The sequence below is a fragment of the Pan paniscus genome, chromosome 3, assembly GCF_029289425.2.
Source record: "Pan paniscus chromosome 3, NHGRI_mPanPan1-v2.0_pri, whole genome shotgun sequence".
Taxonomy (NCBI): domain Eukaryota; kingdom Metazoa; phylum Chordata; class Mammalia; order Primates; family Hominidae; genus Pan; species Pan paniscus.
The window spans coordinates 110,298,888-110,587,245 of NC_073252.2; the positions used below are offsets into that span (position 1 = coordinate 110,298,888).

General features: G+C 39.7%; 3 protein-coding genes and 2 pseudogenes across 7 annotated transcripts; 4 read left to right on the top strand and 1 right to left on the bottom strand.

Annotated features, from left to right (window-relative positions):
- The first annotated feature begins 6,047 nt into the window (after positions 1–6,047).
- Positions 6,048–49,325, top strand: AP1AR (adaptor related protein complex 1 associated regulatory protein). 2 transcript variants are annotated; one of them, XM_003830034.7, is made up of 10 exons: positions 6,048–8,663; positions 29,778–29,826; positions 31,316–31,342; positions 34,348–34,373; positions 37,348–37,444; positions 39,615–39,713; positions 41,632–41,690; positions 42,357–42,430; positions 43,209–43,337; positions 44,768–49,325. In XM_003830034.7, the coding sequence occupies exons 1-10, from the start codon at positions 8,581–8,583 to the stop codon at positions 45,031–45,033; spliced, it is 909 nt and encodes a 302-aa protein (XP_003830082.1). In that variant the 5' UTR covers positions 6,048–8,580; the 3' UTR covers positions 45,034–49,325. The 2 variants fall into 2 exon arrangements, with proteins under 2 accessions (XP_003830082.1, XP_003830083.1); XM_003830035.7 differs by lacking the exon at positions 39,615–39,713.
- A 1,976-nt stretch (positions 49,326–51,301) lies between these two features.
- TIFA (TRAF interacting protein with forkhead associated domain) lies at positions 51,302–63,504 on the bottom strand. The gene is made up of 2 exons (XM_008955398.4): positions 62,264–63,504; positions 51,302–55,063 (listed from the first exon to the last, which is right to left on the bottom strand). The coding sequence occupies exon 2, from the start codon at positions 55,043–55,045 to the stop codon at positions 54,491–54,493; it is 555 nt and encodes a 184-aa protein (XP_008953646.2). The 5' UTR covers positions 55,046–55,063; positions 62,264–63,504; the 3' UTR covers positions 51,302–54,490.
- A 10,375-nt stretch (positions 63,505–73,879) lies between these two features.
- ALPK1 (alpha kinase 1) lies at positions 73,880–218,279 on the top strand. Of its 4 annotated transcripts, none has more exons than XM_063603872.1 (15): positions 73,880–74,070; positions 92,437–92,488; positions 154,329–154,549; positions 159,030–159,184; positions 188,489–188,687; positions 200,615–200,674; positions 202,338–202,424; positions 203,140–203,216; positions 204,181–204,276; positions 205,760–205,864; positions 207,062–209,195; positions 211,763–211,916; positions 215,115–215,277; positions 216,316–216,502; positions 217,533–218,279. In XM_063603872.1, the coding sequence occupies exons 3-15, from the start codon at positions 154,429–154,431 to the stop codon at positions 217,730–217,732; spliced, it is 3,738 nt and encodes a 1,245-aa protein (XP_063459942.1). In that variant the 5' UTR covers positions 73,880–74,070; positions 92,437–92,488; positions 154,329–154,428; the 3' UTR covers positions 217,733–218,279. The 4 variants fall into 4 exon arrangements, with proteins under 4 accessions (XP_063459942.1, XP_063459941.1, XP_063459944.1 ...); XM_063603871.1 differs by having other exon boundaries at positions 73,889–74,070; positions 154,381–154,549; XM_063603874.1 differs by lacking the exon at positions 159,030–159,184 and having other exon boundaries at positions 73,889–74,070.
- LOC103783533 (regulator of telomere elongation helicase 1-like) lies at positions 132,700–142,830 on the top strand (annotated as a pseudogene).
- Positions 218,280–232,515: 14,236 nt separating the features above from the next.
- LOC100979454 (TOX high mobility group box family member 4-like) lies at positions 232,516–234,521 on the top strand (annotated as a pseudogene).
- Positions 234,522–288,358: the final 53,837 nt, after the last annotated feature.

Genomic DNA, 288,358 nt, shown 5'->3' on the forward strand with positions numbered 1-288,358 from the left:
TAAAATGGACCAATCAGCAGGATGTGGGTGGGGCCAGATAAGGGAATAAAAGCAGGCTGCCGGGAACCAACAGCGGTAACCGTTTTGGGTCCGTTTGCACAGTGTGGAAGCTTTGTTCTTTTGTTCTTTGGAATAAATCTTGCCGTTGCTCTCTGTTCGGGTTTGCACTGTCTTTATGAGCTGTAACACTCACCAGGAAGGTCTGTAGCTTCACTCCTCAGACTGGCGAGACTGTGAACCCGTCAGGAGGAATGAACAACTCCGGACTGGAGGAATAAACAGCTCCAGACGAGCTGCATTAAAAGCTTTAACACTCACTGCGAAGGTGTGCAGCTTCACTCCTGAAGCTAGCGAGACCACGAACCCACAAGAAGGAATAAACTTCTAACACGTCCGAACGTCAGAAGGAACAAACTCCAGACAGACCATCTTTAATAACTGTAACACTCACCGCGGGGGTCTGCAGCTTCATCTTCGAAGTCAGTGAGACCAAGAACCCACCAATGCTGGGCATACTTCCTGCCTGATGTCATAGAAAAATATTTTAGTTTTTTTAGGGTTTTTCTTGTTACCATGTGTCTTTCACACCCTTCTACATATTAGAAATTAGGAGAAATCTCTCCGTTAATTATATAATTTCAGTGTCTCTGTATTTGTTATTAGTTTTTTTTTTTTTTGCGGGGGCGGCGTGGGAGCGGGCAGAGTGTCTCGCTCTGTCGCCCACGCTGGAGTGCAGTGGCGCAATCTTGGCTCACTGCAAGCTCTGTCTCCCGGGTTCTCACCATTCTCCTGCCTCAGCCTGCTGAGTGGCTGGGACTAGAGACACCCGCCACCACACCTGGCTAATTTTTTGTATTTTTAATAGAGACAGGGTTTCGCCGTGTTAGCAGGAATGGTCTTGATCTCCTGACCTCGTGATCCTCCCTCCTCAGCCTGCCGAAGTGCGGAGGTTACAGGTGTGAGCCACCACACCCGGCCAGTTCTGTTTCATTTTAATAGCTCTTTAGTATTTCCTTGCTTTTTATGGCATCAATCATTGTAAACATGCTTATTTTATAGCGTCCATCTGATTTCTTTGCTGTATTTATTTTATAAATTGAATGGGGTTTTTTTTTCTGCTATTCCTTAATGTCTGCCAATACTCAGTCATGGCATTTTATGATTGCAGGCTCATTTTCAGTGTGGTTTTATATCTGTGGGAATCTTGTACAACCTAGATAAAAGATATGTCTACCCAGAGTAACTTTTTTGCTTTCCAAGAAATCTCAAGGACATTGCTGCCCCAAACCACTTTCTTTTTCTTTTTTTTTTTTTTTTTTTTTTTTTTTTGAGACAGAGTCTCACTCTTGTCAGGAGGCTGGAGTGCAATGGTATGATCTCAGCTCTGCCTCCCGAGTTCAAGTCATTCTCCTGCCTCTGCCTCTGCCTCTGCCTCCCAAGTGGCTGGAATTGTGGGCGCCCACCACCACACCCAGCTAGTTTTTGTATTTTTAGTAGAAATGGGGTTTCATCATGTGGGCCAGGCTGGTCTTGAACTCCTGACCTCAAGTGATCAGCATGCCTTTGCCCCCCAAAGTGCTGGGATTACAGATGTGAGTCACCGTGCCTGGCCCCAAACGACTTTTTATGTTAATTTCTGGCCTGGGGTTCCAAGACCCTAAGGTTAATGTGAATTCCAACTCTTTTAACTAGAAAGAAGACAGGCCTTTTTTTCCAACTCAGATCACACCCATAGTAATAAACTTTCCCCCAAAAGCTATTGAAAAAAAATTAAGTAGTAACAAATTTCTGTTTTCATCTCCCAGTAGACTAGGTGGCTTTTATCCGGAGTGAGATCTTCTAAGGGTTCTGGCTTTATGTATACTTCTCAGGCTCCTCCCTTTATGTGGGTCCAAGGCTTTGTCTCTTGTCCCAGGGTGGATGTTAAAACATTTGCCAGTTATGATCTATCCTCTTTGCTCTGATTTTTTATTCTAGAACTGGACTCTGCAGACACCCCTTCTCATTCATTGGCTGATTCTATGTTAGGATCTCCCAATAAAGGGTGTTGCAGGGACACTGCAAGGGTGGAAGAAGTGGCATTCTTTTTCCTCTGTTCTGTTTATATAGTGGCAAGTGGATCAGCAGGAAGGAATCCTGGCAGTGTTTATCACAGTGGCCGTAGCCCTCCTGCTTCAGTGGCTAGTGCTTCCTAGCCTACACAGGGAGTTCATGGGTAGGCAACTTCTATTATGCTCTCCCTTACCGTAGTGGCAGGCAGCATGTTTCTATGGCATCCGTAATTCTTATCAGAAACTTGAATATCTAGCTTGTAGGGCCTTCCTCTAACTTTCTAAATTCTTTCCTTGTTCACTTTTCTTCAGTTCCAGTGGTGGTTGCTACTCCCTGCAGGAGCTACATCTGTTTGACTTAGATTTTCCTTCTAGCATTAACCACCACTGACCTACTTACTGATTCTCATATTAAATTTCCCTTGTTCGAATTACTAGTGTGGTTTCCAACTAGGCAAGAGAGATCTGGAACAAACTCTGCCTAGAGGAAGGACTCCATATTAATCGTGTAACTGTTCCTATTTATCCCTCATCCCTCTCTTTGTGAAATGTGTATGTTGGGTGATCAAAGAAGGAAGCAAATTACTTAGTGTGCATTGTACTCAGTGTTACTAACTAATGAAGCTCATCTCACATACATCCATAGGCCAGAAAAAATGAGTTGCTGGTGACTGAGCCAATAGTTAAATAACTTTCCCTTTTATCTCTAAGAACATCTTTTTGTGCCTTTTTTCTTGGAAAATTACTCAAATGATCTACTTAACTAGTTATGCAAATATAAAGTAAAAGAGCATCATGAGAAATAAATTTGAGAGAAGTGATTTTAAAGAGCCAAAATACTCTGCGTGATAGTGTAAAAAGTTGTTTGCATTATATAAAGTGTTAGTTGTCTTGGACTTTTTTTGGACAAATGTTTGTTCATTAACTATTAATTTAAGCTGTGATGTGCCTGCAAAATGTTATTTATTCTTATGGAAATGTGCTCTTGTTGAAGCCATTGTTAAGTACGTGGGAGCTGAAACTAGACTTGGTGCACCAAAATTCTCACTTATAATGGAAGGAAATATGTACAAATGAATTAGGCAATGTCGAGGCTGGTTCAATTTAAACCTGAACTGGCTTATTGGTCTTTTATATGGTATTATTTAAGACTGAATAAATAAGACTTTAGGAACAATATTGATACTAGCTTGTCGTATTAAGAAGAAATTATTCCATTTGGGTTCCCAGGACAATACACACCTAATTGGTAGGGACTGAGGTCTCCCTTTAAGTCAGAGGATATTCTCACTTATAATCATCTGGGAAAGAGGCAAATCATGGGACAGACAAGGCCTGAGAGTTGGGGAATTTTTCCTCTACCTATGCCACATTTTCTTGGAGCCTGATTTCAAGTAGTGGTGTGAAGTGTGCCTGAGGACTGTTTAAGAGACAGAAATTTTAAAAGACTAGCATTTTGTATTGGATGACAGGAATGTAGCTACAAAGGAAAGTATAATATTGATGAAAATTTCCTTCGATCTGTGGATAATAACACCTACTATTTATATTTATGGTATTTTAGATAATTATAGTATAGCCTGTTTAGTACATTATAGAAATTATAACATAACTATATTATACTAAGTACTTGATAGTGCTTAATAATTTATCCTAACAACAAAGGCAAATTTTGTTTAGTGCTTAATCATTTATCCTAACAACGAAGGCAAAATTTATCTCATTATCTCCATTTTATAGTAGTCATATCTAGTACTCTGTATAAATTTTGGTAATCGAAACTATGCTCAGTGAGTTAAAAGTACGACTTTGTGTCCATATTTGGAACAATGTCGTAATGGAGAACACAGAATTCTTCCCTTTGCAGGGACCACATAACCTCCACACCACACATAACCTCCACACCAAACATAATAGTAGCAAATGATCTCAAAATGACAAAAAGTGATTAGCAGTCAATAGAGAAGAAGTTCTGAGCAGAGAAGAGATTCAGATTTGGAACCACATAATCCAGAAGACAATTAGGGGTACACTTTGCATCCTGACGGACTCCGGAGCACCTACGAGAAAAGATCTTTCCCTTCAACTTCAGAATAAAATACTTGAGAGAAGAAAATGTTGTGGGTTTTTTTTTAACTTGTATTTTAGGTTCAGGAATACATGTGCAGGTTCGTTATATAGATAAACTCATATCACAGGGATTTGTTGTGCAGATTATTTCATCACCCAGGTATTAAGCCTAGTACCCAAGAGAATTTTGAAAGGGATGGGGAAGAAGGTGAGAAGTTCTGCTACCTGTAAGCAAGTGGGATGTCTCTAGCAAGCTGACAGTAATCACTGTAGATAGTCTTTCTTTTTTGAGACAAGGTCTGGCTTGTCACCCAGGCTGGAGGGCAGTGGTTAGATCTCGGCTTATTGCAGCCTTGACTTTCTGAGCTCAAGCAATTCTCCCACCTCAGCCTCCTGAGTAGCTGAGAATACAGGCACATGCCGCCACACCTATTTTTTGTAGAGACAGGCTCTTGCCATGTTGCCAAGGCTGGTCTTGAACTCCTGGACTCAAGCCATCTGCCCACCTCAGCCTCCGAAAATTCTGGGATTACAGGCGTAAGCCACTGTGCTTGGTCCCACTGTAGATAATCGTTAAGTGTTTGTGTATCTTACTGACAAGTTAAATATTCTGCGTAGCCAACTGTCATATAAATGAACTTTTTGAAATGATGAGGTCTTGCTATGTTCCCCAGGCTGAACGCAAACTCCTGGGCTCAAACCATCCTCCTACCTCCACCTTCTGAGTAGCTGGGACTACAGTTACGTGCCACCACACCCAGCTCTAAATGAACTCTCTAGCAATGATGAATTAAACTTATAAATCTTATCAGAATACATGTGACTATGGTCGTTACTGATTTTATACCCATGTCCAAATATAAGAGTCGAGGAAGCAGTACTGAAGCATGGCAGAAGGCACAAGTCTGTCAGGAGGCCTGAGTTTTCTTCATATTATACTTTTAATTCATTGTATGACCTTGAGCAAATCATTTAATTCCTCAAAGACTACTCTTTCTCAACCATAAAATGAAGTTTATCTGCCTCTCAAACATCCATTCCAGTTACGGGTTTTTCCCCTGCTAATTCTGTTTAACTAAAAGCAGATCATCACTTAACTGAATGTTTAAAAAGTCTTAAAACTTACCATGAAGATTCTTGATGTCAAATTTGGTGAAAAATTGCACAACGATAAATTCCAATAACCTCTAAGATTAGCTTGGTAATTTATTTAATACATTTGTAGAAAAAAAATTAAGTAGCTCCCCTGAATTTAATATAATCTACCCATATTCAAGTTATCATTACTTTCGGAGACAGCCAAATGCCTAGGCAGACAAAAAGGGGTCCCCAGAAAAATCTCCCACCTGACCCACAAGTGTTTACATCAGATGCTTCTGTGCAGATGAGGGAACCTGCCCAGTGCCTTGTGTGAACATGCCCATATGCGCACTGGGGGAATGGGGTGGAACCAGGGCAGGGGAAGGAGGCTGGCCTCTTCAGTTCCTATGTGGTGGCTTGGGATTCAATCTGTGAGGTGCCTTTTCAGTCCCTGTGCAGTAGCCTGGGATTCAGTCTATGAGGTGGGGGCCTGATAACAGGACTCTATCTCGCTTTGGTGAGTTTTTTCTCTTTTTCCTTTTGCCCAATAAAATCCTGCTCTACTCACCCTTCAATGTGTCCACGTGTCTAAGTTTTCCTTGTCATGTGACAAGAACCTGGTTTTAGCTGAACTGCGGGGCAAAATTCTGCATTTCTAAATGCTTGCATTTGTGATCAAACTTTAATTGAACTGGTTATCAATCTTTCCTACTGAAGGGTCAGATTTAAACATTTTTTTCTGATTACAGAAGTATTAAATAATAATTGTCAAAATTGAGAAAATAGAGAAGAGAAATAAAGCTCCCAACATTCACAGTCTTGAAATAATTACTGTTAGCATTTTGATATTTACCATCCAGCCTTTATTTTCAAGAAACACGTGTAAGAAAGAATGTAAGAATGTATATGTTTTGTTTTAAACATCATTTGGAACATACATATAATTTTCTATCCTGATTTTTCACACATTATTCAGCAAGCATTTTTCCATATTATTGTTTTAAAAAATATATTTATTATGCCTATATAACAAGAATACACCAGCAAATTTAATCATCCTTCAATTTTTGAGCATTTAGTTTGTTTCTGGCTCTTGGTATTTCCGAATAATTTCTCAGAATGAGTTTCATTATCTGCAGCAGTTTAGAATAGTACCATTTCATTGTATCCTTGCAAATACTGAATATTTCTAACTGTAAAGCTTTGTTAACTTGACAAGTGAATCAATACAAATGACTAAAACATGCATTTTAATTTGCATTATTTTGCTTAGTGAAGTTTTTAAATGTCTTATTCATTTGTATTGCTTCTGAGGATCATTCATATCCTTAACTGAGAGACCAGATTTACTATAAAAAAGTTATTTTTAAGTGAGATTTAGTTTTAATAAAGGTTTATAGAATGCCTATAGGAAGTGCTCTGTCAAGACTATAGCTGTATTTTTTTAATCAAACTTTTTATATTGAGACAATTGTGTCACATGCAGTTTTAAGAAATAATATACAGATGACCGTGTATATCTTTAATCTAGTTTCCCCCAGTGGTGACATGTTACAAAACTATTCCAATATCACAACCAGAATACTGACATTAATATAGACAAGATGCAGGATTTCCATTCCCTGACCCATGGCAATCAATTATTCTGTTGTCCACTTACATAAATTTATCAATTCTGAGATGTTACATAATGGAATTACACAGTATATAAGCATTTGAGATTGGCTTTTTCTTTAACCATAATTTCCTACAGATTCATTTCAGGGTGTGTTCATCAATACTGTGTTCCTATTTGTTACTAAATATTCCATAGGATAGATGTACCAGTTTCTGTAAACATTTATAGTTGAATTTTAATGACTATTTCATTAATACATTTGTCTAATTTCAGGGGTTGGAAGGAGAAAAGAAAATGCATTCACTAGGAAGTCATTCGGTCATCCCAACATTCACTGAAAGCAAACCATTGGGACAAATGTTATCCTATGCTTCTGATTACAAAACAACTAAAACCCAAATAAAATAAACATTAGTAAGTAGCAGTGCTAAGATTGAAACCAGATACGTATTTAAAGAAGCAAGAAAATGAGTTCAGAGAACATTTTATCATCAATAAAAACTTTCTAACATGTAACAATTTTTCTAGGTTTAATTAAACAGGCTAAAAACTTGATGTGTCCAGTCCATGAGAGCATCCTCCTATCCACTGGATTAGGTGTCTACTAAACCACATCTTATATCTATTGTGAGGCCAACTGTCTTGAGGCCAAATAAGACGCGAATTATATGGTAGCACTTGAGAGGGCTGCGGACACATTAGAGCAGCTTTCTCTTCCCATCTACAGCAGTTCTGGGCAGCATGCTTGGAATGGCAACGCTGGCGTCCCCGAAAAACCCCAGCCCTCTTGCCAATTTCCTCTGAACCCCAACTACCCAACCCAAAATTATGTGAAGATCTGATTTTCAAACAAAACGAGGCCAATAATGCACCATTATTACGTTTCCCTAAAACATTAACAGTATGGAAATTAAGACACAAACCAGAGACCGGAAAAAAATCTTGGTGCGTTCAAAGTAACTTCAATCAGTTCCCGACTCTATTTTCCGCTTATGGTGCAATATTAACAAAAACTAAGCACACCGTGCAGAGAAACGCCCCTTCGCACTTATGACTTCCGGCCTGGGACTCTGGCTCCTCACACGCCTTTGATACAAAGTTCGAAGGCTGAGCCTTAACCATGCCACGCCCAGCGTGCTCCGGACGAGGATGCCCGAAACTGCAATGAGAGAGGGAAATTTCCTAGTCAGGTCAAGGTCCAACAAAACAAACGTCCGCACGCAGGAATTGAACCGTCTCGCAGGCAGAGGCGGCTGAACCAGGAGCGAGCGGAAGTGACGCACAGGCCGGTCGCCGGAGAAGGCGGGGCACCGAGGTAGCGCGCCCAATTGGGGCGCGGGAGAGGCCGGGGGTGTGGCAGCGTTGGCGGCCAGCAGGGGCCTGGGCGCGCTGGGGGCGGGGCCAGGGTGCTCGGCTCGCGGGGACTGGCCTCCTTCGGCAGCTGGAGGCGGTCACTCACGCTGGGCTAGGAGCTGAGGCGAGAAGGGCCATGCGGACGGCGAGGGAGTCCAGAGCCTTGAGCCCGGTGCTCCTCCCTCGCGCAGCGGTGGCTCTGCGGCCGCTGGAGTAAACACTGCCTTTGTTCCCTAGCGCCTCGTCTTTCGTCGCCCCGTCCCCTCACGCCGCCGGGCTCTGGCCGGCCCGCCCTCGGTCCTTGAACCCCATTTCGGCTCGTGCCGTGCGGATGCGGCTGCCGGGCCTGGGTTTGGGCATTGAGCGGGAGGAGGAGGAGGAGCGGCGGCGGCGCCTGGGCGGCATGCGATGGGGAACTGCTGCTGGACGCAGTGCTTCGGACTGCTTCGCAAGGAAGCGGGGCGGCTGCAGCGAGTAGGCGGCGGCGGAGGGTAAGCCCGCTGGGGGAGGGGCCCGGCCCCCGTGGCTCCTCCTCTTCGGCCCCCGGCGGGGAATCCCTTTCACCGTCCCCCGGCGGCTGGAGGTGGCGGTCGAGAGCCCTGCTACGCTCACTGCTTAGCAGACGTCAGACTGGTGGTCGTCTTGGAGGCCCAGTCTGGGGTCCGGTCTTGGGGCCTCCTCGGAAAGAGATAGAAGAGGGGGCGGGGTGTCCCTCCTGCCAGGGCGCCCTGTCACGCGGGGAAGGAGTCACGGGAGACATCATCTCCAGGAAACAAGGGGTAGCCTCGCGCTAATGGGCTGTAGGACCGGCTCCACGGCAACCTGGACACACCCTGCGCTGAGCTTAGGTTTAACGCCAAAGCTAGTATCCCTGTATCTGACCCTCTCTTTAGCCCTGGCAGAGCAGGTGGGATCTGGCTCCGGAGTTAATGCCTCAGATTGATTTTAAGTAGAAGTCATTTGGATGCTGGAGTAAAATAAGGTTCCAGATACTGATGAACTCTGGTAGCTACAAAGACTTGCTGAATTGCAGAGTTCCCAATGGGCATTCAGATTCTTGGTGCTCATAACTACAGGGACAATGTGTAATTTTTTCGTATTAAGTTTTTGAAATTTCGAGAGGAATTCCTTGCCCTGATTGCTACTCAAACGTCCTGTAACATTAGGTAAATTGCAGTCCTTCTGAACTTCACTTCTCTTGAGTAAACCTGGGATATTGCTTAGGTTTTGTATATGCACCATCCACAGAATAGTAATTTCATAATTCCGTTTTTGTGTTTTTTTATTTCATATATGTTGAAAAAATTAGAGCAAATTCCTTTGGGGTTGGCTTTGTTGTTATTAAATGTCCCTCCGGAATTCAAACCTAGAATTGAAAATCTGAACCAAGCCAGTTTGTGGAAGGACTAAGACTGTTTTGTACTTTTTGAAACAGATTGCTAATTTTTCATAATCTGTCCCATTTAACTAACATTATTGGGTAATAAGATGTTCAACATAAATAAATTGCAGTAAATGATCATAATTTGAATCTTTGGTAATGGAGATCTTATAAAATATAGGATTCTCATTCATTAATTAGGCATTGTGTCACCTCTCTGATACAAAATAGCTAAGGTTTTACACTAAGTATCCCTAGAATGGAAGGGCAAGGATTTGCAGTTTGTGCCTAGTGTAATATTTCGATTTCCCTAATTTGTGAGTTCTTACTCTTGAGTGGGACATGACAGTTGTTTTATCTTGTCATCCAGGATCATCTGGTTTAAGTATTTATAATTTTTGTGTGTGAATGAAACTTACAAGGTCAAGCTGCTTAAGTAGGCTTGCCCAAGAACTAGATACCACACAATCTTTGGCTTTTACTATTATTTGTAGTTGTGTTACAGGGCGTTAAATTCTAACTCTAAGAAAGTTGGTTGGTGAGGGAGCAGTACTTACATTCTAAATGGATAAGCAAAAAACTTTATATTTGACTTTGGACTACATGATGTGTCTGTGGACTTTAGTTTTGTTTTTTTCATGTGGTCTCCGTAGAGTACAGCATTAAAATTGTAGGTTCTACTCCCTCAGCTCGTGAGCTTGGCAGCACAGGGAGGTGGCAGGAGGAAATCCATGAATCAGCGTGAGTGTTAGTTGTCTGTAGATATGCCATAAAAACATAAGCAGGTGGAGTATTTCTTTTTTTTTTTTTTTTGAGACGGAGTCTCGCTCTGTCGCCCAGGCTGGAGTGCAGTGGCGCGCGATCTCGGCTCACTGCAACCTTCGCCTCCCGGGTTCACGCCATTCTCCTGCCTCAGCCTCCTGAGTAGCTGGGACTGCAGGCGCCCGCCCCCATGCCCGGCTAATTTTTTTGTATTTTTAGTAGAGACCGGGTTTCACCCTGTTAGCCAGAATGGTCTTGATCTCCTGACCTCATGATCCGCCAGCATTGGCCTCCCAAAGTGCTGGGATTACAGGCATGAGCCACCGCGCCCGGCCAGCAGGTTGAGTATTTCTTATCTGAAATACTTGCTTTGGAGTTCAGATTTTTATTCAGATTTTGGAATATATGCATTATATATTGGTGTAGTATCTGAAAATCTGAAATCCAGAATTCTCCAATGAACATTTCCTTTGAGTAACATGTTGGCACTCAAAAAGTTTCAGATTTTGAAACATTTCAGATTTTGGGTTTTGCGGTTAGGTATACTCAACTTGTGGTTGGATTTTTACTGTTTGTGGGCAAAGCTCTTTGAACAAGTCCTGTGGAGGCAGTGAGAGTTTATAGGTTGTGGACACTGTCATCTAAAATTATATAATGGTGATATTGATCCTATTACTTTAAGTCTATAAACAGGATTTGACGGTTCCCTTACTTGAATTTTCTGATTAACTTATTGTTTAACATCAATTTTAATACTGTTGTAGCAGCTTCCAGTAAGCATGTAGAGACAGATGGATATAGTTACTTGTGCAGTAAGGTTAAACTCTTATTTTAGTTGTTTTTTTTTTTATCAACTGTTTTGATTTTCTTTCAAGTATAGGTCTGGATAGTTAGTAGTTCTTCTAAAGGTGAAAAAGTTGAGGAATAATCACAAAAACTTGATTTGATCCTATATGTCTTTGTAGTGACCACAAAAGAAGAGGGTGTCCTCAACTTTTTTAGCTTGATTTAAGCTAGACTTCACAGGGAAGCCTTATGATCTAAGGCCTGGTTTCTGAGTCTTGCAGATTGACATACCCCTGAGAAATCTCAAAATCAGATCACTCGTTTTTTTACTATTTTAATCTCAAAACCAGAATTACCACTTTTTCCAGTTTATAAAATACTAGGGAATTCTAGTATTGTATATTCTAGGATATCTGTTTCACCAGTCAAAATATCAATATCAGTGTTGAGGTATGTTGGAAACCCTACTACTAATGAAGTCATTTGGTGATTAAAGCAGAGAGAATTAAATATCTTTAAGGAATAAAACTTAGGCATCCTAATGAGTCATACTTCTTCACTGGAGTTTTGCCCGCCAACACTTTCTACAGGGCTCCATCTGCTGGTCAGTTCTCCTGTTTCTCTGAGCAGGCCTTTGTATAGACTTAGTTTTTTCTTTCTCAGATAGAAGACCCAATTAAGTTTTGTTGTGTTGTATTTAATTCATATTTCTATATTACTGTATAATTCCACATAGTGATTCCGCTTAAGATAAACTAGTTTTTATAGAAAGGTAAACCATATTTTGTATCCTCATCAATATGTAACATTTGTTGGCCTTTTTGGCTCCAGCAGCCAAGTTGCTTTCAGGCAATAGTTTACAGTGATTTGCTTTTCCATTCCTAGTAAAAATGATTTTAATAATAACTGACAACATTCCGTTACTTCCTATGTGCCAGGCACTGTTCTAAGTACTTTATATTATCTCACTTATTCCTCCCCGCAATCCTGTGAGGCAAGTAAGTATATATATTATATATATTATAGGTTGAAAACTGAAACTTAGAAAGTTGAACTTTCCCAAGATAGCAGAGCTGGGATTGCAACCCAGGTCCCTCTGAATTCAGAGTTCTTATCCTTAACCACCACAAATAGTTCATGGCACTTTATTCTATAGGTAAACATTTGGTTGCTATCTCTCTCATTGCAGTATCTTGAACGTTGTCACCAGAAGAACTTATGAATATACCTGAACAACTTGACTCTTTATTCTGTGTACTAAGCTGTCTTTTTCTTGAAACTATTCACTTGACTTCCACAATATCACCTTTATCTTATTTTCCTGTTTCTCTCCTAGCTATTCTTACTCTGTCTATTAAATGTGGAGATTTTCTTGTCTTCTCTTTTTTAATTTCCTTCATATGTGTATTACCTGCCCCTGAAGAAATTTTACCCATTCCTATGATTTCAACCACCACTACTTCCAAATCTCATCTTCTGCTTGTAGATCTTTTCAGTTGTCTACCTAAGAGGCACTCTTGGATATATTCAATTAAATCTCTATATATTATTTTCAGTCTCTCCTTAAACATACTGAACCTGTTTTCTTCCTGTCTTCTGCCATAAACATTGCCTTTCAAACTGCTTAGTCAGCAGCTTCCAGACTACTCTCTCTATTGTAGCTCTCATACTTCAGCCCACCCTCCCTTCCTATCATGAGTTAGGCTTTCTAAAACCCGCATTGGATTGTTTCTTTCCTTTGCTCAGCAACTTCCATCTGCTCCCTGATTCCCATAGCTAAATTTCTAAGTCTTTTTTTTTTTTTTTTTTTTTCCCAAAAAGGAGTCTCGCTCTCTTGCCCAGGCTGAAATGCACTGGCACAATCCTGGCTCACTACAATCTCCGCCTCCTGAGTTCAAGTGATTGTCTTGCCTCAGCTCCGCAAGTAGCTGGGATTACAGGCACCCACCACCATGCCTGGCTAATTTTTGTATTTTTAATAGAGACAGGATTTCACCATGTTGGCCTGGCTAGTCTCGAATTCCTGACCTGAAACGATCTGCCCACCTCGGCTTCCCAAAGTGCTAGAATTACAAGCACGAGCCACTGCGCCCGGCCCTAAATTTCAAAGTCTTTTTTCCTTCTGTGACAGCATGATGAATTACATGGCATTCAAATGTATGGCATACTGTCCCTTTGTATACTCAGGATGATATTTAGCTCTATATTTGGGTTTCTATAATCTCTTTGTCAAAAAATGTCAGGATACAAATCAGTGAGAAAAACATTAAAAGAATAACATTAAAGCTATTCTAATTTCAAAAAACGTGTCATTCATAAATCTTAGCATTTTAACTTTTTGATAACTTACTATCCTCCCAACTACTAGTTTAAACTTTGGACAAAGCAATGTAACCTTAACCTGTTTTTACCAGTGTTATTCTCTCCCATCCTCTCACTTACCACTTTTAATATCCTATATACCAGATGGACTGTGCTTGTTCTTGTTTTCCTAAAATACAGTGTTTTCTCTTTTTTTCCCCAAGACGGAATCTTGCCCTGTTGCCCAAGCTGGAGTGCAGTGGTGTGATCTTGCTCACCGCAACCTCCGCCTCCCAGGTTCAAGCAATTCTCCTGCCTCAGCATCCCGAGTAGCTGGGATTACAGGTGCGTGCCACCACACCTGGCTAATTTTTGTATTTTTTAGTAGAAATGGGGTTTCGCCATGTTGGCCAGGCTGGTCTCAAACTCCTGACCTCGTGATCCCCCCGTCTCGGCCTCCTAAAGTGCTGGGATTACAGGCGTGAGCCACTGCACCTGGCCAAATACAGTGTTTTCTAACCCTGTGCCTTTGTGGGTGATATTTATTTTCTTTTTTATTTTTATTTTTATTTTTTTTGAGACGAGGTCTCACTCTGTCACCCAGGCTGGAGTGCAGTGGTGTGATCTAGGCTTATTAAAACCTCCACCTCCCGGGCTCAAGCAATTCTACCTCAGCCTCCCAAGTAGCTGGGACTACAGGCGCAGGCCACCACGCTTGGCTAATTTTTGTATTTTTTGTAGAGACACGCAGGGTTTCACCATGTTGCCCATGCTGGTCTCGAACTCCTGAACTCAGGTGATCTGCATACCTCAGCCTCCCAAAGTGTTGTAATTACAGTTGTGAGCCACTGTGCCTGGTCTCTGTGTTATTCCTTCTTTTTTTAGTTTTTTTGTGAGCTTTCACTTACCTTTACCTTACCTTACTTACCTTCCCTATGAAACCCGCTCCAAGCCCCTGAAACCATATTATCTCCCTGAGGAAATAATATTTTCTACAGGCTTATTTTTGCTCTATATCAAGGGTTGGCAAACTTTTTCTGTAATGGGCCAGATAATATGTATTTTAGGGTTGGCAGGTGGTGTGGTCTGTCACAACTACTGAACTTGCCTGTTTTAGTGCAAGAGCAGCCATAGACAGCATTTCAACAAATGAGTGTGGCTATATTTCAATGCAACTTTATTTACAAAAATAGGCAGAGGGCCAGATTTGGCCAGTGGGCCATAGTTGCCAACTCCTGGTACCATATGTACCATGATGTACGCTAAGAGCTCCTCAAGGAGGTCAAGGACTGTGTTTTATCACTCTCTCCATTCTCAGTATCTTACATTTGTTGAATGAACAGCCAGAAGAGTTATTTGAACTTGCAGGATCTACAAAACTACAATTTCTCCTATCCTTCATTTTTTTTAAGGCCTAAAGATAATTCCCTAACTTTGGCAAAAACACCACATACCCAGATACTTAAACACATATCCTACCAGTTTTATATTGACTCACTATTTTTTTTTAAAGAGATCATATTGAGTACCTTTGAGAATTTTAAAAATATTTATTATAATATATATTGCTAAAATATAGAAATCAATAGTGTCAGCATTAGAAGATTTATTTTGGTTCTGCATGTTTTTCAGTTTTGAAAAAAATATAAAAGTGTAAGATGTTTCTCTTGGAATTTCAGAAGATAGGAAGGAAAACAGTAGTGCATTTAAATGGATATGGATTTTTTAAACATTCTTTGTTAAACCTTAAAGACTCCCTAAGACTCTGTTCTGAATATCATTCCATTTTTCCCTAATACATTTTTAGTCTTTAATGTACTTTTCCTGGGTAATGGTACTTCACCTACTACTTATATGCTAATAAGTTCAGTCATCTCAGTCTGAGCTCTGAAATATCTAATTGCTACTGTGTAGTTCCATTTATCTATCAAACATAACTGTAAATTAATTTTGTGAAGCTGAATTCATCTTTGTTTCCTTCTCATAGCCCTTTCCTCCTTTTTCCTCTTTAAGCCCCAGCCTTTTCTACTACTTCGTTCCCTACCTTGTGAGTGGTATCTGTAGTCACCTAAGCCATGAAACTAAGAACTGTATCAAGTTCTTTCCTGTTACTCACCCTTCAAACCCAGGTTATCAAGTCCCTGCCTTCTGAATGGCCCCTACATGTTAGATCTTTCTAACATCTATATCCTCTCTGCCTTAAAACAGACCCTTTTGTCCTCTATATTTGTAGTTCTACCCTCCTGATAAGCCCTTTTGAACTTGTGTCTCCCTAATCTGAAAACCAAAAGGAAAGCAACATGAAACCTTATGTAGACTCCAACATCTCCCTCTAGCTGTTACCCTGACTACCATGTCTCCCTCCAGCTATTAACCCTATCTCCTATCTTTTCCCTTAAATATGTTTCTTAGGAATTGTCTGGTCTTGCCTAGTCTTGATGTCTTCTTGAGAAGTGTTTCCTCACTTCTCACTCAGTCTTCAAAGTAACCTAATGTTCACCTTTCCTGCTGCTGCTCCCCTCTGCATATTCATTTTCTTCTCAGTCATGACATTTTGGAGTCCTTCAAAACTTCTGTTAGACTCTTCTCACACTATACTCTCCTTAAAGAGTGACATGCATATAGCTGCTAACTTAGGGGTTGTCTTTGACACTGTTCCCCATCATCCCATGTTTCCAGTCCATCCTCAAGACCAGATGATGTTTTTTTTATCTCTTAAATAACTTTTCAGTCCACCCACTTCTCTCGCTGCTGCCACATTAATCCAGGCTGTCGTCATTTGTTGCCTAGATTTCCAGTAATTCTGTGTGTATTCCTCGTTCACCATTCTCTGACACTACTTTGTTTTCCTTCATGGCGCTTACCACTCCATGACTTTGTAGACTCTGAGCATTTGTTTGTCTGTTGACTGTTCTCCCTTAATAGAGTATAAATTTCATGTGGTCAGAGACTTTGTTTGTTCCTGTATTTCCAGTGTACCAGTGGTGCTTGCCTAGTAGGTGCTCAATAAATATTTGTTGACTGAGTGAATAGACTATCAAGTGGGTCTACCCACATATATTCCTGACCTTTTCCAATTTATCCTGCACCCTGGAATCGAAGTGATCTTAAATGCACATCTGATACTCTGGTTTCTCTTCAGAGTCAATAGATCTTTTGCCTTTTAAATGCAAATCTGTGACACAAATACAACATAAATTCTGAAGTGGCTTACCAAACTTGTAGGATAAAGACTGAAATCTTAATGGAGCTTTCAAGGCTCTGTGTTAATCTTTTCTTTGCCTACCTCTTCTTTCTCCTTTTATTTTTTTATTTTTGCTTCATGTGTGTCACACTTTTCCTTGAATCTATTTCTTTCCTTTTTACTTAGATGACTCCTATTCACTCATCTTGTAGATGCCAGCTTAAGAATTCTTTCCTACAGAAGTCTTCCAAAACCATCTCCTACCCTCCAGAGGGTAAGTCTGCACATCACCATGGAACCATCTGCTTTTCTTCTGTGCATGTTCTTAGTTTATAGTCATACTGAAATAGTGTGATTATTTGGTTAATGCCTGTCTGCTGCTCTCAATAAAAAGGAAGGAGTTTATGCCTGTTTTTCCATACCACTGAATGAATACCCAGCTCTCAGTTAAGTGCCTAGTACATATTACATGTTCAGTAAATACTTGTTGGCAGAATTAATGAATACAGTATCTTGAATATGTCAGGTTCTTTTCACTCCCCCTTGCCTTTGGTACCTGCCGCTCCCTGAAACATCTCTTTTATCTGCTTGGAGGCCTGGCTCATTCCTCGGCCTCAGGCTGATTTTTGATGACACCTCATCTGAACATATCCCCTCTCACAGCATAGTAGTTGTTAATTTACCTGTGTGTCTACCCTGTTAGATTATAAGCCTTTTGGATACATGGGTTTAAAGTATTTCAAATGTATAGCTATGCATGTTACTGTATTACATAGCTATGCCTGGCTATGCCTGGCTATGCCTGTCACTCAGTAACTTACGGAAATAAAAAATTGGAAGATTCAGTGGCATAGATACATAAGTGGCAACAGTTTCCAAAAGAAGAGCATTGTCAGTGATTTCAGATGCTGCACACAAATTGCAGAGGACAAATAGCAAAGAACTAAAAGACCTCTAAGGTCCCTTCTCATTATTAGTTTCCTTTAAATCAGGCTCTTAAAAGGCAATAACTGTTTTTTAAACCCTTGCATTATGTCTTTGACATGTTTGGAGGGAAGAATTTGTCTCCTCTCTGCCAAGGCATAAAATTAAGTTTTTGAACATATTCTTCATAAACGTGTCTTTATTAGGAAGAAGCTTATTAAACAGTAAATATGATTATTATTACTACCTGTATTAGTCAGGGTTCTCCAGAGAAATGGAACCAGTAGGAGATATCTGTATTTCTATGTTTACATGTAGGTAGATATATATAAACAGATATAAAATGAGAACTGTCATAAGGAATTGCCTCATATAATTATGGAGGTTAAGTCCCACAATCTGTTATTTGCAAGCTGGAGACCCAGGAAAGCTGGTCGTGTAAGTCTCAGTTCACAGGCGGAAGACCAGTGTCTCAGCTCAAGCAGTCAAGTAGAGAGAATTCAATTCAACCTTCCTTCAGCTTTTTTGTTCTGGTCAGGCCCTGAATGGATTAAATGATGGCAGCCCACCCACCTTGGAAAGGGCAATTTGCTTTACTCAGTCCACCAATTCAAATGCGAGTCTGTTCTCTAACACCCTTGCAGATGCACCAGATATAATGTTTAGCCAGATATCTGGGCATCTGGTGACCCACTCATGTTAATGTATAAAATTAACCATCACATCACCTTATGTCACTGCTATCCCTACCTGGAAAAATCTGTTGATTTTATCCCTTAAGATTTGAGTGGTTAAATCTCTATTGAAATATTTGATACTAATTGGAAAACAATGTTTCCATCATCTTTGTAATACTTTTTGCCAGGCATTAGATTTATAATCTTTCCAGTCTTCTGAAAAAAAAATAGCATTCTTGGGAAGCTTTTAATTTTTAATAGACTTTGGAACAATTTACCATGATTCTTCATCATTTATTTATAGTGTCAAGCAAAACATACAGGGAAAGACTTTCTTATTTTATTCTGACAGATATAAAGAGGAATATGAAGAAAAGGTACAATATCAATGTAGAATTTGTGATAATTTTTCAGTTACCTTTTACTTAAGTCACTTTGATATGAGTATTTGCCTGCTATGCAAAACAAAGTGAGAAGCATAAAATACTGCATTTTAAGCCTATTCTTAACAAGACTGGTTTTATCTTTAATAAAAGTATCTTGAAATCTACCTTGAGAACATCGATAAGTGAATATGTATGCAAGTATCTCCACTTTTGTACCACATTAGTTTCAAATTCTTCCAAATTTCTGTATATGCCTCCATCGTTCAGAGTATTATTCTCCAGGAACCAGTCATAGCCTTTCTTTTCTACCCCTCTGATGTCCTTTATGTGTTTGAATCTGTCTTAGGCTGTGTTGACATAAAGGAATATCTGAGACTGGGTAATTTATAAAAGAAAAAAAAAGCTTACTTGGCTCACAATTTTGATGTCTGGAAAAGTTCAAGATTGGGCATCTGCATCTGGTAAGGTGCAGACTGCTTCCACTAGTGGCAAAAGGTGAAGGGAAGCCACTGTGTGCAGAAATCACACGGCAAAAGAGGAAGCAAGGAGGGAGTGCCAGGCTCTTTTTAACAACCTGCTTTCATGGGAACTCACTCATAACCATGAGGATGAGGTTGGCACCAAGCCATTCATGAGGGATCCACCACTGTTACCTAAACACTTCCCATTAGGCCCCACCCCTAACAATCGAGATCAAATTTCAACATGAGATTGTTAGGGGACAAACATCCAAGCTATAACACAATCCACTTTCACATCTTCAGTAGTAGTAGAGTGGATACGCAGAAGCCTACTTTACTTCATTTAGAGACAGCTCGCAGGACCATAAGAATTACATGTAAATGAATGTCCATGGATGACTTGGAGGAACTCTAGACTGTTAAGAGGAAAAAGTACACTTCTATTTTCTTTAAATCATTGTTTTTGGAGCCTCTTTCTTTCAGCTCCTCAACTTTCACCCTAATTAACACACCTGAATATACATGTTCTTGAATAGAATAGTGGGTTGCTGCCCAAATTACTTATCGCCTTCCTTTTTCCTCCAGGGCATGTGACTGGATTCATGAACGTTAAATGCACATATTATGTGCCCGTAATCATTTTCTTCACAGCTCAACTTTATGTGATACTGCTCTATTGCTAGAGAATTCTTCCAGCTTCTCACATCACTTTGTCCTTTATCGTTTCACTGCTGGCATTTAAGTCTTACGTCTTGGATTTACCGCATTTATTTTTCTCTTGTACTTTCACTCTTGATACTGCTGCTTTCATATTACATCCCCATTGGGATTCTGACACTTCTCCCATCATCTCTTGTTTTCCAGTCCGTCTCCCAAACCAGATGATTTTTATCTTGTAAATATTTCTTTAATCCCTGCACTTCTCTCACTGACACCACCCTCGTCCATCTTATTCTTGCTTAGCCTCAAATTTGATTGCATACGTTATTCATACATTCATTCTATACGTTTATCTCTGCTCACTGTTTAGGACTTGTATCATTCTTGGCACTTGCAGGAGCAGCTTCTTATATGAACCAAGGTTTACTTCTGGTTCAAGTCATTCATTTCTATTCCTGTGCAGTATTGTATTATATGAATAGGCCATAATTACTTCACCCTTCTGTTGATGGACATTTAGATCATTTCCAACTTCTTTTTTTTTCTTTTTCTTTTACAAACTACCTCAATTTGTGCAAGGAGATAAATGTCTCTTTGTACACATGTGCAGAAGATTCTTTAGGTGGATATACCTAGGAGTAGAATTGCTCAGTCATAGCTTATGTACCTCTTCAAATTTACTAGAAAAATAAAACTTCTTCAGAGTAATTATACTACTTTAAACTTTTACCGATAATGAATTTTCATTGTTCCGTTTCCTAACGCTTGGTATTGTCAGATATTTTTTCAATCTGTTGATGTGAAATGCAATCTAATATTTTGTCAAAACTTTATCGTATAATATTCCTATATACCAGCAACAAATACTGCATATTATAAAATTACCTTTTAAGATAGCAGTGAAAAAATATAAGAGACTAGTAATCAATAATAGATGTGTAAGACTAGAACAACGTTTTTAAAGATGCCATCTAAATAAATGCAGGGCAATACCATTTTCACGGGTAAAAAGACTCACTGTGCTTAAGATGTCCTCTGCCTATTTACTTGAAATTTAGTGCATTTGTAGTTAAAATCCTAATAGGAATTTTGTGGAACTTAAGCTGATTCCAGCAATTTTAATGGAAGAGCAAAGAGCCATAAAGAGCCCACAAATTTTGAAGAAGGAAACTTGTCCTATCAGATTATAGACTCTAATAATTAAAACCCTGTTGTATACTAGTGGGTGAACGGGCTGGAATATAATACCCAGGCTTTCTTAGTCAACTTGAAGGTGAAGCTCAGTAATGTTTATTTTTAAAAGGCAATTGTTTCATGCCACAGGATGAGAATAACTGCTTTTCTAAAACAGAGTTGTCAAGACTAAATACCTATATTGGAGGGTTTCTAAATGTAAAATGCCTAGTTCAGGGACTCATAACCATTTTTTTTCTTTTGTACATCAACTCCCAAAGGTGTGCAGTAGTCTCCTGTCAGTAATAATGCAGTGTTATATTGATTTTTGCCCAAAGATGGGTGAAGGAGACCTCCTTAGATTTACTCTTGCCATTTTCTGTTGTTGTTTCCTATGGTACCTCCAACATTCACACCTCCAAAAATCTCTGGTCTGTATAAACTTGGAGTTTTCTTACAGAGTTGTTTTGTTGTCATTATAAATGAAATTAATTTGAGATTCAGTAGATTTAGTCAGAAGTTACAAATATGAAAGCGGAGAATACTGTTTTTTAGCTTCCTTATTTTTAAGCAATTATGTTTGCATAATAGAATCTTAGATTGTTCTGTACCAATTTACACTATAATTTTATTTAGCAAATGTAGGAAGCTTTGTACAACATGACCTACTTATAGGCTAACAATAGGTCTAAAAAAGTAGGGTGGCTATTCTCCTTTATTTTTAGATTCTTAAGCAGTTACTATTGAAAATATTAGATCAGATTTTCTTTTAACTTTAAATGTCACCAGATTTATATACTCCTAATTTTTAGTGAAAATCTTTTTATGAATAATAGTTAATTAATAAAATAATGTTTTATGCATAATACAATTAAACTTATTTTTTTCTTATAAGAATGCTCTAAAAGCATATAATGTGAACAGTGTTATATATAAAATTAGCACACTTTTAGATTCCAGGCTACACATATTATCAGAACATGTATAGCAGTGTTTTCAGCTACAGAACTGTGATGGATTGAACATGGAGGGGGAAGAATTGAGGAAGATCTAAAAGATATTTATCTACACTTGACCTTGGATATATGTTGAAAAGAGCTTACTTTTTGGAGTTTAGATACTTTACGTAATTTTTTGTACTAAGTCCTCAAAATCCAATGCATGTTTGACACATAATAGCCTTTAAAATTCAGACTAGCCACATTTCAGTTGCTCAATAGCCCCTTGTGGCTAATGGTTATCATTACTGGACAGTGCAGATCTATCCAATAGGATAACAATAGTTCATAGGATGATTCTGGGAAGCAAATGAATATAAAATACATATTTTAAAAATAAGCTTCGTTCCTGACCCATTGTAGGTCCTCAGTAAATGCAAGCCTCTCTTTGCTCTCCATTATATTAATAGCTTGTTATGTTTTGGGTTTTGTAGCATATGTAGTTGGAAACTTCAAGTCAATAAAATATTGACCTTTTTTTCAAATTGAAGAAAATAACATGTTCTTATTATTCTCTAAACTAACAGTAATTGAGAGTCAGCTTTTGTAATAGATATTGCTGCTTTTGCTCATTTTGCTTCCTATCTTTCCTTCTAAGACTCAATTTTCACCTAAGATTATTAGAAATGTACGTTAATAGTTGGCACCAAATTTCTGGTTTTAAACTGTGATCCAGTTTCCTTTTGTCTCATTTTTTTAATGATGCTACCCTATATACATCTAAAACTTCATTCTTGAAAATATTCTCAACCAGCACCTATATAATAATGAAATATTACTACACAGTACTTGGGGGACTTGAATGATGAGTTATGTGATTTTTCCTGTGGCTACTTTTGCTGTCCCATTAATATATAATTTTAGGCTGGGTGCGGTGGCTCACACCTGTAATTCCAGCACTTTGGATGACCGAGGCAGGCAGATTGCTTGAGGCCAGGAGTTCGAGACCAGCCTGGCCAATATGGCAAACCCCCATCTCTACTAAAAATACAAAAATCAGCTGGGCATGGTGGTGCACGCCTGTAGGCCCAGCTACTTGGGAGGCTGAGGCAGGAAAATCGCTTGAACCCAGGAGGCAGAGGTTGCAGTGAGCTGAGATCACACCACTGCACTCCAGCCTGGGCGACAGAGTGAGACTGTCTCAAAACAAACAAAAAATACATAATAATTTTGTTTGGGCAACCACATTGGTGATTTCGTCATGTCCCAGGCTCTCACCTTCAACCTTTTGGGTCAGGTGAGAAAACCAAGGTAAATTTAATAATTTAAAATGAGAAATGTAACTGTCAAGGAACTATATAGTACTTGTGTCTAGGTAAAGACATTATTTTACTATAAGCATAGAATAACAGGGTGGGAGGTGCTTAGTGAATGTAGATTCAGAACAAAGAAAGTTAATTATACAATTCAAATAACCCATCACCTTGGAACACTACCATCCACTGGGACCAGATAGCCCAGTTCCTTGAACCAGGGGACTTTTCTACAGACAGAGTTTGGCTGAACTCTACCAACATTTCTTTCTCTATTTTGTATTCTTCTGTTTCTTCATTTTACACATCTTTTTTAAAAATATGATTAACTTCCTTCTCTTTCTTTTAAATCTTACAGGAGCCCTTCTGTTTCCTTAAGTTAACTTAGCATGTGAAGGTAACTGATCCATGATGTATTGTTTATAGCTTTAATTTCTGTTTTCTCTGTTTCCAGCTTACTGGGAGATAAGTCACTCTTCCTGTGTCCCCAAGGAAAAGACTATACTTCCATTTCTCGATATTACTTAGAAGTAAAATCCCTAGAAACAATAGGCATATGTATGTATTGGTAGTAACATGAAGTGTATGTATGGGAGGGGAAAAATTGCTGACATTGCATCTTTGTCTACAGACAACCTTACTGGGATAGCAAAAGCAAGCAACATAAATTTCCTGGGTGTGAAGAAAAGAAGAAAAGAAAAGTACTTTTACTGATCTGAGATTGAGAAGTAGCTCCAGGGTTAAATATAGGAATACTTTTAAGGAGTTTTTGGGCTGATGTTTATGTTAACGTTGTAGTTTCGAATTTGAATAGAGGAGTCTCACCCAGACTCTAACTTTGTATGAATGTCAAGCTCAAGGCATCTAAAAACACAAACCTGCTTCTTTCCCAGGCTTCCTCATCTTGGTAAATGACAAATCCATCCTAATTGTTCAGGCCTCAGAGTTAGGAGATAGCCTTGATTTTTCCTTTTTACACACATCCTTATATCTAATACATTAGCAAATTCTGTCAGCCCTGTCTTCAGAATTACTTCTCATTACTCCCACTATTGTTACTGTGATTCAAGCCACCATCATTTCTTCGCTCTACTATTATAATAGCTTTCTAATTGACCTCTTAAAACATATGTCAGCGTGTCTTTTAAGGATCTTCCAGTGAAGTTGTTACAGCTAATAGATTCTTAAGGAATGATAGAATTTAAAAATCATTGTTTTTGTACTCTGTAGTGAAATAATGGAACTGAGTACTGATTATCAATGGATGCTAAAAACCATTTGGTAAAAGCTTGATGTGAAATATTATGATGGGTGGATTAGGCTGACATAAATATCCTAACTTACAGATCATCAGTAAAAGTGAGGCAGGCAAAAATAAAGTTCCTTATGATTTGATTCAATAGCAAGTACCATTAGTGAAGCATTCTTGCCTAAAAAAATTAAACTCAATATAATCAGGCTTTTAAATCAAATTACTAAAATGCAGGAAATACAGGGGATAGAAGAAAAAGTTAAATAATACCAAGAGGAAAAATATCAGGTAAATCCAGAAAGTGAGAAATTTTGTAGGACAAGTGACACAATTTGTCTAACAAATCAGTGGCATGAAAATAGACACTGGTGCTGGGAAGGGGGCTGATATGGACTAAAAGAGGTGCAAGAGGCCTAACAAGCAAACATACTCTGTGGGGCTTTTGTTTGATTCTGATTTGAACAAATCATATGTAAAAAGATAATTGGGGAAATAGAAATATAGATTGGACTAGACATTAGATAATATTAAAGAAATTATTTTAAATTTTGTTGGTATGTTAGCTTTTTTAAAAAAAACAGTTCTTAATACTTTAATTAGAGATGCAAATTGAGGTAAGGGTAAGATAACATGTCTGAGATTTGCTATAAAATACCAACAAAAAATAAAACAAAAAGAAGTATAGTATAAATGAAACATGATCAGGAAGTAGTAACTTTTTAAGTGTGGTAATGGGTACCGGGGGGCTTATCAATCTCTTCTCTCTGCTTTTGTGCATATTTGAAAAGGTTCATCATAAAAGTTTTAAAAAACAGAGTGAATGCTAAAGACAAAAATCTCTTCTGTGAGTTCTTATCTAATTAATATTAAAATCTAAAACTCTTCCCATGGTCTATAAAGGCCTGTGATCTGACCCTGGCTATCTCTCAGACCTTATCTCCCTTCCTTCTTCATTCCAGCAATTCTGACCCTCTCGCTTTCTTAGAATGTGCCAAGTAGAGTTTTGCCTCAGAGCGTTTGCTTTTGCTTTTCCTCTGTTTAGAATTCTTTTCCTCCAAATATCTGTCTAGCTGGCTTCCTCATTTCCTTGGGGTCTTTGTTCTGCTTTTGCTTTAACCGAGAAGTCTGCCTTGACCACCCTACATAAAATAACCCCCTGTTCCGGGTGCGGTGGCTCACGCCTGTAATCCCAGCACTTTAGGAGGCTGAGGCAGACAGATCACCTGGGGTCAGGAGGTCGAGACCAGCCTGACCAACATGGAGAAACCCTGTCTCTACTAAAAATACAAAAAATTAGCGGGGCGTGGTGGTGCATGCCTGTAATCCCAGCTACTCGGGAGGCTGAGGCAGGAGAATTGCTTGAACCCAGCGGGTGGAGGTTGTGGTGAGCCAAGATCGTGCCATTGCACTCCAGCCTGGGCAACAAGAGTGAAACTCTGTCTCCAAAAATAAAATAAAATAACCTTCCTCCTCCAATCACGATCCTCACTAGTAAGTGAGGATCCTTAGAGTATAAGGTACCTATACCTTAGAGTATAAGGTACTTTTCTTTAAAAAAAAAAAAAAAATGTATAGGCTTGGTGCAGTGGCTCACGCCTGTAATCTCAACACTTTGGGAGGCCGAGGTGGGTGGATCACCTGAGGTCAGGAGTTTGAGACCAGCCTGGCCAAAGTGAAACTCCGTCTGTATTAAAAATACAAAAATTAGCCGGGTGTGGTGGTGGGCGCCTATAATTCCAGCTACTTGGGAGGCTGAGGCAGGAGAATCGCTTGAACCTGGGAGGTGGAGGTTGCAGTGAGTCGAGATCCAGCCACTGTACTCCAGCCTGGGTAAGAGTGAGACTCTGTCTCAAAAAAGAAATATATATATATAATTTTTTATAGATTTAGGGGGTACAGCTGCAGATTTCTTACCTGTATATATTGCATAGTGAGATACCATCTTGTGCCAGTCAGCGTGGCCATTACTGAAAAGTTAAAAAGCAATAGATGTTGGCGAGGATGTGGGGAAAAGGGAATACTTAGCCACTGTTGATGGGAATGTGAATTAGTACAAACTTCACGGAAAACAGCATGAGGTACTTTTCTTTCATGGCAATTACTATCATCTGATGCATTTATCTATGTGTTTATTATCATTCATTCACAAATTGTTAGCTCCAAGGTGGCAGGACCTTTATCTGTTTGTTGACAGTTGTATTGCCAGCATCTAGAACAGTGCCAGGCACTTTAGAAGCACTTGATAAATATTTATGAAATAAAAGTGTAAAACTTGACTTAAGGTTTAATAGTTGAGTACTTCCATTCCTTTCCCCAGTTGTTCCGCTTACCCTTCACTTACATTCTCATCCTTACCTAGGAGCAAGTAGTGAAGGATTGATTGCCAAGAGCCTCATTGAGAACAAAACTGAAGGAAAGAACAGAAAATGCAGCATAGTTTATTATAGGAAACATTGTAAAAGGTGTATTCCAAATTTGCTAGGCTTTTAAGCATCCAATAATATGGAAATATTTGAGTTTTCATTTTTCATTTCTTAATAGCTCTCCAAAATCTGAAATGGTCCTTTCAAACCATTAGGACGTTGGCTTTCTAATTATTTTTAAAACATATATATTACATAGAATATAGAAAAGTATGTGAAAAGTTATGGTTTTATACGGCTGGAAGTTGGCAAAATGTCAGTGACTGAATTTAATACATCACATGTCTGAGGGTCCTATTCAGTCATCAATAATGTTTGAACAAGTAAACATAATTCAAGCATACTTGAATAAGTAACTTAATTCATGAAATATATACATATTATGTTTCTTGGTATTTTCAGATAAGTCACAGGATAAAGTTCCCCTGATAAAAATGTTGACCCTGAGTTTGCCAAATCGAGTATTTACTTTATCAGTATAATCTTAGCTTTTATTGTGGTAGGAGTCAAGATATGCATTTTGTGAACAAAGTCTCAATCTAATCCATTTTAAAAGGAAAGCTTGAATTTTTTCCCAAATATATTTTGCTTTTCTGTCAAATATATTTTGCTTTTCTCTTTATCTTGTTTTATTTATTGCTATTCTTAATTTACTCCCTTGTCATATCACTTATATTCATGTTTATTAATCAGGACTTTGTGGGGGACAGAAGCCCAGTTAAAACTATCTTAGGCAAAGGGTAGAATTTGTAATAGGGATGTTAGGTTTCTCAACTAATAACCAAACCATGAGCAGGGTGGGATGCATCTGGTTCTTAGGGATGGTTTTGATGCTGTCAGAGCACTCTTTCAGTTTATTTCATTCCTCTCATTGCGCATTGTCAGAAAGCATAATCCCCAGCAACTCTCTAGAGCTCTCAGAAGGATATTGTCTCTCCCTGCTCAGTTTCTGTGTAACCCTGAACCAGTCAAATGAGGTGTGAGGGATTGACTGATTCTAACTTAGTCAGATACTCAGGGATTCAGAGTCATGTGAGAACGTGAGTGTCCTCACTATAGCTGGCTGTGAATAGAGGGGACAGAAAAGGGAGATATTTACAACAGATAACACTTTTGCCTACTACTAAAGTTAGTTTGTATTATCTATGTATAATTAGACTAGAACATGGTGTTCTGCCATCTAATACAAATGTAGTGTAACAGTTACCTTGGTTTCGACAATGTTCTACTTAGCTTTGGGCTTTGCCACAGCAGTGAAGTCATACTGATGGCTCCTATTGATAGTATTACTGGGCTTTATTTCTAATTATTCAGCTGTACCACTCACTAACCTGGAGGAGGAAACAGATTAATCAGAGACAGATTCTTCATTCAGGGAAGATAGTGATGGTTGCAGGGAGAGAAGCATATAGCACTGTAAGCAGGAATCCTAATGCCAGAACCCAGTGCTACTACTGAAGGTTCAACTCATTTCTGTATTTGTTTGAGAAATAAAGGAGAGAGAAGAGTGGAGGCACTAGATAGAGGATTAAGGGTATTGCATTTATGTTGGATATAGTCCATGAAATCTGTGGAATTGTAATACCAAATTCTTTGCTTTTTACCAATGATCTTAGTGGACAATAACACAGATTTGCATCTATCAGCAGATAAAGATTATAGCAGGAAAAATAGTTCCCATAATTTCATTGCTATTTTTTTCCTTCAGTCATGATATGGCATTCTCTTTCACTAAACCTTCATTCACACACATATACATAATACAAAGAATTCTGCACTTTGGGAGTCCCAGAATTACTTGAGCCCAAGAATTTGGGACCAGGCTGGGTAACATATTGAGACCTCATCTCTACAAAAAAATAAGTGAAGCCAAGCATGGTGGTGCATGCCTGTATCACTAGCTACTGGGGAGGCTGAGGCAGGAGGATCACTTGAGCCAAGGAGTGCAAAGCTGCAATGAGTCAGGATTGCGCCACTGCACTCCAGCTTGGGTGACAGAGTAAGACCCTGTCTCCAAAAAAGAAAGAAAAGCAAAAGAATTCTGACCTGTCCTAACCCCAGGATTCTTCCTGTTTCTTAAAAGTGTGCTTTCTGTCCATGAATCCTGATGATTTAAGAACGCTTAGTACAAATTTGGATCCCCATTGTATGGCAGTGGAGTTCTCCATCAGTTTTGGCAGCTGTAACAGGAACCACATTATGACTGAAAGTCTCGTAATCTCCTGGCACTTCCAGTTACAAAGGACTGTGAGTGGCCCTGTCCTGGGATGCCAGCTTGGATGCTGTAGTACTTAGAATGTAGACATATCTTTGGAGGATATAATAAAGAAGATTCCTATTTGACTACATATAAGTTTAATAGGAGCAGAAAAGAATGATTAAAATAAAGTCAATATTTGGCCCTAGTTGGAAAAAATAATGTAATGGATTGTTTGATTGACATGTATATGCATTGTTTTTCTCTTTTATTTGTGAGGGCATGGGAAGATAACAAAAGTCTTGAATAAAGACACGTGATTCCACCACCAAAGATAACTACTCTTAGCATATTGACATACATACTTTTAGATACTTAATGTTTTGTGTATTTTTAACAAAATTGAGAACATATTCTTTTTATATATTATTTAACACATCAGTATTTTTTAACGAGGTACTTTTCTTGATGTAGTAAAAATAATGAGATACATTTTAAAATGTATTCTACTCAATGTAGTAAATATAGTAAATTAATTATTACAGATTTAGTAAGTGTTAGTGCCAATAGAAAGAAATATTGATTGACTAAACAAAGTCATAATGAAGTTTAAAAATCTGGACTTTTTATATTCTTAGGTAAATTTTGTTGTTCTTTTTTTTATAAATATAACTATATGTTAGAGATTTTAAAGTTGCTCTTGAGGAAATAAATGTTTTTATGCTATATATTAATTCAATCTTAGAGTTAATTGTGTTTTTTAAAGTTATTCTGTTTTCCTTCCCAGATCCAAGTATTTTAGAACATGCTCAAGAGGTGAGCACTTAACAATAGAGGTAAGTAGTCATTAATTTGATTGAATTAAAAATGCCTTCAGAAAGGCGGAAGGGGCTTTTTGTTGTAAAGAGGGAAAGATCTGGACCCAAATTTAGAATGGACTGTTTATATTTCAATATTATTCATGTTAGTGAAGATTGAAAGAGTTGGAGCAGTGAGGGAAGGAATGAGTAGGAAGAAGTTTGCAGAGGATTATGGTTCTGTTTTTCTAATAGCTTTTTCCCCCACCCTATAAGTCAGGGAGAAGGTACTCTTCTGTCAGTAATAGTGGCTCACTAGGGTATAATGAGAGGTGGTTGGCCTGCCCCAGCAGGGAGGAGTCCAGAAACAAAGCAGGAAGTTGAGTTTAAGCAACTCCACAGCAGAATGACCGAGTCACTTTTTCTTTGAATGTAAAATATAATAATAGAAACTACCATTTATTCCTTACCTACTATAAACTAGCCACTCCACCATACAAATTAAGAATGTCATCACAACTCTGTTGTAAACAGGTGGTGGTCACCCTGTTTCATGGATGAAAAATCAGAGGCTTAGACAGGTGGAGAAATTGGGCTATATTACACAACCTATTAAGTGGCAAAACCTAAATTCTAGTCCAAACTGCCTGGCTCCAAAGCTGGAACACTGTACTTTATGACCTTCTATATTAATAAGGAAATGTGTAAGGCAGGAATTAGATATTTAAAAATCACAAACTAATATAAAAATAAGATAAAGATAATAACTAACAGTTTTATTCTTTTTTCAGAGAGATTCCTTAATTTTCTAAACCTTTTGAATTCATTGTTTCCTCTCAATCTTTAAGCCAAACAGTATTAACAATAAAACACCTTTTATTTCAGGTGGTTACTTATCAAGTTATTTAAATTTAAAATAAAAACACTTTAGTGATATAATAGTAATGACTTTTATTAGGTCACTGACATAATAGTGTTAAACACATTATGATCAAACTGTTTACATTCCTATCTCTAGAAAGACATTGTATTTGGGGATAGTAACTACCACTTAGTAGATTTTCAGTAAATAACTATATGAATGAATAGACGGATAAATATAAACGTGGGGAAATTCTTATTTGGTATCTTTTAGTCCCCATTCCTTGAATAATTTTCCTTCTTACAACATTTGTTCTGTAGTCAAGTGAAGTGGAATATTCTGGTAGCATGGAATGAAATTACTTGTATGAAATATTCAATTCAGATGAAAGTTTTAGTTCTGATTTATGTAGAAAATTGCTATAATTCTCCTGTTTGATTTTCATTCATAGAAAGTCATAAATTAAAATAGTATATGCTTGTCTTGGCCATTTTGTAGGACTGTTAAATATATCAAATGAAATGATGTATTAAAGAGGCATTTGAATTAAATAGCTTACAAATATAAAGGTATATTATTTTTAAGTGAAAAAAGTAACATAATTTCTTGTGAGATGTATACCTAAGACAAATATTCCTCTTAACGCTTACTTTTTTGTCCTTTCAGTTTGAGAATCTGGTAGAAAGTGATGAAGTAAGTATTTCCATAATAGTACAAAACTTGTATTTGTTTTTCTCATTAATCATCTCATTAGTTCTAACAATTATGTTTACAATTTTTATTATTTTTGTTTTAGAATTTTTATTTTCTGGTTTTTATTTTTACTTTTTAGTTCTTTATTACTTCCTTCTTTTACTAATTTATATTAGAAAATAATTCCGAATTTTTTTTTTTTTTGAGACAGAGTCTCACTCTGTCGCCCAGGCTGGAGTGCAGTGGCATGATCTCAGCTCACTGCAAGCTCCGCCTCCCGGGTCACGCCATTCTCCTGCCTCAGCCTCCCAAGTAGCTGGGACTACAGGCGCCCGCCACCATGCCCAGCTAATTTTTTGTATTTTTAGTAGAGACGGGGTTTCACCATGTTAGCCAGGATGGTCTCGATCTCCTGACCTCGTGATCCACCGGCCTTGGCCTCCCAAAGTGCTGGGATTTCAGGTGTGAGCCACCGCGCCCGGCCAATTCCGAATTTTTTTTGCTATCTAAGATACACTATATACACACACAGGATTTAAAGCATTATACAGAAACCCAAGGAACTTCAGAAAGTTGTATTTCTAATATTTCTAACCTCTTGCCATTAGGTAGGTAAAATACCTAACAATCCAGAGTAGACCCATTGCTTTTTGTTGTTGTTGCTGTTGTTTTCTTTTTAAGAGACAAGATCTCGCTATGTTGCCCAGGCTGGACTCAAACTCCTCAGCTTGAGCAGTCCTCCTGCCTCAGCTGAGTAGCTGGGACCATCGGTGTGTACCACTTCACCCAGCTTTGGAGTAGGCCTATTCTTTATAGTTTTCATAGATTCTGATGTCAGATTTTCTACATGTTTATTCTACAGTTTCTGACTTTAGCCATCATCTCTTTTATCAGTTATTCTTTATGTTGATTTTCTACATTTCATCTCATACAACTCAGCAAGTTTTAAGATGCTTCTCAAATACAGAAGTGTTAAAAATGAGAAGGGAGTGCATTTTAGAATCAGCAAATTGTGGTGTATATTTCAACATTTGATCTAGTCAAAAGGCTAAGAAGCATTTCTTATGCATTCGTATAGTTAGAACTTTAGTTTGTATGCTAATTTGCAACTTCACTAAATTAATTGTGTACGTTTCTGCAAATTACTTAACCTCCCTGGGTCTACTTTCTACATCTTTAAAATTGGTTAGACTAGAAGAACACTGAAAGTTGACACTGTCATTTTTGTTTTCTAGGGAAAGAAGAAAATGTATTAATCTTTTCCTTTAAAAATGTATTCTTCAGTCCAGCCTTTCTCAGAGTATGTATAGAATACTAGTCTCAGAGTGTAAATTAGCATGTAAAAGATTCTGAGATAAACTGTTGTTAAACTGAATTATTTAAACTTGTTCAACTCAGCTCTTCTTAAATTAACGTGGGTAAAAATCCTTTTTTAAAATAATAATACATATTTTTCATCTGATAGGACACATTTTGGAAACTGTTTTAGCCGTTTGTTCTCCCAGTAAAATATCATTCCATTTCATAGAACTTACTTCTTTTCCTTCACAGAGGTCACTTTTGTCTTCATGTCTTTCTCTTAAAAAGTTTAAGCAAACACTGGACATGATATGTTTAAAGCATCTGACAAGTGTTAAAAGTAAGCGTTCTTTCAGCCTCCAGTAGAATTCATCCCAGCACCATAACACTTTTCAAGAGAACTCGTGATTCCATGGATTTTCCTAAGATGCTTTTTGTTTGGTTGGCTGAGGATTTTTTTATTTTTGTTTTTGCTAACCCCTCTTCTCCTCTCTCATTTACTTCATATTTTGTGTTTGGTTTAGTTGAATGTCATCCTGTTTTGTAGTGCTACTTTCTAAACTAATGTGGACCATTTGGAATTTTATTCCTGCTATGATATTTTAACTTTCAGTTACGAATAGTTTAAATGTGTAAGAAATAGGCATAAACCTGAACAAATCCTGAAAATAGTTATGCTTTGCTTTGGAGGAAAAAACTACAGATAATTTCATAACCTTGTGAAAGAAAACAAAAAGTTGAATCTCATTATTGTATTTAAGTTGCTGTAAATGCTAAATTAGTGAATGCTGAAGCATTACTGCAGGGGAAATACAAGGTTAGGTTCCTGCAAGCCTCTGATCACAATATGTTCATCAACCAATCAGTATATAGCCTCATTCAATGTGCGTTTCTGTGTAAGACACTGTATTAAACACATATTATTGATTCATTAACTTTGAACTCACAGCCAATAGCACAAACTCATGCTTGTATGAAGCTTACCTAACACACATATTTTCCCCATAACACACATCATAGCTTTCTTGGACTTTAGGAACACTGGAATACTTAGAGGTCATTTTAAACAGAAATCACCAGCAAAAAAGCACAGAAATGCAAATAATGTGGCATTAAATAGACTGTGAAAAGGATACTTGTTTATAGCATGAGAGCTGAAACAAGAAAGCGGAGTGTCTGTTGCCCTGTTCTACCTCATCTGGGAATGTGCATTGCTGAGCAACTCAAAATTTTTACTGCTCCATGCCTGTCCTTGAATGACCAAGAGAGCTCAAATATTGATTTTGTGGTTACAAGTAAATTTTCCAAGTAGGCAAATTTGCAAATATAGAAACTGCAAAAAAATGAGGATCAACTGTTAATATAAATGAGAACATAGAGAATATGTTGTCTCATACCATACTGACCGCAGTTCATTTGGTATGTAACAAATATTTGTTAAAAAAAATTAAGAAATGTCCAGCAAATGGTTTTATGTAATTAAGCTAGATAGTAAACTAAATTTTGCTTTGGAGAAGTAGCAAAATTTTAAAGCTTTTTGTTTCAAATATTTTTAATAGTGAAATATATTTAATAGTGAAATGTATTTACTCTGATAAAAAATGGGTAAGTTGAAAGTATTTAGATTAAATAAAAATTGTATTGGTTACTTTAAATAGAATTTAGCTAATGAATTTGTTTTAATTGTTTAATTAATTTTTGTACAGGGGGAGAGCCCAGGAAGCAGTCATAGGTAAGGCTTTGTTAAAAAAAAAAAAAAAAAAAAAAAACTTCTATGCAAACTGTAAGAAAACTCTCTTAAGAAGTCAGGCTTTATCATTTGCTTGCTTTGAGACATTAAACAGTTTACATTTCAGAACTTTTAGTTTTTTCTTTCTATAGGATTGAGACAAATATCATATATCTCAAAGACTGTTTTGAATATTAAAGAATTTAATGTAAGTGCCCAGATGCTTTCCTGTTGTACCTGTTATATGTTTTTTAGTTTTCTTAAAACCATTTAATACTGATAAGTACGTTTCTTTTAAATTTTTTAACTTTATTACCCCTTTCTTTCCTTATGCATTCTAAAACTTATTCTACTAAATTTTTTCACATCTTTTAATAGTAACTAAAACCTTATGCTATAATTATTTAAGCAGCTTTTAAATATTTTATTAAAATTGCATGTGTTACTTGAAGTATCTTTAAGTCAAAAGAGCGTTCTTAATTTCAAGAGAATATTTTTCATATACAATGTTATATTATGAACAAATAATCCTTACTTTTTTTAGTTTAGCAAACATTTATTAAGCAACTGTCGTGTGCCAAGCACCGTGCTAGAGACTGGGATTTTAAAAATCAGACATAGTCTCTCCATTAGAAGAAAGAACATCCTGGTCTGGGAGATAGATTCTCGAGATGACTAATTTCAATATGAGGTAGGGAAAGCAATTAAATAGTGATTATAGAACATTCTAGGGAACCTTAGAGAAGAGGCTGTTTGCCCAAAACAAAATCCAAGAAGACATTTTTAAGGGGATAACACCTGGTGTTGATTGTTGAAAGGTTGGTTAATGCTAACTATCCAGGCAGAGTAGGAGGACATTTGAAATTGCATAAGCAAAGTGAGAGAATTGATTGTAAAGGGGCACAAGGAAAGTATGTGAGGTGATGGAAGTGTTATATATCTTGCTTCCAGTGGAAGTTACATGAGTGTATACAATTATCAAAACAACTTTATGAACTGAACACTTAAAATCTATATTTCATTTTATTTAAGTTATACTTCAAAGAAAAAATTTTAAAGCCCTAATATATAACTAGGGCTAGCAGAAGTTAGAGCTGAAGGGACAGAAGTAGGAGATAATACCTATAAATGGCTAGTTAACCATGATAGTTACCATGATCACCTAACTGAGGTGGGGGTTTGGGGAGAGGTGGAGCATGGTGAGAGAGCAAGGATCTGAGGATTGACTAGGCGGACACTAGAAGAGGATTCTGAAGATGACCAAGAAGTAGTAGGCAAAAAGAAGAACCAGGAGAGCTTGGGAAGCCGAGGGAGGGGAGACAGACAGACAGATGGGAATGGTTAACACTGTCCCATGAAACTGAGGTAGTAAGATAAGGACTTAAAATTGTGTATTGTATTTGGCAACATAGAAGCCATTGATTACCTTTGCTAGAGTTATTGGAGTTATGGGAGCAGAGGTAGACTGCAGCGAGTTGACAAGTGAATGGGAGGTAAGGACATGAAGGCAAGAGAAGAACAGTAGTTAAGAACAAGAGCTACACTACCTGGGGTTCAGATTCTGGCTTTGCCACATACTATATGACTTACTTAGCCATACTCTTAATCTGTCTTCGTTTCACTTCCCTCATATGTATAATCCTTATATCTACCTTAGAGGGTTGCTGTGAGGATTACAATTTGCTAATATATGTGAAGCATTTAGAAGAGAGCCAGGCACATAGTAAGTGCTAGATATGCTGACTATTGATATTATACATTTAATTTCAGGACTTGGCTGAAAAAAAGAGGGAGCAGTAGCTTGAGATAGATACAGGTCAAATGGAGGTTTTTTTCTTAGTTTCTTCTTTCTTCCTTCCTTCCTTCACATGAAGAGAGGTGCAAACAGACAAAAGGAATAGGTTAAAGGTAAAAGAGAGGTACTAATTGATAGAACAAGGTCCCAGAGAATTGCCTGGAGTGGGGCAGGAGAGATGGGCTCAATGGTGAGTGAGTCAAGAGTGTAAATGTAGTAGGTGACTCTGAACAAGTTAAGAACATTCCTCTTTAGAGGATGGTGAGGAGAATAGGAAGGATATATGTAAGTAAGTGGGGGTTGCCACAAAGTTGGGGCGATTCATGGTTGATACTCCTCATTTCTTAAAGTGGAGTGAAATTGCCTTTTAAGATAAAAAAAGTATGAATAAGGAACTTGAGTATGTGAAGATTTTTAATTTGGTAGTGTAGGATATGTGAAGGAGTTGCCACATATATATAAAAGGACTACTGCTGGGGTCTGAGTGCCAAATTGATGTCAGGTTTTCTCTAGCAGCCTGAAACAGAAAGGGCTGAACATGGAAATGACCCAGGGTCAGAATGTGAGTAAACCAAGTGAATATGGAATAATGATAGGAGTGCAAGAAGGTGAGTATGTTGGTAAGAAAGTAGTTCAGATCTGCCTTGGTGTCCATATTGGTTGTAAGTGAAGCAAGGCCAGAAGATGACTGGGACAGATAGACTGGGAGAAAAGGGAAGGATGAAGGGCCTGGGGAAGCCAGAGTGATTAAGCAGGATAAAATAGGAGGATTAAGAAGAGTTCCAGAATGGTATGACGGCTGAGATCAGGGTGTAATAGTGTACTGATGTTTATATTTTATGATGAGCATCTTGGGATATGGTTTGGGGTATATACCCATAGGTCAGATGGCTGAAGCAGAGCCAGATGAAGGTAAATAAAATCTACATTTCTTAAAAGGTAGCTGTAATGCTTTAAAAACTATTCTGATATTGTATCATCTTACCAGTTTATATACTAGAATAATAGCAAGTGTTAGAATGTATACTTTTTACTCTTAACAATTGAAGTTGTAGCAAATTGCTTTAACATTTTTAACAGCAAAATTTGAGAATTTCACTGGCTTTTTGAGTGTTTTATTTGGACTTAGACTCATCAGAAGTTTTTGTTTTTTCTTTTTCTCCTCCTCCTTTTTTTCTCTAGGCCTCTTACTGAGGAAGAAATTGTTGACCTAAGAGAAAGGCATTATGATTCCATTGCCGAAAAACAAAAAGATCTTGATAAGAAAATTCAAAAAGAGGTAAATTGTCTTTTATATTGCTTAAGTACATGTTATCATAAAGAGAGAATTGTCATTATATAATATATTGTGTAGAGTCTTTGGACCCATATTTAGATATATACAGATGAATATGTTTTAAGAGTTAAAAAAAATCATTCCAGCCTATTATAATTTCTTTTAGTTTGGCTTAATTTATCAGAAATCATATGCTGCCAAAAAATGGAGATAGTACATTCTTTTAAAAATAATTTCTTAATTCACAAAGTAGGAACTCTGGCAAGAATATGCACCTTGGTATTTAAAACCAACTTTTAGAGCAGGCTCACACCTGTAATCCCAGCACATTGGGTGGCCGAGGCAGGCAGATTGCTTGAGCCCAAGAGGTTGAGACCAGCCTCAGCAACATGGCAAAACCCCGTCTCTACAAAAAATACAAAATTAGCTTGGTATGGTGGTGCATGCCTGTGGTCCCAGCTATTTGGGAGGCTGAGGTGGGAGTATTGCTTGAGCCAGAGAGGTCAAGGCTGCAGTGAGCCAAGATCATGCCATTGCACTCCAGCCTGGGCAGTAGAGTGAGACCCTGTCTCAAAAAGGAAACAACAACAAAAGCAAATTTTTAAAAAATTACCCTGTTTCACAATAAGTGGTTTTTTGAAGAGTTTTTGTCTTGGTGTATTTGTTCTCAGAGAACCAAGTACTTATAATCATAAGTGTTAAAGTTATTTAATGTGTTTATTGAAATGGCCTATAATTATGGTTTTGCACCCACTAAACTAAATGGAATTATTCATATTCTGCTGCACATTTAAAAGTTTTCTGTTTAAGACCGGGCATGGTGGTCATAGTTCCAGCACTTTGGGAGACCTGTAGTTCCAGCACTTTGGGAGACCTGTAGTTCCAGCACTTTGGGAGACTGAGGTGGACAGATCACTTAAGCCCAGGAATATGAGACCAGCCTGGGCAACATTGTGAAAACCCATCTCTAAAAAAAAATACAAAAATTAGCCGGGTATGGTAGCATGCACCTGTAGTCCCAGCTACTAAGGAGGCTGAGGTTTTGAGCCTCAGCTACTAAGGAGGCTGAGATTTTGAGCCCAGGATCCTCAAGGCTACGGGAGGTCGAAGGGGAGCCACTAGACTCCAGCCTGGGTGACAGAGCAAGACCCTGTCTCAAAAAAAAAAATAAATGCACACACACACATACATACATACATATACATATATTTGTCTGTTTAATGTGGGTATGGTGGCTAATGCCTATAGTCCCAGCACTTTGGAGGCCAAGACAGGCAGATTGCTCAAGTCCAGGAGTTAAGAACCAGCCTGGGCAACTTGGCAAGACCTCATCTCTGCAAGAAATACAAAAATTCACCCGGGGTGGTGGCGCACGCCTGTAGTCCCAGCTACTCTGGAGGCTGAGGTGGGAGAATGGTTTGAGCCCAGGAGGTCAAGGCTGCAGTGTTGGTGCCATGGTACTGCAGGCTGGGTGACAGAATAACACCCTGTCTCAAAAAGAAAAGTATGTTTAGGACCAATTAGTGATTTCAAAAGCATTAACGTAAGCTATACAGTAGCTGTTAATATTAGTCTAAAGAAAAAAATTTGTGTTGAAATTTGATTTTCAAGTTAACTTTAACATACAATAGATATTACTAAAGCAGTTTATGTGCTCTTATGAATAGCAAGAACTTACATTTGAAAGTAATTTTTTAATAGTTTGATAGTAATACAATTAAGGAGACGTGCATTGATGTTAATTAGATGGCAAGACATGAATTTTGTGAAAGCTGAGTTCACTTTGGTCACAGTGATGTAATTGATCTTAAAGATACTGGATTTATGAGGGCCCAAACCGGCAAACTAGTGAGGGTGATAGGTGTTGGAATGATTGTTTAAAATGAAGATCACTGCAGATTCTAAAGAAACACTTCTATATTTATACAGAATAGATGCTACTGCTTCATAACTCAGTTTCTAAGGAATTCTGTAATGTGTTTTATATCCTTTGGGTTATTTTGTAAAAGAAAAAATTTAAACAATTGCAAACATTTCAATTCTGTTACGCTTTGTAGAGATCAATTATTTTTTAATAATTTATTTTTTGTTTTATAAATAGAAGCATTTTATTTTTAGAGCAGTTAGACAGGTTCTGATTTTTGTTAATCCTTATCGTTTTGTTCATGTACAGTTAGCCTTACAAGAAGAGAAGTTAAGACTAGAAGAAGAAGCTTTATACGCTGCACAGCGTGAAGCAGCCAGGGCAGCAAAGCAGCGAAAGCTCTTGGAGGTGAGGGGAAAAGACCCCAGCATATATTAGGGTTGCTTTTCTCCTTATTTTCTCTGACAAATCTTAGTTGGGACTCTTTTTTTCCTATTCTCAAGGACTTCTTGTTTAACAACGAATGTGTTTACCCATATATTCTTAAGAATTTTCAAGGCAAATTAGTCAGTCTTTAACAGCTAGAAATAACATCAGATTACATGCTTGATACTCAATGCTGTTTAGCTTTAGATTAGCAAATGCTGATTCCTGTTTATCCTAAAGATAAATTTTAGTGCTATAAAATTCAGTATTCTTTTGGAAAAATTAAATGTACTCTTAGAGGGAAAGCGTTGCAAAACTAGCCTTTAAATATAATTGGCAAAGCATTTTGTTTTGTGAGGGTTTTTTTTTTTTAACAGTTTTTTAAATTGCTAGAATTTCTTTTTTTCCTGGAACTGGATAAACTGTGCTATTTTCCCCATAAAATTATTACTTGCTTCTCATCTTTATTCTTGTGTCCTTGGGAGATTGGGAGTTTGGGTCTTGAGAAATCTTTGGAATATTATCAGAGAAGGCAGCAGATTTACCGTATCTTACCATGCTGCATTACCATAATGCCTGGCAGCTGTAAGTAACAGGCATTTATGGAACCCTAACTGTCAGGAGCAGCAATGTTTTATCTTATTTAATCCTCACAACAATCTTATGAGATAGTGTTTTTAATCCCTGTTTTACAAATGAGAAAACTGAGAGTAGGATATGTTTTGTAACTTGCTTGAGATCCTACAGTTAATAAGGGCCAGAGCCAAAGTTCAAGCACAACAGTGCTTAGCCAGTAACCTTAATATCTTCCTCCATATTTTGCCTGTTTGGATTCACCTCTGTAGTGTTAATTGAAGTAGTATAAAGATCATGTCACATTGTAAAACTTAGAGAAACTGAAATATCATGTCTATCATATTGTTACATGATTTCTATGTGAACTGTGTCCTTCTCCCCCCAACTTTCCTTCATTTTTTTCCCTCTCTCTGCTGTTTTACCAGATTATATGAAGGAATATATTTTCTTTTTAAGTCAGTTCTAAATAATGAACAAGTTTTTAACTTTTACCTTCTACTAAGAAAAGTATTTTTCTGGTTATCATATAGACACTTTTTACTGTAACAGATTATCTACTGCTTCCCTTTTAAAGACAAAGCATTCCATATGCAGCATCCATATGGGTGATTTCCAGGATTCTCTGAGTTTTTCCTACCCTGGTTTAAATATTTGATGTAGGAACACATTACAGTCTATACAGCACATACTGACACACAGACATACACAGACACCCACCAAGTCATTTGATTTTCATGGGAACCCTGAGTTTGCTAGAGCAGTAATATAGCTATCTGTAATTTATAGGTGAAGGAACAGTAGGTAAAGGCCATGCCAGGGATATATAGCTAATAGCTATCAGAGCCACAACTCCAACAGTTCTTCTGAGTCTTAGCCAATTGCTTTTATTATTTCTGAGTCAACTCAGCCAGATCTTATAAATCTGTTGTTGTATTGCTACTTATTTCACCCAGAATGGAACTTCATGTATTGTTTTAACTATTCCTTTCCTGCTCCTCATTTTTCCAGTTGGTTGGAAGTTCTTGGGTATACTAAGAATGTTAAGGATATCAATACATATCTGTTAAAAAAAAAAGTTATTTTTTAATAACACTATGAATATTCTGGCCACTTCTGGATTACACATAGATAAATTCAGAAAAATTCTTCCCATAAATAAGGGGATATAGAATTGAATAGTGATGGATTTAAGGAAAAATATATCAACAAAATAACTTTTTTTTTTAGAAACTAGAAAAAAATACTTTTTGGTGTTGCATGAGTGGTTTTAAAATATATAATTTTACAACAGATTGATTTTTTTTATTACATTATGTTTCCAAAGCAAGAAAGGCAGAGAATTGTGCAGCAATATCATCCTTCCAACAATGGAGAATTTCAAAGGTAAATAGTGAAACATATGCCTCCTTCCCTTTGTGGTAGAACATTTTATTGTGGTGTAGAGCATCGTTCACCTCAAGATGTGTATATACGCATTCATGTTTATGTGTTCCCTAAAAATTATTCCTTCTAAAAGACATTGTCTTGGAAGAAAACTGAGAACATTTAAGTTGAAACATGATTATTATTCATTTAAACTGACTTTATTGCATTTTTAAGAGTGGTCTCATTTCCCATATAGATGTGATACAATAGCTGAATGCCTTTGGGTGAGTTGTTTATACCCTAGTTGTTTGTGTTTTCCTTAGTCCCTCTCTTTCTTATAATAAAGTTTATGTGTGGTCATTTTTTGGAAGAGATATTTCAGTGTCACATTTCCACAAGTATCACTACTCATTCAAAGAATATTGTTCATGATTCATTATTGTAAAGTTGGACTTATGGCTAAGCTTTGGAGATTGGACTTCAGGATTAACGAAAATCTTATTTTCAGTTTCATGTTAGTATTAAGAAAATTAAGAACTATTTTCATTAGGTTATTCTAATTGTACAGCAGTTATGAATTTGTATGACATAGGTCTTCAAGCCACAATGCCATCATTAGCTTAAATATTTGTCATATTGCAGCTACCATGAATATATTAAAAAATTATTTCACTTTTATTACAGTTCAGGACCAGAAGATGACTTCGAATCTTGTTTGAGAAATATGAAGTCACAGTATGAAGTTTTTCGAAGTAGTAGTAAGTTTTTTAAAGTATTTTCTGTACTTTTTATGCCACAGTAAACAGATAAGTAGAGATTCTGGCTCTGTTTCTGTAGAAGAACTTTCTGTTCTTAAATTTGTAATTCCCAGATAGGTCAATTTCCTAGGTAGTCATTAATTATACAACCTCATCTTTTCTTTTTAAAAAGAAGTTGGAGCAAAGAAAAATCTCAGACTATTTCTGTAGATCCATATAGGAAGTCAAGCACTCCTTTTTCCATTTCTACTCTGATCCTAACCCTTCCCTTTCCAAAAAAAAAAAGAAAGGAAAGGTGGGAGGAAGTAATAGAAAAGTGTACTTATTTTTTACTTATTACAGATTGACTTATTAAAATATTTCCTCAGGTTTCAAAAGCAAAAACTCTTATGCTTCACAATAGTGGAAGCATAGTATGGTGGTGGTTCCTTTTGAAAATATAGGTTGCTTTTTGTTTTATCTTTCTTGTTCATTGTTTTTTGTGCCGCTTTGTAATTGACTGTTAAAAATATTATCTAGAGTTAATCATATTTGAAAAGTTTATAATCATTTATATTTGCATGTTTGCTATGCTTAGATGGCAAAAAAAAAGAGAGAAAAGTTTCTTTATACTGTTCCTAACAGAAACTTACCAATAAAATGATTTCCAGAATTATTTCTTATGAAGCTAAAAGTAATAATAATAATATTTAGAGACAGATAATTGTTACAAAATAAAACGGCTGTTGCGGTGGAAGAGTAGATGAGAGTATTCAATTGTATTTCCTGTATATTCTAGGACTCTCATCAGATGCTACAGTTTTGACACCAAATACAGAAAGCAGTTGCGATTTAATGACCAAAACTAAATCAACTAGTGGAAATGACGATAGCACATCCTTAGATCTAGAGTGGGAAGATGAAGAAGGTATTTTATAATTCACAATTTTACCTGAAAAATTTAACGTAATCTGTGTTGATTTATGTAAATCTACCTTGGTCTTTATTTAAATGGAAATAAATTCAAGGCCTTGAAAAATCATATAAACACTTTTTAGACCATTATTGTATTGGTGATTATCTCTGTTGATAAAAATTTTTAGAAAATTGCTTAATTTTTAATGTTTCTTTAGATTTAGAAAATAAATGTTGATTTCTTTAAGGTTTTTGTAATCCAAGCCCATGACATTACTCAGTATGAAGGATTACTACCCCCTTGTGGACAGTCCAAAGCCAGAAGTTAAATATAACTTCTCTTAGAAATAAATCCACAGAAACAAATCCACCAGATACAGATCTACAAAGTTATATTAGTATCTAGCTCATATTTTTTTCTTATCTATAGAAATAACTTGTTTTACTGGGTTGAGTCTTTGTGATTTTTCAGGAGTGACAGACAACGGTGATACAGATTTAAATGTTCTTTTATGGTGGGATCTGAGCTTTAAGGTCAAAAAAGAAAATCATTAAATGTGTCTGGGAATATTACAATCTCTTTGTGAATCCTAGATTTTAATTCTGTTACCAATGTTGATTCTGTACTTACAGATTCAAATTTCTTTTCTGTCCTGTCTCCCTTCCTTCTGCCAGTAAAATGACATTATTTTTTCCTTTCAAGATTATTGACACTTTCACTTTACCAATTTCATTTTGTTCAGGATTAGATCTAGAACAGTTTCCCATAGAAATGTCTCTACTCTGTTGTGGTAGAGTCAGAAGAGCATAATACCACAGACTTTGGAGCCAGACTGAATGGATTAAAATTCTTGCTTCGCCACTTTTTAGCTGTGTGACCTTACCCAAATCACTTAGCCTTTCTGTCCCGGTTACCTCAACTATAGAATGAGAATAATGATAGTACTGTACTCCATAGAGTTGTTGGGGATTAAATCAGTTCATATCTGTGGCATATATGTCACATTAACTGGAACCTAGTAAATGCTGGAAAAGTACATGTTATCATTAGAGTGATTGTCATTCTCTGGGAAATGAAATTATGTGGGTAGGAAAAGACTTTGGCAGACATACTAACTTGGCTATATAAGACTAACAGCAGTTGAAATCCTCCATCCATTCTGTTTTATTTATGAGTCTTCAGGAATTTCATCTTATCAGATAATCAATGATGCATCAAAACTGCCCTTTGGTGACTGTTAATATTTATTTTTATCTGAGGCATACTTCAGGGTTAGAACCCAACAATTTCCCTTAAGAAGGCCTCCATGGGACTGGGTCTTTAAGTTAATTCACACATCAAGTCTGATAGTTAAATAAAAACTACATTGCTAAATTTGGGAGTTTTTAAATATAGCTTTATTATCTGTTCTGAGATTTCTAAAAACTCTGTTCAAATCATAGGAATGAATAGAATGCTTCCAATGAGAGAACGTTCCAAAACAGAGGAAGACATTCTACGGGCAGCACTTAAGTATAGCAACAAGAAGACTGGAAGTAATCCTACATCAGCCTCTGATGATTCCAATGGGCTGGAGTGGGAAAATGATTTTGTTAGTGCCGAAATGGATGATAATGGAAATTCCGAGTATTCTGGATTTGTAAATCCTGTATTAGAACTGTCTGATTCTGGCATAAGGCATTCTGACACAGATCAACAGACTCGATAGGGTAAAATTGTGTGACCTTGTTTATCAGTTACGACCAAATGTTAAAAACCAACTAGAATGTATAAGTGATTGTGCTTAGCCTTTTTGTAAGGGAGACGTGTAAGAAACCATGTTGTAAATGCTTATTTTATTACAAAGGAGTAGGGATGATAGGATCTGAATTGATACAGAATTAAGTGCAATTTCATCATCTGCCTTCTGCTTTTCAAGACCAATTTAATGGTCCTGTCATGTTACTGATTAAATTTACTTTGTCTTGTCTTTATAGCATTTGTTTACTATGGTAGATTTCCACTTTCAATTTTTTAAATTAATTTTACTTTGAATGATTTATGAAGCCTATTTCACTGTCTAACTATGAAAATATTAAGACTTTTTTGTTAATTCTCAGCAGATGTGAAGGAAGCATGAGGAGGGATTGTCAGATTCAGATTTAGAATAGTGTTCCCGTTTCCAGCATTATTTATTTCTATGACTTCTTTGGATTTTATTATCTAATAGTAAGTACAGTTGATGTGAGTAGATGACTCTAAGAAATGCTGAAGTATCGGCATTACATGTGTTTATTTACATGTCCTAGTATGATAATGTTGATTCAATCTGAACAAAAGATAATATAAAAATAACCCTTCAGAGTTTGGACATTTCAAGTTGGTAATAATAAAAAATAATATTTAAGAAGATATATATATATATATATATTTAGTTTTTTCCACTTCATTTTACATGCCACTATATTGACTTTAATTGATATACAGTATTAAGTTTTTAGGTGCCATTATTTTTTAAAAATTCTATATTTCCAATGAACGATGTTAGATTTTACACAGAACATATTCTCTGCATGATTTCAGAAAAGAAAATCTAAAAAGGTAATACGGGTATTTCAAATAAAATCCTTTCTGGTATGAAAGGCTCCATTGATTTTATTAAGCTTTCCTTTACCTTGTAGTACAAGGTGCTTTAATGGGATAGAACTAAGCATATCAATATCTATAACTGCATTTTGTGCTAGACAATTACATTCTTTTCTCTAAAATGTATATGTCAATTTAAAAGGCCAGGGATAGAAAACACTCCATAATTGCTTTCCTTGATTTTGCTGAGGATTTGGTATGATTTTAGTAAGCAAACTGTTTTTTGGTTTTTCCTTAATGTTTTTTTTTTCCTCTTGCAACAATGATGGTGCATGTTCTTATAAATATAGGAAGGTCCAGATATAAATAGTAACCTAAAGTTCTTGCTGTGCTTAAAAAAAAATCATGTGGCCCTTTCAATATTTGAACTGCTAAGCAATGACATCTGTAGTTTTATCTCCTTTTTTATGTCATAGAAATTAATATGATACTTTAAATATGTAAATATAATACATTAGGTAATGCTATTATTTATATCTGTCTTAACATAATTTAAGTTGTAGCTGTGTCTTGGAAATATTTTTAAGGTAATCTATATTCACATTGCCTGTGTTAATGCTTTTTAAGGTTTGTATACATCAGATGTATATTTTTGGTTTGGCATAAGCTACGATTGTAATTTTTCTTGGCTTTTTGTTCATAAAGAATTTTTTGAAGGAATGGTAACAAATGGTAATTTACAAATGGTTGTGAATAAACACATTTTTACACTTAAAGGTAATAAGTTATTTGACTATTATTGGTTTTACTCCATAAACATGCAGGTATTCTGATTCCTGACTTGTAATTATTTTATTAAATCTGACGTGAAGACAAAAGTAAATTAAGAAAGCAAGATGGAACTAGAAAATGTGTTTTAACTCTTAAAAAAAAGTTAACGTTTTGTTTTGTGTTCATAAAAAGTACTAGAAATAACTTATTCAGCAAATATTGGAATAGTATTTAATATTATTGGAACTGTGTCTGGTGGGTGTTAGGGACATAGAAGTACAAAGACATATAAGGTCTCTGCTCTTTGCTTACCATTCTGGTGAGAGAGATAGACAATAATAAGTAAACATATATGCAAGAAAATCACAGGTCACAGTTAGAAAATATACAAGATTATAGGAGAGAGAGTAACTGGGGGCCAATTGACTACTCATAGGTCAGGACAATCCTCTCTGAGGAGATAGCTTGGCTAAGACTTAATTGTTTTAAGTTTTAGTTGTTAACTTGTTAATTGTTTACTTGGCTAAAACCTAATTGTTAAGCAGGAAACAGTCAAGTAAAACCTGGTGTGAAGCATGTTATAAGCAAAGGGAATGGCAAGTACAAAGTACCTGAGGTGGGAAAGAGTTTGTTATGTTCTGTGAATAAAAAGACCACTGGGAATGAAGCATCATGAGTGAGGGGGAAGAGTGGTATGAGATGATACTGGAGTGGTAGTTAAGGGCCAGATGATGCAAGACCTTGTAGACCAAGAATGAGTTTTATTTGATGTGTAATAGAAAGCCACTGAAATTTTTTGTAAGCAAGGATGTACAGTCATCATATACACATTTTCAAAAGATTGCTTTAGTTGCTGTGTAGAGAATGGATTGTAAGAAGGCAAGAGTGGATATATAGCACTCCCAATGGAATACAGTGTGCCTTGGGTTTACAATGGCTGTGAAAAGGCAGAGCAGATTTATTTTAGAGGTAGAATCATCAGGATTTTCTGATGGGTTGGATATAAGACTAAAGGAAGGGGTGGAATCAGATACTACTGTAGGGGTAACACATCTGGCATGGTGCTGTGGCTACCTTGCTCACTGCACATAGTCCACATAGGCAAAACTCAACCACAGTCTGACACAGGTCTTGGTAGAAAACATCGTGATCCTCTCTGGATCCTCCATGGCAAGATAGGCCATCGTAAAGGAGCTGTCAAAGGGCCATTTATCTTGCAAAATACCTCCCTGTCTTGCAAAAGGCTGCCGTGAGGCAATTTCTCATCCAACTGGTTTCCAGTGACCTCACTCTCATTCAGGTGCAGATACCGACTATAAAAATGTTTAGCTATAGTTTAGAGTTGGCTCCTCAACAGAGCTGTTTCTACTTGTCATCTGTCATCTTGTCCCCTTGGTTCAGTGTCATCCAGGGATGTCCCTAAGGACCAGGTATACAGGGAGCTGACTCCATCCTGATACTGCTTTTGCTGTCTGTGTAAATAATAAACTGTCTCAATCTATTTGGACTCATTGTCTCCCTAGTAGCCAAATCTATAGATGTCTGACAGCCAGCCTAGTAGCTGCAAGTGCCCTTAACTATAACTTCTTGGTTCTGATTTGACTTCAGTGTAATGGGAGGAACAGGTTTGGGAAAGTGGAGAAAATGAAAGAGTTCTATTTGAAAAGTTAACTTTGAGGTGTTCATAAGATATTTGGATGAAGATGTCAAGTAGGTGATGGGATATATGTCTGCAGCCCAAGAAAGAGGTCTAGGTTCAAGTTTGGGAGTCATTAGTAGGAAAATGGTATTTTAAGTCATTAAACCAGCTGAGTTCACCCCAGGGGAGCCCATAGGCAGAAAAGCCCCACTAAGTGTTGACATTTAGAAGTTGGGGGTAGTGAAACAGTCAAAAGAAACAGATACAGGAGGAATGCAGGAACCAGAGAATAGTGTCACAGGAGCCAGGAAATAAGAGGGCTCAACAATAGCAAATGCTTTGAAAAGAGGTCCGCTGCTTTAGTTGCATTTGGAGACCGTTACACAAATGAAGGGATGGAAACTGGGGAGTTGGGGATGAAGAATAAAGAACAGCTAATGCAGACAATTTGAAAAGAGAGCAGAGAAATGGGGTAGCTGGAAGGGGATGTGGAGTTATAGAAGGGTTTTTATTTAAAAGATACTAGTTTTAGAGTAGATAGGCAGATATGAACAGGGCAGGACAGTGCCACAAAGACTGTGAGGGCTGGTGACAGGGAGGGGAAAATCTAACAGGAGACATCTTGAGCTCATGGGCAACAACTTCCCAATAAGAATTTAAGATGGCAGAGTTTGGCCTTCCTCTGGGGGCATGTCCAGACATGCGCAGTAAGGGGCAAAATGACAGAGTTTGACAAATATATGACCTTCCCATGGGGCTTGGCCGGGAGTGCTAGCCCAGTAAGGGAAAATTGCCCTAAGAGAGCATGTGCATAACTTCAACCACCAAAAGGCCCTTCCAGATACTGGCAAACCACTGCACATACAGGGAGGGAAGAGACGGGGAAAAAAATAGGAAATAATAAATCTGTAAGAGCCCTAAGACAAAGGTCAGGCTGGGTACTCAATCTTTTGACGTCCCCCTTCGTTCCATCCAAGTGTACTTTTTTTTGTTTCAATAAACTCTTGTTTCTGCCTTAAATATAATTCTGTCTCTTGGCTGAATTCTTTCTCCCAAGAAGACAAACATCAAGGACTATGGAGCGTGCCCATACTCACCACTGGTAACACTAGAACTTTTGAAATGATATATTTTGGAATTATGCCTGCTTTTTTTTCAATAGATAAATATATTTTTCTAGCAGAGGCCAGAGGTTTCGTTTAACTATGTAAACATGTCCTAATCATAATTTCTTGAGAATACAGACATCTAAAAAAGATTTTATGTTAAATATGTAATGTTTTCCCATCTTCATTTATTTGGTATTTCTGGTTAATTATCTGACAGTAAAGGAGTTCACAAAAGAAATCTGAGATTCCACATTGAAATCCTAAATGTAAAACAACAACAACAATAACAATAAAAATGGAGAGAAACAGAATCCCTGCATCTGATTCTTGAATCCTTAGGAAATATTAAAGGTGAAAATGAAATTAAATTTGGAAAATGATATTTAAAATTGTATATTATTATTTCAAATTTAAAGATTTATTTCCTCCTACCCAGATATAGTAATGTCCTCTGTAGTTCAGAAATCTTATATGAGACCATTAAAAATGAGGACCTAACTCTGCCCCATGCTACTCAGAGGAACAGGTACTGTGTGTAAATGCTGTGGTAAGGAGACTACATACTTTATCTCAGTTGATATTCACAGAGACCTTATGAAGGAGGCACTATTTAATCCTTGTTTTTCAAAAAAGGAATCTGAGTTATGTCAAATTACAGGAATGGTAGATAAACCCAAGCAGTATGACTCAGAGCCCACACTCAACACTGTACAATTCTTTCTGGTAGAAATTAGGTCAGTATTGTTTTGAGAGTTTTGGGGGCTTCAGGGGATTTTTTTTGCTTAGCTATTAAAAAGAATGTGTCTAACCTGGGTGGGCGCGGTGGCTCATGCCTGTAATCCCAGCACTTTGGGAGGCCAAGACAGGCAGATCACCTGAGGTCAGGAGTTCAAGAGCAGCCTGACCAACACGGAGAAATCCCATCTCTACTAAAAATACAAAATTAGCCAGGTGTGGCGGAGCATGCCTGTAATCCTAGCTACTCTGGAGGCTGAGGCAGGAGAATTGCTTGAACCCGGGAGGCAGAGGTTGTAGTGAGCCGAGATCGTGCCATTGCACTCTAGCCTGGGCAACAAGAGCGAAACTCTGACTCAAAAAAAAAAAAAAAGAATGTGTCTAACCTAACTTTGGAGGATTAAAAAACTTTCAAGACGCCGAAAGTGATATTATTATAAAAAGGCACTGTGAACTAAGGGGAAATTTCATTGTCACACCTTATTGTGACTGTCTAATCTCAGAAGTTTTCTGTTTTAAAATGTCACTGTTGAATTAGCTCAGTTGATTGTTCATAGTCAGTTACAGATTGAATTTCTTGTTCTACTCTTTTCCCCCCTTCTGACTACTGCACTTGAGTAGTCTAAAAAAAAAAAAAGTCACTGTCTTGATTTGGGCCTTCAAGCAGTTATTTTGCTGATGCCACTAAGCAGGGCCAAACTGGTTCATCTCTAGTCCCTTGGTAGCCTTCCATCAGCAACAAAATTATGAAACCAGCAACAGAGCTGAACCTAATGCCATCCCAGTTTCTTCACCAGTGCTCCCAGCCCTAAGTTCATTGCTTAAGAGGTAAAGGACAAATAAGTATTTTCATGTAGGTTGAATAGGTTGGATCTGAGGACAACTCATACCAACTAGAAACCTATTAAATTCCACCCACTTGTCGTAGGGCTCATCTTGGTCACCACCTGAAATGGAGACTCTGATAGTTTCAATCATGGTCCACTTAGTCAAATAATAACAATGCCTGTTATCTTAATAATACAAGTAATTAATTAAACAAGTGTTAGAGAATTGGAAACATAAAAAGAGCCAGGAGGTAACATAAAACCATCCACCACATATACACACACACAAAGTTAACAGTAGTTCTCTTCTGGTAGTAAGATTATGGCTAATTTTTCTACAAGGCATATATATTTATTTACACATATAAATTTTTTTTAATGTAAAGCTTAAGTGAACACATACCTGATCCCACCTCCATTAAAACAAATACCACCACTTATGTTAGAGTCTAACAGTAATACTTACTTTTAAGTCAGTTACTGCATTAGATAGTAGGAACAGAATTCTCTAGAAAATGGTTATATAACCATATGGCCTATGAGATTTAACCACTGGAGTTGCAGGTTCAAGAAGAGACTGCCAAGGATTCTAACACTGGCACCATTAATACACCTCTCTACCTAAGGAGCCCCAGAAAAATCACTTTCCAGGGACAAAGAAGTCCTTAAAGTATATATGGAAGGTTTCACATCTTAGCTTCAGTGCCTTGTATCAAACACCAATATTTTTGTTTGCCCCACCCCCACCCCTCTGTGACCATTTTTCGAGAAAATGCTGTATCTATCCACATGATCACTGACCAGAGCAGCCATTATATAATGTGACTGCATTACCTGAGACAAGTTGATTGGTGAAGGGGCGGGCACCTGACCCAAGCTGACCCGTCCCTGGAACTGAAATCAAGAGATCAGGTCTCTTTGGGGGATCAATAACGTGTAAAACTTGGGAGCTACAGGTGACCATGGAGCCAATATGCATTGAGGGTCAGAGCCAGAGCATTCGAATCTCACCTGAGGTCTGCTGCATTCCTTCCTCGGTTCTATGAAATATGGCAGCTTTCCTCTAACAACCCCGCTTTGGGGTTGGGTAGCTCAGGCAGAGATGCTAACTTTGTAATCAAAACAATTCTAATATTAACCAATTGCTCTTTCATTATTAAAGCGTTCATTATTATTTACTACTGGAGTTGGGCTATGGAAAGTGTTTCTATTCTTTGGAGAACAATATAAACTTTTAGCAACCCACTCTCTCCTTTGCCAATCTTTTAAGAAAAAAAAAATAGAACAAAAAATTTAATATTTCTCAAGTTGAACAAAACCCTTTCCAAGATTTACATTAGGAGAAATCATTATTCTGTACAAGATTTTTCTGGCCCTAAATATTACTTAACACATTGTTTGGATTCAATAACAATAATACATGAATCCCTTAATATTAAATTTATAACTTAGAAACACATTCATCGGCCTCAAAGACAAGAAACAGAGGTGAAAGTCTTCCAAAATAGTCAAAATGTGACAGTATACACACATTAAAATATATACACTTCACTCATAGAACGCCTTTACCATGAGACTACACACTGTAAGCAATTCAAGCCGGGTGATCTGGCTGTAAACCCACATCAGACCAGAAGCTAAAATCCTAGAAAGAATCAATAGTAGATAACCTTATATTAAAGGGAGTATATTAGTTTTCTATCTGCTGCTATAACAAATTACTGCGATTTAATGGCTTACGACCAACACAAATTTATCATCATAAAGTTTTGTAGGTTAACAAGTCAAACATATTCTCACTGGACCAAAATCAAGGTGTCCACAAGACTTTGTTCCTTTCTGGATATTTCTTTGTCTTTTCTGGCTTCCAGATGTCCAATGCACACTTTCCAGCTTCAAGAGACTGTCCACATTCCTTGGCTCATGACCTCCTTCCTCCCAGCAACAGCAAGTCAAGTCTGTCTCACACCTCATCACGCTGACATCCTGATCTGCCTCTCTTCCACTTTTACGGATCCGGTGATCAATTGGGCACACCCAGATAATCCAGCATAATCTATTTTACTTCCATCTGCAGCCTTCATTCCCCTTTGCCACATAACAACGCAGTTACAAGTTCTGGAGACTAGCACATGGACATCTGGACATCTTTGGATGGGCCATTCATTACTCTGGGCATCACAGGGAATAAACAGGAAAACCAGACACAGGAACTCAAACAGTCATTCAGGCCACTTTGTACAGGGACAAATATTTCACTCTACTGGAATAGTCCCAGGGCTGGGGAGTCGGGGTTAGGGTGCTGGACATCACATACTACTGCCCAGGAATAGACTGATGGTCTGAATCAAAATGAGGTTTAAAGCCTCTTTTGGTAAGAGGCTGGAGGGTTCACAAAAGCATTTTTAAAAGGCTGTTACAAAAATATGGACCTCTTACTACAGGAAATTTCATTTACCTGGAAAATTGTACAGTGAGCCTCACTACCTGGCAATGCTACAATTTAACTTAACTGAATGGTTACCTCATCTACTTAACATTCATAGCTACCTTAGTTAAGATAAGTCGAATAAGTATCTTAAATAAAAAAATTTTTATTTAAGAAATGAAAAAGACTTTTTTGAAGTTAACATTTTAGAAATATTTAAGCGTTTATCATAAACATTCACATACATTTATCTATGTAAAGTGGCCCAAGAACAGTTCTTTCCCTTATTTAGAAAAAAATTCAAAGAAAATGGCTAATTAAACTTTGATTCTATTATGTACATGGATACTATTAAAAAGGTGAATTCGTGAAATTTTAAAAGTGTGTATAACACATGAAAGTCAAACTTCTAATTTGGTAAGTAAATAATCCTAAACTTAACACAGTGGTTCTTTAAAATGTTTAAATATTTGTCTTAGATGCTGAATATAGACAAAGAGAACTGTCATCTTAGGAGTAAACACACTATAACTCTGTAAAAAGAAATCATAGAAAAGTAAGGTAGTATTTCTCAAATAAGTCCTCCCATGCTAAAACCACAGTGACGCGCAGACACTAGCCTAGAACCTATTCCAGTACTGCAAGTACTGACAGGCTGCAAACACCAGTAACAACCTGCCTGGAGCCTTGACCTTGAAAACAAATCGCTGTTGTGAACTGATGTGACCAAACCAAGAGATGGTTCCTTACAAAAACAAAGCAAAACACAAGATGAAAATCAAGCAGAAAAAGAAAATAATATAACCTTATTTTGAGAACACGACTTCATCTCAAAGGATACTTTTTGCATATTAATCCTCACAGATTAATAAGAGCACTTAAAATAATTTTGTGTAGATCCAGGAATACAACAGGTGACTAAGTTAATGACTAACACAATTTACAGACTTCAAAATGATAATACTGAATTCCAAATTTCACAGCATAACACATGACTATAATATACTACCCTAATCAACTCTTATTTAGTGTCTATACAGCATCTACAGAGCTCTTCATCCTTCATATTTCTCCTCTTAGACTTTCTGTGTTCATGACTCATTTTCATCCATTTCTGTCGGAGAACTGTTTTGGGAGGAGCAGAGCGAATAAGTGCCATACTCGGGTATGGGCCTGTGTGGTGGCCAGTTGTTTTCTTGCAAGAGTGATCTTGGAGATAAAATAAATTGAGTCTCAAAAAATTCCAATGACTCGCCATCTTCCTTCTCCATCAGAAACTGATACTCTCCGAATCTGACCATGCACCTGTATGGCAGGTCCATTTTATTTAGGTAGCCCAGCTCTCTGCTGTCCACGATCAGATTGGTCTTTTTACTCATATTTTTTATTTCAAAGGAGAGAACTGAGCTGTTGAATTTTTTAAACAGCTGCAGAGAAAACTGAACTCGGGAAACCTGTTTGTCCTGAAAAGTATAATGACAGATGTTGGAATTTCGGCCAAATTTCACCACTTCGCTGGAAGGGAGTTTCTCTCTGTTAAAACTTATTGACTGAAATATTCCACACTGCAAGTGGCCAGGATGGTAAACCGTCATCTGGAGACAAGTTACTGTCTCTTCTGTGTCAGCATCTTCAAAACTGGTCATGATGTGCACAAGGCCCACCTGCAATAATTAAATTACCATGTTAGTTTCTGCTTATGCTTGAGGCATTGAGAACTTTGATTCTAACGTTTTGATGAACATCACCTGATAGGCAATTTATTTGGACTTTAAGAAAACAGTACATAGACAATACTTTCAGTGAACTAGTAGATATGTGAAATCTTATACCAAGCCCTATAAAATTGCTACACTAGCTTCTTTTTCATTTCTAGTTTGACTATAACACCATACATAAAATGCAGACAATAACAAAGAATGATTTTTGATAATAAAATGATTTGAGGGAAGCATAAAGAAACCTCAGTTCCTCTTTCACCTAAATAGAGTGACTCGAGCCCAGAGAAAATATGACAGGTGTACTTTAAAAAGAAAATTAGGAAATAAAAAATCTCTTTGGTTTGAATACCTTCAGAGGATATATACATAAAGAAAACATAGTTTATTAACTGGATTATAATTAAATATATTATGAATTGTGAAACCTGGTTAAAGAAAAAAACTTAATAGTTATAAACAAACAGTTGCAACATTTATCCTTTATATCCTCACTTTGATTTCTAACAGGTAAATGATTAAAAATAGTAAATGCTTTAAATGGTTATTTTATTCTATAATTTCAAATTTTAGACATTACTTTTAAGAATATAAGTCTCCATGAGTTGGTTCTAATTATCACAGCCTGCACTGGTATCAGAATTATTTATTTTTGTCAGTGGTACTCAATGACTGGATGGACAAACTGTCATTAACTACAAATAGCACAGTCCAACTGTTGTTAACCACATCCCTTGAGAGCCGATGGCCCGAGGTGCCCTCCACCTACACTTCACTTCATATATCTTTGGTAATTAGTACAGTACTTAAAAGCAGTATAACAGGACAGGAGAAATAGCTACTAAAATTTTTGTGAAGTTACTTCAACAGAGAATTGCCATTTTAAAACTAATTTAATTTTTTAAAAGTACATGTACATGATTTTAAAATTCAAACACTAACAAAGGATTTTTAAAAAAGAGTATTTCTCCCCCACCTGAACTCTTTGTCTTTCTCTCCTACAGTACAACCACTGTAAAAGCTACTTTTATCCTTACAGAAGTTTTGTTTACATAACCAGCATAACTATGTGTGTGCACTCTCACACACACAAACACACATACAAGCACATCTCTCCACAGAGAAAAAAAATTTCTTACACAAATAGAAACATGCTATATTTAGTTCTGAACCTTTCTTTGTTCTTCTTTTTTTTTTTTTTGAGACAGGTCTCTGTCGTCCAGGCTGGAGTGCAATGGCGCAATCTCAGCTCACTGCAAATTCCACCTCCTGGGTTCAAGCAATTCTCCTGCCTCAACCTCCTGAGTAGCCGGGATTACAGAAATGCACCACCACACCCGGCTAATTTTTGTATTTTTAGTAGAGACGGAGTTTCGCCATGTTAGCCAAGCTGCTCTCAAAACTCCTGAGCTCAGGTGATTCACCCGCCTCGCCCTCCCAAAAGTGCTGGGATTACAGGCGTGAGCCACTATGCCTGACCAATTTTTCAATTAATAATACATATGGGTGATAATTTTCCCATATCTACACTTACAAATATACCTCATTCTTTAACAGCTGCACAGAATTCTGTAACTGTAGCATGGCGAGAAGTTACACCAGTACCCAGAGAGATGCTGAGTGCCGCCTGCATTCCTTGGATGACTCTCCCTTGCTGAGGCTACCGGACACTGTCTGCTTATACTGATTTGGGGTTTGGAGATAATCAGTCTTAAGTGAGATTGATTTGTAGTTTTATTGTTTTTTGTTTGCCATCTATATTAGATGTTGGCATCAAAATTATGCTGGTTTGAAATATAAAAAACAAAAACCAGAAAGAATATTTTCCTTCCCTTTCTACCTTGCTGGCATTTCCTTTTTTTTTTTTTTTTTTTTTGGAGACAGCGTCTTGCTGTCACTGGAGTGCAGTGTGCAGTGGCGTGATCTTGGCTCACTGCAACCTCTGCCTCCCAGGTTCAAGCAATTCTCCTGTCTCAGCCTCCCAAGTAGGTGGGACTACAAGTGTGTGCCACCACTCCCAGCTAATTTTTCATATTTTAGTAGAGACGGGGTTTTACCATGATGCCCAGGCTGCTCTCAAACTCCTGAGCTTAGGCAATCCACCCACCCTCGGTCTTTCAAAGTGCTAGGATTACAGGCATGAGCCACCATTCCCAGCCCTGCTGTTTACTTTTAAAATATAATCTTTCCTTCTGTTTTACAAAGTTTTGCTGCTGGGAATCAAACTCTCAATTTATTCAATTATCCAACAAATGACATAGCTAAGCAATATTTCTTTTCCATTGATTTGAAAATGCATTTTCAATTTTATTTTCATAATATATTTTTGAACATTATTGCATCATATTGCTCTACCCAAGCAGGCCACAGATGTCCAGCTATAAGCAGAAAAACTGAGAAAAATCCTCAAAATCCTGTGCTAGGGGTGGTAAAACTTACTATGAAACCAAAGTCAGCAAGAATTAACACACAATGGGTAAAACTGGTTAATCCATCTTACACTGTGATTTGAAGACACTATAATTACGATAATAAAGTCTCATTATTCAGGAAGCAGACAGCATAAAAGAATAATTATAAGTCATGGGATGATGCATTAGCAGTCGACAAGAAAAGCATTTGCTATTAACAAGAGCCTGAAAAGAAGCGTCAGAAATCTGTAAGTGATCTCCAGCTTTATTTACGATATGCTGCCATCAATTTAGTTCATTCTTGGACTTCAGGCGATAAGAATTCCAAAAGGAGAACTGTATTAAAAACCATGGTGTATTCTGGATCTAAATAGTCTTTTGGTAACATCCAAATTTTGTTTTTGTATGCTTTATATAAGCTATTACTTTATAATTCAGTCTTCTGAGCAAATCAACCACAAGGAAAGCTCACCCCATATAGGTTCTTATACTCAGTCCCCAGGACAGATATATTATCCACTGTTAGACAGAAAAAATGGCATTCTGGTTTATACATCGGTGGCTATGAGTGTCTTGGTGCAGATCAATTGTCTGGGTTTGATGAATCTCTGGGTTCACAATTGTGACTCCATCCAACAAACACTGAGGCAGACTGCATTAGTGTCAAATATTTGCTACCCCATCCTTGCAGGCCTGTCCCTACCAGTTCTGCCCCTTTAAAATGATGATCCACTTCATTAACAACCATGTCAATGAAACATGAATGGCAGTGACTTACTTCCAAGCAGAAACTTAAAAGCCACTGTGTAGTTCCACCTTCCCTCTTTCTTTTGTCAAAACATCAGCAGTTCCCACAAGGAGCAGCTCAGTCTGGGTCCCAGAGGGAAGAGCCAAAGACAGATACATAAAGGACAGTTAATATTAGCAAAAAAATCAACCCTTCTTCCAATAAGCCACTGAGATTTTTTAGGTCATTTGTTACTGCACTATATCAGAGCCTGAGCTGATGGATGCATTCACCTATCTTATGAAGGTATAAAACCACAGCAAACTCTGACAGTGATATGGTTTGGCTGTGTCCCCACCCCAATCTCATCTTGAATTATAGCTCCCATGATTCCCACATGTTGTGGAAGGGACCTGATGGGAGGTAATTGAATCATGGGGATAGGTCTTTCCCATGCTGTTCTTGTGATAGTGAATAAGTATCACGAGATCTGATGGTTTTATAAGGGGGAGTTTCCATGCACAGGCTCTCTCTTTGCCTGCTGCCATCCATGTAAGATGTGACTTGCTCCTCCTTGCCTTCTGCCATGATTGTGAGGCTTCCCCAGCCATGTGGAACTGTGAGTCCATTAAATCTCTTTCCTGTATAAATTACCCAGTCTCAGGTATGTCTTTATTAGCAGTGTGAGAACAAACTAATACAGACAGGAATAAGGGCTATTACTTATTTCATGCCTTTCATGTGCCAGGCAGACTGCTGATACCCTGATACACTGTAACCAAGTACCTCCACTTTTCTAAGTCATAGTTTAATTTTTTAAATTATTTTTTCTTTTCCCCTTCCCCCTGTGCCCCGCTTCCTACTTAGACCTTCAGAAATGCAAATGTAACCATTCACCTTTCCTGACCAGAAATTCCCTACAGGGCAAGTATATCTAACTATGTGCTCCAAGACAACCTTAACTTTGATCTCTCCTGAAGAGTTGACAGTCGATTTGCAGACCAAAGCATGTCCCCACAGAACTCTCACCTCCAGGGGGTGGCCTCTGAACTCACACCTACTAGGAGGGCATGGTGAGAGTATGCCCACTTGGCCACTTATATAACTTATATTTCTGCCCAGGAAGGTGCCAACTCAACTGTCTGGTAGATAAAGCACCAGGGAAGCGGGGGACCCCCTGCTCTGGCTCACTTCCCACCCTACTTTATAAAAGAGGCCCACTTTCTGCTCCAAAAGTGAAGCAGCACATTCTGGGTGTGGATAAAGGCAGGACGTTTTGTGCCCCCTTCTCCAAGCTAGCTTAGGAATTCACTTTTTTTTTGTACCAGACCTCACTCTTGTTAATTGGACTCTGCATGCAGCGGGCAACTAACCTGCTTTTTGGTGACAACAGGTCATCTAATCTTCAAAATAACCCTGTGAATCACTGCTTCACTGATAAGGGAGCTGAATCTCAGAGGGTTAAAAACCAGCCCAGATCATAAATCCAGTGTCAAAGACAGGACTCAAACTCCAATGCATCCTCTCTTAACCATTACAAACACTGCCTCCCTGGTTACCAGTTACTTCACAAACTTTAGCGGTTAACCTGTAGAGAAGGGGGACATAAATGTGTGTGGGCTACAACCAGCAAGGCACCAAACAAGAATCTAATACTGGGGAGGGAAATACACCATTAGTGCTACCTCATAGGAGGAACAGGCTCTGAAGCACCAGGTTACGGTGAATATCAGTAACCTGGGTATCAGTAAGCCTGGGTGTATAAATGTTAGCATGGACCTAGTACTCATCGGTAATTGTGGCAGGTTGTTTGGAGACCATGTTGATCTCTGACCTCAAGGAACTTAGAAATGAATCTATTTGTTTATCCTCAAAGCCACAGAGTCCCTCTACAAAGTCACTCTGACATTTCAGAGTGGTCAGCAGAAAAACAGGAAAGACAGAAGCTGACAATTAAAATAATATACTTAAAATTGTTAGATTTTAAAAAATCATTGGTGCACATTTGCTCAAAACAGCATTTTGAAATCTGTTAGTCATAAGTTATCAAAGAAACAGGGCAACAATGATTTTATATAGTGATAACAATGGTTACCTCTGGAGACAGAAACTGGGGGCCCAGGATAGGAAGGAGACTTACTCTCCACTGCACACACACTCTACACCTTTGGAATTTTATACCATGTGCACTTCAATATCTATTCAAACACTTAACAAATATTTTCTTTACAAAATCACCAACCTCTGATTTTTATGGAATTGACAGTGGTTGGAGATTAGCAAAGTATTATTAAAGGGGTAAACTGTGATATCTGACATGGAAAAGTTGTAAAACACTGATTAATATCTGACAAACAATAATATCTGTGTTAACAAAGGAAATACAATAAATATAGAAATAAAAATAAGCACTGCAGTTGGGAACTCTGTCTCTGAAAGCTGAATACAGAAGGCATAGATGCTGCATCTTGAGTGTCCAGCTCTTCTGTGCTGGACATCAGGATGTATACACTTAACCTGGGAGGCTTAGAGTTGGGAAGAGAAGAGTTAGATCGAGGGCAAGGCTTCTGACTCCTCTCTGGGGAAAGAAGAATGGATACGTGTAGAGGTGCTATGTGCAAAAACAGCACCTCCACCTCTGCTACCCTCCCTGCAACACAACACACACACACACACACACACACACACGTACACACACACTCACTAAGGTCCTGCAAAGCCCGTGAAGAGACATACTACCTCTCCTTGCCAAAGGGTGTTCGGCCTTAAAATGCCATAAACAAAAACATATACAGAAATATTTTCGCTAAAAGGACCCAGGTGTCTAAGCAGTTTAACAGAAAGCTTGGCACCCCTGGGTGGTCATGCATGCCAACCAGATTTCTCATGCTTTAAGAAGTCTATTTTTTAAAACAGGATTGACCAAACTAATGGGGTCTGCTCTGGATGGTGAAAATGTTTACTTTCATTTCCCCCCAACCCCCTCGCCTCCCCAGTTCCCCCTGAATATATTCTCAAGAAAGAGTATGTCTTTGGGTGGTTGCAAGTAGTAAGTTTCAAGGCTTTTCTCCCTAACGAATACCGAACACTGAGCACACAGGAGGGGAACAGAAACTTGGAAGCAGAGCAAAGGACCAAGTTATCCTCCTGTCTAACCCTGCTCAACAGGATCACCCTGAAGTGTGGCTCTGAAGATATTTGTGAACTCTGGCACAGCTGTTTGGCAGAATTAATACTAAAACCACAGGTCTTGCAAAAACAAAGAATCAAAAAAAAAAAAAGTGAAAACCAAACAGCAGGAGGAAACCCTTAGGAAAGCTCGGTGTCTTTCAGACATGAGATTTTCTTTCTGCCACTCTACTTGACTGGCCTGACCTGGGGTCCAGTCCCACTTCCTGGTGGCTGCGGAAATCCGCAGTGAGGCTCAGTGTGGATTTTGGCTTCAGAGGATTTGGGAAATTCCACCTTTCAATCTGAAATCTGGGGAAAGTCCCAGAAAACAACGGATTACTATATTTCTCTCATGAACCAGACTGAAGAAGGAGTCAGGTCTAGGACCAAGGACCTCGGCACTCCAGGGAGCCCAGGGCCCCTCAGAAAGGTCTCGCTTGGCCACCGAGAGCGTGGGGCCGTGGCAGTTGGCAAGCGGGGGAGGGGGGTCACGCACAACTGCTCTGGAGCCACACTGCATAAATGGCATTCGTTTTTGTTTTCTGATTAGAAAAACGTTGAAAAGAATACCAAAGTACAGAGAAAACACACCCCCATCTCCAATGTTTCCTCATTTATGTAAATATTCTCATATTTTATAAAATAGGGAGGTGCTGTCTATAATTTTTGCAGGCTTTCCTTAGCATATGGTGAGCGTGTGCCAGGTGAGCAGGAGCAGCGGGGGATGACTTCCGATCCGACACCCCCAAAATCTCCTGGACAAAGCTGCTGTCTTTGCGGGATAAACAGAAAAGGGCCAGTCCCCACCTCACCCCCAGCCCGCCGCCCCGCAAGTACCTGGGGCTGGGGAGTCAGCGAACTCTCCTCAGCTGTTCGGCTCTCCCGGCTCAGAGCGAGGGGAATCGAGGAGACTGGGCGCAGGCTGGGGGTGGACACCCGGCCGCTGCTCCTCCGCGCGGGTAAGTGTGAGCCCCGGGGTGCGGGGAACCGAGCCAGGGACCAGTGACCGCGAGCCGCCGATCCTCCCGCGCTCCCGCGCGCGCGGCCTCCCTTCCCACTGGCGGGCAGAGCACGTCGTCTCGCGCCCGGGGCCTTTGTAAAGAGCGCAGCGGTGGCGCGGAGGTTTTCAGGCTCCGCCCGCTCCACTCGCTCTCCCGCCCCTTCCTTCCTCTCGAGGTGACCCGGCAGCTGGCGCCTTTCTCACCAGGCACCCAGCCCCCTGGCCGCCTCTCTCAGTTCTCTGGCAGGGTTTGGTGCGCGGTACACCGACCCGGACCGCGCCTTCCCAAACGAGTGGCCTCTCCTCCAGCCCGATTGGCGAGCTAGAGAAAAGAAGGGAACTGGATCACTTCAGCATTAAGGAGGACTTTTCCCCAAAATGAGTGTTGCCCCAGGGCGTGGGCAGGCGGGGAGCTGAACTAATCTTTCGGTGACTCCAAGGATACCAAGCAAGCCAGTGCGTGGCATGCACGAGCTCCTCTAATCATCGCAGTCCCCCTTACACATGAGTAAACCGAGGCTCAGAGAATGGTGGAGTGTGGCGAGCAGAAGTGGCATTTTTTTTTTCTTTTTTTCTTTTTTTGAGACGAGTCTCACCGTGTCGCCCATGCTGGAGTGCAGTGGCGCCATCTCGGCTCACTGCAACCTCTGCCTCCCGCAGAGGCGGGATTTGAACTTGCTCCAGGTTGCCCTCGCCTTACACCCAGCAGAGCAGGCCAGTCGCTTTCTCTCCTGCCGCTTCCATCGTAATGTACATCCAGAGTCCACAAGTAAAAGCTGGTACATGATGAAATGGGAAACGCCTCTCAGGAGTCCTTTATAGCTTAGAAGAAGTTAATGCTACTTTTCTGCCTCAGTGAAAAGGTTTGGAATCACCTAAGTGTGAAGAACCTAAGGAGAGTAGGTGTCAAGAGAGGATAGACCCGGGTGCCGTGGCTCACACCTGTAATCCCAGCACTTTGGGAGGCCGAGGTGGGCGGATCACGAGGCCAGGAGTTCGAGACCAGCCTGGCCAACATGACAAAACTCCAACTCTACTAAAAATACAAAAGTTAGTTGGGCTTGGTGGTGGGTGCCTGTAATCCCAACTACTCGGGAGGCTGAGGCAGGAGAATCTCTTGAATCCGGGAGGCGGAGGTTGCAGTGAGCCCGGGATGGCGCCATTGCACTCCAGTCTGGGCAACAGAGTGAGACTCTGTTCAAAGAAAAAGAGAGAGAGAGGATAGACGCTGTAGAGACGAGCAATCCCTGTTGGGAACCGGTGTCATGGAAGACTTTTTCCACAGACTGGGGTTGGGGCCACGGAAGATGGTTTCAGGATGATTCAAGCCCATTTCATTTATTGTGCACTTTATTTCTATTATTATTGCATTGTAATATATAATGAGATAATTATACAACTCGTCATAATGTCGAATCAGTGGAAGTCCTGAGCTTGTTTTCATGCAACTAGGCGGACACATTTGGGGGTGATGGGAGACAGTGACAGATCATCAGGCATTAGATTCTCATAAGAAGCCGGCAACCTAGATCCCTCCCATGTGCAGGGTTCCTGCTCCTATAAGAATCTAATGCCCCAGTGATCTGACAGGAAACAGAGCTCAGGCAGTAACACAGGTGACGGTTAGCAGCTGTAAATACAGATGAAGCTTCGCTTGCTGGCCCTGAGCTCACCTCCTGCTTTGCCGCTGGGTTCCTAACAGTCCATGGACCACCACCAGTCCATGGCCCAGAGGTTGGGGACCCTTGCCATAGAAGGAGAAAGAAGACTGAGGATAGATAGAGGAAGGAGGACAAAACTTGGCTTGGCTGAGATCATAGCAGCCTACTTCTTCGCATGGGAAACCAAATTCTGATGATGGAAATGAGTGGAAGCCCCTTGTCTGTCTTCTGTCCTTGAGTTCAGAAGAGTTGCTTGTTTGTGGATCAGTTTCACTGGCAATAAAATGACACTGATGTCCACCTGATAAAGAGGTTCTATGGGTGCGGTTAAGTTTTGAACTGTGTCAGAGCTAGGTATAATCAAGTACAGTGACTGTGGGGAAAGAAGGGTACATTTATAAGTGAGGCAGATTCCCATAAGGGCTGCAATTTTGTTAATCATCAACATTTATTATTTCTTCTCTAGAAGTGACAGTCAGGGTACCTTCTCTCAGCTGATGAACATGAGAGCAGGTGGAAGATAAGACATGCTATCTGATTATGTCAATGAACTCATACAGTAGAACAGTATTATCAGAATTGGAGTTTCCAATCTCTAATTTGAAAACTGACAAAAGGCCCAGAAAATTTCTAAAAGCTTGAATAAGGCCAGAGCCCCCCAAAAAGTGACTATTTATTTCTGTACTTTCAATTTATTAAGTTTTCTGAAAATCACCAGGGGACATTTGCAAAAGAAGCAATTTTAAGTCACTCATATCTAAATTAGGCAAAGTAATTTGTAATATGGGCTTTATTATTGTTTCAGTTTGTATAAAACCATTAAAAATGATTATTTTTAATGAAGAGATTATTTTACAGTTATTATTTAAAACATGAACATCATTCTTTGATAACGAAAATGTCTTTACTGTTAAAGAAACACAATAGGAATTTTAATTATGCAATGAAAGGTACTAGACATTTCAGGAAGGGGTTTATACAAATATCCTCATCTCAGGCTATTATTTCTCTTAAAACAAGCAAATTACTAAAGTCTGAAAGTACTTTGGCCAAAGTTACATCAGACTGAGGAAATGTAAGGCTTCCACTGTGTGCCGCCGTTACAAATATGCTAATGAGAACATAGCAGCTGGAAATCACCTTTGAGGCCCTCTTATTGCGGTTTTTCTTTTTGAAAAGAAAAACCAAAAAACAAAAATATTTTTGTTTCAATGTGATCGTGTGATTTTGATAAATTCATTATCTGATCCTGACATAGCCTTAAAGTGTGAAACTTTCTCTTGCACATAGAACTGCTCATGGGCTGCCAACATCTTTTAAATTAGACAGATGCAGTTAAACTCTCCTGTGAATTCAACAGGATTTTAAACTTGGTTAACCTCACTTGCTACAACCAAATGCCCTGAGTGGTGTTGGGGTTATAGGAAGTAACATAAATGCTTTCAGGAAAAAATTACAAGAAACCCTTCAGGGAAATGACTATACTAAAAGTTGGGCTAGGATTGTATTCAAAATAGACGAAAACAGTAGGCATGTGTTATTGATACAGAAAGGAGGGATTTACTGTTTTAATTACCAATGACCCATCATTTAATTTGAAAATAACATAAAATGCCCATAATCCGTTATATTTCGATCCAGCTTTGAACAATTTGAAATTTCTAAATTGTATTAATGTTTAAAAAAAAGTAAAAATTTGTCTCGGCTCTCCTATTCAATTGACGGCATGCCATCACTTCCTCTTATCATCATCCCTCATCCCCATGACACGGGTCAATATAATTTCTAATTAAGTTACTTGGTTGTTTGGAAATACAAAGTTTTTCCGTGGCAAGAATCTTAAGAGTTTTAGATATTTTTGCTAGCCCATAATTAAGATGATGTACATTAAACGCCTACTGTATGTTATTTAACATAAAAAATAAAAGCAGCTAATTTGTGGTAATACAATCACACCATGTAAAAAAAAAAAAGAAGAGGTGCACGTTTGTGTTACTTGCTGATAAATGAATTATATGACCTCGCTTTCTGTCCAAGGCGTTCTAAGCACCTGAGACCCACACTTGTCTAACTCTCCCCTGTCCGGCCCTGACGTTTACATTATGTGCAGTTCAGCTCAAGTGTGTCTCACCGCCTCACGGTGGATGCTCTCTGCTAACAAGTGAAAACATTTAGAACCACCTGAGACAGCTGACCTAAATCGTTTTCCACTAGTTCCTAAATGAGGGACAGGCGGCAGCCCAAATCTCTTCCTCTTCCCTGTTCTTGAAGTCAAGTGACCACAATTAAAATGAACAACCTAAAGCCGAGCCCAGTGGCTCACACCTGCAATCCTAGCACTTTGAGAGGCCAAGGCAGGCAGGCAGATCACTTGAGGCCAGGAGTTTGAGACCAGCCTGGCCAAACTGGTGAAACCCTGTCTCTACTAAAAATGCAAAAATTAGCCATAAGTGGTGGCATGCACCTGTAGTCCCAGCTACTCAGAAAGCTGAGACATGAGAATCGCTTGAACGTGGGAGGTGGAGGTTGCAGTGAGCAGAGATCATGCCACTGCACTCCAATCTGGGCGACAGAGCAAGACTCTGTCTCAAAAAAAAAATTTTTTTGAAAAATAAAATGAGCAATTTAAATCTATGTGTGAAGGATGCACTACTAAAGAAAACACAGAGTGCAGAACAAAAATGCTAGCATTTGTGGAAAAACATAAATATGTGAACTATCCAAGGAGATAGAATGGATAATGTTGGCTAATTCTGAGGAGAACATGGCTGACAGAGGACAGAAGGCTGGAGTCAGGCAGAGAGTTCTCATTGTGTCCTTTTTCCAACAGTTTGGCTTTTTGTAATTATCTTCATGTGTTACAGTTACAAACACATACAGCCTTTTAAAGAAGAGTCGAGTAAGAGAAATCCCCCAAGAGACAGGTCTCAATGCTTTAAAGCCTTAATATTTTTCATATGATGGAGGTTTACAACAAAATTCAGGCTCTCAAGAAAACAGTCAGATGGTGAGGAGAAAAGTGGATCCCCTAAAGACAAGGCCCCTCAAGGGTGCAGGGAGAGGAATGAGTCAGCCTGTTTGGGCCATCATTTCTGTCCCACCCTGGAGGCAGTTGTGGGAAAGGTGCTGTGGGAGGCAGAATTCTAAAATGGCTCCCTAGGTCTTCACCCCCTGGTATGCACAATTTGTATAATCTCCTCTTGAAAAGAGGTAGAACCTATAAATATGTTGTAATATCACTATGGCGATTAGGTTTATAATCAGTTATCTTTGAGTTAACAAAATGGGAGATGATCTAGCTGGGCTGGGCCTAATCAGGTGAGTTTTTGTTTTTGTTTTTGTTTTCTTTTTTTGAGACAGGGTCTCATTCTGTCATCCAGGCTGGAGTGCAGTGGTGCGATCTCTGTTGATTGCAACCGCCACCTCCTGGGTTCAAGCGATTCTCCCACCTCAGCTGGAACTACAGGAGCATACTACCATGCCCGGCTAATTTTTTTATTTCTTGGTAAAGGTGGGGTTTCACCATGTTGGCCAGGCTGGTCTTGAACTCCTGATCTCAGGGGAGCCTCCTGCCTTGGTGTCCCCAAAGTACTGGGATTACAGGCACGAGCCACCACACCTGGCCTAATCAGGTGGGTTATTACAGGTAAAAGGACTTCACCCTTCATGAAGTCAAAGACACATGCTCCTGCTGGCCTGGAAGGAGCAAATATCCATGCAGGAGCTGCCTACGAAGGCCGCATGGCAAGGAAATTCCAGTGGCATCTAGGAGCTGAGAGTGGCCCAGTCAATAGCTAGCAAGAAAATGGGGGCCTCAGTGCTACAACTGCAATTCTGCCAAAAACCTGAATAAACCTCGAAGGACCCCAAGCCAAAGATAAGAAGTGCAGTGCTCTCAGCTATAAGTGTGCCCAGAATTCTGACTGACAGAAACCTTGAAATAATAAATGAGTGTTGTTTGGTTTTTTGTATATCATAGAACCTTTATTTTTCCTCTAAGTTATTAAAAAACGTATATAACATCCATGCTCTAGTTATGACACCATTTATAGATGTGTAAAATGCATCTTCATTTGTATATATTTTACAGATAGTTTAATAAGTGCTGTTTTAAGCTGCTAACTTTGTAGCAACCTGTTATGCGCAATTTAAAAAGCTAACATAGTTGCTTTTGTTAGAGGGTCCCAGTCAATTATGAGGGTCCTCAACTTATTCTGGCCTAAAGCCCCCAGTCACTCATTATGAGGGCTTGAGGCCATGTAGGCAAGCATGGGAGGAACTGATTGGGGGAGTACATTATTTCTACCTGTCATATACTCCCCTCAAACCGAGTAACTTGATTTTTTCCTTGTTGAATCTAAACTTTCTCAAATAGTACTCGTTAGTGTAATTTTTAGTAAAAATCAACAAACAAAAAACCTCTCCCCTTCTTTAATGTTACATTTAAGTATTTATATTTTTATACTTCAAGTGTTAGTACTTTTCCTTTAACTTTTATTTTATTTTATTTTTTGAAACAGAGTCTCTCTCTGTTGCTCAGGCTGGAGTGCAGTGGCACAATCATGGCTCACCACAGCCTCAACCACCTTGGCTCCTCCCACCTCAGCCTCCTAAGTAGCTGAGACTACACCTGCCTGGCTAATTTTTGTATTTTTTGCAGAGATGGGGTTTTGCCACGTTGCCCAGGCTGTTCTCAAACTCCTGGACTCAAGGGATCCACCAGCCTCAGCCTCCCAAAGTGCTAGGATTGCAGGTGTAAACCACCATGCTATGAATTACTAGCTTCCCAACAAGGAACAACATTTTAAACCACTAATGAGGGATCATAAGATATACATTTTTAACACAATGATTTTATTTCCTCATAAAGTAAAATAGCAAAAGTTGGCTCAGAGAAGTGCCATATCTGGACTAAGTTCTTTTCTTGTCCATCTCTCTGATTCTCTCTTTGTGTTTATCCTCATTGTGCTGTCAACTAGATATGTAAATCTGAAAAGAAAGTTCCAGAATGGCATTCTAGTTCCTATCCCCATAGAAATGTCACTATTCTCTGATATCTGGGGCCTTCAAGTTTATTACATATTAAAATGGTTAAGGTGACCTTGAACTCATCTTCCTACAACGCTGAAGGACCCTCGGAAGGATATAGCCCCTTCTCAAAGTATGTACCACCTGTATATTTTACTTAATCTAGGCTTCAATTGGAAGATTCTTGTCCGTCTTTACTTATTCATCTTACTAGGTTTGTTTGTTTGTTTTTGAGATGGAGTCTCACTCTTGTTGCCCAGGCTGGAGTGCGGTGGTGTGATCTCGGCTCACCGCAATCTCCATCTCCTGGGTTCAAGCAATTCTCCTGCCTCAGGCTCCTGAGTAGCTGGGACTACAGGCGCCCGCCACCACCCCCGGCTAATTTTGTATTTTTAGTAGAGACGGGGTTTCACCATGTTGGTCGGGCTGTTCTCGAACTCCTGACCTCAGGTGATCCACCCGCATCGGCCTCCCAAAGTGCTGGGATTACAGGCATGAGTCACCGCGCCTGGCCTAGGATTTTTAAAATATTCCATCATCTGCTTTCTGCCACTGCTTTACTGATTTGTTCTTGTTATATCCATCATTGACCTACTTGCCAAGCCAAAGGACACTTTTCTTTCCTCATCCTACTTCACTTCTCTGCATCATTTATTCTTGTTGACCAATTTCACTTCATTGACACTGTCACTTCCATCTACTTGGCTTTTAAGCAGGCTTTCCTGAGTGTGTGACCTGTGCAATCCATAGGGCCCTGCACTCAGAGTTCCATGCTTTTATCGGCTATCACCAACCTGAAATGCTTAATATTTTTGAACAAGAGGCCCTGCAGATTCTCTTGCCAGTCCTGTTTTTAGGATATACTTTGTTTTGGTTTTTCTACTACTGTTCTAGGCGTTCTTTACCCATCTCCTCTATGGATCTTTCTTTTTCTGCATGAATGCCTATATTACCGACTTTCATCTCTGTGGTATCCTGTACATTCCCCTGTGGTAATATCTAACTACAATTATAGTTTTTTGACTGCCTCTAAGTCATTTACCCATATTTCTGTCTCTCACCCAGGCCTGTGATTCTATTTCCTAAATATTTCTTTCCCTTCCTTTTTATTCCATTGTTACTGCCATTAATTAAGCTTAGTCATCACTTCTCTCTACAATACTGCAGTACTCTTCTAACTCATTTTCCTAATTCCAGTCTTGCCTCCTAATCCACCCACCACCAGGATCCCTCCCTTGCATAAACCTTGCTCCATACTCCAACCTTCCCACAACAGTAAGTATTCTTTCTAAAACAGTTTTATGATTTTACATTCTTTGAAATTTTCTGTTTTCTGTTGGTTTTTTTTTTCTTGAGATGGAGTCTTGCTCTGTTGCCCAGGCTGGAGTGCAGTGGCGCAATCTTGCCTCACTGCAACCTCCACCTCCCGGGTTCAAGAAATTCTCTGCCTCAGCCTCCCAAGTAGCTGTGACTACAGGCATCCGCCACCACGCCCAGCTAATTTTTGTATTTTTAGTAGAGACAGGGTTTCACCATCTTGGCCAGGCTGGTCTTGAACTCCTGACCTCGTGATCCGCCCGCCTCGGCCTCTCAGAGTGCTGGGATTACAGGCGTGAGCCACCACACCTGGCCCAAATTTTCTATGTTGTCAATATAAATATCCAAACTCCTTAAAATGAAACACAAAGACCTCCTATTATGAGCCAACTCTTGCCAATTTTTTCCAACTAATTTCTGGCCACATCACTACTAATCCATCAGTCACTGTGATTGCCTTAAGTGCATTGCTTGTGTGCACAGTCTGAATCTGTAGCACCAATGTAGCACTTGACACAAAAGATTCCCTAAACATGTTATTGAGATGAACGAATGATGTCAGCTTGTATCAGCATTTTATATTTTATATTCAAGATGATAAATCCTAGAAAATCAAAATGAGTATGATGCTGCAGCCAGTTTTCCTGTGTGTCATATTGTATTCCTTAAATAGGTGTACATCTCAATCACTTAAAATAGTTGAAATTTGTGTAATGAAACTTCCATCTTTGAAATCTTACTAAAACTCACCACTGGATTATAAATGAGACATTTTGTCTTTGTGTTTTACATGACTCTAAGGATCTTACCAGGAATCCCTGTTGAAGACAATCTTGACTGTTGTCCAAACTGTAAGGAAGATAATATCTCCTATGAGATCCCTCCTCTTCTGTCAGTGCCATTGCCTCTCTCTCCATACTCAGGTGTACAGTGCCCTTTTTTAGGCTCTGAAATGTACAGCCCTTCATCCTAAACACTGTATTTCCAACATTTTTGCTCCCCTACCCCCAAATAGAATTTTGCAAAGACAATAATTCCTTCACATAAAGTCGATATTCATCTTTCATTATAACTTTAGATACAAAGGGTCTAAATCTGATGTTGAATAAACATAACTCATACATTACTCTTTTAAATGTATCCAACACAAATTTTATATCCTAGTGATTTGATGTTCCCCATCATCCATTTAAAAACGCATGTACAGGCTGGGCGCAGTGGCTCACTCCCATAGTCCCAACACTTTGGGAGGCTGAGATGGGTAGATCACTTGAGCCCAGGAGTTCGAGACCAGTCTGGACAACATGGAGAAACACTGTCTTTACAAAAAACAAACAAACAAAAAAACAAAAACAAAAATTAGCCAGGTGTGATGGTGTACACCTGTGGTCCCAGCTACCTGGGAGGCTGAAGCAGGAGGATCACTTGAGACCAGGAGGTCAAGGCTGCAGTGAGCTGTGATTGTGCCACTGCATTCCAGCCCAGGTGACAGCCCTATCTCAAAAAAGTTTAAAATTTAAAAAATTTAAAAATAAAGACACATGTACCAATCTTTTTTAACAATTGGAAATTTTATATCATTCCTGTATTTCCGTAACCTGTTTCATTTCACTTCATCCATAGAAGTTTATCCTAGTATAAAACAGTTTATATACTTGAAAGTTTTTGTCATATTTCTTTACAGTAAAAATATGTAGGCCGGGTGCAGTGGCTCAAGCCTGTAATCCCAGCACTTTGGGAAGCGAAGGCAGGCAGATCACCAGAGGTCAGGAGTTCGAGACCAGCCTGGCCGATATGGTGAAACCCTGTCTCTACTAAAATACAAAAATTAGCTGGGCGTGGTGGCGGGTGCCTGTAGTCCCAGTTACTTGGGAAGCTGAGGCAGGAGAATCGCTTGAACCCAGGAGGCAGAGGTTGCAGTGAACAGAGATCACGCCACTGCACTCCAGCCTGGGCAACATGTCTCTCAAAAAAAGTATATATTGAAATTAAACCTTTCTGGCTGGGTGTGGTGGCTCACACCTGTAATCCCAGTGTTTTGGGAGGCCGAGGCAGACAGACCTGAGGTCAGGAGTTCGAGACCAGCCTGGCCAACATGGTGAAGCCCCACCTCTACTAAAAATACAAAAAATTAGCTGGGCGTGCTAGCAGGCACCTGTAATCCCAGCTACTTGGAAGGCTGAGGCAGGAGAATCGTTTGAACCCAGGAGGCAGAGGCTGCAGTGAGCCGAGATTGTGCCACTGCACTCCAGCCTGGGCAACAAGAGCAAAACTCCATCTCAAAAAAAAAAAAATAGAAAAGAAAAAAGAAACTAAACATTTCTATTTTCTGTGACCATAGACTCTAAGTATTAAACTTTCTTAAAGATTGAATTGTACAAGTATTGATTCATAATTGATGAAAAAGACAAAAATAAAATGGTATGTTTTGATGAATATTAAGCGATAAAATTTATTCAAGTGTCACTTCTCAATAAGATTTCTGGAGTTTTAAAAAATTAATTCACAGATGAATGTTACTTATAGTTGGAATAAAACAACATTCCACAAAAATATACACATGGAAGAGGAGAGGAACTGTGTTTACATAAATAAATAGAGATAGAATTTTGTTATAGCAATGCCATTTGGTTATTTAAACTTCTAAGGTCATATATTAAACATTACATAGCGATCTATCACAAAAAAATGTGTTTTAAGTGATCGAGCAACTGACTATTCAATTATTTCCTCCTATTTTGTTGTAAACAATTGACTTGCCAAAGCATTTATGACCCAGCTTTTGGAGTCCTTCACTCTCTCAGTTTCTAGGAAGTATACCAAAGGCTTTACCAAAATGTATCAAATTACTATTAATAAAACCTATTATTCCTTCACTCTAGAGGAAACTTCTTTAACCCAGCAGGCTCAAAAAGGATTGAGAAAATTAAAATATTGTTTATGTCAATAACTTTTCCAATAAAATATATTTTGACATTTAGAAATCTTAGATACTTTTGATTTTTTTGTCAAAATTTCGAGTTGCAGATTTCAGTTGTTCCATTGAAGGACAATGTCCACTGTGTAACTCAATAAGACACTTTTCACTGTCAAACTAGTCAGCCTAATCAGATATTCTATCCAAAAAGTCCTAACTTTATTTTCCAGTTCAGCAATATATGTGTCTCTGTGATAACAAGCTCACTTCTAAGACAGAGCACAGAATGAAGCCTTAATGTGCATCTGTCTTTTGCTAACAGATTTCAACAGTGTCACATTCATTGTTTCTTACTGACATTCTCTCTTCTTGGCTCTAAGAGGACTCTCCATTCTTAGTCTAAATAATAAGTTTTTCTTGCACTTTCATTAGGAGAAGGAACTTTTCTGTAGTAATACAGCTCCCAGAATACCTTTCACCGAAGCAATTCCTAAAGGGGTGTGTCTTATGGTGCAAGATTGCTGAAAGTCCCGGAATTGAATTACACAACCATATTCTGAGACAGTCACAGGATTGGTTGTTGTTTTTTTTTTTAATTCCTACTTCCTGAAACTGAAGCCGTTTATGAGAAACAGTGTATTTCAGAGAGGCTGTACCAGAATTAACTCTGCTCAGAGTTAGATTTGCTGGTCTTAAAGTACTTTTCCTCTTTAAGATAAAAGTGAGTATCATCCTTTAAATGACAAAACGCAGTAGATGGCATAATATATGAGGAAGTATTTGTCTTAAGTGTTGACTCAGTTTCCATCTGCTGATCTTGTTTATATTTAAATAACTTTAGAGCTCTAAGAACCTTTGCACTTCTATAATAGAAACTTTCCAGAAAGGGGAGGGTGAGTTGGTGGGGTGAAGGGGGTGGAGTGGGGAAGGGGAGGGAGAGAAGGGAAAAGTTACCTACAATGGTAAACTGTAGTCATTATGAAGGGGAGAAGGCAAACCAGTTTTTCATAAGGTTTTAATAACAAGTTTCTTAAGTCACTGAGCTTCTGGTCTTACTTGTCACTTAACTGAGATGTTTAATTAAAGGATTGTTAGGATTATTTGTTTAAAAAAAACTCTATGACTTTTGCCTGGAATACATAGGTAATAATAGAAACTACCACTTTTATGACAGCATCAGTAATTTTGCTAGGAAACAGGTAGATAAGGCACGAGACTTACTCGTCTCATATGGGTGAATTGACGGGAATTCTGAGTTCGTGGAAGCATTGTTTAGAGACAAAGCATCCAGAAAAATTAAATTCCTTTGCATGTCTATTTAGAAAAATCCTTTCATTAAAAAATTCTAGTGTTTGAAATTAGTACTTTAGAGTACTTTGGAAAGCCACAAATTAAAACCTTTAAGATGGTTTGGGATTTGAGGATGGGTGAGGGTACAAACAGAGGCAGGATCAGGAAGGAGAGGACTTTATGCCACAATATAATAGCATCTCTGCTTGCAATATATATTTCTCTCTCTCTCTGTCTCTCTCTCTCTCCCTTTTACTTTCTTTTTACTTTGTGCCACTAATTCTCTTATAAGAAACAATATCCATTTAATTTGGGGTATAATTTATGCACTTGGGATACACTCTAGACTCTAGAACCAATGTCAAGTCCAGTCCTTGTCTGCTGACCGAAACAATTTACTTCTCTCTTCCCACCTCCTTCCCACCCCATCAACCTCAAGCCTCAAGAGAAACAAAATACTTAAAATTATTTTAGAAATAACTTATTCCCCATATCAAAGATCTTTTAAATCTGAGATGAATCTCTCAAATTTCTTCCGCCAAGAAGACACCAAAATTGTATAGCATCTCTATCTGCGTGAGTAGGAAGCCAATAACTACTTTAAACTTTTCAAAATCTATTTTAAGCTGTAAAGAAAAGGCATGTGTAAATTATGATGGATATTAGGCATTATCATATATAATAATACTGTGATGAGCTTTGCTGATGTGTTAAGCTGTAACAATACCTCCCAGCAAGTGCCATGTGATCTAGGTTTGGATTTAGAGCCTGAAGTTTTCCTTAAGAATAAGTTTGTGCATTTCAAGATATTTCTGAAATTCCATGGCTCCTTCTATTCCAAACAATTTTACTGATCCCTTTCCCATGAACACAAGGCATGAATTGCTTTTATTATTCTCTAATCTATTGCAGAGAATGATGGCTTTTTGGCATAAGCTGTTCATTGTAAATGATTTTCTTTCTTGAAATTTTGAATATCTATGGATTGAAGAACTCTTAAAGGAATGAGCATTTAAACTTTTGGTGAAAATATATTCCATATTTTTGTTTTTTTTGTATTTTGTATTGTATTTGTTGCCTCTCTATATGGGGGAGTCTTTGTTTCTTGTTATTGATGGTGACAACTGTTTTTGCAGAATGTTGTAATATGCTTTATTTATAGAGAACTGTGGGATAGACAAACTTAAAAGAAAGAATATTATCTGGTGCTATCATTCTTCTATGTCTGAAGAAAAGAAGAGATGACTATAACTTAAATATCAGATACATATAAATACAACTTTTCCTAAGTATGGTATACATGCTACTGATTTTAGGCAGTACATGTCTAAACTTCAAAATTTTGAGTTATTTGCTAGCTTAATATAAATTAACATAATTTGCTTATAAAACCTAGAATTTCATGAATACTATTGTTCAGGAAAGTGTTAAGTAAGAAGTTGAGCTAATTTACTATTGATTTTAAGGAAATGATTAAATAAATAATATTACAGGTAATCTGCAGATTTGGCAAAAATTATGAAGGTGGCATGCAAATGGCTAAAGTTTCAGACATGCTACACTAATGCATTTGAGAAGCGGATATTTTCTTAGCCAGTGCAGTATCTTTGAACTTTACTGGGCCTTGGTTACAGAGCTCAGTTGACAATGCAATCTGTTCAATTTCCTAAGTATAGATGTACAAAGTATTTGACAGAGAAATATTTTATCAAACGTTTATCACACCTGTAGTCTAATAAACTATTATATTTCCTCGTAAATTATCATATAATTGAAGGGATGCAGAAGATAGCCAATATTTTTTCAAATAAGAGTGATAGAAAGGGTTAAATGTCTCAGCGTGACTACTACAGGTTCATTCTGCTTGTTTCACTGAACTTCTGAACTCAGGGGCCAGGGGGGACTTTAAACATTATCTAGATCAAGGGCTATTAATGGGTCATAGTATGTGCCAATGGCTATATGCAATAATTTCATTTCTGGGAATCCATCCTAAGGGGGAAATAATTCTAGACAAGGGAAAAATTCGCAAACATGTTCATCATAAAGTCGTAATAACAAATAATTGCAAGCATTCTCATAAAAGGGGGAGGTTAAGCAAAAGATACTGTACCCATAAAACATGATAGGATAAAAAATAGTACCAGCACAGAAAATACTAAGTGAAAAACAGACTCAGGATTGAATAACTTGTATGCATGCAAGTATTTACATAAAATGGTATAGATATAAATTCAGAAATATTCTAAAAGTGATTGTTGTCTTACAGTGATAGATTATTTCCCTTCCTTCTATTTCTTTCTACATAACATGATATTCTTACAAAAAATTTTTAAATTATTATATAATATACTTATATCGTTTTTTGAGAAAACAAATATAGTTTATTAAATAGAACTATATTGCTAATAATATATAGTAAATAAAACTATGCAGCTTTGGAAGATAAAAGTTTTTCCTTCTTTTTATTTGGCATACAAATAACCAGCTATGTGAAAGAAGAGAGGACGGAGTCTCAGTGCTAGGAACAAACAGGTGCAGCGGAGTCAGTGAACAGAGAAGGAAATACCAATTGAAACACTTACTATTGGTTCATTTTTCTTGTGTTGATTGCTTCTCTGTCAACTGTAGCTTTTACTTCAGTCTAATAATTCTTTTGGCTTAAAGATAAAAAAAAAAAAAAAAAGGCAGGGAAGGGGGAATGGAAACTTGGCCTGACCTGTGTGCAAATAACCTCTTAACTCATTTCTTGTTCTTATGGATTTCCATATTTTGGATTTAGTCATTTATAGCTGCACATATTGTACTTATATTCAATTTTGTCATGTCTTTGTATATACTCCTACTGCACCTCAAAGTGCATTGTGTCATTGGCTCACCCAGCACTGCTTTGACCTTAACCCCAGCACATCTGGTTACTGTGGTGCATTCTCCATCAGTGCATAATATGCACCCAAAATATCTGCAGAATTGCCAGCAAAAGCCTTGTCCATTCATAATTACCTTTCTTTCTACAAAAAAAAAAATTTAGAACCTCATCATGTGTCCTTTTAGTTGGCATTTCTTCACAGTAACTTCAGCTCTAATTAAAGTTTGGACACTGCTGGTCAGCCCGTCATCATTTTCCAAGATAACTATATCATTACCGAGAAATTTTCTTCCCTGAGGTCATGCCCCAAATAATTATTGTGAAAGATAATAAACTGTAAGTGGTAACATCTCTTTTGATATATTAATGTATTAGGTTTGACATACACTTCTGAAGATTGCAGGTTACTCAATAAGCAACATTTGAAGACCTTTGAGCCCAGATTTCCTGTTACTCTAAACCTACCCTCTTCCTTGGGACATGAGAAACTTGGTTTAGGCTTCTGAAGGTGCAGCTTGCCAGGGCAGCTCAGCAACTGTTAGAAGCGCCCTTACTGTGTTAATTCCATGCTATACAGACTCCCGCACCATTATGTAGATAAGGTTAGGCTCTCCTTCTAGCTTTCTGCTCTTTCTAGCTCTCTGTGGGGTCTTCTTGGGGCACATCCCTTGAATATATTTTCACTCAGTAAAGTGACCTCTGATCACCTTATTCCCAAGCACATGTTCTCACCAGAATGTTCATCAAGCACTTGTGATAGAGACTTGTAGGAAGAGAAATCCTCTGGGGCATTTGATACATGGGATACAGAAGATACCGTATATTCTGTATCAGCAGTCTCACATTTTATTTATTTATTTATTTATTTATTTATTTATTTATTTATTTATTTATTTGACAGGGTCTCACTCTGCTGCCCAGGCTGGAGTGCAGTGATGTGATTGTGATCACGGCTCATTGCAAGTTCTACGTCCTGGGCTAGGCTCACATTTTAGAGCCTGAGTGAGCTATCGACTTACAGATGCATTTTCACCCCATATCCTCCCATCATCCAATTACAGTGTCTTTGTGGACAACTGAACCTTCACTCGATGACCTCTCTCTCCAAAACCCTTCTCCTCCCTCAGCACTGACTCTCAGATTCACATCCTGGAGCTTACAGTCCCTGAGACAGGGTCTAGCTCTCAAATTTTATACTTCAGTATCCAACTCCCTAAAAAACAGCCCTCTTTCTTCATCTCTGCTTTCGTTAGCCCATCTGTCAAGACCTCTAGGTGCTGGTCCCTGCCCTCATTTCTCCCAGTCACCATTCCTCTGAGCCATCACTTACCTGTTCCCACAGGCCCCTCAGTCCTTAAGCATAATTACTAAGCACAATCGTAAGTGCTTAATAAAGGATAAAGCCTAAAGGCTTCTGGAGAAAACTCCACACAATTAATGACACTAAAATTCTTGGTCACACTCTCAGCTGGACCCTTGGTGCTACCTGGAGATCCCTCTACTTGTTGATGGGCAGCTTCCCGGGCCACTCCTCTCAGGTACTCTACTGAAGGTTTTTCATTCTCCTCAAGCTCCAGTTCTGCCACCTCACTTCTTACTCTCAGCCCAAAAGCAAGTAACTCCATCAACTTCCTTCCTTCCCCTCCCCTGCCCTCTACTTAAAAACCTCACGCAACCAGAGCACCTCTGCCTCTTTCCTGTCTGTTTCAGTAAAAAGTGTGTCCTGCCTCCCCAAGGCAAGGCAAACCAATCCTTACAACTGGAGTCTGTCCCCTTCCTTTTTCCTCTTTCAGGAGGACGCTGCCTTCTCAGCCCTCTGCTGCGGCAGTAAGCATGCTTAAGTGTGAGTATCCTGAAAAAAGCAAGCAAACAAACAAACAAACCCCTTTTTGCAGCTACATCCCTCTTGGGCTACTTCCCTTTCTCTCCTGTGCCTCTCAGCCACATTCCTCCATAGACAAGCCTCTACTCCTCAGCTCCATTTCTTCACCTTTACTTCTACCTCCCTGCAATCTGGCATTTGCCCTGAACTTACTTACATTCATGTATCAGAGGCTTCCCAGGAGACAAACGCAAAGGCTGCTTTTTAGACTTTATTTTCTCTCTCTCTCTTTCTAAAATTATGACACTGTTATGATACTAACACTTTTTCTCTAAATTCCCTCCTTTGGTTTCCATATCACCTTGAGTGATCTTCCTGCCACATCTGATCTTCTGATCTTCCTCCCACATCTCTGGCTGCTCTTACTTCTCTATTCTCTTTCTCTGCCCCATTATACATGTTAGATTCTGTTCTCTACCTTCTTTCTCTCTTACTGTATGTTCACCTTGGATGTACTTAACACTAATATATTAAAGGCCCTGCCATTCCTCTCCCTGAGTCTAGACTCCTATCCAAATGCCTACTTACCATTTCTACTCCGTATTCCACAGGCATCTCACTTCTAACATTTTCAAAATTGGACTCATCATTTACTGCCTCCACCAGTAATTTTTATATTGCTATCTGGCACTAAAATTCACCCCAAATTCAGCCAAGCCAAAAACTTTGAAGTCACCCTAGATGTCTTTTTTATTTAATCAACAATAGCTAATCAATTTTGAAGTCACACTGATTCCATTCTCTAAATGTCTTTTGAATCTACCATATCGATCCATTCTCACTTGGTTCAGGCCATCAGCATCCTGCACCATACCGTGATCTCCTCCGTCTCTAGTCTGGGTGCAGGGCTGTTTTTGAACAATTTGTATCAGATCATGCTGTTCAGATGCCTCCTTTTCTGAGCACATATCTTTATAGCCTTCTTGATCTCCCAGCTACATGCTTCTCCAGCCACATCTTTTTTTTTTTAATCATACTTTAAGTTCTAGGGTACATGTGCACAACATGCAGGTTTGTTTCTAGGGTACATGTGCACAACATGCAGGTTTGTTACATATGTATACACGTGCTGTGTTGGTGTGCTGCACCCATTAACTCGTCATTTACATTAGGTATATCTCCCAATGCTATCCCTCCCCCATCCCCCAACCCCCAACCCCACTACAGGCCCTGGTGTGTGATGTTCCCCTTCCTGTGTCCAAGTGTTCTCATTGTTCAGTTCCCACCTATGAGTGAGAACATGGGGTGTTTAGTTTTTTGTCCTTGCAATAGTTTGCTGAGAATGATGGTTTCCAGCTTCATCCAGGTCCCTATAAAGGACATGAACTCATCCTTTTTTATGGCTGCATAGTATTCCATGGTGTATATGTGCCACATTTTCTTAATCCAGTCTATCATTGATGGACACTTGGATTGGTTCCAAGTCTTTGCTATTGTGAATAGTGCCACAATAAACATACGTGTGCATGTGTCTTTATAGCAGCATGATTTATAATCCTTTGGGTATATACCCAGTAATGGGATGGCGGGGTCAAATGGCATTTCTAGTTCTAGATCCTTGAGAAAATGCCACACTGTCTTCCACAATGGTTGAACTAGTTTACAGTCCCACCAACAGTGTAAAAGTGTTCCTATTTCTCCACATCCTCTCCAGCACCTGTTGTTTCCTGACTTTTTAATGATTGCCATTCTAACTGGTGTGAGATGATATCTCATTGTGGTTTTGATTTGCATTTCTCTGATGGCCAGTGATGATGAGCATTTTTTCATGTGTCTGTTGGCTGCATAAATGTCTTCTTTTGAGAAGAGTCTGTTCATATCCTTCACCCACTTTTTGATGGGGTTGTTTGTTTTTTTCTTGTAAGTTTGTCTGAGTTCTTTGTAGATTCTGGATATTAGCCCTTTGTCAAATAAGTAGATTGCAAAAATTTTCTCCCATTTTGTAGGTTTCCTGTTTACTCTGATGGTAGTTTCTTTTGCTGTGCAGAAGCTCTTGAGTTTAATTAGATCCCATTTGTCAATTTTTGCATTTATTCCATTGCTTTTGGTGTTTTAGACATGAAGTCCTTGCCCATGCCTATGTCCTGAATGGTAATGCCTAGGTTTTCTTCTAGGGTTTTTATGGCTTTAGGTCTAACATTTAAGTCTTTAATCCATCTTGAATTAATTTTTGTGTAAGGTGTAAGGAAGGGATCCAGTTTCAGCTTTCTACATATGGCTAGCCAGTTTTCCAAGCACCATTTATTAAATAGGGACTCCTTTCCCCATTTCTTGTTTTTGTCAGGTTTGTCAAAGATCAGATGGTTGTAGAGGTGTGGTATTATTTCTAAGGGCTCTGTTCTGTTCCATTGGTCTATATCTCTGTTTTGGTGCCAGTACCATGATGTTTTGGTTACTATAGCCTTGAAGCATAGCTTGAAGTCAGGTAGCATGATGCCCTCAGCTTTGTTCTTTTGGCTTAGGATTGTCTTGGTGATGTGGGCTCTTTTTTGGTTCCATATGAACTTTAAAGTAGTTTTTTCCAATTCTGTGAAGAAAGTCATTGGTAGCTTGATGCGGATGGCATTGAATCTATAAATTACCTTAGGCAGTATGGCCATTTTCATGATATTGATTCTTCCTATCCATGAGCATGGAATGTTCTTCCATTTGTTTGTATCCTCTTTTATTTCATTGAGCAGTGGTTTGTAGTTCTCCTTGAAGAGGTCCTTCACATCCCTTGTAAGTTGGATTCCTAGGTATTTTATTCTCTTTGAAGCAATTGTGAATGGGAGTTCACTCATGATTTGGCTCTCTGTTTGTCTGTTATTGGTGTGGAGGAATTCTTGTGATTTTTGCACATTGATTTTGTATCCTGAGACTGCAGAAGTTGCCTATCAGTTTAAGGAGATTTTGGGCTGAGACGATGGGGTTTTCCAGATATACAGTCACGTCATCTGCAAACAGGGACAATTTGACTTCCTCTTTTCCTAATTGAATACCCTTTATGTCTTTCTCCTGCCTGACTGCCCTGGCCAGAACTTCCAACACTATGTTGAATAGGTGTGGTGAGAGAAGGCATCCCTGTCTTTTGCCAGTTTTCAAAGGGAATGCTTCCAGTTTTTGCCCATTCAGTATGATATTGGCTGTTGGTTTGTCATAGATAGCTCTTATTATTTTGCGATACATCCCATCAATACCTAATTTATTGAGAGTTTTTAGCATGAAGGGCTGTTGACTTTTATCAAAGGCCTTTTCTGCCTCTATTGAGATAATCAAGTGGTTTTTGTCTTTGGTTCTATTTATATGCTGGATTACATCTATTGATTTGTGTATGTTGAACCAGCCTTGCATCCCAGGGATGAAGCCCACTTGATCATGGTGGATAAGCTTTTTGATGCACTGCTGGATTTGGTTTGCCAGTATTTTATTGAGGATTTTTGCATCGATGTTCATCAGGGATATTGGTCTAAAATTCTCTTTTTTCATTGTGTCTCTGCCAGGCTTTGGTATCAGGATGATGCTAGCCTCATAAAATGAGTTAGGGAGGATTCCCTCTTTTTCTATTGATTGGAATAGTTTCAGAAGGAATGGTACCAGCCCCTCTTTGTACCTCTGGTAGAATTTGGCTGTGAATCTGTCTGGTCCTGGACTTTTTTTGGTTGGTAAGCTATTAATTATTGCCTCAATTTCAGAGCCTGTTATTGGTCAGTTCAAGGATTCAACTTCTACCTGGTTTAATCTTGGAAGGGTGTATGTGTCGAGGAATTTATCCATTTCTTCTAGATTTTCTAGTTTATTTGCATAGAGGTGTTTATAGTATTCTCTGATGGTAGTTTGTATTTCTGTGGGATCGGTGGTGATATCCGCTTTATCATTTTTTATTGCATCTATTTGATTCTTCTCTCTTTTTTTCTTTATTAGTCTTGCTAGTGGTCTATCAATTTTGTTGATCTTTTCAAAAAACCAGCTCCTGGATTCATTGATTTTTTTGAAGGGTTTTTTGTGTCTCTATCTCCTTTAGTTCTGCTCTGATCTTAGTTATTTCTTGCCTTCTGCTAGCTTTTGAATGTGTTTGCCCTTGCTTCTCTAGTTCTTTTAATTGTGATGTTAGGATGTCAATTTAAGATCTTTCCTGCTTCCTCTTGTGGGCATTTAGTGCTATAAATTTCCCTCTACACACTACTTTAAATGTGTCCCAGAGATTCTGGCATGTTGTGACTTTGTTCTCATTGGTTTCAAAGAACATCTTTATATCTGCCTTCATTTCATTATGTACCCAGTAGTCATTCAAGAGCAGGTTGTTCAGTTTCCATGTAGTTGAGCGGTTTCGAGTGAGTTTCTTAATCCTGAGTTTTAGTTTGATTGCACTGTGGTCTGAGAGACAGTTTGTTATAATTTCTGTTCTTTTACATTTGCTGAGGCTTGCTTTACTTCCAAGTATGTGGTCAGTTTTGGAATAAGTGTGATGTGGTGCTGAGAAGAATGTATATTCTGTTGATTTGGGGTGGAGAGTTGTGTAGATGTCTATTAGGTCCGCTTGGTGCGGAGCTGAGTTCAATTCCTGGATATCCTTTTTAACTTTCTGTCTTGTTGATCTGTCTAATGTTGACAGTGGGGTGTTAAACTCTCCCGTTATTATTGTGTGGGAGTCTAAGTCTCTTTGTAGGTCTCTAAGGACTTGCTTTATGAATCTGGGTGCTCCTGTATTGAGTGCATATATATTTAGGATAGTTAGCTCTTCTTGGTGAATTGATCTCTTTACCATTATGTAATGGCCTTGTCTCTTTTGATCTTTGTTGGTTTAAAGTCTGTTTTATCAGAAACTAGGATTGCAACCCCTGCCTTTTTCTGTATTCCATTTGCTTGGTAGATCTTCCTCCATCCCTTTATTTTGAGCCTATGTGTGTCTCTGCACATGAGATTGGTCTCCTGAATACAGCACACTGATGGGTCTTGACTCCTTATCCAATTTGCCAGTCTGTGTCTTTTAATTGGAGCATTTAGCCCATTTACATTTAAGGTTAATATTGTTTTGTGTGAATTTGATCCTGTCATTATAATGTTAGCTGGTTATTTTGCTCATTAGTTGATGCAGTTTCTTCCTAGCATTGATGGTCTTTACAATTTGGCATGTTTTTGCAGTGGCTGGTACTGGTTTTTCCTTTCCATGTTTCGTGCTTCCTTCAGGAGCTCTTTTAGGGAAGGCCTGGTGGTGACAAAATCTCTCAGCATTTGCTTGTCTGTAAAGTATTTTATTTCTCCTTCACTTATGAAGCTTAGTTTGGCTGAAAATGAAATTCTGGGTTGAAAATTCGTTTCTTTAAGAATGTTGAATATTGGCCCCCACTCTCTTCTGGCTTGTAGAGTTTCTGCCAAGAGATCCGCTGTTAGTCTGATGGGCTTCCCTTTGGGGGTAACCCAACCTTTCTCTCTGGCTGCCCTTAACATTTTTTCCTTCATTTCAACTTTGGTGAATCTGACAATTATGTGTCTTGGAGTTGCTCTTCTTGAGGAGTATCTTTGTGGCTTTCTCTGTATTTCCTGAATTTGAATGTTGGCCTGACTTGCTAGATTGGGGAAGTTGTCCTGGATAATATCCTGCAGAGTGTTTTCCAACTTGGTTCCATTCTCCCCATCACTCTCAGGTACACCAATCAGACATAGATTTGGTCTTTTCACATAGTCCCATATTTCTTGGAGGCTTTGTTCATTTCTTTTTACTCTTTTTCCTCTAAACTTCTCTTTTCGCTTCATTTCATTCATTTGATCTTCAATCACTGATACCCTTTCTTCCAGTTGATCGAATCGGCTACTGAAACTTGTGCATTCATCACATAGTTCTTGTTCCATGGCTTTCAGCTCCATCAGGTCATTTAAGGACTTCTCTACACTGGTTATTCTAGTTAGCCATTCGTCTAATCTTTTTTCAAGGTTTTTAGCTTCTTTGCAATGAGTTCGAACTTCCTCCTTTAGCTCAGAAAAGTTTGATCATCTGAAGCCTTCTTCTCTGAACTCGTCAAAGTCATTCTCCATCCAGCTTTGTTCTGTTGCTGGAGAGGAGCTGCATTCCTTTGGAGGGGGAGAGGCGCTCTGATTTTTAGAATTTTCAGCTTTTCTGCTCTGTTTTTTCCCCATCTTTGTGGTTTTATCTACCTTTGGTCTTTGATGATGGTGACGTACAGATGGGGTTTTGGTGTGGATGTCCTTTCTGTTTGTTAGTTTTCCTTTTAACAATCAGGACCCTCAGCTGCAGGTCTGTTGGAGTTTGCTGGAGGACCACTCCAGACCCTGTTTGCGTGGGTAACAGCAGCAGAGGCTGCAGAACAGCAAATATTGCTGAACAGCAAATGTTGCTGCCTGATCGTTCCTCTGGAAGCTACGTCTCAGAGGGGTACCTGGCCGTGTGAGGTGTCAGTCTGCCCCTACTGGAGGGTGCCTCCCAGTTAGGCTACTCGGGGGTCAGGGACCCACTTGAGGAGGCAGTCTGTCTGTTCTCAGATCTCAAACTCCGTGCTGGGGCAACCACTACTCTCTTCAAAGCTGTCAGACAGGGACATTTAAGCCTGCAGAGGTTTCTGCTGCCTTTTGTTCAGCTATACCCTGCCCCCAGAGGTAGAGTCTACAGAGGCAGGCAGGCCTCCTTGAGCTACGGTGGGCTCCACCCAATTTGAGCTTCCAGGCTGCTTTGTTTACCTACTCCAGCCTCAGCAATGGCAGGCGCCCCTCCCCCAGCCTTGCTGCCACCCTGCAGTTCGATCTCAGACTGCTGTGCTAGCAATGAGTGAGGCTCCGTGGGTGTGGGACCCTCCGAGCCAGGCATGGGATATAATCTCCTCGTGTGCAATTTGCTCAGTTGGAAATGCAGAAATCATCCGTCTTCTGCATTGCTCACGCTGGGAGCTGTAGACTGGAGCTGTTCCTATTCGGCCACCTTCCAACCACATCTTTTATTCCTCTCCAATACCCCAGATGAAGCTAAACTTCAGTAGTGTCAAGTTACTTGTTCTTTCCCAACCATGCCATACTCTTGTCACCACTATTACTTTTCTTGTTGCAAGACCATTTCCTTCGTTTGTGGCCTATTTTATTTCTAAGACCCAGCTCAAGCATCACTACCCCTGGGAAGACTTGACTTACATGACTGCTTTCTACTGAAGTCAGTGGCCACTTTGTCCTGTTAGGTTAGCCATTTCTTAGGACCCAGAGATTTTCTCTACTCAATAACTTATTAAAATAAATTGTGATGATTTCTTCATCTCTGTACACAACTAGCTCTTTTTGAAGATCAAGACTATATCTTTTTATCTCTGAATTCCCAGTACCTAGCCCAATGCATGACACATTGTAGGTGGACAATACAGATTTGCTAAATAAATAAAATTTCATGGATCTCTACTGTCCTGCTCAATTTTTTTTCTTTGAATGAGACTTACCACCGTTAAAACTCTCTAGCTCACAAATGATATTTTCCCCATGGGTTAAATTGAAAAATTAATTCATAAATTCATCAACATAACACTTGGAGAACTGCATCTATTTTCTTATAAGTATATAATAACACCTACTCAACTAGAGATGGTAGAAGATTGTAACATTTGAGAGGCTCCAGATCCTTCCAGATGCCTCCTTTGATTTGGTGTTGCATAACAAAACAACACACCCTGAATATTTGCTCCATTTAAATATATTTAAAGAGTCCCAAAATGAATACCATAGATTCTGTATCAGCAGGTATGTGTTTTAAAGCAGATTGTCCATAGCATGGCCAAGTTTTTGCTCTTGTTCTATCAGGTTATTTAAAAACAAGACTTTACTATCTATTCAAAATGACACCTGATCTAGGTCACCTTTATCAAGTGTAAATGGGAACCTGCAGTACAGGATGCTTTTAATATGATACATTGACTCCTTGTGTTAGTATCAGCTTTGTCTCTTCCTTGTTTTTTGGCCATGACCAAGTTAATCACTAACGGCCTTAATTTTCTCATCCATAACATGAGGATAACAACGTCCATTTTCCTTAAGTTTTTTTTGATAATTAAATGAGTTAATATATTAAGACCCTTATAGCAATGCTTGATAAAAACAAACAGTAGCCATTATTAAGTGCTATGTATATCCTACTGTAGCAGAGCAGGCTGGCACTGATCCTTGGTCACTTGCTGCTGAACTTTGGGATGGCAGAAGTAGCACTACAGAATCATAGAATCGAAAGGGACTTTAAAGACTTTAGCAAAAATCCCCAGCTTTAGAAAGGAGGAAACTGAGGTCTAGCAGGGAAAGGTGACTTGCACAAGTTCACACGTAGCTGGTTTGTGATGGAGTCAGGATTAGAATCCAGGTTACCCAGTGTGCAACGAATACAAAAAAGCACTCACTTGGAAGCAGGAGACTTACTGTGTGGTTGGGATCCACCATGAAGTGAATAGATCATGGGGTGGAGGAAATTCATGAGCAGGCAGTGTTTAAAGATGTAAGGAAGCAGCCCCCTTCCCCCACCCTAAATGACACTCTCATCTGTTCACCAGTGCTGAATAATGATAGTTAATAACAATAAGTGGCATGCATTATTCTTTAATAAGTATTTGTTAAGCATGTTCTGTGTGTCAGCCTTTCTGTTACAATGCTTATATATATTATCTTAATACTCACTACAGTTTTATGAGTTGACTATTATTGGTAGCAGTATTTACTCAATAAATGGTAATGATTACTATTTCTACCTCCTTGCTATGCTAGGCTGTTAGCATGACTCCATCTCTCTACCTCAGGCTGCGCACTTAATCCATTCTAACCCTGCTGGTTACCAGAACTGCCAATTCTCTGTTTAGATCTACTTTGCCTAAGATGACACACTTGCCAGAGCACACTCTCCCAAGGACCTGAAGCTCTGTCTGTCCTTCAAGGTGCCTTCCTGACTTTCACAGCCAGCTCCAGGGGAGGTTCTAACCTTACCCCACTCCCTCCTTCCGGCTATCAACTGCGCCATGCCTGCCCAATACCAAGGTATCAGAGATTTTTTCTAGGAAAGGGTTTTGATAAAGGTTAGCACTCACTGATGATGCTTGGCTATTGGGGTTAGTTGTTTGTGTTAAGTAGGTCGGGGCAGGCAGAGTGGTGAGGATGTCCAGCTTTAAAGTAAGGCTGAAAGAAAAACAGAAGATAGCATGTGTAGAAACATTACCAAGTTAACTGTAACATGAGTGACAGGAAGCACACACACCAAAATACACACAGGGGGTCACAGTGTTTTTCTAAATCATTTCTGAGTACACCTGGGCATCTCAATCTAGAGGCACAAAGACTGGTCAATTGTAGTCAGACAAAGAATACTTAGCTAAATTTTGAAAACTTATACTTTTTAAAACTTCATTAGAAATACTATAGCTATACAAAGAAAAAATTATAAAATATTCATAGTGCTTATTTCTTAGTAGGATCATAGATAATTCTTATGTTCTTTTATATATTATTTTTCTCCAAATTTTTTTTACAACAACACTGTTTTGCTTTCTAATGATACAATGTTTTAAAAATCTAGATTCTTTTTTTTTTTTTGAGATGGAGTCTTGCTCTGTCGCCCAGGCTGGAGTGCAGTGGCCTGATCTAGGCTCACTGCAAGCTCCACCTCCCGGGTCACGTCATTCTCCTGCCTCAGCCTCGCGAGTAGCTGGGACTACAGGCATCCGCCACCACGCCTGGCTAATTTTTTGTATTTTTGGTAGAGACGGGGTTTCACCATGTTAGCCAGGATGGTGTCGATCTCCTGACCTCTTGATCCGCCCACCTCAGCCTCCCAAAGTGCTGGGATTACAGGCGTGAGCCACCGCACCTGGCCTAGATTCTTAAAAATATATTAAAGACAAATACAGCACGGAGACTCTTTAAGATTTTAATGATTTAAATACTTCTTTATCTAGCCCTTGTCAGAAATCTGGAAACATTGAATAGGCTGGTAATACCTCTCATTTGCAAGCCAGGAGTTATTTGTGAAAAAGGAAGTCACAGTGAAAGAACAGAAAAGCCTTAGTTATTATGCAACAGACAGGTTTCAGAAGTCCCACAGTGTCTCAACACAGTTATCACCCCAAGTCATAGTTGTCAGAAGAAAACCTTGTTAAGACTACAGCTGCCCATGCACAAATTGAAAGTGAACGGGAGGAAACCAAGCAGTTCCTTCCAGCCAAGTTCCTTCCACAAGGCATGGCCCTTCCGGTAACCCCAACTGCTCCTATTCAGCCTCTTTTGAATGCCCAGCTCATCAAGAGTTGGCCTTTCATTTCACTCTGCTGACAAGGTTCAGTCATTAACAAAGGCCAACCAGGGGTTCAATGTGAACTCAAGTGCAGGTATCAAGTTACGGTTGAAAATATGCATCTGAAGTTTAAGGTGAAGTTTGGGCTGGAGACAGGAATTTGATGATTACCAATAAATATGTGGTATTTACAACCATGAACTGAATGAAATCACCGAGGAATAGGTTTAGATGGAGAAAGGAAGATAGTTTGAGACTGAGCCTTTGCATACTCCAACATCAAGAGATCTAGAAGAAGAGGAGGAATCAGCCAAAAAGACTAAGGAGTGATCAGTAATACAGGAGGAAAACCAAGAGAGTATGGTTTCCTGGAACACAGCAGAGGAGGGAGGCTTTATGTCACATGTTTTTGGCACATCAACTAAGATAAGGAGTAAGAATTGACTGCTGGAGGCCGGGCATGGTGGCTCACGCCTGTAATCCCAACAGTTTGGGAGGCCGGGGCAGGTGAATCACTTGAGGTCAGGAGTTCGAGACCAGACTGCCCAACATGGTGAAAACCCATCTCTACTAAAAATACAAAAATTAGTCGGATATGGTGGCAAATGCCTGTAATCCCAGCTACTTGGGAGGCTGAGGCACAAGAATCGCTTGAACATGGGAGTTGGAGGTTGCAGTGAGTCAAGATTGCCTCATTGCACTCCAGCCTGGGTGACAGAGGGAGACTCCCATCTCAAAAAAAGTAATAATAAGAAGAATTGACGGCTGGATTTAGCAACATGGAGTTGATCAGTGACTTTGACAAAATTTGTTTCAGTGGCATAATGGGACAAAAGTCTAATTAGAATGCGTTTAAAAGAGAATGGGAAGAGAGAGATTGGAAGCTCAAGTAGAGACAATTCTTTCAAGGAATTTTGCTAAAAAAGACAATAACTACTGATGAAAGTGAGATGAAGAGATTTTTCTTCTAAGATGAAAGAAAGAATGGCATATTTGTAAACAGATAGGAATGAGCCAAAGGAGAGCAAAAGCTTGACGATGTAAAAGATTGAGAGAGGAAGAGGAGAGAAATGCTGCTACCCTTGAATAGAAACACAGGTGGACTTAGTGCCCAAATGGAGTGCTTGGTTTTAGATAAGAGCATGGGTGGTCCCTCTCTGATAGCAGAAGGGAAGACAGAGTATGGGATGCAGCTGCTGTTAGATTCGTAGAAGGGAGTGGGAGCCTGTGGAAGTCCTCGTCTGATGAGGATGAGGATGGAGGAAGAAGAGACAGCGTGAAATAGTCACCTAAGTGAGCAGAAGGTAAACGGATCATAAAAGTACAGTAAGGGTTCAGGAGTAGGATCCATAGAGGTCCCAGTGGGATTTTAGGATTGTTGGATTTTGGAGACTAAAAGGGGACAAGATGGGTAGTAGTGAATAGCGAGAGAGATTCGTGAATTTGAAAATCTGGAAGAGTTGCTGTGATTGATGATAACAAAATTTAGGCTGTATGACCATGGAAGTGAATGACTGAGGTTGTGTCAAGGATAACATCTTTGGAAGAAAGGATTTCAAGGAATGGAGAATCCTGGATCATCACATGATTATTGAAATATCCAAGAATAAGAGTGGTTTGGAGAGACCAAGTGATCCAGGAGCCAAAATGCCCTGAGAACTGGCAGCTGATAGCAACAATGAAGGGCAGTGGGATAATAGAATCTGGTGACATGAATTCCAAAGGTGGGGATAGGAGTGTGTGAAAGCAAGGTTCATAAGTGGCAGTTAAGAACAGGAGACGTCGACCTAGGATGGTGGTTTAGGGGCTGTAGGAGAATAAGCTGGCCTTTGAGAGGGTTATAGGAGAGTTGAAAAATGTAAATTACTGGGAAGAGTAATCCATTGCCTTTTTTTTTTTTTTTTTTTTTTTTTTGAGACAGTCTCACTCTGTTGCCCAGGCTGGAGTGCAGTGGCCTGATCTCGGCTCACTGCAACTTCCACTTCCTGGATTCAAATGATTCTCCTGCCTCAGCCTCCTGAGTAGCTGGGATTACAGGCACGCGCCACCACACCTGGCTAATTTTGTATTTTTAGTAGAGACAAGGTTTCACCATGTTTTGGCCAGACTGGTCTTGAACTCTTGACCTCACGTGATCCGCCTGCCAAAGTGCTGGGATTACAGGTGCAAGACACTGTACCCGGCCACATTGTCATTTTAATATACAATAAAGTAGTAATTATTATTGCAAACTTCTTTAGCAACATTTTTGTATAAATAAATGGGGGATTCCCATTTTTCTGGCAGGCCCCAAAAGTAGTAAATAGACTTTTTTAAAGTCAGTGGATGAAAGTTGCAGAACTCCAGGAGATAAGATGTCAACCCCAGAGGTTTTTCAACAAAGTCCTTTTATTTCATGCATAATAAAATTATCAGATATGACCACCACTGATAGTTTGATCCTCTGATGGTGAGTTTTCTCTCCTTTATGGTTGAAGTTTAAGGAGAAATTTGAAGCCCTTTCCCCTATTTAAGGGAGGGAGGAAACCAAAAGAGGTTTGTCCCCAGTCAAGCACTCTGGACAGGATCTGGTCTCCCTTGATGTAACATTCCTCTTCCTTTTATATCTAAAGTGATGAACAGTGATGATACAATTGTAACTTCTCTGCACTCATTTGCAACTCAGGAACTTGATCTTCCTGTTCCCTTATCCGATGTTTCGAATAGCAAGCATGCAACAATGCTTGTGACATAATGCAAGAAATACAGTAGAGATTATTCCATCTTCTTATAACAAAGTCCTCTGTTTTTATGTCTTTTTCTTAACTAGGAAGTTCTTCTAAATCAGGAATGGATTGAAATCTAATGAACCGAAACTTTGGGTAAGTTTTCATATGAAACTTTTGAGTTAAGTTATTTTTTCCTAACTACATAGCAATACGTAGTCATTGTAGAAAATAGGAAGAGGAAAATAATAGAAAAGTACCACTTTAGAGGCAAACATTCCACATTTTATTGTATTTCCTTCTGATTATTCTTCAATACTTTTTAGAAATTGTGGTAAAATACACATAATATAAAATGTACCATCTGAATGATTTTAAGTGCACATTTCAGTGGTATTAAGTACACTCACATTGTTGCACTGCAATAACTACCATCCATCCACAGAACTCTTTTTTATCTCACAAATTTGAAACTCTGCATCCGGTAAACAATAACTCCCATTTCTCTCTTCCCCAGCCCCTGGCAAACACCATTCTCCTCTCTGTGTCTATCAATGTGACTACTCTAGGTACTTCATGTAAGTGATATCATGCTGTATTTGTCCTTTTGTGACTGGCTTCTGTCCTCAAGGTTCATCCATATGTCAGAATTGCCTTCCTTTTTAAGGTGGAATAATATTTTATTGCATGTACATACCAATTTTGTTTCTCCATTCATCCGTTCAGTGGACTGCTTCCATATTTTGGCTATTACTAATCATGTAATGGACATGGGTATATAAATATCTTCTTGAGTTCCTGCTTTCAATTCTTTTGGGTGTATGTAGAAGTAGAATTGCTAGATAATATGGTAATTCTATTTTTATCTTTCTGAGGAACTGCCGTACAGTGACAATACTGCATAAGAGTTCTGATTTCTCCACATCCTTTCCAACATGTTATTTTCTGATTTTTTCATGGCAGCCATCTTATTGGGTGTGAGGTAGTGTCTCATTGTGCTTTTGATCTGCATTTCTGTAATGATTAGTGATGTTGGGGACTTTTTCTGTACTTATTGGCCATTTGTATATCTTCTTTGGAGAAATGTCTATTCAAACTTTGCCCATTTTCTTTTTCAAGCTTTGTCTGCTTTATTCCACTACGTTAAGTAAGGCAAAACAGTAACCTGTCATTCATAAAGATCAAGGAATGCCTCCCATTCCCAAAAGGAACCAAAAAGGATGTTTCTTCACAAATGTGCATGACATTTATCATTATGCTGATAAGCACTTTAAACAACAACAAAAAAACTTTAGTGGATGAATCAAATAACAGATCCAAATTAACTTAGCTTTAAGTTTCCAAAATTGTAGTTTCAAATGCTAATGCTTTGCCCATTTTTTAATTGGGTTGTTTGATTTTTTTGTTGTTGAGTTACAGTTGTTCTTTATATACTCTGGATATTAACTCATTGTCAGATCCATGATTTACAAATATTTTTTCTCATTTCATAGGTTTCCTTTTCACTCTGCTGATTGTGCCCTTTGATGCCCAGAGTTTTCAATTTTGATGTAGTCTAATATATCTATTATTTATTTTGTTGCCTGTGCTTTCCATTTCATATACAAAAAATTACCAAACCCTATTTCATGAAGCCTTCCTCCTATGTGTTCTTCTAAGAGTTTTCTAGTTTTAACTCTTACATTTGTGTCTTTGATCCATTATGAGTTAATTTTTGTATGTGGTGTTGTAAAGTAAGGGTCTCACTTCATTCTTCTCTATGTGGATATACAGTTTTCCCAATACCGTTTGTTGGAAAAAACTATTCTTTCCTCATTGGATGGTCTTGGCACTCTTGTTGGAAGTCATGTGACCCTATATATGATGGTTTATTTCTGGGCTTCTTATACATCGATGGTCTATACTACTGTTTGGATTACTATGGCTTCATTGTAAGTTTTGAAATCAGGAAGTGTGAGTCCTCCAATTTTCCTTTTTTTCAAAATTGTTTTAGCTATTCCAAGTCCCTTGAGATTCTATATAAATTTTAGGATGGATTTTTCTACTTTTGGAAGAAAATGTCAGTGGTTTTCGATGATTTTTTACAGAGTTGCTATTACACTGTATGAACAGTTTTATATTTTGCTTCGTCTTACTTAAAATTATTACATATATATACCATTACAAAATAAATTTACTTATTATCCAAGCACTTCACAAACATACTTTACAGTGACTACATAAAGGAAATGTACAAATGGAAGTATAATTGAAAGGTCTGAAAACATGCCTCAAACCACAAGACGTGTGTATACTTTAGATACTATCGTCATAAAAATGAGAAGAATTTGATTCAAGACATTTCAGGGTATTAGGATGTGATATTTATACTAAGTGAGTAGAAAGGTATTAATAAACAATTGTATTAGTTTAAAAGACCTTTTTAAAGTATATACTGACACTACTTTTGACTAACTACAACTCTGGGAATCATTTATTTACTCAACAAACATTTATTGATTCTCTATAGTTTCTGAAGTTCTGGGAACCTAGGTATGAATTAAATAGGGTCTTCACCCTCGGGGGAAGGAAATAAATGCTGAAATTTAATGAAATTTTCATGTGTCATGAACTTTTACTTGCTTATTAAATCTTTGCATCAGTCCTATGAGGAAGTGGTGTTAACTCCATTTAAAGATGAAGAAACGAGTGTTCATTTCAGAAAAGCTGAGCTACTTATTGAAGGTGACACAGATAGTGAGTGTCAAGGCTAAGTGATTAGCCCAGGGTCATTCGCCTCCGAAGCTCATATCCTTTTCACTCCTCCAGGTTGCTTCTGTCACTTATGACCTAACATGGAAGACTGGAGTATATGCAACTACCATGACAGCAATTAATTCTGCCATATTAGAGTCAAGAAAGTCTTTAGAGAAGCACCTTTATAACCTAAGACTTGAAAACTGATGAGTTTATTAGATAAAAATGGGGAGAGGAACATTCATTCATTCATTTATGTGTCCATTCACACAGCTTCTACAGTGTGCTAGTCACAGCATGAGAAGCTGAAATGAAAAAAATGAGTGAGACACTGTGGTCACCCACAGAAGTCACAGTCTACTGGAAGACAGTTAAGTAACTGAATTATGACAGAGCATGATGTTAGACTCTGCCATACTGTTGAAAACAGAGTCCTGGGGACACCATTCCAGAGTACTAAGGGCAAGTTCACAGTGGCAGAAGCAACACTAATGGCAGGTAGTGCTGAGCATGGCAACTTGGACCCTCCACGCCAAGTTCAGGAGTTTGGGTTTCATCCTATAGGCAACAATGAGCCAGGAGTTTCTAAGTAGGAAAGTAACACCGTCAGTTCTGCTTTCTAAGAACCTATCTGGGCAGCACATGAAGCATAAAGAATGGGAACTGGGAAAGAGACAAGTGGCAGGAAGACCAGCCTGGAGGCTAGTGGTCCAAACTAAACAGGGAGAAACCCTGAAGCAGGCAGCAAGAAGAGAGACTGAGAAGCAAAGACCATACTTATGAGGTGAGGTTGGCAGCTTTGTTGCCTATAGGGTGTGTGCTGAGAGTAAGGAAGAATATAAGAGAACATGACCAAAGACTTTGGGGTCATGTACATGTTCAGAACCAGCATTGTTTGCAAGTTATGGACCCATGGAGCATTTAATAGATAAGGCTCTTTTGCATTAACAGTATTTCTATTTAGTCATTCTAAAATGACTATGTGTCTATTTTTATACCAACACCATGCTGTTTTGGTGACTATGGCCTTATAGTCAGAAAGTGTGATGCCTACGGATTTGTTCTTTTTGCTTAGTCTTGCTTTGGCTATGCTGGCTCTTTTCTGGTTCCATATGAATTTTAGAATTATTTTTTCTAATTCTGTGAAAAATGATGGTGGTACTTTGATGGCAATTGCATTGAATTTGTAGATTGCTTTTGGCAGTATGGTTATTTTCACAATATTGATTCTATCCATCCATGAGCATGGGATGTGTTTCCATTTGTTTGTGTCATCTATCATTTCTTTCAGCAGTATTTTGTAGTTTTCCTTGTAGAGGTTTTTCACCTCCTTGGTTAAGTATATTCCTAAGTAATTTATTTTTTTGCAGCTATTTTAAAAGGGGTTGAGTTCTTGATTTGAATCTCAGCTTGGTCACTGTTGATGTATAGCAGAGCTACTGATTTTGTGTACATTAATTTTGTATCCTGAAACTTTACTTAATTCATTTACCAGTTCTAGGAGCTTTTTGGATGAGTCCTTAGGGTTTTCTAGGTATACAATCATGTCATCAGCAAACAGTCACAGTTTGACTTCCTCATTACCAATTTGGATGCCCTTTATTTCTTTCTCTTATCTGATTGCTCTGGCTAGGACTTCCAGTGCTCTGTTGAATAGAAGTTGTGAAAGTGGACATCCTTGTCTTGTTCCAGATCTCAGGGGGAATGCTTTCAACTTTTCCCCATTTGGTATGATGTTGACTATAGGTTTGTCACAAATGGCTTTTATTACCTTATGGTATGCCCCTTCTATGCCAATTTTGTTGAGGGTTTTAATTATAAAGAGATGCTGGATTTTGTCAAATGCTTTTTCTGCATCTATTGACATGATCATGTGATTTTTATTTTTAATTCTGTTTATGTGGTGTATCACATTTATTGCCTTGCAGATATTAAACTATCCCTGCATCCCTGGTATGAAACCCACTTTATCATGGTCGATTATCTTTTTTATATGCTGTTGAATTCCGTTAGCTAGTATTTTGTTCTGGATTTTTGCATCTATGTTCATAAGGAATATTGCCCTGTAGTTTTCTTTTTTTGTTATGTCCTTTCCTGGTTTTGATGTTAGGATGATATTGACTTTATAGAATGATTTAGGGAGAATTCTTTCTTTATCTTTTGGAATAGTTTCAATAGGATTGGTACCATTCTTCTTTAAATGTCTGATATAATTCAACTGTGAATTCATCTGGTCCTGAACTTTTTTTGTTGGTGGCTTTTTAGTTACCATTTCAATCTCACTCCTTGTTACTGGTCTGTTCAGAGTTTCTATTTCTTCCTGGTTTAATCTAGGAGGGTTGTATACTTCCAGAGAGTTATTAATCTCTTCTAGGTCTTCTAGTTCATGTGTGTAAAGGTTTTCAGTAGCCTTGAATGATCTTTTGTATTTCTGTGATATTGGTTGTAATATCACCCATTTCTTTTTTTTTTTTTTTTTTTTTTTTTTGAGACGGAGTCTCGCTCTGTGGCCCAGGCTGGAGTGCAGTGGCGCGATCTTGGATCACTGCAAGCTCCGCCTCCCAGGTTCATGCCATTCTTCTGCCTCAGCCTCCCCAGTAGCTGGGACTACAGGCGCCTGCCACCACGCCTGGCTAATTTTTTTGTATTTTCAGTAGAAACGGGGTTTCACCGTGTTAGCCAGGATGGTCTCGATCTCCTGACCTCATGATCCTCCCGCCTAGGACTCCCAAAGTGCTAGGATTACAGGCGTGAGCCACCGAGCCCAGCCAATATCACCCGTTTCTTTTCTAATTGAGCTTACTTGAATCTTTTCTTTTCTTGGTTAATCTCACTAATGGTCTAACAATTTTATTTAACTTTTCAAAGAGCCAGCTTTTCATTTCATTTATCTTTTGTCTTTTTTGTTTCAATTTCATTTAGTTCTGCTCTGATCTTTGTTATGTCTTTTCTTCTGCTGGGTTTGGGTTTGGTTTGTTCTTGTTTCTCTAGCTCCTTGAAGTATGACCTTAGATTGTCTATTTGTGTTCTTTCACACGTTTTCATGTAGGTATTTAATGCTATGAACTTTCCTCTTATCACTGCCTTTGCTGTATCCCAGAGGTTTTGTAGGTTGTGTCACTGTTATCATTCTGTTCAAAGAATTTTTAAATTTCCACCTTGATTTTATTGTTGACCCAACAATCATTCAGGAGCAGGTTATTTAATTTCCATGTATTTGCATACAACTATAATTTTAATCATTGATATATTGAAACATCATAGATTTTGGGACAGTGGATTAGTGAGTTTTTTCCTAAGACAAAATTCAAAAAGATTAATGGATCTTTACTGAAATGAAATTCAAATACGAATATTTGTCAGTTGCATAATATGCACTGCTATTTTAATGTTCCACAAAATTTTCCATTTTTACAGGCCATTACTGAGTCTTATAATTTATTTAGACCTGTTCTGTTGTGTAGAGTGTCACATTTGTTTTCATTAGTAAGTATAAACACACTAGTTAAAAGTGAAATTGCTTATACCTGTACTGGTAAGTGCCACCAGTAGAGGGCGGCAGTGAGGCACTAGAAAGAAGAACCAACTTACTGTCAGAAATTGCAGAAAACCGTCAAGATGGGGGTTGATGTGAATGACGGCAAACATTTGTTGGTGTTGGCATCCTCATTAACACCCAGATTGGCTTATTTTATGGGCCAGAAGCTTTGACATAAACATTGTCACAGAATTTTCAGATAATCTGATAATGTACTTATAAAGCAAATTTCGTGGAAATTTCTGGTAAGACTGATGAGAATCAACATTAAGAGATATTCTAAAAATTTTACATTATTTCAAAGAGACAAGAGTATGAATTAAAATTAAGCATGTTGTTCTTGTCACTTCAAGAGTGTAGGCAGAGAATTTAATACTTTAGAGATGACAAAAGGCATCTTACCTTCTTTGAACACTACAGATATCCCTGAAATAAAAAGAAATATTTCCAACTTATCAACAGTAAGCAATGCACAGGATTAATCAACAAGATAGGTTACCCAGATTTAGCTTGCATCTGCTTTTATAAACATTTAACAACAACAAATATTTTTTGAGCACCTACTATGTGCTAGGAGTTATTCAAGGTACTGAGGTTATAGAAGGGAACAAAACAAACTCATTTCCTGCCTTCTTGGAGTTTAAATTATAGTGAGGAAGACAGATATTAAACAAAGTTGCATAATTAATTCATTAGTTACAATGGAGAAAAACAAAAAATAGGAAACAATCTATCACAGGGCCCCAGATCAATGAGTTTGGCCTCAAATCAAAAAGGGAAAATTAAGTGAAATTGAAATAGGACTCAAGAACGAATTAAGTTCTTAATATCCATTTATGTCATTTATTTCCCTTAAAAATAAATAAAATAGATAAGGTAAAATTAACAGATTCATGGAAATAACATTACTAAAGAGTATTTGAGTAGCTGCTATACAGCAATAAAGTATTTTGCCAACGTAAAGTGTTGTTAAAATGCCCCATGCCTGCCTGAGCACCTAAACTTGATTAAAGTCTGTGTCAGTCATCAGCCCAGCCACAGCCACCCCTGAGAACCTGGACTTCCTGCTGGCCGCAGTCACTTTCTACAAGGTCCCTCTGTGTCTTTGCTCTTGCTGTGCCCCACATCTCACCACATCTGTCTGATGTGCATCTCTTCACACTGCCATCCACCCCTGCTCCTCAGAGCCTACCCCTTTCACTTCCACTGTCTGGAGTCCTACCCATCTTTCAATGTCCTAGTCCGTCTTCTAAGCAAAGCGTATCTTAACTAAACCTCCTTTCCCTGTATAAAAAATCATTATTTTTTTCCTCAAAGTGGTAAATTAAACTACAAATCACAATCATTCTTTGCCCATTCTTTGCTTGGAATTTTGCTATATCTGAGCAGATTCAGTCTTTTATTTCAGACCTATTTGCCTGTCATCTCTAGTAAACCCTGAGCCCTAAAATTCCAGAACTATGTCTAATTCATCCTTATATCGCCTTACAGATCCTGGCAGATAGCAGGTATCCAGAAAATTTTGGTTAATTTGCATTATTGGTGCCACAAATCTTAATCTTTAACAATTTGATTTTTTTGAAAAGCATGGAATTGGTAATACACAGGCTATACGTTTTGGACAACATAGAACACACAAAAAATAAATGTATGTCAAATAAAGTTGCCATTTTTGCCTTTATCCTATTTCAGTTAAGATGAATATTTAGGAAATTACATAAAATTTTACTCTGTGAGAGGCTCATCTAGGAGTGAGGCAATTCTTGGAAAATATTAAGTTTGTCAGAGTCTGTAATTTGCTTCTACTCTCCTTATAAGCTAATGAGCTAGCCTGTTATTTCATGGATTTTGGCAGACGGCATGAAACTCCTGAGACAGAGACAAAAGGTTTTAGTACCCATAGTACATCAAGCAGCATGAACATCATGCTGACATCTGCTCCTCATGTCCTCCAAGTCCCACTGGAGTAGTAGTGAGTGGGCCAGTGGATGCTGTGCATGCAGTCAGTGGGTTTGTCTCTATTGCAGCCAAGGAACACTGGGCTTAGGGAGCCCACTGCTTTTATAAAAAGCCTGCTCTTGGCCAGGCGTGGTGGCTCATGCCTGTAATCCCAGTACTTTGGGAGGCCAAGGCGGGCGGATCACGAGGTCAGGAGATCGAGACCATCCTGGCTAACACAGTGAAACCCCGTCTCTACTAAAAATACAAAAAATTAGCAGGGCATGGTGGCAGGCACCTGTAGTCCCAGCTACTGGGGAGGCTGAGTCAGGAGAATGGCTTCAACCTGGGAGGCGGAGCTTGCAGTGAGCCGAGATCATGCCACTGCACTCCAGCCTGGGTGACAGAGCAAGACTCCATCTCAGAAAAAAAAAAAGAAAAAAAAAAAAGCCTGCTCTTTGCCCCAGTGAGAGACATGACCTCATTCCTCAAAGATGCTGCAAATTCTAATAAATTCCCAGGTAAGGAGAGGTTGGCCTGGCTTTTTTTGTTTGTTTGTTTGTTTGTTTTGTTTTGTTTTGTTTTTGTTTTTTCAGACAGGGTCTAACTCTATTGTCCTGGATGGAGTGCAGTGGCACAATCATAATTCACTGCGACCTCAAACTCTTGGACACAAGAAATCCTCCCTCTCAGCATCCTGAGTAGCTAAGACTATAGGTATATGCCACCACTACAGGCTAATATTTTTATTTTTATTTTATCTAAGGTTCTCGCTATGTGCCCAGGCTGGTTTCAAACTCGTGACTTCAAATGATCATCCTGCCTCAGCCTCCCAAAATGTTGGAATAACAGGTGTTAGCTACTGCACCAGGCCTGATCTCTCATTCTTGACATACACTGCAAGAACTTGCAGAGATGCCCAGAGCTTGTGGTAGATTGTCTGTCCCAAAAATATTCTGTGAAAGTAAGAATTGTAGTTACCCTGGAACATCAGAGGGGTTCAATAAATATTTGTTGAAGCAAATTGATTAATTAATGAGAAGAAGGAGAGTCACTGAGGAACCAAAAAAAAGGGGGGGGCAAATAGAGTGAATCCCTTGAGGGAATAGTTTCAAATTTCAGACCCGATAAGGAGGAAAAATCAGAAGAATAACAAAAGCTAAGACATTGTAGGCTACTTGGCTTTATAATAAAATATCTAAGCACATTACTTCATGGAAAATGAATCTAGGACTCACTATACAAAGTAATCACTGATGAAGTTCAAATAATCTAAGGTAATGCACCTATCTCCCTAAATCAGCATTGCAGTAATCACAGCTCTTTATATATGCAGGCTTTTGGCACATACCAAATTTCTTTGAAAACTTTAGACACTATTCCCATTTACCAGCCATGATTTTTTCCCCCAAATTTGTAAATTGAACTACAAATCAAAGATCATATGAATAAATATGGTCAGACTTAAACAGTTCCTTAGAAATGTATAGTTAAGCAAATGAAATATCGTATCCTCTCAAGATTCCCTTGAAGGGCAGGAATTAAGCTGAAATATTTTGTGATGGTATTAGAAGTGAGGGACTTGAGGCATATTTAGGACATTCAAATTCAAAGTTGAGACTGGTGAGTAGAGTTCACATTTACATTGATAATTGTAAATACTCCTTCTCCGGACCACTGTAGCCCTCGTGTCTATAAAACTTAAGGGGTAATCATACAGCGTTTTGTTATCACACATCTCAACTTTTAGCCTCCCTGCCCCCCTTTTTCCTGGATGCCTTCCAGTCTTCATGAGCCACTGCTGTAGTATCACTGCTCTCCATCTGCTGCTCTCATAATTGGAGATTGATTGCCTCCAGGGTTCACAAATGTTTCAGGCAACCTTAAATGATTTGAGTTTTTAAGCAACTATGAATTTTTCAGGCACTCCAGGGAAGGCCTTGTTTTAAGATTTATAATTCCCCTCTTCTCTTCTGTCCCTTCTACCCTCCCAAAGGATTTCACCCAGGCTTCCCTAAGGCCCTGAGTGAGAGGCTGTGTGAGCGAGCAGTGCCTTACTCAAAGCCTCCCCTCACACTCAAACTGGTGTCTCTGGCTGAGCCATCAAAGCCTTTCCTACCTCAGCATGAGTGCCTGGCCTTCCTAGGGCTCTTTCCCCTTTCCTCAAGTTTATGGAAACCATCATCCCTTTATCTTTGAAAGTCTTTGCAGTAGAGATGATCATCATTTCTTTCACCAGTCAGTTTTTCCTTCCCAACATCCCATTTTTACATAATTTATTTTTCCTTGACTTGAGATTGTCCATGCAAACCTCCCTGCTACAAGCCCCTTTGCTGTACACCTGATTAAATGCTGGAAGGAGCAAGCCATGCGTTGTGCTAAGATTTTATCTTTAAACTAAGGACGCTGCAACTGAGTTAGTTTCTGTTAAATGCTTGAGTCAAGGGGTCATGCAAAGCCATCATAAATAGATCAGATAAAGATGGTCTACAGAGAGAAATGAAGCAGACCTTGTCTGTTTCATTTACATCTGTAGGTACTCTTGCCCCACCTACCTAGCATGGTACCTGACACATAGGAGGCATTCAAGTCTTAATGGAATGAATAAATCAGACTGTGGAGAGAGAGAAAGAAAGGGAGGCAGGTTTCCACTAACAGCTTTCCATTTCCTTGTTCTAATCCCACATGAGGACTGTCTGCATTTCCCATCCTCATGTCCATCAATACATTCCCCTTTATGCCAAAACTAGTTTGAGTGTCTTTAATTTCCTAATGGTCTTCTTAAAAGGCAACCTCCAAAGAAAAATGTGACAGAACTCCAACTTGAGGGTGCTTTTGCAGAGCAGGCCTTAGCCCCTATGTGTACATAAATCTAGGCATTGTTGATTGAACAGGGATTCATTTAGAGCCCATAGGGAGGACTCCAAATGAATAGAGGTCTGATCAGGAGGCATTTGCCAAGTTAAGCTCCAGGAAGAGGAAGAGTGGGTTACAGTTTCACCTTGGACTTCTGGAATGCTGCTGGACTAACGTGGTGGTGCAGGAGGCTTCTCTGCATTTCTGCCTGTACTCTCAGTCACTGTGCAGTAGATCAAGAAGGGTCATTCTTTCCTACTCAGTGAAGCAGTAGGGAGATGGGCCCTGCCCAGGAGAGTATATTTCAAAGTGAGGGGGAGAGGGTAGTTGAAAAGCCATAGGCAGTCATTCTAGGTTTGAAATATAGAAAAATAAAATATTCAGAGACAGTGTGGTGAATTTGTTCACAGTGCAGGTTTGAAGGGAGACAGATCTGCATTCCAACACCAACTCTGCAACTTACTGACAAGCTCTGTGATCTTTAATAAACTGCATCACCTCTTGTAGCCTCAGATTTCTCATCCACAAAATGAGAATAACAAGACTTAATAAATTTGGCATAAGTAATAAACATATGTAAGTTGATAGCAAGCTAAGTGCTCAGTAAATGGTGGGTATTGTTAGGATTGTTAGTGCTTTTGTAATAAAAACATTAGTGAAAAGTGTTTTTTGTTTTGATTTTTGAAGAGACAGGGTTTCATTCACTCTGTCACCCAGGCTAGAGTGTGGCAGTGTTATCATAGCTCACTATAACCTTGAACTCCTAGGCTTAAGGGATCCCCCTGACCTCAGCCTCTGGACTAGCCAGGACTACGGGTGTGCACAACCGAGCCCTGATAATTTTTTAAAATTTTTTTTGTAGAGATGGGGTCTCTACAAACAATGTTGTCTAGGCTGGTCTCGAATTCCTGGCATCAGGTGACCCTCCTGCCTTGGCCTCCCAAAGCACTGGGATTACAGCTGTGAGCCACCAGGCCCGGCCAAAAGTGTGATACTTTTATGTTAACAAAGAAGAGTGAATTTTTCTAACAAGTTAAGAAATATGGCACTAAAACATATACTTAATAGCTCTTTTTCACTATTACCTTTTAACCCTCAATCCCTGAGTGGTAATGTAAAAGAAGAGTGCAGTCAATATCTAACAAGACAGTAGTTACACAGTAATAGTCATCAGTTGTGGCATCAATCAAGAATTAGTAGTATCAACTCCCTGAATAGGAGGCACACGTGAATTCTCATATACAATCTTCTGAAGACCTTAAAAGCAATTTGTAAATGATATGACCTGTAGATGGCGAACTTGGATAGGGGGAATATTAAGCAATGACTAAAAAAGAAAGCAGTGGTTTTTGTTTTGTTGATGACAGGACTTAGTAAAGTCGATACATTAATAAGTTCTCTTTATGACCACAGGCCCAAAGATTCTTAGCTGACACACCAGGTTCCTTCTGTCTGTGGGCAAGAGCCCACTCGCAGTCATGCCCACTGTTGTGGGACTAGACTGCATTAGCTGCTGGTAGAAACGTTTTGGTTCTGTTCACACTGGCTGCTAGTCACTGATACAAGAGCAAGAAGTATCAAATGGGGAAGGTAAATAGCTTTCCTGGAAGTCTCTTGGCGGGGTACAGAAATGCATACGTAACACTACTTAATTATCTGACTACATCCTACATGTCCAAAGTATCCACATCTTTTGATTTAGATAAATAGTTATACTCTCCCTTGCTGCTTGTTGCCATTGTTGAGTATTTGTTCTTCACACTGCCAAAGGCAATCCTTTAGGGACCAATTATCATCCTTTATTGACATCATTTCACTGGCTGACAGAGACTTCTGGAGTGCCACACTGGGCATTCAGGACTCCTAAGAAAGCTCTTTAATACTTTTGTGTAATCTCTATTCCTTACATGAGAAATATGAATCTTTTTTCCTTAAAATTCTACTTTGGAGTACTAGTTTTACTGTCCCGGGTCACAATTGCATATATGTGGATTTGTGGGAAAATTAGTGTGACTTCCAAAACTGTGCCTGCTCATGCAGTGGCCTGGGATGTTTTGTTGATTCTTTCAGCTGTGAAACAGCCCAGCATCCCACCCAACATGATAGATTGATGACCTTGTACTACATTATAAAGCAGGGTCATTATCCCCAGAGAGCCTCACAGCTTGTGGGTCAGGTGAAGGGACGTCACTAGGCTTCCACAGTGCCTCTGCTCCGTCATTTATCACAAGGCTGTAATCATTTTCTGCACATTGGCCTCCCCACAAATGTGTGCTTCTAGAGTCCAGAAACTGTGCCGTTTTCATCCCTTTACCCTTCACATTGTGAAGCACTGGCATATAGTAGGTACTTATGAAAATGTTGAATGAATGAAAGAATAAATATACATGCTTGGGAAGAACAAGAAGGCAGGAAGGAGGAAAAATCAGTTTAGGGGAGAAAAAGAGGAAAATAATCCAAGCACTTACGGAGAATTGTACCCATATTAGACAAACATTATTCCTAAACAATAGAAAAAGAGAAAAGCTGAGTAGATTGTGTATAGTCCAATCCATTTATTTTTACCAATCAAACTCTGAAGAGACTGACTTATAACTGAAATGCTAGTTCACTGTTACCAGTGAAGAACACGTCTTTCTAGAAACTACAATGTTTGTGTTCACTGAGAACATTACCCCTGCCCAGACCCACGTATTTCACTTCTTTATTTCAAAACAAAGAAAGCCCTTGGCTCTCAGGATGAGGCCATTTTGGTTTTGGGGTAGCTTGTAAAAGCCATGAGGTTCCAGTTAACCTAAAATATAAAAGTATAAAAGTTATCAGAGAATTCAGAAATCATAAGATGTTATCTAAGGGTTGATTTGGATTTAAAGGCACCCATTAGTAGAAGGCAGACTTTAGGGGATGGGAGTGAGGAACAATCAGAAATAGGCTCTGGAAGACAGTCCAAATAAGAGCAGCAATCCATTACCCCATGGCACTGCTCATGAGGTTGACAATGGGCCATCTGACATGAAATCACAGCAATGGTCAAGGACATGAAGACACACACAAGGGTGGGAGGGGTATAGGCCTGTCATGTCTGTACATGGTAAGCACTCAATAAATACTGGTCGAATGAACAGGCTACTGTGTGACTGAGTTGCTAAGGGGAAGCCACAAACTACTTCACTAAAGGCGCAGTTTATTTACTTACTTACGTATTTACTTAAGTACATATGAAAAGGAATTGAAGTGACATGCACTACTAAAATGTACAAAAATCCAATGTAAGGAAAAGTTAAATTGAAAAACGCTGATTAGAAACCATTTAGAATAAATGAAGAGAGCAGCTTGGGTCCTGGAAACCTGTGTTGAATGAATCATAAAGTAGAGCTTACAGAAAGTTCTGAGCTTCCAGACAACCAAGTCAAAAGAGGAACAAGCTGGATTTGTACATCTTTCATTAGTTAGTAAAGGGGTGTATATAAGTTCCTCTGTAAATGAAGACTTATTTTTGGAACTTAATTCCAAGAAGAATTTATTGCATGGACACTTAAATAAGAGAAAGGAGACATTTGGCAACAGTTTTATAAAAGTACCTACGTGTCATTTACAGCCTAAGCTATAAAGGTAATCACCACCAGTGTAGCCTGTATAAATTAATACACAACAGGGAGAGGGGAAAAAGGAAATGGGTTAAGGTATGAACATATGCACTACCACCCAAAGAGGGAAATATGAATATTGGCTACGGTCCTTGTTTTTGCAACTGGTTAAAAGGCTAGAGTTATAATCTACTAAATCTAGTACTCCCAGTGATGTGAGAGGTTCCACTTCTGCTTCTTCCCTTTGATTCCTGGACCCATGTGGCCTGTCCTTGGGTGAAACAAGACCATATATTGGTTGTTGATTCAGAGCATATACTATTTTCTCTATACCAGTACCCATGCCTTATGTCTTCCAGCTGGCTCTAAAACAGAATGTGTAATAGATTATTGCTTTGCTCTGTTAAGGCCAGCTGCTCCAGGGTTATGGTATGACCGATCGATGAATCCTGTGGGAAATGCCCTGCCCTATAGCATCCTTGGCCAGAGGCAGTGTTGTATGGACTAATGTGGGTGAATTAAGCTTTCAGTAAGTCCACAGACGGTATTGCTAAGAGAAGCATAGCAAGGGAGCCAAACCTACATCCAGAACACATGTCCATTCCAGGGAGAAAAACTGCTACAACTCCATGATGAAAGAGGTTCACTATGATCAGCCAACAGGAGGTTAGCTGTTCCCTCCTCATCCCTCAGGTTTAGAGCTAAATGGAGGGCTCACTATGCTGGCGTTTCAAGCATTCAATAGTGGTGTGGTAGCCAGATTTGCTGTGGTAAGGGGAACTTCATGTGGTTGAGTCCATGCATAACCTTCATCTTTGTCACCATGGCCACTTTGTTCTTGAACTCATCGAGGAACAATAGTGAGAGTAGGGACACAGGAAAACGGACATGTGCAGTACTGGTCTTTTGCCAGCTGATTATTGAGAGGGTGTCTTCTGCAGTGGGAGCCCTTTGGTGGACATTTACATGGGGCACAAGTATTCTGATATCATAAACCCATTCTGAGAGGTCCATCCATATCCATACGTGTATCTCTACCCTAAACCTCCTTGTCATCATCCTTCAATCTTGTTCCTTTCAATTTTCTCATCATCTAACCCAACCTTTCAGCTCTGTCTTTGAATTGCACTGTGATTATCTTTCCTTGCAGGCAAAGTATACAATTTGAGGTACCACTCAAAGTCTGTTTATTGGGAGGATTTATCTTCTCACTTGTTTCTCATGGCTGACAGTGAGGAGAGCTCCAATGCTGTATCAGTTTACATATGACAGTGTATTATGCATAAACATCAGTAAATCAGCCTTGGACATTTTCTTTCCTGTCCATAGGGAAATTCCCATTACACTGTATATGTGGGTCTAAGGAGATGTGGCATCACAGCAAGACTAGAAGGAGAGTTTGAGCCACTTGCTCATGAAACTTTCTTATGCCTTTAGCAGTTGTGAAGTCTGATCTTGTATATATCTCTTCAACTTGATTATGGAGAGCTGCTGTGCACATCCACATTTTCAAATAGGTCAATCAAGTAGCATCTGATTCAGATAGGCAGCTCGGGTCTCATACATAATCAGTTGATTTCCTATGTCTAGACACTCAGTCTCTACCAGTACCAAATAACAACCACTAGGTGAGGTTTCTCAAGGAAAATAGCTATTTGCCAAAGAGGTATGACTTTACGCTCAAGTCTGGGATCTGTACTGTTACTATCTTATTCAGGAGTTCCATAGGATCAATATGGTATCCTGATTTGCCACAGTCACTCACTCTACAGTCCCAAGGGCTAAGTGGCAAGAGAGGTTTATTCTTTAAACTGAACTGGCAAAGAATATTATTTTGTTTGGGACCTTCCTTAAATATAAAGCCTATGGTTTATCAATAAGGAGGAAGGAAGAATACAAGTTAATTTGCCTGTATAATACTGAAAGTCCACCAAGTATTTGTGCCTCTTTCTTCCTAGAACTGGACGCAAGAAGGTACAGCAAATTGACTTTCACAATTTGAAGGGGATATCTCAATATACTCCAGATCTCTAGACCCCCAGAAACATCAATGAGTTAGTAGATCTCTGAACTTTTATGGAATTTTTCTCTTATCCTTAGTCACATATATGTCTTGCCAAGGCATTTTGTGTATTTGCTAATTTACGCTCAGCAGATTCATTGACTGGTTGCCATCAATTACATGGCCATGGTCGATGTCCTGTGAAATGGTGAAATGATCAAGGTCCCTGAATACTAGGTTATGACACAGTACAGTCAGGGAGCCAATGTAGGAATTCTGCCACTTGCTGAGTAAGGTCTTCTCTAATTCTAAATACAGGAACTTGGAAAATAAATACAGGATGAATGCTTGGACCTAGAATGAACACACTGAGATAGATTTTGTCAAATATTCCATTTATCACCCAACCCTCTTAAGCTTTTCTTCTGATTGTTGGACTGTAGTGGTGTTGTATGTCCCTGGAGTTAACTGTAGCTCAGAGACAATTCCAATAATCTCTAAAACTTCTAACTATTTTAGTTTCTTCATTGTACATTTACCCTCGTGAATTACTGCAGATCACTTTGGGGAATGCTAAAAGGAAGCCTTTTGATGCACTTTCAAAGAACTTGGCTTCAAGGGTCCCCAGTCTCCATTTCATGGAAGGGGCTTTTGGTCTATGAACCAACTCAGTTCTGGGAAGTAAGAGACTATGAGACTGTGGTCCCTCAAGCCACACTTCTATTTGCTAGGGTTAGGATTTTCAATTATAATACATAGATGAAGTAAAACCTTAGTGTACTGCCCATGTATTAAAGCTGAAGCTAAAGGTCCTTGCAGGTCAAACCATTCTGATTACTGATCTGGCCCTGCATAATTATGCCCACCTTGCCTCTTGGTTTATGCCTCTCCAATATCCTCTCAATTCTAAAGAGAGTATATCATGGAGCACATTTCTACTTTCATTCCCAGATTACAAAGTATAGTTGCTATCTTGCTTTTTAGTGATGTGTGCTTTCTCATTAATATGTTTTGTAATGCCTTGTTACTGGGACTATCCCTGGAACATAATTAGGAGTGATACGCTACAGGGTTGAGTGAGCAGATCACCCTCACAGATCCATTCTAATATTTCTATCTCTAAGTATCTGTGTATCTTCATCCACATTATACTAATTTCTAACAGCTTGACTTCCTTTAGTGTAGGCCACCACTGAGTCCAGGTACCAGCCAACCAACTGAACAAATGGTCGTAACCAATCTCACCTACCAGAACTAGCGCATTTACCAGAGTCTCTGGTAGATGAACCCACATTAATGTTTGACCCAAAGGAGCTATATTCCTTTCTTTTTCCTTCATTTAGCACTTAAGAATCCATTTTCACACATATTCCACTAGTTTCTGTTGACATAAATTAGAAAAAAAATTCTACAATTCTATTGGTGTGTAAGCCCATTCTCGTGTAGGTGTAACTTTGTTAGACTCTCCTTCTGATATTTAGACACTTCTGCCCCACAGCCTCTCTAAGAGAAGCACGAAGCTTCTTAATGCTTTTTCTTTTCCTTTTGCTTTTGTTTTTTGTTTGTTTGGTTTTGTTTTTTGTTTTTTTTTTTTGGTAAACAGCATAAATAGGCTTTATTTTTATTTATTTTTTAACTTAACATAGAGCAACACTGATGTATTGTTTGTTATTTATTTTATAATTTTAACAAATGTATAGTACTGTGTAACGAACACCCTCATCAAGATACAGAACAAATTTCCCTCTAAAGCACGCTTTAGATGCATATCACAAATTTCCTGAAGAAAAACAGTTTTCCAGGCCAGGCTCAGTGGCTCACGCCTGTAATCCCAGCACTTTGGGAAGCCAAGGCGGGCAGATCACTTGAGGTCAAGAGTTCAAGACCAACCTGGACAACATGGTGAAACCCCATTTCTACTAAAAATACAAAAATTAGCCAGGTGTGGTGGCATGCGCCTGTAGTCCTAGCTACTTGGGAGGCTGAGCCATAAGAATCGCTTGAACCTGGGAGGTGGAGATTGCAGTGAGCCAAGATTTCACCACTGCACTCCAGCCTGGGTGACAGAGGAAGACTCTGCCTCAAAAAAAAAAAAAAGAAAAAAGAAAAAAGAAAAGAAAAGAAAGGCAGTTTTCCCTGTCCATACTGCCAATAAATGAAGCTTTGTTCAGGGCCAAGTTAATACGGCAAGAATCTAAATAATATTGTTTAGGATAGTGTATACTATGGGGATATCAAATTTTAAGGTGGTTTGAAAGTTTTAAGGTGGTTTTAAAGCTTAGTTCTTATATAGGAGTCTTGGCATATTAGTAGGGCATGTATATCCCAGGGGATATAGGGGAAAGTCACAATAAGGAGGAATTTTACCTATTATTTTAAACTAGGTAACTCAGAGGCTCTTCTAATGTTGGACCCAAATCCTTGTACTATAGGATTCTTTTGGATCTAATTATTCTGCTGGAAGCTGGATGAGAAAAAAAATCCTGGGATACTTTGTTTTGTATGATCATTGTTGCCCATATACAGTTACTGCTAGAGCCAGAAAGGAAAATTGGATAACAAAGGTCTTGGATTAGCTTTTGCCAACCTACCACATTCCAGGGGTTCACAGTACCTATGTTAAGATCCTTTTTTAGACAGGGCACGGTGGCTCATGCCTGTAATCCCAGCACTTGGGAGGCCGAGGAGGGCGGATCACCTGAGGTCAGGAGTTTGAGACCAGCCTAACCAACATGGAGAAACCCCATCTCTACTAAAAACACAAACTAGCCAGGCGTGGTGGCACATGCCTGTAATCCCTGGCACTTGGGAGGCTGAGGCAGGAGAATCGCTTGAATCCGGCAGGCGGAGGTTGTGGTGAGTCAAGATCGTGCCATTGCACTCCAGCCTCCAGCCCGGGCAACAAGAGTGAAAATCTGTCTAAAAAAAAAAAAAAGATACTTTTTGAGTCAGGGAAATGCAGTCATTTGCTTTTGGGCACTTATTGTGATTCTAATCATTGAGCTGTAGTCTTTTCTAAAGAACAAGGTAAGCCAGATGATCAAGGTTCTTTTCATTTTGCAAAAGGTAGATATGGATGCCTTTGTGGGAGGATGGTTGGATTCCTGTCCTCTTGTAGTATTGGATGTTCTTAGCAGGAAGTAGAAGCTGGAGCCATCTTGGGATAGAAATGAACAAGCTCACTGGAATCCTGTTGAGGGAATGTGGCAGGACAGGGACTAATATCTGTGTGGGGTGAGTTTCTGAGTACCAGCTTTGAGAGAGCTGCATAATGGATATAATATATTCAAGCCACATAATCTGGAGGCAAAAAATATAACTCTTTATATTTTTCAATGACAGTATAATCTCTATCTCAAAATGCCATTTCATCTGAATAAGGGAAAGCTTGACCTAGTTAAATCTAGGCAGATTCCAGTAATAAAGGGTCTTCCTCATTAATTCTTGGCTTTCTTGGACTTCTCCTGAGGAGGACAGGTGCAGGGCTTTCACAGAGGGATCACAGTTCAACAGCTCTGATTCATCCCTTGCGTTCTTGGGATTTTTATTCAATCTGAATGGATATGGGAAGTGCTTATTTTTTATAGCATGTAAGTTCTCTGTCATGAATCTTTCATGGGGATTTGCATTCTGAGAAAATAAACGAACGTAAAACCAACCAACCAACCAACCAACCAACCAATCCATGCCCTTGGCTGGAGTCTACCTCTCAAAACGATTAAATCTACTGTTGTTTACTGCTATATCCCTAGTACCTACAATAATGTCTGGCACATAATAGGTACCCAATAAATATTTGTTGACTATCTGAATGAATGAGTGAACAGGGGAATGAATCAAAGTGTAGGTTTTCACTTGCTCTTTTCAGACCCAGTGATCCCAGCAGAAAAGTAATCAAATGAGCAGCCACACACAGTGGAGATAGATGAGGAAGTACCCTGGGCAATGGAAAGTAGATTCATTAAAATAGTGGGTAAAATGAGATTCAGACAGATGTCACTTAATGTTAAATCCAGGGAAGACAGACCTACAGAAACTACATTTGGAAATATTAATTTTCCTGTTGAAAAAAAAAGTTTTAACTGTAAGCAAGTTGCTCAATCTCTTTGGGCCATTTGCCTCTTTTGTAAATAGAGATGACCAAAAATTAATGAATGAAATTTAGCTGAATATAATTTTTAGCATCTTTATGGAAGTATGATTCACATATCATAAAATTTAACCATTTTAAGGGTATAATTAAAGTTTTCTTCCCTCTTAAATAGCTTGAATCCATTTCTTATTAAATATATACTTGGCAGTTAATATTTTGGAGCTATGGATGGGCAACAACAGCGTCTTCTATAGTTATCTTTTTTGTTCATGGTCTTGGTCAGGTATTAATAATAGTGTTATGCTGGCCTTATAAAATGAACTAGGAATGTCTTTTATATTTTTCTATTAGCTATATAATCTAAATATCCTAGAAATTACACATTTCCAAAGAATTTGGTGGAACTAGACTACAACCACATCTGAATCTGGTACCATTCTTGGAAATAATAGGCAAATTTTTCCACTTATTCTTAACTAGAAATTGTTTTTTTCTTCAACCAGTTTTCATCATCTATTAAAAATTGTTCTAGAAAATGTAGTTCATATAAGTTTTCATGTTTTAAAATTGGATTTGTACATCATAGTTTATTATACTTCTAAAGTCTTAATCATAATACTGTTTTTATTCCTTTTCCCATTCTGAAAAGAGTCCTTTTTTTATTAGATTTTCCTGAAAGCCACTTTACTGACTTTTTAAACAACTAGATTTTTTAATTTATCTACTTTTTATAAATCATTTTTTTAAAAATATATACGTTTATGCATTCCCCCAACTTCCCAAGTTTTAGTTTGTCTCTCTTTTTACTTCTTTGAAATAAAAGCACATTTTATACTTCTTCGCTTTTATTATTAAAGATTATAAAGCTATAAATTTTCATCTAAACATAGTTTTGGTGGCATTAAGTCTGGAAATGTATTGGAAAATGACAATAAGATGGTTTCTGAGTGCTATTGAAACTTCCAAGTGTTGGGCTGGGTGCAGTGACTCAAACTTGTAAGCCCAGCACTTTGGGAGGCTGAGGCAAGAGAATTGCTTGAGGTCAGGACTTTGAGACAGCCTGGGCAACAGTAGTGAGACTCCATCTCTACAAAAAAATTTTTAAAAATAAAAATGAGCCAGGCATGGTGGCATATGCCTGTAGTCCTAGCTACTTGAGAGGCTGAAGTGGGAGGATCATTTGAGCCAGGAGTTAGAGGCCACAGTGAGCTACAATCATGCCACTCCATTCCAGCCTAGGCAACAGAGTAAGACTGTGTTTTTAGAAAGAAAAGGCAAGGAAAGGAAAGGAAAGGAAGAAATTTCCAAGTGGCTGAATAAAAAAATTTAATTTTAAATTAATAATTTAGAGCTTTTATGAGTTGTGGTCAAATAATTTTTTCCTTTTGAGGATTTGTGAAGCATCTCTTAAGCCTACTATACTGTGAATTTTCAGAGATGTTCAGTAATAAGTTTAAATATATGTTTATTTTGCATAAAAGCCGAATGGTTTGCTAATAACTTTTTAAATAATTTTGATTAATAAACTATTTTATGTCATTTTTCTTTTGAGAGGGAGTATCACTCTGTCGCCCAGGCTGGAGAGCAATGGCATGATCTCGGCCCACTGAAACCTCTGCCTCCCACGTTCGAGCCATTCTCCTACCTCAGCTTCCTGAGTAGCTGGGATTACAGACGCATGCCACCATGCCCAGCTAATTTTTGTATTTTTAGTAGAGACGGGGTTTTGCCATGTTGGCCAGGCCAGTCTTGAACTCCTGACCTCAGGTGATCCACCCACTTTGGCCTCCCCTAGTGCTAGAATTCAGGCGTGAGCCACCGCGCCCGGCCGTCATTTTAATTTTTAAGTGTATTCATTCTCAATGTTTTTTCCCCTAGGAAAACTGTTTTTGAGTAAAATATCTTGAATAATTGTAAATCTACCCAAAAAGTATAGAGTTTTTTTCTATACTTTTTTTCTACCTTGTTTAAATTAGAAAGTGATACTAAACAGACAATCAGAAAAAATGTATATAAGGGATAGGAGGAAAAGTCTATACTTTTTTTACCTTATTTAAATTAGAAAGTGATACTAAACAGACAATCAGAAAAAAATATATGTAACGGATAAGAGGAAAAGCCTACAGAAAAGATGCTTAATAAGTTTCAAAGTGGTGCAGGCATAGAAAAATGCATACCACTTGGGAAAGGTATTTGCTAGTGTCTGGAAGGCTGCAAATAAAGTCATAAGGTCTTTCAGAGTATGTTTTACCTTGGAAGTGAGTGGAATGTAAGAACAAGCAGAGAATTACATTAACTATAAATAAATTTCAGCGTGAATATAGATATTGCCAGCATTAAAGGAAGATGGCATGACAACTACTAGCAAAGTTTTCATTTAATTTCTGAAAGTACCAAAGTGGTTCACAGGAACAGAGATACAATTATAACTGGTCACCTACCTCATGGTCACCTCAGGAGAGCAGGCAAAAACTACCTGCTACGTAGTGGGCAAACCCATTTAACGCCAAACTCAGAGTTCCTTCCACTGTGCTGTAAAGCCTCTCTAGCATATGCCTGTGAAGAAAATGGCTACTTTAAATAAGAAGCACTACTGAGAAATGTTCTTTACTCTGCATGCATCTTCAAAAATATTTGAAATTACCCACAACGAGAGACACAGGTGTGTCCAGAACTCTTAAGTCAAGGGTAAAGAAGACGGACCAAATAATGAAAGGTGTGGGTTAGACAGTTTGTACAAGGTTGTCCAAATGAGGGACAACCCTGGATCTGAGCACAAATCCTGGCTCTGAGTTTCCTGGGAGTAAAAGCAAAAAGGGATAATATGATGAGGTTCCGGTGTCCATAATCAAATAAGAAGAAATATATTTCTTTGGCATAAAAATCAAAGTGTCTCTTGCTTTGATATCATAGGACAATTTACTATGTGGGGCTTTAAGTAAAATAACATTAGATAGTGTAACAGACATCTTCAATAGCAATTTTTACACAATAATTATTTTCAAAATTACGAATAATTTATAAACCAATTATTTGTTTATAGATTAGTTAACTACAAGATAAGAAAAACAAAATCAGTCTTCTTTATAACACTTTTCTTTTAAAAAAAATAATGTAAACATTATTAAAGGAATGTCATCAGTAGAATATAGACTTCACTAATTTTCCTTTGTTTTAACTAAAAAAATACATTTTCTGCAATGTTGTATAATTTTTAGTTTGCCATACTTTGTTGAAATTGAATCACTGCATCATCTATTGGCAGCTCAGTTGGATATAGTCAGCTGAGTTGTCTTTGTCTATGAAAAAGTGAGCTACCTAGAAATTACTGCATCTAAATGTTTAATGCTGCCCTGCAAAACTGTGACATCACTGAGTCTCTTTCTCTTGATTATCCAGGATCAGATTCCCTAGACAGAAGGTGTGGTTAGCACTTTATCCTAATCAAAGGACCAAAAATACTTGGATATAGTTCATTTTAATCTTAGCTGAAAAGATTGTGGATAGACACTTAGGAAAAAGTGAAATCAGCATAATATCGTCTCTTCAAGTGCAGTCCAGCTTTCAGAATGGTAACTTGGATTTTGGCCTCCTTGTAATTCTCCCTGATGAAAACAGAAGGATTTCCAGCACAGAAAGCAGTGGTTTATGAGTCTGGGTATGGACAGACACACAAGAGAACTCTGTTCATCGTCTTCAAAGTGATGCAGCGATGGCAAGACTGCTGCTGTGGCCACATGTAATATAGCCTGTAGCTCTTTAAAGAGGATTAGCCTTAGCGCGCTGGGAGCATTCAATGCTGGATTTCATGTAGAGCAGAATATGCTAATGAAATGTAAATGTCTACGGCAAACATTGCGTAATATAGAAAACCTTCAAAACTGAGCTTTGTCTCTTGCACGGTGGGAAACCAAACTTTATTACATCAGAAAAAAGTAAAAAAGAAATAACCTTATACTTTTCTGTTCTATGTATCTGCTTCTAAAAAAAAGTGAAGTTAAATGTATACACATACATATTTATATTTAAATTAAATTTCAATGTTATTAGAAAAAGTAATTTCAGTCACTCAAAAATATCTTACTAGATCTATGCCCTTGGGTGGATGTAAAATCATTTATCTCTGAAGAAAAAAATACACATAATATGGATTTTCTTAAACACTGTTATTAAGATTACAAAGGGCTTACAGAGTAGATTCCCCCCTCAACCCTTTTCACCTGAAAATTTCTTATTTGTGATTTCCACTTTGTGCGTGAGCAATGTCCTTCTACTCAATGTTGGGAAATGCTACATCTTCATAATTTTCCACATAGTGCTTTTACTACTTCATAGGAAGTCGGTATGAGATTTGATCAGTTTTTTAAAACTGCACATGCACTTAGTTAAGATATCAAAGTTATTTTCATTTTAGTATTAGAATTTCAGAACGCATTTGGTATTAGGAAAGTGAATTCACTGTAAGATGTGTGATTTGCAGTCCATGTAATGATGTGTAGAATCTTTGAATTCACGCACGTGGTTCCCAAAGATTGAAAGCCCCCTAAAGATTTTATCTCAATTGCTGGGAAATAAAGATCCCAGCAAACACATGGAACTGGGTGCTTAGTTACTAGCATTTCACTACACTCAACCAAGTAGCTTAGGTTCTCTTGGTTTTTGTTGGTCGGTGGTGTGTGTGTCTGTGTGCGTGTGTGTTTTATATCTCAGTTTTGAAGGGTTTGTCTCTGTAGACATAGAGGGATGGTAATACATATTCATGAAAGCGTGTTCTTTCCAGTCCCTGTTAACACTGACAAAGCCTTAGCTGTTTCACACAGCAAGCTGACTGGGATTGTGTGTGGGGGCTGCATGGCCAGATTAGTGCAAACAGCAAGCCCACTCTGCTGCTTGTTAGGCCTTGCCTTCCTGACAATTTCCCCAATTGTCGCTTGTGACAAGGCTGTCATTAGGTGATGGCTTCTTTTGGCCATTTTCAGATAAAGATAATTTCCTTAACTTCCATTTTATTTGATAACAAGCAGTTTGGGAGAGAAAGGAAGTGCTTCAGTAGTATATAGATTAGGGTTTTGTCACTTCAAAGCCATCTTTGATCTAAAAATATGTGCTGTACCAAATTCATTATGTCTTTTTTTTAAGAGCTTTTAAATTTATTGATCTTCTCCTCAATTATTCTCCTTTTACGTCCAATAATGATGTGTGAGATGGTAGTGTTGGGCAAAGCCTAAGGAGGAGTGTGGGGTGAATGCAGCCAACTGGTCACTTCTGAGGTCATTACAAGAACGAAACAACAGGTGCTTTTGTTTAGTGTTGATTCTTTTCTGAATCCCTGTGTGGACAAAGGCTTCTCTTCTATTTATTGCTCAACATAATGATATCGGTGCCAAGAGAATAAGACAAAATTACGTTTGGTATTACAGCATAATAAGTCATAGCGTGTACAAAAATTGTGCCTACAGTTGCTTTCACCCTCACCTTTGAGGCCACAGGTTTCTCCAGCCAGCGCGGGAGTTCTGTGGAGAAAGAGCAAGAGACTTCTTTGTTGACCAACAATTTGACTTCCGCTAGAAGCAAGCTTACATTGTGCTGAAACTCAGCTTGCCAAAGTTCTTAGAATTGAATCATTAAAAAAATCATACAGAGAAGAAAAGAATAAGAATTCCTATGTGAAAATGTACTTTAAAAATAGCACTATGAGCATTTATGGCTTAGACAGTAGGCCACTTGTTTAGAAGGTCCACTTGTCCTCCTTTTGTTGTTGTTGCTGTTGTACACAATGGTTGTGTGGAATTACTATGTTTTAAACAACACCTAGGACAAAGGGGTGTACAGTTTACATCCAAACTATCATGATTAGCAATTGTCTCCTAAAACTTCACATGTAATAACCAATTTAGGACAGAACAAGCTACTCATTTCCACTCCTGCAATTAGGAAAAGGAGGTGAAAATAAACACCTTAATTTCATTTTTTTGGTCTAAATGTTATGTTACTTGCCTCTTGATAGTCTACTTTATAATTTAGAATGATCTAGATGCTTTTGATATTTACTATTTTAGCAAAGAATTTCAAAATCTTATATATTAAAGAAAATATGTAATTTTAAAGCATGACCTCAGGCTCCTAAAAGCAATGACAATTGCTTCTTTTGAAAAACCACTTTTCTGAATTTTCAAAAGCTAGTATAACACAATGCCTTTCATTTTGCCTAACTAGTTTAGAGGTCTAGGTCTCTATCCATGGGCCTTCAATCCACAGTAAACTCTGGATAAAAACAGCCAGCATTTTCTATATGTCATGTACTTTTATCCTTACTAAGAAGTAGATACAATTGTTAGCTCAATTTTACGGATGAGAAAGTGAGACACAAAGACATTAAGAAACTTGCCCATTCTCTCATATTCCAGTAAATGTTAGAGCTAGAATTCAGACTTGGGTACTTTAGATCCAAAGCCTCTGCTCTTATTGCTGGGGTCCAGAATACATGGGACCTGGAATACCTACATACGCCTCTCCTGATTCCTCCTGGTACAGAAGTAAATGTTAGTTCTCCTCTCCCCTTCCATCCCTTCAGCTCCCCAGTCCTGGTCTCCTGCCCTACACAGTCCAAGCAAGTGGGCCAAGAGATTGCAGCAAAGGAGAGGGGCCAGAGAGGAATCTTATCTTCTGTCCTGGCTTCTCTGGTTTTCCTCCTGCCTGCACATTAAACACACGGGGACTGACGTGCTGAGACCTGGTAAATTCAGACAGTGGGGTTCACGGTTCATCGTATCCTTTGAAGGACTCCTCCACCACTTCATTCAAGATATCTGATGTCATTTCTCTTGACTTTGTTTTAACTAGAAAACCTTGATTTTGATTATTTTTTAATTTTTGGTGAAATCAGTAAATGCCATTTTGAAGAAAGAAAGAAGTAGACTATGAAGGAGAATGTTTTGGGGAAAGATCTCTGTGTCGTCTTAGAGTTCACCTGCTTTGTGACTCGTGAATGCACTACAGAAACTGGCAGACAGCAACACCCTCAGCCTGCCTCGGAAGAGACAAAAGTAAATACCCGTCTCAAAGAGAATGCACTGAAATATGATATCAGCTGCAAGAGAGGGCCATCTCCTCCGGTCAAATGAGAAAAATCATATTATCCTCGCTGTGGTATACAAATAGCTTGTAAGCCACATTCTCCATTTGAATGATAACAATAAAGTGCTAACCTCGCTGCTGCAGGCCAGCCTGATCCCATCTCCAAACACAAACACTTCTGCCTGGGTTTTGGCTGGGGGTTGTGCTGTGGCCTCCCAACTCCCACCCTTTCCCCCGCTTCTCCCCCCTACCCCCGTTAATTGGCTGAGACCACCAGAATTTGGAGGACACAGATGTCACTGATAGTTTTCCTAGGGAGCACATTCATGCCCATCTGTTGCAGCCTAGAAGGCTGTTCATATATCCACAAGGCCTTCATTTAATTCTTGTCAGAAAGTAATGTAAATCCAGTTTACCTCAGAGGTCGCAGGCGAGATTTATGCCAATGAGCCCCCTGCAATTTACACACACTGTAGTTGTATAGGATGAAAAGAAAGCCTTTCATGTTGGTGCATATTAACAAGAAAGCCTGCCTTCCGAGAGAGGCTTTTTGATTGAGGTTTCTCCTGATTTTAATACAGCCGATGCCAGTTGGTATACCCAGCTTTAGAAAAGGGGGGAAAAATCTAATCTTTAAACTGAAGTTTCTTCTTTTATAAGAAGTAAAAGAGAAAGAGTGAAATCCTAGCAAGTGGCACTGCCATGTCTTTAATTATCTCTTACTAGACAAAACTCCCTCACACTTGGAGAAGACAGAGTGTGACAGGAGAGCACGTTCCAGCCTGAACTGCTGCGAGTGGAAATCTAGGGAGAGCTCAGTTGTAAGCAATTATCTTTCCAATGTGAAAATAGTGGGACTGAACAGTTGAATTAGACTTCTGACTTTTTGTCTGTCTCTTTCTAGTATAGTTAGAGAAAAGTATGGAGTTTGATAATTTGGATCAGGCTAGGTAGAAATTGATTCATCAGTAAATTGGAAGAAGACATATGTGATATATACATAGAAAATAATTCATAGAATTATCTTATTGGAAGTCTAAGAGCATTAAAAAGGACTTGGGTTACATCTTTCAATGTATTGATACATTTTGAAATATTCAGGACTGTGTAAGTAGGCTGGAAGGCAAATGGTTTTAAAAGCATTCATGGGGTCAAAGTCTTCTGGAAATTCTGAATACACACCTTGTTTAGTATGTGACCTTGGGAAAGTTACTTAACCTCCATGACCCTCAACTTTCTCATCTCTAAAGTGGGGATCATAAAGCCAATATCACAAAGTTTTGTGTCTGAGGTGCACAGCAAAGCACCTAAAGTACAGAAAGTATTTAACCAATAGCAATTTTCCCTCTCCACCTTGTCTTTTGGTGGTACCTGTGACAGCAAATTACGGATTTAAAATGTTAGTTAATTTAGTTCAAAACCTCTAAGCATTCAACCCACCACACTACTTTTTCGTATTTAAAAAATGTTTAAAGATCAATGAAGTTGGAGATTTTCTTTCCCACTGTTAAGAATTTTTGTTGTCAGCTGTTTCATTTTTTAATTCTGTAGAAAGTAGAATAATAGAAGTGTGTTGGTTTTGGTAAAAGTAGGCATGGCTGCCATGCTCATTCAGAGTTGTAGCCTCTGATTTCCCAAGACAGTGTTAATAGGGGGCGTGCTTCTCGTGTTTTTATAGACAGTGCTCATTTACCCATACTAATGGCTTTGAAGTATATGGTATGATTATTTTTGCACCACATTTAACTTTTTGTTTGTATTTTGCTTAAGATAATATTAAAGTTCAGCTGTGATTTCTAAGTACATACTAACAGGACAATGAGGCACAGTAACCTAGAAGCATTACATGATGTGGATGTGGGTGGAATGGGGCCCTGATTAAAAATACAATGTGTTGTTGGCAACACATTAAGCAGATACTCCAAATATGCATAATCTGGACTTAATTACAGAATTGGATAAAGCAGTAGCTTCATTTTGCAGAGTAGTGGTCATATTAGGGAGGCTGAAGCCCAATTTTGTTGGTTATCTAAACCAGGGAAGAGGAGATTTCAAATAATTTCAGAACGGTCTCTTGCTGCCTCTCAAAATTCATCAAGGCCATTCCTTTTTGTTGGGGTCCTCAAAACAGAATTTTTAAATTTTTTATTATTAAAAATTTCAAATATGTTGTTACAAAAGTAGAGGGAGCAATGTAAAAACTTCATGTACTCTTATGTAGCTTCAACATTTAACAGTCCATAGCCAATCTTGACTAATTTACATCTTTAATTTTTCCCCACCTCCATGCCTCAAATTCTTTTGAAACAAATCTCGGACTCCATATAATTTCATTTCTAAGTATTTCAGAATGTATCCCTAAACAATATGAACTCTTGGAGTTTCACTCTTGTTGCCCAGGCTGGAGTGCAATGGTGCAATCTCGGCTCACTGCAACCTTTGTCTCCCGGGTTCAAGCAATTCTCCTGTCTCAGCCTCCTGAGTACCTGGGATTACAGGCATGCGCTGCCATGCCAGGCTAATTTTGTATTTTTAGTAGAGATGGGGTTTCTCCATGTTGATCAGGCTGGTCTTGAACTCCCAACCTCAGGTGATCTGCCCGCCCGGGCTTCCCAAAGTGCTGGGATTACAGGTGTGAGCCACCACGTCCAGCTGATATGAACTCTTTTTAAATATAACCACACTACTTTTATCCCACCTTAAAAATTAACACTAATTCTTTAATGTCATTTATTATATCATATATTATCAGTCAGAAATCATGGGACTTTGATTTTTAAAAAAGGAAATTGATTATTTGAGTCTCATATTACAAATTAGTTGTTTTGCTTCCATAACACAACAGTTTCATGAGGACTCTTAACGACATTCATCGTGGATTTATATGGTTGACGCGTTTTGTGATATGTGGTAGTAACTTTTAGAATGAGAATGTGTCACCTTGTTGAAAAATAAAAATCACACCATCATTATGCTTCTACTCCATCTTCATTGATTCATTTGGATAAGTGTTTTCCAAACTTATTGGTGTCAATGAAATTGTATGTGGATGGCCATCATATAAAACAGATGGAAATGAAATTGCTCTGGGTCCATGATGCCAACCAGTCATTTGGCCTACTCTTTCCCCATGTGGGGCATTGCAGGTTTTGGTATGTGAAATGCTTTCTTAAGTATATACTATTTTCCCATTATGATTTCAGGGTAAGACAAATTGCTGTGTGAAACAGTGTTAAGAATAGAAGATTGCACACATAGCCAACATCGAAAGACAAACAACAGTACAGTATTTACTTTTTAAGCTTCCTACCAGCAAAAATAATCTTTCACTTAAAGTAATTAAAATGTTTATCGTAATGGGAAAAGTCCACTGTGCTCATAAATAACGACCCCACTTCTCAGTTGACTACACTGGGGCCTCCTGGGAGGAGATGTATTTGCTTCCTGTCAGGATTAAATGCAATCACCACTTAGACCTCATCAGTTCTTTTCTTCCCCTTCATTGGTCCTCTGGACTTATATTGTAGCTCGAATAAGGTCAAATTAGGATACTTTTTCCCCAGGAAAAATATAGCAGTGGCTGTTTCAGTGTTTTAAAATTTGAGAATCAAGCCTAAGAGTCATGTCTTTAAATAAACTACATATACTTTTCTGTCATAGAATCAACATTCTGTTAAACTAATGATTTCTGCTTGTCAGTATGATGATCAGTTTCTTCCCCACAAAAAGCAGGACACAGAGTGGTCTCACATAAAACCACAGTGGCCTTAAAAGCTTATGTCTAACTTCTGGCACGTAATCTTAATGAGTTGCTATTTGAACTTTGACAAATCACTGAACTTTTGACTTAATCTTCAAATGGGAACCATATTCCTTGCTACCTTCCTCACTGTAATCTTATAAAAGTCATATCATCAACCCGGTTCCATTTTCTTTGTCAAGATCTAATAATAAATACCTTTTCTTCTAAGTAGTATAATAGTAGGAAGGATGGAATGAATTCTCCAACTTTCCTAAATTTAAGTAAACTCATCCTGTGGGTCAGAATGTTGCTTTTGGAATTTTTTACAAGTTGAATTATATAATTATGTTTACTTCTCGAATGAAGTTGTTTCTGTGGGTTGAAAATATCTCTTCTGTTTCTCTGGTAACCTTCCAAATATCAAATATGTATACAACAGCTATTCAGTAAATGCTTAAATACCATTGAGAAGTTTACAGATACAGTGCATCTTATTTGATGCATTAAACTTCTAAGTTAGCTACGAAAGCCAAGCTTTAAGGAAAGAGCAAGAAGCAAGCAATTATTTTTTGCCAGTAATAGACTGTGTAAAAGCTAATATGTTTCACTTGCCTATTTCGATTTACTTATTTTTTAAAAATTTCCTGTATCACACTATTAGCTCTATACTGGCAAATATTCCTTCATTAGCTAAAAGCAAAGAATAGAATTAACACTAAGTCTCAGATCGCCATCCTCCTTATTAGAGAAAGGAGAAAATGAGAGTTCTTCCGCTTGAAGAGCTACCAAAGAAAGTAAGCAGAGTGGTTCAAAAACAATAATCATCCCCTAAGCCAGGTGATTGGCGTTCTGAGCACATTTGCTCTGCAACTTAGCCGCATTTCACTCAGTCACATAACTCTTACAGAAAGTGTAGAATCCTGAAAGTCTAAAACTGTGCTCATTTTCCAAATCAGCCTGGTGAAATCTAGTTCTTGATTCTCAAATTCAGAATTTCAGTTTTAAGTTTAAGGGCATTAAAACTGCAAGTTATAGAGTGAATAGAAGAAGGCCTGGTTTTCTAAACAAGTCTGTTGGTCTCTGAAGGCTAGCTACGCCAAGGCCTCTGTGCTTTGCACGCGCCATGAGGTGCTTAGGCGCGGTGTCGAGAGGTAAGTCAACAAAAAATGAAATGTGCTATCTTTTCTTTGCAGACACATTTTGAGTTTGTTCTCCTTAAGATCAGGCAGGACTAGTAGAATCCTACTGTCGACTGCTTGTCTTACAGAGTCCCTTGCTGCTGGCCTGTACTTAGTTGTCACTCTGTGAATAGCTTGGCGTGTGGGTGTTTGCTGTCTTTGCGCCTGCAAAGTGTGCGGACATCCAGGCGGTTCTCCGTTACCGTCTCCCTGCTACTTGAGGACATGCAAGTCCTATTTGTTTCCAAGCCAGTAGGAGGCTCCCTGCCAAGACCCATCGGCTGCTGGTGACATGAACACGCTGTGTGAATCACACAGCCACATGGTGGACTTTCATTATGTCAGCCCAGGAGTGTGGTCTGCCAATCCCCAGGCCAGAGGCCCACCCCTAGGCGCCTTTGACATTTTAAGTATAAAATAAATAAAGAGCTTTGTGTGTGTCTCGGAGCAAAGGAGAAGATCAGGGGCTGTGGGTGTTTCTGTCTGATCTGTAATCCGATGGAGGCTCTTCTTTCCTCTCAGCCACTTCAGGGCGCACTTCTCTGACACCTCAGACAGAGGCAGGCTGAGTGCCTGCAGGCAAACAGCTGATTAAACCAAGTTGGCTGGATGCAGTTTTTGGGTTTTTTTTGTCTTGTTTTAAGCAAATGAAATTCACATCTTTTTCCCTGAAAAAGTCTAATAAGTGGTCATAACATTTCAATTATTGAACAGAATTTCTATTCATTAATTGAATATGGATCCAGATAATTATCTAGGAGATAATCCCAGTGGCAAAAACTGCAATTACTTTTGCATCAACTTATTATTACGTGACTTTATACTGGAAAAATATCAGGAACCTGAAGACTTTGCATAGTCAAGCAATTTTATTTCTCAAAAACCTAAATGGTAATGAAGCCAACAAGGAAACCAAATCCAGAGTAAACTAGGAGAGATTGGATAACCTCTTAAAAAATAAAATTTAATTTCTTGAAAACTTTATTGATAGCAATAATTGATACCTATGAAGCACTCACTATGTGCTAGGCAATTTTTTTGTGTGTTTTACATATGTTAATTCAGTTGATGCTTATAAAACTGTGAGATTGATCCTATTATTACCGCCCCCCGCCCCGCCCCGCTTTATTTTTGAGACAGAGTTTTGTTCTGTCACCCAGGCTAGAGTGTAGTGGTGCAATCTCGGCTCACTGCAACTTCCATCTCCCAGGTTCAAGCAATTCTCCTGCCTCAGTCTCCCGAGTAGCTGGGACTACAGGCGTGTACCACCATGCCTGGCTAATAGTTTGTATTTTTAGTAGAGACAGGTTTCACCATGTTAGCCAAGATGGTCTTGATTTCCTGACTTCATGATCCGCCTGCCTCGGCCTCCCAAAGTGCGGGGATTACAGGCGTGAGCCACCACGCCCGGCCTACATTTTAATTTTTTAAAAAAACTCTTAAGCTTTTTTTGTGAGCAGAAATTCTCAAGTATCTAAGCATCGTATTTTAGGCTCCAGAAGAAATTCACTATTACAGTGTCCTAGTAGCCCAGACATACGAGAAAACTGAGACATGATTTGCCTAAAGCTACTCAGCTAGTAAGTAGCAGAAATTTAAATCTAGGAAGCCTCACTGCAAAGTTCATGTGCTTAACTTGGCTGTTTATTGATAATCAAGACAGTGAAACCACAATTCTTCATTTCAACATCTTCATTTTTCTGCTCCTGTTATTTCAGAGCCCCCACATCCCATTTCTCCAAGACAGATTGCTCCTTTGTGGGCTATCTCTAACTTCAAAGCTACATAGTTCTATGCAAAATAAATTAACTTTCCTTGCTGTGAAAATTATAAATACAGATTTTAAAATACTCTGTTGCAAGACGATCCTTAATCCGCACATTTCCTGGCCTCATCAAAATAATGCAATGCTTCACAGCCCTGACAATTTTATATTACAATATGCTTCATGCTGTTTTCATGTACGTATCACACCAACATCAGGACCCTCCCTCCTCCTACTCCATCCCTGGAGAGATGCAGCAGTTTTGACATTCTGACTCTGTTGGTATAAACAGCGCATTTCCGTTGCCTCACCCACTGTAGCACAGACTAAATGGTCAAGGCTACTCCATTTCTTCTTCTGAAGATAAACTATTTCTCTTCCACCAAAATTACTCTTGCTGAGTTTTTCTCCAGACCTGTGGTACCATTTAGTGGAAAGCAAAGTGATCATGCGTTTTCAGGACAAGTCAGGACTCTGCACTCTTATCCTGATCTTCTCTGTCATAGCTTTTGGAAGTCATTCAGCTTACTCCTGCCTCTTCACCTCCATGGCTCAAATTCTTTACCTAGAATATAGGTGGACACTATCTGCCTCTCAGAGAATACATCTCAAGTTGAAGGCTCTTTAAAGTTTATGAAATATTTTTCCTTACTTTATGACTGCCTCCTAGTATCATGATAGTTCTGGATTTGGGGACATATGGAGTGAGTCTATGTGAGCGTTCTCTCATTTGGGGTGCAGAAATGCCAAGAAAACTTTCCTGGAAGTACCATTTTGAAGTCATCAGTGCAGGAGCCTGGAGCCAGGACCAGATGGCAGGCTTGACTCACCTTGACCTGAGACGTCGCTCTTCCAGCTATGTGGGCCAGGCTAATAGTTCGTCAGATGTCACCATGGCTGATGGAGTGGGTAACTGTAGCCGGAAAGTATGAGCGGCAGCCTCTGCAGGGATGGCCTTTTCTTTTTCCTATTTTTTCTTCTTCAGGCCGGGAGGTAACCCATTCATGACCCGGAACACTCTCATTGCACTTCCTTGAGAAGTCAAGTTTGGTAAACACGTTCAGCTGCAGTGAACTGGACAGAGGAGGGTGGGACACAAAGGCAAGAGAGATAGAAGGAAGGGACAGCTTTGGCATCCAATTTCCCATTTTAATAAGGTGGTGTCCTCAGACTGTAAGTGTTGATATGAAAGTGACATAGCAAAAACCTTCATTTTCACTTACAGAATTTCCTAAAATATACTTTGCTTTAAAAAAAAATCAGACACTCCTTTTTTTTCATTTTTTTTTTACAGAGTCTTGCTCTGTCACCCAGGCTGGAGTGCAGTGGCACGATCTCGGCTCACTGCAGCCTCTGCCTCCCGGGTTCAAGCAATTCTAATGCTTCAGCCTCCCGAGTAACTGAGATTACAAGCACACACTACCATGCCCAGCTAATTTTTGTATTTTTAGTAGAGATGGGGATTTGCCATGTTGGCCAGGCTGGTCTCGAACTTCTGACCTCAGGTGATCTGCCCGCCTCAACCTCCCAAACTGTTGGGATTACAGATGTGAGCCGCTGTGCCCAGTCTTTTATTTCATTTTCTATGTAAATAGAATGAAAAGATAAGTTGAATTTCCTGGCAATCTGGTGTTTCTCAAACTAATAGTTCAAACTGCTTATATATAATCAATTATCTCAATAGACTATGTTTACCATGGATCCCCAACATAAGATGAGGATCTCCTCCTCACAGTCTTTGTTCATGTCATTCTCCAGCTAGAATTCTTTTACTCCTCCATCCAGCAATTCCAAATCCTATTCCCTCTAGAATTACCTGTGCAAGTGCCTCTCCCTGCTCTGAAAGGATATACCTTTTACCACCTCTCAATGGAGCCCCCGGTTCCAACCCTAAAAGCAGTAAATGATATTCATTACCAACCCAATACTTCCAGGCTTGGGTTTTCATTTTATTCTTTTTAATATTTTCATCAAATGCGGAACAACTATCAAGAATTTATAAAATAGATGTGATATACATGGAACATGATGAATACCCGAAGACCAAGTCATCAATTTAAATAGAAAAACATACCACTTGCTTTGAAGTCTCCTCCATGTGCTTCCTTTACATCTTCTTCCTGCTCCCCTCAAAAAATCCACAATTCTGAGTTTTAGTTAATCATTACTTTTCTTTGTAATTTTACTATATACAGTCATCCTTTGGTATCCATGGGAGATTGGTTCCAGGATCTCCAGGATACCAAAATTCTTGGATGCTCAAGTCTCTGATATTATAGAAAATGGCATAATATTTGTATATAACCTACACATATTCTTACCCATAACTTTAAATAATCTCTAGGTTACTTGTAATACCTAATACAATGTAAATGCTATGTAAATAGTTGTTATATTGTATTGGTTTTTTATTTGTATTATTTTTGTGTTTTTCTAAATATTTTGATCCACAGGTGGTTGAATTCATAAATGTGAAATGCACAGATACAAAAGGCCAACTGTATATCTGTATCCTGTAACAATATATTGTTTGGTTATAATGTTTGTAACTTTTACCCATGGATTCCTCTGTGACTGCTTTTTATATTTCTAAGATTTACCCATGTTGTTATATGTAACCATAAGTTATTCATTTGTTTATTTTTTCCCAATGTATGAATGTACTTCAATTTCCTTCCTTCCTTCCTTTCTTTCTCTTTCTTTCTTCCTTTCTTTCTCTCTCTTTCTCTCTTCTCTCTTTTTCTTCTTCCTTTCCTTTCCTTTTTTTTTTTTTTTTTGAGATAGGGTCTCATTCTGTCACCCAGGCTGAACTGGACTGCAGTGGTGCAATCTCAGCTCATTGCAACCTCTGCCTCCCAGGCTCAAGACATCCTCCTACCTCAGCCTCCTGAGTAGCTGGGACCACAGGTGTGTGCCACCACACCTGGTTAATTTTTGTATCTTTTGTAAAGATGGAATTTTTCCATGTTATTCAGGCTGATCTTGAACTCCTGGGCTCAAGTGATCTGCCTGCCTCAGCCTCCCAAAGTGCTGGGATTACAGGTGTGATCACTGAACCTGGCCATACTTCACTTTTCTAATCCACTCTCCCCATGAAGGACATATGGTTTGTTTCCTTTTGCTTGTTTGCTATTACAAACTGTGTCACTATAAAGATTCTTATACGTAGCCCCTAGACACAGATACAAGAATTTCTCTAAATTAGAGTATATACTTAAGAGTGGACACTGGGTCAGTGAGTGTGCATCTTTGATTTTACTGGATAATGCCAAACCATAGGTTCCAATAATGATGACTTGGAGTAACTAACACTGACTGTTCTTGACGATTGTTATTATCCATTTACTTTTTTTTCAATCAAGAAGTTGCAAAGGGGCCGGGCGTGGTAGCTTACACTTGTAATCTCAGCACTTTGGGAGGCCGAGGCAGGTGGATCACCTAAGGTCAGGAGTTCAAGACCAGCCTGGCCAACATGGCAAAACCCTGTCTCTACTAAAAACACAAAAACTTAGCCAGGTGTGGCAGTGCAGGCCTGTAATCCCAGCTACTTGGGAAGCTGAAGCAGGAGAATTCCTTGAACCTGGGAGGTGAAGGTTTCAGTGAGCCAAGATTGCACCACTGCACTCCAACCTGAGCTACAGAGTGAGACTCTGTCTCAAATAAATAAATAAATAAATAAATAAATAAATAAGTTGTGCAGGGTTTCCCATTGTGGTTTGAACTTGTATTTCCTGATTACTAATGAGGTCAGACACTTTTCATATGTTTATTAGCCATTCACATTTCTTCTCCAGTGAAGTGTCTGTTCAAGTCTTTTGCCTATTCTTTTCCTACTATGTGGTTGGTCTTTTTCTCATTGATTTACAGAAATTCTTTATATATTCAGGGTAGAAATCTTTTGTCAGCTACCAAAGCTACAAATACTGTCTCCCAGTTTGTGATTTTTCTTTCCACTTTTTTTATGTTGTCATTTTACTAATCAGAAGTTTATCCTTAATTACAATATTTTCCCTTACGATTTGCTTATTTTTTTGCAAGCAATTAAAAATGTATCTCCTAATGAAAGGTATTCTCTGTTAGATATTCTCTTTTACACATTGTGTAGTTTTGTCTTTCACATTTAAGTTTTTAACTAACATTGATTTAAAATAAATAGCCAGTTAGCTCAATGCCATATACTGAGCTCTATAATAAATCAAGTTCCCGTATATATGTAAGGTCAATTTTTCTTTTACTGTTTTTTGTTTTGTTTTTGTTTTTGTTTTTTGTTTTCAGACACAGTCTTACTCTTATCAGCCAGGGGCTGGAGTGTAATGGCATAATCTTGGCTCACTGCAGCCTCCGCCTCCCAGGTTCAAGTGAATCTCGAGCCTCAGCCTCCCAAGTAGCTAGGATTACAAGCATGAGCCACCACACCCACCTAATTTTTGTGTTTTTAGTAGAGATGGGGTTTCACCATGTTGTCCAGGCTGGTCTCGAACTCCTGGCCTCAAGTGATCCACCCACTTCCGCCTCCCAAAGTGCTGGGATTACAGGCATGAGCCACCATGCCTGGACTGTAAGATCAATTTTTCTAAGTGACAATAATTTTTGCATCATTTAATTATATACTAATTTATTAATTATTGACATTTGGTATAACACTGTGCTCTCCTCATTATTTTTCATCAGGAATGTCTTTATTATTCTTGAACTGTTTTTCCCTACAAATTTTAAAATCACCTTTTTAGGTTACACACAAAGACACACAGACACAAACAGAACTGTTGAGATTTTGACTGGAGTTGCATTAAAGTTACAGACTAATTTGAATGTTGAGTTTTCCAGACCACAAACAGAGTATCTCCTCATGTCTTCCCATGAGGTAAATGTTACAATTTTTTCTCTGAAAGTCTTGTGCTCATGTTAGAATTATTCTCAGATACTTCATGTATATTATTTTTATACCTTACATATTTTGTACCATTGTAAATGGTGTATTTTTATTAAATTTCATTTTCTAAGCATTTGTTGCAAATTTAAGATATTTTGCCTAAGGTTAGATTTATTGGGTTGTTGAACGATTTGTAAAATTTTGTTAGTAAAATTATATGTTTCAAGTCTGCCTTGCTGTCAACCAGTGCTGGATGCTGGGGACTCAGGGAGGCCCACCCGGGCCAGTAGGGGAGACAGCGACACGAGCAGAAGCTGGACCGAGCGGGAGAGGAAGGAGGAGGAGGTCAGGGCTCTCAGGATCCAGGTTCTGGGCAAGGGGCAGCCGTTCTCAAATTTTCAGGAAAGCAGTCGGCTTACACTCGGGCAGTAGAAAGATGCCTCTGGGGAGGAGGCCCATGCAGCTATCCAGGAAATGATGGTGGCTGGGCCTAGGGAGGTGGCAGTGGAACGGAGACCCTGGTCGGGGATGACATCAAAGGAGGAGACGGGCGGGACCCCAGATTTCTGCCTGTTGGCGATGGAAGTGAGGTTCACTGGGCAGGGAAGCTGGACACAGAACGCGCAAAGGGCTGCATAGACCTCTAGGGGCCAAAGAACAGGCGGACCCCCTCCGTGGGGTGACAGTTTCCGCCTGGAGCACAAAGCAGCGGACTGGAAGTGGGGGCGGAAGTGCACCGCGCTCAACCGCAACTGCGCGCCTCAGTCCGCGAAGTCTGAACTGCCTGACAAAGGGGGACCCGGTGGCAGCGCTCGACTGGAGTCGGTTGAGGTCCTGAGGTCCCCCGGTTCTGGAAGGCTGGCCGGGGAGACAAGAGAGGAGCCTGTGCCATAGGGATTCTAGAAGAGAACAGCGTTGTGTCCCAGTGCGCATGCTCGTATCACTTACCAAGAGCGGCTGAGAGCCTGAGATGTTTGGAGTGTTTTTTTCTCACAGACCCGAATAGCCTGCCCCTCAGCCACCCTCTGTGCCCTGCTGAGAACAGGCTGATATGCCCAAGATAGTCCTGAATGGTGTGACCGTAGACTTCCCTTTCCAGCCCTACAAATGCCAACAGGAGCACATGACCAAGGTCCTGGAATGTCTGCAGAAGAAGGTGAATGGCATCCTGGAGAGCCCCTCGGGCACAGGGAAGACGCTGTGCCTCCTGTGCACCAACCTGGCCTGGCGAGAACACCTCCAAGACACCATCTTTGCCTGCAATTTTGCCGATAGGGTGCAAGGGGAGCTTCTCTCAGATCAGGCCTTTGTCATCCTGGGGCAATGCCGCTGCTGCTGATGGAGACCCCATAGCTTGCTACGCGGACATCCCAAAGATCATTTACGCCTTTAGGACCCCCTCGCAACTCACACAGGTCATCAACGAACTTCGGAACACCTCCTACAGGCCTAAGGTGTGTGTGCTGGGCTCCCGGGAGCAGCTGTGCATCCACCCTGAGGTGAAGAAGCAGGAGAGTAACCACATGAAGATCCACTTGTGCCGCAAGAAGGTGGCAAGTCGCTCTGTCATTTTTACAACAATGTAGAAGAGAAAAGCCTGGAGCAGGAGCTGGCCAGCCCCATCCTGGACATCGAGGACTTGGTCAAGAGGGGAAGCAAGCACGGAGTATGCCCTTATTACCTGTCCCGGAACCTGAAGCAGCAAGCCGACATCGTCTTCATCCCATACAGTTACTTGTTGGATGCCAAGAGCCGCAGAGCACACAACATTGACCTGAAGGGGATGGTCGTGATCTTCGATGAAACTCACAAGGTGGAGAAGATGTGTGAAGGATTGGCATCCTTTGACCTGACCCCCCATGACCCGAGTTCGGGACTGGACGTCATAGACCAGGTGCTGGAGGAGCAGATCAAGGTGGCACAGCAGGGCGAGCCCCACCCGGAGTTCAGCGTGGACCCCACCAGCTCAGGGCTGAACATGGAGCTGGAAGACATTGCAAAGCTGAAGATGATCCTGCTCTGCCTGGAAGGGGCCATCGATGCTGTTGAGCTGCCTGGAGATGACAGAGGTGTCACCAAGCCAGGGAGCTACATCTTTGAGCTGTTTGCTGAAGCCCAGATCACGTTTCAGACCAAGGGCTGCATCCTGGACTCACTGGACCAGATCATCCAGCATCTGGCAGGACGTGCTGGAGTGTTCGCCTACACGGCCGGACTACAGAAGCTGGCAGATATCGTCCAGATTGTGTTCAGTGTAGACCCCTCCAAGGGTGGCCCTGGTTCCCTGGCAGGGCTGGGGGCCTATAAAGTGCACATCCATCCTGATGCCAGTCACCAGAGGGTGGCTCAGCCATCTTATGCCTGGAGCACCACTGCAGCAGAAAGCGAGGGAAGGTGCTGAGCTACTGGTGCTTCAGTCCTGGCCACAGCATGCGCGAGCTGGTCTGTCAGAGCATCTGCTTTATCATCCTCACCAGTGGCACACTGGCCCCGGGGTCCTCCTTTGCCCTGGAGTTGCAGATCCCTTTCCCAGTCTGCCTGGAGAACCCACACGTCATCGACAAGCACCAGATCTGGGTGGGGATCATCCCCAGAGGCCCCGACGGAGCCCAGTTGAGCTCCGCGTTTGACAGACGGTTTTCCGAGGAGTGCTCGTCCTCTTTGGGGAAGGCTCTGGGCAACATCGCCCGCATGGTGCCCTATGGGCTCCTGATCTTCTTCCCTTCATATCCCATCATGGAAAAGAGCCTGGAGTTCTGGCAGGCCCACTACTTGGCTAGGAAGATGGAGGCGCTGAGGCCGCTGTTTGTGGAGCCCAGGAGCAAAGGCAGCTTCTCTGAGACCATCGGTGCTTACTAAGTGAGGATTGCCTCCCCCGGGTCTACCGGTGCCACCTTCCTGGCGGTATGCTGGGGAAAGACTAGCGAGGGGCTGGACTTCTCAGACACTAATGGCTGTAGTGTGATCATCACGGGCCTCCGTAGCCCCCACGCATGGACCCCCTGGTTGTCCTCAAGATGAGGACGAGATGAAGGGCCAGGTTGGGGCTGGGGGCCAGTTCCTCTCTGGGCAGGCTTCCAGAGCTGTGAACCAGGCCATCGGGCAAGTGATCTGGCACTGCCAGGACTACAGGGCTGTCTTCCTCTGTGACCACAGGGTCGCCTTTGCAGATGCCAGAGCCCAGCTGTCCTCCTGGGTGCGTCCCCACATCAGGGTGTACAACTTCGGCCATGTGGTCCAAGACGTAGCCCAGTTCTTCTGTGTTGCTGAGCGAACTATACCAGCACCGGTCCCCCGGGCTGTATCACCCAGTTTGCGTGAGGCAGAAGATGCTGTCAGGGTGACTAAGTCACCTGGCCCCCTCCTCTCCACCAGGAAAGCTAAGAGTCTCGACCTGCACGCCCTTAGCCTGAGGCAGAGGCCCTCAGGGTCACCAGCTGCTGGGGACCCTGAGGGCAGCCTGTATATGGAGTATGAGCAGGAGCCAGACCCTGCCTGGCAGAGGCCCTGGGGGCTGCTGGCTGCCCTGGAGCACAGCGAACAGTGGGCTGGGGGGCCCCGGCGAGGAGCAGGCCCACAGGTCCTCCACCCTGTCTCTCCCATCGAAGAGGCTGGCAGAGGAGCCGCGAGGAAGGAGGAAGAAGATCCAGCTGGTCAGCCACTCGGAGGAGCCCGTGGCTGGTGCACAGGTGAACAGGGCCAAGCTCTTCATGGTGGCCGTGAAGTAGGAGCTGAGCCAAGCCAACTTTGCCACCTTCACCCAGGCCCTGCAGGACCACAAGGGTTCCGATGACTTTGCTGCCCTGGCGACCTGTCTCAGCCTCCTCTTTGCTGACAACCCCAAGAAGCACAGCCAGCTCCAGGGCTTCTACCACTTTGTGCAGCCCCACCACAAGCAGCAGTTTGAGGAGGTCTGTATACAGCTAACAGGACAAGGCTGTGGCTATCGGCCAGAGCACAGCATTCCCCAAAGGCAGCGGGCACAGCCAGCCCTGGACCCCACTGGAAGGACAGCGCCGAATCCCAAGCTGACCCTGTCCAAGGCTGTGGCCCAGCAGCTGGATCCCAGAGAGCACCTCCACCAGGGCAGACCCCACCTGTCCCCCAGGCCACCCCCCACAGGAGACCCTGGCAGCCACCCACAGTGGGGGTCCAGAGCGCCCAGAGCAGGGAAGCAGGGCCAGCATGCCATGAGCGCCTACCTGGCAGATGCCTGCAGGGCCCTGGAGTCTACAGGCTGTAGCCAGCTCTTGGCAGTGCTGACAGCCTACAAGCAGGATGATGACCTGGGCAAGGTGCTGGCCCTACCGGCTGCCCTGACCACTGCGAAGCCTGAGAACTTCCCCCTGCTGCAGAGGTTCAGCATGTTCGTGCATCCATACCACAAGCAGCACTTCTTGCCAACATGCACAGACCTGGCCAGCCAGCCCAACCCAGGCATGGAGCCACCAGGACCCCAAGAGGAGAGCCTTGCCACGCCTCCTGTGCTCACCCACGGGGCTTCCCAACCAGACCCCTCATGGTGCAAGAAGCCTGGGAAGACCCAGAGCAAGATCTCATCATTCCTCAGACAGAGGCCAGCAGGGGCCTTGGGGGAGGATGGTGTGGCTGCAGGGCGAAGCCAGTCCCCTGGACCTTCCCACGGGCGTGCAGTATCTGAGTGGGGCCTCTAGGACGTGCCCAGCCTGCGCACTGCCTCCAGGAAGCAGAGCATCACGCAGGTCTTCTGGCCAGAGCCCCAGTGAGTGCCCCTGGAGGCCCTCAGCATGCCCAGCGTGGCTTGATCACCTGCCTGTCCAGCTCTGGTGGGCCAAGAACTCACCCAAAAGAATAGGCCAGAGAACACTTAAAATCTACTCTTAGCAATTTGCAAGCATACAATATAATTATTTTCAATAACTATAGTTATTAACTATAGTCACCAGATACAACAGACCTCTTGAGTTCATTGCTCCTCTCTAACTGAAATTTTGTATCCTTTGACCAACTTCTCCCCAGGCCCTGACCCCATCCCTGCATCTTCTAGTAACCCCCATACTGCTCTATGTTTCTATGAATTCAACATTTTTAGATTTCACAAATATGTGAGATCATATGTTATTTGTCTTTCTGTATCTGTCTTATTTCATTTAACATAACATCCTCCAGGATCATCCATGTTGTTGCAGATGACAGGATTTCCTTCTATTTTAAGGCTGAGTAATATTCCATTGTGTATATATATATATGACATTTTCTTTATCCATTTATCCTTGATGGAAATTTAGGCTGGTTCCACATCTTGGCTATTGTGAATAATGCTGCCATGAATATGGAAGTGCAGAAATCTCTTCTATACATTGTTATTGCTGTAGCTTTATATTAAGTACAATGTTTTTTTGTGTGTGTATGGAAATTTAGGTTGGTTCCATATCTTGGCTATTGTGAATAATGCTGCAGTGAATATGGGAGTGCAGAAATCTCTTCAATACATTGTTATTGTTGTAGCTTTATATTAAATACAATTAATGATTGCTTAGATTTTGCCAATAATCTACGAGTTTTTTGCTGATTAGTTCTGCTTGACGCTCAAGCCCTTGACAGTGATCTTTCTTCTCTCTAAAGTACATACTTTAGAAATTTGTTTAGTGAGGATCTATTGGTGTTTCTTTTAAAATACTTTTATTTTGCAGGTTTTCTCCCCCAGCATATGAAAGATACCCTTTTGCTGTCTTCTTGTTTACATTTTTGCTTTTAGGTAACCAACTGTATGTAAGTCCATTGTTGTTTCTTTGAAGGTAATTTGTCTTTTCTCTCTAGGTGCTTTAAAGATCTTCTATGTCTTTGGTGTTCCATGGCTTCATTATGGTATTTTTATATATGGATATTTATTTGTTATTTATCCTGCTTAGAGATCCTGAATATTTTGGTTACTGTTGGCCCTTCCTATTCTCAAATTGCACATCCACAGACTTAACCAACCATGGATTGAAAATATTTGAAAAAAGAGATAAGCAGAAAATGGTGGATAGGAGGTAGGACTAACTTGCAGCTCCCACTCAGATGGACAGAACAGCATGCAGAGACCCACATTTGTGAACTTTTACTCCAAGAACCACCACAGAACATACCAGGAAAGCCGAGACAATCCACAGACCCTTTGAAGGAGGTGGATTGCTGCTGCAGGCTCTGTGGGACAGCTGAGGAACTGTGAGTCAGCTTGCTTTCTCAGTTGGGAGGCTTGTAACCTGTGACAAGTTCTCAGCCCTGGTCACTGGCTGCCTGGAAATAAACCTGGTGCTATTGTGGGGAGGGGCACAGTGGAAGTGAGACTGGCCTTTAAGGCTGTAGGCTGCCAGGAAGCCGGGTGAGGCCTGTGGCTGCTGGCATTCCCCCTCTTCTCTGGCAACCTGTGTGTGTAATGCAGCAGAGACAGACTTAATCCCCCTGGGAGCATAACTCCATTGGCCTGGGAACAAGATCCCCATCCCCCACAGCAGCTGCAGCAAGCCGGGGCCAAGGAGAGTCTGAGCTTAGACACGCCTAACCCTGCCCCCATCTGATGACCTTTCACTACCTTCCCTGGTAGGGAGGACAAAGGACATACTCTCTTGGTTGCTGTATGGCTCCACCCACTGCCTGACTCTAGGGCAAGCTTGTATCTCCCTATACAACCACAGTTGATGCACTCTTGAAAGTGCCACCTCCTAGCTGGAGGCCAACGAACACAAAACCGGTGCACTAAACAAAAACACAAGCAAGGAGCCTCACTGAGTCCACTTCATTCCCCTGCTACCTCCACTGGAGTAGGTGCTGGTATCCATGGCTGAGAAGCCTGAAGATGGATCACATCACAGGACTCCTTGCAGACACTCCCCAGTACCAACCTGGAGCCCAGTAGCTCTGCTGGGTGGCTAAATCAAGAAGAGCAATAACAATCACTGCAGTCTGGCTCTCAGGAAGCCCCATTCCTAGGGGAAGAGGGAGAGCCTCACATCAAGGGAGCACCTATGGGACAAAAGAACCTGAACAGCAGATCTGAGTCCTAGATCCTCCCTCTGACATAGTCTAACCAAATGAGAAGGAACCAGACAAACAATTCTGGTAATATGACAGAACAAGGTTTTTTTTATCACCCCCAAAAGATCACACTAGCTTACCAGCAATGGATCCAAACCAAGACAAAATCTCTGAATTGCCAGAAAAAGAATTCAGAAGGTTGATTATTAAGCCAATCAAGGAGGCACCAGAGAAAGGTGAAGTCCAGCTTAAGGAAATCAAAAAAATGATACAAGATATTAATGGAAAAATCTCCAGTGAAATAGCATAAATAAAAAACAACCACAACTTCTAGAAATCAAGGACACACTTAGAGAAATGTAAAATGCACTGGAAAGTCTCAGCAACAGAATTGAACTAGTAGAAGAAACAGCTTCAGAGCTCAAACACAAGGCTTTCAAATTAAACCAATCTGACAGACAAAGAAAAAAGAATTAAAAAAAAAATGAACATAGCCTCCAAGAAGTCTGGGATCATGTTAAAGGACTAAACCTACAAATAATTGGTATTCCCAAGGAAGAAGAGAAATCTAAAAGTTTGGAAAACACATTTAAGGGAATAATCAAGAAAAAGTTCCCTGTCCTTGCTAGAGATCTAGATATTCAAATACAAGAAGCTCAAAGAACACCTGGGAAATTTATTGCAAAAAGATCATCACCTAGGCACATAGTCATCAGGTTATCTAAAGCCAAGACGAAGGAAAGAATCGTAAGAGCTGTGAGGCAAAAGCATCAGGTAATCTGTTAAGGAAAATTTATCAGATTAACAGCAGATTTCTCAGCAGAAACCCTACATGCTAGAAGGGATTGGAGTCCTATCTTTAGCCTCCTTAAACAAAACAGTTGTCAGCCAAAAATTTTGTATCCAGCAAAATTAAGCTTCATAAATGAAGGAAAGAGACAGTCTTTTTCAGACAAACAAATGCTGAGAGAATTTGCCACTACCAAGCCAGCACTGCAAGAACTGCTAAAAAGAGCTCTAAATCTTGAAACAAATCATTGAAATACACCAAAATAGGATTTCCTTAAAGATTAAATCTCACAGGACCTATAAAACCATAACATAATGGAAAAACACCAAGGTATTCAGGTAACAAATAGCATGATGAATAGAATAGTACCTCACATCTCAATACTAATGTTGAATGTAAATGGCCTAAATGCTCCACTTAAAAGATACAGAATAGCAGAATGGATAATAACTCACCAACCACATAAGGACTCACATAAGGTAAAGGGGTGGAAAAGATATTGCATGCAAATGGACACCAAAAGTGAGCAGGAATAGCTATTCATGTATTAGACAAAACAAACTTTAAAGCAACAGCAGTTAAAAAAGAAAAAGGAATAGTGTATAATGATAAAAGGACTAGTCCAACAGGAAAATATCACAATCCTAAATAAATATGCATCTAACACTGGAGCTCCCAAATTTATCAAACAACTACTACTAGACCTAAGAAATGAGATAGACAGCAACACAATAATAGTGAGGGACTTCAGTACTCCACCGACAGCACTAGACAGGTCATCAAGAGAGAAAGTCAACAAGGCAACAATGGATTTAAACTATACAACAAACGGACTTCACAGATATTTACAGAACATTGTTATTGTTCTACTGAACAACCACAGAATATACATTCTATTCATCAGTGCATGGAACTTTCTCCAAGATAGGCCATATGATAGGCCACAAAACAAGTCTCAACAAATTTAAGAAAATGAAAATTATATCCAGTACTCTCTCAGGCTGCAGTGGAATAAAATTGGAAATCAACTCCAAAAGGAACCATCAAGACCATGCAAATACATGGAAATGAAATGACCTGCTCCTGATTGATTGTTGGGTCAACAGTAAAATCAAGATAGAAATTTAAAAATTCTTTGAACTGAATGATAATAGTGACACAACCTATCAAAACCTCTGGGATACGGAAAAGGCGGTGCTAAGAGGAAAGTTCATAGCATTAAATGTCTACACTAAAAAGCCTGAAAGAGCACAAATAGGCAATCTAAGGTCACGCCTCAAGGAACTAGAGAAACTAGAACAAAGCAAACACAAACCCAGCATTAGAAAAGAAATAACAAAGATCAGAGCAGAATTGAATTAAATTAAATATATATATTTATATACAAAAAATAAATAAAACAAAAAGCTAGTTCTTTGAGAAAATAAATAAAACTGTTAGACCATTAGTGAGTTAACCAAGAAAAGAAGAGAGAAGATCCGAATAAGCTCAATTAGAAAAAAAATGGAAGATACTACAACTGATACCACAGAAATACAAAAGATCATTCAAGGCTACTATGAATACCTTTACATGCATAAACTAGAAAACCTAGAGGAGATGGATAATTTCCTAGAAATGTACAACCCTCCTAGATTAAACCAGGAAGAAATAGAAACTCTGAACAGACCAATAACAAGCAGTGAGATTGAAATGGTAATTACCCCAAAAAATAAAAGTCCAAGACCAGAGGGGTTCACAGCTGAATTCTATCAGACATGCAAAGAAGAATTGGTACCAGTCCTATTAACACTATTCCAAAAGACAGAGAAAGAGGGAATCTTCCCTAAATCATGCTATGAACCCACTATTGCCCTAATACCAAAACCAGGAAAAGATATCACAAAAAAAGAAAACTACAGACCAATTTCCCTGATGAACATAGATGCAAAAATCCTCAACAAAATACTAGCTAACAGAACCCAACAGCATACCAAAAAGATAATCCACCACGATCAGGTGGATCAGGTTTCATACCAGGGATGCAGGGATGGTTTAACATACACAAGTCAATAAATGTGATACACCACATAAACAGAACTAAAAACAAAAATCACATGATCATCTCAATAGATGCAGTAAAAGCATTTAACAAAATCCAGTATTACTTTATGATTGAAACCCTCAGCAAAATCAATATAGAAAGGCCATACCTTAAGGTAATAAAAGCTGTCTATGACAAACTGACAGTCAACATCATACTGAATGTGGAAAAGTTGAAAGCATTCCCCCTGAGAGCTGGAACAAGACAAAGATGCCCACTTTCACCAGTTCTATTCAACATAGTGCTGGAAGTCCTAGCCAGAGCAGTCAGCCAAGAGAAAGAAATAAAGGGCATCCAAGTTGGTAATGAGGAAGTCAAACTGTTACTGTTTGTTGATGACATGATTGTATACCTATTAAAGAAAACCCTAAAGACTCATCCAAAAAGCTTCTAGAACTGGTAAATAAATTCAGCAGTTTCAAGGTACAAAATTAATGTACACAAATCAGTAGCCCTACTATATACCAATAGTGACCAAGCTGACATTCAAATTGAGAACTCAACCCCTTTTACAATAGATGCAAAAGAAGTACAATACTTAGGAATATACCTAACCAAGGAGGTGAAAGACTTCTGCAAAGAAAACTACAAAACACTGCTGAAAGAAATCACAGACAGCACAAACAAATGGAAACATCCTGTGCTCATGGGCTCGTAGAATCAGTATTGTGAAAATGACCATACTGCCAAAAGCAGTCTATAAATTCAATGCAATTCCCATCAAAATACTGCCATCATTCTTCACAGAAATAGAAAAAACCATCCTAAAATTCATATGGAACCAAAAAAGAGACCGCATAGTCAAAGCAAGACTAAGCAAAAAGAACAAATCTGGAGGCATCACATTACCTGATTTCAAACTATACTATAAGGCCATAGTCACCAAAACAGCATGGTACTGGTATAAAAATAGGCACATAGACCAATGGAACGGAATAGAGAACCCAGAAATAAAGCCAAATACTTACAGTTAACTGATCTTCGACAAAGTAAACAAAAACATGTAGTCGGGAAAGGACACCCTATTCAACAAATGGTGCTGGGATAATTGGCAAGCCACATGTAGAAGAATAAAACTGGACCCTCATCTGTCTATATATTACAAAAATCAACGCAAGATGGATTAAAGACTTAAATCTAAGACCTGAAACCATAAAAATTATAGAAGATAACATTGGAAAAATCTTACTAGATATTGGCTCAGGCAAAGACTTCTTGACCAAGAACCCAAGAAAATCAAATGCAACGAAAACAAAGATAAATAAATGAGATTAATTAAACTAAAAAGCTTCTGCACAGCAAAAGTAACAATCAGCAGAGTAAACAGACAACCTTGAAAATCTTCTCAATCTATACATCCAACAAGGGACTAATTTCCAGAATCTACAAATAAACAAATCAGCAAGAAAAAACAAACAAACAATTCCATCAAAAAGTGGGCTAAGGACATGAATAGACAGTTTTCAAAAGAAGATATACAAATGGCCAACAAACATATGAAAAAAATGCTTAACATCATTAATGATCAGGAAAATGCAAATCTTAGCCATTATGTGATACCACCTTACTCCTGCAAGAATGGACATAATCAAAAAATCAAAAAATAATAGATGTTGGCATGGATGTGGTGAAAAGGGAATAATTTTACACTGCTGGTGGGAATGTAAACTAGTACAACTATGGAAAATTGTGTGTAGATCCCTTAAAGAACTAAAAGTAGAACTACCATTTGATCCAGCAATCCCACTCCTGGGTATCTACCCAGAGGAAAAGAAGTCATTATATGAAAAAGATACTTGCACATGCATGTTTATAGCAGCACAATTCACAAATGCAAAAATATGGAAACAGTCCAAATGCCCATCAATCAATGAGTGGGTAAAGAAATTGTGGTATATATACACCATGGACTACTACTCAGCCATAAAAAGAAATGAAATAATGGCACTTGCAGCAACCTGGATGGAATTAAAGACCACTATTCTAAGAGAAGTAACTCAGGAATAGAAAACCAAATATTGTATGTTCTCACTCATAAGTGGATGCTAAGCTATGAACACACAAAGGCATAAGAATGCTACAGTGGACTTTGAGGACTCAGGGGAAAGGGTGGAAGGTGGGTGAGGAATAAAAGACTACACATTGGGTACAGTGTACAGTGCTCGGGTGATGGGGTTCACCTAAATCTCAGAAATCACCACTAAAGAACTTATTCATGTAGCCAAACACCACCTGTTCCCCAAAATGCTATTGAAATAAAATAAATAAGTAAATAAAAAGTAGATTATGAAAGTGTATACACTGTTGATCCCAACTGTAATTTGAAAAACATGTGTATGCTTATAAAAAAGAACAGTAGACTATACATTAGAGTATTAACTGGTTATTTCTAGCGTTGGGATCAAGGAGAATTTCAGTTTTCCTTTTTATCTGTATTTTTTACTAGTTTCTGTCTTACGCTTAATTATGATAAAAGATTTTTTAATGTAAAAAATGAAAATACAAAAAATATCAAAAAATAATACAAATTAAAAATACAGCATAACAACTATTTACATTAGGTATCATAAGTAATCTAGAGATGATTTAAAATATAGGGGCAAATGTGTAACTACTACACCATTTTATATAAGAGACTTGAACATTCTTTGAAAGTGGTATCTGAGGAGGGTCCCAGAACCATTCTCCCGTGGATACAGAAAGATGACTATATTTCTGTCTCCTGTTCAAAAAATTTGCAATCACAATTATCTCTCCAAATGGTTCTACTGCTGCTCCCTCTTCTTCCCATCTAAGACTCTGATGAGACATATGTTAGACCTTTTCTACAAATTATTTCCTGTTTTTTAGCCTGTCTTCATATATGCTATTTCTCTGCCTTTTTTCTGTTGAATTCTAAGTTATATATTCTGATTTATTATCCAGTTCAAAAATTCTATCTTCAGCTAGAGCTAATTATTTTTTTTCTTTTGGAGACGGAGTCTCACTCTGTTGCCCAGGCTGGAGTGCAGTGGCATGATGTTGGCTCACTCCAACATCTGGCTCCCAGGTTTAAGTGATTCTCCTGCCTCAGCCTCCTGAGTAGCTGGCCACCTATAATTCATTGCACCACCACGCACACCACCATGCCTGGCTAATTTTTGTATTTTTAGTAGAGACAGGGTCTTGCCATGTTGGCCAGGCTGCTCTCGAACTCCTGACCTCAAGTGATCCACCCACCTCCACCTCCCAAAGTACTGGGATTACAGGCATGAGCCACTGATCCCCACCTAGAGTGAATATTTTTTATCGAATCTATGCATTCATTGAATTTTTAATTTTTATATTTTTATTTCTAGAAATTCTTATTCTTAATCTGCTTATGCCTTCTCTATAGCTTATGCTGTTTATTAATATTTTCAACACATTAATTCAGTTCCTTAAACATATTAAACATATATATTTTATAGTCTATATCTGTTAACTCCATTATCTAAAGTCTTTGTGGGTCTGATTTTAGTATCTGTTGTTTCTGCTTTCATTCATGATTTCTTTTTGCCTTATGTATTTTGTGACATTTGATCAGGAGCTCATGCGTCTTAGTATTTTATGGGTGGGAATTCTTTGAAGCTTGGATTGAGGTTAATTTTTTTAAAGAAAGGATTATATTTAGTCACACCAGTTGACTGGGAACACTACTAACCTAATCATTTTGAATAATTTATTTTAAATTAATCATTAGCTAGAGGTTTTATGGACTTTGTGGCTTCAAATTCTCAAGGGAAAAATTTTTGTTTCCCTCCATCAAGCAGCATGTTTTGCCACAGACCATTTTCCTGGGAGGTGAGGGGAGAGGATGAGGATTTATTTTTTAGCTCACTCTTATACTGAAGGTGCGACCTTTTAGGATCTCAGTTTTATGCATGGGTTGTGCAGTCTCCACTTAAATTCCTACCTCAGTTAAGGCCTTTGGTTTCATTTTCTCCCCTCTCACCTTACAAGACAGTGAAACCAGTTTTAAGTTCACAGTTTGGCAAATACAATCAAGGCAACGGCTAGCTTCTATATTGCAGTTAACTTTTTAGGTTTCAGCTTTTACTCGTTTTTTGTTTTCTGAGTACTGCTTCCTCTCTTGCCATTTTATTGACATATTTTAGAGATTTAAAATGTTTTTGCAGCATTTTTTATTGTTTTCAGTGGGAATGTTAGATAGTCTTCCTCAATGCTAGAAATAGAAGTCTACTTTTTTATGTTTTTGGTGACTTAGAAGTTGCCTTCTCCCTTTTAATGCAGTTTTAAAATGCTGACAAATGCCTGTTACCCAATAATATCTTTCTGAGCCCCACACTTGCCTTACTCTCCAGTCAGCTGCCTTTTTCTCCATTTGTTTCCCCACTTCTACTGCCAATCAGTGCAAGAGGCAATATGGTGATAGTTTATGTCTATGGGTGCTCAGAGAAGAGTGAAATGGTGGGAACAGCTGGATTGTCATTGCTTGGTGCCTGATTAGAGAAATGTATTCTTGTTGTACATTAGAGACCAGAATACCTTTTCTTATAGAAACAATATGAGAAATGAGTGTAGATTAAAAAGACCTTTTAGATTAGCTGGGCATGGTGGTGCATGCCTGTAATCCCAGCTACTCAGAGGCTGAGGCACAAGAATCGCTTGAACCCAGGAGGCAAAGGGTTGCAGTGAGCCGAGATCGCACCACTCCACTCCAGCCTGGGTGACAGAGTGAGACTTGGTCTCAAAAAGAAAAAGAAAAGAAAATTTGTTTTAGAATAATTATTCATGTACATATGAATTAAATAGTCTCTGTGGGCTTGCTTATGAATCTAACCAAGGATTAATTGAATTCCAACATAGATAATTTAAATTGAGCTTGCAGAGTACAATTGTGTATTATATGCCCTGTATATTTATCTAGTTTACCTTTTAGTATATTTGCATCTTATCCTTCTAATTATATTGTAAATTCCTTGACAGTAAAGATCATCGCTCATATTTCTTTACCCTTCTCCACATCTTCTAGCTTGGGGATTCTGACTAGTTGGCTAGTGGGTTATAATAGCAGTGGCAACCAGGAGACAATGGAACATCTCCGGAGTCATTTTATTTTCCTTGACATATTCCCTAATGGGGGTACTAATTGTCCAGTGAAAAAAGACTCAAACACAGATGCTAAAAGAAATGGAGCTTTGAATAATCCACTGGTTTGGTTACTTTTTATAATAGCTGATTTGTCAATTATCCCATAACTAAGCCACTCAACTAAATTCTAAGTTACCAACAGAACTGAAGAATTTGTATATCAAAATCACATACAGCATGTATAAACACATGACCACTTAGCTGTGAGTGTGCACATGTGCCTTAAAGTGTATCACTCTAACTTTTTTGGGTATTTATTCCAGAATTATCTGTTTTTATGGTCTGATTGCTCTTCCTGGACCCTTTCTATTTGATTTTTAAGGAAAAAAAAATACAGGGGAGGGATGTTAAAAGAGAAAAAGTAATTCATTGATTACCAAACATACTGGGGAACTCCCATTGTTTAAATGTAAAAACAATATACAGCTCACAGAATGCCACAGTTCAGGGGAGGAAAAACTGATATGTGTTGAGATTGAAAATGATTCCTTTATAAATGAAGTTGACCAAAATTTCCAGCAGGACTGTTGCCTGAAGGAAAGTTCCTGGGCTCCAGCCTCTGTTATGCCTAACAATGAACCATACAAGTCTGGACAGATGGTTGGATTCCAAAGCGTTTCTCATGTTACAGTATTTTCTTCCTATTGTCTCCTCTGAATTCTACAGAGAAAAGGGAAAATGCTGTGACTTTCAAAAAGTATGAAGAATGTCTTCAGTACATTTCTGGGGAATTGCAAGTACTAAACATGAATTACCTTGGAAATCTCTTCTTCTTTTTAGAAATGTTGTCTTGGCTAAAATATGGTTTCTTATTGTGGATGATATGATTTATCTAACTTACTTTTATATGTAGAAATACAGAATAGATGCATTTATGTCTTTTCCTGGAAGATCTCTTCTATGCTTCTTGTCTCAAAACATGGTAACACTGTCCACTCAGTTTTGAGCTATGGTGAAGGAGAAACTGATACTCATTCTTAATAACATTCATATCTATCCAATACCAATATTGCATTTATTCCCCAGACAGCTCTCAATTCTGTCCAGTTTTCTACATCTCTAATACTATCGCTCTGGTCGAAAGTCCTGATACTTTCCACGTGAATTTTTGCAATAATACCTAACTGATCTTCCTGCAGTTACCTCCCGGCAAACCCCCACCCTAACGTAAGCACTACAGCTAAAACAGAGTGATTTTTTCCAAATGCATATCTGGCCCTGGTCCTCCTGCTACCAGTAGTTTCCTAGCACTCTTAAGGTGAAGATACAATTTTTTACCAGGCACACATAGGCCTGCACAGCCCGTATTTACCTCTCCAGTCCCACCTCATATCAACTTTCTCCTTTTATCGCTAGTTCAGCCAACCTCTCTGTCTTTCATTCCCTCTCTAGTTCCTTCTACATAAGAGCCATTCCCCACCATTTTAACTTCATTAAGCCCTATCACTCTTTCAAAGCTTAATTCAGGCATCACATTCTCAAAGAAGCCTCCCTTGATCTGCCCTAGCTTTACTCAAGTGATTAGGTCAAGTCCTGTTGTTTGCCTTCATACAACTGCATGCCCTATCTCTCTTTCACATCACTTAGACAAAAGGAAGAGATTTATGATCTTGTGCATCAGGAATTGGTGTTGCAAGTGAGGAAACCAAAGCAAATAAGTATATTTAGTAATAGACTTCTAAAATTCAAGCCAATATTTCTAACCACACAAAAATATACATACATAAAAACGATATGTAAGGGCTCTCAAAAGAGCTAGGGAATTTCTTAATCAACAAATATCAAATATTATTTGGCAATAAACAACATGGTCTATTTAGACTGCTGCTGAGTATGTAATTTAAGAGCTAGAAGCATCTTAACAATTGTTCCAACCAATTCCTTCAAAAATACAGATGAGAAAAGTCAATCTCAAAAGTGAATCTCAGAAGTCTTACAAATAGTTAATGATAGAGTATAAAGTGGAATTAATCAACAAATATCTGTTGAACACTCTTGTGTGCATTCGTTTCCTATTTCTGGGTCCTCTTTTCATTACTATATGCTGTTTCTACTTAAGTCGTTTACAGAAACAGAGTAATTAAAATTTACTTCAATTTGTCAATATAAAGAAAACTACTTTCTTCCTTTTTTTTTTTTTCTTTTGAGATGGAGTCTTGCTCTGTCGCTTAGGCTGGAGTGCAGGGGCGTGATCTTGGTTCACTGCAGGCTCCACCTCCCAGGTTCATGCCATTCTCCTGCCTCAGCCTCCCAATAGCTGTGACTACAGGTGCCAGCCACCACACCCGGCTAATTTTTTGTATTTTTAGTAAAGACCGGGTTTCTCCGTAGCCAGGATGGTCTCAATCTCCTGACTTCATGATCCACCTGCATTGGCCTCCCAAAGTGCTGGGATTACAGGCGTGAACCACCACGCCCGGCCTACTTTCTTTTTAAATTTTATTTTAATTGACAGATTAAATTATATATATTTATGGTCATACATTATAGAATGGTTAAATCAAACTAATTAACATTATCTCACATACCATTATTTGTGGTGAGAACACTTAAAATCTACTCTCTTAGCAATTTGCAGGTATATAATATATTGTTTTTAACTATCATCACCGTGACATCCCATAGATCTCTTGAACTTTTTCCTCCTGTCTAACTGAAATTTTGTATCCTTTGACCAACACCCTCCCTAATTCCCCCCATCCTGCAGTCTCTGGTAACCACAACCCTACTCTCTGCTTCTATGAGTTCAACAAAAGACCACTTTCTACCTTAAGGGAATGATACAGCACTAAGAAAACATAAGCCTTTAGACAAAAGGATGATGTGCTACTAAAATTATATGATAATGTAGTTTTATTTCTTTGTGCACGAGCTCTTCCTATTTCTTTATTACACCTCTCTTTCTAGATGAAGTTCTACAAAAGAATGCTAGGAAAGAGAACTCCCTTCTTGCTTTAATTTTGGACTTGAAGAAAAATGAGTCTCCAACTTATCTGCAGCTCACGCCAAGCAAAGTTTGTTCTTAATCTTCTAAACCACCAAATGTATATTTTAATCTCAATGCTAACCTCCCATTTTAGCCAATATCTCCCTCTCTCAAGGAATGATGGGAATGAGATATCATTTCTTCATTGCTTCAGGGCCTCTTGTTCACTGTAGCCCACTAATTAGCTCTTTTATCAGCTCACTGCGGTACTCAGAAGGAATGAACATATGCTCCTGTACTCTTTGCAATAGCAGTATGAGGATAAAATTCTGAGCAGCCTTTACTGCTTAGTTCTTTTCCTAGGTAGGCAGGCTAATAGCCAGCTTGTGGCTTAACACATTGTGACTTATAGACATTTGAGTTAAAAGGGACATTGGAAACCTTTTAGTTCAACACCCAATCCATGCAGAAATACCTTTTTGAAGTATCCCAAACAGAAAAGAGATTAAATTTGTACAAGTGTACCTCAAAGATATTGTGGATTCAGTTCCAACCGTCTGCACAGAAGCAAGTATCACAATAAAGTGAGTCACACAAAGCCAGGTGCAGTGGTGTGTACCTGTAATCCTACTTGGGAGGTTGAGGTGGGAGGATCACTTGAGCCTAGGAGTTTGAGTCTGGTTTGAACACCATAGTGAGACCCACCTCTTAAAAAAAATTAAAATTAAAAAAAGGTGAGTTACATGAATGTTTTTGTTTCCCAGTGCATAATATTAATGAAAGTTATGTTTACACTATACTATAGTCTAGTAAGTGTACAATCATATTATGTCTAAAAAAGTACCCACCTTAATTAAGAAATACTTTATTGCTAAAAAATGCTAATGATTATCTGAGCCTTCAGCAAGTCCTAATCTTTCTGCTGGTAGAGGGTCTTGCTTCAATGTTGATGGTTGCTGACTGATCAGAGTGATCGTTGCTGAAGGCTGGAGTGGCTGTGGCAATTTCTTAAATTAAGACAACAATGAAGTTTGCTACATGGATTGAGTCATCCTTTTCCTAAAGATTTTTCTGCAGCATGTGATGCTGTCTGATAGCATTCACCCATGGTAGAACTTCTTTCAAAATTGCAGTCGGTCCTCTTAAATCCTGCTGCTGCTTTACCAACTAAGTTTACATAATATTCTACATGGTTTGTTGCCATTTCAACAATGTTCACAGCACCTTTACCAGGAGTAGATTTCATCTCAAGAAACCATCTTCCTTGCCCATCTATAAGGAGCAACGTCCCATTCATTCAAGTTTTATCATGAGATTGCAGCAATTCAGTCATATCTTAGGCTTTTCTAATTCTAGTTCTCTTGCTATTTCCACCACACCTGCAGCTACTTCCACCACTGAAGTCTTGAACACCCCAAAGTTATCTATGAGGGTTGGACTCGGTTTCTCCTCAGTTCCCGTTAATGTGGATATTTTGCCCCTCTCCCATGAATCACGGATGTTCTTAATGGTATCTAGAATGGTGAATCCTTTTCAGAAGGTCCGTTAGAAGAATTTGCTTTGCCCAGATCCATCAAAGAAATTACTATAAAAGATATAAGCTGTGATCACTATAAGCTATAGCCTTATGAAGTGAATTTCTTCTAAGACTTAAAAGTTGAAATTACTTCTTGACCCATGGGCTGTAGAATGAATGTTATATCAGCAGGCATAAGAACAACATTAATCTTGTACATCTCAATCAGAGCTCTTGAGTGACCAGGTACACTGTCAATGAGCAGTAATATTTTGAAGGAAATCTTTTTTTCTGGGAGGTAGGTCTCAACAGGGCACTTAAAATATTCAGTAAACCATGTTGTGAACAGATATCCTGTTACCAGGCTTAGTTGTGCCACTTATAGAGCACAGGCAGAGTAGATTTAGTATAATTCTTAAGGGTCTTAGGGTTTTCAGAACAGTAAATGAATAATGGCTTCAAAGTAAAGCCACCAGCTGCATTAACCTCTAACAAGAGTGTCACCCTGTCCTTTGTAGCTTTGAAGCCAGGCATTGACTCTTCGCCTCTAGATATGAAAGTCCTAGACAGTATCTTCTTCCACTACAAGGCTGTTTTGTCACCACTGAAAATCTGTTGTTCAGTGTAGCCACCTTTCTCAGTGATGTTTTTCTTTTTTTTTTTTTTTGAGACAGAGACTTGCTATGTCACCCAGCCGGAGTGTGGTGGTGCAGTCACAGCTCACTCCAGCCTCAATCTCCTGGGCTCAAGCAATCCTCCTACCTCAGCCTCCTGAGTAACTAGGACCACAGGTGTGCACCACCACACCCAGCTAATTTTTTTATTTTTTGTAGAGATGAGGTCTCCCTCTGTTGCCCAGGCTGGGCATTAATTATCTTAACTAGCTTTTCTATATAATTTGCTGCAGCTTCTACATCAGCCCTTGCTGCTTCATCTTGCACTTTTATGTTATAGAGATGGCTTCTTTCCTTAAAACTCTTGAACTAACCTCTTCTAGCTTCCAACTTTTCTTCTGCAGCTTCCTCACCTCTCTCAGTCTTCATAGAGTTGAAGACAGATGGGGCCTTACTCTAGATGAGGGTTTGGCTTAAGGGAGTGTTGTGGCTGGTTTAATTCTCTATCCATTAAAATTTTCTCCATATCAGCAATAAGGCTGTTTCACTTTCTTACCACCTGTGTGTTCTCTGGAGTAGCACTTTTCCTTTTCTTCAAGAAATTTTTTTTTTTTTTTTGCATTCACAACTTGGCTGTTTGTCACAAGAGGCCTATCTTTTGGCCTATCTTGACTTTCAACATGCCTTTCTCTCTCAGCTTAACATTACTAGCTGTTGACTTAAAGTGTGAGATGTGTGACTCTTCCTTTCACTTGAACACATAGATGCCGCTGTAGGGTTATTAAATGACCTAATTTTAATATTTTTGTGTCTCAGGGAATAGGGAAGCCTGAGGAGAGGAAAAGATAGTAAGAAATGACTGGTCAGTGGAGCAGTCAGAAGACACACAATATTTATGGATTAACTTTGCTGGCTCCCAGACAGTTTGTGGTGCCCCAAAATAATTACAATAATAACACCAAAGATCACTGATCTCAGATCACCATAACAGATATAATAATAATGAAAAAGTTTGAAACATTCCAAGAATTACCAAAAAGTGGCACAGAGACACCGATGGTTAGACTTGCTCTTAGTGACTAATTCCTCAGTATCTCACTTAAGTGAATGTCCTTTCAAGTAACACAAATTTTGTATTTGAGCACTCTGCTTGTGTTCTTCATCAACAAATACATTAGTATTTTAAATGAAACAAGCCTGTAATAACCTCAAGCTTTGCTTTGGCAGTTCTAGCTCTGTAATGTATGTGTGTAATGTGTGTGTGTGTGTGTGTGTTTAAACACAAAGTATATGGAGATACGAAGTATACCTGCCAAGTTAGTATGAAAAACACAAAATTTAGATTACACAGTTAGCTCAGCTTTCATTTTCTGCTCCTGTTAAGTCACAGAATAGAAAATGAGAGAGAGAAAAAGGCTTTCTTGCTATTTCAAATTGAAAACCAACTTCTTAAAGTTAGTTAAGAAACCATTGGCTAGTAGAGCACATTTAATCCCAACACCAACACAATAATTCACTGCTTTAATATTTTCAATGGTTACTTCATTGCATGCATAAGCTCAGAGACAGAATAACTAGAGCCATCCATATATCTCTTACTTTCTTCCCTTTCAGACTCTCTTGCTTTTGGTAATAAAATTCTACATGCCCTCCAGGAGTGTCTAAACCTGACAGCAGCTCCACTATCTATTCTGGCAATGTCTAAGAGAGAATAACTTCCTGTCTTTCATTTACAATATAATACTTTAACGAAAGAAAGATAGACAAAAAGATTTGTTAATTGAATAATGTTTTTCTATGAATTTGTCAGGCAATTTTTTGCACTGTTAGTAAGTTATTTCATTCTTGAAATTACCTTGACGGCAGTAGCTCATTAATCACACTAATATTTGCATAAGAAATCTCTCAATTGTATATACATTAAATGACAATATAAGTAGATCCATATGACAGATCCATCCATTTGATGGATTTGGGAAATTGGGTTTTCTAGGATATCAGTTCTCTATTTTACTTGGTAATGTTCCTGGCAGTGAAGAGCTTTAAATTTGGCATTTGTCATTGCCTATCTTGGTCCAAATTATATCATGCTAAATATTATGAAGAATTCTGCACAGGGGAAATCAGCAGTGGGTTATTACCGTGTACTAGTGTCTAATATTAGAACTGTTAGCCAGATGCTTCCTGTGGACTTCTAAAGAGCAGAGACTGTGGTGTCACTGAGCTCCAGAGGCACTGATGTGAAGTATGCAGAAGATAAATAAATCATGCAGTATATTCATTTCATTTGGCCCATGTAATTCCACTGACGTCACTGTGGATAGATAACTGGGGTCTGTACCAGGCCCCTCTCGCTTCTGCACTCTGAGGCCTTCGGAGGTGCTGCCCATCTAGCCAGGCCCTGCAGTAATTTCACACACTCCTCTAATAAAGTCCTCGGGGGCTGTCATGTATTTTCCTCTGTTTGCCCTATTATCCCTCCCTGCTTGAGTCCCACAGATAATTGATGATGCTTCAGTTAATCATCTTTCCCTCTCTTTTGTTCACCAGGTACTTCGGCCTTCAAGGGGCTCCTTTATTGAGAATCAATGTCTTCTCCTAGGTAATTGATCACCCTAGACCCAGGGACACCCAATTCATCGTAATCATCATGAATAATCAAAAAGTGGTAGCTGTGCTACTGCAAGAGTGCAAGCAAGTGCTGGATCAGCTCTTGTTGGAAGTGCCAGATGTGTCGGAAGAGGACAAGAGTGAGGACCAGCGCTGCAGAGGTGAGGTTCTGATGGGAGGCACCAGGGGTGAACCAGCAGGTTCACTCTCCTGTCCCCTGCCTGAATGACACGTTCTTATCTCTGCCCTATTTTTCTTCTCTTGGCAGATGACCACCGAGAGATGAGTGGATTTCTAGGGCATGAATGGGACATGGGCTGCGGGCGGACGGGCAGGGGAGGAAGCCCACTTTGTTGCACTGAATTGCTGTCAGTTCTAATTTTAGGCTTCAGTAAACATGAGGCTACAAGAAACAGTTTAGTTCAAGAAGAACAAAGGATCCAAGTTGGCTGGTGCACATAAATTTCAATTATTAAAAAATTGAAGCAATTTCTGAATGGTGGCACATACTTTTTTTCAAACTAGGATTTTTTGCCTCATCAGTTTCCATAGACTTCTAGGGTTTCCATAAATACGTCATCTCACCAGTCCAATCTCACTTTTTTGATCACCAATACATTCTTCATGCTATATTCTCACACCATTTGTAAAATAAATTCTCTCATCTCGATAAATACTGATTGCAACATTATCAGGTTTTAATAATTTGGCTTTTTGCTCATTTTATTCTTTGTGCCATTCAGAGTATCAGATAAGTCATTGTTTGGGAAGTTTCCATCACAAAGTCTAGAAAGTTAAAGCAATTCTTATTTCTTCTTTAACCAATTTTTGAGAGGCAACCTTCTGTTTTGTTTTTTGGTTTTTTTTAGATTTATTTTTAGCATTTGAATAAATTTTCCTCCACTTCCATAAGTACTGTCCTTTTTACATGCTTTTAATATTTTTCTCAGTATTTTTAGCACTTTGCTATTCCTCACAGAAACAAGATTCCCAAATAAAATGCATACTCCTCATTTTTTGCTGTTGTTCATTATGTAATGGGAAAACATTCTGGGAGAGTCTTTTTTCCTGAGTTCTTGTACATAGGCACATATATTTTTACAAGGGCACTATGGAAGTCTTAATTATTTGTAACCTGTCATTTGTCCTCCTTTCAAGATAAAAATCCCCTACGTCCAGTCATCTCACAGCCTCAGTTTCTGTGATACACCAATGTGTGACTTTGCTTCCTGGCTCCATGTGCCTGTCAGCCTGAGATCACTCTCACAGATGTCAGCCTTTGTCAGGGAATGGCAGGTACTTGGCACCTATAGAATATGCTCTATGGCTGGCCCTAGTTCTCCCCAGGGGCGGTGTGTTGTGTTCTGTTGTTTCCACTGAAGTTTTTCTCTCCCTTTTACTACACCACACCCTTTGTCTCCTCAGCCAAATTCCTTTAAGCTTTGTGTTCTCCCTGATGAAGACTCTGAGCTCCCAATTGAGTAGCATTTTCTTTTCTTTTTCTTCCCGAGTGCCACAGAATAGAAGAAGTAATCAGTTTAGTTCCAGATAAGGCAAATCACTAAATTAGACATGGCCCTTCAGGTAAGCTGCTTGGGGAAGTAAGTGATCAGAGAGGCAGAGGAGGTTACTGCTGGGTCTGGGGCTGACTGCCCGGCGTTGGTTGAATCCAATAAACCGACGGGGAAGGACGCCTCCTAAGCGGAGCCATTGGCAGCCGTAGCATCAGCCCCAGCCCAAGGGCGGCGCTGCGTGTGCCACCCGAGCCCACCGTGCGGATGGAGTGCAGCCTGCACCGGATCCCTTCCCTCGGCAGGTGGCTGCGGAGCGGCTCGAGCAGGCGGGTCGTGCCGCCACCGATGTCGTCACCGCATGTGCTCCCAGAGAAAGACATTAGTACAGGGTCACTTATGGCAGCGGGGCGAGCCAGCAGACCCTGCAACACAAACACTGAGGTTTTTCTTCTTCTCCTTCCTCCTCTCGACGCCATGATTTTCCCTCAGAAACTGTCCTTGTCAGCATGGGTGACTACCCCAGCAACTTCTCCAGAAATGAAGAAGGAACTGAAATCCAGAGATACATTTTGAAAACATAGTTAAGAGGCATATTTTATTTCAGAGTGCCCCACAGGACATTCTGACGTGAGGTGTGGGGAAAGGGTGATGTGAAGGAGGCAAAAATGAGTCAGTTGTAAAGAACAGACTTTTCCATTACCATGAAGAAATTTGAAAATATGAACACTATTCACTCCAAAGTGTGATAAAATTCTATGAACCCAGAAATCACATTTCCTTTGCCATGTGACTGCTCACATTGACTCAGTGTTCAAATAATTTAAAGAATTTATTAGCTAAACTGGGACACTTCTGAGAGTGAAAAGGAGCACTGTTAATAAGGACCCTAGGACCACACAGGATGGTCCTAAGCAAACAGGACTAAGGGGTCATCCTGTCTGTGACTGTTTAGAAATGCTCTTGAAGAAATGTTCTCTACAGCTATATTGAAAACAGTTTCAGAAGTTGAAATTATGTCAGTGGCTGTAAGAGGGTCAGGTTTTCCAGCAGAATGTGGCCACCTAAGTCCCTAATCCTGTGGGTCTGCTTTCAAGGGGGAGCACCATCAGTCACACAGTAGATGCTCCTGGACTGCTCAATGGAGATAGGGGGCGATAATTTCAGTGTGATACCTGTAAGCCATCCTCGGTAATCAGTGTGAATCATTCATTGGCATAGCCCATGTGATATCCCCTCAATGCCAAACAGTCCTTCCCCACCAGAAAACTTCCTTACATTTGCCCAGTTCATAAGTGGTTCTAAATGGCTCATAAAAAGGGATCACAGACCAAGTTAGATTTTCTCTCTCCTTTTTTCTTTTGTTCTTTCTGTCATATCTCTTTTGCTGTATTTAACATGTTTCACATAGATACTAGATGAACCATGTCTTTTTTATAGATGATATAAAAATATTTTCAAAGGGCCAGCTAGAAGATGAACCTTGTCTTTTAATCATACTGGTCTTTCACCCATCATGGTGTGACTTATAAAAATGATGAGACATGATGCTTGTCTTCAGGGAGATAGCAGTCCAGTGAGAGACAGAAATAGTTACAGAGCAGTGGGATAATGGCTGAAAAGAGCCTGCTCCCTTGGGTTTGGAAGTGCTCAGAGCGGGCGCTCAATTCCACTGTGAGGTCACGGTGGATTGAGGAGAAGTGGCAATGTTTGCATTGAGTGCTGAAGCAAGTGGGCCTGAATTTGGTCACAAGGCACTGGGGGAAGTCAATCCAAAGAGCCAGAACAGGATTTGCCAAACCATTGAAGATTTTTATTCAGGGCAATGGACTGGTCCATCTTGTTTTTAGAAAAGTGAGGCTTTACAATGTGCAAGAGGGACTGGACGGAGCAAGATTCAGACAATAACTCAGGCAAGAATTACTGCCAAGGAAGAGGAAGAAATGGATTTTAGGAGCCACAGGATTTGACAACCAATTAGGTTTGGGGAAGAAGAGAGAACACAAAGTCTAGACTGACTCCTTGGTTTCAGATTCGGGGAACTTAGTAAATGGTGGTGCCAGTCATTAAAGTAGAGATTTATAAGGGAAAATAGATTTAGAAAAAAGTGATGAGTTGAGTTTTGGATGTTGAGCATGAGAGGCTTGCAAGACGAGTACCTAGAGATTTATAGCTGGCAGTCATATATACAGGTCCTTTATTTATATGGCAGTCATATGTACAGGTCCATATATACATAATTCTTTATTCAGAACCCTGGCATCACATGTGTACTTCAGAATTCAGAATTTTTCTAGTGTTAGGAGGGTCTTCTGGTGCATGTACTGTATATCACATTCATACTTCAGTAGCAGGTGGAGTGCAGTCAAACACAAAAAATTTTGCAGCAAAACGTTTGAGCAATCTCACTGAGTCCTTAACCAGGACTATAAATACCCTCTAGTTAATTCAAGTCTGTTTCGGGTGCCAAACTTAAGAAAAATTTCCAGTTGCTAAAGCTGCTTGGGTTTCCAAAGTTTGTATAGGAGATTATGGACCACTATAAGTAGATTTGGTGCCCATTAAGAGATTTAATACATCTACTAATGTGAAACAGGGCCATTTCACAATTAATTTACACCATTTCAAATCTGATATGTGTTTGTCGTAGTTATTTTCTGTATTCAAATATAGTCCATATCGAAGGGATGAGAAAGTGAAGTCTTAGAGAAGCAAAAAGAGGTTGTACAAATTAACACTGCATCATCCACCTGCCACAAGCCCAGAATGCCATTCCATTTCAGTCCCTTTCTCATTTTACAGGGAAAATAATATTTCCTTCATTCCTTTCTCTGATTCTTCATGCAGAGATAGTCACTAAAGTGCTTTACTTCCTGCTAAAAACCTTTCTTAATGCCTGACTACCCCAATTTACCTGTAGGGCAAAGTCGGCCAGGGCCACCCCTGACAGATAGCTCCTCACTGTTATTCTTTGAGTCAGAACCAACAGCTTAGACCAGCCAGCAAGAGGCAGGGAAAAGGTTTTTCTCTTTTTTTTTTTTTTGCCACTGAGGTGCTTCATCATAACATTGGTAGCTCAACAGCCTTTTCTTTGACTGCAATTTCCTTACCTGAACTCTGACCTTTTCAGCTTTACTCCCCAGCGAGTTAAGGACCCTGATCCAGGAGGCAAAGGAAATGAAGTGGCCCTTCGTGCCTGAAAAGTGGCAGTACAAACAAGCCGTGGGCCCAGAGGACAAAACAAACCTGAAGGATGTGATTGGCGCCGGGTTGCAGCAGTTACTGGTAGGAAGAGCCACACCACCTGTTCCTCTGATATCCCCAAGTGAGGCATTTAGACTCTAAGTGGTCTAATAGATTAAATTTCTTTGAAGCACAAGACAGCCCCCTACCCTTATGCTCAGCTCTGCCAGATTGACTAATGTGAGGGAAATAGCTGTTTGAAAAACATTGCTTGCCCATAAGATCTTGTGTTGTAAAGCCAAATCCAGTAAAAGTGAAGAGTGGTCAGTGAGTCTAACATGAACCCTGTCATCTTGAAATATTTACATATCCTTGGTGGGCCAAAGAAGCAGATTTGATTTCACCATTCCTCACAGCATTTTAATTTTGAAATGCTACTTTCTAAAAGTTAGGTAGCTTTAAAAAGTAAATGCACCCTTGTTTCATCAGTGTGACTTGCTGTCTAAGCTATTGAAGTCTGGCATATTCCTTTCCTGAGCCCCACCTAGGGTCCTGTTGACTTTCTTATATCCTCAAGATTAAGGCTGTTCAGGAAGCATCAAGTCAAAGTCATTGACATGCTTATTTCTCAACTCATTTATTGGAAATTAATTGAACTGGTACTTCTATGCCAGATAGAAGAGAGCCTGAGGAGTGGCACAGGAACTCAGATTGCAGCTCAGGATTCAGGCTTTGGTTCTGGGGATAACATAGGGAGAACCGTTTTCCTTTCTGATAGCATTGCTTTTTACCCACATTCTCTCAGAAGATTGTCAAGGAAGAAAGCTTGCTAATTTATATATATATATATATCTTTTCTCAAATAAAAAATATATTTGTCAGGCATTAAAGCATGACAATATCCTAAAATTTTTACTTTATTGGTTTACGTAAGATTGTATTTTTGAGTCATCCCAAAATAAATATATAGACATTGTCTTTGCCCATTCAAGCAAAAATCTAAGAAAGACCCCCTGATCTATAGACACACAAGAGCATCTTTAGAGACTTAATAGAAACAGTAAAACCCCAGCTCTCTCATCCTCCTAAAAAACAAACAAAACAGGTTAAGCAGACTGGGGATTGCAAGCAAAGGAAAGTGAATACTTAAAGAGAACACAATGGTGAGCCAGGGTTTTAAATAAATGTGGTCAGTATTAGTGGAAAAGTAGAATAAAATAATAACTATAACTTAACTATCACTATAGAGTTTACAAAGTGCTTGTAACACTTTACAGAGTGATTCAGATGCTCTTTGACTTACAAAGGAGTTGCCCCCAGTAAATCCATCATAAGCTGGAAATATAATAAGTCAAAAATATTATACATTAAAAATGCATTTACTACACCTAACCTACTAAACATCATAGCTTAGCTTAGCCTACCTTAAGCAAGCTCAGAACCCTTACATTAGTATACAGTTCGGCAAAATCATCTAATAATAATGCCTATTTTGTAATAACGTATTGAATATTTTGTGTAATTTAGTGAATACTGTGCTGCAAGCGAAAAACAGAATGGTTGTAGTCTACTAAATGTATATTGCTTTCACACCATTGTAAAGTAAAAAAATCATAAGTTGAACCATTGTAAGTTGGGGTTCTCCTGTATTACCATTATCATCCCTCTTTTGAACAAGGAAATTAAGGTGCAGAGAGATTAATTTGCCCAGGGGAACAGACCAGTAAGTGGTGAAATTGTGACTTACAGCCTTCTCCTTCATCCAACTCCAATTCTCCATCAGGAAGCACCAAGTGAAGAGCTTGAAAAAACAGGTAGAAGCCATGAGGTTTATTTATTGTATCTAAAGTAAGCTGTAGGCCATCCAGTAACACTTTTTGTATTGATGATGGAAATGTTCTACAGCTGTGCTGTTCAATATGGTAGCCACTAGCTACAGATGGCTCTCAAGCACTTGAAATGTGGTGAATGGGACCGAAGAACTGAATTTTTATTTTAGCTATTTTTTATTCATTTCTATGTAAATAGTCACATGTGGTCAGGGCTGCCATTTTATTGGACAGTGCAGCTCTAAAGCAGTGGCTATAAATGTGAGACCTCCCAACAATAGATTAGCATCGCCTGAAATCTGGTCAGAAATTCAAATTCTTGGGTGCAAATCAAAAACTCTTACTGAATCAAACACCCTGGGGGTGGGAGTCCAGCAATCAGCATTAGACAAGCCCTCCAGATGATTCTGATGCTAAAGTTTGAGAGCCACTGTTCGCAGGGAAGAGTAGAGTGGCAAGCAAGGGGGAAGGGCAGAGAGCCTGAATGGGGATATAGTGGAGAGGGTCAAGGTAAGGAGTAAGGAGAATCCAGTGAGAAGGCTGTAGGAGACCAATCCAATAAAAAAAAAAAAATCTCTTTTCCATCAATTCTGGGAACTGTTGCTTAGACTGGAGCCCTTCTGCAAAAGCTGATGGTCACTTTACTTGCTTGGAGATCCCTTGTGGAATTAGCCTAGTGGCATAAAAGAACTTTACAAACCTTCCAAGGAAGGCGAGAGCAAAACGGCCTCGCAAGAGGGAGTGACTCAGCTTTGACTTTTGGGCTTAGCAGGTTTCTCTGACTTTTGAACATAGGCTGAGTGATGTGGCACATCACTATAACTGGGGTTTACTCCCCTTGTTCCATCCTGCAATCACCAGATCCCCTGAGCCCTGCATTCAAAGCTGGAGTGACATTAGCTTAAAAACTGAAAACGATGTTTTAAACATCATTAAAAACATCAGTCCCGCTGCACTGGGGGTTTAATGTGAGTTGGGAGAGAAGCTGCTCATAGTTGGTAGACTATTTTAAGAGCCCACTTATGATACCTCCCGCTATGCCTCTCTATACTACACAAATTTCACAATTGGAGAAATAGAAGCATAGAGAATTTAAGAAGTTTGAGCCCAGCTCACAAGGTCACTCAGTAGCAGCTCTAAGGGGCGCTGTCTATTAGGCCTTCTTTAGTCTCTAATGTATTTAATCTGGCAGCTTTTTGAACTCTGAGCATCATTTTCTTTAGCTTGCCCAGCAAGCTATAAATTAAGCAACCGCACCTCCTAATGACTTTTAGGATGTTCTCCTATTGTGCCAGACCCCAAGTGCACAATTGCTAAACCACTCTGTTTTGTAAATATGGAGAACCATAGCACCCTGTGAGTCAGGCACTCCTAAAATCTATTTTTAATATCTTAGATTATTAAAAATAGTTTGAATAAATTCCATGATTTGTTTTTGTTTCATTGTATCCCAATCTGGTTGATTTCAATATTAGAGTTTGTCAGAGCTGGATGGTCATATTTTAATAACTGATTAATTGTGAAATTCCATTCTCATGTAAAAAATAGTTAAAGATTACTGAGTTTGTCTTTTCATGTTTTCTCTCTTTTTATAGTTTATTCATAAATATAAACTTTCTGTGATTTTTTTACCTTGAAATGAATCCTTCCCATAAAATGTTTCCCCTCTGTTTTTCAAATAAGCATTGTACTCAGAGCATAAACACTGTGTCTTTAATTCCACAAATAACAGATCGAAGTTGAGAACAGAATGCTTAAGAAAAAGGCAAGTCACAAACAACTGTTTTCCACAGTTCATGAGTTGGTAAAATTAAGAGTCATTTATAATGTTATTCTCTTGGGCTGAACTTAACCAAGAAAAATGATACACGTTTTGTGTTTTGCTTTCTGGTCTCCACTGTGTTCCCATTTCCTCCCTCCCCACTGCTCTCCTCCCCTCCTCCCTGACTCTCCAATCCCTTTTCCTTTGGTGTGTGGCCACAGACAGAAATTTATGGCAGGGGCCAACCTCCTTTACACTCCACACAAAGCTTGCTGACTTGTGAGAGTTTGTCCGCGCTCTCCCAGAAAAAACACCTGCAGTACGCTCCCCAAGAAACCTGAAGAGATGGGAGATTAATGTGGCTGTAATAGCTGGGCAGTGTTTTTGGTATTATGCCCTCTCCCTAGGTAGATGGGTCTTTTCCGAGATGATACCAATTATTTATTGCTGAAACATCTGTTGATAACTGCAGCTGCCCTTGTAAAACAAAGCATATCACGGGGTCACAGGCTACGGGGACCTAAAATCCTACCTCATGCTAGTTTCAGTCTATTCAGCAACACCCTCAAGTCCATGGGTTACCATCATCTTTAATGTCTCATCGTGCCATAGAAAATACTTTGTAAACACCGAGCTGCCCTGCCCTATAGGCTTTGAAGTATTATTTCATCTTCATCGGTAATTTATATTCCAGTGCCATTGTACTGTGGGAAAAAGAGGGGGAACCTTTTTTGTTTTCCATTTAATTGTATATCGCCTGACACTTTGACCTGTATTATTAGTATTAGTCAGAAAAAGGATTTTCTCCCTCTCTTATTTAAAAATAAAATTTCAAGGGAATGTAAGCGCTCCTTCAGCTCTTTTCACTCAAAACAATGTTTACACTCTGAGAGGGAAAGATGAAAAGCGTGAGCAACTTTTTTCAAGTGTCGGAGAAGGGCATTTCAGTCTGTGAAAGAGAACAGTAAGGCCCTTATAAATATCATTCAGCAAAACCTTTGATGGATTTTTCAAAAAGTATTGAAGGCATTTAGCGTTAGCTTCTGTTTAGCTCAGCTTTGGGCCATGGCGGTGGAGTGCTAGCTAGGAAAACCCATAGAATGCTAACTTGCTGCTGAGATGCCGGGGAAGAACTCAACGTGGATGCCACCTTGGGAATTTTTCTTTCTGTAGTTTTCACTCTTCTAAACAACAACAAAAAATGTCTAGTGAATTAAAATAAAATATGAAAGTAAAGCTTTCAAAAAGTAAAGTAAAGGATGTGTTTGGATTTGCAAGTGGGAGCAGATTGGGCTGCAAGGCCAAGAGCTGTGTGATAGCCCTGAGTTTGGACATTCCCTGCACAGGTTTGGGAGTCCTGATGCTGGAGGGAGACTGGCTTATTTCTGTGGAGGGAGGGGCCTGCTGTCAGTCAGCCCTGGATTTACTGTGGTGCCCACTCACGGAGATACGAGATCATTTTTGTAGGTTGGCACTAAAAGCACAATCTGAGGACATGAAGCAGGCTCAGAAGGAGGATATTCTTTTTCCCATGTCCTTTTCAACTCTACAACCATGAAAAATGGGTAATCTGATAGCCCTGATGTTGTAAATATTTTTGGAAAGTATCTGTGGTGCCCTGGAGTGATTTGAAAAGACACCATAATAATAATAATAATAAATGTTGAGTTGTTTCTTTATGCTATTTTGTGGAAAACCCCTGTGGATGAATAAAGTTTGATCAATTTAGTCCCAATAATTTTTTTAACTTTTATTTTAAGTTCAGGGCTACACATGCAGATTTGTTATGTAGGTAAACTTGTGCCACAGGGGTTTGTTGTACAGAGTATTTTGTCACCCAAGTACTAAGCCTAGTACCCATTAGTTATTTTTCCTGATACTCTCTTTCCTCCCGTCATCCACCTTCCAATAGGCCCCAGTGTGTTGTTCCCTTCTAAGTGTCCATGAGTTCTCATCATTTAGCTCCCACTTAGAGTGAGAACATGCGGTATTTGGTTTTCTGTTCCTGTGTTACTTTGCTAGGGATAATGGCCTCCAGCTCCATCTGTGTTCCTGCAGAAGACATGCTCTCATTCTTTTTTATGGCTGCATAGCCAGAATATTTTTTCTAATATGTCTCTTTGTATTATCTTGGTGCCTTTGACTTGTTGATATTTTTGTTTTTATACTACTTAAGATGTTAGAGGGGTGAGATTTAAAACATGAATAAACATGAATAAATATAAGAGTTGGTCATTGCAAGATTGCAGAAAATGCTTTAAAAATGCCTAGTGTGACTAACTCGTGAGCTCAGGGGATGGAGGAGAGACTTTAGCAAAAGAAAGCAAAGTATGAATTTATTAGGAAATGAAATATCAAGTTAAAGAAAATTATGGAAACAATAAAATTCCCTCCATGAATAAGCTCTTGATTAAAAGATGTCCTTAAAACTAATTTTAAAACATTTATTCCAGGTGCCGGTTTTTATATTAGTAATACAGAATTCAAAAGCAGTAACAGGTGCTGTTTAGATTATGATTCTTTCATCATTTTTCATCTTATGTGCTTTGGGGCTTTCATAGCAGAAATATTTTTCATCAAGTTGCAAAAAAAAAAAAAAAAACCACAAAGTGTAGATAAACTCTGCATTCATTCATTCAACAAACTTTACTGGGCGTCAGCATGTGCCAGATGTTTGACAGAACACTCAAAGAAGTGCAGAAGAAAGAGAAGACCCAATTCATGTCCTGGAAAACTACAAAAATGAAGAGAGAGGGCAACCCTTGTCAAAGTCCAGCTTATTGGAATGGTTCTTCCCATGTATTGACCTCCTAATATGTGGCAGTTGCTCAATCTATGTTCTTTCAGCTATGACGACAACCCTTAAAGAGAAGGGTTATAATTCCCTTTTCACAGTTAAGAAAATTAATGCTCAGAGAAGTAACTTTTCAAAGTCACAATTTGAACTCCCCATCTCTCTATGGACACCTCTGTTCTTTCCATTCAGGGGCACACAAGGAGGGCCATGCTGGCTTTTTTTTTTTTTTTTTTTAGACAGCATCTTGCTCTGTTGCCCAGGCTGGAGTGCAATGGCGTGATCTCGGCTCACTGCAGCCTCCACCTCCCAGATTCAAGCCATTCTCCTGCCTCAGCCTCCTGAGTAGATGGGACTACAGGCACGCACCACCACTCCCAGCCAATTTTTGTATTTTTAGTAGAGACAGGGTTTCACCATGTTGGCCAGGATGAGCTCAATCTCCTGACCTCGTGATCTGCCCGCCTCAGCCTACCAAAGTGCTGAGATTACAGGCGTGAGCCACTGTGCCTGGCCTGTGCTGGCTTTTAAGATGTTGAGATACCAGTGGTTGGTCACAGCCATGGCCAGGGGCCTGATTGCTCGTACTCTTGCCCTGACTAATTCAGGAACCTCTGGATCTTGCCATGATCTGAAAATGAAAGTTTGTCTCAGAAAGAACCTTGCTCCAGCCAAATGTCTGGTGGCTCTGAGGCTGCAACAATTGTATTTTGTTTAGGTCCCCTAGATAAGATAGCAGATCAGGAGAATGGAGTATGAGGAAGGGAGCTGAGCTACTTGTCAAAGGCAGAAGAGCATGTGGTGACTGGTTGGACAGACGGGGTGGGCACTAAGTATAAGATTTCAGTCTTGCGATGTGCAGGGCAGTGATGCCTTTACCTGAGACAGCACAGGAGGGGAAGCTGGCATGTGCTTCTTGGATGTCTTAGAGACATCTGAAACTCATGGTCCCTCTCTTCCCGGCTCTCAAATAAGGTCCCCTTTCAGGGTCCAGTAGCATAAGCTGGGAATTTCAAGGTCATTCTTGTCACTTTCTTCTCCCTTGCCTGACATATCCATTCCATCACCAAGCTTAGTAGGTCTTATTTTCTAAATCTCTCCTCAGTTCCCCTCCACCCCATCATTACTCCTGTTCCAGCTGCAGCTATATCTTACCTGGGCTCCTGCCATTGCTTCCTGAATAGCCTCGCACATCTACCCCGCTTCACTCCTCCACATCTCTTCTCCATGCACAGAGGTGTTTGTGCAAACTACAACTCTAGTCTGTCACCCTAGTATGCCTAGGAATGCAAAACTCTGAAATGAGGCCCATGGGCCCTGCCAGGCATAGTCCTTCCCTTGGCTGCCCCTGCTGCATCATCTCCATCTCATGGCCTCCTTTCAGTCCACACTCTTACCGGGATTATTCCATGGACATAGCTGCTCTCCATTCCCGACACATTCTTCCCTCCCTCCTTTGCCTGATTAATTTCTGTGTATCTTTCCCTTCTCAGCTCACATCTCAGTTCTCAGGGAAGCCTGCCCTGATCTCTGGGACTAAATCAAACTTCCTCAATATAGGCTTGGCTATAAGGTATCACCTTTTCAAAGTTGCAGTTTACATTTGTTTGTGGGGTTTCTTTTACATTTGTTTACATTTGTTTGTAGGGTTTCTGTCTCTCTCTTCTGCTAGCTACAAGCTTCATGAGGACAGGGCCTTATCTGTGTTCACCATTATATCCCTGACACTTAAAATGCATACCTTCAAAGAACACCCTTGGATGGATGGATGATGGATGGATGGGTGGATGGATGGATGAATGAAACAGTATTAATGTTATTTGAAAAACATGGTGTTTGATGTGCATGTGTGGTGGCATATATATGAGGCTGCCCCATGTGTGGCCCACAGTCAGACAATTGTCTAGGTACTGGTCAGGAGGATAATGCCCATGTATCTCTCAGGGATGGAAGGCATTTAAGTAAATGCCTTAAATGTTTCCTGATAAAGAAATGAAGTAATCACCTGAAGAAGATAATGCTATTTGTTGTGCATATTATAAATTGGAGTGGGGAGATCCTGAGTTTGGGGAGCACACTGAACTGCCAAGGAAAGAATGATTATGTGAGGTCCTGCATAAATGTTAGGCTTGAGAGAAGTGGAAAGAGGAAGCATATCTAAGAGACATTATGAAAAACAACCTAAGGTATGTCATGATTCATGGAATGAGCTAGACTGAGGTAGATTGTATTATTGTTCCCACATATTCACTGTTGCCATGTGACTTGCATGCCTCCCTCTGAAAGGAATATACCTTCCCATGGAGATATTAGGCTAGGCCCTCACAACCTGTCTTAGTCTATGAAATGTGGCTGGAAGTGACATATGCCAGTCCCAAGCAGAAGATTTATGAGCCGTTGTGTTGTTCAGCAATTGGAAGTTTTCCTTTGCCTTGTGAACAAGGTAGGGGCTACTCCCTCAACCTGAGAAGGGCAACAAATGTTGAAGAGAGTGTCAGTGCTACAGTCAAACTGCAGGCCATAAAAAGTATGGACAACAACTGCCAAAACAATTTTGTCATTAAAGGCAATTAAATTTTAGCGTTATCTCAGTCTTACCATGTATCATGGGTTGAATTGACCCCCCAAATGATGCATTAAAGTCTTATCCCTCGGTACCTCAGAGGACTTTATTTGAAAATAAGGTTATTGTAGATGGAATTAATTAAGTTAAAATGAGGTCATACTGGAGTAGGGTGAGCCCTTAAGCCAGTGTGACTAGTGGCCTTGTGAGAATACCTAGAGACATAGGGTAAATGCCGTGTGATGATAGAGGCAGAGATTGGAACCATACAGCTGCAGATCAAGAAGCGCAAGGGTTGCTGGCAACATCAGAAGCTAAAAGAAAGGCAGGGAACAGATGCTCCTGTTAGAAAGAGCATGGCCCCACTGACGTCTTGATTTTAGACTTCCAGCCTCCAGAAGTGAGGAATGATACATCTGTATTGTTTTAAATCACCCAGTTTATGGCCTTCTCAGGAAACTAACATACCAAGTGCATATGTGTAAGACAATGAAGCAAGAAAGCTCTCAAATGACTTCTAGAATCTTAGTATGTAAGCCTGTGCCTCTATAGAACAGAAGGCAAAATAAACCCCAGTCCACAGGAAAAAAAAACAGAATTTGTTCAATGGAATATTTCAACAAAAATGCTTCTAAAAGGAAAAGAAGAATAGGCTCTAGTGTCTACTAAGTTATTTTATTCTTAAACATAACTAGAGAAAATAGATTGGGAAAAACATATCACTCTTCCCACTTCATCAGTTTGTGGTAAATAGTACAGTCAAGAGCCCACTAAATATTTCCATTTGGATGTCCTAGATGTCTCAAGTTCAATAGGTCCAAAACTGAACTCATAATCTCTCAACTTCTTCTCCCTCCACCAACCAAACTTTATCCACCCCCAGCGATCACCATATCGGTAAATGGCACTACAAACCACCCAGTTCCCCAAATCAAGACCTTGGCTTTATCTTCCCACCAACCCTCATATCTCATTTGTTACCAAATCCTAATAATTTTCCTCTTAGATGTCTCTCAAACACATCTTCCTTTCCCTAATCCTACTGTAACTATTCTGGTTCCAAGCATATCATCTCATTCTTAGAATATTATTATTATTAGATTAGTGAAAATGTAATTGTGGTTTTTGCAATTAAAAGCAATTTCATTTATCTGAGACAATGTATGTCTCTGTTGCCCAGGCTGCAGTGCAGTACAGTGGTACAATTTTGGCTGACTGTAACCTCTGCTTCCCAGGCTCAAGCCAACCTCCCACTTCAGCCTCCCAAGTAGCTGGGACTACAGGTGCATGTCACCATGCCTGGCTAATTTTTTATTTTTTTGTAGAGATGGGTTTCCCAGAGCCATGTTTCCCAAGGTGGTCTCAAACTCCTGAGCTCAAGTGATCCACCTGCCTAGGCCTCCCAAAGTGCTGGGATTGCCGGATTGAACCACTGCACCTGGGCCTCTTTCCTAAATTATATCCAACTCCTCTCCCTAACTCTAGTCACATTCCCTGTATCTGAAAGAACAGGAAGGTCATGCTGCAGACAGATTTAAAAACAAACAAACAAACACTCAGGGGCTGAAAGCAAAGAAGGTTTATTCTGTCCTCTTGCTACATGTCCATCTGAGGTCAGTGGGAGGCTCTGCTTTATGTCAGTCTCCTCAGAAGCCCAGATTGATGAAACACCTAACATGTAGAATGTGGCTGGTTGCCATTGCAGGGGGAAGCAGAAATAAGGAATTGCACACTGGGTTTTAAATGCAATTAACCCAACAGATGTGGCCATTGGTCAAGAGAAGCCATGTGGTCACATTTCTTTTCAAGAAGCCAGAGAAATACAATCCCATCATGTGCCCAGAAGGAGAAGACCCAGAAATATATTGGCAGATAGGCTGCCATGGCCTGCTAGCTTCTCTCCACAATGCAACTGAAGCATGTTTCCAAAAGAGCAGGCTGGCATTCCTTCATACTTAAATTTGGGGCGGGGGTGGGGGGGAGTTGGAAAAAATCTCAACTAATTAAAAGAAAATAACAAAACAAAAACAAGACAACCATGTAGATCTTACAGAAGTACCTAATACTAATCCTCAACAAGAAAATCTTCTAAATAAATTTGGGTGAACATTTTCATCAAGGTGGTGAGAATACTAGTTACTTTTGTTCTTTATACTTCTTTGATTCTTTACAATAAACATTGCTTGCCATTATAATAAAGGAAGGGAAGAGAGAGAGAGAAAGAAGAAGGATTGTTAAACAGTTGTCCTTAAATCTAGACAAGGTCAAATGTTCAAAAACAAACTTCTCCCCACTTTTCTAAGAGCAAGTACAAATACTGAAGTGCACACATCTTAACAATGGAGAGGCTAAAGTCATTAACTAAGTGACTCAAGTACTGTATCTTTTCTCCAAGTAAAGTAAGAATTTAAAATGCAATGTTATTCTTTCCAAACATTTTCTCTTCCCATTTGGTGGCCTGCTATAAGCTGAGTATCATTATTCTTCTGTTATATTTTTTAGATCATTTTAGCCTGGTGTGCATACACACATACATGTGTGAAATATATATATATATAGTGTGTATATAATTCGTATTGAGTACAAGTTATTTCTCCATCAAATGATAGAACATCAAAGCTGGAGAGAAATTCAGAGGTCTTCTATTTCAAGCCCATTGTTGGGTAGGTGGGGAAACTGAAATCTAGAGAGAATGAGAAGAGGCTCACCGAGTCACACAGCCAGTTCGTGGAAATGACGGGACCACCACAGCTGGGTTTCCTACTCCTAAATGTGGTGTTTTCTCCCTGAATCTACATGACTGCCTGGCTAGGCAGGCTGTTGTAGGGCTGGGGCAGCTTTGCCCTTGTTGCACTCCTTTTTTCTCTGCTGCCCCATAGCCTGCCCCTCTGCTTCTTTCTGTTAATGTGATATGACTATTTTATTCGGAGCAGAATTAATTAAAACAGAAATTGTATAATTTTCAATAATCAACATTTAAAACTTTAATTTCTTTTGCTGAACATTATAGGTCTTGTTTTGAAAAGAAGCCAGATAAAAGGTTTAGATGCTTCAAAAATAAATTTTATTTAATAAGTGAAAATTAGTTGCCAAGAGAATGGAGCTTTGGAGGAAAATATTAGCCCCAAGGCCTATGTATTTTCAGACTTTAAGGTAGAGTCTGATTAAAATCACCAAGGATTTAAACCCTGCTCTAAAACTCTGCCAAAAACTGCCCTTTTAATATAGTACTTTCAAGTTTCAATGGAAGATAAATTAAAATGGTGGCTTGTCCTTAAAATTCTACCAAGAAACTTTGGTTGCCACAGAATCAGGCATGCAAGTTATCCCTTTGATGAGGCTAAATCTATGGCATGAATTTCATGTCTCCCCATAATGAGGCCTGAAGACTGAGCCAAGTCCTGGAGGAGTTGATCTGACTAAGACAAGTGGGCTGAGCAACCCAGCTCAAAATGCTAGCAGAAAATGAACAGGTTCAAGTGTTGGGCAGACAAAAGAAAGTGATGACCTTCAGAAAATAAATCCTAGGGATGTGATCATTCTTTCTGGCAGCAAATAAGAAAAACATCATCTCCCAAATCTTATATGTTAGGTAAATAAGGAGCTGAAATAATATTATCTCCCTATATCTGACTGTGTTTATATGAGGTTGAACCATATAAAGTGTCACCTTTGTATGCAACAAACGTCAAACACCAGCAATCTCATATGATTCAATGTGATATATTCTTCACAGCATATAATCTTGATGACAGTCCTGCAAAGTGAAATTTGTTATACCCATATTGCAGATGAGATGATTGGCTCAGAGAGCTTGAGAGACATTTCCAAGCCATGTCACCAAGTATACTTCAGCAGGGATATGCCCTGGATTTCCTTCTCCCACCCTTTCATCATGTGTAATCACCTGCCTGCTTCATAAAACAAGATTATCTCACTCACAAGGGCAAAACCCAAGCATTTTTAAGCTCAACAAATTCATAGATTTTGAATCAGTACTTTCTTTTATTGGATATATTTGTACAGCACAAAAGAAGTTTGCTATTATGCCATGAATCTATTCGTTTGAATCAATTGTCCTTAAAACATTTTTATTGCTCATCTCATCTGTAAAAACTTTTACACAGGCACCACATTATACATTTATTTATTTAATGATATACATGTTCTGTGCATTACTATGTATATAGATTTCAGTAGAACAAATTTAAGAAGAATGAGACAAAGATTAAATGAATACTTTAAAATAAAGTTTGAAGTGTAATATTGGCATGAGAAACTTTTTGTTCATGTTAAAATTGTAACACACTATGTTTAGTTTTAAAAATCTTGAATTAGTCCTCTGCTCTGAAGATGTAGCTAGTACAGTTTATTTTAATACTTGATTTTAATGACTGTCACAGTTGAAAAATTATGTGTCAAAGATGTGTAGATCCAAATAGAAATGGTCAGCTATGATTACAAATTCACATCACTCACATTTCAATCCATCTACCAATTATGAGGCATCATTTGTTGAAATGCAGCTAGCAAATTTCTGCCTTCCCTAATGTCAATTGCATATTTCTGCAAGTTAATCAGAGGATTTTTTTTAAACAAAGGATGTCAAAAATCCATTCAAACTCTTCATTTGGAACATTTTTTTAAACGGGTTAAAATTTTCTTAGTTGTCATGTTTCATTAGGAAAGAAAGAAAGAAAAAAAATTCCCATTTGTGTGTTGTAAAATATGTGATATTTTTAGTACCTAAACCACAATGAAGTAAATACTTCCAGCCCTCATTATTTGAAAGATATTTTTCAGAATACCTGTTGCATAGCATACTGTTGTCAGCCACTTGTCATCACAGAACAGGCTGACACAAAAGCCTTTCATAAAAGAAAAATGTCTAAGCTCCATATTTGGCCATTCTCTAAGGAACTTTGCCTGGAGATTTTCGTAGTATTTCCCCCTCTCATTATGAATTATTCCAAAGTATCTATGATTTGTGATACTAGAAACTGTAAACCTACTTATCAACTATATAAACCGCAATACAGCTCGTACAGCGAAAACAGTCCAAAAAGAGAGTTGTGGTCATCAGCTCCTCCAGGATGAAGCACGATTATGTGCCATCTGTGCTGAGTAACCATCCAACATAACACAGTAAGGCGCTTATGTCAATTCACTTTTTAAAATGTTAGTGAAGCTTAATTTCTTTCTCATTAATAAATTTAAATGGAAACTTTTAGAATTTTCTTTATATTTTGAGATCTCAGAAACTGATTTCACAATCTCACACTCAATCCACTGTCAAAACAATATGTTATTATTTATTGAGCATCTACTAAGAGCTAGGCACCTTACATGTACTCCTCTGTAATCTTTTCAGTAATCTATGTAGAGCTGTTTTTTTTTCTTTTTTTATGTTTTTGGAGACAGAGTCTCACTCTGTCACCCAGGCTGGAGTGCAGTGGCATGATCTCGGATCACTGCAACCTCCATCTCCTGGGTTCAAGCAATTCTTGTACCTCAGCCTCCCAAGTAACTGGAACCACATGCGTGTGCCACCACACCCAGATTTTTTTTGTATTTTAACAGAGGTAGGTCATCACCATGTTGCCCAGGCTGATCTTGAACTCCTGAGCTCAGACAATCCTCCTTCCTTGGCTTCTCAAAGTGCTAGGATTATAGACGTGAGCCACAGTGCCTGGCCCTGTGGCGTTGTTTTCTTTACTTTATAGATGAAAATGTTGAAGTCTAAAGGTTAAGTAACATGCAAAATCACGTAGTGCCTCAGCACAGCTGAAACCCCTTTTCTTTGCCTTTTCCCACAGCATCTCCCTCTAGTAACGGATTTCACTAGCTTCTTCGTAAAAGTAGTCCCAATATTGGCTTCTTTTCCACGTATGTGTGTAATCTGTCACATTTTGAAAATATTATCAGCTCAATTCTGGAGCTTTTTATGTATTCTGTATGTGAAGACCACAGGCAAAATATATTTCTTTCATGGCTGTTGAAAACGTCCTATCACACTAGGCACGAATTATTAGGCTAGTGCAAAGGTAATTGCGGTTTTTGCTATTGCTTTTAAATGGCAAAAACTGCAGTTACTTTTGCACCAACCAATATTTCCATGGGCACTGTATGTGAAATCGAGACCTCTACGTCTTCTGGAGTCACTGTCAAGTACAACTTTAAAAGAGCTTAGGGGCCAGACCCCTAACCTGTCTCAGTAGCTCTCCTATTATATTGCTTTGATCACAGAATTATGACAGCTTCCCTTCACTCTTTGTCTAAGGCCATACCTTTGCCTAATATGCTTAAAATGCACATAATTTATATCTGTTTATGACTTAAATGACTTATGCTGGAGATTCCAAATACTGGTCAATAGGGTGAATGAATTAGAATTACATGGGACATGTATGCATTAGCTGGGGTGGGGTGGGGAGCAGCTTCTTAAAATATATATATTCCTAGGTCTTACTACCTCGAGATTCTGATTTAGTGAATCTTTATTTAGATCCACGAATCTGTACTGATAAAACATTACTGTTGATGAGATTGGGCACAGTCAGATGGTGTATATATAATTTAATATTGGAGAGTAATAAAGTCTATGATGACAAAGCAGAGTCGAGAGATAGTGAGTGATTATAGATACTCTAATATGATTGTAGAGGAATGGCTAGGGAAGGATTTTTTGAATAGGTGACTGGAGCCCAGATCTGAATGAGGGAGCCATGCGGATATCTGAGGGCAGAGCATTGCAGATGGAAGGAGCAACAAATACAAAGACTTGTTGGAGGATGAGCAAAGAGTCTGGAGAATGGTGAGAAGTGATACAAATAAGAGTAAATAGGTCAATGAAGTATTAAGATGCAATATCATATAGGATTTTATTGGCCATGATAACAGACTTAAATTTTTTTAATTTTTTTAAGAGACAGCGTCTTGCTCTGTTGCCCAGGCTGGAGCACATGTGATGGTGTGATCATAGCTCACTGTAACCTCAAATTCCTCTGTTCAAGCGATCCTCCCACCTCAACCTCCAGAATAGCTGAGACTACAGGCAAGCACCACCATGCCTGGCTAATTTTTAAAAAAAATATTTTTGTAAAGACAGGGTCTCCCTATGTTGCCCAGGCTTCTTTCAAGCTCCTGGGCTCAAGTAATCCTCCTGCCTCGGCTTCCCAAAGTGCTGGAATTATAGGCCTGAGCCTATATTTATGGCTGGCCTAAATTTTATTTTAAATGTGATGAGAAGCCATGTTAAAGTCAAGAGCAGGGAACTGACATGATTAGGCTTACATTTTAGAGGGATCATTCTGTTTGCTGTGTAAGGGAGAGGAACACCAGAGGCAAGAGCAGGGACCCTATCCAAGCAAGACTGTAACAGTGGCGTGGACTAAAGTGGGTGCCCTGGAGGAGATGAAAAATGGTCAGATCTTACAAGTATTTTAGAGGTAGAGCCAACATGATTTGCTGATGGATTGGGTGTAGAGGACAAGAGAAAAAAAGAGTCACAAACGTGGAGTCAAAACTCCAAGGTTTTGTCCTAAGCAAATGAGTGAATGAGTCATCACTACAGAGACAGAGAACACTGAGGAAGAAGCAAGAATGGAGGAAAAATAGAGTTCTGCTTTAAACATGATGAGTTTGAGATCCTGACATCCAACTTGGGCTATGGCGGGCAATTCCATATACAAGTATGCATTCGAGGAAAGAGAAACAGGATGGTATTTAAACGTGGGATTCATCATCAGTGTTGATATTTAAGGCCATGGTACAGGCTGAGTGTCCCTGGAGGAGAGAAGCAGTCTCAGAACTGATCGCTAGGGCCTTCCTTGTTCAGAATTTGGGAAAGAAGCATGATCCAGCAAATCAGAGCAAGGAAGGGAACCAGGAGAGTATGCAATGACAGAAGCACCAGAAATTTTTTTCTTTTTTAAAGAGGGATTGATTTGCTCAGCTAAATCTTCTAGGAGTTTGAATAATATGAGAATAAATAAATGGTCACTGGATTTGTTAGCAACCTTGAAAAGAATAGGTACAGTGAAGTGTTGGGGATGAGAATTATAGATTTACAAAAGAGTGGCAGGTAAAGACGTGAGGACAGTGAGTTTAGACAACTCTTTTGGGATTGGCTAGAAAGGGCAGCAGAGAAATGGGATAGGAGCTGGAGACAGATGTGTGACCAAGAAAGGATTGTTTTTCTCTCTTTTTTTTATTTTACTTTAAGTTCTGGGATACATGTACAGAACGTGCAGGTTTGTTACATAGGTATACATGTGCCATGGTGGTTTGCTGCACCTATCAACCCGTCATTTAAGTTTTAAGCCCCACATGCATCAGGTATTTGTCCTATTGCTCTCCCTCCTCTTGTCCTCCACCCCCCTATAGGCCCCGGTGTGTGATGTTCCCCTCCCTGCGTCTATGTGTTCTCATTGTTCAACTCCCACTTATGAGTGAGAACGTGCAGTGTTTGGTTTTCTGTTTCTGTGTTAGTTTGCTGAGAATGATGGCTTCTAGCTTCATCCATGTCCCTGCAAAGGACATGGAGTCATTCTTTTTTATGGTTGCATAGTATTCCATGGTGTATATGTACCACATTTTCTTTATCCAGTCTATCACTGATGGGTATTTGGGTTGGTTCCAAGTCTTTGCTATTGTAAATAGTGCTGCAATAAACACACGTGTGCATGTGTCGTTATAGTAGAATGATTTATAATCCTTTGGATATATACCCAGTAATGGGATTGCTGGGTCAAATGATATTTCTGGTTCCAGATTATTGTTCTTAAGGTGGATGCTATTACAACATGTTTGGATGCAGATGAGAATTATCCGGGGGAAATTAATGATGCAGAAGAGAATGGAGATATAATGTAAAGAAGGATAAGAATTGAATCTATAAGTAAGATATTGGTATCACACTTACCAGAGAAGGGTAGATGAAACACATAGGTTCCAACTCAAGAGGGTTGGCAAATTTAGGTAAAAGAATAAGGACTATCTCTTCTCATTGACTCTCTTTTCTCAGTGAAATAACAATCAAGGTTAACCGCTGAGACTCAGGAGAATTAGAGGAATTTTGGTTGGAAAGAGAGAAGGAGGTAGAAATGTAGTCCCAATTGCCGGGCAGTAATGGGAGCCATCTTCAGGTTACAATCATAAATTTAAAGTATCATGGTTGTGTTTTTTTCCAGCCATTTTCACTTGCTTAGGTAGAAGCTCAGGTTAGGCAGATAATTCGATATAATTTTGGAATTTGGGATGCCAGTAAATAACATTGATCTTACCCTCCTGCATTCAGAACCAGTTGAAAGACAGATACAAAAGAGTAACTTTTATGACTATAAAACAGATAGGAGAATGTGGTTTTCAATATTCAGATGTGGGTTGGAAAATTCTTCACTCCAGACTCATCCTGTTGCTGGCAGGAACTTTCCTTCAGGCAGAACAGGCCAGAATGTACCCTCTCCCCTGGCAGGAAGATGTGAAGAGAAGAGAGAGGAGGTCTGAGCCAGGTATGTCACCCCCATCAGATAATGTGTTTCATCCACAGAAGGGAGGTGAGAGTGAGTGTTGGGGAAAGAGCCTGGAAGATCAGCCTCACTCAGCCAGAGTGCTCAACTCTGGCTGCTCATTGGAATCACCTGGGATTGTTAAAAGAAACCGATGCCCGGGTGTACTCCAGAGATTCTGATTTAACTGGTCTGGGCTGCCATCTGGGCGTCTGGACTTTTGAAAGTCCTACCAGGTGACTCTAATGTGAGGCCAAGGTTTTTCTCTAACAGTAAGCATGGTTGGCCTTTGCTAGAAAAATATAACAGAGGCAGAAAAAGGGAGAGGAGACAAGAATGCTTTTTAAAAGTTATTACATTTATGCACTATGGAATTTAAAGAGGCAAGTGAGGACATGAGATGACTGATGGGATAGTACAAAACAGTAGGGTCAGTGAATTGTACGGGTGTCCCAGAAAGGTTGCAGAATTGTTGGATTTGTGCTATAGAAGAAGGAAGCTGAAAGAACAAGAGATAAAGACCAGAGAATGCAATGCTTAAATTGAGATTCTTAAATGCTGCCAAAATGGTACATTCTAAGGTATGACCAACCATGAGAGTAGGTGACTAAGGTGGGGTGTAGAAGAAGATAGTTGGAGAGAAGGTCATGGGCAAGAGACACCAGTGTGCTGGAGGAATCATCAATGTGGTTGCTGAAATCACAAAGAATGATGACTGGACTCATGCTAGCCATAACAACCTGGGCATCAGAAGAGAGGTAAGGTGTGCAGGTCCCTAGCTCCCAGGGCCATGAGATTCACAGGGATCCTGGTGAAATGGTTGCCTATTTTAATACTGCTTCCTTTTCCCTTTAACAGATGGCCAACTCCATATACAGTAGAACTGAGAAAGGGCGAGATGATCCAAAATATTATCTTCAGATATTAAGATAGAGAAAAAGCTTACAACTATTTTTCAGAAGGGTTTGAATCTGCATTTTCTATTGGTAAAAATGAAAGAAAGGCCAATGAAATGTTTACAGGCCCTGGGCATAAACCTTAAGAAAGGTCAGCTTTTTCTTCTCACCTCCTTATCACATTTAGTGGGTGGACAAATATGGAGCATGCTATGTTTGGTCTTCCATTGACTTGAGTCCACCAGTTTGATCTGTACCACTTTCACTCTGCTTTTACTATTGATGGATAACTATGCAGGTGCCAATCACTTTTCGTGTGTTTATTCTGCTAATTCCTCATCTCAGGACTTCCCCACCTCCCTTCCATATTTCCCTACCTTTTACCAATCTCCCAATTTGTTATGCAGCAATAATTTCCCTTTACACTGCTCCTGCCAATTGCAGTGCCAGATGGCTTCAGTTCTGAGCCCCCTCACCCAGCCCCTCCTTGAGAACAGCTGCCATTGTCATTGCTGTGAACACATCACAGCTTTGAACCCATAGCTGGGACCTAAACTTGATGCTCAGCATCGGGAGGGGCTGGCGCTAATGCAAGGAACCATGAAAACAGCACACACTTTTCCTTGCTGCTGTTTAGCAAGAGCCCTTAGAAAAGGCTCTTTAGCATTTTTTCAATCATCTGTGTATCGAAATCTCATTGTGGAGTTTAATTCCTTTACCACCTGACTCAGCTTCCTAGCCATGAAGTTCCCTTTGTGCCTTAAACACAATTAGAACCCCGTTATTTCCCATCCTGAAAACAGATGTGAAAAAACAACTGTGTGTGTGTCTATGCGTGTGTCTGTGTACATGTGTTTGTGAGCCTCTCTCTTCAGAAATCCAGCACATTCTCTCATCCATATCCACATATTTTTATGTAAACATGATCACATAACAGGAAAAATACAATTTGGTTGCTATTTGGACAATCTTCCCCTAAGCCAGCTCCGAGGAAAAATAAAGGATTAGAATCCCTGTACGTTTTTGATCTTGAGCTATACTATGTTCATCCCAACACTAAAACTGTTACTGTGACACTACCTAAAAAGATCATATTTTTGAGTCCTCTGTGATGGCAGGTCAGTCGTGGGCCTAAAAACCCAAACAAAAAGAACCCTGAATCAAATTCCATGTAGACCAATATGCATTTCAAAGGCATTGCCCATGTAGTCAGTGGGTTAGGGTTTTTGTGTTGTTTTCTTTTTCTTTCTTTTTTAGGGGTTGGGGGAGGGAGAGGGGCTCTCTTTCATGTTAATCTAATTGTGCATAACCCAGGCACATTTTACCATGTAGGGAAACTCTTTAGCATCCCTTCCCTACCACACAGTTTGGCCCTCTTTCATTTTTCTCCTTCTGATGTCAGAGTGCCCCCCGCCCCCTCCCCAGCATACATTTTGGGAAGATTCCCAGGATGATGATGTATTCTGCTTTGCTGCTGAGGAATTTACTATCCCCTTACTTGGCAGCAAATGAAAGTGGGTATTAATTTCTCAGAGTGCTGGTAGAAACACGACAGAGGGGCTGCAAGAATGATACCCACCTAAATCTGTATGTAGTTCACAGCATGCTGCCGTTTCAAAAGGGAAAGAGAAAAGAAAATGAAAAGAAAGAAAAGATTCTCCTGAGTTGACTTCTCTGCATTTTGCATCGTTAGGTCTTGGAGAGAGATGCGAGAGGTTTGGGCCCTGAACGGAGTTAAATTATGCAGCTGCGGGGATGCCAGGTCCTCCAGAATAGGATGCTTCGTTTAGATTTTCCACAATGCTATTGAAGTGCTTATTTTCCTCCTGAAGAGACACAAACAGATGCAAACTTCTGTAAACACTTTAGAAATGAATTCAGTGAGTTTGGCCTCTCAGCAGTGCTCAATAGCTGACAGAAAAATGTCTAATTAGTGCAAGTGGAAATAATAGGGCCACTTGGATTCCTTCCATCCTCCTCCAAGTCTACTTTTCCAAGGAACTCAAAGGCCCTTTTGTCTGGCAGGTCACCCTCTCTCAGGCTTTTGTGCTCCAATCTATTAAGAGTAGAAGGGGGAAAAATAGATTAGGCAGTGTTCTCTGCTCAAATATATGGCGTGTTCTTGAGGGATGCAGAATGGGGTGTTTGCAGCATCAGTTTACAGGTGCTTGGGGAGGGATTCCTCCATTGGCGACAGCCAAAAGCAATTCGCACGTGTGTGCTGAGAAGGCCCCCTTTCAAGACCCAGCTTTCCCTCACCAAGTGCCACAGAGCCCGCTCATTTTCCTTTTCCTTTCTCAGTTTCCAGTAACATCAATCCTCGGAGTTGGTGAAGAGAAGAAAGAGACTGAAAAAAATGAGAGGTTTAGCCATTCTCTGAGATAAACCTTGTAGATGTTACATGCATGACCCATTATTTCTGTTTTGCTCTATTGAAACTTCCACTGAAACTCACTTTGGGAGTCTGTCTGTGCCTGTTTATACCTCGTCATACAAGTGAGTGGAAATGAGTGGCTGACTTCTTTCCATTTTTTTCATGGTGTTCCATGTCATTTATTAAGCACCCACAATCTACCAAGCTCTGTGCTGAGCATTTGACCCATACTTCCTCTAATCCTGAAACAGCACCACAAATGAATATTATCCACGTTTCACAGATGAGGTCATTGAGAATAGAGCAGTTAAGTAACTTGCCGTGGCAAATAAGTGCTAGAGCTAGGAAACAAACTGAGATACTCATGGTTTCATCTCAGACATTATATCGCTTTAATCTGTAAACATTTGACTTGGATCAATTTTTATATCTTCCATGTCTCTACTGCATATAGAGTAATTTTTACTCTACCTTCTTGAACTGTAATCTGGGGGTCACTTTCTATTGATTTCTTTTTCTGTGCAATCTGGGCTTCTTTCATACCTGGCAATTTTTGACTGAATGCCAGATTGTAAACTTTACCTTCTTGGATTGTGAACATTTTTGTGTGCCTATAAATATTCTTGAGCTTTGTTCTGGGACTCAGTCAAGTTAGGAAATAATTTGATCCTTTTGAAGCTTGCTTCTAAGCTATCAGAGTTGGCCAAGAACACTCATAGTCAAAGGCTAATTTAGTCTCCCTACCGAAGCAGTACCTTTCTGAATACTCCACCCCATGCCCTGTAAATGACAAGACTCTTCTACACTGGGTGATAGAAACGCAAGCTGCTTGAGGCCTAAGAATTGCTTCCTATGTTCATTTCAGGTGGCTTTTTCCCCAGCTTTGGGTGGTTTCTTTCCATGCAGAAGCTGATCAATATTCTGCTGAAGACTCAAAGGGGACCCTCTGCAGATCTCTGAACTTGCTTTGTGCAGCTATTTTCTTCTGGTACTCTGCCCTGTGAACTCACTACCTGGGCCTCTCCAGACTCCAAGAAGCTCTGTCTCATAACTCAGGGAGACCATTATTTCATAAAGGATGCCACTGGACTTACAAAGTGTCCTTGTAGCTCACTGTGAGGAGTGCCCAACTGTAGTGATCCCCAGCTATCACCAAATCATCATTTGCTCTCATAATACCAACTTTTGCTAGAGAATATCAAACACGAAAATTAAAAGCCACCTCCCGGGAAGTCTTCTTTCCTTTCTCTCATTTTTAAATATATAACAAGATCACTCTTTTTATTTGGAATTTGTTTTTATTTGTCCCTGTTTTTCTTTTCATAGAATTTTCTCATTATAATGAAGGAAGCGGGGCCCCTAAAACCACTGTTTGGACTCAACAGTGACTTCAGCCCCAGCTTTAAAGACCCAACTTTTTTGTTTGTTTGTTTTTTGAGATGGAGTCTTGCTGTGTCACCCAAGCTGGAATGCAATGGTGCAATCTCGGCTCACTGCAACCCCTGCCTCCCAGATTCAAGTGATTCTCCTGCCTCAGCCTCCCAAGTAGCTGAGATTACAGGCACGCCCCACCACACCTGGCTAATTTTTTGTATTTTTAGTAGAGACGGGGTTTCACTATGTTGGCCAGGCTGGTCTTGAACTCCTGGCCTCATGATCCACCCGCCTTGGCCTCCTAATGTGCTGGGATTACAGGCATGAGCCACAACACTCTGCCAAGACCCAATTTCTTATTCCCAGATTAGGCACTGCTCCACAGAACCTTGCTGAGGCCACAGGGGAAAAGCAGAAGATGAACTGATGCTCAAGAGAGTTGTGTTCCTAAGTATTGGCAAAGATGTGGAGAAAATGGAACCTGTGCACTCTTGGTGGGCTTGTAAAATGGTGCGAACTCTGTGGAAAACAGTATGGATGTTCCTCAAAAAATTAAACATAAAACTCTCATGTGATCAAATAATCCCACTTCTAGGTATATATCCAAAAGAAGTAAAGCAGGGTGTCAAAGAGATATTTGCACACCTATGTCCACGGCAGCACTATTCACAATAAAAAGAGGTGAAGCCACCCAGATGTTCATTGATGGATGGATGAATGAATAAACAAAATGTGGTATATACATACAGTGGAATATTATTCAACCTTAAAAGGGAAGGAAATCTTGCCACATGCCACAATATGGATGAACCTTGAATATATCATGCTAAATGAAGTAAAAAGACTAATGCTGTATGATTCCACTAATACGAGGTATCTAAAGTGGTCAACTTCATAGAAGCAGAAAGTAATGTTGGAGCTCAGAAAAGGATACCCCAAAGTAAGGCATTTTGGCATGCTAAGTACTTTGAAGTAAAGGAGATTGGAAGACCCCAGAAGCAGCCTCAGAAGCAAGTTCTCTCTGACCTTCTCCTGCTTTCCTGTCTCTCACCCCTCTTTCACCACTAAACCAAGTCATAGAAACCACAGAATTCCTCTTCCTCAAGGCAAGTCATAGAAGTTAGAATCCCTCTCCACCAAAGCAAGCCATAAAACCTAGAAATATTACTCTAACCTTTCCCTGCCTTTCTGTGTAGAGGCTGGCCATAAAAAAATTCTCTGTCCTATCTTGTCTGATAGATTATAAGACCTGTACCTGGAAGGAAGGATACTACACAGACAGGCTGAGAAAAATCTCACCAGATAGGTCTTGCTGAGTCCCATCGCACCTAGTCTATTATCATTAGTCATACTCCTTCTGTCCAATCACATTTCTACATGGCTGTCTATTCTTTGTCAAATTTAAGCCTTAAAAATGGGAAGTTTTTCTGGGTCTTTGGGTCTTCATTTCTAAAGGCTCCCATGTAACGTCAAACTTTGATTAAATAAATTTGTTATGCTTTTCTCTTGCTAACCTGTCTTGTGTTATAGGAGTGTCAGCGGTGACCCTTATGATGGAAGAGGAAAGGTGTCACACCTCTTCACCCTTACAGTAGAATGGTGGTTGCCAGGAACTGGGGAGAGTGGAAAAAGGGGAGTTGTTTTTTAATGGGTATAAAGTTTTGGGTTTGCAAAGTGAAAAATGTCTGAAGATCTGTTTTGCAACAACATGAACATACTTAACACTGCCGAAATGCATACTGAAAAAGGTCAAGATGGCAAATTTTATGTTATGCATTTTTTACCACTATGAAAGAGAGAAACCAGGAACAGTGGCTTATGCCTGTAATGCCAGCTACTCAGAAACTGAGGTGGGAGGATCACTTGGGCCCAGGAGGTTGAGGCTGCAGTGAACTATATGATCAGCCACTGCACTCCAGCCTGGGTGACAGAGTGAGACCCTGTCTCTAAAAATTAATTAAAAATAAGTAAATAAAAATAAAAGAGAGAGAGACTTGAATTTTTGCCTAGCTCTGACTCTTTTGATTTTGTAACTTTGGGAAGTCACTGAATCTCACAGCTTCAGCTTCCTTTTCTCGTTTAGATTTTAGAGTTACTATAAAATTTAAATGTCATAGTGTGTGTGAACATTTTTCATAGACTAGATGGTCCTATACAAGTGGAAACCATTATTCCCTGTGAGGAAAGAGTGGGGAATCACCTCTGGAGAATAGCCTGCCTCTGAACATTGCCGTCTGAGTAGTTACTGCAGCTTCCCTAAAACTGAAGTGAGACACTAATAAGAATGGAGAGCAGTGCTGGGCACGGTGGCTCACACCTGTAATCCAGCACTTTGGGAGGCTCAGGTGGGCAGATTAAGAGGTCAGGAGTTTGAGACTAGCCTGACCAACATAGTGAAACCCCGTCTCTACTAAAAAATACAAAAATTAGCCGGGCGTGGTGGCGTGCACCTGTAGTCCCTGCTACTCAGGAGGCTGAGGCAGGAGAATTGCTTGAATCCGAGAGGCAGAGGTTGCAGTGAGCAGAGATTACACCACTGCACTCCAGCTTGGGTGACAGAGCAAGGCTTCATCTCAAAAAAGACAAAAAAAAAATGGAGAGCAGAACTAGAAATCAAGCATGCACTGAAGTGTAACATCAAAAAGAGGGCATTCACGGGCTATCTGAGTACCCCCCAAGGTCCACAGCCATGAGCAGGGTGGCAGGAATAGTGTTGTTCTTTCTAAGCAAAAGTAGAAGGAAGGCTGTCAGTGGCAGAAACTTCAAGTACTGAAGATAGTAGCTGAAGATACAAAACAAAGGACTATATCTATGTGTCCTTAGCACAGGAAGTACTGGCCTTGCTGAGAGAATGGCCTTATTAGACAAAGCTGACCACATATAAAACCATCAGTTTGCTTTTCCATCTTTGATTTACATTTTATGAATGCCAATGACTGACTTTTTTTTTTTTTTTTTGAGACTGAGTCTTGCTCTGTTGCCCAGGCTAGAGTGCAGTGGCACAATCTTGGCTCGCTACAACCTCTGCCTCCTCCTGGGTTTAAGTGATTCTCCTGCCTCAGCCTCCTGAGTAGCTGGAACCACAGGCATGTGCTACCACGCCTGGCTAATTTTTGTATTTTTAGTAGAGATGGGGTTTCACTATGTTGGCCAGGCTGGTCTTGAACTTCTGACCTCAAGTGTTCCACCCACCTCAGCCTCCCAAAGTGCTGGGATTACAGGCTTCAGCCACTGCGCTCAGCCAACAGACTTTTTCTCATTTTGAAACTTGCATTTTTCCGATTGACGGTTTATTTGACGAACTCAGTCGAAGTTTTGAGCATGGCAATTTTAGTTAGGCTTTTTCTAGTTGGAAGGAATAGAAGCTCAATCAAGTAAACACAAAAAAGGGGGTGTGCATTATTTTGAAAATACATGTGGCATACTAAATGAGACATGTAATTCCTAGAATGGCACTCATGAAAACATGGACTTGCCTTCAGAGCCATTCTTGGATCTTCCCTTGTGTTGCCCATAAACATGGCTTGGCTATACTCTACTTTCTTCCTATCCTTCAACAACAGGCAAATTCTTTCTATATTTTTTAGTTCAGATTGATACGTTGGTTTTTTAAAGCCTGGCCACAGAATCATGAGGGGTCATGTTATCAGGTAGCTACTCTCAATCCAGTGGCCTTGATCTGGTCGTGGGGTGGAGAAAAAAGGGTGTCAAGGCCAAGTAGCAAAATACACAGCTACCTCAAAGACAGGGGCTGTGGGCACAGCAGTTTCCCTAGAAAGGGTTATGGTGTGCCTTAGAAAGGCAGTTATTCATGTCAGGGTCTTTGGGAGGATCTGATCAATAGTACCTCTCTTCCTCTCCTGGATTCTGAGCAAATGGAGAAATAAAACAAAAGAGGCAAACAAGAGATGAAATATTCCCCTTAATTCTAATAAAGGGTAAGTTAGAAGATATAGCTTTGTATTAGACATAGGGAATCTGCTAGTGGAACCCCAAAATTATATAGACGTCCCCATTTAGTCACAGGAATTACAGGGTCAAGCAGAATACTCCATGTAGGGCGGCTTACTAGACAAGACTTATGATATAGAAAAGTAACGACAAATTGCTGTTTCCTTTAGACAGCTTGTTCCCAAGAGAAAAAAGGGAGAAGAGAAGTCATACATGCCCACCACTTTATCCTTCTAAAATTTACTAGTCAGATTAGTCACTCCACCCCTCATGAAGTAGAGTGGGGAAAGTGATAGAAAGAGGCCGAGGATGCTACAGTCATTGAGCTTCCGTCACATGGAAGGAAACATCGAGAGGAGAGAAGAGATATTCTCCCCAACAGTTGGCAATTCTATCACAATGACAGCAATGATAGACTCAGACCAAAAAGATTAATAGAGTAAAAAATTTTATACTTAATAAGCACATTGGTAGTTTAAAAATCTTAACATGTTAAGTAAGCATCAGTTTTAAAAAAGAAAGATTATTGTGCTGGTATTTGGCAGGCATTACCTGATTGATGAAAGCCTGTAAATACAAATATCCTGTAACCAATTATGCATATGGTATTTATTAACATAATAGTAAATATCAGATAATTGACTCAAAGGGGACCCTCTGCAGATCTCTGAACTTGCTTTGTGCAACTCTCTTCTTCTGGTACTCTGCCCCGTTAACTCCCTACCTGGGCCTCGCCACACTCCCAGCAGCTCCATCCAGTTTCCTAACATAGAGTCAGGACAACAAGGGAGCATGTAGGATCTGGATTTGGACCTCCTGTGTTCAAACCCCAGCTCTTAGTCATGTGACCTTGGCATATCACTTCACCTCTCTGCATCTCAGGTTTCCCATCTTACAGAAGAGAATAATAATAGAACGTGCCTCTTAGGATTGCTAGGAGGATTTATTGAATTAGTGCATATAAATCACCTAGCACTGTGCCTGGCACCTGGTTTTGCCCAGTAAGTGTTAGTACTTAGGATTATGTGGTGATGAAAGCAGTACTTTGTGTAGCAACATTGTGGTAGGAAAATGGGCAATGCTTACAATGCTTTCTAGGCTTCATGCGTGAATAAACATGCCCAGAAAGCGCTCAGCATGATTTAGTTTAGCATATGAAGATAATAGTATTTGGGTGATAAACTCATTTATGCTACTAGCTACGTAACCACTAAATCAAAGGTCTTTAGTATAACACCCTAGCAGAGCAAAAGATGATGATGTTTTTTCATAAAAATTTGATTATTTATTTCTACTTCTCGCTCTTTATGTTACACTTTCATTTCATGCCGGTTTTCTTCTTTTTCTTATTTTATTCATTAACTAAACATGATGATATAAATCAAATATGGACTGTTATCTAAAATTCTGTATTTCTTCCTAATTAAAATGTAGGCAATAAATGAAGCAGAGTGTCATGAACTAATGTGGAAGTTCTCCCAGATGATGATGATTGAAAGAAGAAAACAGCAGAACAATATGTTTAGTGTGACGTCATTTACGTATGAGAGAGAAAGAGATAGGAAGGGTAGGAGAAGGCAAAGCAAGACAACGATCAATTAATGTCTAAATATAAATAAAAGGATAGGCGTTCTGGAAGGAACGTCTCTCCCTAACCATTGTCAAGGAGAATTGGAGCAGGAAGAGAAGAAATAAGATAAGGGGTGGGGAAACTATGGGGCGCTTTTACTTTTTACCCTATATAGTTTTGTTGTTGTTGTTGTTGTTGTTGTTGAGACGGAGTCTCGCTCTGTCGCCCAGGCTGGAGTACAGTGGCTGGATCTCGGCTCCCTGCAACCTCCGCCTCCTGGGTTCAAGTGATTCTCCCGCCTCAGCCTCCCGAGTAGCTGGGACTACAGGTGCATGCCACCACACCCAGCTAATTTTTGTATTTTTAGTAGAGATGGAGTTTCACCATGTTGGCCAGGCTGGTCTCAAAATCCAGGCCTCAAGAGATCCACACGCCTCGGCCTCCCAAAATGCTGAGATTAAAGGCGTGAGCCACCATGCCCGGCCCTAACTTTTTACCCTATGTGCTTTAGTATTGTTTGAGTTTTTAACAACAGGAAGTATGCATTTATCGCTTCTATAATTTTATAAATGTAATGGGGGAAATTGAATAAAGGAAATACTATTTTATTGCACAATTGAACTGGACTTTTCTATTTTCTTTTGGTTCAGCTGCCTAACAAAGTATTTTTCTCTTCCTAGCTGTGGGTTTTGTTGTATTAATGAAAATGCCTCCCACGCTAAGCCTGGCCCTCAGCCTGCCAGCGTTTCCGCCTGGCTCACGATGTTCCACGCTGTTCCTCCAGGCGTCCCTGAGGGCCTCCATCCTCGCTCGGGACTGTGCGGCTGCGGCAGCTATTGTGTTCTTGGTGGACCGGTTCCTGTATGGGCTCGACGTCTCTGGAAAACTTCTGCAGGTCGCCAAAGGTCTCCACAAGTTGCAGCCAGCCACGCCAATTGCCCCGCAGGTGGTTATTCGCCAAGCCCGAATCTCCGTGAACTCAGGTATGCTCCCTCCTGCTGGCCGCCCCCGCGTCCTCAGTGTCTTCTGGTCCCCTTCCCTCCCAAGCTACTTGACCTCTGTGGGACACCCGGAGCACCCGGGCCCTGTGTGCCATCTTTCCGAGCCCGGGGCTCCCCTCCCCCGCCCCTGTGCCCTTCCACCCGCCTCTTTGCCAGCACAAAGGCCCTGGCATAAAGGGTTTCAGAGCCAAAAGCAGTAGAGAAAATTGTGAAAGGGTGTGGAAAATACTAATTGGAGCTTTTGTCTTCTAACAAATCTGTCCTGCTGCTTTCAAACAGGGGTATCTGAATTGCTATACTTCTGACCAAGAGTCTTTAAAAAGCAGATTAGAATTCTACTATTTTCTCTTCGCTCTCCTGTCTCCTTTCTGTAGGGCCACTTGACTAAGCTGACAATAGAGCTGACAAACCCACTGAAGTAATTTGAGGGGTTTTTTTCATCATTCAGAACACCGGTACAGTACCTGATTAGGTCTTAAAGTATCTTTTTTTTCCCTGTCACTTTGAATGAAATGAAAAAGGAGGCTGACATTCTAACTTAAGATGTGGTGTGGAAGAGGGCTGGAAGGGAGGGGGGCCTGCTATGCATTACTGCAAAGTCCACTTCCATAGAATTCTTGAATTATTTAAATTGCTGATAGCCATTAGATTTAGAAACGTGTAGCCTGTTATTCCTGTTTCCAAGACTGAAAAAGTAAAGGATGAAAAGAGAAGGCAAGTTACCCCTCCCAGAAATGGGACTGGTTCATTTTCTGATTGGTTTTAGCTGTTGCTATTATTTTAATAACTCTGGTCTTTAAGAGGTTAAAATCTCTTTACTTCATTTCCTTTGAAAAGGAACTGTACTAACTATGCTAAATAGGACAATTGCTGAATGCAGAGAGGGACAGAGACAAAAGGACACGGGAGAAATGGGCTAGTGGAGGTTACCTTTTCAAAAGCCCAAGTTCATTTACGCTCAAGTTCTTGCAACTGTGCATAAATTGTGCATGTCTTGTTATTTACTTATCTCAAGTAACTCAGGGACAGAGCTGAACTTAGGAAAAATTTCTTCTTTAAAATGTTCCTGATGTAATTTATAATGTGTGGGATATGAAAGAAACCTAACAACTGTTGTTCCTTCTGATGGTGTCAGATGGCAATGATGTATGAGCAGGGCATTCTCTGAGGGAAACAGAGTGGTGAAGGCTGGAGGGTACAGACCGGGTTCTAATATTGGTTCTCATCAAGAAGAGCTTGGAACAGAGTTAATGTAGCATATTTTGTGCCATACAGCATTGCTATAGTGTGACATGGAAATTGAGGTCAAATGGTAAACAGGGACGTTGATAGCTTTGCTTTTACATGTCCAAACTGGTCTTTCAGGTTTCCATTTTTGTTTTTGTTTTGTTTTTGAGACAGTCTCGCTCTGTTGCCCAAACTGGAGCCCAGTGGCCTGATCACAACCCACTGCAGCCTCGACTTCTGGGGCTCAGGTGATGTTCCCCCTTCAGCCTCCTAAGTAGCTGAGACTTTAGGCATGCGCCACCAAACCCAGCTAATTTTTGTATTTTTTGTAAAGACTGGGTTTTGCCATGTTGCCCAGGCTGGTGTCAAACTCCTGACCTCAGGTGATCCACCCACCTCGGCCTCCCAAAATGCTGGGATTACAGGTGCAAGCTGCCATGCCTGACCCGGTTTCCTTTTTTTAAATTAGTTTTGGGAGGGTTTTTAAAATTATTTCTCTCAAGATTCTAACCAGGTGGTATAGCAGTTCTCTCCTGATAATGAGAAAGCTTTGGGATGATCATGATGAATAGGATGCTCCTCTGCTCACATTATCCTGTGTCTAACATAAAGGTCCTGGATCTTTTTCCCTAATGGTTGGGATTGTCTTTTCCTCAAAGACACTATTAAAAGTGCCACAGAAAGACAAATATAGCCTCAGAGTTAAGTCTTCTTGTGTAAACGTCTACCCCAAAACATCTGGAGCCTCCACCTACACTGGGTGTCTCAGAGAGAGAGAAGGACTGGAACTGAGAGCAGGGATGGCTTAGGGGTAACAGAAGAAGATTTGCTGAAAGGAGGCTCTCAGGCCCAGCACTTAGGAATCGTGGGGTGGAGAAGTGAAAGAGATTATATAATATTGTAAGAGGTAAGGAAGAAAAACAAAGGTAATATGAGAGGACAGCAGTCTTGCTATTATCCATCTGATCCAGTGCTTCCTGGTATCCACCACAGGATTCCATCCAGCCAAACACTCAATGTAGTGGGATGTCAGAAGCAAGAGAAGACCCACAAGGCCAGGCACTATGGCTCATGCCTGTAATCCCAGCACTTTGGGAGGCCGAAGCGGGTGGATCACCTGAGGTCAGGAGTTCGAGACCAGCCTGGACAACATGATGAAACCCCATCTCTACTGAAAACTACAAAAATTAGCCAGGCGTGGTGGCAGCCGCCTGTAATCCCAGCTACTTAGGAGGCTGAGGCAGGAGAATCACTTGAACTCCGGAGGTGGAAGTTGCAGTGAGGTGAGATCACGCCATTGTACTCCAGCCTGGGGCACAAGATCAAGACTTCGTCTCAAAAAAAAAAAAAAAAAAAAAAGAGAGACAATTCACAAGGCCTGCTCACCTCACTCTTGCCTGAAATTAGGAGACAAAACCTTTCAAACCACAGTTACAGATAAAGGCTCAGATTTCCAATTCCATTAACATGGAGGACTGAGCACGTGCAGAATCTTCTCCCATTACAAATACATAAATATGGTGAATTAAAGATTTGTAGGTACCTGAAACATAAAAGGTATTTAAAATCACAGCAATAGACTACTGCTTACGACACATAGCCAAAGGAACTTACACTTGAGCAAAGTCCTCAAGGGAAGGGGCTGTCATTTTAATCCCTGGGCAGAGATGAGAGACAATTTGCCTTGTGCCCATGTGAGAAGTAAAATATTTGCATCAAGCTGGAATTCTTAAAGGTTTGCACAGGCTACAAAAGGAGACTGAACAATCCCACCAGCCTGCCCAGAGAAGTTACAAGGACGCTTGCTCTCTGCCCAAGCTCTGGGATGGAGGGGAAAAAAAACTCTCATCTAAAATAAAGGTCTCAACTCTGTGCCGAATTTGAGTGTGGAGTCTGAATTTACTCTGCCCACAAAGCAGGAAACCTGCCATCAAATAATTAAGAAAAAAAAATTGTTCAAGACTGAAATTTCTGGGCCCCAGGAGATCAAATGCAAAACTATACTCTAGAGAAGTATCCACACCCAGGGCCATGGGAATCTCACAGGAAAATATTCTTGGCTAAAGATGACCTTACATTAAAATTTATAAGCAACAGACTGGGCAGTGGCTCACGCCTGTAATCCCAGCATTTTGGGAGGCCAAGGCGGGTGGATTACCTGAAGTCAGGAGTTCGAGACCAGCCTGGCTAACATGGCGAAACCCCATCTCTATTAAAAATACAAAAAATTAGCCTGGTGTGGTGGCAGGCACATGAAATCCCAGCTACTTGGGAGGCTGAGGCAGGAGAATTGCTTGAACCCAGAAGGCAGAGGTTGCAGTGAGCCGAGATCATGCCATTGCACTCCAGCCTGGGTTACAGTGAGACTCTGTCTCAAAAAAAAAAAAGAAAGAAAGAAAACAAAAAAGAAAAAAAAGAGAAAGTAATAGTAATTGATGGGGAATTCCCCACAGAACAGGCAGCGCATGCAAGTTTGTTTTTATATAGACAGGATACAAGAATTCAACTACAAAACCATGGCTGAAGAGCACAGAACACCCTCCCGGTTGGTGAGATAAGCTTTTGGCATTTCACCTGCTAGTAAGGGTGCCCAACTGCCAACCAGACTGCTTCAATGGGGTGAATGAGATAAAATAAATCCTTAGAAAAATGAAGTAAAAAACAAAGATACAAAAATGCAAGCTTAATGTATTTATTATCATCAGCTTCAAGAGTTATACAATTATTTTGGCAAATCATAATAAAAATTTCTAAATGCTCACTCTCAGTGTTTCACTTAATCTCCTCGATTCAGGCTAGCAACAAAAAGACACAAATAGTAGTGCTCCCCAAACTTCAGTGTGCTCTGAATCCCCTAAAGATCTTATTAAAATGCAGATTCCGATTCAGTAGATCTCTGGTATGGCCTGAGATGCTGCTGTTCTGTGAACCTTGCTTGACTAGCAAGGGATCATCTAAAGATTCTAACCATGTGCCTGGCTGCCCACCTGGGACAAATGACCACTAACAACCTTAAAATCAAGGTACATTTTCTACAGCCAGTTTCTCAGATGTTCCAACCCCATAACTGACCTACCGGAAATGTACGCCTGCAATACCATTAACAGTGGGGGAGAAAATTATGGAACTGGAAACTGTATTTAAAGAAAATGTTGAAAATGAAGCACAGAGAGCTAAGTAGATGAAAATAGGGAAGTTTAAAAAACTCAAAGAGATTTAAAAAAACACAGAAGCATAGGAAGACTTCTAGCGGGACTAACTAGACTCAGAATTGGAGAAAATTATGTCTTTACACTGAAGAAGTATATCTAGCCTTGGGCAAAAAAGTTTTAGGCCAGGCATGGTGACTCACACCTGTAATCCCAGGACTTTAGGAGGCCAAGGTGGGAGGGATCGTATGAGCCCAAGAGTTCAAGACCAGCCTGGGCAACACAGGATGATCTCATCTCTACAAAAAATAAACAAAATCAACCAGGTGTGGTGACATGTAGCTGTAGTCTCAGCTACTCCAGAGGCTACGGTGGGAGGATCTCTTGAGCCCAGGAGGTTGAGGTTGCAGTGAGCCATGATTACACCACTGCACTCCAGCCTGAGTGACAGAGCAAGACCCTGTCTCAAAAAAAAAAAAAATCTTTTTAAATAAATTCAAGACCATACCTAGTGTGGTAAACTATAGAAAATCATTCAATAAGAAAGTCTTAAAGAAACAGACAGAAAAGACAGATTAATATAAGAAGTATATTTAGACTAACAAAAAGTATCTTATCAATAATAAGAGTCCAGAAAGCAAGAGAATCTCCAAAAAATTGAGAGGTCATAGGTTTTGACCTCGGATTTTATACCTAGCAAAATTGTCATTCAAAAGTGAGGATAAAATAGACATTTTCAGACCTGATTGGCTAAAAATGAATTATTCTCAAGACAGCTCTCTCATTCACACACACACTCACACACCCACTAAAGGATGCATTTTTCTAAGAAGAAAATTGAACTTAGAATGAAGAAGTGGAGAGTAAAAAAAGATGATGACTAAAGAATGTGGTAAATACATTTAGCCATATAAGATTAAAATAAAAGGGAATTATATGGCAATATCACTTATATAATTAATAAGGTGCAAAAAATCTTGAAATATTACCAAATTGACCAACATTGTATTAAATTAATAATGCATTACAATCAAGGAAGGTTTATTCCAGATAAATAAGGATAGTGGGTTTTATTTTTGTTTTTATTTTTTGGGGGACACGATCTCACTCTGTTACCCAGGCTGGAGTACAGTGGTGCAATCATGGGTCACTGCAGCCTCAACCTTCCAGGCCAAGCAATCCTCCCACTTTAGCCTTCCAAGTAGCTGGGACTACAGGCATGTGCCACCATGCCCAGCTAACTTGTTTATTTTCTGTAGAGTCGAGGTCTCTCTACGTTGCCCAGGCTGGTCTTGAATTCCTGGGCTCAAGCGATCCTCCTGCCTCAGCTTCCCAAAGTCCTGGGATTACAGCCATGAGTCACTGTGCCTGGCTGATAGTTAAATATTTTTAAATCTATTCATTTAGTGCACCACATGCACAGAATAAAGAAGAAAAAGTATGTGTTCACCTAAATAGATTTTTTAAAGTTAACAAAATTTTCAACCGACTTAGGTTAAAAATGCAAACTAGGGATAGAAATGTAATCAGGTGACAGAAACCACACAGTAATTTGAACAGGAAAGTTCAATACAAAGAATTACTATTTCAGGGGATTAGAGTAATGAGGGTTTGGCTGGTGAAAAGTAAAGAGAACTCTAAAGAAGAACTCTAAAACGTGCAGGATAGCAATTTTAAGGTACAGCCACTATTCCCTGGACTCAGATAGAACACCTAAAAAAGAGCTCCTGGCCCTCATACCTACGCACACCACGGCTGAGATCAAGACCTTTTTGGAGAAGGCACAGACATGGCTCGCCGCATGGCAGAGAAGTCACCAAGTTTCCATGCTGGCCGAACTCGCTGGAAACCCACCTTCTGAATGTTGGGGGAAGCCGTCCGCGGGGAGGCTCTGTGTCTTAGAACTCACCACAAAGCTGCCTTTACAGAGTGCCAGGGGAAACTGGTCACCAGAGGAGCCTAACTGACAGCACTCCACTGTAAAGTCAGCTGAGAGGACTGACTGCCGGGTTCGGCTGACCCTCTGCACACTGAGGAGACAGATGCTACAGAAGTCACCTATGTTGCAGGAGTCAGGCACAGGGAAAGCTATGAAAGCCTGTGTTGTAGGAGTCAGGCATTTAGGAAGTGGTACCCGCAGTGGCCTGGCCAGAGGAGCACACCAAGTCAGGATGAGAAGCACCCTTCCCATGCAGCGTCCTTCCACACCCCACGATGACAAGGCTTACCATCTTGCCAGCTGACAAAGGAGAAATGTTTACCAGATCCATCCCCATGATCACAAAGCAGGTATTGAAGGGTGGATTGGAACTGAAAGATGATAAGTTGGAGCTGAAAAATGATAAGTTCCTCCCTGCATAGGAGGGAACTTTCTTAAACTGATAAAAGGAAGTAACTGAAAGCCTCCAGCAAAACCAATGATGAAAAATTATAAGAATTCCTTTTTAAGTCATGTCAAGAAAAAAAGTACCTCATTACTGCTTCTATTTGATACTTCCCTGGAAGTCCTCTTAAGGCAATAAGAAAATGAAAGGAAATAAAAGGTATAAAGGCTAGAAATGAATAAACAAAACCAGTATGATTTGTAGACAATATGGCTGAACACATAGACTACTCCAAGAAATCCACAGATTGTTAGAATTAAGAAATTCAGCAAGGTTGGTGAATACAAAGTCAATATTTTTTAAATGCCCATTCTTAGTTAGCAACAAAACCTAATTCGAAATATATCTTTTGAGAATAGAGATTGCTTTGATAAAATTTATTCGTGTAGGTATTTCATTTGATATCTGTCTTTTTAAATATATTGGTATGAATAAATTTAATTCGACTGTAAGCCATGATTTCGATACTAATTTTCTTTTATTCTCTCTTTCTCTGTTTTTCTTTTTTTTGGGCAAATATATGTGGAAAGCCTGCTATGTGTCAACAATTGCATTAGGCCTTTAGGATAGTTATAAAGATGATCAAGATATGGTTCATTATCAAGTGGTTCAAGTTGGGGGAGAAGACAGAACTATAAAAAAATTAAAAATAGCAAAGCAATGAGGTTTAAAACAGAGAGGAAATTAGAAAGGGAGGGAGGGAAGAAAAGAGGAAGAAAGGCAGAAGGGAAAGAAGGAGGAAAGGAAGGATGAAAGGAAAGAGGTAGAGAGAAAGGGAGGGAGGACAGTAACTTTAAAAATTGACAAGGGAAGGAGACAAGATGAGAAACTCTAAAAACTGCAGATATTATTTCATGCTATATGTTCCATCCTCTGATGAGAATGTGAGAAAGAAAATTATATCCTGCATGGCTGAAAATGGTCCCCTACAAAAATATCATGTTGGACAACTAATCTGAAATAGTGGTATCTCTGGAAAGCAGTTTAGCACTGGTGAGTCTGGACTTTCATGGCAGGCTGCCTTGGTTCATATCTTTTGGTAATGATACTTATCCTCTGTAAGGCCCATTTCTTTATTTGTGAAATGAAGACAATAGAGTGCTTAGATATAATTTAGAACAATGTCCGTCACATAGTAAACACGTAATAAACGGTAGCTCTTATTGTTCTTATTATTACTATTATTACCTTGAAGACAGGGGCTCTGTCTTGTTCATCATTCCATCTCCAGCTCTTAGCACAGTCCCTGGCACAATTCAAACATGTATTTGGATGAATGACAAATAGCTACTGAATATTTGCCCTGTGCCAAGCATTGTTAGAGGTACATGGGACAGGGCAGTGAACAAAACAGACAAAACCTCCTACTGTCTTAGAGTTCACACTCTAATGGGGAGACCCAGGCAATGAGGAAATAATTAAAATATACAATGTGTCTTATGGCAATAAATGACAAAGAAAAATAAAGCAGAGGTGAGAAACGGTGGCAGTGTTTTGGTGATCATTTGCTTTGCAACAAGCCACTCCCCAAAGTTAGTGGCCTAAAACAATTTAATCACAGTTCATGTTCTGGCTACAACAATACACATCCCTCTCATGTGCAAAATACACTCACTCCTCCCTCAGAGCCTCGTACCATTAAGGGTTCAGGTTCAAAGCTTAAGATCTTATCCTCTGAAGTAGGTTTAGGGACAAACAAGTCTTCTCAGGTACTTCTTCTGGGGACACAGAGACTTGTGAACTAAAAGACAAGTTACCTACCTTCCAACACAACTGACATGCAATGGGGATATAGGAAAAGATCATTTCAATAGGCGCTTCTGTGCAAAAGCGGGGGAAATGAGAGTCACTCAGCAGTCACGGTTCATATTAATCTAAAATCTAGCCAGGCATATATCCCAAGTCTTCCTGATGTGAGGACAAGAATTGTTTCTTGATTAGGGCTCACTTTTTCTCTTTGAGAATGGTTCGCCTCAGCTTTTGGATTTGTCCTCTGAATCATCCTTCCTTGTCTATAAAATGCATATATATACTCATACATACATAGAGAGAAACAGAGAGAGAGAGAGACTCTGTCATGCAGGCTGGAGTGCAATGGTGCGATCTCAGCTCACTGCAACCTACAACTCCTGGGTTTAAGCAATTCTCCTGTCTCAGCCTCCCGAGTAGCTGAGACTACAGGTGCACGCCACCATGCCTGGCTACTTTTTGTATTTTTAGTAGAGACGGGGTTTCACCATATTGGTCAGGCTGGTCTCGAACTCCTGACCTCAGGTGATCCACCCACCTCAGTCTCCCAAATGCTGGGATTATAGGCATGAGCCACCGTGCCCGGCCCATAAAATATTTTTTATGAAAACATCTCAGCGTACTCCATGCCTATAGAAAGTTTGACTCCCAGATGTCTCTTTTCATTTTGAACTATCTCTGCCCTTCTTAAATCAAGCTGATATAATTCCTTTAAATACTTTCTAGCTTTTTAACATACTAAATTAGAAAAAAAATGCCTACATTTATCTTTGAATGCTACTTTGGGCTACAAGCCAAAGGGATACAGGACAGCACCCTTAAGATTCTTAGAAGCTCTTTCGCTTGGTCAGAGGGTCTGAGGTCTTAACAAAGTGTTTTACAGCCACGCCCTTGGTTTGATCTTGACCCTAAGGTCACATTTTACTGCCAGTGCCCTGAATTTGACCTTTGCCCCAGGTTTTAATATTTTAAATTTATCTTCAGAATGTCTTGCTGTCTGGAAAAACTATTCTGGGCCATCTTTATTTTCCCTAAATCTTGCTTAAAAATGGAATACAGTAGTCCCCCCTTATTCATGGGGGATACATTCCAAGACCCCCATAGATGCCCAAGCCTGATTGCCATTAATCGAGACACATTTCTGTTTATGTCTTCTACCCACCGATTTAATGCCTTTTCCATCTTAACTAAGCACCTATCACGCACGGTAGCCATACTTTCACAGTTTGAGATGTGACAGCAAAACTAGCACAAATCTCTTTTTCCTTCTTCACCATTTTTGGATAGAGGATGCATCCTTGCCATAGACCTTAGCAACCTTGGCATATGAATTTTTTCCTTCTTTATTAAGTTGAGAATTTTCACCTTCTCACTTAAAGGAAGCACTTTACAGCTTCTCTTTGGCACATCCAAATTGCCAGCATCACTACTCCTGTCCTTTGCGGCCATTGTTAAGTAAAATACGGGTGACTTGAACACAAGCACTGCATTACCTGACAGACAGTTGATCTGATCATGGAGAGGGCTGCTAAGTGACTAATGGGTGATCATCGTAGATAGCATGGATCCACTGGACAAAGGGATGGTTCATGTCCCAGGCAGGATGAGATTTCATCACGCTACTCAGAACGGCACGCAATTTAAAACTTATGAATTGTTTATTCCTGGAATTTTCCATTTAATATTTTTGGACTGTGGTTGACTGCTGGTAACTGAAACTGCAGAAAGGGAAACTGGGGACAGAGGGAACTACTGTAGTTTCTTCTTCAGGTTATTGCTTTCTTCCTGTACTTTATCTTGGGTAACTAAAAGATACACATTTTGGCACTTTCAATATCCTTCCTGGGTATCTCCCTAGCTAGACACCGAGTCCACTTGTTACATTTTGCTACATTCCACATTACTCCTGGAGACCATGTTGCCAAACTTTACAACACCGTATAATGTCTGTTCCCTTTCTCAAACTTCCAGGAACAATTTCTTCACTGCCTTTTGTCTCTGCAACACCCTTCAAGTCTCCAAAGTTTTTGTTATAGTAGTACTCCACTTTTAAGTGCATGATTTTTCCATTGCTACGTTAAAAGTCACTCCATGACGTAGTGGCTTAAAACAGTAATAATTCATTCAGTCTCATAATTTGTAGTTTGGGTGATTATTATAAGTACTGTCAGCTGGAAGCTGGGATAGCTAGAAGGTCTGGAACGGTTTCATCCACACAGTAGGCATTTGGTACTGGCTGCCAGCTAAGAGCCAAGCAGAGGCCTTGGGGGAGGGCCTCAGCTGTCCTCTGCATGGGCCTCTCCATGTGGCGGCCTCAGCTTCCTCAGAGCATTGGGCTAAGTTCCAAGAAGGGAAGGCAGAATTTAAAGATCCCTTAACGCCCAGACTTCTGCCACATTCCATTTGTCAAAACAGGTCACAGGGCCAGTTGTGTTCAAGGTGAAGGGAAATAAACTCTAGATTCCACTTTTTGATGGAAAAATGGCCAGGTCATCATTGCAAACGAGCGTGAAGAATGGAATATACTGGTGTGGTCTTTTTTGGAAATACAACCTACCACAGCCAGAGTGTATGTCTACGTATGTAATTTAAAATAAGATGGTCAGGGGAGGCCTTCAGAGACAGTGACATTTGAGCAAAGACCTGAAGAAGAAGAGAGGAAGCCTTGCAGATATTTGGGATGAAAGCGTTACACACTGAAATAATTGTAAATACAAAAACTCTGATGTGGGAATGAGCCTGGTCTACTCAAGGGATGATAAGGAGGCCACTGTGACTGAAGTAGAGAGCCAAGAAGGAAGGAATAAGTAGTTAGAAGTGAGGTCAAAGAAGTCATGAAAGCCAGATCATGTAGGGCTTAGAGGCACCTAGAAAAAGGAATGTTTGGTTAAAAGGATAGATAATTGTGTTTCCAACAGGTGTCCATAGAATAGGCCCTTCCTATGTGGTAGTAACAAAAATAAGTAAAAACTTGAGAAAGAATCTCCTCACTCCCCACCCCCAAATTCCTGCCTGATAATTCCATAACTAGTTCCTGTCCACGGGCAACTCTATTCCACTTCCTGAAGTATAGTTTTCACAGGGAGGCGGCACAGACTGTTAGAAAAGTTTGCCTCTACTCCTCAAGCCCTGCTCTATGTGAATGAATTATCACATACATAGGAATCTAATTTTCATTTCAGATACTGTCCAACTTCCCACCTTACCAACTTAGGAAAACTTCATCTTTCTTTTCAGTTTTATAGATGATGTCATTGTTGATTTTAAATTATAAAATGGAATGCTTCCAAAGGAGGTTACAGTTCCTGCTGCAATATATCAATCTTAGAACATGAACAACTTGTAGTTGTTAAGTGCATGTTCAAAGCTAATTGTGTGGCATTTGGTTGCTGCTTTTCAGGAAAACTTTTAAAAGCAGAGTATATTCTGAGCAGTCTAATAAGCAACAATGGAGCAACGGGTGAGTACTTTCATATCTTCACAATGACTTTCACCTCAGCCCCGAACAGAGCACTCATTTAATAACAACTTAGTGACTTAATAGTTACTATACATTAGATGTTTCCAGAGCTATCTGGGGCTGGCTCTGCCACTGATGAATGAAGAAGTTTTGATCAAGCAGCTTACATCTCTGTGTCTCTGTTTTCTCTAAGTTAAAAAAAACAACAACAAAGACAAGGAAGCTACTATTGGCCTGCTTCCTTACAGAGTATGCCATCTAATGAACAATCACTGTCAAGGCAGATAACTCAGTGGGCCTTAGAAAGGTTCAACAGCAGCTTTTAAACAAAATTGTGATTGGAAATAAAAGCCTCTAAGTTCAGAAGAGTCTGCTTCGGCTTTATCGATTTAAATGGTTCAGAAAATAGATTTGATTTTTGGTACACAAGAACTTTAATAAAAACTTGTTTCAAAATGGATTTTCTTTCAATATTTAATTATCCATGAAAGGAGGCAAGACCTAATAGTTAGGTAACAAATAACTTAAGCCTTCAGATATCTTGTCTGAATTTCTGGGCATTTAAGTTAGCAAGTTTACCAATAAGTTGAGCACAGTTTCCATTGGACTTTTAAACTCAGCATGCTTGGATGTGAGGTCTCAAACTGCCTGAAACTTGTGGACATTTCTAGTGGGGAGACAGTTTGGAATCCAAATATTAACCACACACCCCTCACTTGTGGCCACCATCACTAAACTACAGTATACACTCTTGTCATCTTGTGTGTGTGTGCACACACACACGCACGCACACAAGGATTCAAAGCTAGGAAGAAAATAAATATTATCTGATGTGACAGAGAATAGTGAGGGGGTAGTAAAGAGTCTGCCTCTATTTTTGATGTTTGACCGACCACTGACAGTTTTCAGGCCACAGCCTTTTTTACTTTTGCCTCACACTGGACAGTCCGATTAAAACAAACAAACAAACAACAAAAAGCCCTTTCATCCACACACCCAAACCCAGCTTACAGGAACCTTTACCCGGCCCCACACCCCAATCACAGTGAAAAGCAAAGCCACTCACCACTCCCTGCCTGAATCAAAGGAGCAGCTTGGGTGCTAGCCTGACTTACCCTAGAAAGTCTCATTATGTGAGCAATAAATCTTCTCATACCCTCTTGGTACATGTGTGGAGTCATCAGTTTTGACATCCAAACAAATTTTCCTCAGATGGGCTCCACCCCACCCTCCGCAAAGCAACCATAAGACAGTGGGGGTAACAGCGTAGAAATACTACTCTATGGAGGCCTTTGAGGAAAAGCACTGAGGCTGAGACCTGAAGGAGAAGGATCTGGTTTCTTAAGAAGCCAGAGGAAAGAGAATCCCAAGCAGGGCTAGTGGTAAGTGCAGCTGCCATGAAGCAAGAGGCCAGCCCTATAACAAGGAGGCAAAATAAAGTAGAGTGGACAGAGAGTAAGTAGGGGAACTGGAGACCAGACAGGAGTCAGTTCCTGCAGAGCCTTAGGCTACAGCAAGAAGTTTGGACCTGATTCTAAATGTAGAGCCGAGATTGTCTCTCAAAATGATGTCACATGTGCTCATGAAGACTTCTGTGAAAATAGTTTTAATTTGCAAGGCTATATCTCTGATAATTCAAGGGAATTTTCGTCTTTTCTTTTAGGTACCTGGCTGTACAGAAATGAAAGTGACAAGGTCCTGGTGCAGTCGGTCTGTATACAGATCAGAGGGCAGATTCTGCAAAAGCTGGGTACAATCATCTAAAACTTGCATTTCTCAAGGCTCATTTACAAAGCCTGGCTGCATGGTTTCACTGTGGAATTTTCTTCTTTTATCAGGCTAAAATTGTTAATTTCCACTTGCCTTAGTTTCCTCATCGAAAAGAGAATGGCATTTAAGATCCTAGGAGTGTCACAAATATTAATAAAATGTGTTTTTTTCTAGTGAGTTTTGTTAGAGAGGTTCACGGTTGTATATCGTAATGTTAACTGTAGGGTTCCCAGTGTTATTTCTAGCATCTGACTCAGTTCAGCAGGACTCCATGTGATATGGTGACACCTTATACTATACCCACCGTGACACTGGTTTCGTTCATTCCTTAAGGTATTCATGAATTTTTCAAGTTTATAGAATGCTAATATACTTTAGAATGCAAAATAATGGTTTGAGAAATTTTAACAGGAGGTGGCAATTATTATTTTTGTAAAAAACGGAGATAACTACATATATTACACATATTATATATACAAGTATATAATAATTCTGTTTCCCAGTGAAATGGAAAAATTGTCTATATTACAACTGGAAAAACATTGCTGTGTCAATCTAATCTAAGCCTGAGTTTTCCTAACGGAATCTAATGAGTCTTGGTTCTGTATTTGTTTTCAAAGGTTTTCTCTATACAAGAGCACAGATACTAGCTGTTCCTCCCCTGTCCCTCTCCCCGCCCCTCTTTTTTTTTTCAGGGATGTGGTACGAAGCAGCAGAGTTAATATGGGCCTCCATTGTAGGATATTTGGCACTTCCTCAGCCGGATAAAAAGGTGGTTTGTCTAGTGCTTCTTTTTCTCCTTTCCTGTATTTGTCTTTGGATGATTATCTCTTTATGACAGAAGTCCATTTCTCATATATCAATTTCATCTGTCCTATTTTTATTTATTTTTCGCAAGCATAGGGCCAGGTACAGTTAGTAGCTTCCTTATGTGTCTTGCTTCATCCTCACTCACAGCTAGACTCTTGGTGCATAGATGGTGTTTTTATAATCATTTGTAACTGTCCATTTATATATTTATCTCTACTGGTCCATTCATTTATCTGTTTTGTTATATATTTACTCTTTACTTGATTGTATAGCAAAGTTGAGATGACCAAGTTGCTTATATGTAAAATCAGTTTTCTTGAGTTGAGTGGGCGAAGACTTCAATTGTTTATATAGCACCTTTATTTGAGAAATTGAGAAAGGTCATCTGCCTTCCTACTTGACATTTTCATTTTCTGGAATTCTGTGGGAATAGTCTCATTATCTGAAACATCTGGTTATTACATTTCCCTGAGCTGTGTAAGCAATTGCTGTCTACGATTCTTTTACAATACAGACTGATATGAGCTCTTCCTTGGGCCAGTTATTCAGGCCTAGCAGTAGGGACAAGTTAGTATTGATCATCCAGTGAAACCCAACTGAGAAGTAGCTGTGTTTACATTAGGCCCATGTGCCCTAGGATGTGTTGATCTTTCAAGCTCTGTGGCAGCCAATTTAAAAGTATCTCCAAGTCACGGTATTAATTATTACACAATGTATATATATGTCAAAATGTCACATTGTATCCCATAAACATGTATAATTATTATATGTTGATTTTTAAAAATAGTATCTCCAATGTCATAGTAATAAAATATTAATAGGCAAATAGTTCATATGGAGGGATAATCATAGCCTTTAGGCCATGGATGAGAGCAGTAATCCACTGTGAATTCCCGATCTGTGACTTCTTTGTGTTTTTCTTACAGGGCCTCTCCACGTCGCTAGGTATACTGGCAGACATCTTTGTTTCCATGAGCAAGAACGATTATGAAAAGTTTAAAAACAATCCACAAATTAATTTGGTAATTATCATAACACTGAGTGGCATCACCTGTAAAATTGTCAATCGTGTCCTTGGTGGTTGGTTAGTGGCTGTCTTTCTCAGGAGATTGGGAGGCAGGGAGCTCAGTGCTGCGCCTCCTAGACAAATGGGAGGAATCCTGGGGAGGAGTCTTGTGGGGTCCTATTTGGCTTTATTATCCCAGCGCCTAGCACTGTAACAGACACTCAGAGAGTGCTCAGAAAGTTACTGGTGAATGAATGAATGAATATCAACAAAATGATTTTGAGCCTCACTTCTTTCCTTTCAAAGTATAACAAAATGCAGTTTCCAAACTTGGGCCATCTTGATGATAAAGGGGTAATAATTTTAAAACTTTGTAATCACCATCTGTTCAAATCAGAGCATCGGTCCCTTGTTCCAGGCTCTCATCCTTGATAATAATGACTGCTAATTTTTATATATCACTTTACAACTCAAGAAAGTATATATATATCCAATAAAACCCTATGAGGAGGGTAGAGCAAAGTGTATCATTCCATTTTAGAGAAAAATAAAATGCAGTGCAGAGAAACTAACTAACCTCTGCAGTTTACACAACCAGTAAGAGAGAGAACTGGGAGCTGAGCCCAGATATCTGACCAGCCCAGAGAAGTGACAAGGATGTTCTGCTGCTCTTCACACTGTGCTTAAATGGAGTTTTTATTATTGTCTATATTGCCATTTTTATTCAAGACCCCATTATTAAAGATACCATTAAATCACAACAGTAACCATGCTCAATACTAATTAGTGTAGCAAAAGAACACATACAGCTTGCTGATGGTAATCTGAATCTAAGATGTTGCTTTTTCTGTTTGACCAAAACAGGAGGATCATGTCCCTTGTTCACTGAAGTTATCCCTGATGACCGTTTAAAATTGCAAACTTCCTTCCCATCCTGGACCTCCCTAACCCCTTCTCCATTTATTGTCTCTCCAGAACACTTGTCATAATCTCAAATACTATGCACTTTACTTGTTTTGTATATTGACTGGTCCCTCCCCCACAACAGAAAGTAAGCTCCTTGAGGGCTCACTGTCTGCTGTTTCCCCTGTGTCTAGAACAGGCCCTGGAATGTGGTGGTACTCTATACATATTTATAGAATTAATAAATGAATTCTAATTGCTGTGAAATCATCAATTAAAGGGCTCTTTGCCAAGAGCGTGCAGAAATCAATTAATCTGGCTTCAAAATGTGCAGTTCCTTTGAACAAAGAACTGCCACCATCCTCCAAAGAAGCTCACCCAAATTATTTTGCACAGGTGTGTGTCTGCTGGGAAAAAGGAAAGTCAACACCTTGTGGTCTTTAGACCCACTTACTCTTTCTTTACACTGTTCTGAACGGGTTGCGGTGAGGAGTCCCTTGAAATCATGAAAGAAAAGCAAAACCATTTCATAGCCTGTTTTTTGCTCATCGATAATTAATTATCACCATTCCACTTAGCCTCCTGTTTTCTCACAGAGCCTGCTGAAGGAGTTTGACCACCATTTGCTGTCCGCTGCAGAAGCCTGCAAGCTGGCAGCTGCCTTCAGTGCCTACACGCCGCTCTTCGTGCTCACAGCTGTGGTAAACGAATGCAGCCGCTCCTCAAACCCCCACAGGACCTCTCCCAGGGTGCTTTCTGATGTAACCAGTGAGAAGGGAAAGGTTTAACCTTCAAATAGGCTTTGTGTCTCATCAGTGGCAATTGTGATAAGACTCCACACCACATATGGAAAAATTTTATTGGTCGGAGTTTTGACAGCCTACTAGGAGCTAAATTAATTCAGCCCAAGGATAGAATGTTGTCTGTTGTGAGCAATGGTTCCCAAGCCTGAGTGCACATCAAAATCACCCAAGGAACCTTCTCAAAATACATATTCCTGCCAGGCATGGTGGCTCACGCCTGTAATCCCATCACTTTGGGAGGCCAAGGTAGGAGGATGGCTTGAGCCCAAAATTTCAAGACTAGCCTGAGCAACTTTGAGACTTTGTCTCTACAAAAAATTAAAAAATAAAAATTGGCCAGGTGTGGTGGTACGCGCCTATAGTCCCAGGTACTGGGGAGGCTGAGGTGGGAGGATCACCTGAGCCTGGAAGGTTGAGTTTGCAGTGAGCTGAGATTGCACCACTGCACTCCACCCTGGGTAACAGAGCAAGACCCTACCTCAAAAAAAAAAAAAAAAAGAAAAGAAAAGAAAAGAGAAAAAGAAAAAGAAAAAAAAAGAAAGAAAAAAATACTACACATTTCTGAGCTCCACCCTCGATCCACTAAATGCAAATCTCTGGGGTTGGTATCCAAAAATCTTTAATTTTGGAATATTGTCCAGGTGATTCAAATGCACAGATGCATTCGGAAACCAATGCCCTATTGTTTCGACATTAAATGAATGATGTATTCATATATAGCATCCTTATTTGCATAGAGAAACTTATATCCATTTCCATGGATAGACTCTGTTAAAACTAACAACAGCAACAAACACAAGCCTATCGTCTTTAATCAAAATGTATCAAAGATACAATAGGATGGTAATTGAAGCTAGTTTCTTACCCCTTCATGCCAGCCAGTCACTTATATCCCCATCCCTTCTTCTGATTCACCAAAAAGGCCTTGGGTCCTTAACTCAATGTTTGCCTGTATATTTTCCTTAGAATGTATGTGGCATGTGTTCATTTTTCTATAATATTTCAAATGACTGTCCTCCAGAAATGAAAAGTTTGTCCTGATTCACTTGCAGTTTTCAATTCAATATCTGATTTGGTATTTGGTATTTTTCCCAGAATATCCGTGGCACGTGTTTATTGTCATACAGTAGTTCAAATGACTGTCCTCCAGAAATGAAAAACTTATATCTGTGTGAAGCCAAAGAGGCCTTTGAGATTGGCCTCCTCACCAAGAGAGATGATGAGCCTGTTACTGGAAAACAGGAGCTTCACAGCTTTGTCAAAGCTGCTTTCGGTCTCACCACAGTGCACAGAAGGCTCCAAGGGGAGACAGGGACGGTCCATGCAGCAAGTCAGCTCTGTAAGGAAGCAATGGGGAAGCTGTACAATTTCAGCACTTCCTCCAGAAGTCAGGACAGAGAAGCTCTGTCTCAAGAAGTTATGTCTGTGATTGCCCAGGTGAAGGAACATTTACAAGTTCAAAGCTTCTCAAATGTAGATGACAGATCTTATGTTCCCGAGAGTTTCGAGTGCAGGTTGGATAAACTTATCTTGCATGGGCAAGGGGATTTCCAAAAAATCCTTGACACCTATTCACAGCACCATACTTCAGTGTGTGAAGTATTTGAAAGTGATTGTGGAAACAACAAAAATGAACAGAAAGATGCAAAAACAGGAGTCTGCATCACTGCTCTAAAAACAGAAATAAAAAACATAGATACTGTTAGTACTACTCAAGAAAAGCCACATTGTCAAAGAGACACAGGAATATCTTCCTCCCTAATGGGTAAGAATGTTCAGAGGGAACTCAGAAGGGGAGGAAGGAGAAACTGGACCCATTCTGATGCATTTCGAGTCTCCTTGGATCAAGATGTGGAGACTGAGACTGAGCCATCAGACTACAGCAATGGTGAGGGAGCTGTTTTCAACAAGTCTCTGAGTGGCAGCCAGACTTCCAGTGCTTGGAGCAACTTATCAGGGTTTAGTTCCTCTGCAAGCTGGGAGGAAGTGAATTATCACGTTGACGACAGGTCAGCCAGAAAAGAGCCTGGCAAAGAACATCTGGTGGACACTCAGTGTTCCACTGCCTTGTCTGAGGAGCTAGAGAATGACAGGGAAGGCAGAGCTGTGCATTCATTGCGTTCACAGCTTCATGATCTCTCTCTTCAGGAACCCAACAATGACAATTTGGAGCCTTCTCAAAATCAGCCACAGCAACAGATGCCCTTGACACCCTTCTCGCCTCATAATACCCCAGGCACTTTCTTGGCCCCTGGTGCAGGGCTTCTAGAAGGAGCTCCAGAAGGTATCCAGGAAGTCAGAAATATGGGACCCAGAAATAATTCTGCTCACTCCAGACCCTCATATCGTTCTGCTTCTTGGTCTTCTGATTCTGGTAGGCCCAAGAATATGGGCACACATCCTTCAGTCCAAAAAGAGGAAGCCTTTGAAATAATTGTTGAGTTTCCAGAAACCAACTGCGATGTCAAAGACAGGCAGGGGAAAGAGCAGGGAGAAGAAATTAGTGAAAGAGGCGCAGGCCCTACATTTAAAGCTAGTCCCTCCTGGGTTGACCCAGAAGGAGAAACAGCAGAAAGCACTGAAGATGCACCCTTAGACTTTCACAGGGTCCTGCACAATTCTCTGGGAAACATTTCCATGCTGCCATGTAGCTCCTTCACCCCTAATTGGCCTGTTCAAAATCCTGACTCCAGAAAAAGTGGCGGCCCAGTCGCAGAGCAGGGCATCGACCCTGATGCCTCCACAGTGGATGAGGAGGGGCAACTGCTCGACAGCACGGATGTTCCCTGCACAAATGGGCACGGCTCTCATAGACTGTGCACTCTGAGACAGCCGCCTGGTCAGAGGGCGGAGACCCCCAATTCTTCTGTAAGCGGTAACATCCTCTTCCCTGTCCTCAGCGAGGACTGCATTACCACAGAGGAAGGAAATCAGCCTGGAAACATGCTAAACTGCAGCCAGAACTCCAGCTCATCCTCAGTGTGGTGGCTGAAATCACCTGCATTTTCCAGTGGTTCTTCTGAGGGGGACAGCCCTTGGTCCTATCTGAATTCCAGTGGGAGTTCTTGGGTTTCATTGCCGGGAAAGATGAGGAAAGAGATCCTTGAGGCTCGTACCTTGCAACCTGATGACTTTGAAAAGCTGTTGGCAGGAGTGAGGCATGATTGGCTGTTTCAGAGACTAGAGAATACGGGGGTTTTTAAGCCCAGTCAACTCCACCAAGCACATAGTAAGTACAATCTTTTCAATAGTTCCCCCCTCAGGAAGCAGCTGTGTTGGGGCACTCTGAAGAGCTTGGTATGTAGATCACTTAAAGCTCATGAAAGGTATAGACCCCTGGTATGCTTTGTGAGTTCACCGAGAAATGTATACTTCAGGGGTCTCCCTCACTCTGTGCGATGGACCTTAATGGTTGTAAAGAAGCTTGCTCAGGCTACCTTGCATGCTGGAGGTTTGCTCTAAGGACACACGAGGTAGTGAGGGAGACAGGAAACTTAGAGGACTCTGGCACAGCCATCACTAAGGGTTGAAAACAGCTCTGGAGGCCGTTTCATCCACTCAGCATCTATCTTCTTCATTGATTCTCATTACCAATCAGGTGATTTTAACAGGCTGGATACCATATTATCTGCTCAGCATCTATCTTCTCCTTCGAGTCTTTTTACCAACCAACTGATTTTTCTCTATCTTTCCCCATTAGAATTCTATGGGGACATGGTTTGACCTAGTTAAATATCATCTTTCTATTGGGCAGAGACTTTTTACACCTGTCTACCTAGGCGGTTTCTTGCCAGCCAATTGGTTGGTCAAGTGCATCCTCATCTTGTATTCATGATGCTGTAACAAAATGCCATCAACTGGGTAGCATATGAACAACAGAAATTTATTCCTCATAATTCTGGAGCCTGGAAGTCCAGGATGAAGGTACTGCTTTCTGGTTCATTGACAGCGCCTTTTCTCTGTGTCCTCACATAGTGGAAGGGGGAAGGGTTTCTCTGGGGTCTCTTTTATGAGGGCACTCATCCCATCTATGAGGAATCTACCCCTCAGGACCTAATCACCTCCCAAAGTCTCCAGCTCCCAACACCATCACCTTGTGGGTTAGAACTTCAACATGTGAATTTAGGGGGGATAAAAACTTCCAGACTACAGTACCCCTACTGTTGCAATCAGCAGCTACTTCTTGCTTAAGGAACAGCCCAATGTCACTGCCCAAAGCGGGAAGCCTGGGCTGGAGCCACCTAGTAGTCAATGTCTAACACAGCTTAAAAGTGGTAGAGAAGCTGGGAGGAAGACAGAAGGAGATTCTTCTCTTAGCCCAGGAATCACATCAAAATGCCCTCCTACTATACAGAAAAATGATTTGAATGATTAAAAAAACAAAAAGATTGTGAAGCACATCCCAGAAGAGACAAACTACATGGATCACTAAGCACTGGCTACTAAATAGTAGTTCTCAACCCTGGCGCCACATGAGACTCTTCTGGGGAGCTTTTAAAAACTTCCAATGCCTCACCCCAGAGATTTCCATCTAATGGGTCTGGAGTGCGGACCCAGGGATCATTATTTTTTATCACCTCTCTGGTGATTCTGCTTAAAGCCACTGTTAAGAGCTTCTGCTTCAAAGTATTCCAATGTTTTGCCTGCCACCTTGAAGTCCGACTAAAATACAAATCACATTGTTACCAAAAAAAAGCAAAAATTTCCAGCAATAGGGTTTTCTTACTAATTGTGAGATTCTGCAATTTTGGAATCACATTTATTACAATGAGGTAACTGCTTTCTTCTTATTTGTTATTGTTTGCTAATTTATGGATGAAATACATTAGAGGAAGCAAGGCCCCAAATGGCAGAAACAGAACAATGATTCCCTTCCTCTTTTCTTCTCTCAATTTATCACCCGTCCTGTGTGTGGACAGACAACTCACCTTCCATTTCCATCCGGCTTCTCTAACTGAGTCACCCAACCCTGGTCACCATCTCGCCCAGCCCATAGGCATCCCCTGCCCAGAACTGTCAGTTTATCTTGCTTTAAGTATTTTCTCTCCCACGTGTCCCATTCATTTATCTATTTTCACAATCTAGACAAAAGTCTTTGTTCACTTCATTTTAATTTCAACCAAAGTGTTGCACTCCTTCCTTAGGATTCATGTGGGTCTTTCTCCTCAAAGAGATGCTTTCTTGCTTAGCACTGTTCTTCCTTTCTATAAGGTGGAGACTGCCCCTACTTTTTCCTCTTATGTTTTCCTTTTTTCAGTTGAGTTCGCATGTTTTTACAGTAGCTACATTTTCTCAAATAATTTCCAAACTTTCTCAACTTAAAACAATGAAGAGAAAATTAGGGTGCACTTGAATATATAATGCTAGGATTCCCAGAGCTGCCATCAGTAGTAGCTTCTGTTATTTGGGATCCCCAGGTAATAATAGTAAGTTGCAAGCATGTGTCACTTGTCCCAAAATGGTCTCTGGGATTTTCTGATTTTAAAATTCCTTTATTTTCCACTACTTTCATATAGAATCTTCATGCTTATCTTAATCCCTTTTCATCACAACTAAGGGATTTTGTGACTCAAAGGCTATTCCTCATTGTAATTTATAAAGTGTTACCTTTTTATTATTTCTCACTAACTTTTTAATACTGTAGTTGTCATAGAAGGGATGAAAATTAGAGAAAAGTGTATAAAAAAGTGAAGATTTCAGGTGAGCTGGCGTAGGACCTGTGTCACATCAGCTTTATTCATGAATTGTAACGTCCTTTTGAAAATAAGATTCATTTTCATCTTTTTTTTTTTCCAGCTGCTCTTTTGTTAAAATATTCAAAAAAATCTGAACTGTGGACAGCCCAGGAAACTATTGTCTATTTGGGGGACTACTTGACTGTGAAGAAAAAAGGCAGACAAAGAAATGCTTTTTGGGTTCATCATCTTCATCAAGAAGAAATTCTGGGGAGGTATTACTTAAAAACATTTGTATAACTAATGTAAGATGAGCTAACCTTGCTCTTCTGTTAAGTAATCACTCATGAGACTTCGTAGGGGCTGGAAAACTTGGCCAAAATACATTTCCAGATTTCTACTCCTTTTTCTTTTCATTATTAATTAATTAACAACAGTTACTATATATTGAGGACCCACGTTACATCAGCTGTTTTGCTGGATGTTTTAGCTACAGGACCTCAAAACCATCAGGGAAACATTGGCCATACTGTACTGATAAGAAAAATAAAGTTCCTGGCCACATGACAGGCCAGAGAGCCTTCAATATTCACTAAAAATGCTGGCAAAAAAGGTAAATTATGAAAAGCACACTTTTAAGTAAATAGGTGAGCCTGAAAAAAGGCAGGAAAACCCTGAGTTCAGGGATGAAGCCTGTTCAGGGATATAAGTGATTGCTGAACCCTTTAGGGATCCCGCATAGGAGTTTGAGGCAGGGGTGGAGTGAGGGTGCAGCCCATAGCAAAAGCTACACCCAGAAGGGAATGAGTTCAGATACCACTCATACAAGCAAGGACTCAGGAATGGCTACATCCCTACAATAAAGGGTATCTTTAAAAACCCCACCCCAGTGAAGTAAATGCCTGGAAAGTTTTTGCTTTGGCCTTAGTTCTTAATAAAAATTTTAAACAAAAACTCACCTGAAAAATTAGTAACCACAGGTGGTCTTCATTGGATTTAAGACATAATTTTATATCATTTGTATATTTTAAAAGACCTATAAGCCATGACTTTTCATTTAAAGTTGGCCTTGTTATTTGCTCAAATCCAAATAGTGTAAGAAATAAATAGAAATAGAGAAATCAAGTGTCTCTGTAAGCAGTGGAAGTACATTTCTTGAAAAGATTATTGATTATTATTATTATTTTAGTAAACATATGCCAGGTCCTGTTTTAAATGATTTATATGCGAATTCAATTAATCTTCACAAAACCCTCTGAGGGTAGATACTATTATTATTCTCACTTTACAGATGAGGGAACTGAGTCACAGAGATGTTAAGGAATTGCCTGAAATCACATGTCTAAGCAGTAGGGGCATGTGCTGATGCTTCACTGTGTCTCCCAAAACTCATATATTGAAGTTCTCAGTACTTCAGACTACGATCTTACTTGGAAGTAGAGGGATTGCAGATGTAATTGGTGAAGTTAAGATGAAGTCATACTGGAGTAGGGTGGGCCCCTGATCCAATATGACTGATATCCTTATGAAAAGAGGAAATTTGGAGATAGACAAAGACGCAGAGAGAATGCCATGTGAAGATTGTAGTTATGTTGCCTCATAGCAAAGAACTGCCAGAAGCTGGGAGACAGCCTGAAACAGATTCTTCCTTAGAGCCTTTAGCAGGATGATGGCCCCATTGGAACTTTGATCTTGGACTACTATAGGCTTCAGAACTGTGAGAAAATCAATTTCTGTTATTTACGCCACCCAGTTTATGGCATGTTGTGACAGCAGCCCTGATACACCAGAGTATACCATAGGAGGACCTGAGATGAGAATAAATTGAGAATAAGAGACATAGAGAATGGAGTGACAGAGTTCAATATATTTCTGATCAGAAGAAAATAACAGCAAGAGAGCAAAAACAATATTTGAATAGATACTTTCTGGTAATTTTTCAGAATTGCCAAAATACACTAATCTTGAAATACAGAAATCACAATGAATCCTAAGGACAGTAGGGAAAGGAGGAAAGAAGCTGGAAGGAAGCAGGAAGGGAAGAAGGCAGGTAGTCAGACATCCTGTGTACCTAGTTTGACTAGGTACACAGTAGTCAAACTCCAAACACTAAGGACAAAGAAACCATTTTAAAAGCAGTCAAAGAAAATAGACAGATTACGTACATAGAAATGTCAATTTGACCTACAGCTGGTTTCTTCATAGCAACAATGGAATTCAGAGACAATGGAAGTCATATACTTAGTGCAACTCTCTTTTATGGAGGAAGACAAAATAAAGACATTTGCAGCTTAAAAGGAAAAATGACCATGGCAGTTTACCATGAACAAATCCTCACTAAAGAAAAATGATCCCAGAAAAAAAATGGTACAAGATGAGAGAAGATATGGACTTCTGTTCTCAGATTGATGATCCCCTGCCTAAGACTGAAGGTCTTCTGGCAGAATGTTCAGGAAATGCTCCAGTAGCCAGTACTCACAGGTTCACTCTCTTGTGCACACCTCTGGTATCAGTCAACAAAATTCTGAATTAGTTCAAACCCTCTATAGGTCTTGCGGTCTCTCCATAGAAGAACTGCCTAAAGCACTGGTATAGCATCCCTATTACAACAACTGCTCCTCTGCAGGCTGCCTTCTGAGGCCATACTGCAGCCTCCACTATCAGATTTCCTTTCTGGTCTTCAGGAGTCTGAATGGCCAAAACCACAGCCTCCTTAAGTTCCATTATTATATGGGATTCAGAAATTTCTGGAGAGAGTTTACTCTGGTTGAAGTCTATGACTCAAACAATTCCCCTTGATTTTTGGTGGTCACTCTGGGCACATGTGAAATTACTCACAAATTCACACCAGTTTACAGCAAGTATAAACTACAGTAAAGTGCAGCACTGTTTTGCTTCTTTCCGCATGTAATCATTTACTGCCTTGTGTCTTCCCACACCAACTGTGCTATTAGCTCTTGAAATATACAAATCATGTCTCACACTTTCTTCAAGTCACTCAAGACTAGCACAGTGTTATGCACATAATAGGTATTGACGGATAATAAGTATTTATAGGAATGAAGTAATCATAAAAGGAAGGGATAGAGGAAGGCTTCAGATTGATGAACTGACTATATAAGGCCACACTGCAGGGAGTGGAAGGTTTTGACTCCAGAATCCATGCACATTCCAGTATACTTTGCTGACCCCCTTGTCTTACCAGAGGTCTGGAGAACTTCTACATTAAGTGACACTTTCCCTTTATAATCAATATCATTCTGGGTCAGCTAGAATGAGTGTGTTCCATTGTTCAAGTAGCTCTTAAAAATTATTTGAATCTTGAGATAAGTCAAAATAATTAATATTCAGTCTAAGGCAGAGAAAGAGATCTTTCAAGCATTTCTGCATATGTCTTTTGATCTCCTCTCTCTTACTCCATAGTAAGTAAGACCACTTTCGCATTTTGTTGTGTGGATTTTCTTTGTTCATAGGTATGTTGGGAAAGACTATAAGGAGCAGAAGGGGCTCTGGCACCACTTCACTGATGTGGAGCGGCAGATGACCGCACAGCACTATGTGACAGAATTTAACAAGAGACTCTATGAACAAAACATTCCCACCCAGATATTCTACATCCCATCCACAATACTACTGGTAAGATTATCCTGAACACATCATTTGGATCTTCCAAATCACACTTGAATATCAATTAATCTGAGTATCTGGTTCCACATAATCAGGCTAGCATTTTTAGCAAACTATCCTTGTGTGTTGTCCCTGTACTTTCCAAGAGAGAAAGAACCCTAAAGATTTATCTAGTACAAACTATCCCCTCAACATGATACATAAATCCCATTTTACATCTGTTGGCCTCACCCCTTCCAACCAAGTGATTACTAAGTCAAAGCTTACACACCTTCAGCAAGAAAAAAAATTGTTCTCCTTTCACTTTCAAGTAATCCTAATTGTTAGAAAGTTCTTAGAGTTAGCCCAAATCTATCTTTATCTAACTTCTATCCATGGATTACAGCTCTCCCTCCCGGGACCATGAAGACCAGTCTCTCTTCACTAACATACCCCTTTCAATAGATAAAGGCTAATATTCCCATTGAGTTTTCTCTTCTTTGGATCAAGAATGCCTTGCAACCCCGAATATATTAGATCCTGAGTGCATTCATACTTGCAATAATTTTTTCATTGGCCGGAGACATTTTTAGACCCGTCTTTTCCTAATCATAATAGTAATTATCATCCATTTCATACCTTCTTTATGTCACTCACTGTGCCAGGCAGTTTGCAAACCTTAACTCTAACCTTTGAAACAACTCCACAAAGCTGATGTTTTAACCTAGAGTCCCTGAGCATGATCTAACTTCATGTCCTGGTAACCTAGCCTCCAGGACAGGTCACGTCATGGCCTAAATCTTAAGTGAGCAGTTTAATATGTGAATGACAATAAATTTAAGTTCTATGACATGCCACATGCCGTGTTAAGCATTTTACATGCATTTCCTTGCATAATCCCTTTAACAAGCCTAAAAGGTAGTTATAATTATACCCACTTTACCCATGATGAAATTGAAGCTCAGAGAAGCAAAGTGGCAGAGCCTAGGTTCAAACCAAGATTTACCCAAGTCTAAAGACAATGGCCTTTACCATTATGCTGTAATGTTTCTCATTGCTATTTTTCAGATTTTAGAGGACAAGACAATAAAGGGATGTATCAGTGTGGAGCCTTACATACTGGGAGAATTTGTAAAATTGTCAAATAACACGAAAGTGGTGAAAACAGAATACAAAGCCACAGAATATGGGTTGGCCTATGGCCATTTTTCTTATGAGTTTTCTAATCATAGAGATGTTGTGGTCGATTTACAAGGTATGTGAAACTGGGAATTATTTTTATTTTTAATATTATATGTAAATGTGAAGTTTTGTAACTAGCTTCCCTGATCTTTACTTAATAGATTGTTCCATGTATAGGCTATTATTTGGAGTTAATTGATCTTACTATATATAGCAAATAATTCCTGAAAGAAAAATATGCCCAAAACTTCTACAAATGTCTACAGTATCACATAATCAGTGAGAGGGTCTGGCTTATGTTCTGTTGGGCTTTGTTCCAGAGCATCTCTGTAACAGCTTTTTTTATATCACTTAAGTAGATTTGAGTGATGTATATTTCGTTGCATTTTTTTCACATGTCAAAATCTTCTTTCCACTTTTCCTTTTCTCCAGCCCCTTACCCTTATTAAAAGTGTGATGTTGGGTTTCATAATGGGGGTCATTATAGAACAGAAATCTGTATCCTTAAACTATGTACTTAAATACGACTACTTTTCAATTCTACCTTAATATTTTAATTTTGTTTTAGTTTGTCTGGTATTTAATTCATCAGAATTTTTATTAGAAAATACCCTATACTTCATGTAAATTATAAGTAAGATTTTTTACTAGCTTGTTCAGTCGGTACCACCAGTGCCTAAAATAGTGTTTTGTAGAGTGTCTGCACTCAATAAATATTTGTTGAATGAACAGATGAGTATATGAATTAATGAATAAGTCACTAAAGAAATCTCTGAATCATGAAAGAAATATTCCATATGATGATATTGATAATTATTCTAAGTGTATTTTATTGCTTTCTAATACCTTGAAAATTGGTGATCCGGGGATGTCATATTTGACAAATATAACTGCCCAATATTTAATTATTCTTAAACTAATAACTGGAATATGCAATCAAAATTCCTTACCAGGAATTTACTAACTATAAACCACAGGATGGCCAAGTTTTTGAATTATCTCTTTAAGTGTGTGTGTGTGTGTGTGTGTGTGTGTATTTTTGTAAACACTTGATGGACATTTACAGGGAATTTAATACTCAGGTGTGTTCATTTCTCTTTTAGGTTGGGTAACCGGTAATGGAAAAGGACTCATCTACCTCACAGATCCCCAGATTCACTCCGTTGATCAGAGAGTTGTCACTACCAATTTTGGAAAGAGAGGAATTTTTTACTTCTTTAATAACCAGCATGTGGAATGTAATGAAATCTGCCATCGTCTTTCTTTGACTAGACCTTCAATGGTGAAACCATGTAAGTCATAGGCTGTATGGATTGGTAATGTGACAGACCTTAGTGATGCTCTCAAATATCTGGTGATGCTCTCAAATATCTGGTTCTCTCCTTCCGGGCACATAGAATACGGCACAGTCTGGTCCTTTGGGGCTTGGGCAGGGCCTTGACACAGGTTCTGGCCAATGATTTGCAAGAGGAATTGATCAGTATCACTTTAAGTCCTGCATTTAATTGGCAGCACAAGATCCTGCAGAGCCTCTTTCCCTCTGCCACAGTTATCAAGAATGGGTCAGGAGACCGCTGCTTCTGGGCATAAGTCCTGCAAGGAAAGCAACATGGAAAACAGCCCCAACTCACCCATGAGGGATGAAAAGCACTGTTGAGAAAGGCATGTGTTGTTTAAGCCATTGAGGTTTTAGAGCTTTTTGTCACTATCTGTCAAGAACTACTGGGGCTTTTCCTATTGATTTGGGAGTTCTTTACATATTAAAAAAATGTGAGCCTTTGTGATACGAATTCAATTTGTTTTTCTGTCTTTTGACATTTGACTTTGCATAAAAGTTTATCTGTGCATAATTTTATATGTAGTTGAATTCATCAATCTTTTATTTTGTATGGCTTTTTGGTTATGTATAATACTTAGATCCTCCTTATACTCTGAGTTTCTTTCTTTTTAATTCTCCTGTATTTCCTTCTAGTATAATTAAATCTGTAAAAAGTAAGATGGAAGAGTGGTACAGTTTTCTTTATCCAGTCTGTCCTTGATGGGCATTTAGGTAGACTGGATAAAGAAAATGTGGTACATATACACCATGGAACACTATGTGTATTAATCCACTCTCACACTGCTATGAAGAGATACCTGAGACTGGGTAATTTAGAAAGAAAAGAGGTTTAATTAACTCACAGTTCCACATGGCTGGGGAGACCTCAGGAAACTTACAATCATGGCAGAAGGCACCTCTTCATAGGGTAGCAGGAGAGAGAATGAGTGCCAGCAGGGGAAATGCCAGATGCTTATAAAGCCATCAGATCTTGTGAGAATTCATTCACTATCACGAGAACAGCATGGGAAAAACTGCCTCAATTACCTCCTACCAGGTCCTTCCCATGACACATGGGAATTATGGGATTACAATTCGAGATGAGATTTGGGTGGGGACACAAAGCCAAACCATATCACAATGTAACCATAAAAAAGAATGAGATCATGTCCTTTGCAGGGACATGGATAGAGCTGGAGGCCATTATTTTTAGCAAACTAATGTAAGAACAGAAAACTAAATACCACTTGTTCTCACTTATAGGTGAGAGCTAAGTGATGAGAGTAGGTGGACACATAGAGGGAACAACACACACCAGGGCTTATCAGAGGGTGGACAGTGGGAGGAGGGAGAGGATCAGGAAAAATAACTAATGGGTAGTAGGCTGAATACCTGGGTGATGAAGTAATTCACACAACAAACGCCCATGACACAAACCTGCACATGTACCGCTGAACTTAAAATAAAAGTAAAAAAAAATCATTGAATATTGTGAACTCTATGAATATACCAAAACCATTGGACTAGACACTCAAAGGGTGAATTTTATGGTAGGTAAGTTATACCTCAATAAAGCTTTTTTTTTAAAAAAAAGAATAGTCTTGCAAAAAAAAAAAAAAGAAGAAGAAGAATGATACATTTTCCTGGCTACCACAGTCCATCCCTTACCCTACACAGATCTACTTCTTCACACAGGTTTAGGAAACAGCTCCTCCATGATCTTACTGAAAGAAACAAAAGGGCGACTAGTGAGATAAACCAATTCTTTTCTGCAGTTACTCTTGGGGCTGCAACTGGTGCTCACTCTCCCTATCCTCCACTGTTCATTCTAAGTTTCCCTCAGCCTTAACTATTAACTCAGGAAGTCTGGGTGGCTTACCTGGTTGGTGAGACTCAAACTTACATACATGATCTTCATGTGTCAAGTCCGAACATTTGATAGTTTATACTCTTCTCAATTTGAGGTTGCTGCACATGTCTCTTCACAGTTGCAGTTGAGGCAAGGAAGACCCATTCCAATCTCCTGCTGTGGGGATCACAGTTGATTGACACTCCCAGCTTTCACTCCCCTGAATCCATCACTGTGTTTATGCTGAAGCCATGTTGCCCTCAATGTGCTGTCAGCCAGTGACTAAGCATGACAAGGACACTAGTCTCAGAATATTTCTAACTGCTGACTGTGACTGTGGAACAAAGTCTTAGCACTGGCCTAACCAAAACTTTCTTAAGGCCGGGCGTGGTGGCTCAGGCCTGTAATTCCAGCACTTTGGTAGGCCGAGGCAGATGGATCACCTGAGGCCAAGAGTTCAAGACCAGCTTGGCCAACATGGTGAAACCCCATCTCTACCAAAAATACAAAAAAAAAAAAAAAAAGCTGGTCATGGCTAATTTTTCAGGAGGCAGAGGTTGCAGTGAGCTGAGATGGCACCACTACACTCCAGCCTGGGCGACAGAGCAAGACTCCATCTCAAAAAACAAAAGCAAACAAACAAACAAAAAAACTCTTGGCTCTCTCCTTTTATAGGCATCAGGCCCGCAGCATGGTCCCCTGCCTACTCTTGTTCCCTCCAACTGATCCTTTACAATCATTTCTCCCAATAGAGGTCTTTCATGTCTAATCCTTTCCTGGTATCTGCTTCTTGGAAAACCAAAGCTAATATACGCTTATTAAGGAAATTAAAAAAAATGTAATCTATCCTATTAACAAAATAAAGGGAGGAAATCATGTAATTTCACAAGATGTAGAAAATTATTTCATAAAATTCCAAATCAACTCATGGTAAAAGAAAAAAAACAAGCTCTTTGAAAACTAAGAATAAAGAAAAGGTTTCTAAATCTGGCAAAGGTTTTTTATTTTAAACTTAAAACAGCAATACCATAATTAATAGTGAAGCAATTAAAACTTTTAAGTTGAGAAAAGGAACAAGACAAATTTGCCTACTATCCCACTTCTATTCAACATCATAGAAGAAGTCCAACTAATAAACATAGAAAGACTAAACTAGAAAATCATGATTTTGCATCCATTAATGAAATAATGGATCTGGGCAGAAAGCATTGATGGCTGGGGAAAATTAGATGGAGAACTTTATAATGGAGAAATCAGGCTGATGCTACTCACACTTCAGTCAATCTGATCACTAAAAGTGGGATAACGAATCCGTGATAAAATGACATTTTTGAGACAATTGGGGATTTTGAATATGGACTAAGTGTTAGATAAAATGATGAAGTGATATCTTAAAAACATTCAACCAAAAGAAAAATTTGGAAAAAGATGTGAAAACAGCTTGACTCTTTGGGGTTAATGTTGAAGGGAGATGATTACATAGCAATTCATTGTACCAGTCTTTCTACTTTTCTATATATTTTTAAATCTCAAAAAAAAAATCTTAAATGTAAGGTCATAGAAAGGAAGAAATAACAAGAAAAGTTTGAAGAATCAATAGATAAAGAAGATGAAAACCAAGAATGGTATCAAACAAACTAATCAGGAAAGAATATAAGGAGGAGCATTCAGCAGTATGAAATCCAGCAGAAAAAAATCAGGAAAAAAAAACAATTTGGGGGGTGAAAGACTGAGAACAGTGAAAAAAGATTGCTGACAGCAAAAAGAGGCTATTAATTGAGAGAGTGACCTTTGAGATGTTGTAGAAGGGGGTCAACAAACTATGATCCATGAGGTCAAAGCTGCTGTCATCTGTTTTTGTAAATAAAATTTTATTGGAACATAGTCACTTTATTCAATTATGTACTATCTACAGCTGCTTTTGTGTTACAATAGCAGAACTGAGTAACATTGTGACATAGACTGGATTTTGCAAAGTGAAAAATATTTACTATGTGGACCTTTACAGAAAAAAGTTTGTCAGTCCCCATTTGTAGAAGATGAAATTGGGAATAAAGTTCAGGATATTTACAGTTAGAAAGAAATATGGTTATCTCTACCAACACAGAAGAAAAGGAGGAGCAACAATGGGCAAAGAAACTGGAAATTGGAGGTAATAAAGAAGTAAATTGATGGAAAGCACATCAAAGCCCACTTTTCTTTGTTAAGTCAAAAAGCTAGGATATCTGCTAAGTGAGATGACATTGGCATAACTAGGAATTTTAGAGAAATAGAGATTTTGTAGCAATGCATATCTCTGAGTTATAAAAAGCAGAAATAGTACTATTGAGAGGAATTTGCAGGAAATTGCATTTTTAAAATATCTGTAAATTTTTATTTATGTCATCACCCATATACCCAACACCTGGTTGAAGAAATTAAATGTAATACTGTTTTTGAAGCCTCCATCCCTGATCTCTACTTTCTCCTCTATCCAAGAGAAAATCACTGTCCAGAAACTGTTGATTATCATTCTCCTTACTATTGTTACACATTAACTTTTATTTAATGTTGTTATACATTTATATATTGCATAAAAGTAACAATAAATATCCAGTATTCTTTTAAAATGTTCAAAGCTTTGTATAAACATTTTAAAAGGCCAGATTAGTTTTTAAAAAGACAAATTAATTTTCTAGAAAATGAAAAATACAGTAATTGACTATATAACTTACTAGAAAGTTTAAACAGCAAATTAGACATAGTTCAAGAAAGAATTATTAAAATGGAAGGAGAGATGAAGGAATTAGCTAAAATGCAGCAGAAAGATAAAAGGACAGAAAATACAAATGAGTGTTTAAGAGATGAGGAGAAAAGAAGGTCCAACATCATCTAGTGGGGGTTTTAGAGGGAGAAAAAGAGTGCAAAGAAGAGGGAATTCTCTGAGTTAAGCAAAGAATGTGAATCAAGGAGGGAATGATCAACTATGTCAGATGCCACTGACAGATAAGTCAGATGAAAACTGTGAACTAAATTGTTGAATTTAGTAATGTGGAGTTCACTGGTGACCTTAATATTAGCAGATATAGATGAGTGCTGCAGCTGAAAGCCTGAACAGAAAGGAGTATTAGTTTTCTATTGCTGCATGTCTCAAACTTAGCAGCTTCAACCAACATACGTTTTATTATCTCACAGCTTCTTTGGGTCAGGAGTCTGGGCACAGCTTAGCTGGTCCTCAGCTCAGAGTCTCACAGGCTGCAATCAAGGTGCTGGTTAAACTGTGTTCTCATCTGGAGGCTTGACAAGAGAAGACTAAACTTTCAAGTTCACCAGGTTGTTGGAGAGTTCATCTAAATAGAAATATATATATATAAAAAATATTGAAATACTGATAGTGTTTTTCCCTAGTAAATCTATTACAGTGGATTTCATTTTCTTCTTTATCATTTGTTTCTCAAATTTTCTGCAATAAGCTTGCATTACTTATCTCAAAAAATAATATTTAATAAGAAATTCAAATGATTCTCTTTTCCAATAAAAGTCCACATTATTAGATCAGCATGTACAGCTTTCTTCCTTAGCCCACCAATACTCCTAGTCTTGCAATTTACGCTCTAGAAACACTGAACTACTTATGGTTTTAGTATATAGTTCATCCTGCCACCTCCCACACCACAATACGATGCTTTGTCACTTAATAACTGTTTTCATGCTGTTTTTATACCTACCAGAACAATCACACCCCATGTCTTCTCATCCTTGAAGACTCACCTCATCCAACACCTCCTTCAAGAAATCTTCCCTGACATCTTTTATTCCCTTTCCCTCCCCACCACAACCCAGGTAAGGTACCCTCCTTTAATGTTTTAAAATAAGTGCAACTGTCATTTCACAGTTATTATAGAAGCTAATACACAATTGTATCACATTATCTACTGTAGTGAAATTATAATTATCTTGTGTATTATTTATCTATTGCTGCATGACAAATTAACCCCAAAACATAGAGGATTAAAACAACATTTATTAATTCTTACAGTTTCTATAGATCAGAAAAGGGTGGGGAGGGGTGGCTTAACTGGGTAGTTCTGACTCAGTCTCTCTTAAGCTGACAGGATGTCAGCTGCAGCTCCAGTCCTCTGAAGGCTTCCCCGGGACTGGGGAATCTGCTCCCAAGCTCTCTCATATAGCTGTTGGCAAGGAGACCTCTTCCTTGTTGGCTGTGGGACAGAGGCTTCTGTTCCTCACCATGTGGCCTGTCCATAGAACAACATGGCAGTGGGAAAAATCGAACGGAGAGAGAGGTGGAAGCCACAATGTCATTTATAACCTAATCTTGCCTCCGAAGTAACATATCATCACATTTGTACTCTTTTGGTCACTGGTCACACAGACCAACCCTTGTACAATGTGGGAGGGCACCTTGGAAATTCATGCCCAAAGGGCATGAATACCAGCAGGTGGGGATCACCGAGGGTACCTTGGAGATGGCTCTGTCTATCTCACCAGCCTGACTGAACTCGGCCTTGTGCCTCTTGCTACTCCCTAGCCCTGGCTTATTATAGTTTTGCATAATAATATGAAATACCAATAAGAATTGTTTGCATCTTAAATGATCAATAAGGGCTGATTAGCTTACTAACTCTTGCTACATAGGATGAGAGGCATAAGAAAAGAATGTCTGAGCTCTCCAGGCTTCAGAAAACCATTCTACAACAAGGAAGGGTGTGGGCAGATAAGTGGATGGATGGAAGAATTAAAAGTTGGAAAGAAAAAAAAAATGGCATTTTCTCAGTCCTTCCTCTAATTTATCAAGAAACTTATTTTGCTTCCTTTTGTTTAAACTTTTCTGATTTTTCTCCCTCCATTCTTTAATATTTATCTCATAGCAAACTGGATATTGAAAATTTTTCAAGTAATTCTTAGGAAAACTTCAATATTTTTCTGAGTTGAACTAAGAAATTGACTTTCATTTTAATCTTTTGCTTGTGGAGTGAGTTGTTTTGCAATAACAGCATTTAAAAAGCAAAGTTTGAGGAGTTGAGTTCAACTTAAGGAGACAATCTTTGTTTCTTCAGATATCAGAAATGTCAGGCTTTTGTTACTGTCTTTTAGCAGTGCTATTATTTTGAAGATGATATTTGTTCTGTGTGGTTTTAATATACAGATGTCCTCTGCCTGAACAGTTCAGTAGAAACTAGGTATAAAGTACAAGAAGCAAGCAAGAGAGGGTAAGAGAAAAAAAAATAAATCTCTTTATTATGGTGCATAAACCTTCAGTGTGAGGGAGCTTTGCAGCTGCACAAGGAGAAAAATGCATTCAAAAATATAATGCAAGTGTGAATAATCCTTTCTCGAATGCTGCTTGCAGACTGCTCCAGCTTTGTCAGGTGAACTTGAACCGGGCCATCAGATTTGCCCCCATTCCCATTGCACACTCTGTCTATCACCCCAGGGCATTCACCATCTTGACTGTTGTTTAAAGAGAACAAGCAATCCATCATTGAGCCAGGGAGTCACTTTCTCATAGAAAAGTAAAATCAGCATGTGACACTACTCAGCCCTAGTGTTTTGCAGATTAAAATGATACATGGCGACTCACGTGTTACTAGGAGGATTAAGTCGGTTATCTTGTTCCATTGCCCAGACAAAAGAATTCCCCTCAAGCAGTAAGTGGGAGCTTTACAGAAGCTAAAATCGTTGGGCTCAACTATACAGTGGTAAGACAGAGAATTTAACAAGAGAACAGAAAAAAAAAAATGTTATTTTACATCTAAGCACATTTTTTATTCCCTGCAGGAGATAGTACAAAGAAGAATCCATCCCAAAAGGGGAGCTGTGAAATCTTTGTACAAGTCTCTGCTGTTTGAAATGCCAATTTTATTACTAGAGATGGACACACAATTTATTGTCTGACTGCCTCTACAGTTGATTTAAATATGGTGAAATAAATGAGCAGCCGTTGGCCCTAGGGCTGTTAGCTTCATAAGAGTAGGTTACAAATCCTGCAGCTACAGTATCAAGTTATTAACACTGTTATTCCATTGTGTGATCTACATAGTAATAAAATTTTAAGTGAATCTCATAGAGAAATGAGCTCACAATGAAAGGCTGGGATACAGCCTTTAATTTACGAAGCCGAGGCAAATATTTATCATGTTACAGAAAATATTTTTATATAATTGAATCTGTAACTGTGTTGTGTTCATTTTCAAAAGTAATGTTCAAAAAGAAAAGATAAATATAAATATCATAGTATTTAATTTTAGATTAAGTAAATGCATAAAGTTTTGCCATTCAGACCTTACACTGGAAATAATGACACAGGTTAAAGAGAAAGAATTGTTTTTGAGTTGGTTTTTTTGTTGTTGTTTGTTTGATTGTTTTTTAGGTTCCCATGCATTTCAGGCAACACTGTTGTTAGAAAATTCTTCACTATTTATTTTTTGCTCATACTTTGCCACACCAAGTTCTTTCTTAAAGTACAAACCATTTTTCTAGCCAAAAGGATTGCAAATCAAAGAATGCCCTATTTCTTTACTCTTAACTAAATTTTCAAACATTACATATCTTAATCAGCTGTACGTTCTCCAAGTATGCTGTAAAAATAAGAGACAACACTGGAATATCTGTTTCCTCTGCGAAGGACACACACCAGATTTAACCTTCTTTTTCTACACAAATCACAAAAAGGAGAGAGACTGCTGGAACACTTTTGTTAGACATTTGACATGGTCTCTCCCAATAACAGAAGGACCCACAGCGACTGGCTTTGAAGGGCTATGTTCCCAACATGATTTCAATAGGGAACATTCTCTCTGGACTGAGCACCTGGATCATGGGCAGTGTTCCCTTGGGCAGGACAGCAGTCACTGAGCCACCTGCATCAGAGGATGGGAGATGAGAGACAGGATCCTCTGGCTAGCTGTATCCTTCCCCAGCCTCTGGGGCACGCTCGTGCAGAAGAGCCAGGCCAGGCCAGGCCAGCACACAAGCATCTGAGTGGCTGGCCCCTTTGCCCCACTATAGACAAGTTAGCAGGATCCTTCCATGAGTATAGATAAAGATTAAGAGCAAAGGACCCTGGAAGTCTTTGAAATATGCCATGTGCCAAGACTCAAAACTATAAATTGTTCTGCCAAAGGCATCTGAAAATGTCAAAGTCCTAGGATGTTGAGCCAAGTATTAAGGAAGATGATCTGAGATGGAGCTGGATATTAGAGAGAGCTCCACTATTCAGCATGATCTTGATAACCTGCCACAGAATCGACCTGACTTCATCCCCTCCTGCCTTGTTTCCTCCCTCCATCCCTGTGGCATGGTCTGCACTGTCTAAGCTGATCTGGAACACCCACTCAACAAAAAGCTATCCCTAAGCATCTTTAGACAACCTATAAAAGCAAATTAAACTTGGCATCTCTAAAACTCTGCATTGCCAAGTATCAACTTTTATTACACTCAACTCTTGGTTATGAGAGGGGAGGAGGGAAATGCAAAGAATCACAAATAAGACTATTGTTTAAGATACATCCTATTTAGGCCAATAACAAATTTTTGTTGCTAGTTAGTGGCTACGTAGTAGTTGATGATTGGGAAACAGACAGTTCCAAATTGTTCCAGATGCCAAGAGAAGGCCAGACTTTGTCATCAATAACTTAAAAATTAGATTGAGATACAGCTCCAGACGCGTTAAGCGCATTGGTCCTTTGGCATTTGTCAACTGCTTTACCTCCTTGTGCTAAAAATGCCATGCTCAGAACATCCACCAACAACAGTGTAGCTCAAATGCTAAAAAGATAACTAAAAAATATACTTTAGGAAAGTTAATGTTTTATAAATTGTAACAATCATTCCAGTTATCAAGAAAATATTGTTTCCAAGAAGCATTTTATAAGTTGGCACAACAGACCCATGGAATGGCCAGGAGGGAGTAGAAACCTTTCTAAGTGATTTATTGATTTACTATAATGTTTTCCACTGGAAAGATTAATGATATATTCCACTTTGCTGAAAATTACTTCTCTTTTGCTCCTGCAAAATAATCCTAGAGTTATTTTCTCTTTCGGACCCTAACAAAATTATATTTCTTACAGAAAGACTGAGAGAGCTGCAGGCATCTAACTCTAAACTCAAAGTGTGATCTTTAAAGAAATACACTCACTTTTTTTTCTTTTTTTGAGAAACTGTTTAAAAATCCAGACTGTGAAAGGCTGCTTCTCAGTGAGAAAGGTCACTCTGAGTGCAGTGTCCACAACATTAACGAGAAATGACCCTTGTCATCACTCTCAGCATGGGAGACAGAAGAAACAAATGAAAAGACACACCCAAAAGATGGTTTCTAGAACAGGCCACTTGGATAATAGATGAGACACTGTGCTCATGGATCACATGGGCCTCCAGAGGCTTTGTTCCCACTGTGTATTATGGTATGCTGGGTGGCTTCACGATGACAAAACTACGGGAACTTCAGGGTCTCAACTGGACCACCATCCCAAAGTGGTGAAAATGTTGTCTAACTTCAAAATTTAAGAATACTTCCTTAGTAACATGTTTCCAGTTTTAAAGTTGTATTTTCTTGATCACACTTCTTTCCCGTGCAATCTTTTAGGGGAATAAATCAAGTGAAATATTTTTGTCCTATGATGGCCACACAATATTCCTCCCTGTTTTGTAGCTGTTGGTGAGAAGGACTTCGGTAAGCAGAATGAACTTTGTTCTTGCCACAGCAAAGAAAGAGTTAAATTCTAGACCCAGCTGATTCCCTGCCAGCAGGGATGTGGAGGAAAGAGTGGGTGCTCACTTTTCTCCCCATATTACCCAAATGCCTCTTTTATGCCCCATCCCCATCTTCTACACTCTCCTCTTTCTCGCTTTCTAAGGAGAAAAAATTGAAATTTAGAAACAAAGAATTCCGACACTCTGAAGTAATTCACGGGGCTTCACTCACTTTCAGGTCTTTCCTTTTCAGGGCAATAGTTTTTAGACTCAGCTGGTGATTAGGTCCTCTCTAGTTCTACCGCAGTCACTCTCACTAGGCCTCCTTGAAGGGGAGTGTCTGGTGAAATCAGACAGGAATAGTCCCAGCTCTGCTGCTCACTAGCAGAGTGGCACTGAGCAAGTTGCCTGGCCTCTTTACAGCCTTGGAGTGCCCATATGTAAAACAAGTATAAAAATCCCTACCTGGGTTTTGCTGTGAGGATTAGAGGTAATGCCTATGAAGGACTTAGCACAGTGGCTGGCACTCTTTGGTGTTCAAAGATAGGGTTTTTGTCTGTACTAAAAATACAAAAATTAGCTGGGTGTGGTGGCACATGCCTGTAATCCCAGCTACTTCAGGGGCTGAGGCAGGAGAATCGCTTGAACCCGGGAGACGGAGGTTGCAGTGAGCCAAGATCACACCACTGCACTCCAGCCTGGACAACAGAGCGAGACTTCCTCTCAAACAAAACAAAACAAAGATAGGGTTTTATTGTCATTATTACCCCAGCTGTTTTTCTGGTGTAGTCCTGATGAATTCATTTATTCAGTCCCACTCTCACCAACTGTGGCGGCCAAGATTAGTTAACTGCATGTGAACCCAGAATCTCCCCCAGACAGAAGGAGCAAACTTGGACCTAGGGAGAAGCCATTTCTGATCAGCGTAGGGAGTGGGAAGTGCAAATAATAACAGTAACACTAACAATTATAATAGATTATGTTTTGTGGTTATTTACTGGTGTTTATACATCATTATTATATCACCCCGAAATATTCTTTAAATTGCTGTTTTTGTCAAAATAGTCTAATATTGGTAAATTCATCTGGCTTGACCTAAATAATACTCAAACATAATTCTCTCATTCCATATCTCTCCAAACAACTCATCTCCAGGTAGTCCCATATCCTCCCAGCCATATGTGACTGCAATTCCCCAGATATGATGTGACTTCCCACAGATGTCTTCCAAAGCCCTTCCCTGTACCTGATATATTCACTCCTACATTCCCTGGAAAATTCTATCCTCCCTCCCCTAGGAAACTATTACTTGTCCTTCAAGTGTCATCTCCCCAGGAAGACCTTCTCTGACTCTTCTACTACTCCCCTCTAGTAACACTAACACACACACACACACACACACACACAGGCTCCATTACACCATCACAGACCTTTACGGTAGGACCTCAATTGCACAGTAATTACTTGTTTATGTCTCTGCCTCCCCCCATTAGATTATGAGCACGTGAAAGCAGAGATTGTTAGTTCACTTTGGCAGCCCCAGTGCCTAGCCTGGCACTTGGTTGTTAATAAGGCCTTGCTGAATGAAAGAATTAAATCATTAAAAATCGCAAGATTAATTAAGAGTGTGGTTTTATGATTGACCCATTGTGGCATAACTCTTAGTGTAATACAGTATTTAACATTGTGCCTTGAATATAGCACGTGTTCCATAAATGTTTGTGAACTGAATGAATGAAGGATGGCAGGTGAAAAATCTCTTAATTAGATCCAGAGGGTCCTCTTTATTTGTACAATCCAAATAAGAAAGGCGTTCTCAGACACTGAAAGAAGCTATGCTGACATCTTTGTCTTACAAAAGACTCATCTGAATGATAATGAGTGTGGAAAATGGATTAGCTCCTGGGTGGACAGGGGTTTTTTTGTTGTTGTTTGTTTGTTATTTGCTTTTGGTTTTTGTCTCAGTGGAAAAGTAAAAATGCTTGAGTGCTCCATCACTTAGGGAGATTCAGCCCATCTTCTTTTCCATGATTTTTATTTTAGTGCTTATTTAATTAAGAAAATTAAATCATTTTTGTGGTACACGAATAAAATTGGTGAAAATAATGGTTACCAGTATTTTATTACTGTTGATTTTTATCGCTATTATATATCTGTAAACCAGATAATGCCGGAGAAATTGATTGCCATCTGTTCTTAGACTCTAGGAATAGGGCATCATTATCTCTAGGAGTACTCTACTACTATGTGACCCAAATGTACTGGTAATCCAATTTTTTAAGATCAGTAAATGTTTTTAACCTATATTATATGCATTATTACATGATATGCTTCAGATAAAGCATGAATTACTTTTAAAACAAATGATAAAGAGGGCCTAATTTACTGGTTCTGGCTCAGAAACCAGGTGTTTTAAGTGCATTGAGTTTCATGAATTAAAGAGTGTGTTTCCTCCTTTATCCAGAGCAGCTAAGGATTATTGAGACTCCAAGATTAAAGACACATCATGGAACTAAAACAGGCATTTAAACTTCCTGTGCCAAAATGCTGCCTTTGTTTCCCATTTCTTTCCTGATTAATCTCAGGACCATTCTTCATTACTACTACCCAAAGGTTAAAAGACGATTAATAGTATCAACTTCAAAACTTTTGTGAGAATTAGAGCACATGTAACCTTGCTAGGACGGTGCCTGGCACAGAGTAAATGTTTCATCAATGGTTGTTGTTGCTATTTTTTTATCATTATTTATTCACCATATTTTCATCCTTTAAACCAAAGCAGAGTTAGAGTTAGCAATATTAGTTGTGTTTTCCACTTGAGCTAAGGTTAATTCCCAGATGAATGCCAGTTGCTTTAATTCTCACTGATAGAATCTGCTTTCTGTATCGTTAACCTCCACACTTGAGTATTCAAGTTTTGTTTCATAGTGTTGCCTCCATGCTTTCTGTGATCGGTCTCTGCTATAAGTCCACTCAACATCATTAACCTTTCATCCTGATTATGAAAATGTGGTTTTCCAAACGTATTTGACTCTGATAACACATGGTCACAAAATTATTTACATTAAGGGTTGCGGCCTCACACAGCTCCAGAGAGTCCCATTCACTTGAAATCAACATGCGTTAGTCATCTATTGCTGCCTAATAAATTATCACAAATTTAGCAGCTTAAAACAATACCTGTTCATTATCTGACAGTTCCATAGGTCAGAAATCCTGGATGGTATGACTGGCACCTCAGCTCAGGGTATCACAGGCCTAAAAGCAATCTGTCAGCTGGCTGTGTTCTCTTCTGGAGCTTGGGATCATCTTCCAATCTCATTCCTGATGTTGGTAAAATTCAGTTCCTTGTGGTTGTAGAACTGAGGTGGCTGTTTCCTTGTTGGCTGTTAGCTGGGTTTGTCTCAGTTGCTTGTAGCCACTCTGTGGTCCTTGTATGGAACCCCTCCAGCATCAAGGCCAACAACAGCACACTAAATCCTTCTCATGCTTCAGATTTCTCTGACTTCTCCTGCTTCCAGTCATAGAAAACTTTCTGCTTTAAAAGGGGTCAACTAATTGAGTCAGGCCCACCTGGATAATCCCCATATTTTAAAGTTAACTGACTTTCAACCAGGCATGGTGGCTCACACATGTAATCCTAGTACTTTGGGAGGCTGAAACGGGCAGATCACTTGAGGTCAGGAGTTCAAGCCCAGCCTTGGCAACATGGTGAAACCTCGTCTCTACTAGAAATACAAAAATTAGCCAGGAGTGGTGGCTCACGCCTGTAATCCCAGCTACTTGAGAGGCTGAGGCATGAGAATCACTTGAACCCAGGAGGCTGAGGTTGCAGTGAGCTGAGATCGCACTACTGCACTCCAGCCTGGGCAACAGAGACTCTGTCTTAATTAATTAATTAATACTTATTAATTTATTAATTAATTAAGTTAACTGACTTGGGACTTTACAGCAGTGCCTGTATTACTGTTTGAACAACCAACAGATAAGAATCTTGGGGGAGGGCATCTTTAGAGTGTTGCCTACCACATAATGTGAGTTTGGTGCGCTCCTGGTTCTGAGATGCTGGGTTTCACACACATTTTAAGGTTTTTAGATGCAAGGAACACAGGCTTGTTTAAGGAAAGTTAAATAGGATACACATGATACAAGAAGTGGTCTCACAGTTCCCAGTCCAGTGGGGCGGTGAGAGCGATGACAGTCTGAGATGGTAGGAGCAGTTGTGTGAAGATGGAGTCTCCCGGAGGAAATGACAATTACCTGACGATCACAGGGCCTTTACACCTCTTCCTGTCAGGGGCCGAGACATTCCATACACCAAGCTTAGGTGATGAAGAATTTGAAATCCCACCTATCTCTTTGGATTCTGATCCCTCATTGGCTGTCTCAGATGTGGTTGACCACTTTGATGACCTGGCAGACCCTTCCTCTTCACAGGATGGCAGTGCTTCAGCCCAGTATGGGGTCCAGACATTGGACATGCTGTGTGGGCATGACCCATGGCTTGATGGAGCAAGATGGGGGCTCCTCAGTGGAGGCTTGATCATGGACTTAAACCACTCTATAGGAACTCAGTATAGTGCCAACCCACCTGTTACAATTGATGTACTAATGATAGACATGACATCTGACTTGATGGGGCATAGCCAGTTGACCACCATTGATCAGTCAGAACTGAGTTTCCAACTGGGTTTGAGCTTACGGGGTGGCACCATCCTGCCACCTGCCCAGTCACCTGAAGATCGTATTTCAACCACCCCTTCACCTACTAGTTCACTTCACGAGGTTGGTGTTGAGGATTTCTGGAGGCAAATTTCCAGCCAGAAGACAGTGGTGGTGGAAGCAGGGAAAAAGCAGAAGGTCCCAAAGAAGAGAAAAAAGAAAGATCCTAATGAACCTCAGAAACCAGTTTCAGCATATGCTTTATTCTTTCCTGATACACGGGCTGCCATCAAGGGACAGAATCCTAATGCCACTTTTGGTGAGGTTTCAAAAATTGTGGCCTCCATGTGGGATAGTCTTGGAGAGGAGCAAAAACAGATATATAATAGGAAAACTGAGGCTGCCAAGAAAGAGTATCTGAAGACACTGGCTGCTTACAAAGACAACCAGGAGTGTCAGGCCACTGTGGAAACAGCGGAATTGGATCCAGCACCACCATCACAAACTCCTTCTCCACCTCCTATGGCTACTGTTGACCCAGCGTCTCCAGCACCAGCTTCAACAGAGCCCCCTGCCCTGTCCCCATCCATTGTTGTTAACTCCACCCTTTCATCCTATGTGGCAAACCAGGCATCTTCAGGAGCTGGGGGTCAGCCCAATATCACCAAGTTGATTATTACCAAACAAACGTTGCCCTCTTCCATTACTATGTCTCAGGGAGGGATGGTTACTGCTATCCTAGCCACAGTGGTGACCTCCTGGGGGCTCCAACTAGACCCAACCAGTACAGCCACTATCCAGCCCAGTCAACAAGCCCAGATTGTCACTCGGTCAGTGTTGCAGGCAGCAGCAGCAGCTGCTACTGTTGCTTCTATGCGACTGCCTCCACCCCGACTACAGCCCCCTCCATTATAACAGATGCCACAGCCCCTGACTCAGCAGCAAGTTACCATTCTGCAGCAGCCTCCTCCACTCCAGGCCATGCAACAGCCTCCACCTCAGAAAGTTCAAATCAATTTACAGCAATAGCTACCTCCTCTGCAGATCAAGAGTGTGCCTCCACTCACTTTGAAAATGCAGACTACCTTAGTCCCACCAACTGTGGAAAGTAGTCCTGAGCGGCCTATGAACAATAGTCCTGAGGCCCATACAGTGGAGGCAACTTCTCCTGAGACCATCTGTGAGATGATCACAGATGTAGTTCCTGATGTTGAGTCTTCTTCTCAGATGGATGTTGAATTGGTGAGTGGGTCTCCTGTGGCACTGTCACCCCAGCCTCGATGTGTGATGTCTGGTTGTGAGAATCCTCCCATTGTGAGTAAGGACTGGGACAATGACTGCTGCAGCAATGAGTGTGTGGTGAAGCACTGCAGGGATGTATTCTTGGCCTGGGTAGCCTCTAGAAATTCAAACACAGTGGTGTTTGTGAAATAGTCCTTCCTGTTCTCCAAGCCAGTGAAGAGTTATCTGCTGGGAACATGTCTAAGAGCCTGTTTTTGAAACACAAGCTGGGCTTCTGGTAGTGCCTGATCACAGCCCATGATGTCCGTTCATGTTTCCCCCCTTTTCTCCCTTCAGCAGAGGCCAGGCTATGGAGCAGGGCCACTGAACTTGCTGTAATCTAGAGATGCTTTTTACACAACCACAAGCAGAAATACCAGTGGTAATAGCAGAGGAAAGGGTGAAGGGAGTATGGGCAAGCAAAGTATAGAGATGGTAGGAGTGGTGGTGGGGTTGAAGAAACTTGGTATAATTGTCATAGGTCTTGCCTAAAATATTATTAAAATGACGGGAGTGTACTCAGCTTTGAGCCTAGGGAAAAAAAAAAAAAAATAAGTGGTTTCACATGAAAATCCAAGACCAGAAACAAACATGGAACCTCACAGCAGGAGCTAGTGAATCCTTGCTCTGGTGATTTGCCATTAACAAAATTTATGCAGTCTCCTTGATTGTATTCTTTCTGTATTTGAAGTTTAAATTTCTAGAGTTCTGCTTTCATTTAGGATGTAAAACATCATAAGAGAAATGGCTCTCACCCTAGCAATTGGAAAAAGACAGAAAACCCACAAACTTTTCATGAACCCACTGAAGAGCTCAGGTTATGGGGCAACCAAATAAATTAAATTCCAAAGAATTACAAGCCCCTTCAATGAGAGAGAGGACACGCAAACTCTTTTGCCATTGGCAGAGCATAGAAAAAAGAGATGACCACCATATAAGCCAGTTAGAAGAAATCAGCTGAAAGTTTAGTAGATTCTTAAAAGTCAATTGTGGACTAAAGTATCGCTTGAAATAACTGACAGTCCAAGACACAAGAGGATTTTGCCCTAATTTACTAGCTTGTTTTCACTGCCCTCCACTAGAGGCTCATGAGAAAATCTAGAGATGAATAGGCATGCAGGAGGTCATCAGTGGTACAGGCACAGAGAAAATTTTCAGTTGCCCCTGGGGAAGAGATATGAACTCTACCCAGCTACGTGGCTCCTTCTGTCACTGAAAGAAAAAGCCTGAAACTACTGGAGATAAGGCAAGAATTCTGTTGCTTCTAGTTGATGGCTAGAAGCAAAGGCCCTCTGGCCCTGGGAAAAAGCAGGGAAAACTCTTGCACTCAGGATCCTGCACTGGTATAAGGAGAAGTGCGCTACTTCTGGGAACAGGCAGGAGACTGTTTTCTATCCATGGCCCAATGACCCACAGATCAGAGTTCAACAGACACTGGGAGAAAGGGTAGGCAAGAAACACTGATGAGGCTTCATTTCTGAGACCCAGGCATGCAAGTCTGCCTAAAATTGAAACTATGTTAGGAAAATAAAAATTCCCTCTTCCCACAATAAACCTAGTCCACAATAACAAGCAATAGTATTTTACCACTGAAGAAGGATAAAGAACATGGAAACAGACTCCCCCGCCACCACCGTGGTATGGATATGAAAGGAGCAAAGAAAGCTGAGGATAGAGCAGGAACAATGAGAAAAACAAAACAAAACAAAAATGAAAACCTCCACTATCTCAGGCCTGCCCCACTCTAAGCACAAAGAAGCATCAGCCCACCACTGAAGAAATTCAGAGCTAGCACTGCAATGAAGATAATGAGAGCAACAATAAAACCCAAACCCAGTGTATGTCTGCCTACACTAACTCAATGCCCAACATAACAGCCAAGCAAAAGAAAATGCATGTCCTTTTCCAGGTGTAAATATTATTTGTCTCAGCTTCTATCATTCTTCCACAAAGGATGTCCAGCATTCACTCAAATAATAGGAGACTTTAAGAGCATGCAAAAACAACCCATTGTCAAGAGATAAAGCAATTGACAGAACCAGACTCAGAGATGACCCAGATGTTGAGAGTATCAGACAGAGATTTTAAAATCACACTGATTCATTTTGAAATTTAATAGAAAATGTGGACAGCATGCATGAACAGACAGGGAGTTCAGTAAAGACACAGAAACTATTTTTAAAAGAGTCAAATGGGAATGCTTGAAATAAATAAACACACATACACACATAATACCAACAGTGAAGACTTCACTATATGTGCTTATCAGTAGGCTGAACACAGCTGAGAGAAGAATTGGTGAATTTGAAAATAGATCAGTACAAGGCAGAAAACTAACAAAGATATTCAGGGCCTGAACTCTACATTTGACCTAATGGGCCTAACAGACATCTATAGAACTCTCCAACTAAAAACAACAGAATATACATTCTTCTCACATGCACATGGCACATGCTGTAAAATTGACCACATAATCGCCATAAAACAACCCTCAGCAAACTAAAACAAAAAACCAAAATCATGCCAAACACACTCTTAGAACATGGTACAAAAAAAATAGAAATTAATTCTAAGAAAATAACTCAAAACTGTACAATTATATGGAAATAACTGATCTTCTACTGAATGACTTTTGGATAAACAATGAAATTAAGGCAGAAATCATTAAATTCTTTGAAAGCAATTAGAACAAAGATACAACATACCAGAATCTCTGGGACACAGCTAAAGCAGTGTTAAGAGAGAAGTTAATAGCACTAAACACCCACATCAAAAAGTTAGGAAGATATGAAATTAACAACCTAACATCATTCCTAGAGAAGCTAGAGAAACATGAGCAAACCAACTCCAAAGCTAGCAGAAGGCAAGAAGTAACCAAAATGAGAGCTGAACTGAAGGAAATTGAGATGTGAAAAATCATACAAAAGATCAATGAATCCAGGGGTTTCTTATTTGAAAGGATAAATAAGATTCACAGACCACTAGCTAGACTAATAAAGAAAAAAGAGATGAGATCCAAATAAACACAATCAGAAATGAAAAAGGGGACATCACCACTGACCCCGCAGAAATACAAAACAAAAGTTCAGAAACTACTATGAACACCTCTATGCACACAAACTAGAAAACCTAGAAGAAATGGATAAGTTCCTGGAAACATACAACCTCCCAAGATTAAACCAGGAAAAAATTGAATCCCTGGACAGACCAATAATAAGTTCCAAAATTGAATCAGAAATAAAAGGCCTACCAACCAGAAAAAGCCCAGAACCACATGAATTCATACCCAAATTTTACCAGATGTATAAAGAAGACCAGATACTGTTCCTACTGAAACTATTCCAAAAAATTAAGGAGGAGGGATTCCTTCCTAACTCATTCTCTGAAACCGGCATCATCCTGATACCAAAACCTGGCAGAGACACAACAGCAAAAAGGAAAACTTCAGGCCAATACCCTTGATGAACATACATGCAAAAATCCTCAACAAAATACCAGCAAACTGAATGCAGCACCAGATCAAAACCTAAGCCCTCACAGTCAAGTAGGGTTTATCCCTGGGATGCAAGCTTGGTTTAATGTATGTAAATCAATAAATATGATTCATTTCATAAACAGAACTAAAAACAAAAATTACATGATTATCTCAATCGATGCAGAAAAGGCTTTCAATAAAATTCAACATCCCTTCAAGTTAAAAACCCTCAACAAACTAGGCATTGAAGGAACATACCTCAAAATAGTAAAAGCTATCTATGGCAAACCCACAGCCAATATCATACTGAATGGGTAAAATCTAAAAGCATTCCTCTTGAGAACTGGAATGAGACAAGGATGCCCACTCTCACCACTCCTATTTAACATAGTACTAGAAGTCCTAGCCGAAGTAATCTGGCAAGAGAAAGAAAAAGAAGTCATCCAAATAGAAAGAGAGGAAGTCAAAAAAAATCTATGTTTGGAGACAGTATGCTGCTATACATAGAAAATCCCATAGTCTGTGCCCAAATGCTCCTAGATCTAATAAACAACTTCAGCAAAGTTTCAGGATACAAAATCAATGTACAAAAATCTGTAGCATTTTATACACCAACAATGTCCAAGATGAGAGACGAATCAGTAACACAATCCCATCCACAATAGCCACAAAAAGAATGAAATACCTAGGAATACAGCTAACCAGGGAGGTCAAAGGTCTCTACAACGAGAATTACAAAACACTGCTGAAAGAAATCAGAGAAGACACAAACAAATGGAAAAATATTCCATGGTCATGGATAGGAAGACTCAATATTGTTAAAATGGCAATATTGCCCAAAGCAATTTACAGATTTGATACTATTCCTATCAAACTACTAGTGACATTCTTGACATAACTGGAAAAAACTATTTTAAAATTCATGTGGAACCAAAAGAGAGCTCAAATAGCCAAGGCAATTCTAAACAAAAAGAAAAAGAGTGGAGGCATCACATTACCTGCCTTCAAACTATACTACAAGGCTACAGTAACCAAAACAGCATGGTACTGATATAAAAACAGACACATAGAACAATGGAATAGAAAAGAAAACCTAGAAATAAAGCTGCACCCCTACAACCGTTTGGTCTTCAACAAAGTTTACAAAAACAAACAATGAAGAAAAATTACTGATATCTGTATCCCCACCCAAATCTGGCTCTGTATCCCCACCCAAATCTCACTTTGAATTGCAATAATCCCCACGTGTCAAGGGCAGGACAGGTGGAGATAATTGAATCACGAGGTGGTTTCCCTCATGCTGTTCTCCTGATAGTGACTGAGTTCTCACAAGATCTGATGGTTTTATAAGGGGCTTTGCCCTTTGCTGTGCACTCATTTTTTCTTTGGCTGCCCTGTGAAGAGGTGCCTTCTGCCATGATTGTAAGTTTCCTGAGGCCTCCCCAGCCATGCTGAACCATGAGTCAGTTAAACCTCTTTTCTTTGTAAATTACCTAGTTTCAAGTATGTCTTTATTAGGAGCATGAGAAAAAACTAATACAACTCTCAATTCAATAAATGATGCTGAGACAACTTGTTAGCCATATGCAGAAGGTTGAAGCTGGACCCCTTTCTTACACCATACAAAATTCAACTCAAGATGGATTAAAGACTTAAATGTAAAACCTAAAACTATAAAAAAAAAAAAAAAAACCTGCTAGATAACCTAGAAAATACCATTCTGGACATCAGCCTTGGCAAAGATTTCATGACAAAGACTCCAAAAGTAACTGCAACAAAAACAAAAAATTACAAATGGGACCAAATCAAACTAAAGAGCTTTGGCACAGCAAAAGAAACTATCAACGGAGTAAACAACCTACAAAGTGGAAGAATATATTTGCAAACTATGCTTCTGATAAAGGTCTAATATCCAGAATCTATAAAGAACTTAAACAAATTTACCAGTTGTTAAAAAAACAAACAACCCCATTAAAAAGTGGGCAAGGGACATGAACAGACACTTTTCAAAATAAGACATACATGTGGTCAACAAACATATAAAAAAATGCTCAACATCACTAATTGTTAGAGAAATGTAAATCAAAACCACAATGAGATACTGTTAGATGGTGTAAGATACCAGTCACAATAGCTATTATTAAAAAGTAAAAAAACATGACAGATGCTGGAAAGGTTCCAGAGAAACGGGAATGTTTATACACTGCTGGTGGGAATGTAAGTCAGTTCAGCCGTTGAGAAAAGCAGTGTGGTAATTTCTCAAAGATCTTAAAAAGAAGTACCATTTGAACCAGCAATTCCATTATTGGGTATATACCCCCCAAAAATATAAATTGTTCTACCATAAAGACACATGTACATATATACTCATCCCATATATGTCCACAATACATATATATGTTCACATGTACATATATGCTCATCGCAGTACTGCTCACAATAGCAAAGACATGAAGCCAACTTAGGTGCCCATCAGTGGTGGATTAGATAAAGAAAATACATGTATACCATGGAATACTATACAGCCATAAAAAAGAATGAGATCATGTTCTTTGCAGCTACATGGATGGAGCTGGGGGCCATGATCCCAAGTGAACTAATGCAGGAAGAGAAAACCAAATACCCCATATTCTCACTCCTAAGTGAGAGCTAAATATTGAGTACACATGGACACACAGAAGGGAACAACAGACATGGGGCCTACTTGAGGGTGGAAGGTGGGAGGAGGGATTACCTATTGGATACTATGCCTATTACCTGGCTGATGAAATAATCTATACACCAAACCCCTGCGACATGCAACTTATTTATATAACAAACCTGCACACATACCTCTGAACCTAAAATAAGTTTTTTAAAATGAATATGACCTTAGGATGTCTTCTTTATTATACTTTAAATTCTAGGATACATGTTAGGATGGCTTTTACAACACAAAAGAATATACTCATTTTGTCCAAACATGGTAGTATTTTAATGACATGTTGAGCATTTTTATTTTGTTCATTTTTTATTAATTCTTCTTGGCATTAGAAAGAGTCTTTTGTTTCTTTCCTTTATTTTGTTCACCAGTCTATATATTTTTTAATTTATTGTATTGCTTTCCATTTCTCAACTGAAAAGTAACTACCATGGAAATGAAATTATATCTGTTCTGTACAAGGTTGTAATCCTTATACAGAAGATGAAAGTTATAGTTCTTGCTATATGTTAGGTGCTCACTAAATATTTGTCAAATAAAAAAATAGATCAGTAAATATTATTTAAACTGGAATGTAAAGAGCCAAAAGAGTTTTAAAAAAGAATAAGAGCTGCCAAAAGCTGCATAGCAATATTAAAATAACTAAACATATGCAATTGGATTACCAGAAGAAGAAAAGATAGAGAATGAAACAGAGGAAATATTTAAAGAGATAAATTCTGAGAATTTTCCAAAATTAACAAAAGACAAAAATTCACAGATCTAACAAACCTAGAAAATCTCCCCAAAATATAAATATCAAAAGAAGCCACACCTAGACATATCATAGTCAAACTGCTGAAACCAAATATTAAGACAAAATCTTCACAGTAGCCACACATGGAAACAAGGTAGCGTGGAGGAGATATAACTTACAGATGAAAAAAGACAAAAATTACAAAAGACCTCTTGTCAGCAACTATAAATTAGGAGACAATGGCATGCTTTAAAGCACGAGGTGGGTGGAGGGGAGGGAGAGTTAACTGAATGTATTAGGGTTCCCTAGAGGGACAGAACTAAAATATATATATATGCAATGCTGTGTGGAAACCATGTGTATATATATATACACACACATATATATGTACACATATATATACACACACATATATATGTACACGTATATATACACACACACACACACATAAAAGGGAGTTTCTTAAGTATTAACTTACATGATTACAAGGTCCCACAACAGGCCGTCTGCAAGCTGAGGAGCAAGGGGAGCCTGTCGCAAAACTGAAGAACTTGGGTCCAATGTTTGAGGGCAGGAAGCATCCAACATGGGAGAAAAATGCAGGTTGGGAGGCTAGGCCAGTCTCTCCTTTTCACATTTTTCTGCCTGCTTTATATTCACTGGCAGCTGATTAGATTGTGCCCACCAGATTAAGGGTGGATCTGCTTTCCCCAGCCCACTGACTTTAAGGTTAATCTCTTTTGGTAACACCCTCACAGACACACCCAGGATCAATACTTTGTATCCTTCAATCCAAAGAAGTTGACACTCAGTATTAACCATCACAAGTCCACCCCTTGTCAACCTGAACCCATACACATCTCCTGAGATCATACATAATCTTCAAATAAAGGCAATAAATACAACTATCCTTCGTACAACCAGAAACGTACCAATCCCCAAACCAAATACTATTACATAAGGTTAACAATACTTAAATGCTGATATGAAAATCAATAAATCTTTTGTCACATGATAAAGGAAAAAAAACAAAATAAGGATTTTTTTAGTACATGCATATACATGCACAAACATGTTTTTGGCAAAAGGAGTAAATACTCATGACAATCACAGTCCCCATTTCTGCAGCTGGTCACGTGGTCATAGCTGGTATTGATGACAACCTTCTTCTACTGCCCATTCTGTATTCCCTTTGCTTTCAGCAAGCACCTCAGCAGGTTGTAGTTTTTTTCCTGGTGGAATGACCCAAACCTTCATTCCTGAGGGGTCTGGGCCATTTGTAGTCCTGCCTGGATTGGGCTGTTGTAGTTTCCCATTGACCTTAATCACAGGGCATAGTAATACTAAGAGATGCCCTAGTGGATCTCCTGCATTCCATGCATACTCTTCCTTACATCCATTGTGGAATAGTGGACTGATTTCATCTTGATAGTCCTCATCAATTACCCCAGCCAACACTGTAACTCTCTTCTTAGCCTGTTGACTTAAAGGTAGGAGGAGCCCAAAGTGTCCAGGTGGCCATCTTAACTTCCAGTTTAATGGAATTGTTGTTATGTCTCCTGGTGGCAGGATTCCTCCCTCTGGAAGTAAGACCTCTAGGCCAGCAGAACGTAATGTCACAGGAACAGGAAGCAAAAATTTTGCTAGTGGATCACTAGGGGTTTTGCTGAGTGGTGCCACTTTCACTTCCACCCCTTGATTCCTGGACCAATGAATTCTGGCTATGGGAGAAACAGTATCATATATTGAACACTGATTCAGAGCATACATGGCCTTCTGGAGAACTTCACCCCAGCCCTGTAAAGTACTGTCACCTAGTTGGCATTGTAACTGTGACTTCAAAAGGCCATTCCACTGTTCTATCAATCCGGCTGTTTCAGGGTGATGGGGAACGTGATAAGACCAGTGAATTCCATGAGCATGAGCCCACTGCCACACTGCTTTAGCCATAAAGTGTGTGCCTTGGTCAGAGGCAATGCTGTATGGAATACCATGATGGTGGATAAGGCATTCTATGAGTCCATGGATGGTAGTCTTGGCAGAAACATTGTGTTCAGGATAGGAAAACCCATATCCAGGGTAAGCGTCTATCCCAGTGAGGACAAACCTCTGCCATTTCCGTGATGGGAGAGGTCTAATATAATCAACGTGCCACCAGATAGATGGCTGATCACCCTGAGGAATGGTGCCATATCGAGGCTCAGTGTTGGTCTCTGCTGCTGGCAAATTGGGCACTCAACAGTGGCTGTAGCCAAGTCAGCCTTGGTGAGTGGAAGCCCATGTTGCTGAGCCCATGCAGAACCTCCATCCCTGCCACCATGGCCACTTTATTCATGGGCCCATTGGGCAATGACAGGGGTGGCTGGGGAAAGAGGCTGAGTGGTGTCCACAGAACGGGTCATCCTATCCACTTGATTATTAAAATCCTCCTCTGCTGAGGTCACCTGTTGGCAAGCATTCACATGGGATAAAAATATCTTCACAGTTTTTGACCACTCAGAAAGGTCCATCCATGTACCTCTTCCCCAAATTTCTTTGTCATCAATTTTTTAATCATGCTTCTTCCAAGTCCCTGACCATCCAGCCAAACCATTGGCTACAGCCCATGAATCAGTCTATTATTGCACATCTAGCCATTTCTCCTTCCATGCAAAGTGCACAACCAGGTGCACTGCTCGAAGTTCAACCCACTGGGAAGATTTCCCTTCACTGCTGTCCTTCAGGGATGTCCTAGAATGAGGCTGTAATGCTGCAGCTGTCCACTTTCGGGTGTTGCCTGCATATTGTGCAGAACCATCTGTGAAGCAGGCCCTAGTCTTCTCTTCCTCTGTCAGTTGATCATAGGGAACTCACCATGAGGCCATTGGTGCAGGGTGGGGAAGAGAAGGCAGGAGCAGAGACCACAGGCATTTGAGCCACTTCCTCATGTAACTTACTTGTGCCTTCAGGACCTGCTCAAGCCCGATCATGTATATGCTACTTCCATTTGATGATGGAATGCTGCTGTGAACAACCCACTTTATGGCTAGGCGGATCAGAAAGCATCCAGTTCATGATAGGCAGTTCAGGTTGCATGGTGACTTGATGACCCATAGTCAAACGTTCGGTTTTCACCAAAGCCCAGTAACAGGCCAAAAGCTGTCTCTCAAAAGGAGAGTAGTTATCTGCAGAAGATGGCAGGGCCTTGCTCCAAAATCCTAGAGGCCTCCACTGTGATTCACCTATGGGGTCCTACCAAAGGCTCCAAACAGCATCCCTATCTGTCACTGCCACCTCAACCACCATTGGATATGCTGGGTTGTATGGCCCAAGTGGCAGAGCAGCTTGCACAGCAGCCTGGACCTGTTGCAGAGCCTTCTCTTGTTCTGGACCCCACACAAAACTGGCAGCCTTTTGGGTTGCTCAATAAATGGGTTGGAGTAACACATCCAAATGAAAAATGTGTTGCCTCAAAAATCCAAATAGGCCCACTAGGCATTGTGCCTCTTTCTTGGTTGTATGAGGTCCAAATGCAGCAACTTATCCTTCACCTTAGAAAGAATATTTTGACAGGCCCACACCAATGGACCCCACAACACTGGACCCCCTTTTATTGAGGTAGAAGTTTCCTGAATTTTAGTTGGATTTATTTCCCATCTTCTGACATGCAATGTCTCACCAATAAGTCCAGTGTATTTGCTACTTCTTGCTCACTGGATCCAATCAGCATAATGTCATCAATGTAAAGAACTAGAGTGATATCTTGTGGAAGCAAAAAGTGATCAAGGTCTCTCTGAATAAAATTATGACAGAAAGCAGGAGAGTTGATATACCCCTGAGGTAGGACAGTAAAGGTATATTGCTGGCTTTGCCAGCTGAAGGCAAATTGCTTCTGGTGGGTCTTATGGACAGGAATGGAGAAAAAGACATTTGCCAAATCAGTGGCTGCATACCAGGTACCAGGAGATGTGTTAATTTGCTCAAGCAATGAAACCACATCTGGTACAGCAGCTGCAATTGGAGTTGCCTCTTGGTTAAGCTTATGATAATCCACTGTCATTCTCCAAGATCCATCTGTCTTCTGCACAGGCCAAATGGGAGAGTTGAACCGGAATGTGGTGGGAATCACCACCCCTGCATCTTTCAAGTCCTTGATAGTGGCGCTAATTTCCACAATCCCTCCAGGGATGCAATATTGTTTTTGTTTTACTATTTTTCTAGGTAGAGGCAGCTTTAGTGGCCTCCATTTGGCCTTTTCCACCATAATAGCCCTCACCCTACCAGTCAGGGAGCCAGTGTGGGGATTCTGCCAGCTGTTAAGAATGTCTATGCCAATTTTGCATTCTGGCAGTGGGGTTATGACCACAGGATGAGTCCAGGCATCCACTGGACCCACAGTAAGTTGGACCTGAACTAGAACTCTATTAATTACCTGACCTCCATAAGCCCCTACTTTAACTGGAGGACCACAGTGACATTTTGGATGACGTTATACATAGTACCTTTGACCATATATGGAGAACCAAGGAACATAGTGAAGCTGGTTGGCTGCTCCTAAGTTCAGTGGACAAAGTGATGAAAAAAATGATGAACTCAGGGATTCTGTCTCCTGGCTTCAGAAGCAGATACTGAGACTCAAATCTACTAAGATTGCCCTGAGTGAGAGTCTTATCTCCTGTAGAGAAAGAGCTGAAATTGTAGAAAAACAGACACAAGCTCTTATCATTCGAATGGCTGACTTTTGTATAATGAACGTGTATCCTTTGCTTTTACTAAATTAAATTATTAGTTCTAGTAGCTTTTTGTAGATTCCTTAAAATTTTACATAGAGATAATCATGTTTTCAGTGAATTAGTTTCACTTCTTTTTTCCTGTCTTTAGCCCTTTATTTACATTAGGTTGGTGCAAAAGTAAATGCAGTTATTGCCATTACTTTTAATTACTCTTAATGGCAAAACCTGCAATTATTTTTGCACTATCCTAATATTTCTTGCCGTATAGCACTGGCTAGGAACTCCAATACAACATTGAATAGAAGTGATGAGAGAAAACATCCCCGCTTTATTCCAAATCTTGAGGGAAATCATACAGTCTTTCACCAATAAATATAATAACTGTAGTATTTTTGTAGATACCCTTTATCTGATTGCCAAAATAATTTTCTTCTACTCCTTGTTTGCTGGGAACATTTATAATGAATTAATGTTGACTTTTATCAAATTATTATTTAATGCCCATTGTGATCAAGTAAATTTTCTTTTTTAGTTTGTTAATATGATTAATTATATTAGTTAATATTTAAATGTTGAACCAACTTTGCACTCTTGGAATAAAACTTATTTTGTCTTGAAGATTTTATATATGTATTATTGGATTCAATTTACCAAAATCTTGGTAAGCTGTTTTCAGTCAATATTTAACGGAAGTATTTGTCCTTTTATTTAATTATCTGTTTGATAAATGCAATATATTAAAAAATAACTCTTTAATAACTATTTCTTTTATTGAAATGCCTTTGTCTTCTTTTGTTATCAGAATAATCCTAGCCTCTGTAGTTACCAAAACAGTATGATACTGATATGAGAGTAGGCACATAGACCAATGGAATGGAATAGAGAACCCAGAAATAAAGTCAAATATGTACAGCCAACTAATCTTCAACAAAGCATACAAAAACATAAATTGGGGAATGGACATCCTATTTAACAAATGTTACTGGGAAAACTGGCAAGCCACATGAAGAAAAATGAAACTGGATCCCTACCTCTTGCCTTATCTAAAAATCAACTCAAGATGGATCAAAGACTTAAATATAAGACCTGAAGCTATAAAAATTCTAGAAGACAACATTGAAAAAATTCTTCTAGACATCAGCCTAGGGAAAGACTTCACGACTAAGACCCCAAAAGCAAATGTGACAAAAATAAAAATAAATAAATGGGACCTAATGAAACTAAAAAGCTTCTCTACAGCAAAAGAAATAATCGGCAGAGTAAACAGACAACCCACAGAATGGGAGAAAATATTTGTAAACTATGCATATAACAAAGGACTTATATCCAGAATCCATAAGAAACTCAAACAAATCTGCAAGAAAAAACAAATAATCCCATTAAAAAGTGGGCAAAGGATATGATTAGGCATTTCTCAAAAGAAAATATACAAATGGCCAACAAACATATGAAAAAAATGCTTAATATCACTAATCATCAGAGAAATTCAAATTAAAATAACAATGAGATACCACCTTACTCCTGCAAGAATGGCCATTACTGAAAAGCAAAAAAAGCAATAGATGTTGGCATGGATATGGGAAAAAGGGAAAGTTTATACAGTTCTGGTAAGAATGTAAATTAGTGCAACCTCTACACAGAACACTACGGAGATTCCCTAAAGAACTAAAAGTAGAACTACCATTTGACAGAAATCCCACTACTGGGTATCTAGCCAAAGGAAAAGAAGTAATTATATGAAAAAGATACTTGCACACATATGTTTATAGCAACACAATTCACAATTGCAAAGATGTGGAACCACCCTAAACGCCCATCAACTAAGGAGTGAATAAATAAAATGTAGTATATATATACACCATGAAATACTACTCAGCCATTAAAAGAAATGGAATAATGTCTCTTGCAGCAACTTAGATGGCGCTGGAGGCCATTAACCTAAGTGAAGTAACACAGGAGTGAAAAACCAAAAACAATATTTCTCACTTACAAGTGGGAGCTAAGCTATGAGTATGCAAAAGCATAGAGAGTGATATAATAGACTTCAGAGACTCAGAAGGCAGAAGGCAGGGGGCTAGGGATAAAAAACTACACACTAGGTGCAATGTACACTACTCCAGTAATGTGCTCTAAAATCTCAGAATTTACCACTGTGTAATTTATCCATGTAACAAAAATCCACTTGTATCTCAAAATCTATCAAAGTAAAAAAGTTTGCCAGGCATGGTGGCTCATGCCTGTAATCCCAGCACTTTGGGAGGCCAAGGAGGGTGGATCACCTGAGGTCAGGAGTTCAAGACCAGCCTGGCCAACATGGTGAAACCCCGTCTCTACTAAAAATACAAAAATTAGCTGGGTGTGGTGGCGGGCTCCTGTAATCCCAGCTACTCAGGAGGCTGAGGCAGGAGAATCTTTTGAACCTGGGAGGCGAAGGTTGCAGTGAGCCGAGATCGTGCCACTGTACTCCAGCCTGAGCAACACAGTGAGACTCTGTCTCAAAAAAATCAAACAACAACAACAACAAATTTGTAAAAAAAGAAATAATCCTAGCCTTACAAAATGAGTTGAGATAAATTTTATTCTCTTTTCTTTTTTGGGTATGTTTGTGTAGATTTAGCATTATTTTGTTTTCTTAAATGTTTGGAAGAACTCATGAGTAAAACCAACTGCCTGAAGCTTTTTTGTTGTTGTGCTGTTTGTTTATCGTTTTGTATATTTGTGTGGGAAGGTTTTTAAATACACATTTAATATCTTTAAGAGATATATGACTACTTAGATTATCCATATCTTTTTTAGTTAACTTATTGTAAATTTTGTCTAATTTGTGAAATTTATTGGTATGAAGTTGCTCATAACTGTCCCCTACTTTTTTATGTCTATAGGATTTTAGGAATGTCCAGTCTCACATTCTTGATATTGGCAATTTCTGTCTTCTCAGTTTTGCTCATCAGTGTGATGCAAAGTTTAGCAATTAATTGTCTCAAAAAAAAATGTTTGGCTCTTTTGTTATGTTAATTATTTCCTGTTTTATTTTCTGTTTTCTATTTCATTGATTTTGTGTCTCATTACTTCCTTCTTTCTGCTTAGTTGGGGTATAATCATAAAATGATTAGGTCATTGATTTTAAATGTTTTTCTTCTTTTAGGTAGTTTGTAATGCTATGAATTTTCTTCTAATCAACTTTTAGCCATATCTCACACATTTTGATATGCTATAATTCAGCTCAACCCATTTTCCTCTTGGACCATTGACTTTTTATGTCTGTTGCTAATTCTCAAATAGTTAGGGATTTTCCAAATATCTTTCTGTGACTGATTTCTAATAAAATTTTGTTGTGGTAGAAGAATATACATTAAGTTATTTCAATTTTTTAATTTATTGAGACTTGTTTTAGGAACCAAAATATGATCTATTTTGGTAAATGTGTCTTGAGTACTGGAAAAGAATATGTATTCTGCTGTTGTTGGTTGGAGTGTTCTAGAAATGTTAACTAAATTTAATTGGTAGTGATTTCCAAGTATTCTATATCCTTAGTGACTTCCAATCTTTTTCTATTAAATATTAAAATAGGGGTATTGAAATCTCCACTGTGGCTATGTCTACTCCTATCAGTTATTGCTTTGAAACTCTCTTAAGAGTATATATTTAGAACATTATATCCCCTTGATGAATTGACCCATTTATCAATATGAAATGGCCCTCATCTCTCTTTAATATTCTTTGCTCTGAAATATACTTATTAATATGTATTGATCATTCTTTTTCCTTTTTTCTTTTTTTTTTGGAGACAGAGTCTTGCCCTGTTGCCCAGGCTGGAGTGCAGTGGTGAGTTCTCAGCTCACTGCAACCCCCATGTCTCAGGATTAAGCGATTCTCATGCCTCAGCCTCCCGAATAGATGGGACTATAGGCACCCGCCACCTTGCCTGGCTAATTTTTTGTATTTTCGTAAAGACGAGGTTTTACCATGTTGCCCAGGGTGATTTCAAACTCCTGAGCTCAGGCAATCTGCCCAACTTGGCCTCTCAAAGTGGTAGGATTACAGGCATGAGCCACTGCGCCTGGCCAATTTTCTGTATTTCTGATGCTCTGACATGTGGGCCTTGCTGACACTGGAAAGACTGCCCCTCCCAGGGATAGCCAATTCCTAGAGGAATTATGTGAACAATTCAAATACAAACCAACAAATCCAGATCCCCTAACCTCACCCATCTCCTTTTGTGGTCTTCACATGCACAGTCACTATTCCCCTCACCTAATCACCCCAGCGTCAGGTACCAGACAACAAGAGACAGCCCCCCTTTTATCCTAGAGCCCATTGAAATTATTCAAACCAGCCAAAATCCTAAGCCTGCTTATACTGCCTTGCTTTGCCTCTCCAGTAAGAACCACAAAAAGGCACTTGCCCATGCGTCCCCCTGACTCCTTCTGTCTCCTGACCAACCTGGTGCTCCTTCACATGCCCTTGTTGTTTGGCATGCCCTTCCTCTTGGGAACTATGAATAGCAAAGTATCATTTCAATGGCAATCATCTCCTAATTTGTTAGACTCAACACACCAGGACAATAATAAAATCTACATCTTAAAACAATGTATAACTATGTTAATATAGCCACTTAAAATTTATTTTGATTGTATCCACAGACCACATCTTTTTCTAACTTTTTACTTTTGTTACTTCTATCTTTATATTCAAAGAAGGCAGCATGCAGTTGGATTTTGCTTTTTTATCTAATATGACAATTTCTGCCTTTTAACTGAGCTATTTAGACCATTTACATTTACTGGAATTGTCAATAAAGTTGTATTTAAACTACCACTGTTTTATGTGGGATGTTGTTTTTGTCGTTGTTGTTGCATGAGTTCTTTGTTTCTTTACTTCGTTCCTTAGCATCTTTTCTGTTAATCATGTTTTTATTAATTCTACTTTATCTTCTTTGTTGGTCTGTTAGCTATTCTTTGTTTTTTCAAGCAATTGCTTTAAGGTTGATATTATACATGGCCTACCTTCAAGTAATATACTATTTCACCTATTGTATAAAAACTTTAAAAGAATATACTTTGTTTTCTTCCTCCTACACCTGACCTTTATGCTGTCATTGTCATATATGTTACTTCCATGTATAAATTCATAATGTATTCTTATTATTTTGCCTTAAATAGTCAATAACCTTTAAAAATCTTTTTATTATACTTCAAGTTCTAGGATACATGTGCACAACGTGCAGGTTTGTTACATATGTGTACATGTGCCATGTTGGTGTGCTGCACCCATTAACTCGTCATTTACATTAGGTATATCTCCTAACACAATCCCTCCCACCTCCTCCCACCCCAGGACAGGCCCCAGTGTGTGATGTTCCCCTTCCTGTGTCCAAGTGTTCTCATTGTTCAATTCCCACCTATGAGTGAGAACATGCAGTGTTTGGTTTTTTGTCCTTGCGATAGTTTGCTGAGAATGATGGTTTCCAGCTTCATCCATGTCCCTACAAAGGACACGAACTCATCCTTTTTTATGGCTACATAGTATTCCATGGTGTATATGTGCCACATTTTCTTAATCCAGTCTATCACTGATGGACATTTGGGTTGGTTCCAAGTCTTTGCTATTGTGAATAGTGCCGCAATAAACATACGTGTGCATGTGTCTTTATAGCAGCATGATTTATAATCCTTTGGGTATACACCCAGTAATGGGATGGCTGGGTCAAATGGTATTTTTACATCTAGATCCTTCAGGAATCACCACACTGACTTCCACAATGGTTGAACTAGTTTACAGTCCCACCAACAGTGTAAAAGTGTTCCTATTTCCCCACATCCTCTCTAGCACCTGTTGTTTCCTGACTTTTTAATGATTGCCATTCTAACTGGTGTGAGATGGTATCTCATTGTGGTTTTGATTTGCATTTATCTGATGGCCAGTGATGATGAGCATTTTTTCATGTGTCTGTTGGCTGCATAAATGTCTTCTTTTGAGAAGTGTCTTTTCATATCCTTTGCCCACTTTTTGATGGGGTTGTTTGTTTTTTTCTTGTAAATATGTTTGAGTTCTGTGTAGATTCTGGATATTAGCCTTTTGTCAGATGAGTGGATTACAAAAATTTTCTCCCATTCTGTAGGTTGCCTGTTCACTCTGATGGTAGTTTCTTTTGCTGTGTAGAAGCTCTTTAATTTAATTAGATCCCACTTGTCAATTTTGGATTTTGTTGCCATTGCTTTTGGTGTTTTAGACATGAAGTCCTTGCCCATGCCTATGTCCTGAATGGTATTGCCTAGGTTTTCTTCTAGGGTTTTTAAGGCTTTAGGTCTAACATTTAAGTCTCTGATCCATCTTGAATTAATTTTGTATAAGGGGTAAGGAAGGGATCTAGTTTCAGCTTTCTACATATGGCTAGCCAGTTTTCCCAGCACCATTGATTAAATAGGAAATCCTTTTCCCATTGCTTGTTTTTCTCAGGTTTGTCAAAGATCAGATGGTATAGATGTGTGGTATTATTTCTGAGGGCTCTGTTCTGTTCCATTAGTCTATATCTCTGTTTTGGTACCAGTACCATGCTGTTTTGGTTACTGTAGCCTTGTAGTATAGTTTGAAGTCAGGTAGCGTGATGCCTCAAGCTTTGTTCTTTTGGCTTAGGATTGATTTGGCAATGCGGGCTCTTTTTTGGTTCCATATGAAGTTTAAAGTAGTTTTTTCCAATTCTGTGAAGAAAGTCATTGGTAGCTTGATGGGGATGGCATTGAATCTATAAATCACCTTGGGCAGTATGGCCATTTTCACGATATTGATTCTTCCTACCCATGAGCATGGAATGTTCTTCCATTTGTTTGTATCCTCTTTTATTTCATTGAGCAGTGGTTTGTAGTTCTCCTTGAAGAGGTCCTTCACGTCCCTTGTAAGTCGGATTCCTACGTATTTTATGCTCTTTGAAGCAATTGTGAATGGGAGTTCACTCATGATTTGGCTCTCTGTTTGTCTGTTATTGGTGTATAAGAATGCTTATGATTTTTGCACATTGATTTTGTATCCTGAGACTTTGCTGAAGTTGCTTATCAGCGTAAGGAGATTTGGGGCTGAGTTGATGGGGTTTTCTAAATATACAATCATGTCATCTGCAAACAGGGACAATTTGACTTCCTCTTTTCCTAATTGAATACCCTTTATTTCTTTCTCCTGCCTGATTGACCTGGCCAGAACTGCCAACACTATGTTGAATAGGAGTGGTGAGAGAGGGCATCCCTGTCTTGTGCCAGTTTTCGGAGGGAATGCTTCCAGTTTTTTCCCATTCAGTATGATATTGGCTGTGGGTTTGTCATAAATAGCTCTTATTTTGAGATACGTCCCATCAATACCTAATTAATTGAGAGTTGTTAGCATGAAGAGCTGTTGAATTTTGTCAAAGGCCTTTTCTGCATCTATTGAGATATTCATGTGGTTTTTGTCTTTGGTTCTGTTTATATGCTGGATTACGTTCACTGCTTTGCATATGTTGAAGCAGCCTTGCATCCCAGGGATGAAGCCCACTTGATCATGGTGGATAAGCTTTTTGATGCACTGCTGGATTCGGTTTGCCAGTATTTTATTGAAGATTTTTGCATTGATGTTCATCAGGGATATTGGTCTAAAATTCTCTTTTTCTGTTGTGTCTCTGCCAGGCTTTGGTATCAGGATGATGCTGGCCTCATAAAATGAATTAGGGAGGATTCCCTCTTTTTCTATTCATTGGAATTGTTTCAGAAGGAATGGTACCAGCTCCTCTTTGGTAGAATTTGGCTGTGAATCCATCTGGTCCTGGACTTTTTTTGTTGGTAAGCTATTAATTATTGCCTCAATTTCAGAGCCTGTTATTGGTCTATTCAAGGATTCAACTGATTCCTGGTTTAATCTTGGGAGGGTGTATGTGTCCAGGAATTTATCCATTTCTTCTAGATTTTCTAGTTTATTTGCGTAGAGATGTTTATAGTATTCTCTGATGGTAGTTTGTATTTCTGTGGGATCGGTGGTCATATCCCCTTTATCATTTTTTATTGCATCTATTTAATTCTTCTCTCTTTTCTTCTTTATTAGTCTTGCTAGCAGTCTATCAATTTTGTTGATCCTTTCAAAAAACTAGCTCCTGGATCCATTGATTTTTGAAGGGTTTTTTGTGTCTCTATCTCCTTCAGTTCTGCTCTGATCTTAGTTATTTCTTGCCGTCTGCTAGCTTTTGAATGTGTTTGCTCTTGCTTCTCTAATTCGTTTAATTGTGATGTTAGGGTATCAATTTTAGATCTTTCCTGTTTTCTCTTGTGGGCATTTAGTGCTATAAATTTCCCTCTACACACTGCTTTAAATGTGTCCCAGAGATTCTGGTATGTTGTGTCTTTGTTCTCGTTGGTTTCAAAGAACATCTTTATTTCTGCCTTCATTTCGTTATTTACCCAGTAGTCATTCAGGAGCAGGGTGTTCAGTTTCCATGTAGTTGAGCAGTTTTGAGAGAGTTTCTTAATCCTGAGTACTAGTACGATTGCACTGTGATCTGAGAGATAGTTTGTTATAATTTCTGTTCTTTTACATTTGCTGAGGAGTGCTTTACTTCCAATTCTGTGGTCAATTTTGGAATAAGTGCTATGTGGTGTGCTGAGAAGAATGTATAGTCTGTTGATTTGGGGTGGAGAGTTGTGTAGAGGGTCTGCTTTGTGCAGAGCTGAGTTCAATTCCTGGATATCCTTTTTAACTTTCTGTCTCATTGAGCTGTCTAACGTTGACAGTGGGATGTTAAAGTCTCCCACTATTATTGTGTGGAAGTCTAAGTCTCTTTGTAGGTCTCTAAGGACTTGCTTTATGAATCTGGGTGCTCCTGTATTAGGTGCATATATATTTAGGATAGTTAGCTCTTCTTATTGAATTGATCTCTTTACCATTATGTAATGGCCTTCTTTGTCTCCTTTGATCTTTGTTGGTTTAAAGTCTGTTTTATCACAAACTCGGATTGCAACCCTTGCATTTTTTTGTTTTCCATTTGCTTGGTAGATCTTCCTCCATCCCTTTATTTTGAGCCTATGTGTGTCTCTGCACGTGAGATGCGTTTCCTGAATACAGCACACTGATAAGTCTTGACTCTTCATCCAATTTGCCAGTCTGTGTCTTTTAATTGGAGCATTTAGCCCATTTACATTTAAGGTTAATATTATGTGTGAATTTGATCCTGTCATTATGATGTTAGCTGGTTATTTTGCTCATTAGTTGATGCAGTTTCTTCCTAGCATCGACGGTCTTTACAATTTGGCATGTTTTTGCAGTGGCTGGTACCAGTTGTTCCTTTCCATGTTTAGTGCTTCCTTCAGGAGCTCTTTTAGGGCAGGCCTGGTGGTGACAAAATCTCTCAGAATTTGCTTGTCTGTAAAGGATTTTATTTCTCCTTCACTTATGAAGCTTAGTTTGGCTGGATATGAAATTCTGGGTTGAAAATTTTTTTCTTTAAGAATGTTGAATATTGGCCCCCACTCTCTTCTGGCTTGTAGAGTTTCTGCCGAGAGATCAGCTGTTAGTCTGATGGGCTTCCCTTTGTGGGTAACTTGACCTTTCTCTTTGGCTGCCCTTAACATTTTTTCCTTCATTTCAACTTTGGTGAATCTGACAATTATGTGTCTTGGAGTTGCTCTTCTTGAGGAGTATCTTTGTGGTGTTCTCTGTATTTCCTGAATTTGAATGTTGGCCTGCCTTGCTAGATTGGGGAAGTTTTCCTGGATAATATCCTGCAGAGTGTTTTCCAACTTGGTTACATTCTCCCTGTCACTTTCAGGTACACCAATCAGACATAGATTTGGTCTTTTCACATAGTCCCATATTTCTTGGAGGCTTGGTTCATTTCTTTCTACTCTTTTTTCTCTAAACTTCTCTTCTCGCTTCATTTCATTAATTTGATCTTCAATCACTGATACCCTTTCTTCCAGTTGATCGAATCAGCTACTGAAGCTTGTGCATTCATCACGTAGTTCTCATTCCATGTTTTTCAGCTCCATCAGGTCATTTAAGGACTTCTCTACACTGGTCATTCTAGTTAGCCATTCATCTAATCTTTTTTCAAGGTTTTTAGCTTCTTTGCGATGGGTTCGAACTTCCTCCTTTAGCTCGGAGAAGTTTGAGGTCTGAAGCCTCTCTCAACTCGTCAAAGTCATTCTCCGTCCAGCTTTGTTCCGTTGCTGGTGAGGATCTGTGTTCCTTTGGAGGGGGAGAGGTGCTCTGATTTTTAGAATTTTCAGCTTTTCTGCTCTGTTTTTTCCCCATATTTGTGGTTTTATCTACCTTTGGTCTTTGAAGATGGTGACGTACAGATAGGGTTTTCGTGTGGATGTCCTTTCTGTTTGTTAGTTTTCCTTCTAACAGTCAGGACCCTCAGATGCAGGTCTGTTGGAGTTTGCTAGAGGTCTACTCCAGACCTGTTTGCCTGGGTATTAGCAGCAGAGGCTGCAGAACAGCGAATATCGCTGAACAGCAAATGTTGCTGCCTGATTGTTCCTCTGGAAGCTTCGTCTCAGAGGGGTACCCGGCCATGTGAGGTGTCAGTCTGCCCCTACTGGGGGGTGCCTCCCAGTTAGGCTACTCAGTGGTCAGGGGCCCACTTGAGGAGGCAGTCTGTCCATTCTCAGATCTCAAACTCCGTGGTAAGAGAACCACTACTCACTTCAAAGCTGTCAGACAGGGACATTTAAGTCTGCAGTGGTTTCTGCTGCCTTTTGTTCAGCTATGCCCTGCCCCCAGAGGTGGAGTCTACAGAGGCAGGCCGGCCTCCTTGAGCTGCGGTTGGGTTCCACCCAGTTCGAGCTTCCTGCTACTTTGTTTACCTACTCAAGCCTCAGCAATGGTGGGCACCCCTCCCCCAGCCTCACTGCCGCCTTGCAGTTCAATCTCAGACTGCTGTGCTAGCAACGAGCGAGGCTCCGTGGGCATGGGACCTTGCAAGCCATGTGCGGGATATAATCTCCTGGTGCGCCGTTTGCTAAGACCATCAGAAAAGCGCAGTATTAGGGTGGGAGTGACCTGACTTTCCAGGTGCCATCTGTCACAGCTTCCCTTGGCTAGGAAAAGGAATTCCATGGCCTCTTGCACTTCCTGGGCGAGGCGATGCCTCGCCCTGCTTCGGCTCATGCTTGGTGGGCTGCACCCACTGTCTGACAAGCTCCAGTGAGATGAACCCGGTACCTCAGTTGGAAATGCAGAAATCAACTGTCTTCTGCGTTGCTCATGCTGGGAGCTGCACACTGGAGCTGTTCCTATTTGGCCATCTTGGAACCACCTAAAAATATTTTTTAAATAAAAGTATTTTATATTTTCCCAAGTGTTTATCATTTCTGGCACTCTTCATTTCTTTTTATAGATTCATATGTCCATCTTGTATCATTTTCATTCTGCCTTGAAAGGCTTTCTTTTGAGGAAGGAGTTATCTGCTGCCAATGAATTATCTTGGCTTTTAAATGTTTATATAAGTCCTTATTTGAATTTCACTTCTAAAAGATATTTTTGCTGGGTATAGAATTTTAGGTGGAGTTTTTAAAAATATGTCATTCCATATTAAAGATGTTTGGACGCATTATTTCTGAAGAGAAGTCTGTTGTCTTTCTCACTTTTGTTTCTCCGACTATTTTTTTTCTCTCACTACTTAAAAACCTTATTATCTTTTATCACTGATTTTTAGAAATTTGATCATTTTGTATACCGCAGCATACTTTTATATATATATATATATGTTTTGTTGCTTCAGATTTGTTGAACTACTGGGATGGTTGGTTTCATAGATTTCATCAAATTTATGGTCATTAGTGCTATAATATTTTTTCTTTCTCTCCATCTTTTATGTGGACTGCAAATCATACATGTTTGGTTTCCTGATATTGTCTTATCACTCACTATTACTGCTGCTTTTCTGTGTATTAGTTTGGAAAGTGTCTTCAAGTTTATTAATTGTTTTCTTCTATGCCGTATCATCTGCTCTCTATCTTCCCTAGGCATTTTTTCCAGATACTGTATGTTTTACCACTTTAACTTCTATTTTGAATTTTTAATATTTTATTTTTTTCTCCTCATGTTCATCCTTTCTTCTACCATCTTGAATTGTTATAACAGTTGTCTTAATGCCCTGTCTACCAATTTTATTTCAAATGTCATTCCTACATTTGTTCCTTTTGATAGATTTTTCTCTTCTTTGTGAGTAACATTTTTCTGCTTCTTTTAATTCCTGGTCATTTTTTAATAGATGCCAAATATTGAGTATTTTATGTTGTTTGGTGTTGGACTTTTTTTGTATTATTTTAAATATTTGGGGACTAAGTTTGTGGATGCAGTGAAGTTCCTTGAAATCTGTTTAATATGCTTGAGGCTTGCTTATAAGCTTTATTAGGTCAAATCCAAAACAGCTTTTAGTCTAGAGTTAATTTTCTCCCACTTTTGTGGGACTTTACTCAACATTCTATTTTTAGGATTTTTTTTTTCTTTTGGACACAAACTATTCCTAACTCTGTGTAAGCTCTGGGGGTTTTTCTGCCCACTCGTTTCTCATGATATCTTCTCCTGCTTTGATAGTTTCCACAAGTGCATGTGCAAATTAGTACTCAGCTAAAACCTCATGAGAACCCCCCTGCAGATCTTCTGACCTCTCTCCTTGAGCAGCTCCCCCTTCTGCCTCACATATTCTAGCTGCAGAGGCTTCCCCAAACTCCAAATTCTGTCTCTTCATTTTAGCTAGACCACCAGGCTCTGTTCATGCTCCTCCCCTCTCTGCTGTGTCCTTTCAAGTAGTAAGCTAGGACAGTCATTGGGTACCTCTCATTGGTTTCTCTCCTCTTAGTGATTCTTGTCCTATGCTGCCTATTTTCCAAAGGCTGAAAACAACTGTTTCATATATTTTATACAGCTTTCTATTTGCTTATGGCCAGAGGGTAAATGTAGTACCTATTATTCCATCACGGTTAGAAGCAGAATGTTCATGCACTGGTTTTTAAAAGCTTCTCCCTGAGAGTGACAAAGGTCACTGATATTGTCTTATAGCTCACTATTAATGTGACAAGTGTCACTTTCACTCATAATTTATAACCAAAGTAAGCCATTTGGCCAACAATTCTAAAGGTAAAAGAAGGTAAATTCTACTATATACTTAATAGAAAAACTGAGATATTTGTGAATGGAACTAATGACTTCCACTTTGCCTTAGACCATCCAGTATAAGATTTACTATAGAAGAAAACATCAGGGCTAGTCCCGAGAAATTTAGTCACACGCACCATAAGATTATTATTGCAATATTTCTCTTCGAACTCATACTTCTGTTTAGTATACTGATTACAGCTAAGGCTCCAAAGTAATTCAGGCTAAGGTGTAAATCCCCTTCTGCTAGTACCTGTCTGTGTGACACTGGATAAGCTAGTTAAACTTCCTTAGCTTCATTTTCTTCCCATATGAAATAAAAATAAAAATCAATGTACAAAAATCACAAGCATTCTTATACACCAATAACAGACAAACAGAGAGCCAAATCATGAGTGAACTCCCATTCACAATTGCTTCAAAGAGAATAAAATACCTAGGAATCCAACTTACAAGGGACGTGAAGGACCTCTTCAAGGAGAACTACAAACCACTGCTCAATGAAATAAAAGAGGATACAAACAAATGGAAGAACATTCCATGCTCATGGGTAGGAAGAATCAATATCGTGAAAATGGCCATACTGCCCAAGGTGATTTATAGATTCAATGCCATCCCCATCAAGCTACCAATGACTTTCTTCACAGAATTGAAAAAAACTACTTTAAAGTTCATATGGAACCAAAAAAGAGCCTGCATTGCCAAGTCAATCCTAAGCCAAAAGAACAAAGCTGGAGGCATCACGCTACCTGACTTCAAACTATACTACAAGGCTACAGTAACCAAAACAGCATGGTACTGGTACCAAAACAGAGATATAGACCAATGGAACAGAACAGAGCCCTCAGAAATAATGCCGCATATCTACAACTATCTGATCTTTGACAAACCTGAGAAAAACAAGCAATGGGGAAAGGATTCCCTATTTAATAAATGGTGCTGGGAAAACTGGCTAGCCATATGTAGAAAGCTGAAACTGGATCCCTTCCTTACACCTTATACAAAAATTATTTCAAGATGGATTAAAGACTTAAACGTTAGACCTAAAACCATTAAAACCCTAGAAGAAAACCCAGGCATTACCATTCAGGACATAGGCATGGGCAAGGACTTCATGTCTAAAACACCAAAAGCAATGGCAACAAAATCCAAAATGGACAAATGGGATCTAATTAAATTAAAGAGCTTCTGCACAGCAAAAGAAACTACCATCAGAGTGAACAGGCAACCTACAAAATGAGAGAAAATTTTCGCAACCTACTCATCTGACAAAGGGCTAATATCCAGAATCTACAATGAACTCAAACAAATTTACAAGAAAAAAACAAACAACCCCATCAAAAAGTGGGCGAAGGACATGAACAGACGCTTCTCAAAAGAAGACATTTATGCAGCCAAAAAACACATGAAAAAATGCTCACTATCACTGGCCATCAGAGAAATGCAAATCAAAACCACAATGAGATACCATCTCACACCAGTTAGAATGGCAATCATTAAAAAGTCAGGAAACAATAGGTGCTGGAGAGGATGTGGAGAAATAGGAACACTTTTACACTGTTGGTGGGACTGTAAACTAGTTCAACCCTTGTGGAAGTCAGTGTGGCGATTCCTCAGGGCTCTAGAACTAGAAATACCATTTGACCCAGCCATCCCATTACTGGGTATATACCCAAAGGACTATAAATCATGCTGCTATAAAGACACATGCACAGGTATGTTTATTGCGGCACTATTCACAATAGCAAAGACTTGGAACCAACCCAAATGTCCAACAATGATAGACTGGATTAAGAAAATGTGGCACATATACACCATGGAATACTATGCAGCCATAAAAAATGATGAGTTCATGTCCTTTGTAGGGACATGGATGAAATTGGAAATCATCATTCTCAGTAAACTATCACAAGGACAAGAAAACCAAACACCACATAGTCTCACTCATAGGTGGGAATTGAACAATGAGAACACATGGACACAGGAAGGGGAACATCACTCTGGGGACTGTTGTGGGGTGGGGGTAGGGGGGAGGGATAGCATTGGGAGATATACCTAATGCTAAATGACCAGTTAATGGGTGCAGCACACCAGCATGGCACATGTATACATATGTAACTAACCTGCACATTGTGCACATGTACCCTAAAACTTAAAGTATAATAATAATAAAATAAAAAAAAAAAATAAATAAATAAAAATAAAAATGAAAGTAATAATACCTACTCATAAGGTTTTTCCAAGGATTAAATAAACAATGCTGATAAAGCCCTTAGTCCAAAATCTTGTACAAGGTAAGTGCTCAATAAATAGCATTTCATTATTGCTATTATGATTATTGACTATGTGCTGTAAAATGCTAGGCAGATGGCATAATGGTCACAGCTATCCTGATAGCACGTTTTCGGCTGCTTCCTATCACTTAAAAGGACTTTGATTTAGGTCAAGATGGTTGGAACACAGTAAGGCTCGAAGAGCTCATATTTGCTATTAGGAAAAGTTGGCCAGGCAGGCTGGCTTATGCCTGTAATCCCAGCACTTTGGGAGTCTGAGGCAGGTAGATTGCTTGAGCTCAGGATTTCTAGATCAGCCTGGGCAACATGGTGAAACCATGTCTCTACAAAAACACAAAAATTATCTGGGTGTGGTGCCACATGCCTGTAGCTCCAGCTACTTGCGAGGTTGAGAAGGGAGGATCGATTGAACTCAGGTAGCAGAGGTTGCAGTGAGCCAATATTGCGCCACTGAAATCCAGCCTGAGTGATGGAGCAAGACCCTGTCTCTAAATATAAATAAATAAATAAATAAATAAAGTTGTTTACTTGTCTCTGAATATGAAGTCCAAATTAAATATGTCAGTAGGCCCACATGTGCCTTACCTCAGCAGTTATTTAAAGTTCTCATGTTGTATGTTTCTTTACATGTGGAAAAGGAAAGAGGGGATTAGTTTGGTATTCTTTTAGGCATTTAGATACCTACTAATTAGCGATATAAATTGGTAAGATCCCTCCTGCCCAGATCTGACAATAATTGACAGAAAAGAATTAATGCCAGGTTTTGAGAAATATACAATTTAACACGGAGTTAATCTGCAACACTGTTCAACTTGAAATTTCCACATACACCCAACTCCCCAGGGACACCACTACCTGTCTGTGTAACCTTGGATAACTTATATAACCTTGCTTAGCTTCAGTTTCTTCCCATGTAAAATGAAAATAAGAATAAGAATACCTAGTTACAAGGCTTTTCCAAGGATTAGGTGACCAATGCAGGAAAAGTCTCTCACACAGAGCACTGTTCATGATTTTACCTCCTGTACTTTACCAAATGCATTGCCATCACCTACAAGAACAGGTGAAAATTTGGTGGGGCTTCTGTTGCTCTTGAAAAAAACTTAAGAAGCCCTGAAACTGGCAAAGTGCTTTTTAAGTCTCCCATGCGACTCAGCCAGGCTCACTAGCATACGCTGGCATTTGTCGGCATTAAAACTCCCCTGCCATTCTAGGAATGGGAGTTCCTGGTGACTGTTTCAAGCAACTACGGGTTGATGATTTGTTAAACAGAATGAGAGAGGAGGGGATGGGGCACCAGTGGGTGGAATTGACTCCTCTGGCCCAAACATTGCCTCAACAGAATTAATTTTGCAGTGCCTAGTGACACAGCTGAGGCCCGTTGGGAAGTTCATGGGGGAGGAATAGCCTTTTCCAGGCACTTTCAATGAATAACACACAGTACACAGCCTCCTGGATACATGGAATTATTCTCACCATAGTTGACAGTACCAGCTCCTGTGTTGCTAGCTTGCACTTTTTAGCTGGATGTTTTTTAAAAAGAGGGGATCAAAATAACTATCTAGTACATGGTGAGTGAACAAACCCCTGACGGCATTTTTTGGTTTCTTGGCAACTCAGAATATCCAGCTATATCAAATGAGCCCATCTAAGAGAAATTTTAGTCTCATTCTTAACTCACATTACCATTTGAAAAACCATAAATGGAGCTTTAGAATGTCCCCCCGCCCCCTGAAAAAAAAATGTCACAAAGGCATAGGCTGCTATGTTAAATAGATGTGTCCCTTAAAAGTTTTAAGAAAAATTAGTGTTTTGGAGGCTGGAGGCAGTGGCTCGCACCTGAATCCCAGCACTTTGGGAGGCCTAGGTGGGCGGATCACTTGAGATCAGGAGTTCGAGACCAGCCTGGGCAACATGGTGGAACTCCATCTCTACTAAAAATACAAAAAAAGCTGGGCATGGGGGCAGGGGCCTGTAATCCCAGCCATTCGGGAGGCTGAGGCAGGAGAATCGCTTGAACCCCGCAGGTAGAGATTGTAGTGAGCAGAGATAGCACCCCTGCACTCAGAGTGAGACTCCATCTCAAAAAAAATCAATTAATTAATTAATAATAATTTACAGAATATACTACATAGAGAAACAGAAAACACCTTAATAAAAATATTTATTAATATTGTGAAATTGTATTAAGATAATTGAGCAACTGAAAAGCCATAATATAGTACTAAATGAGAATATTGTGTGTTGTAAAGTGTATCCTTCTTGTAGTGAACATTAGTTGGTGGCATCCCTTGAATTTATTTCTCCCCATTCTAACTATACCAACAGTACCTAGAGTTTCCTTTGAGATATCTCCTCCTCTATTCTTGGCCAAGTATTTTAGGTGTGATTGATCATCCTCTTACATTGAGTTCCTTAGGTACAGATTCTGAGACAAGTTGCATGCAGAAGGCTTATTGGAGAGTGACCTCAGCAAATACACAATTCAGAATGTAAGGAGGGCAGAATCATGGAGGAACACGCTGAGGCAGTAGCAATGTCGCTGTAATTGAGTCTTAGCTGATTCTCTGGGGAACTATGAAAATGGCATGAGCCCTCAGAGTTAACTCAATAATGAGGCAAGGAAGCAAGATTTTGTGTCCCCACTTCAGCCAGTTGTTGGCTTCAGGCTACCTCCTGGGAGGGGTGTGACTTTGGGTTAGAATCCTCTACAGCTGCAGGGAATTCTCAGAGAGAGCCCAGCAATAAACCATAAGCAGCTAACATTCCCAACAGCTGAAAGAGGGGTAAATCAGCCCTGAAGTGGACCACAGTATCTATTCCACATCCATCCCCAGCTACAGGGGTGACCCTAACTGGCATAAGTCAATGTTTCCTATCTCTCTGAACACAGCATCCACTTCAGGATTGGGCTCATGACCAGTTTGAGGGCAGCCAGAACCATGAGAATCAATGTCTGGACTTCTACAGGAGCAATTAGAAAGGGAGATATTCAAAAAAAAAGAAAGGGAGATATTCACTTCCATGAATTAGGACCTGACGTTATGTATCCTGGCAGCTATCTTGAAGCCACAAAGGCCAAATATGACAAGAAAGCGGCCGTGCATGAAGAGGTATTCTTGAGAGATGGGAGAGAAAAACTATGTGAGCCCCAATCAAGCTGCATTTGAAACTAAATTTTATCCCTGGAAGGAGACAGAATGTTCCCTCTTTAGCTTTAGCCAGTTTAGATCAGCTTTTCAGTCCCTTATATTTGATTCATTTCCCAAATTTATGTATAGAATGGCATATTTCATACTAAGACAGCAAGAGTTTTGCTTTTGAAACTTGACAAATTATTAAATTCCACCTGAAAAAGTAAACAAGAACAGTAGATTAAATTTTTTTTAAAGTGTAAGAGAGAAAAACAAAACCTATCAGAAATTAAAATATCTCTAAAAGCTTTATTAACACAACTTGCTGCTGTTCAATAATAAACAAGAGATAAGTAGAACAAATAGCACAGAAGTTAGAATAACAATTTAACACATGATAAAGACAATAAAAAATTGAATTGATAATACAATAAAGATGTCATTGGCCAATTGGTAAGCTATTCAGGAAAATTCTACTTAAAACTTGATCTTAAAGTATACATTATATTAATTCATTAGAGATTAGAGAAAAAACAACAAAACAGAAAAAAATATAGAAATGAAAACTATTCCAGATGGGGTAGGGGGAGGGGAATTTCCAAGCCTAAAAACAATAGTAGAAATCAAATGTCATTAAATCAATAGTTCCAAGTATGTACACCAAAGCATCCAGCAAAATTAAAAGGCAAGTAAAACACTGGAGAACAGAACAGGCAAAATATTCCTTCCTTTTTTGTAGAAAAAATTTATTCAAGTCAAAAAGAAATGCTAAATAAGACCCTAGTAATTAATAGGTAAGAAAACAATTCATGTAAGAGACAATATAATTAACTAATAAACAACATGGCAAAATATTCAACTTAAATAATGTTGCAAATATTAATGCAAGATATTAAAATATATTTTCCACTTTTCAGGTTAGTGATGATTTCCTAATATGGTGATGAATTATCTAATTATAAAAGATGAAAATAGAAATTTATACAATCCTTTTGGATAATAACTTGAAAATATGTATCAAAAGGCTTAAGTGTTCATTATCTGATCCACTGATTGAACTTCTCAGAATCTTCCCAAGTGTAATAATTCTAAACATAAAGAATATTTACTTTGGGAGGCCACTTGAGGAGAGGAGTTAGAGGCCAGCCTAGGCAACATAGCAAGACACCATCTCTACAAAAAATAAAAAATTAGCCAGGCATGGTGGTGCATGCACCTGTAGTCCCATCGGCTTGGGAGGCTAAGGTGAGAGGATCACTTAAGTCCAGGAGGTCAAGGCTGCAGTGACCCATGATCGTGCCACTGCACTCCAGCTTGAGCAACAGAGCAAGACTCTGTCTCAAAAAAAAGAATATTTAAAAATGAAATAATTTTAAGTACAAGGACTTTTACTGCAGAATTTAGGACAGTGAAAATTTTGAAGCCTAAATTTCTAACTCCGGGAGAAAAGTAAAAGCTATAGTATGGCAACCTGCTGATAGTCTAACATTTAAAATAATGGCTGGCAAAACAATCCTAAGCAAAAAAACAAAACAAAACAAAACAAACAAACAAAAAAAAACGGAGCCAGAAGCATCACATTACCTAACTTCAAACTATACAACAAAGCTACAGTAACCAACACAGCATGGTACTGGTGCAAAAACAGACACGTAGACCAATGGAAAAGAATAGAGAACCCAGAAATAAAGCCACATACCTACAGCTATATGATCTTGAACAAAGGTGACAAAAATAAGCCAGGGGAAAGAACTCCTTGTTCAATAAATGGTGCTGGGATAGCTGGCTAGCCATATGCAGAGAATGAAATTAGACCCTGTATTAGTACATTTTCAAACTGCTGATAAAGACATACCCAAGACTGGGAAGAAAAAGAGGTTTAATGGACTTACAGTTTCACATGGTGGGGAGGCCTCACAATCATGGCAGAAGTTGAAAGGCACATCTCACATGGTGGCAGACAAAAGAAGAAAGCTTGTGCAGGGAAACTCCTCTTTATAATACCATCAGATCTAGTGAGACTGTTCACTAAAATGAGAACAGCATGGGAAAGACCTGCCTCCATGATTCAATTACCTCTCACCAGATCCCTCCCACAACATATAAAAATTCAAGATGAGGTTTGAGTGGGGACACAGCTAAACCACATCATTCCACCCTTGGCCTCTCCCAAATCTCATGTCCTCATATTTCAAAACCAATCATGCCTTCCCAACAGTCCCCCAAAGTCTTAACTCATTTCAGCATTAACTCGAACGTCCACAGTTCAAAGTCTCACCTGTGACAAGGCAAGTCCTTTCTGCCTATGAGCCTGTAAAATCAAAAGCCATTTAGTTACTTCCTGGATACAATAGGGGTACAGGCATTGGGTGAATACAGCCATTCCAAATGAGAGAAATTGGCCAAAACAAAAGGGCTACAGGCCCCATGGAAGTCCAAAATCTAGTGGGGCAGTCAAATATTAAAGTTCCAAAATAATCTCCTTTGACTCCATGTCTTGCATCTGGGTCATGCTAATGCAAGATGTGGGTTCCCATAGACTAGGGAAGCTCTGTCTCTGTGGCTTTGCAAGGTACAGCCTCCCTCCTGACTGCTTTTACAGGCTGGTATTCAGTGTCTGTGGCTTTTCCAGGCACACAGTGCAAGCTGTTGGTGGATCTACTATTCTGGGTTTTGGAGGACAGTGGCCCTTTTCTCACATCTCCACTAGGCAGCGCCCCAGTGGGGACTCTGTGTGGGGGCTCCCACCTCACATTTCCTTTCCACACTGCCTTAGCAGAGGTTCTTCATGAGTGCCCCACCCCTGCAGCAAACTTCTGCCTGAACATCCAGGCATTTCAATACATCCTCTGAAACCTAGGCAGAGGTTCCCCAACCTCAATTGTTGACTTCTGTGCACTAACAGGCTCAACCACAGGGAAGCTGCCAAGGCTTGTGGCTTGCACCCTCTGAAGCCACAGCCTGAGCTGCACCTTTGCCCCTTTTAGTCATGGCTAGAGCAGCTGGGATGCACGGCACCAAGTCCCTAGACTGCACACAGCAGAGGGTCCCTGGGCCCAGCCCACAAAACCATTTTTTCCTCCTAGGTCTCCAGGCCTGTGATGGGAGGGGCTGCCATGAAGACCTCTGACATGCCCTGGAGACATCTTTTCCATCGTCTTGGGGATTAACATTCATCTCCTCATTACTTATGCAAATTTCTGCAGCCAGCTTGAATTTCTCCTCAGAAAATGGGATTTTCTTTTCTATCGCATTGTCAGGCTGCAAATTTTCCAAACTTTTATACTCTGCTTTCCTTATAAAACTAAATGCCTTTAACAGCACCCGAGTCAACTCTTCCATGCTTTGCTGCTTAGAAATTTCTTCTGCCAGATACCCTAAATCATCTCTCTCAAGTTCAAAGTTCCACAAATCTCTAGGGCAGGGACAAAATACTGTGAATCTCTTTGATAAAATATAACAAGAGTCACCGTCACTCCAGTTCCCAACAAGTTTCTCATCTCCATCTGAGACCACCTCGGCCTGGATTTCATTGTCCATATCACTATCAGCCTTTTGGTCAAAGCCATTCAACAAGTCTCTAGGAGTTCCAAACTTTCCCACATGTTCCTGTCTTCTTCTGAGCCCTCCAAACTCTTCCAATCTCTGTCTGTTACCCAGTTCCAAAGTTGCTTCCACATTTTCAGGTGTCTTTTCAGCAGTGCCTCACTCTACTGGCACCAATTTACTGTATTAGTCCATTTTCACACTGCTGATAAAGACATACCCAAAACTGGGAAGAAAAAGAGGTTTAATGGACTCCCCACATGGCTGGGGAGGCCTCAAAATCATGGTGGAAGGTGAAAGGCACATCTCACATGGCAGCACACAAAAGAAGAAAGCTTGTGTAGGGAAACTCCCCCTTATAAAACCAGCAGATCTCATGAGACTTATTCACTATTATGAGAACAGCATGGAAAAGACCTGCCCCCATGATTCAATTACCTCCTACCAGGTCCCTCCCACAATATGTGGGAATTCAAGATGAGATTTGGGTGGGGACACAGCCAAACCATATCAGACCCCTACCTATCACCATCTGTTGGACCCCTACCTATCACCATCTACAAAAATTAACTCAGGATGGATTAACAACTTAAGTGTGACCCCTTAAACTATAAAAATTTTATAAGAAAACTCAGGAACTATCCTTCTTGACATCAGCCCTGGCAAAGCATTTATGGCTAAGACCTCAAAAGCAATTTCAATAAAACAAAAACTGAGAAATGGGACCTAATTAAGCTGAAGAGCTTCTTCACAGTAAGAGAGACTATCAAGGGAGTAAACAGACCACCTACAGAATGGAAGGAGATATTTGCAAACTATGCATCCAACAAAGGTCTAGTATCCAGAATCTATAAGGAACTTAAACAAATCAATAAGCAAAAAACAAACGACTCCATTAAAAAGTGGGGAAAGGACATGAACAGACACTTCTCAAAAGAAAACATACAAGTGGCCAACAAGCATATGAAAAGACGTTAATCGTCATGAATCATCAGAGAAATGCAAATCAAAACCACAATGAGATACCATCTCACACCAGTCAGAATGGCTTTTGTTAGAAAGTCGAAAAATAACTGATGTTGGCAAGGCTGCAGAGAAAAGGGAACACGTACATTGTTGGTGGGAACGTAAATTAGTTCAGCCACTGTGGAGAGCAGTCTGGAGATTTCTCAAAGAACTGCACGTTGAAGTACCATTCAACCCAGCAATCCCACTGCTGGGTATATAACCAAGATGATATAGTTTGGCTGTGTCCCCATCCAAATCTCATCTCAAATTATAGCTCGCATAAGTCCTTCATGTTGTGGGAAGGACCAGTGGAAGATAACTGAATCATGGGGGCAGTTTCCCCCATACTGTTCTCATGGTAGTGAATAAGTCTCAGGAGATCTGATGGTTTTATAAGGGGAAACCCCGTCCACTTGGCTCTCACCCTTCTCTTGTCTGCTGCCACGTAAGATGTGCCTGTTGTCTTCTGCCATGATTGTGAGGCCTTCCTAGCCACACAGAACTGTGAGTCCATTAAACCTCTTTCTTTTGTAAATTGCCCAGTCTTGGGTATGTCTTTATAGCAGCATGAAAATGGACTAATACACAAGGAAAATAAATCATTCTACTAAAAAGATACAAGTACCTTTATATTCATCGCAGTGCTATTCAGCATAGCAAAGACATGGAATCAACCCAGTGCCAGTCAGTGATGGACTGGAAAAAGAAAATGTAGGACATATACACCATGGAATACTACCCAGCCATAAAAAAGAATGAAATCCTGTCCTTCACAGCAACATGGATGCAGCTGGAAGTTAAAATTATCCTAAATGAATGAATGCAGGAACAGAAAACTGAATACCCCATGTTCTCACTTGTAAGTGGGAGCTAAATATTGGGTACTCATGGACATAAAAGTGGGAACAGTGGGCACTGGGGAATACAAGAGGTTGGGGAGAGAGAGGGTTTTAAGGGTTGGAAAAACTACCTACTATGTACTGTGCTCACTACCTGGGTGACAGATTCATTTGTACTTCAAACCTCAGCATTATATAACGTAACTTTGTAACAAACTTGCACATGTAAGACCTGGTTCTAAAATAAAAGTTGACATATATACATATACATATATATATGGCTGGCCATGGTGGTGCATGCCTGTAATTCCAGCTATTTGGGAGGCTGAGGCGGGAGGATCACTTGACCCCAGGAGTGCAAGACCAGCCTGGCCAACATAGGAAGACTGTCTAAAAAAAAAAGCAATACCATGAAAAATATTTATAAATAATGTTAACTATTAAAAGCCAAATACAAAATTGTATACAGAGCATAATTCGAACTATATAAAACATACACACACAGCAAGCCTAGTCTTTATGTAGGTGAAAACTAGAAAAAAATGAATATACAAAATTGCTAAGATAATCTTTTGGAGTGGTGATACTGTGGATAATTATCATTTTCTCTATGTTCCATTTTTATTTAATGAGTGTAAACATGTGATAAACAAAAACATTTTCTTTAAAATTCTGCCACAAATTTTCAGGGACATTTTGAAATATAGACAAAATTTAAAATTTACTAAAATGTAAGGTGATTGAAAAAAATTGCAAAACAGTAGGTACAGTAGCATTTCATTTTGGTAAGAAAAATATGTATAACTTTTTCCTTCTCTAGCTTCAACTCCTTCCTCTCTACCATTGTCTTCCATTTTTCTGTCAATTTACTCGAGCTACTGCTATCTTAGAAACAAATGAAAAAGAAAAAAAGTTAGCTTTTCACTCAATTTCCATCACCATGCTCTTCTTTGCTTCATTTAATACCCTTTGTAAGAATTCTTTATCCTCCTTATCTTCACTCTCCCCTTCCACTCAATCCTCCACTCACTGCAATATGCCCTCACCTCCAGCACCCCAGAAACTCCCTTTGCTTGGCTCTTCAGTGAGCCCCAGGTTGAAAAACAAAATTAACATTTTCGATGCTTATTTGACTTGACTTTTGTAGCATTTGATGTTGTGGACCATGCTCGGCTTCCCTTCTCTTTCTGACAACTCTCTTCTGGTTTTTCTTTTACTCTTCTGGCTTCTTCCTTCGAAGCTTCTCTTACTCTCCTTTTTTCTTAACTATTGGCATTTTATAGGTTGTTACACTTTCCATACCTGTACCTTAAATGCCACCTCTTCAGTGATAAATCCAAACTTTATGTAATTATCTTGGACCCTCAGCTCACATCCTTCCTAACATTCAGAATAAACTGAAGCATCTGCTCATTTGACAATATTCTCTAACCAAACATATCCTGCTCTCAGTCAAGAAGGTGCTAAGTGCTTTTCCTCTCTATCCCTGCATGTTGTTTTTCTAAAATAATACTTTACATTTCTGCAATCATTGGTTTGCTTGATCAATCTCTTCCATACGAGGACAAGAATCATGTTTGACTATTCTTATAGCTCCCTTGTCTTGCATGATACCTGACACAAAATAGTATCCGCGCCCCGCCCCCCCAAAAAAGCAAGTAATCTGATGAGACAGAAAATGAAAAAAAAAAAGCAAGTAATCTGATGAGACAGAAAATGAGTCACTTTCTGGAGCTTGAAATAAGACTGGGGCTAGAATGGCTGCCCAAATCTATAATTAAATTTGGAATCAAATTTCCATCTGTGGACTCCAAATTCGATATGATCCTCTCCTTGCCTCAACAGCTCAACAGCATGCCTCATTGCAGCAGCATACAAGCCACGAGGTTACCTGAGCCATCCGTCTATGGACAAATTGTAAAGCAGAAGAAATGTAATGTCTGTCTTCAGCGTCTTTCCCCAATTAGCACCCTCCCCCTGCCTTCCCTGCAGCCATCTTGGACACTCTAGTGCCCTAAGCTCACTGGCTTTAGTCCAGTGTCATTGCCAGGCTTCTCTCTGCCATATACTCATTGTTCCAACCAAATATTGTTGCAACTCACCTATCTTACATCTTATGACCTCATGATCATCTGTCAAAATCCAGGTCAGCTGTGGGGGGTCTCCCTAACCCACAGGCCCGGTCAATTGTTTCAACTGCTTCTCAATTCAAATTCCATCCTTCATGATTTCTAAAACTCCTAGGGGTCTAATAGCTCTACAGCATTCTAATAGCATTGCTATTGATATAGTGTTTGCTACTGATTTATCAATTTTGAGAAAAGTCAGTGGTTACTAAGTCTTAAGAAACAAATTACAGGAAACATTTCTTTCTACAAAAGAAAATCATTTTTAAATGTTTATTTACTTTTTTTCTTTTTTTTGAGACAGAGTCTCGCTGTATCACCCAGGCTGGAGTGCAGTGGAATGATCTCAGCTCACTGCAACCTCCTCCTCTCAGGCTCAAGCAATTCTCCTCCATCAGCCTCCTAAGTGGCTGGGACTACAGGCACATGCCACCATGCCCGGCTAACTTTTGTACTTTTTTTTTTTCAGTAGACACAGGGTTTCGCCATGTTGGCCAGGCTGGTCTCAAACTCCTGACCTCAAGTGATCTGCCCACCTCAGCCTCTCAGAGTGCTGGGATTACAGGCATGAGCCACTGCACCCAGCCTATTTATTTATTTTGTTTGGAGACAGGGTCTTGCTCTTTTGCCCAGGCTGGAGTGCAGTGGCATAATCACACCTCACTGCAGCCTCGAACTTTTGGGCTAAACCTATCCTCCCACCTCAGCCTCCTAAGTAGCTGGGAGTACAGACACATGCCATCACATCTGACTAAATTTTTTTATTTTTTTGTAGAGACAGGATCTCAGTTTGCTGCTGAGGTTGGTGTCGAACTCCTGGCTCCAAGAAATCCTTTCACCTCGGTACCTCAAAAGAAAATCAATTTGTAATATTAGCGTAGAATAACATAGGCCAGTGCCCCAACCAGCTCTTCTTCTTTTTTTTTTTTAATTATTATTATACTTTGAGTTCTGGGATACATGTGCAGAACTTGCAGGTTTGTTACATAGGTATACACGTGCCATGGTGGTTTGCTGCACCCATCAACCTGTCATCTAAATTAGGTATTTCTCCTAATGCTATCCCTCCCCTTGCTCCCCACCCCACAACAGGCCCCAATGTGTTATGTTCACCTCCCTGTGCCCATATGTTCTCATTGTTCAACTCCCACTTATGAGTGAGAACATGCAGTGTTTGGTTTTCCGTTCCTGTGTTAGTTTGCTGAGAATGATGGTTTCCAGCTTCATCCATGTCCCTGCAAAGGACATGAACTCATTCTTTTTTATGGCTGCACAGTATTACGTGGTGTATATGTGCCACATTTTCTTTATCCAGTCTATCATTGATGGGCATTTGGGTTGGTTCCAAGCCTTTGCTATTGTGAACAGTGCTGCAATAAACATACATGTGCATGTGTCTTTGTAGTAGAATGATTTATAACACTTTAGGTATATATCCAGTAATGGGTTGCTGGGTCAAATGATATTTCTGGTTCTAGATCCTTGAGGAATCGCCACACTGTCTTCCACAATGGTTGAAGTAATTTACACTCCCACCAACCGTGTAAAAGCGTGCCTATTTCTCCACATCCTCTCCAGCATCTGTTCTTTCCTGACTTTTTTTTTTTTTTTTTTTTTGAGACAGAGTTTCTCTCTTGTTGCCCAGGCTGGAGTGCAATGGCCTGGTCTCGGCTCACTGCAACCTCCACTTCCCAGGTTCAAGTGATTCTCCTGCCTCAGCCTCCCAAGTAGCTGGGATTACAGGTGCCCACCACCATGCCCAGCTAATTTTTGTACCATGTTGGTCAGGCTTGTCTCAAACTCTTGACCTCAGGCAATCTGCCTGCCTGGGCCTCCCAAAGTGCTGGGATAACAGGTGTGAGCCACTGCGCCCAGCCTGTTTCCTGACTTTTTAATGATCTCCATTCTAACTGGCATGAGATAGTATCTTATTGTGGTTTTGATTTGCATTTCTCTAATGATCAGTGATGATGAGCTTTTTTTCATAAGTTTGTTGGCCTCATAAATGTCTTGTTTTGAGAAGTGTCTGTTCATATCCTTCACCCACTTTTTGATGGGGTTGTTTTTTCTTGTAAATTTGTTTAAGTTGCTTATAGATTCTGGATATTACCCCTTTGTGAGACAGATAGATTGCAAAAATTTTCTCTCATTCTGTAGGTTGCCTGTTCACTCTGATGATAGTTTCTTTTGCTGTGCAGAAGCTCTTTAGTTAGATCCCATTTGTCAATTTTGGCTTTTGCTGTCATTGCTTTTGGTGTTTTAGTCATGCAGTCTTTGCCCATGCCTATGCCCTGAATGGTATTGCCTAGGTTACCCCTAGGGTTTTTATGGTTTTAGGCCTTACGTTTAAGTCTTTAATCCATCTTGAGTTAATTTTTGTATAAGGTTTAAGGAAGGCATCCAGTTTCAGTTTTCTGCATATGGCTAGCCCGTTTTCCCAACATCATTTATTAAATAGGGAATCCTTTCCCCATTGCTTGTTTTTGTCAGGTTTGTCAAAGATCAGATGGTTATAGATTTGTGGTGTTATTTCTGAGGCCTCTGTTCTGTTCCATTGGTCTATATCTCTGTTTTGGTACCAGTACCATGCTGTTTTTGTTACTGTAGCCTGATAGTATACTTTAAAGTCAGGTAGCGTGATGCCTCCAGCTTTGTTCTTTTGGCTTAGGAATGACTTGGCAATGCGGGCTCTTTTTTGGTTCCATATGAACTTTAAAGTAGTTTTTTCTAATTCTGTGAAGAAAGTCAGTGGTAGCTTAATGGGAATAGCATTGAATCTATAAATTACTTTGGGCAGTATGGCCACTTTCACGATATTGATTCTTCCTAACCATGAGCATGGAATGTTTCCCATTTGTTTGTGTCTTCTCATTTCCTTGCCCAGTGGTTTGTAGTCCTCCTTGAAGAGGTCCCTCACATCCCTTGTAAGTTGTATTCCTAGGTACTTTATTCTCTTAGTAGCAATTGTGAATGGGAGTTCACTTATGATTTGGCTGTTTGTCTATTATTGGTGTATAATAATGCTTGTGATTTTTGCACATTGATTTTGTATCCTGAGACTTTGCTGAAGTTGCTTATCAGCTTAAGGAGTTTTGGGGCTGAGACAATGAGGTTTTCTAAATATACAATCGTGTCATCTGCAAACAGAGACAATTTGACTTCTTCTCTTCCTATCTGAATATCCTTTATTTCTTTCTCTTGCCTGATTGCCCTGGCCAGAACTTCCAATACTATGTTGAATAGGAGTGGTGAGAGAGGGCATCCTTGTCTTGTGCCGGTTTTCAAAGGGAATGCTTCCAGCTTTTGCCCATTCAATATGATATTGGCTGTGGGTTTGTCATAAATAGCTCATATTATTTTGAGATATGTTCCATCAATACCTAGTTTATTGAGTTTTTTTTTTTTTTTTTTTTTTGGAGTTGCGCTCTTGATGCCCAAGCTGGAGTGCAATGGTGTGATCTCAGCTCACCGCAACCTCCACCTCCTGGGTTCAAGAGATTCTCCTGCTTCAGCATTTTGAGTAGCTGGGATTACAGGCATGCACCACCACGCCCAGCTAATTTTGTATTTTTAGTAGAGACGGGGTTTCTCCATGTTGGTCAGGCTGGTCTCGAACTCTTGGCCTCAGGTGATCTGCCCGCTTTGACCTCCCAAAGTGCTGGGATTAGAGGCATGAGCCTTCGCGCCTGGCCTTGAGTGTTTTTAGCATGAAGGTGTGTTGAATTTTTATCAGAGGCCTTTTCTGCATCTATTGAGATAATCATGTGGTTTTTGTCATTGGTTCTGTTTATGTGATGGATTACATTTATTGATTTGCATATGTTGAACCAGCCTTGCATCCCAGGGATGAAGTCAACTTGATCGTGGTGGATAAGCTTTTTAATGTGCTGCTGGATTTGGTTTGCCTGTCCAACCAGCTCTTCTATGAGAGGATAGTTCAAAAACTATAGTTGAGAAAACCTGAACCATTTATGCAAATGAAGGGCCTAGAAACAAAGAGGCAAGTAGCCATTATGTGATGTGGTCCATCTGCCACAAAGTAACTCCACCAACCTTCAAAGAACTAGAAAATGGGTCTTTTTGGTGTTTCCTTAAAGACTTGAAAGAGTGAGCGGTTTAAGAGAAACCATTATTGAAAATAATTACTACTATTCAAAAAGCATTTTATACTTTTCCAAGGATACATACATTGTATCATTTAAACCTTATAGCAGTCTTACCTGGGGGCAATAAATTTTATTGAATTTAATTAAAAATATTGTTTTCCTGGCCGGGCATGGTGGCTCATGCCTGTAATCCCAGCACTTTGGGACGCCGATGTGGGCAGATCACGAGGTCAGAAGATCGAGACCATCCTGGCTAACGTGGTGAAACCCTGTCTCTACTAAAAGTACAAAAAATTAGCGGGGCGTGGTGGCACGTGCCTGTAGTCCCAGCTACTCGGGAGGCTGAGGCAGGAGAATCACTTGAACCTGGAAGGTGGAGGTTGCAGTGAGCCGAGATCACGTTACTGCACTCCAGCCTGGGCAACAGAGCAAGACTCCATCTCAAAAAAAATAAAAAATAAAAATATTGTTTTCCTATAAGAAAAGCAGTATGTATACATTCACATCAACAGGTGAATGGATGAGCAAAATGTGGCATAGACTTTCAATAGAATATTATTCAGCCTTTAAAGGGAATGAAATTCTGACACATGCTACAAGTTGAATGAATCTTTAAAATATGCTAAGTGAAATAGACCAGACACAAAAGGAAAATATTGCGTGATTCCACTTACATAAGCCACCTAGAAATGGCAAATTCATAGAGACAGAAAATAGGATAGAAGTTTCCAGGAGCTGGGGACTGGGGAGAATGGGGAATTCTTTAGTGGGAACAAACTTTCTATTTAGGATGGTGAGCAAGTTCTTTAAGTAGGCAAGCTGATAACTGCATAATATTGTGAATTTACTTAATGCCACTGAATTGTACTTAAAGGTGGTTAAAATGGTAAATGTTACATGTATTTCACCACACTATAACAAGTGATATCTGTTCAAAGTTGAAAAGTAGAAAGTATCAAATAAACAATAATTATAAATTTTAAAATAGTCATGATTCAACCACCAGGATGACTACTATTAATATTTAAAGTTTGAATGTCTTCTTATGTAAAATAGAAATAATAATAGTAGCTACATCAGAGGGTTGTTATGAAGTTTTAATAAAATAATCTATGTAAATGACTTAGCAATGGTCCTAACATGTAAGCACAATGAATGTTAGCTGTTATTACAGCTATTATTTGATAATTATTTGATAATTTTACACACATCACTATAATCTGCTTTTTTTTTTTTTTTTTGAGATAGAGTCTCACTCTATTAGCCAGGCTGGAGTACAGTGGTATGATCATAGCTCACTGCAGCCTCAAACTTCCTGGGCTCAAGTGATCCTCCTGCCTCAGCTTCTGAAGTAGCTGGTGATACAGTTACATGTCACCACACCTGGATAATTAAAAAAAAAAAAAAAATTCTTGCAAAGCCAAGGTCTCACTATGTTGTCCAGGCTGGTTTTGAACTCCTGAGCTCAAGAGATCCTCCTGCCTTGGCCTCCCAGAGTGTTGGGATTACAGGCATGAGCCATCATGCCTGACCTAATCTGCTGTTTTCAACCTAACGATATATTGGAAACATATTTTTATGTCCATAAAAAGACACATGATTTGTTATTTCTGAGCACTCTTTCATTGTAAGAAAATAAATGTAAATGCAAAGTTTAGCTACAATGCTGTTTATGTTAGAGAAAAACTGGAAACTGTCTACATATTCTGTGATCGAAGACAGAGCTTACAGCTGTAGAACTAAGAGCGCAGACAGACTAAGGAACTTATTCAGAATTACACAGAGGGAGCCACAACTCAAACCTGACCCTTTCATTGTAAATGTTATGCTCTTTCTCTTAAGGTAGGCTTTTTGATTATCAAGCCATTAACCATCAGTATCATTTAGATAAGAGGTTAGACAATGACTTTTTTGGGAGACAGAACTTTGTTCACCTGGAAGGAATTCTTGCTCTCCCCTCTATCAGTTGTCCCAGCAAAAGTACCTTTGTTCCAACAGATGTACCTCTTTTACTCTCAAACCATCATCTAGTCAGGAGCCCTATGCACACCAGATGTTTTGAATAAGTGGTGACCTTATCCTGGGAGACTCTTAGTCTTATCTTATTATTATGTTAGTTATTATCTTAATATTATCTTACACTTATTATTTATTTTATACTTATTAAATATACTTATTATTATCTTAGTCTTATTATCTTTGTCAAATTACTCTTCATAGGCTTAAAGTCCCCTTAATACTCAAAATATATTAATAACTTTTCCCTCTATTCATAAAAAGATTAAATGATACATTGTAGAAATTCTCAAGTAAATCTCACCATGACCGCTGTTGATCTTTCTTAGAGAGAGAAAAAAAAATCACAACATAACAACAAATGGAACATAATGCTTGCAAAATTCCTTTGGCTAATCTTTGTTCAGAACTTACGTGTGTTTTTCCTGAAAAAGGGATTCAAGAAAGAAAACTTACATGAGGTTATTGTTTAATGTTGCTACCAAAGAAGAGAGAGTTACCTGCCCTTTCAACCTGGCTCGGAGGCATGTTACAGATGCTGGAGATAGCAACATTGAACAAAGGGTGAGCAGGTACACACACGACACACACACCTGTCCTCCTGGAGTTTACATTCTAATGAGGGAAGATAATGTAAATAAAATAAATTAGTAAGATAGTATGCTTCTTGGTGGTAAGTGTGAGAAAAATAAAGATAGCTGAGCATCAAATTAATGTATATCATAAATGGAACAAGGATTTAAAAATTATATATGTATTCACAACATGGTCTTTAACTGAATTAATATCTAAAAATAAACTATAAGCTTATAAAAGAAAAAAGATCATTTATTGACTTGGATCTCTCAGAGTCTTTGTATCGTATGGGGAAAATTAAACCTCGTTGCTAAAGATTGATACTTTTGGAACTTTTCATGAAGTTCAGTGACAGAGTAGTACATATCCAGTCCTTGGGGGCGGGGAGGAAATGTTATTCTAAGTTGGCGCTAAGGGAACACTAGTTCATAGGAGAGAAGTACAAATCCAAACCACCATGCTTGGTGCTGGTTCCTTCAGATCTCACTACCTCTTCTCTGCTCTACAGCTCTCTGCTCTGAGGCCACCATCTCCCTCTTCAGTGCACCAGACCATCATGTTAATAAGAGCTGATTTGTAAATAGCGTCTCCCTCACTCCATCACAACCCCCCTTTGGCCAGGCTCCTACTTTCCTGCTCAATGGCACAGATGCGGCTTTGAGCTGAGGGGGAACCAGGCAGCTATTAGCAGCAAATCCAGTGAGGGAAATTAATGAAGGGGACAACTAATAAAAGACAGCTCAGGACAGCCAGACTAACTTGCTCTTGCTCCGAGCAGTAATTAACTTTTTTTTTTTTTTTTTTAGCTCATGAAGGTAAATATGTCATCGACACTGGTCCAGTCTAACTCTTCTTTATTAAAAAAGAGAGCAGAGCTATTCATGGGGAGCTGAGACTTAATCTGTTTTCCCCCCAAGAAGAACAATTTTAAATTATTGTGTGATGTGTTTATAGGTCCATGATGTCCAAATCAAGAGACACCTTTAAAGATCAGGGAGAAATGAGGCAGTTGAAGGAATACAACTCTCTGAACAAAAGAAATTGTCATCCCCTGCTTGCAAGCAGCTTAAAAGAAAGAAACCGTTTTCAAAAATTTACTTCTCCTCCCCACCTAAAATGATTGACCTGTGTTCAGTACAAGTGCTGAATGAAAAACAAAATTGAATCCAAGGCACATGGCAGGTCTTAGATGTCAGTGCTAAATATTAGCCTAGCTTGAGGGTCTTTTCAGTTGCCTCCTTCAAGCTTCCAGTTTTCATTTTTAAAGGCATAGTTATAAAAAGCAAGTTAAAATGTGGTTTCTCCAAGTATTTTTGAAAATTAATATGGACTCTCTGAAAAGCAAAATCTTTCTAAAAATATATCAAGATAAATCTGTTAGATTTTATCTAGAAGTGTTTCTAAAAGCAAACCTAGTGTACTTTATTTTTAAAAAGACATTGAAAAGTGAAGCTAGAATAGCGTTTGGAAATACCTGGTATAACCATAAACAGTTGTTTTAACCTTAGGCCTACTATACCAGGCTAAGAGACCTACTCATAGTTATATAGCCACTCAGTAACAGAAAGGACTCTAACCACTTAGTCCAATGCTCTGGCTTCTTCAAAATGAAAAAACCCCATCACATACTCTAAGTTTGTAAGCTAATTATAGTACTTCAATTTAATGTGTAGTTTAATCACATTGTCCTTTTAAGCTTGGGTACAACAGGATCAAATTGTACATCACAGTGAATTTTATCCATGGGCTCAGGAATCAATCTACTCTTCAAACTGGCCTCCAGACCCATTGAACTACCTCTGGCCCATTCTGGAAAAAGATGGGGCAAAAAACATATTTACCTTCAGGACTCTGTCAAACCATCTACTCTGTCAAGATGGCTTCATTCAGGAGGAGTAGGTACCCAGATAATGGGTGCTCTCTTACAAAATTGATCGCAATTTTGCATCAGTCAATAACACTATGCAAAGGAGAGTACAGCTCCATTTTGTTAATTATTTCCCGAAAGGTAGCAGAAGAACTAGTTGTTGTGAGTGATAGAACTTTATACATGCTTACTTCTATAATAGTGTGGACAATTCAAATTAAAGTTAATTAAACTGAGATAGAGAAAAATGAGGGCAGGGGTCCTACATGCTTTAAAAATAAATATGAACAGTATTTGCCAGGAGCTGGAGGGAAGAAGAAATGAGAGTTGTTGTTTAATGAGTATAGAATTTCAGTTTTGCAGGATGAAAAAGTTCTGAAGATTTGTTGCACAGCAATATGAATATACTTTACACTACTAAGCTGTACACTTAAAATGGTTACGATGGTTTTTTAAAATCACTTTTGGAACAGCTGAAGATTTTAAGGCATTAAAACATTCTTACATGGCCCAAAATAAAAATAAAAATGACTTTTAAAATAACAGAATCTTCAAATTCTTCAAAGTTGGGCTATCAAGTTTTAGTCAATGTATAAGACTTTTTTTAAATTTTGTTGCTACAAATAAGTTATATACTCCCTGAATAAATACACAACCATATTAATCAGGGTAGGCTAAATTATGATGCAATAACAACCAACCACCAAATCTAAGTGGCTCAACTCACAAGTTTTTCTCTCTCATACAACATCCACTGTGAGTTTAGGCGACTCATAAGGACCACTGTTCTTTATGTGGTCACTCAGGAGCCCAACTAGCTTTGATATTTTGGCCTTACTATCTTAAGGCAAGAGGAAGATAGAGACAAGAGATGGAGGCTCACTCAGTTATAAATGGTCTGAGCATGCCCAGAAGGATTAGAGAATCAGATATGGCAAAGACTAGGAACATCCTCCACAATATCCAGCAGTAGTGTTTTGTCAGGTGAAACACAATTAACTGAATATCATGGAATGAAAGGAAATAGCAAGCTTTCTTTCATTTTGTTTATTTATTTATTTATTTTTATTTTGAGAAATGTTCTCACTCTGTCACCCAGGCTGGAGTGCAGTGGTGCGATTACAGTTCACTGCAGCCTTGACTTCCTGAGCTCAAGCAATCCTGCCACCTCAACCACCTGAAGAGTTGGGACTACAGGCATACACCACCATGCTGGCTAATTTTTAATTTTTTTAGAGAGTTGAGGTCTCCCTAAATTGCCCAGGCTGGTCTCAAACTCCTCAAGCAATCCTCCCACCTCAGCCTCCCAAAGTGCTGGGATTACAGGTATGAGCCACCACACCAGACCTCTTCAAGCTTTAAATAAGAGTCTAAAAATAGTGCAAAAGAAATTGTGTTTCCTGGAACTTGTAAAAATATTGCCTATTGTGTAGGGGAGACCACTGTAGGACAAGAAATAATTCTACTTAAACAGTAATATAGTGCAAAAGGACAACGAAGTGAATAATCCGATGGCTATGAATGTTACTAGATTCTGTGAGATGCCAGTGAGACACTGCATGGTGTAATCATTGTTGCCTTGTTTAATGTTGCCTTGAGACTTGTAATCCTTTCCAATTTGCTAACAAAATTTCTAGAATTTGAAAGTGTGTCATGAATACAAAAGGGTGGAGAAGCTCAATATTTATGAATACTCTCTTTCTAGTCCCTTACCAAAAATATGGTAACATTAGAATCAAAATGCCCTTGGGGAGAGTTTCACTCACTTTGCTGGGGTAGGGGGAAAAAAGGGTATTGAAGAAAATTGAACCTTTGACTTTTTTCCTTAGAAAGTTCAAGAAGGAGGCCGGGCACCACAGCTCATGCCTGTAATCCCAGCACTTTGGGAGGCTGAGGCGGGCGAATCACTTGAGGCCAGGAGTTTGAGACCAGCCTTGGCTAACATGGTGAAACCCCATCTACTAAAAATACAAAAATTAGCCAGGTGTGGTGGCATGTGCCTGTAATCCCACATACATGGAAAGGTGAGGCATAAGAATCCCTTGAACCTGGGAAGCGGAGACTGCAGTGAACCAAGATCGTGTCGCTGCACTCCAGCCTTGGCGACTCCATCTCAAAGAAAAAAAGAAGTGGGCTGGAGCAGTAGCCATGCCTATAATCCCAGCACTTTGGGAAGCTGAAGTGGGAGGGTCGCTTGAGCCCACTGGGAAACATAGGAGAGGCCTCATCTCTATGAAAAATTTTTAAAAGATTAGCTAGGCGTGGCAGTGTATGCCTGAAGTCCCAGCTACTCAGGAGGCTAACATGGAAGAATCACTTGAGCCCAGGAGACGGAGGCTACAGTGACCCAGGATTGTGCCACTACCCTCTAACCTGGGTGACAGAGTGACATCCTGTCTCAAAAAAAAGATAAAAAAGAAAAAAAGAAATAAGCAGAGGCAGCAATTACCTGGTTACCGGGAGAACTATATCCAGTCATTGGCACCACAAATATTTTCTCCAATCTGCTTTGTAAGGTATTGTGGTAATTACCACACCATGCATGTGTTATGAAAGTGTAGGCAAGATACAGAGTAATGTGGAGGTGAGGAGGGTACAACTGGCCAGTGCCTTCATCAGTTCAGCTTCACCTCCTATAGTTCAAAACAAAATGGTTCTGAAAACTCTCAGACATTTAGAAAACTCTCCCCAGTGTAGAACAGAAAAGCCTGAGATGCCGGCTACTCAAGGAGAACTGAACCCCCTTAAAAATTGTTTGCTGACAGAATAATAATTGAAAATGTCAGATGGAGTCTCCTACATCTACTGAAAATTATAGCAAGGAGTTTCTATTGCAGATACCATGAAAAACTCTACTGGACGTGTTTGCCCGTGCACATGCCCAATGTCACACAGAGATATAGTCCAAAATCATCTCCTAATTCAAGAGAAACACTGGATGTGAACTCAGGACTTCTGAGTTCTTTACTGTTTTTCCAGCAAAATTATGTTTTTTTCTCGTCTGCTTCCAAGCTGTTGCCATGGTAATTTTGAGGGTTAGGGGAAATATTATTAACTTAGGTAGGATTTTTTTTAACTTTTTTTTTTTTTTTTGAGATGGAGTTTTCACTCTTGTTGCCCAGGCTGGAGTGCAGTGGTGCGATTTCAGCTCACTGCAACCTCAGCTTCCTGGATTCAAGTGATTCTTCTGCCTCAGCCTCCTGAGTAGCTGGGATTACAGGTGCGGGCCACCACGCCTGGCTAATTTTTGTATTTTTTTATTAGAGACCGGGTTTCACCATGTTGGCCAGGCTGGTCTTGAACTCCTGACCTCAGATGATCCGCTTGCCTCGGCCTCCCAAAGTGCTGGGATTACAGGTGTGAGCCTCTGCGCCCGGCCCTTATTTATTTATTTTGAGATAGGGTCTCACTCTGTCGCCCAGGCTGGAGTCCAGTGGTGCGATCTCGTCTCACTGCAACCTCTGCCTCCAGGGTTTAAGCAATTCTCCTGCCTCAGCCTCCTGAGTAGCTGGGATTACAGGTGTCGCCATCAGCTGGCTAATTTTTGTATTTTTAGTAGAGAGGGGTTTCAACATGTTGCCCAAGCTGGTCTCGAACTACCAGCCTCAAGTGATCCTCCCGCTTCAGCCTCCCAAAGTTCTGGGATTACAGACGTTAGCCACCACGTCTGGTCTAGATAGGTTTGATTTTTAAAAACACCTTTTTGATCACAGTCTATGCACTGTGATATGAAAAAAAGTATTAATACAATGATTATCTGAAATTTACAGCTAGTCTTTCCTTTAGTTTCACAGGTATGTTCAACGTTTTATCTCACTTGAGTTCTTTCCCAAGATTATCTGGAAAGTAAGGCAAAAATAAATAAATCATATTGAATCAATCTTCCTCATATTGAATCAACCTTCTTGTATTGGTTTATATATGATGTTTCAGTAGATGTAAAATTTGAAAAAAAAAAACAAGATTAAACTAAACTTATCTCAGAATCCTTCGTGTTTGATTACTTCAATGCATAGCAAGATTTATGTACTGCAAAAAAAAAAAAAAAAAGGAAAGAAAGCAATGGCAAGCCTGTGGGGTTACTCTTTTGTCGCACTGGCACTAGTTTGGCTTCTTTCGGCTATTCTTATGCCAAGGAGGCAATAAACCCCCTTGAGAGTCATAGAGCTGCCCGCGGAGCCCTGACCATGCGGAGAAGCTTTTATGCCAACATACAATACACAAAGGGATCATAAACACGTTTGAAAAGGAAGATGACCTCTTTGTCACTTGGCATTAGGCTTTATTGCAAGCTGCTGCCATGGAAACCAGCCCCCAGCTCTCTCCATATTTTAAGGCTTCCTGTTTCCATTTTACATGGACTTCAGCACCTTTATTTAATCCTTTCTACATCAAATAAGATAGGTGAAAGGTTTTGGTTCTTTGCTCCATTGTTTAACGTCTGCACGTATGCCTTTAGTTATGTAGCAAAAAGGACTGTAAGTGGAATCGACGATTTGAGTGCAGATGGAAACAAAGAGAAGGTGATAATGGAATTAATAGAAAGAAATGGAGACAAACATTGGTGACACAACCTGCTGTACAATTCGACAAGATCTATCAGAGAAGATATACATTCCGTATTGAATATTTAAAAAGCCAGCTGCAGTCCAAACAGGCTACTCTAGGAGATGTGTCCTTTGGAAATAACTTTAACATGTTGCCTCTTGATTTCTTGCATGGCTGGACTTCCATGTGCAGTAAGTAGAGTCTGCCAGGTAACACGAATCTAAACAGCTGCCCCCAAAGTCGAGCCTTAAAAATATGTTTCCATTGGGAGGAACTGTGGATCCTGGGTTCTTTTATTTCCTAAGAAATATGTAACTTTTGTTTTGTAAGAAAGTGAATATGCAGAAAACCGAATGCTTATATAGTTACAGCCTTGAAAAGTAAAAGCAAAGATAACCAAGTAAAAAGAGAATTGACGATGAGCTAACTACCGCTGAAGCTCTGCGATCCAAAAGCTGCTGGGACATCTGAAGAATGGCCTGGGGTCAGTTCGGTGAGATGCGGGGCTGAGGAGGAGAAGGAGTGGGACCGTGGGCGCACGCAGGTGTTTCAAGGATCCTCCTCCTTTCCCCCTTCCATCTCTGATTCCATCTCCAATTTGGATCCCGGGAGGCCGAGCATCTCTCACGCAGTTGACACCTCTCCAGGCTGGAGCGCGAAGCCGGCGCCTGCCCGGGTGATCAGGGAGGCCTGGCCTTTCACGCAGTGTTCTCAGTCAGTAATCCAAGTTGGCATTTCCCCCTTCGCGCTCTGAGCAGCTGGAGAAGCAGAGAATGCTAGCGAAAGCAGACAGAACCACCCCTGTCTCCCCTCCCCCGACCCTGGCACCGAGAGGGGGAAAAAAGTCGTTTGTTGTAACGCACACACCATCAGGATTCTTCCCCATTCCATCCTCCCGACTCACGCCACCTTGCAGGGAAATAATAGGTCCGGCCACACTGGCTTTCGCGTTCTGCTTTCCGGATGACTGAATTTCTTTGCTCGCCTCTCCTGTCGGGGACCATCTGAGACTGCCTCCAAGCTGCGTTCCCAGGGAACCCCCCAACCCCCACTCATTCCACTTGGGGACTAAAGAGCGACTCACTTCAACGTCCTCCATAAGATGAACCCCATCCCGGCTGGAAAAATCAAACTGGGGAAGGAAAAACGCGTTGGGGGCAAGGAGAACCGCTCCTGCAGACCTGGCCCCTCCTTGGCCCCAGGGGACCCCTGCCGATGCCCACTCGGTGCCACGTGGGGCGGCCCCAAGGGAGATGCACCATCCCCCAAACCAAGCGCTTTGGAAAAGAAACTGCAGAGAATAATAAGAAGCATGGGGGGGCGGGGTGCGGGGTGTGTCTGTGGAGTGATGAGAAAGCTGGTCTTTCATCCCTCCTTTTTTGGACATTCCTTAAGTTTAATCATTAAAGTGGTCTTTAAAAAAGAAGGCAGCAGCTTAACGCTGCTATTTCTGACAATCTGCCCCACACACTGTCAGCGAAGTGAAAGATCTGGATCTAGCTTTGTTGCTTCGCTACCAATAGCAGACTTGGGGAGACCAAACCTCCGATTTCTGGCCACATCAAAGCACTGATTATGCAAATACCCATTTTTTTTAAGAATAAAAGAAAATGGAGGGGGAATTATTTATCACACAATGAACCCCCTGCCAGGGCAGGAAACAATAGATCAGACCAGATAGCCCTTCTAGCCCCAGGCTGGGGGAGCGAGAAAGGGGGGTATTGGAGCCCTCACGTTTTATTGGTCTAACCTAATTTCACTAATTCTCTTTTCACACATTTCTTTTGCAGATTCGGAGGCCGGGACTTTCACGCTCCCGGGAGCGCACTGCATTGGCGCGATTCAAGAGCTGCCCGCTTTATTTAATTAATACATTCAAAGCTCGCTTGGGAGCCCGAGGGGGCTCGGGGGAGACCGAGGCTGGCGGTGAGGAGGAGGCGCTTTTAACCGGTTCCAGGTGCCCAGAAGTCACAACCAGCTCAGGGGTGTGCGATGCAGGGGGGTGTACCCAGCGGGTGGGGGCGCCGCAGCTCCCAGCCTCGCCCTCAAGCCCGGCCCTTTAGCAGCCTGTGACCCAGACTGGCGGCTGGGCAGCTGAAGCCGGCCTTGGGTCTAAACGCCCTTCCTGGGCCATCGGACTAGGCTTTGGGAAGTGCCGAATGGGCCCTTCCTCCCTCCTGGCCAAAGCCGCCCAGGGCCTTCGCCTCAGCTGGGACACCAGGAGCGCCCATCCGTCTCTGGTCCGGGTGCTGCGGGCCCGGGAAGCCTCAGCCCCTCCTCCTGCCTCCGGCTGAGCCTAGGTCCGGCTCCCGTGGCGGGCCCAGCGGTTGGCAGTCCGCCTCTCTACTTTTTTTTTCTCCTTCTTGGCACTCAGATGGATGTATTTAAAATCTAGTGAAGGAAAAATGAGCCGTAACAAGGCCTGAGCACTTTAGAACAAATAAATACAGCCAATCCCGGAACGCCGGCCGCGCTAAAGCGACGCTCCAATGAGAACAGGACCCACCTTCGCGCCTCTCCGCACTTAGGAAAACGCGCCGCAGCGCGCTAGCTGGCGTTGGAAAGATCTAGAAACACTGAGAGTCTGTGTCTGTCACCGGAAGAAAATCTCCACAGCGTTGTTTGAAGTGTCTCTCATCAGAGCCACCAGAAATAAAATGGCGTGGCTCCGAGGCCTGCAAACCTACTTGGTGCACACAGATGCAGCCCATCACAGCGAGGTCACAATGTCGGGAGGGAAATGAATAAAATGGAAATACTACCTTGTTGCCTACTGCAGAAGCAGCGGCTTTGACCCTCTAATTGTACTCATTCCTACTAGGAAGGGACGAGAACGACTGGGCCTCAGGCCACCGGCTGTGAAGGTTGCAACGGATTAGGGGAGAGAATCTCGGCGCTGAGGCAGTCAGAACATCATTCTTACCTGCTTAAGATGATTAGATGCCATAAAAAATAATTGCGCCAATTTAGTTTAAAATAAGGTGTGTTCTAGATGGGGAAGGGAAAGCCTGAGTGTGAATTGCAAATGGTAGATGAAAGCCCGGGCACTTAGGATATATCTGCTTGTGTGTAATGGGGACCTGCAAGCTCCAGCTTTGAGAACTTGAACAAGACTCTGGACCTGGAAGAAGTGTGTAGAGTCTGCTAGGTCAAGAGTGAAGTCTGTATTAGCTGTATTAGCTGTATTAGTCTTGCTCAGAGCTAGGATTATTGAATCATCTATCCATCCCTGCCTCTACACCTTAGCCATTAGGGTCATCTTTTTATGGGATGGCTTCACCAATTGAGAAGGTTTCCCATAGTCGGAGGAGTAGCTGCA

Bases quoted from the DNA above. Each gene is read 5' to 3' on its own strand.
- AP1AR (XM_003830034.7), top strand. From the start codon at position 8,581: ATGGGGAACTGCTGCTGGACGCAGTGCTTCGGACTGCTTCGCAAGGAA. The intron at 41,691-42,356 runs GTAAATAGTGAA...CTTTTATTACAG, and splicing joins AACAATGGAGAATTTCAAAG to TTCAGGACCAGAAGATGACT. The intron at 42,431-43,208 runs GTAAGTTTTTTA...TGTATATTCTAG, and splicing joins TGAAGTTTTTCGAAGTAGTA to GACTCTCATCAGATGCTACA.
- TIFA (XM_008955398.4), bottom strand. From the start codon at position 55,045: ATGACCAGTTTTGAAGATGCTGACACAGAAGAGACAGTAACTTGTCTC.
- ALPK1 (XM_063603872.1), top strand. From the start codon at position 154,429: ATGAATAATCAAAAAGTGGTAGCTGTGCTACTGCAAGAGTGCAAGCAA. The intron at 188,688-200,614 runs GTATGCTCCCTC...GCTGCTTTTCAG, and splicing joins CCGAATCTCCGTGAACTCAG to GAAAACTTTTAAAAGCAGAG. The intron at 209,196-211,762 runs GTAAGTACAATC...TTTTTTTTCCAG, and splicing joins TCAACTCCACCAAGCACATA to CTGCTCTTTTGTTAAAATAT.